The sequence below is a fragment of the Corvus moneduloides genome, chromosome 25 (genome assembly GCF_009650955.1).
Source record: "Corvus moneduloides isolate bCorMon1 chromosome 25, bCorMon1.pri, whole genome shotgun sequence".
In the NCBI taxonomy this organism is placed as follows: Eukaryota; Metazoa; Chordata; class Aves; order Passeriformes; family Corvidae; genus Corvus; species Corvus moneduloides.
Window position 1 is genome coordinate 3034554 of NC_045500.1, and position 281246 is coordinate 3315799.

Sequence of the window (281246 nt, forward strand, 5' to 3'; positions counted from 1 at the left end):
CGACAGCATCCGCACCGACAGCATCCCCACCGACAGCATCCCGCACCGACAGCACCCGCACCGACAGCATCCCCACCGACAGCATCTTGAACCGACAGCATCCGCACCGACAGCATCCCCACCGACAGCATCCCGCACCGACAGCATCCGCACCGACAGCATCCCCACCGACAGCATCCTGAACCGACAGCATCCTGAACCGACAGCATCCCACACCGACAGCATCCCCACCGACAGCATCCCCACCGACAGCATCCTGAACCGACAGCAACCGCACCGACAGCATCCCCACCGACAGCATCTGCACCGACAGCATCCTGAACCGACAGCATCCCCACCGACAGCATCCCACACCGACAGCATCCGCACCGACAGCATCCTGAACCGACAGCATCCGCACCGACAGCATCCTGAACCGACAGCATCCCCACCGACAGCATCTGCACCGACAGCATCCTGAACCGACAGCATCCGCACCGACAGCATCCTGAACCGACAGCATCCCGCACCGACAGCATCCCCACCGACAGCATCCCACACCGACAGCATCCCCACCGACAGCATCCTGAACCGACAGCATCCGCACCGACAGCATCCCACACCGACAGCATCCCCACCGACAGCATCCGCACCGACAGCATCCTGAACCGACAGCATCCCCACCGACAGCATCCCCACCGACAGCATCCCCACCAACAGCATCCGCACCGACAGCATCCCCACCGACAGCATCCCGCACCGACAGCATCCGCACCGACAGCATCCCGCACCGACAGCATCCTGAACCGACAGCATTCCCACCGACAGCATCCGCACCGACAGCATCCCGCACCGACAGCACCCGCACCGACAGCATCCGCACCGACAGCATCCTGAACCGACAGCATCCCGCACCGACAGCATCCTGAACCGACAGCATCCCGCACCGACAGCATCTGCACCGACAGCATCCCGCACCGACAGCATCCTGAACCGACAGCATCCCGCACCGACAGCATCTGCACCGACAGCATCCCCACCGACAGCATCCGCACCGACAGCATCCCCACCGACAGCATCCTGAACCGACAGCATCCCGCACCGACAGCATCCGCACCGACAGCATCCCCACCGACAGCACCCGCACCGACAGCATCCTGAACCGACAGCATCCCACACCGACAGCATCCGCACCGACAGCATCCTGAACCGACAGCATCCCCACCGACAGCATCCCACACCGACAGCATCCCACACCGACAGCATCCTGGACCGACAGCATCCTGAACCGACAGCATCCCCACCGACAGCACCCGCACCGACAGCATCCGCACCGACAGCATCCCCACCGACAGCATCCCCACCAACAGCATCCCGCACCAGCAGCATTCCCTTTTGGCAGCGTCCCACATCAGCCACATCCCACACCAGCAGCACCCCCAGGTCCCCCAGGCCACCAGCTGCCCTCCGCTGAGCTGCTCCGAGCTGACAACACCCCCCGGCAGTATCTCCCTCCCCCCAGCCCATCTCCACCCAGCAGACACTCAGCTTAAACCCATTCAAATTATATTTCAAAGAGGGTTAATTAAGGGGTTTGCACCTGAGCCCTTCCCAGCACCCTAAGGGACCTGGCACACCAATCATGAGGGGCTGGGCCCCCCTTTCATAGAATAATTTGGGTTGGATGGGACCTTTAAAGGTCATTTAGTCCCTGCACCCCGTGTCAGTGTGTGCCCCTGATATGGGCTGTGAATCCCCCACTATCCCGAGCACCAGGACAGCCCCTCCGTTGCACCCCCACAGTTTTTATAGCCCGCAAATTCACCCCTGTCCCCTGCAGAGACCCCCCTGAACACACCCAGCTCCCAGTCCAGGCCTCAGCAGTCCACGGGGATCCAACAGCAATCAGGGAAGGGGGGCAGGAGGGGAGGGGGAAGAGGCACTATTTTCTTTTTCCAATTTGATCTTATTAAAACTTCATTCAAAGAAATAGACTTTTCATCTCAAACCTCATGCAAGTTTCATGGCACTGCAGATGGCAGAGTGGGAAAACGCCCGTCACAGAGTTTAATAACAGCACCCAGCCCTTAAACTGGTTCCTCGCTGTGCCAAAATGCCCCCACTGTGCACCCAGAGCACACCCCACGCTGCCCAGCATTTTAAGGACCATGCCCCTTCATCCTCTAATGGCTTTGCCCACGTTCTCGCCAGTTCAATCTGCAGCCCTCTCACAGGGATAAATCCCCCTGGATGTGCCAGACGCAGGCACGAGCCCGCTGCCCATCAGGAGATCAGCACGGCCAGGCCGTGTCCTGCTGTCACCCCTCGCCGCCCGCCGTGCCTCAGTTTCCCCAGCTCTGGCTCTGCGGGGAGGGGAGGCAGCGAGCTTCGTGCCAGCCAGGGTGACAGCAGCGGCGGCGGCATCGCAGAGGCCTCCCGGGGGGCCCGGCTATCAGCGCGCTAAACGCTGCGAGTGCCTGGGTGCCTCAGATGTCCCCCGAGGACAGAGGAGCCGCTTCCCCCCCTGCGGCTGCCTCTGAGGCTCCGTGGGAGCAGTGACTAAACAGCATCCCCAATACAGTCATTAATAAACATCGATGCCGCCCGGGCGCTGTCGCCTCCGCGCCGCGCGGAGCCCGGCTCAGCATCCAGAGAGGTGCTGATTCATCACGGGAACCAGCTCCCCGCGGCTCCCCGGGCGGGCACGGGGCTCACAGAGGCTGCTCAGCCCCTGGTCTGGAGCGGCGGAGCCTGTGGAGGCCTCCCCTTCAAGCCTGGCTGCCGCAGCAGCCACGAACGTCAGCAGGCAGCTGCAAAGCATCGCGCTCCCTATTCCTGTGTGAGAGGGAAGCTCAGGCTGTGCCCCAGCTCGGAGGAGAGTACAGAGGGGCCGGGTCTCGGGTCCTGTGTCACACAGCTCTGCTGCAGCCCCCAGCACAGCTGTGAATTCAGGGGTCGCCGCCAAGGTGGGATCCAGGGCTCTCCGTCACTCACAGCCCCGGCACTCCTGTGCGACACAGAGCGGCCGAGGGGCGCTCACACGGAGCCTGCCCACACGGACAGGGTGCAGAGGGACCCAGTGCTGGGTATCCAGAGCTGGAGCAACGCCCCCTGAGAGGTGGGGGGCAAGCTGGGGGAGATGCAGGGCTTGGAGCTCTGCCCAGCCCATCCAGGCGCCCCTGTGGCCACAGGAACGGCAAAGCCAGCGGCGGTTCTCTGCAGCCTGGCGGGGAATAACCACACTCCCACAGACGTCATCTCCTGGAAGATACCAGCACGTCCAGAGGCTTCTTCGGCAGATCCCCGAGCCTCCTGCCACAAGGGGGAACTCCTGGGCTGGAGAAATCCATCCCAGAGGTACTCCACAGCTTTGCACTCTCAGCCTCGCCAGGGAGGCTTTTTCCCCAGGGAAGGATGGAAGCATGCTCTGCTCTCGATGGGCACAACGGGCCTCAGACCCCTTCGCTTGCCCCAAACCACCTGAAGGTACCTCCCGTCACCCTGCCCCAGGGGAGGGCTTGGGTTCATGGGATTCCTGTCTCTGACCTCCTTTCCCCAGCTGATCCAATCCGAGGGATGAAGGCCAGGCAGGACACACGGCTCACGAAGGGGGAGGGAGTTCAACTGAGTGAAGGAGCATAGCAGGGCAACGTTTCTGAGACATCTCTGAGAGTACCACAAAAAAAGCCACAGATTCTGCGTGGGTGGCTCGGTCAAGCAAGGACAGCCTGGACACTCCTATCATCACTGGGAAGGAAAGCCAACAGGACTTCCAGGAAAAATGTCACTGGTCTGGCTCCTGCTGCTGTCCTGTAGCACCCACACAGGTAGAGGGAGCAGGATTTCCATCCCAGCCAGACTTGCCACACTCTGCAGTGAGCCCAGAGCCCTCCAGTAGGGCAGGGATAAGACTGAGCACTGGTTCCCAGTGGGGCTGGCATCATCCAGCTTTGTATTCCCACAGCCAGGTCAGGCTTTGTGGCCACTGCTCTTGCAGATGGACATTCACCTTCCCCTCCACCTCCACGAAGGCTCCAGCCCCCCCAGCAGCAGAGGATGGTGTTTGACTTGGCCACCTGGCTCTCCAAACAACAGGGCGGTTCCAAGACAAAGCTCCCTGTGGTGCTGCTCACATGGAGCCCATGGGAGGGTCTGTTTGGGGAAAAGTATCAGATAAACTCCAGCTGGGTGGGATCCAGGGCTGAGCAGAACCCACGGGGGGTCCCCACTTGTCTGAGCCCCAAGCCCACATGTGGGTGATGCAGGAGCATCGATGGCATCGGAGGCAAGCACACCTGGAGGGGACCTGGGCAATGCTGCATCACGTGGAGAAGTAGCACCAAGGGGGGCAGAGAGGCAAATGAAGGTGATGAGAGGTGCAGTGGCATTGGGAAGTCTATCCAAAACCTTGGGATGACAATATCTCCCCGTGGCTTCAGTCTGCACAGGGACACTTTCAGGAGAAAGGAAAACATTCCTTGGCAGACAAATGTATTGGGAAAAGGGTGGGGGATGGTGAGGAATTTGTTTGTCCCCAAGATGGAATACCAGGAGTGAGGGAGAAAGAGACAAAACATGGAACAGGGAAGAAAGATGCCAGGAGGGTGGAAAAGAGAGGCACGGAGCAGCAGGATTAGCAATGACAAACTTGCAGCTAAACTGGGCTTATGTCAGCATGTATTACCCGGGAGTGACGAGAACGATGGGCTTGCTCATCTGCCTTTTATAAGTGGCAAAGTCTCCCTCCATCCTGTTTACTATGAATTAGCTGGCATATGTCTAATCGTCTTTGCAAGCACCACTCGACTGGCAGAGATTAAGGCCCTGCTCCTCCTCCAAACCAAGCACTGCACTCCACTGCAAGGCAGCAGGACACTGCTCCCACCAGGCTGCCCAGGGAGGGGACCGAGGATGGCACTCAGCGACACAAAGCAATTCCCCCCAGCCTCACAGCCCTCCAGAAACCCAAAGTCCTAAAGCAGCCAGGCCTCAGACCAAGAAATCCCTGTTCCTCCAAGGGAGCCTGAGCAGCTCTCCCATGAGACAAGCCCTCCTCTGTGCCTGCTTCAGATCCAAAGGCGTGGGATGCCATCACCTGGATAAGCCATCAGGTAAATGGGGACAGGGAAATCAGCACTAACAGGGACTCGAGAGACCAACAAGAATTAAACCCTTGACTCCTTTCCAAGCAACTGCTGCACTTGAGCACGCTGCCAATTGCAGAACCTGACTGGTTTCCATCAAGAGCCATGAAAACCAGCTTTAGCCAGGGATTCACATGGAGAAGAGCAGGGATGGAGAAACCCAGGGCATTTATTAAACAATAAAGCGGTGCAAGAGGTGCGTGCGTGGGGGGTGTTTGCATGGCCAGCTGCCCACCCCGGGGTGTGTGTTGTTTGGCGAGCAAGGTGCTGCCTGGGTGGTGGGAGACCCTTGGCTGACACTGGACTGTTAGTCAGGCATGTCAAAACAACCTTGGAGGGCTTGGAAAATCCAGCTCGCAGACAAGGCTGCTCCACCGCAGCAGCAGGAGCCCTCAGAGCCAGAGCAAACAGTGCATCAGGAAGGGAAGAGCACAGGGGATTACAGGGAGCTGGGTCTGCTGGGAGGCAGCGAGGGGCACTGAGAAAGGAGGTTGCTCTCACCTGCACAGGCTGGATTTGAAGACCTGACAGCCCTCCTGCCATGATGCTGAGGAAGCAGAGCAGCTCTGTCTGCCCCAGGGCACGAGCAGCCTGAGATCAGGACTGCAGGAGCCCTGAGCTTTGCAGAACATCCTCACTCTTCTTAAGCAAATGTTTTTCTATATCCCACACAGTCTTTCAAGAACAGAGATAAATTCAACAGAGCCTTATCTCTAGCAGCTATTAGCGTGTTTGTGCACCAACATCTAGGTGGGATCAGGAGAGAGAGGAAGCCTCCCTTTCCCGCTGACAGTCCACCCTTGCTCCCACACCCCAGCAGAGGAAAGGGAGTTCTATCCACCTTCTCCACGCAGTCCCAGCCTGGGGAAGCAGCGCTTGCTGTTGCCAGCGACGTGCCCAGCTGTGCCGAGACCTGAGCTGGGTCACCAGCCCGAGCACCCACCCTGCCACTCCCTGAGCTGGTGCCACCCCCAGGCTCGCTTTGGCAAGGGCACGGTCGGTGTGACGAGCAATGACCAGCTGGCCTGGGTTTGCTGGGGGCCGTGGCAGGGCAGCGAGGCCTTGGCTGTGAACAGGAGATGTGCACCACGCCACAGGCTGCCCGGGGGCTGCCCTGGGCCAGCCAGATGCTGTTTGCTCGGCAGGGAGAGGAAAGCCCTGCTCACAGCAGCCACACGCCACGGCTGCCTCGCGCCTCTGTGCCGGGGGATCGCAGCTTCCAGCAGGCTGGGGCTCCGGAGGGTGCTGGAGCCAGGCAGGCAGCGCTGCTGGGTGCTGGAAGGACAAGGAGACAAGGCTGGGGACACCTGGTTCAAGGCCACCTCTAATTAGCATCGCTGTCTTCTCCGTGCCTGGACCAGCATGGGGTAAGGGAGATCAGCTCGGGGATGTCCCCAGGCATGTGGCTGCCTCAGGCCAGGAGCACTGAGCGTGCAGCTTGGAGGCAGCTGCAGGGAGCTCTGAGCAGGCACCGCGCTGTGCTGCAGGACGAGGAGGCAGCCGTGGCCCTCTCTCAGGGGGTTTGCTGGCTCCTCTGCGTAGCTGTCACCCCAGCACGCTGCTGCAGGCAGCACCCGAGGAATGCATTCCCCACATCCCAGGCTCTGCTGCTGGGGCCGTGTTTATTTAGCAGGAAGGTTTCCATGCATGGCCAGTCCCCAGTGCTCACTGCCTGCCCTGCTGACCACAGACGTGAGAGCCCTTGCGCACAAAATATCCTGAGAAAACTGCCTCTAATTAGAGGGTAGAGTTAAAAATACCCATAGTCCATAAAGAGAGGGAGGCAGACAGGGAAAAGGCACATGCCAGTGTGACTGACGCCCCAGGAGGGAGACAAGATTAGGAGCCACTCAGCCTCACACATACGAATGATTCAAAATAGATGAGCATATGCCTGAGCAATGAACCAGGGGGAAATGATGGGACTGGTGTAGGAGTGGGGTCATGGTCTGTGACACCAGGGAATCAACAGCTTGTCTAGACTCCAGAAGACAAAAAAAGAGATGCTGTCTTCAGCTAGGAGTGAGAGGCACTGTAGCACGAGGCTGTCCGTAAAAAGCTGCCCAAGCAGCAGGAGTGGTGTGGAAGAGGGATGGACACAGGCCAGACACCTTCATCTCTTCCCAGAGCTGCTGAGAATGATCTGGGGTAAAGGGTTCCTGAGATCAGGAGTGATGTGCATAAACACATACCTGCAGAGGCTAAAGTGACCCTACAAACGCTCGAAGACAAGGCAGGACTTTGCTTCCAAACGTCCTACCCAGTCAGATTGAGAGGTCCTGTCTCACCAAGGGGAACCAGGCCTGTTCAGCCAAGGGTGGGATACAGCTCCTGCTCACCCCAGTGCAGCTCTGGGGAGACTTTTCCTCTCTGGTGGCCATTCTGTCCCCAGCTGCCCACATCACCCGTGACCTTCCATCTGCCACACACAAAGGTGGCTCTAGAGACACTTCAGATCATCCAACAAAATCACATCTGCTGGTATTTCCCCCTGAGAAAACACAGTGGCCCAGAACCCTCCTCTTCTGTGTAAAGTTTTTTCTTTAACAGAGCAGATTCCTCCCAGTTCTGCCCCTCCCACCTGGGCAGCACAACCAGCTCCCACCTCTGAGAGCAGCCAAACCCTCTCTCTGGTGGAGCTGTCTGCCAGGACCTCCCTCTTCCCAGGCCAGCAGTGGCCTGCCACAATCACAGCATCAGAGTTAGAGAGGTCTGGAGCGAACCTGCTGGCTGGGAAGGGTCCAGATGGACAGCCCTGAGGGCTCAGCCGGGCTGCTCCTCCGCACGCGAGGTACGGCACAGCTCGCTGGCAGAGTCCTGGGAGCCCCGGTGCCTCGGATAATCACATTCCTGCCTGCCATGTGGCCTGCTACTGAAAACCCATCGTGACAGGCACAGCCTGTTATTACAGGTCTGAGCAGCTTCTTCTCAGCAGGGCTTGAAACTCAGTTTGGGCCTCCAGGCACTGCAAGCATCAGAAGGATCCATTTTCTCTGAGTCGCCTTCAGATGCCAAACACCTGATGTACAACACGCTCCATACAACCTTCGGAAATCCCTAGGGGTTTTTTTTTTTCCAGTCTAGTCCTTGGTCATCTTCTCTCTGTTCTTACAAGTGCCAGGAGTGAGGCTCCACTGCCTTATCTCACATTTTGTTCTCCATCACTCCCCACCACAGGCTGTCCTGGAGCTCGGGAAGGCTCCCTGGCAGGGCCTGTGCCCCCTCCCTATCATCCTACAGATTCGCCTTGTTGTTTGGAGCATGGATTGGAGAACCCTTCAGAGATCAAAGAAATCACAGGAAGAGGTCCCTCCTCATGCCTGAGTACATCCCTGTGCCACACAGGGCTGCCCTTAGCACGTATTTTATTCTAGTTACCTGTTTCAACATTGAATAAGGAAAAGGGAGCTCCATCTCTGTGTGGAAATCAATGTTTTACACAGCAGTGCTTTGCCATCCTGGGTTGATGGGCGCTACAATTCCTGTATAATATTTATTGTACTCCTCAAGCTTGTTGAGTTTCACGTTTCAAAGGGCTCCTGGGAGGCGATGGCAGCTGAAAAGACAGGATCTGGCTGCAATGAAACATGGAGGCAGCACAAAGAGGAGAGCTGGCACCGGTTTTATCAGCCTGAGACAAGCAATTGGCACATCCCTCCGGTGCAGGATGGGTATCCGAGATGATGCTCGAGGTGTCACGCCCTGGTGTTATCCATGAAGGTTATATCTGCTCTGCTAGTTGACTCCAAAGCCAGCCTCTGCCTGCACTGATTATTCACAGACACACTCTCAGGGCAGCCTAGGCTGAGCTCCAGCAGCCTGGAGAGGGAAATCAAGGCTTAGGAGAGCTCCTCAGAGCAGATCCAGCTCCCCCTCGAGTGGCCCAGATGGCCTGGGGGAGCCAGCACACCTCAGCACAGTTGTCCTGTGGCTGTCCCAGCATGGCTCACCCCCCGTCACAGCAGCACAGACTGGTTTGGGTTGGAAGGGGCCTCAAAGATCATCCAGTTCCACCCCCTGCCACAGGCAGGGACACCTTCCACCAGACCAGGTTGCCCCAAGCACCATCCAAAATGAAATAATTTCCTTTTTTTCTGCAGTCCAGCTAGAGACCTCCCATCCTTCTTTGTCTCTTCTGTCTCATCTCCTCTCTGCCCTGATCAAGCTGCTGCTGGAAGCTAAAGAGGATCCTGACACTTCAGTGATTGCACTTTATTGCTGATTATATTCGCTGTCATCACATTTTACTTCTCCTGTCAGAGCAGCCCAAATGGACTGTGTTAAAATGATTCCTTACTCAACAGGGACCCAGCCCAAAGACTGCCAGAGGCAGGTTTTAAGGAATATAGCCTTATTAGGCGATTCCTTCCCCTTCATCCTCAGGGAAATGTCCCGTCTGGCCATTAGAATTGATGAGACTCCCTGTATTAATTTCGCTGGGCTCAGATCAGCCCTTTAAATCTACTCATTAGCATCTCGAGCTAGATCTGCTACGTTATCAAGTTAAATACATTTTTACATCCCTTAACTTCTGCCAGCTCTGCTGAGCTGGTTTACAGAGCAGAGGAGAGCTCTGGCTTTCATTCCAGCTGCTTGATCTTCAACAGCTTCTTAATTACATCCTCATCAGACTCTGCTGGCAGTGACGCAAGAGCCAGCATTAACACAGAACTTGCTCAATTCGGGGCCACTGTCCCACGCTGATAATTTTTGCTGCTTTCTGTTAATCAAAGAAAAAGGTCCTGGGGCGCTTTTGAGGACCACACAGTAGCTCAGGATGCTCTTTGTGCAAAGAGCACATTTTTCAGGGCAGAATCTCTAAATCAAACATCTGGTTGTGTCAGAAAGGATTTGGTCCAGCACAAGAGCTGGGGGAAGGTGTCGCTGCCCATGGCAGCGAGTTGGAACGAAATGATCTTTATGGTCCCTCCCAACCCAAACCAGTCTGCGATTTTGTGACTCAGGAAGTTCCTCAAGAGCAGCACTTTCTGCGCGGCTGCTTGTTTGTGTTTCTTGCTCACTTTGTTACAAGTTTATAGTGAAATTCAGACCGATGTGAATTGGCTTTTTAGGGAAAATTCTCAGAGAAATTGCTCTTTTTAGGGGTTCTTGTTAAATACCTACTTTGGAGCAAAACTTGGATGGGTTTTATAACCAAAATGTTGCTAATATTCTGGTTCAAAAACACTTAAAGTCCTTCCAGAGCCAGACTCGGCGTGAGTTTCCTTCTCTCCACAGGGCTTAACCAGCAGTTGGGACCGGCACCTCTCCGCATCCCTCTCCCCACCCGCGGGGGTCCCACGGGCAGGACCGGCCCCCTTCCCCACAGTCCGTGCATGCCACGGCCGGGATCATCGGCTCTCCCCCACCGCGGGGGTCTCACCCCCAGCATCATCCTCTCTGTCTATCCGCCGGAGTCCCACCGCCGGGACCATCCCCTCTCCCCATTCGCGGGGGTCCCACCGCCGGGACCATCCCCTCTCCCCATTCGCGGGGGTCCCACTGCCGGGACCATCCCCTCTCCCACTCGGCGGGCCCAGGGCGCGCCCTGCCCGGGGGTTCGGTGCGTTCCCCCTCCCCTCCCTTGCCCGCCGGGCCCGCCCCCGGCCGGTGCCCCCGCGGAGCCGGGACCGGGCTCGGCAGCACCCCCGCCCCCGGGCCGGCGCCGCCCGGGCAGTGCGCAGGCTCGGCTCGGCTCCGCACACCCCATCATGGCGCTGCGGCGGCCGGAGCTGCTCCGGCTCCTGCTCCTGCCCCTGCTCGGTGAGTACCGGCCGGCACCGCCCGCACCGCCCGGCACCGCCCGCCGCCGGCCCCGCGCCCCGGGGAGCGGGATGCGCTGCCGCCGTCCCGATCGCGGAGTGAGAGAGGGAGGAGGGATGCGCTGCTGCCGTCCCGATCGCGGAGTGAGAGAGGGAGGAGGGATGCGCTGCCGCCGTCCCGATCGCGGAGTGAGAGAGGGAGGAGGGATGCGCTGCTGCCGTCCCGATCGCGGAGTGAGAGAGGGAGCAGGGATGCGCTGCCTCTGTCCCGATCCTGGACTGCGAGAGGGAGCAGGGATGCGCTTCCCCGGTTGCGATCCCAGGGAAAAGGGGAGATGCGCTGGCCGGTTGGGATCCCGGGGCAGGGAGGGAGGAAGGATGCGCTGCCCCAGTCGCGATCCCGGGAAGGGCCGGGATGCGCTATCCCTGCCCGTGCCCCGACAGGGATGCGCTGCCCCGATCCTCGCCACGGGGAAGGGAGGGAGGGATGCGCTGGCCCGAGCGCGGGGGGATGCGGGGACAGCGTGGGAGCCGCCGGGACGGGGGACGGGACAGCACACGGGTCCAGGGCCAGCCGGCAAGAAGGACTTGCTGGGAGCGTGATGCTGCCGGGAGCGTGGGACGCACACACACGCAGAGGACCGGGGGAAACATCCCAAAACCCAGCTCAGCAAGGAGCGGGTCCAGGGCTGAGGGTGCCAGGAATGTGCAGGCTCGGCAGGCAGGCAGGGCGGACACTAGTGCCTATTCAAGACCAGGCACAGGCGCCTATTGTTCGGGGGGCCCCGCATGAATGTTTGCAGTTTTAATTGCAAAAACATTTGCTAATTCCGCTCAGGAATGAATTTGGGCTCATTTGTTGTCTGGCTATTAATAGCTGGGGGGATGAGGAGGGGGACAGCAGCCGGTGGGCTCGCGTTGTCCTCCCCCCTCCGCCCAGATGGCAGGAGGAGAAGACGGGGTGGAGTGGGGTTAGGCTGACAACCAGCCTACAGCTGAGTACCAAAATACACGGGCTGAGCATGTACACACTCACCAGTCACTGTTTTGGGTCAACTCGAGGCTGAAGTGAATGGAAATATTTCAAACAGTTTATCTAAGGACAAAAAACAATCCTCCAGCGACTCCAGAGAACTTGCAGAGTCGCTTTGGGCCTCAAAGAAAGTGAGATTTGGGCGCTCTTTACCCAATCAGTCAGCGGAGGGGTGCGAAGATGACTCTGACACTCATTCCCAACAAGGAGAGGGTTGTCACGCGCTCCAGGCTCTGGTGTTCGCTTGCTTTGCTGCGGTTTGGAGCAGAAACAGCTTCAGCAGGAGAAATGGGGAGTGCCTGATCCCGGAGCATCACACGGTCTGCCCGGTGCTAACTCTGGATTCAGCTGCTCCCTTCAAATGGGAAAAACCACAGACTTAACACGACTTTCCCTCACAGTGGGGCTGCAGGGTAGAAAGGTGCCTCATTTCCTTCCTGTGTTACTTGAGCAGAGCCTGAGTGTCCTGTTGAACCTGGCCTAAAAGATAGGGAGACTGGAAACAAACTCCAGATATTTCTGCCTTTCTTCAGACGGACAATAGTTGCTAAAAGCAGCCAAACACCACTGGTTTCACACCCCTGCCTGAGAACATTCACCTGGTGAGTGAACCCAAGTGGCACCAGGCTTTGCTTTCCATTAAATTTAAAAAGTGCCTCATCCTGGGTTGATTTCCAGTAGTGTTTAAATGTGGGGTCATAAGCCCAGAAGATTGGGCAGAGTGAGGTTGAGAACAAAAAGGTTTCTTCCACCACGCCTGACTTGAGGGACTGGGGGCACCCCACTAAAATAGGGCTGTGCTGTCAGCAGTACTTAAAATTAGACTTGTACTGAAGCCTGCAGGGCTGGTGCTGGATGGTGGGATGGGAGTGTGACTGGAAGGATGTGTTTATGCCAACCGATTACTTGGGGGAGAAGAAACAAAAAGGCATGAAAAGAAGGAGACAAAGCTCACAAGATGCTGAGATCCCAAGGTCTGACCTGCTCTAGACTCCAAGGTGCTGCTTTGACTCCCAAGTGCTGTGAGCTAGGGTTGCCTCCTGCTGTGTGTTACTGCCAGAACAGCCCCTGTTCTTGATCGTGGCCTTAAAACATTGCCAGGAAACGGGAGCCAGTGAAGCATGGAGCATTCAGTGCATTCCCAGCTCTAGGCACCAAAAGCATCTAAAGATTCTGCACATCAGGGAAATGCCATGGTCATAATTAAAGCAGGGGAAGCTCTTGGCGGCACTGATGGAGAGTGAGGCTTACGACTGACATCAGTTCTTCCTCGAGGTCTCTCCTTGCCAGCTTCCCCGTGGAAACAAATATTTGGATTTTAGAGGATTTCACGTGCTGGGCTGAGAGCAGAGCTGTGGAGACCCTCCCAAAACTCTCGAGTATTTCCTGTTGAAAATAGAACATGCTGATAGCTCGCAGTCCTTGATGGGGAGATACGGGCAAGTCCCAGGCACATTTCAGTTTTAAAGCTCATTACATTCAAATCTCCTTTTTGATTTAATTCTGAGAGCTTGGTAATAGGTTGGATTTCGCAAAAGGCTTTTTAAAATCTATGGAGTAGAAGTTCTAATTTCCTTTTTTTTTTCTTTTCTTTTAATATATGAAGTCCATCTGTCCCAGCCACCAACAACTGTTGTGAGTCAGCTGTCAGTGCCAAAAACCACTCGGTGGAAATGTTGACTCTCTTGCAGTGATGATAAGTTGCTTGTTGGTATTTTCTGGTGGGAAGTATTTGCAGTATCGCTTTCTTTTCAACAGGCAATAAAAAACCGGGACAAACAGCTTTGAGAGCCCTGCCAAAATCAGATGCTTAATAACATCTTCCAAAAAATTCCTAGGAAGGGCTTGGTGTTCCTTTTTGGGTAAGCAGGATCTGGCATCGCCACCAAAGAGTGGTTGGATGCACATCTCCTTTACAGCTGTTGACAAAGAACGCGACACCAGCACATTCCCTCTTGCCCCGAATACTTCTGAGAATTTCTTGGTTGCTGAAACAGGAGGAGATTCAAAGAGTAAAATGTGTTTGCTTTAGTCTGTGGACTGAGATGTTGCTCTGCTTTGTGAGCTTGGGTTCTTTCAGTGTTTATTTTCCCTGTACAAGTTGAATTCTGGGTCTCTTGGCCTGCTGCAGTTGTTTTTCAATTATCTGTCCACACACTGAGGATTTGCACCAGGGACATGCTTGGAGTTGCCAAAAAATCACCTAAACAAGTAAATAAAGCGGAATGAGCTGCTGCATTTATCTCCACAAACAAGGACAAAAGCTGTGGGTGGCCTCCTGTCAGTTTGCCCCTAACTTTAGCCATCTCCAAAGGGCAAAGCAACGATCAGCCCCCACTCGCTCCTGCTTTCCTTGCAGCATGCTTGGATTATTAGTTCAGTTTCTCTTGCAAATTGGGCTGGCTGCTTGCTCGTCCTCTGCCATGAGTGTTTGTGTGTTGAAGCAGAACTGGCCTCCCAGTTGTATATTTAGAGCTAATGCTTCGCAGTTGATTGCATCAAGCCCTGATGATCCCGAGAAGGTTCGTGAACTCCTTACGGAGCCAGCCTGAAGTGGTGGGAGGGAGTTAGCAAAGGCAAAGATTTCCACAGGCCAGCAGGATCCTGAGTCCTCAAGAGTCCTTGTCTGCACAACACGAGCTTGTGTTGCCAACATGCCCCTCAACGAGATAAAACCACTGCTCTGTGCAAAAGGAGCTGGTGGCCTGCTTGGAAACTGCTGTTTATGTGAAAAGAGATGAGTTCCCGATATAAAATTAATTAGGATAATTACATTCTCAATCTGGCTTCTGTATCGACTGGAATTTGAACTGCAGCATCTTCTCCCGATTGATAAGGGCTGGTTGCCTTCCCTCAGAACCCCCAGGGAGTATCGTGTTTTTATGAGACAGGATCAAAACCCAGCTCAAACAGCGCATCAGTTCTGTGTGGTGGAGGAGTTAAGGGTGTGTGCAACAAACCCCAGTCCCTGGCTGAGTCAGGACATGGCCTCAGAACCAGCTAATGGCTTTAATTGCACTAATGAATGTTCTGGACACAGCCTGAAATTTCCCCCAGAGGGCCTGGATTGCTGTTTGGGTGCAGTTCTGGCAACAGCTGTGCTTGGGGCAGAGGAAATACCTGCTGGGTCACAGTGCTCCAGCTCCCTGCTGGAAACCAGAGGTTTCACTTTCAGAAGAATAAATAATAACATAAAAACTGGACTTATTTTTGGCTGGAAGGCTCAGGTCTCTGTTTGCTTGTGACCCTTCAGAGCACCAACATCCACAGGAATAACCTGAGGGGAGGGGTGTTGTTTGGAGAGTTTCAATTCTTTTTTTTCTGTGGGGACTTACCAAAATATACCTGTGAGGAACAGGACAGTGAGGAGTTCATGGACTCCATCCCGTGGGCTTCACCAGAACACTGGTCTCAGGGATAATCAACTCCTCACAAACTCCTGCTTCTCATTTCAGAGGTCAGGCAGCTTCCTTGGGGGATAAACGTTGAGAGAGGTGTATTTTAAAGATGTTTCCTGCTCAGGCACAGCCAGCTGAGGTCCTGGTGTCACTTTGATGGCCTTGCTGCCACTCTAAGGAAGCTTTGTGTGACTCCTGGGCAGGACTTCAGCTGTCCAGCACAGGGAGGGCAGCACCAAGACAGCTGCAAACGGAGCTGGAGTCCTGTTCTTCAGAGCAGCATCCTCAGCCAGGCCTTCAAATGTCTTAGAATAAAACCCCAACATGCAAAAAGTGAGGTTTGGAGAAGGAGTTCCTCTGCAGTTCCTCAGTGTCTTGTCAAAGGCTCTTCTCTGCTGCGTTGGGGATTGGAGGAAATTGCTTTAGGTGCATGTTCCAAACCAGAAAACAGGCAGGAGAAAGAGCAGCAGAGGCAGGAGCAAAATTTATAAATGGGAGTTGACAAAAAAAACCCCAAAACCAAAACAAAACAAACCCCCCCCCCCCCCCCCAAAAAAAAAAACCCCAAATATCTCAGAAATTTCTCCAGCTCCTGAGAGCGCAGTTGGGTCAGGTTCCCATGAACTCACCTGTAAAATGCTGAGACCTGTCAGATGAGAGTCCAGTCAGCTCTGGGCTGGCACTGACTAATCAGAAAGAAACTAAGCCACATACGTGTTGTAACCTGACAGCCCACAGGTACTTCAGATAAGCTTGAAAAATTAATGGGAATCGTTCTGTCAGGCAAGAATTGCTTGTCGGCATAAATAATCCCAGGTATTGGGTTCTGTGGTGCCCCTCATTGGCTGGAGCACAGGGTTTAAGACTCAGTCACAAGGGGAAATGAAGGTTTTTCAGAGCACCGGTAGATGAAGTAGATGAAATTAAATTGTGTTCAGATAATGCTCAAGATTTTCTTTTTTTTTTTTTTTTTTAAGTCATAAATCCCAGGGATTTCAGAGTTAAAGCCAGAACACGCTCGAACCTACTCCCTTCAATGTACCTGATTATTACAACACAAATGTGAGATCAGTGGGGTTTTTAAGAGTCCTCCTAATTCGTTTGGGCACAGCTGGCTCGTTTGAAGACACTGAGCTCTAAAACTGCAGCGTGCCAGGGACTTACTGTATCTTTGGCATGTGGCTAAAAGGCAGCAGTGGTCCATGTTCAGCAGTATTTCACGATTTTTAATCACGCTATTAAAAATATATTTCGGTGGCCTAGGTAAGATTTTCTGCTGAGCTGGAGAAATCCACTGAAATCTAAGGGGATTTGTTCCTGTTACTAGGCTGGGTTTCTAATGCCCGTGACCTCTTCTGAAAATCCCTGCCTTAATAAACTTTGGGCAATTTCTTACATAAGTGGCCAGTGTTTGACAGAGAGGATGTAAATTAGGACACTTTTGGGCTCTGTTTTGAAGGGTGGGAGTGAAATACTTCTAAAATTTCAGGTCTGTTGAAAGCACCAGACTTCCCTGCTCACTCCCCTTGAGACATCTAATTAAGCTGCCATTTTTGACACTCTTGCCCAGTACATCTCAGGATGTACAACCATGAGGTTGGTTCAGTGGTTGCTGAAGGAGCCCATAAAACCTCACGTATCCAAAGGAAGTTGGGAGTTGTGTTTCATTAACGACATGGAATAAGGCTGGCAAGCAAGGTCATGGAGGAGAGCTCTTTTGAGAGCCAGGCTTACCTTTCAACAGAGAAACAGAGCTCTGCACATCAGTCCTGCTTTTTGTTCCCAGTGGAAAGGTTCCTGCCACTTCTCATCCCTCCGGGGTGGCTGTGTGTTCTCTCAGACCTCGAGTGGAGGTGGCTGCACAGCAGAGAACTTAATGATTTTGTCAGTGTGTAAATGTACAAGGCTCTGCTTGATCTTTCAGCCCCAAAATCACCCATGGAGACAGCATTTTTTGTTTTGCCAGGATGTTATCCTTGGAAAACAGAGGTTTGATGGATGTTGCTGCTGTTACAAACAGCTTCTGTTCACGGCTGTTTGCTGGGGGCTGACAAAAAAAAAAAAGAGAAAGAAAAAGCAAAAACTCACTGTCCCAATTTGTGCCCTCGCTCACTGGAAGCTCCGTGAAAGATGAACTCATGGTGCTGTCAGGCTGCCATGAAGATGAGGAGCGTTCCTGGGAGTGTGGGATGGTAACTGGCTGCGTGAATCGCGGCGCTGGAAAGAGCCCCAGTGTCCACAGCAGCTTTTCCCATGTACCCCAGGGTCCATTAAGGAGATTGCTGCCTGCTAATGGACTTCCTCCTGAGGCTCTGGCTGCTGACACTCTCCTGAATGATTTCCGGCAGCTCACGCAGCAGGGAAGGTGTTGCAAAGTCCTGCAGCTCTTGCTGCTTCTGTGAAATAGCTTTTATCCCCTCAAAGGAAACTTACCAACAGCTATTTTTAATACACACTTAAATCTCTGCTTTAATATTTTTCTTCTGTATTGATCTTCAGCAAAAGCTGGGAGATAAATATTTCTTTATACCCACCACGTTGTTTGGAGATGGTTATTTTTAGAGCCTGGAAAACATCCGCTCTGTGCGAGAGAGGGCCTGGGCATCTTGGAAGGGGAAGAAGTCCCAGCTCTGTGCTCTGGACCTCTGGACTAGCCCTGGCTTCCCCAGCCTGTGGGAGGCCTTGGGGGAAGAGGTTGTTGAGGTGTTTAGATACCAACAAAGTGGAAAGAGTAATGCACCCCCCGTTAGTGTGATTGCTCTGTGCTTTGCTGGCGGGATTGGAGACACGAGCCATGGAACAGGTTGGCTTCACCCACCACGGATCTCCTTGTTGATCTAGAGGCTCCTACAGCACAGGAGGTGCTGGTTTCCCTCCCTCTGTGCTTTTAGCTGCTCTGCTGAGGTTGCACGCAGTGTACGTGGATGGGGCTGCTCTGATTTCGCAGGGAGGTGATGGCTTATCTCCTTCAGAGCTGATGGAGTTGCCTTTGAACTGGCAGAGTGCCTTGTAATTGCCTCCCGAGCCTCGTGGGCTCTCCCTCAAGCAGACCTGGCTGTTTGAGTTGGTAAACATCCTCCTGGAGCTGGTGTTTTCCCTTCATTTTGGCCAGTTTTCAGCATCCCATAAATCTCAGGGCAGCGCGGAGCTCTGCCTGCCAGAGCTGCCTTGCATGTGCTGGAGAGGAGTTTACACCAGGTACCAACCCCTCTCTTCTGCCATCAGAAATGCTCTGGTGGGCCTTGCCGACACACAGCTGTCCTCTCCCACGCAGCAGGGCGAGAGGAGCCCTTTGAAGTCCGTGCTGGGGCTGGCAGCAGTTCCTGAGGCACCCCAGTACCCCCCTCTCCCCCTGCCAACTGCTCCTCGGGTTCTCCGAGCCAACAGCTGAGCCACGATCAGGGCTGATCATGCTGCAGGGCTGGGGCTTTGCCAGGGGGCAGAGGGGACTCCAGATTCCAGTTTGTTCCTGAGCATGGGAGGATCTGGGGGCTCTTTCCCCATGTCCCAAGGCGTGATCATCGCCCACCAGCATCCCGCTGTTGGTACACAATAGGGATTGTTCTCCCCGCCTGGGCAGGCTCCTGGTGTTCTGCTGCAGGCTCCTTGATCCTCCTCTTTCTGCAAATATTTGGAACAGATCCTGTTTGGCTGTTTTGACAGTTTGACTCAGCTATTAAATGACAAAGGGAAGCTGGACTCAGGTTCACCGTGGTTACAAGCAGCTCTACAAAGAGGGGAGATGAGGGTCAAATTCAGACACGGGGCTGTGTGGGAGAGGTCCTGGCCTCAAGGCTTAGTCCTGGAGCAGGGTTGGATGCAGCAGCTCTGCAAGGGGATCCCTAACCTTGCTGGCCATGACACTGCGCAGTCCCGAGGAGAGTGTGGATTTGGAGTGACAAATATGGCATAATTCTGGCTGCTTCCATATTTCCCAAGAGCTTTTCAATTCCTGGCTCATCCTCGGTCACTGCTGAGGCACACATGCCATGAGTCTCACATCTGTCACTCAGCTCCGTGTCCTGGACATGAGGCAAAGACTCTCTTGGCTCCAAAGGCTTCCCTCTTTCCTCCCTCCCGAGTTTCCTCTTGGTGTCTGTGTCCCTCACTGAGAAGCAGTAGCTCCTTCAAAGAAATGCAAGGAAGCCCATTTGCAGAATTTACAGCTGCTTCCCCAGGCTTGAGTGTCCTCCTCTTTAAGAGCAAGCTTTTAAGCATGTTCTTAAGTGGGAAGATAAGTGGTGTTACAATCCTTTCATCTTCTGGCTCAGAGCAGGCTGGAGATCACTGATAAGGGGATGACAGCACGAGGAAGATGCATAGGCACCTTTGGATTTAATTCCTACTTTGCAAGGCAGTCTTTAAAGCACATCTCGGGTGGGAGCAGAGGCTGGTAAAATAAAGCTGGGCCTCCCCTTCTCAGCATATGTCTTTTCCTCATATCTCTGAGGCAGATCCTCTGTGTGTGCCAGCAGAGCCGGCACAGACTGAGCCGGGTTCTCCGTTCCTGAGCCCTCCTTCTGCTGCTGACATTCGAGGGACTTGGCTGGGCCTGTCTCTAGACGCTGTTTCGGCTGGTGGTTTCATTTGCACATTTCTTTTTCTTGTGGCAGTCCTTAAAGCACATTTGAGCTGTGCTTTAAACAGGGCTGCGCTCGCAGCATCGCACGTGATGGGCTGAGATGCATTCCTGTGCCAGGGCCTGCGAGACAGCACCCTCAGCCTCACGTGGGTGGGAGTCTTCAGACCCCTCTTGAACAAACCCTGCATTCAGCTCCAGAATTCCTGCCTTAGCCCCTCGTCTGCTGGCTGAAACAGGTGGCAAGCATGTGCCTGTGAGGGTCTGTACTAGGGGTGGTCCTCAAGGTCAGCTGTATCCAGCCCACATTCCTGCTGCGTCCCCCCACCTCACCTTCTGGCCCAGCTGGCCCTGGGCCACCCAGCCCACAGGTTCCTGGCTACGTCCACGCGCTGCTTGTGGCAAACAAACCACTTGAAGGTGGGGTGTCTGTGGGCCAAGCCTGCCCCAGCCTGCTGCCTGCTTCTCCGAGGGAATTGGGGGAAAGTGGCTGGGGCAGAACGTGTCAGACACTCGCCAGCACCCCAGGGCACACACACTGAGCATCCACGTCCTGGGGATGGCTCCAGAGCAGCTCCAGAGGCTGCTCCACAGCAGGACATTCCACAGGCTCTGCTGGGAGCGGTGGAGTTGGCGAACTCCTGGCCACGCCAGACCTAGGAACAGAGGGAAGAGTGGAGCTGTTTGAGCCAGGGAGTTCCTTGGCAGGGTTTTGGCACAGTCTGCAGGCGAGCACGATCCAGAGGAGGCAGTGCCTCGTGCCCAGAGAAGCCCAGATCCAGGTGCTGCTGTGGATTTTCCAAATGCCTCCTCCTGTTCTCAGGGATTTCTGCTCGCAGGTCACTGCGTGGTGCCAAGTCTTTCACAGACGAGGCTACAAACCTTCCCACAGCAAGCCCCATCTCTCTGCCCCTCAGGCTCTCTCTGGGGAGCTGCTGCAGCTGGGCAGGGCTGGCTCTGCCACCCCGGACTTGCATCCCAGCCCCAAGTGTGAGCAGAGGCTGCTGCTCCCTCTTGGATCAGCCCCCAGTGCCTCTGCACCTCGCTGTTACTCAGCACTTTTCCCTGACAGGGAATTAAGTAGGATTTCTAGGTCATTGTGGGGCTGTCAGGAGGAATCGTCTCCTGTAGACCTCATTATCAAGGCTCTTTCTGCAATGCCAGACTTCAGAACAATTGCAGCCTGGTTCCCTAAACACTGGCTAATGAGACAGAGCTGTTAGCAGCAGTTTGCTAAATAAAGGCTGTTTCTGCCTGAGACAGAATAGAGCCAGACGGGATTTTCTTAGCTGTCTCTCACTCAGAAGGTATTTCAAAGGACCCCGAATAAAATAATGAGGTAAATGTTGCTCTCGTGGTCAGTGCTCGATGCTAGTGCCAGGTGCTTCCCCACAGCAGGGACTTCAAGTAACTTGTGCTCAAGAAACCCAGAATCCTCTCCTTGGTTTCAGGGTATCCTGATTATCTACCTGAGCTCCTTTGTCCTGCTGTGATAGTGACTTGCTGCTCGGTGGATGAGCTGGGTGCTGACCTCCGTTTCCTTGGGTGTCACAGGAGGATATTCTGTGATCCCCAGCTTGCAGCAAAGCTTGCCCAGCATTCACACATGTGGCTTTGGGGAGGCAAGGGGTCCAGCAGCTGAGCAGGAGGGACAAGTGTGACAAGTGTGTGGCAGCTTTTGAAAGGAGCTGGGGGGGTGCAGCCTGCCCAGAGGAGACAGGTGAGATCTCAGCTTGTGTCTGGGTGCTGAGCAGAGGGGATGCAGCCCCCACCTGGGTAATGTGAAGCCAGCTGACTTCTGTTGATGTGCCTGTAATGAGATTTTTCATCCTACTTCTCTTCCTGTTGCCGCAAAGGCCTGGATTAAAGATAAACTCTGGAGCGTGATGGGATGAGTCCTTGCCTCTGGCTGGAGCAGGCACAGGAGAGCTGGGGAGTATTACCTGTCCAGTTTGCAGGTCTGTTTGAAGAGGTGCTTTGATGTGGTAGTGGGCGTCCATGGAAGGTAAACGGTGTCTAGACAGGTTTTTCTCACTCTCTTGGTATCTCTGAGGCAGCAGGAACGGTGCCAAACAGGCTGAACGGCTCCAGAAGCAGAGCTATTTCTAGGAAGATGGAAAATGGTTCTTCAGGAGAATCCAGGATAGCTCTCGCTGGACCCCGGTTGAACTTCTTGCAGGTGGAACCTGGATCACTTAATTGCAGGTAGATGCTGCTAAGAGTGAGCAAAAGGAGGTCCAGGAGGTGGCCAGTGTGTTTCCAGTGAGCTGGCACAGCAGAGAGGTCCAGGAGAGGTCCATTGACCAGTGCTGTGGCCAGCGGGTTGGGAATCCAGGACGACCCAGTCGATTTTGGCAGCAGCAGGGTGCTGAGGGAAGACTCCCTCGGTCTGGCTAACTGATGAGTGCCAGGACTTGCCCAGCAGAGCTGGCCTGTGTGCCCGGTGACCACTGCAGCGGTGGGGCCGTGGCTGTGGGAGGGAAGGCGAAGGCAGGCCGGGATCTGGAGAGACTTGTCGCTGGCTGGCAAGCGCTGCTCTCAGCGCTGTCTCTGATATGCCATCTCCCCGGGCTGTTTGGGAGGGGAAGTGGAGACTGGATTCAAATGCCTATTGTCTGTCCTTCGGCTGGGAGCAGAGCCAGCAGAGAGAGAGGCGCTGGCAGCATCTGATACAGGGGGCAGATGTGAGGGGAAGCACACTCATCCGTGAAACGCTGGCGCTGGGATTTTCAAAGGAGCCTCAAAGGTTAAGTGCCATGTGCTGGAATGCGTACATGAAGGTCAGGAGAGAAATCCGGGGCTCCTGGGATTCCTGCAGGGCTGGGGGAAGCTTTTTGCAGGCAGCTCTTGCCACGGGGACCAGGCCCTGTGCAGCATCTGTGTGCTGCCAGGACTCCTGCTGCCCTGGGCCCCAGCTGTTCCAGCGTGGCCATGAGGAGGGCAAAGCCACACCGTGCCAGGTTTAGTGTCACCTGGGAAGCTTCAGAGGAGCTCAGGTAAGCTCAGCCTGGCTCCCCTCTCCTGTGGGCAGCTGCCGGGTTCTGCAGCAGGGGCTGGGAGCTGAGCGCTTCCCGACCCTGCCCGGCCTCTTCCCCTGCCAGAGCAGGGCTCGGCCACGGGTTCCAAGCAGAGCTGGAAACTTGGCACGGGGGCACGGAGCAGCCAAGAGCCCAGCTTGCTCCTCTGTGTCAGGGCTGGCTTCTGTACTGCTGTGGGGAGTGCAAATATGTTCCCAATCTGTTTGCCTCACTGACACGACTCCAAGACACGCAGGGAACAGATACACTGACCGAGAAGGGGCCATTGTTACAGGGACCTTCCTGACTGTGGCTCCGCTGTGCTTCATCCCCAGCATCCACAGAGCCCGATCCTCCCGGGTCCCCAGCCTGACCTGCACGTTAGCACAGGCAAGCCAGGGGTTCTCTCCTGCTTTATTCAGTTTGTCCATCCATGTGCCCTGATCTGGCCTTCTGATTTCTGTGCTGATGTCTGGCAAGCAGGTATTAAATCAGGCTGTAGATAAAAGGAGACAAGCGTTGCCTCCCTGAGAACCAGCCCAGACATCCAGTGACACATTGCTAATTGCAGCCAGGCAGACAGATAGCAGTGCTGGAGGCTGAGCAGCCAGGAGCCACGGGAAGGCACTGATGGGCTGATGGACAGGTTGGGGTTTTGGCCAAGGAGGAATGAAGGCCCCAAGAAAAGCAGAGAAGAGGAAGGGAGTTACCTCATTTGTTTCCAGCAGGGCTGTCCTCTGAGAGGTATTTCCTTAAGCTTTACACAGTCCGAATTTAGTTGCAACTTTTATGAACAATAAAGGCTTCCATGGTTTCCCTCGGAGGAACTGGAACGAATCCAAATAGATTTTAGTGCTGAGAAGCAGGTCCTGTTACTAATGTCAGCCTAATCACTTCTTTCGATCTCCTTCCCACCTTTTTTGCCATTCATCCTCTAAGGCCTCCAGGCAAGTTACCAAGTCCAGTCTACTCTTCTTAGCTGTTTCTGACTTTGCAGCCTGCCCTTGCTTTTTAGGGTCTGTGAGGGCATTTAATATGCCTGCCCCAGGCTGGGGTGGGGACTGTCCCCATGCCTCAGGAGAGAGCTGGCGCTGTGACACAAAGCCTGGAGGAGCTGGCAGGACAGTGGCACAGAGCTGAGCTGAACCAGGGACCAGCATGTGCTGCTGGGGCTGTGTCTCCCTGGGAAAAGGGCCTCTGACCAGGACTCAACTGGGAGCATTCGGCTGAGAAAATTCTCTGCTAAAAATAGCAGCAGATGATGTTTAAGGAGAAAAACAAGTCAGGGTCTGGGAGAAGTTGGTTCCCAGATACATGGCTAATTCAACTCCCCCAAGACAAGTAATCTTTTAACCCCTCCGTGCCAAGGCTCCTTTCTGCTCTAATAAACAAACTTGCCCTGGTCAGGAATCCAGGCTGGGACGAGCCAGGATGGGTTTTGTCCTCTTCGCTGTGACACAGCATTAGTCCCTTCCCTCTCCCCCTGCTCATTTATGGCAGCATCTTCCTAATAGCTCTCTGTGTCACCCTTTTCATCCTTATCTGTCCCTGACTTCACTGGGGCTCCCTTTAATTCCCCGGCTGCACTTCCTAAGGAAATAATCTCCCCTGAACCCTGCGGCGCTTCTCCCCGTGCAGGTTGGCAGCCTGTGCTCGGGCTGATGTTCACAAGGGAAGTCTTTTCAGATCTGCTTCTGTGATCCAGGGCTGCCCCTAAAATCACATCTCCGGGCCTGCACATGGCTCGCTCAGCGCCTTTTCCCCCTTGTGTGGCTGCGTCCTTTGTTCTGACAGATTCGCTGCAAAGCTTCAAAGCTGCCTGGCGGAGGCTGGCCCCACCTCTCCTGCCTGGAATGACGGCAGTGGGATCAGGGGCTCCTGGTCGGCTCACAGGCAGCCGGGGATGTTCCCTGGGTGCCTGCAGTCAGGCTCCTGCAGCGTTCATTTGTGCGTGTTTTGTGCGGCGCATTAGCGAGACAATTGCGGTTTGTAACCGGGGCTAGAATTACACACGCGCGGAGAAAAGGCAAAAATTACACTGTAAAATTGGAGGAAATGTTCTTAAAACGAGAGCTGCTTTCAGTCTTGTCGTAAATGATTTCTCTGTGTGCTTGCTCACGCCCTCTTCTGTTCCCTTCTCCAGCCTACTCCCGGCTCTTGGCTCTGATGACTGCTGCTCTCTTCCCAACTCCCTTTTTCCACAGGAAGATGACATGGTTGGTCTTCGATAAGCAGAACCTCAGATCCGTGTTTTGCTGGTCAAGCTCTAGGATGGAGGAGAAGGAAGGATCAGGAGATTAGAGTCACAGACAGAGGAATAGAGGATTATAGGCTAAACCCCTGCAAGTCTCTGTATTGATGGTTGGGACACAGCCAGACACTAAGGAGCATTGCAAAGCCTGGTGCTGATAGCATATCCGCTTATTTCCTGTCTTTGCATTGCAGGCAGCTTCTGAGATGTGTGTCCTCATCAAAAGCCAGGGTCAGGCAGGTACCGAGCATCCCAGCTCCTGGGGAAGTCAAATACCTGCTGGGATCAAGTCTGTGCCTCGGCTGGCGTTCAGCCTGGAAAACGTCACCGTGGCTTATGAGATTCTCAGCAATCCTTGAGTCAAATTCCCACACGAGCCAAAAATAAAGGAACTTGCCCCTTTTCCCGTTGCAGTTCATTCCCTCTCCCTGACGCTGGCCATAGATCCCTGTCACGTCTCGCTGACCCCACTCCGTCCTGGATTTCATTCCTCAGCATCTGTCTGCTGCCAGGAGAGTCCTGCTGGGAGGAAGGGAGAGGACAGCAGGAAGACCATTGCCCCTGGCTCTTGTGACAGTTATATGCTGGTTCCCTCCCACTTTGCACTAATTTGGTACCAGCATCTGCCACTTTGGGGAGGAAGGGGACTTGCTGAAGTGAGAAATAACGTAGGATGTGCCTGCATGGCACTTCTTAGGGCTGGCTACGGAAACAATGGAAAGCAAGTGGGAATAGGCAGGAAGGGTTGGTTTCAAATCTGCCCTGTGCAAAGGTTCCCACTGCTCTCCAGTGCTCACCATCTTTGTTCCTGGGATTTGCTGCTGCAGGGCGTTCTCATCTGGTGAGCGGGTCACAGCGTGGCGTAGCCACTGCTGCCTGAGACAGCGTGTGCCTTTGCTCTTCCTGTGATTTCCATTCCTCATTTTTTTCCTCCAGTGAACTGGAACTGTACATCCTCGCTGAGTTACAGGGGACACTGAGTTTGAAGGGACTGAGGCTCAGCTGAGAAATGTACAGCACTTGGGTAGATGGAAATGATGGGGAAACACTGCATGGGAGACCCTCGGCTTCCTCGGGGTTCCAGGGGCCCAGCCAGCTGTATCCCTGCGGTTTTCATGCCCTAAAGCAGAGGTGGGGATGAGCTGCCCTCCTGGGATCTCCTCATGTCCCATTTTTGGCACTGATTTCCCTGGTGTTGGCTGTGAGCCAGCCCAGTTTGAAGGTGTAATTAGGCTGCCTCTTTGTTAATGAAAATGGCAAGACCAGAGCTGAGCACGTTGTGGCTGGTTTGATGCATTCCTGGCCAAGTGGTCTGGATTTCTCCTCTGGTTTTTGTCAAAACCTTGGTGCAGCTGTAAGGAGGAGCTCTCCCACCTCAGAACCACACAGCAAGGCCACCTGCCCCTGTTTTTCCTTCCTGGAGAGTCAGCCTAACACTGGAAGCCCAAAGCATCTGTGTGAGGGGCTTGACCCCAGAGGCCAGCAGCAGGGCAAAGAAATGCTCTGGGCAGGACTTAACCCCCTGGCAGAAGCTCCATGCCCCATTCCCTGTTGCTCACACAAGCAAAATAAGACTTTCAGTTCAGCCTCAAGTTTCTTGGGAAGGGAGAAGCAATTCCAGAATGCAGGGGATGATAGTAACAGCTTTCCTGTTCATGTTTCCTTTCTGTTCCCCCTCCACCACCCTTCATCCCAGATTCTGAGGGGCAAATTGCAGCTCTTTCCATCTTCTCTCTGAGCTGAAGCTGGCCTGAAGTATGTTCCAGAAAGATGCAATCTGACATGCTGGAAGCTCTGGAGCCCTTGCTGCTTCCATCCTAATCTCTTTTAAGTATTAGGTATTAGTCATCCGCGCAAATATTGCTTCCTCCCGACTCGTGCGTACAGTCAGTCCTTCCCAGGAGAAGAGCCAGATAATGGGCATGAGCTTGGGAAAACAGGAGAGCTAGGCCCAGATCAGGCACAGATTAAGATGTTGGGCAAGGCTTGTCCAGCCACATCTGCAGGGTATTAAATGTCCATCTTCTCCTTGATGGCAGCAGTGTGTGGGTCCCTTTGTGGGGCTGCTGCCTCCAGGCACGTCTGTTGGGACAGAGGAAGCCCCATTTTAATAAAATGGGGTCGTTTCTGTGAAGGGGCAGATCTGCAGGACCTTAACATCTCATCTCTACCCATGCTGCAGTGCCACAGCAAGCAAAGGTTGTGAAACTCTGAGCTGCAGAAGCCCTGATCAGATGATGATTTGAGATTGTCAGTCTGCAGCTGCACCCCAACGTGACGAAACCAGGCTCGGGGAAACCATCAGAAAGCTCTGTGTGGTCTTCACAGGCAACACCTACGCTTCCCTGCCTGCCTGGGAGAGAGGAGGAGTGTTTGGCTACAGAAGGAGCTGCTTTGCTGAGAGGCTTTTGACCTAAGAGGGTTCCGTATCTCCTTGAGAGCAACCTGTTCTACTCCTCAGGGTGGGTGTGCTTTGCTGTCTGGTTAGGAAGTAGAACAGCAAATCCTCCTGTCCAAAAGAAAAAAAAAATAAAAGAAAAACAAGAAAATAAGGAGGAGGAAAGAAAAAGCTAAAATGAAAAGGAAGCAAAAAGCCTGTGTGCATGGCCTGGGTGCTAATGAGCCCTCTCTGCAGCAAATGCAGTCAGGTCTTTAAGGTCCCAGTTTAAGTGAGGAGATTTAAATCAGGAGATTTAAACAGGTTAGGATTTCATTCCAGAACTGCACATACCCTGTTTGAAGTCAGGCATCTCCTCACCTTCTGTACTGGTAAGCAGGAAGAGAGTGAATTAAGGGCAAAATCCCAAGTTCTTACATCTTCAGATGAATGCAAATACCCGGTGATGTTCCACAGAGCTTCATCCTGTGGGGTCCTGGTCCTGCTGGGACCACCAGAGACCCCCTCATGACCGGCGTTTCAGAGAGAGTGCCACGAGCGAGCTCCCTAAGAGAGGAGGAAAGCAAAGCCAGAGCCACGTGGATGCCAAACACTGCCCTGTAAGGGTGCATTTGCCTTCTCTGGGTTGATCGTGCCTCGTGTTCCCTGCCCAGGCAGGCACATCTCTGTTGGGAGGTGTCTATCAGAGAGCTGGCACCCTTTTAGCTGAGCAGTACAAGCCATGTATCTAAAATAAGTCATGCTGGTTTATGATAGCTGGTAAAAATAAAGCCTTACTAGCACAAGCAGCTATAACAGCACAGAGGATTTACGACTGAGTGGGTTTTTTCCAGGGTGGGCTGGCCACAGTCTGGTGATGGCCTTTTTATAACCGTTATCAGCTCCCACACAGACCAGGTCCATCTGTTACTTAATTTGAACGGAGACACTCCTAAGCTTTTGTTCACTAATCTCTCGCTGCACATCTCCATTGTTCTCCAGCAGGGCTGCCCACCCCGGAGTCAAGGCTGAGCTCAGGGAGGTGCCATGGAAAAACATGGGGTAAAAAAAGGCACGCTGGGGTCACTGGGCAGACGTGGCCCATCCTCCTGCCTGCTCCCTTCTATCAGCTCCAAGGGGCTTTCGACCTGCCACGGGGATGCAAACACACCAGCAGCTCCTTGGGCTGGAGGAGAGGAGTGGAAGTTGTGACTGAGTGCTACAAAACATTTGTTCATCCCTTATAAAGCCAGGCTTTATGTGTCACAAGTACATTTGCTGTTCCTGAAGTTCTCCACAAAGACAGTTGGACAAAGAAAGCCCAAAAAACTTCACCGAGAAGTGCCTAAGCCACTCTGGTCTCTCATTTCTGTGCCACACTGTGCTGTCTGTCCTGCCCCACCTGGCACAAGTCTGATTGTGGAATTGCAACGAGACGCGCTGGGAATAGAGAAGAGGGGGGATAAAGAGCCTGCAGCACTGGGAGACAAAAGGATGGATATTTCCAGGCAGATGGTCAGATGTTCCTGAAAGGGCTTATGGTGATTTCCTCAGAATAAGCTGAGGGCAGAAACCCAGCCTCCCCTCTCCGTGTCTTACCCAGCCCATCTCTGCGTGGCTTCCTCCGCTCTTCCTCTGGAGATTTCCCACACATTTCACAGTCAGCTTCCTCCCTGCTGCACACACCCCCCTGGAGAGGCAGGGACAGTCCTGGGGTCAGCCTGGCTGCCCTCCCAGCTCCCCTGTGCTGCTCTGTGCCTGGGCTGTGCTGTCCTTGTCACCGCCGCTCCCGGCACCAAGGATGGGTGGATGCTCCAGGGGCACCTCCAGACGGGCAGCCCCGAGCGTGTTGACGTGCAGAGGGTTCAGCTAACATGTTTTAACACCCCACAACATATCACTCACTGCTGCTGCGCTGAGTAACCACCCAGAAAGCAGAGATGCTTAACAAGGCATGTGGTTTATCGCAGCGTTCCCACATGGCTTAGGCACGCTTTGAATTGCAAATGGAGCAAGGGCTTAGTGATGATGGACACCTCGAGCAAGGCATATTTTTGTTGCTTTGGTGGGCAGGTGTTTAAATACAGCTGCGTGGTTTTGTACTGCCTGTGCCTGACAGTGCATTAGCTAAAATTACTGTCTCCGATAACTGCGATCGCGGCATCGAGCGACGCTGCAGCGCAGGATGCTGCCAGCAACTTCTCCCAAACTCTTTCCTGGTCATCCTCTCACTTTCCCTCTTAACACAGTGCCTCACCTCTTCTTCAGATTTCTGCCTAGAGCTTTCAAACAGACATCAAGGAAGGAGGTGGAAGGTCAGGCTTGGCTTTGAACAGTAGAAAGGAGGTTCAACACACACAGAGTTGCCTATAAAGCTGCTTTTTTTTCTTCAGGATAGCATTTTAAAATGATTCAGATACCATGAGTCACAGTAACAAGCATGGGCTGGATCTCCTTAGTTGAAAAAAAAAAAAAGTGCCATAAGAATATGCTATAGACTTCAGTGCCTTGTCCTGGATTCTATTTTGGAGAACTGATGACATTTGGGATTCAACCATATGTCTGGCTGAGTCTGCAGCACATACAGAGCTGGTAGGTATTCAGGGGGGTAGAACATACAGATCTGGTAGGATTTGGGATTTTGCAGCCTATAGAGACCTGGTAGGAACTGGGAGAACTGGCACGTACGGATCTGGTGGGAATGCAGGGATGTGGAACATACGGCTGTGATGAGTGCCTGTGCTGTGGCACACATGCTGCTCTGGAAAGGGAATGCAATTCCAGCTGTTCTCCAAGCCCGGGGTGCTGAGGCCTTTGAAGTGAGATTTACATAACACAAACCCTTTGCTGCTTATTTGTGCTGGGCTGGAAGGAGCCTAAAGGAACACCTTTGAAATACTCCTTTTAGAAGGTGGCTTAAGCACCAATGATGATTTCACACAAAACAAAACAAAGAGACAACCTTTGCCAACAAAGTTCTAGAAGGGCATTCCTCTCTTGCTGTACAGTCCGTATGGTCACTTCAGGTTTTTGTTTTGCTTTTCTGTCACCTTCTTTTAATTTAGAACATGCTACTTGCAGTGTTCTGCTACACAGAGAGGAATAAATCTGCCTGAGCAGTGATTTAAGCAGCCACATTGATCTCTGCCCAAGGTCAATACATGTAATAATGCCAGAACCTCTGCCACAGTCTCCAAGGACTCAGCTTCTGTCTAAAATTTGTTGTCATCTTGCTTTGTGCCTGAGGGATAGACCTGAATCTCTTGTGTTTAATGGGTGAGAAAAAGCCTGCTGTGAGCAATTTCTGAGAAACGAGATGGGGCTGGAGTCTGACAGAGCCCCACTGTCTTGGAGTGAATATTTCTAGGGCCATAACTCCCTCAGAGCCACACCACTCTGTGGTTTTACTGTCCTCACCTTCAACTGAACTGATACTCTGAACTACAGCAGATGTAGGACTGCTGCCATGTCTATTTGATGGGACAGCATTTTTCTGGGAAAAGATACTGTGCAAGCAGGAATCCATAACAAAACTAAAACTGGTCCAGAGCAGGAGGCCAGCCAGCATCCCTCAGATCAGCTCAGTGCTCAGACCTGGGCTCTCAGTTAAATTCTTGGTCCCAGAAGCAGCAGTCTCACAGCAGAGATAATCAAATGCCTTGTTTCACTGTTGCTGGAAACGTGTCCAAAGATTTCAAAAGGATTTTCCCAAAATTGTGCCGTGTCTTCTGGGGATGAACAACTCCCATGCTCTGGGGGTTTGCTGGGATCAGTGGAATCTGTTCATGCTCCCGAGGATCAGAGCCCCAGCCAGAACACCTGGAGGATCAAAGGACTTTTTACAAGAGCACGTAGTGTCAGGACAAGGGGGAATGGATTCAAACTGGAAGAGAGCAGGAATAGATTGGATATCAGGACAAATTCCTCCCTGAGAGGATGGGGAGGCCCTGGCACGGGGTGCCCAGAGCAGCTGGGGCTGCCCCTGGATCCCTGGAACTGTCCCAGGCCAGGCTGGACAGGACCTGGAGCACCGTGGGACAGTGGGAGGTGTCCCTGCCCATGGCAGGGAGTGGCACTGGATGGGCTTTAAGGTCCCTTCCAACCTGAACTATTCCATGATTCTGTGATGAACAGAGGGAAGGGAAAGCGTTGGCATCGTGTGGCACAATTCCCTCCTGTCAGGGGGTAGGTCTGGAAGCAGAAATTCTGATGAAAATGGACTCTGCTTCGAAACAGACTTGAAGAAATTACTGCTTAGACCAGCTCGTGGCTGGAAGGAGCCAAAGTCCAGAGTGCTCTCAGCTCAGTTCAGTATTGGATTTCTCCCAAATGCTGCGTGACCGTCTCCAGTGCAGAAGGGAGAAGGGTGGAAAAGTCCTGCTAGGAGCAGTTTTGGCTGGGCCAGCTATTAGTTAGCATCAGCTGGTGGCTTTTGTGTGAGAAACAATGATTTTGGACACCAAGGCAGCTTTCTAAACCTTGCCAATCTCCAGCTCTCCCTGGTGGTCTTTGGGGTATCAGCACCGGGGCTCCCAGGAAAGGGTCAGCTTTTAACAGACAGCGAGGGGTAGGAGCCAGCAGGGAACATTGCAGCATTGCTGGAAGGCTTTTAGGTGTTGAAGGCCCTCAGGCTTTCAGTGGGAGTGACTTTGCAGCTCTCGGGTGTTTCTCAGCCTGCTGCCTTGCCACTCCACCAGAGGGACATTGTCCCTGCACTGTCAATCTCTGCCCAAAAGCTTTCCCCCCCGAAAGCCAGCTCAGGAATTTCCAGCTATGTCATGAAGCTGGCAATCATTTCTTTCTCCACATCTCCGTTCAGCTGCCTTTTCTGCTTTCTATCCGTGTTTGTTATGGCTTGACCTTTAGCTACATTTCATGTCACTGGGGTAGTGTTGTCCATCATTTTTAACCTGCTGTTTGATCGGTGCCCAGTGAGCTCAGTGGGCATCTCCCTTAGCTTTCCACAAGCTCCTGATGGGATTGGTCACAGCAGAGCTGCTTATGTGGCCATGGCAGGCCCCTGCAGCTGATTATTTTGGCACTGACTGTAGTTTGGAACCTCCTCCAGCCTGGTTTGGGAACACCAAAGTCTGACTGAGAGAAGGAGAGCCAGAACACCCAGAACACCAGAACATTCCAGAATATCCTCTGTCTGCTTCACTTTCCTCTTCCAGGGAGCTCCCTGCTTGTTTCCCTCTCCCTCTGGAGAGTTGTTGGTGAATTGGGCATCCAGCAGAGCGCGAGCGCTGTTGATACCTGCTCTGGTGGAATGCGCAGCAGAAGGGACATGGAAGGCAGATTTTTCAAACTAAAATAATATGCAGAAGAGGGAAGATGACTGGATTAATTGGGAACACTTTGGTGCCCAGAGCAGGAAGGGAACAAGCAAGTTTGTGTTATAAGGAGCCTCACAGCGTTGCATGGCTGAGCTTTCACCCCAGTGGGGGTCTGGCTGGGGCTCTACTCAAAGAGCTGAACTCCTGTTTTCTCCTGAATCACAGTCCTCTCATGATTTACTGCCTCACATTTCACATCACCACACCTGCAATACTTGCCAATATAATCTGCATTTGTTAGAGGCCAGGCCTGGCCCCTTTCATCTCCCAGGAACTGACCGGATCTCTGCAGCTTGGTCTGCTTCCTGTCTTTTCCTGACCATCAAGTTAATTTTCAAAATAAAACTTTCACTCCTGCATTATCACAGTTCCTTTCCCATCTAAACAAGCACAAGACACAAAGAAATGGCTCGTGCTGGCACTGCCTTTGTGCCATTATGTTAATCCTCCTCTTTAATTGCTACTTCCAACAATTATACTTTCCTGTATTTACACCACAACTCCTAAATAAACTCAGTCCTGCTGGCGCTGTGCTGGCAGCCAGGAAGAGGTTTTATCTGGGGAAGTCAGTCCTCGGAGCTGGCCAGGATGATTTCTCAGCAGGCAGCCTTTTCCTAGCTGGGTGACTTATGAGCTGTGCTATTTCTTATTACCTTCTGTTTGTTTTTCCAGGCTGCAGACTCTTGGCTGTGGAGCTGACGTCCAGCAACACCAAGCCCGTGGTGCAGGAATTCCAAAGTGAGTGCTGCCTGTGCTGCCTCGGGATTCACATCAGGCCAAACAACGGAGGGAAATTTGGCTGATTGGTCACTGGCTCCTTGGGACTACGAGAGCCTGGGACTCAGAGAAGTGCCTAAGAATACATCTGTATCTCCCAGTTTTAAATGGTTTCTTGAGGTCCCCTGCAAGCCACTGGCATTGCAAAGTCTCTGCCTAAGTGCTTTTTTGAACTGGGTCCCAAAAGAAGGAAAAGCAGTTGTCTTGCAATTAATACACAGAGAGAGAAATTTATATTTTCTCTTGGCCCTCCTACAAACGTGCCCTGGGACACTGGGAAGGCACCTCCCAGCCCTGCTGGGGTGCCCTGTTCTGCAGGGGAGATGGGATGCCAGTGCCAGCTGCAAAGGGGAGAGGGTTTGCTGGGTTTATGCTCAGGAGTCACGGTGCCAGTGCACCCCCAGGCACTGCCCAGGGAGATGCTGCATCCCTGACTCACGCTGTGGCTCTGCTCAGCAGCAGGACAGGGCTGTGGGCTCACCCTGACAAAAGGTTTTGTTTGCCATGAGCCGCAGCCTGCAGAGAACAGGGTGTTCATTTCTCTCCATAGTTGATATCTGTTGGACTATTATTTTTGCTGGCCAAAATCCATCTTCCAATAGCTCCTGGAACCCAGCAGCGTTTCTGTTTGTGAGGCAGATGAAAGAGAAGGCTCTGCTTTGTGGGCAGCATCTCCTAATAAAACACTGAGTGAGAGAGCTCAAAGCAGAGCAAAAATACAGCTGTTTCCTATTAATCTGGATTGCCTTCATTTCTCCTGCTAGGTGTCGAGCTGTCCTGCATCATTAAATCCATAGCGACGCCAGATCCCAGAATCGAGTGGAAGAAAATCCGAGATGGAGAAACCTCTTACGTGTTTTTTGACAACAAAATGCAGGGTACAAAGATTGCTTGTTCTCAGGTCTCCAAAACAGCTTTCCAAACAGATTTCAGGAACAGTACAATGGGAAGCAAACAAACCTGTTAAAGGCAGGAGCCCTGGCTGGCTGGCTGCTTTCCTCTGGAGCAGAGCTCAGCAGCTGAAGTGCAGGATGGAGAGGGAGCAGGATGTTCTTTGCTCCCTGCCTCATTATTGGCAGGTCACAGTAGGGAGCCACAGGGAGCTCCAGTGAGATCCTGGCTAGGAGATATTTTTTAGGTAAGGAAGGAATGCTGCAGCTTCCCTTCTGTGGGTCCCAGCGTGGTCACTGGGTGTCTGAGCTCTCGGGACCAGGCACTGACCCCTCCTGACTTCCCATGTAACATCTGAGGGCTCCACCTGCACCTCAGCAGGGATCAGTGCTCTCTGCTGAGGCAGCACAGGGATCTGCAGCATCCTGGGAGCATTAGGAGCAACCTCCTTGGGTTGATGGGGAAACTCCAGTGCCAGTAGCGCTTCACTCCATCTGGAATTACTCCAGCACTTCAGATGGGACCAAGAGCCACATCCAAATGAATCTTCCAAAGGAGGCAAGGCCTGGGGCTGTCTTGGAAGTTCGGTTTTGCCACAGTTTTTGAGGTTTGGAGTGGTGGAGTGCTTTCCAGTTCATCCTCTTACGTGGCTGGCAGCTTTGGTTTCCTTTGGGGCTTTCAAGCATCGAGTTCCTTTGACTCTGGAAAAGCCAGAGATCAACTGCTTAATTTATACACCCAAAATGAGTCTGTGTGATCCCCCTGATGTCTTCCTTCCTCTTTCCTGTGTGTCAGGAGACTTTGTGACTCGGGCAGAGATTCTGAGCCGGACGTCCCTGGTGATCAAGAACACCACGAGGATGGACACGGCCACGTACCGCTGCGAGGTGGCCGCACCCTCTGACACCAAAACCATCGATGAGATAAACATCCAGCTCACAGTCCAAGGTATCAAACCCAGAACCTCTGCTACCGGAGCAGAAGGGGCTGTGGCGACCTCCAGAGTCCAGTCAGTGCCACTCTGGGAGGTTTAAAACCAGCTGGGAATAATGGAAAGTTTTGATGGCTCTGCCTAAGGAAGCACAGAATTCGGAAATGATTTAGTCCTGCTCAGCAGTGCCACTCACCTGGTTTGTGTCTTCCCACAGTGAAACCCATGACTCCCAGATGCTCTGTGCCTAAAGCTGTCCCTGTTGGCAAGTCAGCCTCTCTTCACTGCCACGAGAACGAAGGTTTCCCCAAGTCCACCTACAGCTGGTACCGCAACAGCGAACCTCTGTCACCCGATGCCAAATCCAGCAGCAAATCCCACAACTCCTCCTACACCCTGAACCCCGCCACAGGCACTCTGGTAATGCCCTGACAGATCTAATCAAGGCTGGTTTGGCTGGACAGGTTGTCTTTAAGGTTGCTTGTAAATTCAGAAAAACATTGCCTGGCTTTCAAGGAAGGAATAATTTGAAGAAGGTGAGGTGTTCCAGGGTCTGGGTGAGTTGGGAGAGGGAAGATGGATGGAAGAAGATCTTAGCAGAGATGTAATTTTGTACACATTTTTCTACCCTCACAGTGCCTTGTTTCTCATGTCACATCCCTTCCCTTTATCCCTTTTCCCTCCCCAGGTTTTCCATGCAGTGCACAAAGGTGACACAGGGCGTTACTCCTGCATAGCAACAAACGATGCTGGCTTTGCCAAGTGTGAGGAGCAGGAGATGGAAGTCTGTGAGTGGCTCTCTGTACAGTTTTCATCAGTGCTGTTGATACATCACCATAAATAAATTGCCACCTGCGGGGGCTTTGGGTGGTTCTGGACGGTCGGGACGGACGGAGACGAGAGATCTCTGAAGTCAGATCTTGGAACATGCGGTTTATTGCAAAGGGTGTGGGTACAGGGGCACTGCTTAGAGCTGCCAGACGCAGCTCGGAGCAGGCCCAAGAGAGCAAGAGAGTAAGTAAAGAGAGAGAGAGAGAGCGAGAGAGGAATGAGAGTGAAGAAGTGAGAGAGAGTGTAGTAAGAGAGAGTAAGAGTGTCTGAAGTCCTGGTTACAATACAATAAATCATCTTCTGTACTGAATATTCTAATTGTCACTAACCAATCTAATACAAGATACAAATCCTATAGCATTTACATACAGCCTATAAGAGTTCTTATATTACCATAGAGTGTTACATCTTAACTTCTAAAAACTACTCTTTGGACCCCTTCTGCTGAGCTAGTAGGGTCTGCTCTGACCCTTGGACCTGCCTGCAAGCAGAGGGTATTGTTCCATCAAGAGGGGATTACCTTCAGTCGGCCATACCATTGTTTTCCAGTTGTTCAGTAACTAAGATTTGGTATTTCAAAGGTGGCTTTCATTTCGATGTCGCTTATAGTTTTCATATTCCCAAAATCTTTTGTCAGGCAATCATATTTATAAGGCTTTCCTGTTTCATCGTCCCCTACAGCCATCACCATCAGGAATGAGGGGGGACGCCCTACAGCGTTAAGTCTTCCCTGCTTTCTCATAGCCCCAGACATAAAGAGATAAAAATAATCTGAAAATTCAGGGAAACATCAGATCATGAACAGATTCAATCTCCAAATCGGGGACTCACTAATTCCCTATGAACTGTTGCTTAAAATATTTGGGAGATGTCATTTTAGTGTGTGTGAAGCTGGAAAGTTGCTGCTGCCTTAAAGAAACACTGGATGCTGCTGTCTCTCTTTGCCAGATGACCTCAATATCGGTGGGATAATCGGGGGAGTCCTGGTGGTCCTTGCAGTTCTGGTGCTCATCACCCTTGGGATCTGCTGTGCCTACAGAAGGGGATACTTTGCAAATGGCAAAGAGAGTGGGGAAAGGTAAGCTGGGCTTCTTGGACAAGTCCCTGCACCCTCAGGTAGCATGGAGGAGGCTGAAGGGTGCCAAAAATTAGTGGCTGAAAGGAATTGTAATGCCCAATTCCCCACCAAAGTCCACAGGCCAAGCCTGTCCTGGAGACATCCAATGCCCTGCTGTAAAACCCTGCAGCACCCAGGTTTATTTCATGCAATCATCACAGAATCCCAGAGTGGGATTGGGACCTTGAAGATCACCCAGCTCCTGCCACGAACAGGGACACCTTTCTCTGGACCAGGCTGCTCAGGGCTCCATCCAGCCTGGCCTTGGACACTTCCAGGGATGAATGGCATTTTCCTAAGGGAGAATCGTGGTGTGGCTGCCGACAGCAGCCAGAGGATGGGAGCTGTGCTCTGATCTCCTCATCCTTTGCTTGGGGAAGGGGGCCCAGCACCAGTAAATGCCTGCAGGTGTTTGTCCAATAGCTCATGTGCTGTTGGCATAACGAGGTCCATGGTTTGATGATCACAGCTCACTGCACAATTATTCTGAAGCATCAGGACATGCATAGGGAATGGAAGCAGCAGAGCAGGCTCTCTACAGGAAATCTCACTAGTTGTGAGGATCTAAATTTGGGATGAAAAACAGCCGTTTCAGAGCGCACATTAAAATGTTAAGAACAACAGCATTAGCATCAGAGACAAGCCTCGATGTCCTTACAGAGTCTGGAGAGGAGATAATATATGCAAAGCCAAGATTCTCGCCAGATAGATTTGTTCTGTGCTAAATGTTGTTTTTCAGCACAAGTCCTGTCTTGTTTTTCTCTTTGGTTTCGTTTGTTTTTCAGAAAAAGCTCTAAATATTCCATTTAAATGCAGCTGAGGGTTGGCATACACTGGACTTGACAGTCGTGTATAAATCCTGAGTTCCTGTGGGATTGCAAACAAGTGGTGCTTCCTTATAACTAAGAAAAATGCTGGAGGCTTCTGGCAGTGAAGGATTAAAATGAACTTTATAATTGCCACAGGAAACAGAGCAGGAGGCACAGAAAGGCAGTGACAGGCACCAGAGCAGGAGAGCCCAGGAAAGAATCAGTTTATCTCTTTGCAGAGTCTTAGGGAAACACACAGCAATCTTTTTACCCTGTGCTGAAGGGGAATTTAGAAAAAATGCCAGTCATGGCAAATGATGGAATAAACACCGACTTCTCATTTGAGAAACACACTGGGTTTCGCTCTGCTTGCTTCTCACTCAGCTGCTCCTCCTCATTTCCCTCTTTCCCAGCACCTCCCCTCCAAAATCCTGCAGGCTTCCTGTCCCAGAAATGAGATTTTTCCTTTTCTTCCAGCTACAAGACTCCAGCAAAGCCTGATGGCGTCAACTATATCCGGACAGATGATGAGGTAACAACAAATGATTTGCATTTACCATCTCTGTCAGGAGAGGAAGAGGGTGGGCAGAGGACGAGTCGCTTTTAGGGCCTACAGACTTTCTGAGAGTGGGCTCCACTCCGAAGCAAGGCTGGGGAACAGAGGGAAAACAGAAGGGTGAAGGCTGAGTCATTTCCTTAGAAATGATGAACAGTTTAAGTTGCCTGAAGTGGCTGACGCCAGGAGCTATCAGAGGCAGCTCTGCTCTGAGTTATCTCATGGCTTGACCCCCTTAGGGTGAGTTCTGTTGGATTAAGTGGGCAGGACGTGATGCTTTTACGAGAGATTTGTATTTTGGGATTTGAGTGGGTCACTGAGCTTAAGAGCAGAAAAAGCCTCTCCCATTAGCAGAGATACTGACGGGGGAATGAGAAAGTCTCCTGCCACGCCTTGGTGTGTGAGGAGGACGGGAGGAGGAGCACCTGGCCAGTGGAATTGGTGCCTCCCTCTCCTTCCCAGTGGGAAATGGGAGCTGCCAGGGCAGAATCCTCATGGTTACACAGCTTGGATCTATTTTTTGGGGGCAGCAGGAGCAGAGAGCTGCCTGGAAAGCTGCTGGATCCTTCCTGCATCCCAAACTGTTTCGTTGCAGGGTGACTTCAGACACAAGTCTTCATTTGTCATCTAAGACGCCAAAAGAAAATTGCAAACCAGCAAAAGCGAGTGTGAAAATACCTCCTCCAGGAACTCAAAGCAAGAGCAAGAGATTAATTAAGTGCGCTTGGAAGAGTTTGGAACACACAAGAACTTGATAGCTAGCTATCTGTATATCTTTTTTTTCTTTGCCAAAGTTTAAAGTAACTCCTCACTGCCCAACTCGCGTCTCCCCTGCCTCCGGAGATACCACCAGGATCACCCAAACCTGTCCTTGGACTAAGGAAAGGTTTTACTCCTTCCCAAGAGACTGGGCTGTGGAAGTTTGTGGAATTGCCTTCTCTTTGTGCTGCAGGGACACAGCCACAATGTGCAAACCGAGCAGGGGCACAGCATTAGGTAAACGTGTGGTAGACATTACTGGTAATGTGTTACTAGGAGACAAAAAAAGGTGCTGATGCGGCAGTAGATGGACTTCAAAAAGTGAGATTTATCCATGCAAAGGGGGATTTCCTCCCAGCAGCTCATTGCCCAGGCCTGGCTGGTGACTTTTCCACATCTGTGATTGTCTTGTGCTTGGCTCTGACTGCTCAGGTGCACAGGGGTGTCTCTGCCCAGCCACCAGTGACAGTGAAAACACCACGAATGCCCTCAGCCCTTCTGTAACCGTCCCCAGTTGCTGTTATTTGTAGTGGGTTGACCCTGGCCAGGTGCCTGGTGCCCACTAAGTCACTCTATCACTCCCTTTCCCTTTGGGACAGGGGAGAGAGCAAGATGGAGAACAGCCAGCAGGGTGAGAGAAAGCAGTTTTATTACAGTAAAAGAAAAAGAATAAGCAGAGATCTGCGCACGGAAAAGCTGAAGGGAAGAAAGGTCAGTGGCTGCTCGCCATCAGCAGCGATGTTCGGGCACTTCCCGGGAAGCAGGGCTTCAGCACACGGAGCGGATGCTCCGGAAGGCAAACATGGGAAGCTCATGAATGCCCCCCCCACTTCCTCCTCTTTCTCTCAGCTTCTATATCTGAGCTGATGTCATATGGTGTGGAAAATCCCTTGGGTTGGTTTGGGTTGGTTTGGGTCAGCTGCTGGCCTGGCTGTGTCCCCTGCCAGGATCTTGCCCACTGCCATCCCCTGTGAGGGGGGAAGGAATGTCAGAGGGGCAGCGCTGCTGGGCAGTGGCCAAAACGCTGCTCTGTTCTCAGCACCCTGCCAGCTACCAGCGCAGAGCACAGCTGGGAGGGCTGCAGGTTTTACCTCAGTCAGACCCAACACATTCTCTAACACGACCCCCAGGGCAGGGGCATTGCCTCTGCTCCCTGCTTTGCAGAGCTCCTTGCTCGCAGGTAACCCCTCATTCTAATCTGCACAAAGCAGGCTTGGCTCCTGAGTCTTTCCGTGGGGAAAGAGGCTTAGAGGGGAGGCAGAGAACCAGTGCTAAGACATCCCTTTCAGGAAAATTAAAGCCAAATAATTTCCTGGGCTAAGATTGCCATAAAAGGTACCGAGAGATCCTCCAGCTTTTTTTACCTTCTCCGTTTATTTTGTAAAACCCCTCCTTCTAAATTTTTTGCAAAGATCTATTTTGATTACTTCAGAAAAGGTAACATTTCTATTTAAAAGTGTAAATACGTGATGCCAGCAGTGTTTGAGTAACGGAGCTATTTTTTTACTGTTGAAGCTACAAGAGAGGAGCTCACACGTTGCTATAGTATGGCACTGTGAGAGCATATCAGTATTAATGCAAAGTGTAATAAAAAGCTGCAGGTGGAACAGCATCTCTTTCCTCTTCAGCCAGCTTCAGCCATTTCCTTGTCACAAGAGGTCTTACCAGGCACAGAACAGTCACTCAGGGATAGTTTTTGTAAATTTATGGCAGGAGCTATCAACTTTTTTAATATGAAAAAAGAAAAACCTTTTCTTGCCGGTGACCAACACTTTGTTTTTGTTGTTGCAAGAAAGATCCAGGGATGGCTTTTGGACTCAGTTCCAAAGAGGTGACAGAGTGACTTCAGTGTTTGCTGCCCCTCTGCAAGTTCCCTAAAGCACTAACACAATGTGACAGCTACAGCAGGTTTAAGCCACATGGCCAAGGCCACCGTTTCTGGGGTTGGGAAAGCAAAAGCTCAACACAGAAGCACTTTCATAGTGTCAGCTGAAATTTTTCTCTAGATGGTAAAGGAAAAAGAAAAAAAAAAAAAACAAACCAAACCAACCAAATTTGGTTCTCTTGGCTTTAGAGAATGATTGGGAACACGTGTTTCCCAAAATATCCGTGTTGATAGCATTGGACAGCATTGGGTGAGACCAGGCTGCAAGATGTGGATGCAACACTAGGACTGTGCTGTGGTTTAAGAAGTTTTTTAATGTAGCAGAATTTAGTGTTCTTGTATTTCCAATATAAATTGAGTTGTCTTAACTTTTCCTGTATACAGCATTTTGGATACTTGACGATTTGGACTGTCGGTGTTATTTTTTAGTGTTCTGCTTGACTCTGTTTCCTAGAGCCCTCGCTGGACATGCCATTGCTGCATTTGTTTTGCCTAAACAAAGCATTGCCACTCGTCCCTTTGCCAGGCAAAGTAAAGACAAGGATGGGGCAGCCCTAAGCAGATGTTCTCTGTGTAACTCACACGTCACCACTGCTCTTCTGCGGCTTCTCTCTGGTTACTTTCTTCATGCCAGCTCTTCAGCCAAGCCACCCAGAACCGATTGCTGCCTCTAATTGTTCTGACATTCCTTTGCACCCTGTGGGTATCCACTGCTCCTCCTCTGTGCTGCTTTCAGGGTACCTGCAAGAAGGGAGAGAGGAAAAGGTTGAACCAGGGGAGCTCTGGGCACTCTGGGAGCACAGTCTGCAGTCCCACCAAAGGCAGCCTTCGTGTGACAAACCAGCAGAGCTGAGAATCCAAACTCCTTTTTTTTTCCATTCTGAAATGCACAGTGGCATCTCTAACGAGAGAAAGGGGAGTTGATCCCCCCCATGCAGCTCCTGAGAGCTGACAGATGGAATTCATTGTATCATTGTGAATAATATTCAGGTTTGTACTAATGTATTACGTTTAACTTTGCCAAGAATGTTTTACATAAATACCAAGCTGTAAAGCATTCTTGTAGGGCGTTTTGTTTGGGCTTGGTGGTGTTTTTCAAACAGCCAAATTATGGGAAGCTCCTGTTTTCAATTCAGTGAAATAAGGGAAAGGCTCTCCTGTCAGAGCACTCACTCACAGTGGGATGGAGGTGACACAAAGTCCAAGGTACGTGGCTGTTTATCAGTTAATTCTTGGACATTTGTTCCTGGCTCTCTAGAAAAGACAGGTTAGAACTCACAGGGCTCATCTCAGATACTGCTCGAGGACAAAACAAAAAGTAGGAAATAAACTATCCCAATTTACCATTCAGAGTGGTAAAATAATCGCTTAAGGCAGGAGAGAAGGTACAAAAATAAATGGTTTGGCCACAGCTGACCATCGCTTAAGCCAAAGCCATTCCATACATCCTCTGCTCTCTGACTTTGGTTTTGGGAATAAAGTTTAACTTCACTTGAAGGGTACTCTGATCTTCAAAAGAGAGTGGGAAAGTGGAGGCAAATGATGGCATTCCAGTGCAGAAGGCAAGTGCCTCTGTTTCCACTCCTGCAGCAAATCCTGCTCTGTGCCTGGGGTTCGTGTCTGAGTTAGACAAAGCAGCAGGAATAAAACAGATCCCAGCTCCCAGTTTCAATGAAATGTAGGCCATGAGCTCTGTGATAAAAGTTAACAACAGAAAAACTCCAGTGAGGTGCACGTGGCCATCGGGGAGACTCAGGAAGGGTCAGATTTACCCAGGATATTTATGATAAACAAGGCACCTGCCCAGAGCACTTACCCACCTTGTCTGAGTTACTCACACCCTGCTTGCAGTCAAATCAGTCTCTTTAAAAGCTGCTGGGTCCAACACTAATTGAACTGAGGGCCCAAGATACCAATGATGTGCTAGAAGAGACTGAGAGGCTGTAGAAATCTACAGGAAAAAAAACCAAACTCATTTCTCTGTCAGCTCAAGAAAAGGGGAAACGCCGTGGGTGGAATTAATTCTGCAACCATTTATTTTCATCAAATGCTAATAGTCAGAAATAACATAGTTCAAGAATAGAAATATTCCATAGAAAAAGAAGATTAAGGCTGTTCATACACACAGGAGTTTGCACAACAAATAAGAGGTGATGTAGCGTGCAATTACCAGATTTAGGGGTGCAGCAGTGACAAGCTGTTTTACCTTTGTTCAAATTAAAGCAACTCTATTATATAACCAAGAGGGACAATGAGGGATTGGGTGAATAAACCCAGCCACTCGCTGCCCTGCAAGCTGTGATAAACGCATTTATTACCAAGCTTGTGGCAACGTTATGCCCTTACTTTCCCAAATGGACAAATTACACATCCTGAGAGTGAAAAGCCACCCTCCTTTTATACTGCAGCCCTCCAGTGAGCTCTGCCAAGAGCAGCACTTACAACCCCTGTGTGTGCTCACACAGGCTTTGTCTGCCCATCTCTAGGGCAGTGCTGGGGAAAACACAGCTCAGAAGAGATGGCTAAGGAAGGATGTGCTTCACAAGCAGAGGGGAGGGACAGGTCTCAGGCAGCGTGGTGGTTCTGTACAGCAGTCCAGGGGCAGGCTCACTTGGCTGCTTCCAGGGGGGTTTTGCACTGTGACTGCTGCAGAGGCACTTGCTGGCTGCTCCTTCTCCTCGCTGGGGACTCCACGTTCCACTGCTGAGGTGGGGATGGGCTGCAGGAAGGGAGCAGGACAACCATGCACTTCCAAGCCCTTGACCAGCCTTTCTGCCTGCAGTGGCTGTTCCAGACCCGTGTGGAACTTACGGTTCCTCTGGCGATGGCAAATAGATGATACGCTTCGGCCTATCCTCAGCATCATCATCTTCCTCTGCTGCAAACAATACATGTATTTTTATTTTACAAAATGCCACAGATTTGGTCATTTGGGGTTGGTTTTTTATTCAAATTAGAATCACAGGGATGACTTGCCTGGACCTGAAGAGGGTGTCTGTATCGAGCTGATGCTACTGACTCCGGCACCAAAAGTCAAGTCCCCAATGGTCTCAGGCTCTGGAAATAAAAAAAACCCCACATATTAGCAGCCTGTGACACAGCCAGAGGGCAAAGCATGCTGCTGGGCAATGCTCAAGTGTCACAGAGGAAGTAAATCCAGTTAACTGCAAACACACACATTTATCTCTCTCTCCCAGCCCACCAGACCTCAGTGTCTCCCATCCAGCCTCAAACCCCTCTGCTGAGTCTGATGGGTCACATCAACTTCAAATTCCAGCCTCCATTCCTCCCTGGGTGGAGGAAATCACTTCAGTGTGGGACCTCGGTCCTGTGCCCCCCTGTCCTGCCTGGGAGGGACAGCCACCCCTTCCACTGAAGCTTTGCCATCTCTCCCAGCAACAAGTTCCATCCAGACCAGTTGCTCTGCTTAGTCAAGGCAGAATTTGGGGCTCCTGAAAACTGCCAAAGGCCCTGCACAGCCGTTCTGTGAGGAGCTGCCTGCAGCCAGACAAGAGGAATCACTTGACAGGGGAGCTAGGTAGAATTTAGCTTGCCTGAATAGGCCCTGGTTGTCAGCTGTCTCTTTCCTGTCATTTATCTCAGCAGAGATGTCACAATATTCAGATTTTACTTAACTCAATGCTCTGTTTTATGCTCATGTTTCCCAGAACCTTTCACAAGGAATTAAGGTAGGAAATGCTTTATAGGGCAGGAGTTGGAAACTCAGCTAAAAGGACTTCTCTGCACAGCTGACCTGGGTTTGCTCTTTAACTCCTGCCCTGTCCTGGAAGGGAATCACTGAAGCTTAGAGCAGAAATCAAACTTGATCCATCTGCCTTAGCTCAGCCCTGCATCTCTCAGGACTGGCTGTGCAGTGTGTGCCTGAAGAAGTCACCTTGGTAAGGAGACATTTATGGGAAAGAAATGGGAAACTAGGGCTTCCCATGCAGCTTCCCATGGGAAAGTGGCATCTCCACATGTGTTTATGTACAATCCCCACTCACCCAGATCCACTGAAGCTCTTCCCAAAGTACCGAGCAGGAGTTGAGGAGCCCCAAAGACAGAAGGGGAGAGAGACACAGCCAGAACAGCTGAGCAAGGCAGAAAGGAGGGACAGCTGCTCCCAACTTCTCAAGTACAAACCTGTTTACAAAGAACTGTGTCTCCAATAGTCTCAGAAGGATATACCGGAGAAATAAAATGTTTTATTCTGGTTGTCTATCAGCCTGTGCCACCATACAGATGGCTCAACACACGCTGACTGAAGTGATGATCCTGCTCTGTACAGTTTGTCTCCCTGCTGAAGGACACATGCTGCCTCGAAGCAAAGCAGGAATTGGGCTCTAGTACCACTGCAGATTAACATTCTTCCTGCTTTTTCACCATATGGTGCTTTAAGAGCAACAGCCGTGCAAGCTTCCAAGAGACCATGGCGCTCAAAGAATCCTGCTCTCTAAAAACACTTTTTGCACAAAACCCCACATTTTTTGCTTGTTGCTCAGGCAAAGAGAAAAACATTGGGGCAGACAAGTGCAGCCCAGCACACGGGGAAGAGCAGGATCATATTTTCCAGTGGCTGCACACCAGTGCCTGCTCAGGGCCGTCAGGGATTTGCAGAGCGTGGCTCTCCCGTGTGTGAGCAGGGCAGGGCTCTGAGGGGGCACTCCCCCAGCTCTCTGGGGACGCCAGCCCCTTCCCAAAACAGCCCCCAGAGCCCAAGGAGAGCTGAGCTGCCACACACTCACACCTGGGGCTCTCTGCAGAGCACTGGGGGTCTGCACCTCACAACTCACAGCACAAAGGAGATGGCCTGAGGGAGCTCAGCAGCAAATTGGCAGAAAGGGAGGGGATCTCCTGGATCTCCTGCTGGAACTCGGCTCCACTTGGGTTTGACTGTAGCTGCCTCTCGTGCTTGCACAAAGAGACACTGCAGGGTTGTCAGAGAGCATTCCAACAAGGCCTGCCTCTGGAAGGTCAGGCCTTGCTCAGCTGCAGTGGACACAAGCACAGAGGCTCACAGTTTGTGTACTGGACATTCCTCTCTGTGTCCTTCTGTTTCCACAGCAGTAACCAAACCACATCATTCCTTCTCCAGGGCTCGGTTCAGTTCTTTCTTTCACTCAGTGACTGTGCAGGTTGCTAATCCCTCTGAGCAGATCCCTGTGCTCTCCTGCAGCTGTCACAGCCCTGTGCCTGCTCTAGGAGCTGGCTGTACCAGGTGTGAGACCCCGTCTGCACAACTTAGAGCAGAAAGGACCCAACCTTGAGGATCTCCCTCTGCAGCAGGGCTCTGCAGTTCAGTCTAACATTGCTCAGCTGTGCTTCCAGAGCCAAGGAAGTGTTCAGCCTTGCACCTTCGGGCAGGGCAGGCTGGAAAGGAACCACAACCACCTTCCTTTTCAGCACCCCAGAGTCAAGGAAGGAAGAAAAGCACTCTGTTACCTCAGCATCCCAAAATAAATTCTCTCCTGCACTGACCCTGTGAGATGCTCGTGGAGATGACTGGACTGTGCTTCCCCACGCACACCCTTGGTTTCAGGAAGGTTCTTCTTTGCTACAAGCACTTAGATAAATAAATAGTCCGTAGCTATCAGCTCCTACTCACGCTCTGGGGTGCTGATTGCTGGGCCCACCACAGCCACCTTTTCTCGCCTGGACCTTTGGCAGGACACTGCAAACAACAAGGGGAATAATTAAGAACAGAAAGGCACTCAAGACTCTTACTGGATCAGTGTAAACAAGATCCAGTGCAGAGCCAGAGCAGCCTGCAGCAGTTCCCCACCTTGCTGGCTGCCAGATGTGCTCGCTGAACTCCTCCCCACACTCTTGCTGCGCTGCACGGGTGCACCTTCTGCTGCCAGGAAGGCAGCGTTCAGCCTGGCCACTGTGCTCAGGAGAGATGCCCTAGGGCCAGAAACAGGACAGGAACTGGGATTTCCCTCCAAAAGGCCTGATGAGATGCATGAGGAAAGATCCATCCTCTCCCCATCCCTTATCATCTCAAACACCACTTGATAAGAAGATGATGCTGCAACACCCATGACCTTCAAACCACTTTGCAAAGAGTGGACCAGCAAAGCAATATAAATACATATAATAAATATAAATATCAAACACCAAGTAACAAAGAGGAGCCTGTACCTGCGACCCACTTGAGGCTGCTTCAGAGCACCAGCACGAGGTATGGCCAACTCAGAAGACCCAGAGGAAGGGATGAACCCAGATGTGGGCGGCCTCCCACTCGCAGGAGACTGAGCATTGTTATTATTCTGGCCACCAGGAGGTGCAGCTCTCTCCAGAGATGGAGATTGCTGTGGAAAACAGGAGAAAAGGTCATGCCTGACAAGGGATTACAAGAGTAGAAAACCCTGCAAGGTGCTTGGACCTGAGTGTTTAAGAACTGCCCTTTGTGTGATGGATGTAAAAGGGTGCTGGGGACAAACAATTTATTGGCCAAAGTTTTAACAAGAAGTGAAGAGGGGACACAAATGTAACGTCCTAGTTTAGAGGTCTATATATAAAGTGCTCTTCTATAGTCTGCAGAGACATGCACTTCCAGGCTAGAAGTCATCTCATCTTAAGGTAGGTGTCCAAAATAGTTCAGGACAATTGACTCAGGCACGTATTTATTTTTTTACACTGAATTTAAAAGAGGGTCTGCATGACTAGGACAGGTTTGAATTTCCACTTTGTAGACACCTGAAGTCAGACAAAGTGAACTCCTTTCTTTGATACCAGTTTATCATTCTGGGAACAGAGAGAATACAACATCTAAGCCCAGGCAGCACCAAATTAGACTTGGTTTTCCCTTTAAATTGAATTCTTTCTCCATTAATCATTTGCTGCTCCTCTTGGCTTTGTTTGTTGATGTTCTAAGCCTATTAAATGACTCTGAAACCAAAGCTGCTGTCAGGAAGTACAAAGAGGTATGAAAACCCTTCATGACCATCCTGCTCCAAGTGCTGGAACAGGGCCCACAGGCAGGGCCTGGGCGTTGTGAGCACACAAATTTGAGCAGAGACAGGTACAGAGTTAATGGCACCAACCTCCCAGTGGGCTGTTGAGAGCTGCTCTTGTTCCAACTCCTTCTCCCTGGCCAGCTGCTCTTCATATTTCCTCATGTCATACTCCAGCTCGACTACCAGCTGCTGGTCCTCAGCAAAGAAGTCTTTGATTTCGTTTCGGTAATCTTGCATAATTTCCTGCAGCAATAAGGAATGTTTGGACCCTTTCAGAAATCTCCCCCAGCTACTGATTCACATCCCCATTCAGATCACAGCTGCTTGGGAGCAAAAGGAAACACCAGTTGGTAGAGCAGAGGTGTTTTTAACAGACTGAAGAGTTTCAACTCCAATTTGTTCTTCAGAACATGAAAAAGCTTTCCAGCATTTGAGCTTTCTTCCTGCCCACGTTCCACACCAAGAGCCTTATCTCCAATCCTTCCACCTCCCACATTATTTAACACAGTGGCAGTGCCACAACATCACATCTTCTGAATTGTTCCCTTCTAAGAAGGCTCCTCGTTCTGGCAGTGGTTGCACACCCAGCACATTAACTCCAGAGAGGATAAAAAACACCACGACCAGCAAGAAAACACTTCCCCTTACCCGCAGGCAGCTCATCAGGTCCTTAAGAGCTGGGGTCCTCTTCTGCTCCATCAAGGACTTCAGTGATGTGATTGTTGGGATGATGTTTTCTATTAAATTCTTCTTTTGACCCTTTTTGTGACCAAGGCATGAACAGTTACGTGAGGCAATAAAGGAGAAGCCACTCTGCGGTTCGCTGGACGGCCCAAGTGAGAGGAGCTATCCCCCCACAGCCAGGGAATTACTGTAATCAAGGCTGCTCTTACACCACACACACGCACAGAGGCTTTTAACCTAAGTGGAGCCTTTTCAGATGCATCACTAAGTCACTCAGTTCTCACAGTGAAGGCAGATTGCCCAGAGGTGCAGGAAAATCATTGTTCCGTTCCAATGCTTCACCAAGGAGAGGAGTGGGGAACAAATCCAGCTCAGCACAGCTCCCCTGGCTTCTGGGAAATGCATTTCTGATCCCTACAGCTCCAGGACGAGCATCCCTCCCAAATTGTGCCTTCACATTTTGTTTTTACAAGACACAGAGCTCCCCAGCCCTGCTCCCACAGCGGACCAAGTGCCCCTCACCTGCAAGATGAGCTTTTTCTGGGCCACCTGCATGACAGCACTGGCTGTTGACATCTCATCTTCCTCAGGCTGAATGTCTTCCTCAGGTTTGGACCTCATACTTGAGAGCTTGATTTCTTTGCAGCTAAGGACTGCAAATGTATCTGAGAGCAGCTCGCTGCCTTCCAGGTCCAAAGGAAGGACCTTATACACAAAGCAAGCTGGAATACACAGGCAAGAAACCATTTATTTTACCAGAAGCAGCAGTGATGGGGAAGCCAGGAAGATAAAACACCTGGATTATGGGCTTTTATACAGACACCAGTTTTTTGTTTACCAGATTTTATAAGGCAGACCCTTACCTAGGATGTTGTCGCTGATCATGGTGGTGATGTTGAACCTCTGCTCATCCGTGAAATGGTCCAGCAGGAAGGTGTAGATCCTCATCCTCTTCTCCTTGTTATCCTTCCCCTTCAGAGAGAAGAGCTGCTTCGCCCTGTGGCAGAGCACGACATTTTACACAGGCCCAAATCCCATTATGCCAGCTCCCAGAAATAATGAGACCTTAAATCAGCCAGGGATATTTGCATGTCACTTTTAAGACCCATAAACCTGTTAGGACACCACACAGTCCTACAAATTACACACATCAGTGTCACAGGGAAGGCAGGACACAACTCAGCACTGCTTCCCCCGGCTCTTTTCACTCTGTTGCATGGATAATTATGAAGTGACACAACTGCTGTGCTGTCACTGAGAGCTGCATGGCCAGACAGCCCATAATTTAGCGAAAATTAGACAGAAATGTGCTCAACTGACCGCTCGCTCTGGGGGAACCTGTTGTACTTTGGATGTTTCTCGTAGCTGTTGAAATGGAAGATGCACTCGATGAAGTGCTGGGAGAATATCACGGGGTTCCTCATCAGCAAGACGTGCACCAGGCAGTACTCTGCAAAACTGGAGAGGAGGAAAAGAAAGAAATGATCACTGGATAATTTCTAAAAGCCACCCCTGAAACTGTGTAGGGCTCTCAAGGCAGGAGGATGGTTTTCCTCTGCCAAATCTCCCTCAATACCACATTTAATTCTTGCCCAGCTCCATCTGGGCTTGCACAAGGATATCAGCTCACTGGCATCCACCCTTTTTTCAGAGAGACAGACATTTCATTTTTACTCATTTCTATGGCCATTAGAGTCAGAAATAAATCTGAACTTGAATCCAGGCATAACACTTAAATTATTTAAATAACTTGGGTTCCACTGTGGCTGAGACACAGCACTCAGCAACAAGTTAATCCCCAAAGGTCCTGCAAGAGCTGCAAGGCAACCCCAGACTTAAAGAACGTGGTTTTGTCTGGATGCAGTCTCTAAATGCAGATGCAAAGGAAAAAGCTCCCAAAGAAATGGGAGGAACACGATGCTGCAATGTCACCATCTACTGGAAAGACATTTTTAGATATTAAAGACACACTGAAGAGAAAGGGAAGTGTGAATGGTAATTGACAATAGGTTGATGGTTCTGGAAATATCTGTCTCAGACCGATTGTTCCAGGCAGAAACAAGGAGCAAGGTGTCCAGTCCTCCTCCTGCATCCAGAATTTCTACATCACCTCCCCCTCCTGGAAGAAACGTGCCCCACTCATTTCTCACAAAGCAGAGCAGCTGGAGACTCTGAAACCTCAAAAAACTTCATAAACATGCACTTAAAACCAGAGTGCATAATTCCTCTGACACCTCATCTGGCAGGTCATTCCTTGACAATTACAGGATGTGGCAGAAGGCTGAAGAGGCAAGGCATGCAATGTAAGATAAAAATCCCCAATAAAATATTTAATCCTAGTCCTAAAACAAAGCCAGCACTTGAGACAGAGCCTGTCAGAAAACACAAGGAAGATTTCCTACAGGCTTGTCTCAAATATTGACTTTTTTTCTGGATGACTGAGTCCTAAACAGAGCAGAGCTGCACGTTTTGAGGACAGCCAAGGACACACTTTGGGACCTTTAAATAAACAGGAGGGAGGCTCATCACCTCTTTGCTGCTGTGCAGACCCTAAAGGAAGTACAGAGGTTAGCTGGATAATCTGCTATATCACTGGAATTTTAATTCACAATGTGAAGGTGCCAAGACTGAGACATCTCTGACCTTCAACTCCTCCATCATTTCACAGCTGAGTTTTTTACCTGGCAATATCTGGGTTTGGATCCACCAAGACACAGACAAACCGAAAGAAGAGATAGTTCTTCAATTTCACATACTCCCCCTGTAGAAATCAGCAGACAAAAGAAATGAACCACCTGAACCAGGAAAACTTAGTGTGAACCTCCAAATTGTAGGCAAATGAGCAAGCTGTAAAACCTAAAATAAACCCCAGGTATTTTGGGGGATGCTCTAAGCAGCATAAATGCCACAGCAGCACATCAAAGTTTACCCCAGGTATGAAGAATAAAGTAGAAAAACGAAAAATCTGCTCTCCCACCCCACGGCAGACGTGCTCTTCAACACTGTTTTCAGAGCCAAAAAAGCATGCACTCCAAAGCTGCCCTCATGTGAGCATTGGGAGGGTAAACATCTTGAGCCTCTCAACATTCACACCTTCAGAACAATCAGCAGACACAGCAGGAGGAAAAAAAAGGTGTCGTGGTGCTTGTTACAGCCGTTGATAGAGGAGTGAAACTGGAGGGAGTTCAAAGAAACCAAGATGAGAAAAGGGGCAACCATTGACTAAAAATAACCTCATTACCCAACTGTGCCGGCTGGTGTTGATGTGATTGCTGCCGGCCAGCAGAAAAGGCAGTAACTAAACACAGAGTTGAAACACCCTTAATTTAGCATGGATTAATTACAGTCTGAGCCGCCAGGCAGCGGACAGAGGCACTGAGGCTCAGCCCCAGCTCACCTGGAGGAGGTTGGTGAGCAGGGTCAGGGTGTGCTCGCGGATGACGGGGTGCGGGTCCCGCAGGCACAGGGAGATGTTGGGGATGTATCTGTCCACCAGGGAGGTGTAGAGCATGCACAGGTCGCACAGCGCCGTCACCACGTTGATGCGCACGGGCATTTCCTGCGACACCTCCAGCTCCTGCACCAGGACTGGGATGGACTCCCTCGCCAGCTCGTCGTGCTGCAGGCACAGCTTACCTGGGGAGCAGCACCAGAGAGGCAGAGCTGGGAATGAATCGTCCTTCCCAACCAGCCCAGCCCAGCTCACTGCCTCCTTCGGGTCCAAAACGAGCCGGGGAAGGAATCGGGAAGTAAACAAGGGAATAAACAAGAAACTCGTGCTGGAACTTGATGAGCAATCTGCATGATCTCTCAGGGAGACGGTACTTCAAGTTCTTCCAAACTCCCCTTAGACCTATAGAGTGGGTCTCTATGCCAAATTCCCTCCTTCACAGCAAACTATTTCTGTGTACAGGGTATTATTCAAAGCAGCTAAAAAGAACAGCCCCAGCTGTCATAGGCATAGCAGGGAGACACCCACCTCTGAGAGCATCACTGAGCCAACCTAAAATAAAATAGCCTGCAATAGTTCTAACATCACTTCTCCCTGTTCCCAAGCTCTGCAGAGAAGTATTAAACTTTCCAAAGCAATTAAGGGAAGAATAATGCTGCCTATCTGTAAAAGAAACTTGTTCCGAACCATGGAAGTATGAAAACCCAGAACTTGCACTTGGTATTATAATAATAATCCTGGGAACGCAGCTGACCAGGCTGCTCTGAAAGCAGCATTTCACTCGTGCTGAGGAGAACGAGTAACTGTGTGCAGTCATTCTGCTCTAAACTACATCAAAAGCACCAAGTTTTCTTCACCTTCTCCTAAGCATCTTACTACAAGAGAGATGATCCTTCAGCACCCAACTCTGAGTACAAGGAGAGCACAGCTCTGGGGGACACTGCTAATTACTGATTGCTATTAATGCATTAAACACCTGAGGAAGCAGAGCTGGCAGGGTTCTCATGGTTTGCCCAACTTGTTTCCATGGATATTTGCATTGCTGAAAGCTCTGAGCTGAGGTAATGCAAACAGAGCACTGGGGCTCTCTGTCACAACTGCCAGAGCTTTACAGGGAATTATTTAGGTTGGAAAAGACCCCTGGGATCATCAGGTCCAACTTGTGACCGATCCCTAATTTGTCACCCAGCTCAGAGCTCTGAGTGCCACATCCAGCTGTTCCTTGGACACCTCCAGGCATGGGGACTCGAAACCTCCCTGAGCAGCCCCTTCCAATGTTTAATAACCCTTTCAGTGAGGAAATTATTCCTCATGTCCAACCTGAACCACCCCTGGCACAGCTGGAGGCTCTTTCCCTTTGTCCTGTCCCTTGTTACCTGGTTTCTCCCTCCTGTCAGGGAGTTGCAGAGTGATAAGGTCACCCTTGAGCCTCCTTTTCTCCAGGATTTTGGGAAGAACTTCACCAGAAAGGCTGAGATACAAAAAGGCCCATTTCTAGGGCAGGGTGGCACTTACCTAAAGTCATGACTGCATGAGCCCTGACCACGGTAGGCATGGCTGAGCCTCTGAACTGGGAACTGTCTTTGGAAGCAGACACTGGAAAAGAACAGGTCAGGGATGGAAATGTGGTCTGGCACACAGTGGTGTCTGTAAATGCAAAGCTAAAGGCAGAAGGGGAGTGGCTCACGTTGGTCCTGGCTGACAGGAGGGGCCAGGATGGCCTGAACCAAGAAGAAGATGTATTTCTCCACCTTGGCTGGGCACATCTGCGCAGCCTCGCCCAGGAGGAAGAGGTGTCTCACCTGCAGAGAGAAAGCAGCACTGCAATCAAAAGGCAGTGGGCTGAGCTGCAAATTAAGTCAGCAGGAGTCGGTTCTTCTCCAAAAACAACTCAAAATTCCCTCAGTCCTTTCAAGGCAGTGGCGGGAGAACAGAAGGGGAGGCTTTGGAACAGAAATCCCGGGTGGGTGTGTTTAACATGCTCCAACACCCCCCACATCTAATGATACTGAAATACTCCTCAAAGCATTCCATGCATTTTACAGACCTCTCTCCTGAACAGCTCATCTGAGAAGTTTGAGTGGAAAAGCAGGGAAAAACCATGTCATATATTAAAAATACACAGAGTGCCATATCCTTAAAGCAACTGCTGGTGTGTAAAACTGCCGTGTGCTCCCTGCTCATAAATACAAGACTTCATCACACACACAGGCCATGCACATTCCCATTATCCCAGTCCTTGGCTTGGACTTTGAGGAATACCAACCCCAAGCACACCTCCACCCTTCAAATAATCCGTGAAGGGGAACCAAACTTACCAAGAGATCCTCCTGCAGCTGCTCTGCTCCACCCTCTTTGAGGACTATATTGGAGATGTAGCTGTAACAGGTGGATACCAAATCTCCAAACACCTGGTTGAGCAGCTCCTGCTCCATAATTAAACAAAATTAACTCAATACATTATTAATTAAACAAAAGGTAGCTGTAATATCTGTACACACATGAATCCCTAATATCAAAGTCTTTATATACTTTTAGTAATTTGGATCCCATTAAAATCAATCTGAGAGTGCCTTGGAGCTTTAAAATTCTCCCTGCACATCAAAGGATGCGTGCAAGTGTCAAAACACCTTGGAAAATTTGGCTTTTAATGATCCACAGGCCCAAGTTCACCTCAGTATAGAAATCACACGGACTTAAACAAAAAGGATTTAGGCGGCTGTTTCATGTGCACCCAACACATTGGAGGTGTCTGTGTGAATTTTTAGATGTTGCTTGAAAAAAGCAGCTCCATTAACAAAGAAAACATGATGTGAATTCCCAAGAATTCGGAGGGGAAACACAGGAAAAGCTGATTAACTACTACACTGTGGTGAATATAAAGCATTATTTCTGGTTTTCCACCATCTAAAAGTGGCAATTTTAATAACCAAATACATATATAAATGGTAGCTGTTAGATTTGATAAAGTGACCAACTTACAGGAACATCTGCATTCCATTTTAAGATAATACTCTGTGATAATTGAACCTACAAGGGAGGATTTTCTGATTGTCAGTTAAAAAAAAAAACCCCAGAAAGCATCACCCCACCGTGGCTTCTGAGGCAAGAGTGTGCAGTTTTGCCCATTATTTACCAAACTTGATTGGGATGCTTATCATAAAATAGCTGTCATCAATACTGAAAGAGAAATATAAAACATCACTAGGGATGATATAAAATCATTAGGGACAGAGACCTGCATCAGTTTTAGCTTCTTAGCAACTGTGTTCAGGCTGAGATCTTTATTTTACCAACAAAATATGGCCTAACTTCCCACTGTGGGAGCAGAACAGAGCCATGGCATAAAACAAATAGAGGCAGAAAAAAAGTTATGAGCAAGTTATTAACTCCCTGTTTGGTCTCCAGGAAGAGGTCTAGAAAATATGTGTATCTCAAGCAGCTCTGATGGAGAACAGTCAGAGATTACAGCAAAAATCCATGGCTTCAAACTGGACCAAGTCTGAGAAACAGCTGCTGTAATAAAAGCACAGCAACAGGTTTCCTTTAGGAATTCTGTAAACTTGGACAGAAAGCAAATGCAAGGTATTTCAGAGGTGTGTGGGGGAATACATTTGAAGACAGAAGACTCCTTACGAGTCCAGGCTTAGCCACAGGATGTTCTCCAGCACAATTGCAGCAAAGAAAGCTGAGCAGAGCAGGCTCGAGCTGCTGGAGTCAGAGCCCCTTTTTTAGAACTCACCAACCCACAGCCTGGAGACAGGAGCAGACACCCCCTGAGCGGGGAACAGGCTATTTTAAAAGGTTTATTTTAAGTCCCACCTGTGCCTCCTTTGGTACATCTACGGAGGCCCGGCAGAGCCTCTGCAGGGCCTGCACAGCCGGGCTGATCAACACCCGGGGACACTGAAACTCCTTCAGCCAGCTCCGGATGTTCTCTGCAGACGAGATCACACATAAAATGAGAATTTTCTAAGCTTTTCAAGTGCTTATGGAGGAGGAGAGGCACAAAACCTCTGCAGCTGCCCAGGGCCACTCACCCCTGAGCCCCTCACAGCGGCTCCTGGGGAGGTGCTCTGCCACGTGCCCGATGACACACAGGATGTGTCCCACAGCGTCACTGCTCGTGTTCTGCTGCCTGGAAAACCAACAATGAACTCTGAGGCACAGAACCAAATCACAGCTGAACGATCCTCTCATCTGGGGCATGCATTATTAAGGCAGACCTGTCAAAGCCAATGAAAACTCTAAGGGATTAAGGAAAGAGCTGGTTACTGCACGGATCTTGAGGCCACTGCTGGATTTCCAGCTGCAGAACTCACAGCTTGAAGGAAAAACTGTGATTTAAGCAGCTAAAAGGCAATCTGTGGAAGGGCACAAAGTGCTCCCTTGCAGAATGGAGTTCAAAGCACAAACTGACCTGCTGTACCAGGATTCAATGATCTTGGAATAATCCAGCTTGGGGGAAGAACATGCCACCTTGGCAAGCAGCATCCAAGCTGCGCTGGAATGCTCTGTCTCCAGGTGAGACATGACATTCTGGATAAAAGTGGAGGTCAACTTCTTCTGGCTGGACCACATAGTCAAGGCTCTGCTCAGGTAACGGCTGCAGGGAAGAAAGGAAAGTTTAGGGAGGAATAAACAAAGCAGTTGGTAAAATCCAGAAAAATCCAACATACGCTGGGCAACAAAACAAAGCTGCCTGGCATTCCCACTATTCATACTGAAAATTTACACATTTACACATGTTTTCCCTACTGACCTGGCATCCCTATACAGATGTAGTGATCAGGGGCAGTAGGACAATGGTCCAACTGGTACCATAACACATCGGGAAATATAATTTCAGTAATTTGTAACAAAGACTTTCTAGCAGTTCTTATTTAATACCCAGAGCCATAATAGAATGGCCAAAATTGGAAGGGACCTTGAAGATCATTTCATTCCACCCCCTGCCATGGGTAAGGACACCTTCCACTAGGCCAGGGTGCTCAGAGCCCCATCCAGCCTGGCCTTGAAGACTCCCAGGAATAAAGGAACAGCAGAGTCATGTCAGGGGCATCACACCCTGCTCGTTTTTCTGCATGACCCTAATTATCTACTTCACATTGGAAGAGCTGTGAGATGCCTCAAGCTGCAAGGTCCTGCAGGTTCAGGAGGAAGGAGGTGCCAGGAATGTGCAAACCCTGTTACAAAATGCCCGAATCAGAACAGTGACAGCTCCCCACACTGGCACGGCAGCACCAGCAGTGCCTCGCTCCTTCTGAGCTGTTCTGCCCTGTTGACTAATAAACATACAGCTGTCTTTAATCAGTGTTGTGTCCTCGTCATGCTGTGTGTCATCCCATCTCTCCCGCTCCTTCCCACAGCGTTCTGAGGCAGGCAGGATAATTCGGTTTGTCACAAGACAAAGTAACATATTGCACGTAAGAATTAATACAAGGTGATGTTCTTGCTTTATATATCCCCTCTCACTTCTGTCAGAGGAACACCTCCATTTGACTTAAATATTCATGTGCTATCAGTGCATCCAGCACAGGATGTAACAATGCTGTGTGTGAGCATTTCAGTCCAGGGAGAGAGCACAGGTAACAGGAGCAGCGAGTGAAAATACCTGACACAAAGCAAAGCTGAACTCCTCTCACCACCTGCCAGCTTGTTCATGTTCAGCAGCTCTGTCCTGGGAGCTGGCAGGACAACACAAGCACCTCAATCTGGTAGTTTCCATCTCCAGCATTATACTGATGGTTTCAAGCAGGGAATTTAAGTAGCTTTAAAGAAATCCCAGAGAAAAACTGGGTTTCCTGTCCTTGCACAGCAGACAGCACGTGCATTTTAACAGTGTGGGTGTCAGCTGTGGTACCCAACAGTCTGGGGCCACACAGGGAACGAGAGCACAAACTCAGACTCTCATCTTAGTCCTCCAGTCAATAGGTAATTTCCTTCTGTAAAGGAAAAGTTGTGTATTCTAATGGGATTAAAAGTAGAAGAAACCTCTGGGTTTTGTCCCTGAATGTTAACACAGGCAGAGGTGGGGAAAATGCACTTACCCCAGCTCCTTGCTTTCTGAAGACAGGGACAGCAGATCCCATGCCAGCTTCTGCCTATCATCACTCCTGGATTTATTGTAAGGTTTTATGTTTTGCAGCAAGATCTGATCAAGGCAATCCAAGGCCTTTTCTTGGACAGAGTTTTCTGCACCCATCACAACGGGCACCACCCCGTTCCACCAGGCCTTCTGCACCAGGACATTGCTGTGCTGAAACTGAGAGAAGCACATTTTTCAATGATGAGGGGATCCCAAATGCACGGGTCAGATCAGCAAAAGGCCTCCAGGTTCAGCTACAAACTTTGAAACTGAATTTTAATCAACCCCAGCAGTGTGGCAGCAGGTGGGACAGGGAAACTCAGCATCACAAGGTCTTTAATCATCTCTATGATAAATACCTGGTGTTTCTGCTAAAGTACTGCAACACTTTGTTTTGAGACTCTATAAAGAATTATAACAGGTTTGCAATAAGGCTGCACAGCAGATGATTTAGCACTAAAAAAAAAAAAGAGCTTTGCTTAATATAAACCCTGTGCTCCAAGCCTGAGCTACGAACCCTTTGTGAATAAATAGAAAAGAAAGAAAAATATAGCAATGCTATCATCCACACATTACATCTGAAAGTGATTCAGGGTTTTTTTTAACTTGAGAAGGCCAGCAACATAAACATTTTCTTCATGACACATAAATCAACAGCCAGAAAAATCAGTGTTTCCAACAGTTGGAAGCACTCTGCATAAATCACAGGGAGGTATCAGAGTGACTCATGACTTCCGAGTCGAAAGGTAATGAAAGAAATGAGAGCGGAGTCACAGAAGGCAGCTCCCTGAGTGAATGACTGATTGCTGTGGTCCCTCCTGCCTTCCCCCAGGGAAAAATCCCCGTTTCCCCTCACCAGGAGCAGCTCTGTGATGGAGTGCAGCGCCTGCTTGCACACGGACGCCGCGGGGTCGCGGCAGCGGTCCCGCAGCGTGCCCACGTTCTCGGCGGTGCAGGGCATGTGCCCGTGCTTCAGGAGGCTCCCAAGCACCTGCGAGGCAAACAGCAGCACAGCTCTGTTGGGAATCCAGGCCGGGGGGCACCGAGTGGTAAAGCAAAAATACAATCTACCCCCTGCCAACGTTAGCCAGAGATTTATCTCGCCCAGGGTGAAACGGCACATTAACGATTCATGAGTGCTGGGCACAACCAGAGATGTAAAACGGAACAGAAAACATCATTCCAGTCAGTCCTGCTCTGAAACAGCAGCTGGAGAGGGAGAATGTCACAATTTCCCCTTGAAAATAACGTGCCTCTTGTACGAGCCACAGCTTTTTCTTGGCAATAAGGAAGAGGGGATTTATTTTTATTCTTAATCAAAAAGCATTAAAACATGAATTGCAAAGCCCTAACTGGGAAGCTCAAATCAGCGTGTGAATTGAGGGGGAAGAGCTGGGGTGAAGAGGACTAACAGAGGAAGGCAGTCAGCAGCAGACACCTCTTTTTTAAAACAAGGAAATTTCCATTGAAGCATCTCTCTTTAAAAGCTAATGACTTCATTAAAGAAATGAGCAGCAAGGAAAGCAGCACAGAGCTCAAAAAGAGGCTGGATGTAACCTAACCTCTTTGCTAACAAGGTCAAAACAAACTAAGCAGCTAATATGCTTCAGTTTATGAGGAAGTCTCTTAATTGAAATGCCTATTGACATTTGACAAGAGCCTCTCCTTGCAAATGACGGAATAACAGAACGCCAACAAGGGTACTAGAGAAATTCCCATCATTATGCCTGCATTATTTACTTATCAGGAGCTAGTAAACAAGATCTTTAATGCCTTTAAGACACTCTGCAGGGAGAGCAGGAAGCTACAAGTGGGCAAAGCAACAGAGTTTGCAGCAAAGCTGTGGCCTAATTAATTATTTAACGGATTTTGGGTAATCACTGAGAGCAGAGAAGGATGTAAACCCCACCCTACCCGCACAGCAGGTTTCCTCACGATGATTTTCTCATCTCCAGCTCTCTCTCTCAGTATGGCCATCAACTCTTCTCCTATCCAAAATGAGGATAAAAAGGAATTACCCCCATAAAGAAGGAATTTCCCACAGCACCAGTTGGAACCACACAATCCCAGGATGGTTTGGGTGGAAGGGACCTCAAAGCCCATCCAGTGCCACCTCCTGCCATGGGCAGGGACACCTTCCACTATCCCAGGTTGCTCCAAGCCCCGTCCAACCTGGCCTTGGACACTTCCAGGGATCCTGGGGCAGTCACAGCTGCTCTGGGCAACCCGTGCCAGGGCCTCCCCACTCTAAAGCAGCACAAACTCAGTGCAAAACCAAACTCAAATGGTTCCCCAAAACTTTCAGAAGGACTGAACAAAGCACAATTAAAATCACCCAGAACAATCCAGAACGAGGCATAAGCCAGAAGGAAAAACAAACCCAAACAATCCCCCCACTTCTTGCATTTATAAACACATCTTCACATATCACAAAAGAAACCAATGGAACGAATTACTTGAGACATGCAGCAAAAAAAAAAAAAGGGTGAATCTGTAATTTCTGACCTCTTTATTTGTCTGCATAAAAGATGCCAGGCTACCCTCAGAGTCTGAGAGCTCATCAGATGAGTCAGGCACAGCTGAACAGGCACAGGTACCCCTGCCACCTGTGGGAAGAGCTACCTGGGCAGAGCTCGGACAAATGGAGCCAACACAGAGCCACGGGAGGTTCTGCAGAGCTCAGAACACCCACAGCCTCCTGTGAGTTTTGCCTCAGAGCTCCACACAGCATCAAGCATTAATGTATGAACTGCTGTGTGTTACAGAGGGGAAATGACTCCCATTTATTAATTCCTTGAGGCTGCAGAACAGCAGCTGCAAAGAACCACCCCAGAGTCTACAAGGCAACCAGAACACATCTCTCTTCCCTGAATGCCAAGTTAGGGCTCAAATCTTACTTTGCACAGCCATATTCACACTTATTGCTGCATGCTGTCAGGAAAAAATACATCATCAAGGCAGTAAGTTATTAAATGACACACAACTGAATACACAGATCAATTCTTTCTCACATTTTGAGTCACTGGGCTATTAACTGGCCATAAGGACTTCCAGCATTTTACCATGGCTTTTAAGGTTTCTATTTATTGCTGTTTGTTAAATTTCTCCCAGCATCAAGTCAGATTTCCCAAAGATATGCCAAATTTGGAGATCTGTTACTTAGAGATTCACATGGACATCCATCCTGTTGCCATTAAAAAATAGGATTAGTCACAGGGAACTAATCAAAACTAGCTTAAAAATAAATTTTTACCAAAGGAAGCAAAGGGACTTTGATCTGGGCTTCCTTAATGGGCAGCTAAGTGCAACCCCATCCTCCTCCTCCTGACAGCAGCTGCACAGGAAGAGCACAGAACCTTTCCACTGCAAGATTTTGCTACTAAAATAGTCCAGTCTTGTGAAGGTGACCAAATAATCACACTTTGACATTGATTTTCCTGATGTAGAAAAGGGGGAGGGGGGAAAAACCAATGAAACAACCAAAAATCCCAAGTTCTAAAGGGCTGAGAACTCCCAAGGGAAGGGAATGTCTGATGCTGGTGGGCAGAGGGAATTGTGCAGTACACACCTCACCTTGCAGTTTATCCCCACCCTTCTTATCTCTGCCCTTGTGTGCTGAGCATGTTCTGACTATCCCCAGCCAAGAGTTACTTCTTTTCTAAAAAAAAAAAAACAAATGAGCTGTTTGGTCTTCAGAGGAGTGCAAAATTAGCACAGGCATAAGCCAAGCACAGGCATGTGCCAGACAGCTTTGCTAATGCACCTTGACTGCCTCGGACAGCCCTGGATTTCAGCATCCTCTAGAGCTCCAGACAGTCTTTTTTCATTCCAGTCTTTTCTTAATTTGTTTTGCCAAGTGCCAAGTGTGTGCTCAGCTGGGTATCGGATACAAACCCCAGCATCCTCTGGCATGGGGAGCCTGCAACTGAACAGGGAATACACAATACCTTGAGCGGCCTGGAGGACTTTTCTGTCTGAGGGAGCAGATTAAGGAAATTTTATCAGCAGAGTGTTTGAAAAGGGAGCTTTCAAGGCGGGGGGAGATTGGAGCCTGGCTCCTGGAGATAGGGAGGGAGATCCCAAGCGAGGAGCAGCGTGAGGCACGGAACAAAGGCACCGCTGCAGGATGGGAAGCGAGCAGAGAATTGAATTGTCAGCAGTTCAAGGGAGGTGAACAGCAAGAACTGAGAGCACAGATCCTGGCAGGGGCCTAAAGGTTAGGAAGAAGAGCTTTTCCACACAAGAGGAAAAGAAAGGGAGAGGTTTGAAGGAGGAACATCCCGGCCATAAAAGCCAACTTTCATGGTGATTTCATGCTATCAACAAATTAGAAGCAGCTTGCCATGCTGCATCAGGACATTTCATGTGACACTCTGCTTTCAGCTTCCAACCTGATGCTGCAGAGAAACGGGTCCTTGCCTACAGAATGGAGCTACTCCAAGGTGCTGCGCTTTACAGAGTAAAATGTATCAGTTCTTTGAGCACTGGAGCAAGAGATTTAATTACCCTGAAATTCATGGAGCTGCAAGTGTTATATCCCACATCAATTACCGTCCTTTTTGGGAAGAATAAATTACCTACTTTTCAACAAGTGTTGCCATCACGTTAGTACCAACAGACATCAGCATTTCAGGATTAAATGTATTTTTCAGACTTGAGTGGAAACAGTATTTCTTTATGGCTGGCAATTCCACCCCCTTCATCACCCCTAAGTGTTTTGTAACAGCTCTCTCCACTTCCTTTGAGAAATGGACAACGAATACACTTCAGAAAGTCTGCTTTCAATTAAGGCTTTGAATGGTTATCTGAAAAGGCTGCTTTAATTCTGACATACCATCAGGCCTAGCAGTGTCACTGCTGTCTGTCAGCTCAAAAGTCTTGGAAGTTGGGAAGGTCTTCAGTGGATGGCTGGACACAGCTGAAAGAAAAGATAAAAGCTGAAGAATAACAAAGGCATATATTCACCCGGCAAGAAGATGGTTGAGTGTTAAACAGAGAGCCTCGTGCATGCCCTAGGTTTAACAGATATGTGTATTTTTAGGAAATGGCATGCCAAGAAGAGCCTGAGGCTCACTGGAAAAGAATGACTCTGTACCTCCTGCACTGGCTGTCATGCTCGCAGTGCCTGTGCTTGCTTCCAACACTGTGTGGACACGGGCTGCCAAAAAAGAGAAATAAAAAAGGAAATCAAACAGAGTATTTTAATTCTGGATGTTCTGCCATTGCAAATTTTTTTCAGGCAAGCAATCTAATGGTGGGAAGCTGTGTGCAGGCTCTGAATCGTGCCATCTGGCCTTCACCACACCTGAGGGAGCTCGGAATGCCAGTCACGAACAGAACTACTTAGCAGAAGCAAAAGGCAACTCAAGATTTAATCAGCTGTCAGGCAAGAATGAACTGCCTTTTTTTTTTTTTTCCAATGAGCAATTTCAGTTGTCTGTAAACATCCTTCAAAGGGACCTCACAGAGGAGTCTCTTTAGAATGATACATGAGAATAAATCCCTTCCAAATATAAGGCTTCATAAGTAACAAGGCTCATGAATTACTTCTCATTATGACACAATACGTAAGGACTCTGTGTGCCAGTTTTTGAGTTCCTGACAACTCCTACCTCCCAGCAATTATTCCCTCGAAAGTTCAGGAGTGCTTTTCGTTACCTAATGTGCCCATAGTACTCACAGCTCTGTAGTAAGTCCTGAATGCTCTCTGAGACAGCAGCAGATTTCATCTCGAGACAGCAGTCAAGGCTGCTGAGAGCCTTGCTCCGGACCACGGGGGCTATGTCTGAGCACCGGCCAAACACCATGACCTGCACTAAAAACTTGTGCTTTAGAAACCTCTGATCCTCCAGGGACAAGGAGCTGCCCGGGTTCCTCTCTGGCAGCTCCAACAAAGCCAAGGCTGCATCCAGAGCAAACACTCTGGAGGGAACCTGTAGGAAGAAAAAGCACACAAGGTGCTCTGTTAATGTAAGTGCATACAGAGTTCTCTTGCCTCTGGGTACCAGCAGTGACAGAGCTATTCAGTGCTGAGATTGAATCCTTCATCTCCAAAACATCAAGGAGATGCACTTACTTCATAGAGTGAGAATTTATAAAGCCAGGCGATGAAAGAAGCAAACTCTGCACAAGGGAGTTTGTCCAGCAGGGTCGCCAGGGCCTGGGCAGCGCAGGTGCGATAATCAGCCTTGTCTGGGACCTGAAAAACAAGGGCAAGGGCACCCTGTGATACTTCACTGCTCTGCTCTGCATGCCAGAAAGGCATTTCAGGGCTTAAGAGAAGTATTTTTTTATTTAATGAGCTGATATGGTCACATTCAACAATAGCTGGGAGAATCATCACAGCTTCCTCAGTCACTGCTTCACCATCACATGTTTTCATTCCTTACAAAACATGGTGAAAACAGATTTCCTAAACTATCAGTGATATTCCAATGTATCCACACGAGTTCTTCAGCTCCAGAAGCAGCAGAGCTTGGCATACCTGGGCACAGATATGTTGGAGCAATATTCGGAGAGTAGGATAAATAGCTTCTTTCAGCTCATCTACCAGAGAACTGCATGGGAGAGAGAAAAGCGGATTTTAATAAGGCTGGTTTATAACAGAGGAAAAATCAAGGACATTCCCTTTGGAATGCATTTGAAAAGTCAGGAAAAGTGGCCATGATTCTGGAATCATGTGAGTGCAGCAGGATATGCTCAGAGAACCATACTTACTTTCCACATTAACCTGGCTTTGCAGGCACAAAATAATTTCTTCCCGTACTTTTCTAACAAGTAGAAGGGAAACATGAAAAGCTTCTTTGTTCTCAATCTACTTTTACATGTTGTCTGGGGATCTCTGCACAAACTACACTTCCAACAACATGGATCCCCAACAGGGGGAATAAACATAAGCAAAACTTATCATTAAGCAGGAGAAAGTAAAAAACTAAGGAGGAGTGAGCTCCATGTTAATCTTTCATTTCCTTTACAATTCTCTGTAGTAAAACACAAGACCTGAAAAACTGACACAAAGCAAAATACAGAAAATGGGTCCTTTCCACTCACCACCACTTTCCTGTCAAACAGCACCTTCTTTCCCCTCTGCCAGCAAGCTCAGTAAATTCCCATTCCAGACATTTTAATTAAGCCTCATTTGCACAAACAACTTCAAAGCCAGTGCCAGTTTCTCTCATCCCTTTATCACCTCAACAGCAAAGCAAAGGCATGCCAGAAGAAAGGAGCAGCCATGCCCAGAGCTCTGAACATCACCTGATGAATTTTATAGCCAGGTTCCTGGCACTGGTCACAGCTGGTGTGATGGGAAGGACCTCATGCATGGAATCCTCACTGCTCTCCGCCATCAGAATTACGTAGAGAAGTCGATGGAAGACACATTGAAGGGTCTGGAAAGAAGAGGTTATTTGCAGGTTCTTTTCCATGGATAAGCACTCCAGGGTCACGAGATAATTCTGAATCAAGCTTAGAACCAAGCAAGAGCACATATTAAAGCATGACTCGTAGCAGAGAAATTCCAAGAGGACACTTTCTAAATGCACACAACACCTTTCCTGGCTCTGATGTTCTCACGTAAGTTCAGCAAGGTCTCAGAAGGGCTTTCTGAAAGCCTTAACAGCTGCCCTCCAAAGGTGTGGACTTTTCTTTGCCAGAAACATTTGGAATTTGAGGGAACTCAAAGGAGATGTCCTAAGCTAAATGCGTGTTTTGTATCACCACGTGCACTTGAACTTTTGGAGCTGCCTCCCTTGCCACAGTTTTGGGACCACAGCTTGCCTCATGATCCTGACATTCCCTGAGCAAGCAGGAGAGGCAGGGAAGGTGAGGCAGGTCTGGGAAGGGGACACCTTCCTATCACCACAAACGGCAACAGTTCCAAAAGGCTCGTGCTGCACTGAGAAACCAAGGAGGCAGAAACATACAGGCCTAGGGCTGCTGAAGTTGGGCTGGCACTCAGGAATACCAGGTTAGTGTGTACTCCAGGCTTTCCTGACTAGACAGCTGCTGATTCTCAGCCTGCAGGCTCAGAACCAGCCCGGGGGGGGTCACACAACTCACAGACACAGCTTGGGCACACCCAACCTTCAGCAGCCCCATCCATCCAGAGCAGCAGCAGTCGGGTAAGTGGGAGTTATGCCATGCTCTGCTTGCCAATTTAAACAAATCAAGATGGAAAGTTTCTGGCAGAACTGGCTGCTCCAAGATCACAGAGTATTCTCTGAACAAGAACCAGCCCTGCTCACCCTCACTGAGTGCACAGAGCACCGCACAGCCCAAGCCCTCACACGCTGCCAGGCGGTGCTGCAGCTCCATCTAGCAGGGAATCGCAACATTCCAGGAAAAGGCAGCCACCTGGAGTCCTCTTCCTTACGATTCAGAGATCCAACGCCACTGCAGCTCTCCTTTGTTTTCAATTCATTTGCCACAAGAGTCAGCAGAGCATGGAATTCACTGCACACAAGTGCAGCAGCAAAGAAGCCAAAGGGAAAAAAGGACTGGGGTGGAAAAAACCATCTTTGCTCTGACCCAGCAAAGACCCGGCACAAAGAGGGAAACCGGAGCGAAAAGTAAAAACCATGCAAGAAAAAACGACATGTGGAGAAGGAAAGAAGCAGCCACTCCTTTTCAACGCTGCTGTGAGGGTGTTAAAGATTCTGTTTAACTTTTACCTTATCTTGTGTGCCATGGAGAGGGGAACACAGTAAGTACAGTCCGTAACAGGCCGCCTCAGGAATGTACTCGGCTTTATTAACATCCCTAACAAAAGAAGACAAAGCGATGTCTCTCCCTTTCATCAGAGAAACATTTACTATGACTACTACAGCTAAAAGAGCTCATTGACTGGAAAACATTCAATATTCACAAGATGCTGTTTGCTGTTAGCACACGGAATATATTCCAATTACCTTTATAAGAGAATTTGTCACTTTCATAAACAGGGCCTGGATCATCCTAAGGTGGAGAATGTAGAAGGTACAAGAACTGGGGGAATTACTTCACCAGGCAGGTTCCTGTTTGGGGGGTTCCTGTCAGATATGCTAATTTGCAGAATCTATAAAAATTGCACACGCATTACTCGGGGTGTGCATCTTCGGCCTTTTCTACCTGATGAATTTGTGCACCTGAGGATCCTCATCTAAAGGTACACGTTTTATCACCCTAACTGTGTCTGACTCGTACTTTTAGGGCCAGAGAAAAAGGCATCAGTTCAAAGCATCATATAAACATTAAGAATTATTAAGAATTATTTGCTCACATGGATGCTGAAAAGTCGAACTCATGGAGCACTGGCTCAAAGCTGGTCATTTCAACAAAGACCTGCAAGGGAAGAGAGCCAAGCTGAGCTCAGTCCCCTGAGGGGAGGATGTGCAGGACTCTGGGACATCTGGGGTCACACCATTGGGTTTAACTGTCAAAAACCTCCCTTGAAGCAGAACAGAAGCAGAGCCCAAAGCCCAGAAGCTCCCCCCAGGAACAAGGGGTGGCTGCCCCTGGATCCCTGGCAGTGTCCAAGGCCAGGTTGGACGGGGCTTGGAGCAGCCTGGGACAGTGGAAGGTGTCCCTGCCCATGGCAGGGGGTGGAATGAGATGAGATTTAAGGTCCCTTCCAACCCAAACCATTCTGATTCCATGGACAAAACATCTGGCACATGTCAGCAAGTTTTAAGCATGAGAGGCAGACACGAAGCAGGCATCCTGCTCCCACATCTCCTCTAACTCCCAGCAGGGACCAGGTGACGGAAGGCAGGGCTGCCACCTCTCCCTGTGGAGTGCTCTGCATCCCCAAAAAGTTTGTGTTAGGGCACACAAAGTTCCTCAAGCTGAATCTTTCTTACCTGCACACAGTTCTGCAGGCACTGAGGCTTTTCTTCTAGGGACAACTTGGTCAGAAGTCTTAGGAAGTTTTTCAAAAGAAGGAAGATGGCGTTGCGGACTTGGAGAAGACCTTCTCTTGACCAGTAAACATCCTCATCATCCTCTTCCTCCTCCTCTTCCAACATCTCTTCTACCTATATTGGCAGTAAAGACAAACAGCTTGCCAACAATTTGCTTATTAATAGGGATTTGTATCTGAAGAGATTGCACAAGCATCTTACACTGGGGCTGTCATTCCTGCACGGTCTCCCTTTCTTTCTGTTTCTTCTGGCACTGGACTGTGAGCTTTGAGCTTGCGCCTTCTTCCTTTTCCTCAGATCTCGAGGCAAGCATTTTGTCAGGGTGTGAAGACATTTGTCAAACACCACTTCATGGAACACCTGGTTGATTATGCTGCCTGCCAAGAAAAGACAACATCAGTCCTCTTCCACACAAAATACAGAGAGCATCAAACCATCTGAGCATCATGTCCCATCCCTGGAAGCGTTCAAGGCTGGGCTGGAGCAACCTGGTCTAGTGGAAAGTATCCCTGCCCATGGAATGAGATGAGCTTTAAGGTCCCTCCCAACCCAAATCAGTTTGTGATTCTATGATCTCTGCACAGGTGTTGTCCTAGAGCCCAAGGGAAGTTCAAGAGAAGACTAAAGAGCTCCTTGAACAAAGCCCAGCTGCACCAGGCTGATGCACCATCAGCAGTGACACATTCCAGCAGGATCACTGGCTGACCGACCCCTTCCAGCTGCACCACGGAGAGCAGCAAAACTTGAGGGCGTGCTGGAATACGGAGGGATCCTGCTGGCTCACCTGGGATCTCCAGCAGCAGGAAGTACAGCCCAGCCGCGTGCAGAGCGAACACCCTCTGCTCTGCGTTGGCTCTCTTCTGCTGGCCCACGTGCACAAAGTGGTGCAGCACAGCCACCAGGGCCTGGTGGGACAGGCTGTTCTCAGCAAACAAGATCCAGACATTCTGAGGCAAAACAGAAATAGTGAGAAATCCCGTAATAACGCGGATGTCCAAAATTAGCCATTTTTCAGAATTTAACAGGTGCCACCGTAACCAACTCCCTATGTATTATATGCCTTAAAAAGTGTTTTAATAATTATCATACATAACACTAAATATATTTAATATTATGCTAAATGATACTATCAAAATTTGGGAATAGCTTTCCTCTGAAGCATTCCAGCACACAGAGCAAGAATTGTTTGAACAGCTTTTGAATATTTTGCGAATTTTAAGGCGAGACAGACGTGAAAAAGACAAAGTGAGGATGGCTGGCTCTGTGTTCAGGTCATGTCACCTCTCTGCTCTCCTGCTCCCCGGCGGCAAAGGGCGCCAGAGCGCTGTACAGGCCAGTGAAGCTGTCGACTCCATCGGCCGTGATGTCCTCCGCTATCCGGGGATCGAGAGGCTCGACCTCCGTGAATTCCAGGTCCCACATCGTGTCCACCCACGCTGAGAGACAGGGAAAAAAAAAACAAAAAAAACCAAAACAAAACAAAAAACCAAACGAAAACAAACAAAAACAAACAAACAAAAAAAACCCAAGACAAAACCAACAACAACAAAAAACAACAAAAAAAACCAACAACAACAAAAACAAACAAACAAACAAAAAAAACCAAAAAAACACGTTTGTAAGCACCAGGGAGAAGATTTCTCAAAAACACGCGTTTCACCCCAAATAACGCTCCAAAACAAACACGGAATACCCAAACCCCGCAGGACACGGGCGCGCAGAGAACAGCTGTAAGGCCCGGAGCCAGAGCATCCCGCAGCCCGGTGACCGGGCCAGCGCCCACCCCCGAACCGAGACTGGGACAGAGGGACCGGGACAGAGGGACCGGGACACCTTCCCCGTCCCCAAGCCCTCACCCGCAGCCAGCTCCGGCAGCCGCCACCCTCCGAGCGCCCTCCGCAGCCGCTCCGCCGCCGCCATCTCGGTTCGAACGCGCTGCTCCGGGCGCGCCCGCGGCCCGAGCCAATCGCGGCGGCCTCCCCGACCCGGAAGGGGCGGTGCGGGCGCGGCCTGCGCGGTGCGCGGTGCGCAGCTCCCGCCGCCGCCGCCGCCGCCGCCGCCGCTGCCCCGGCACGGCTGTCGCATTGCGGCCCCCCCCGCGCCGCCGCCGCCGCCGCCGCCGCCCCGCCGGGCCCTCCCCCGGCGTCCCCGCCGGCCCCGCTCGCCCCGCGCAGCCCCGCCCCGGCCGCCATCCGCCCGCGCCGGCCCGCGCCGCAGCCCGAAGCCATGAGCTTCTTCGGGTTCGGGCAGAGCGCGGAGCTTGAGCTGGTGCTGAGCGACGCCGAGAGCCGGCGGCGGGTGGAGCATAAAACGGAGGAAGGCAAGAAGGAGAAATACTTTCTCTTCTACGACGGCGAGACCGTGTCGGGGCGGGTGGTTCTCACGCTCAAGAACCCCAACAAGCGGCTGGAGCACCAGGGCATCAAGGTGGAATTCATCGGGCAGATCGGTGAGCCGGGCGGCCTGTGGGCACGGGTGTCCCTCCTTCCTGATGCCTCTCGTGGCTCCGGTTTCCCACCCAACCCGTGCTGCTGCTTGAGAGTTTTATTGGCTTTGCTTGCGCCCGACTCTGGTTCTTGGAAAGGAAGGGAGGCTGTAAATGATGGAGTGTGGGTGAGGCCAGGTTATGAGGAGCCAGGTTGTGAGTTCCTATTGATATGGTTGCCAGTGGAAATTAAGCATGAACGTTGTTTCCTGCTCCACTGTCTCTGCTGTGCTGCCTTGCCTGCTCCTCATGCCCTGTTCTGGAGGATTTTCGAGCCTGTATGGAATAACTGCTTTGTATGCACGTTATTGCCCAAGCAGGGTGTGTTAGAGCTGCTGTGGCTGCACATTAGTTCTTATTCCCCTCAGGCCTCTTTGATAAATCACTGAAGTTTGTACCACTAAGTGCACTTCCCAATGCTTTCCATCTCCTGCCTTCTCTTCTGACTTCTCACTGCCATGAGATCAGCATGAGGTGAGAGAATTTAACAGGTAGGGGGACTGGGGTGTGAAGGAGGGATGTGCCACAGGGACGATGCTGTTCCAGAGCAGGTACCAGAGGCCAGGCTGTGAGTGCTGGGTCCTGCCTGCTCTCAGGTGAGCACAGAACCCATTCCAGATGGTTTCATCCGTGGTGGCTGTGGCCTGAGCAAGCCACCAAAATGTTGGCAGGTTATTTTCTCAATCTGGAAACCTTATAGCTCTGAAAACCTGAAATTACAGCTTATACCTGTTTGACAGGCTGGAGTGTGGGAAACATCACTCTGCTTAAGGCTGCAGGGTGCCAAACATGACCTTCTGAGGTAGCAGAGAACTCAGTGCACTGACATTTGCCTCCCTTGCTTTAAGTTTGATTTGTGCCTTCTGCATTGTGGGTCACGATGGAATGGGCTGATTCCTCTTTTTCTCTTGGCACGTGGCTTCTCCCTGTGACATCAGCCAGCACTTTCCTCTCGGTGGACACAAGCATTCAGTGCACAGAGAGGCTGGGTTATTTATGTCACCTGCCTGCCCAGCCTAAAGGGCTTGGTGACATTTGCTGTTGTGCGTAAGTGAAAGGAGTTCTAGTGCCAGAATTTCCATTAGAGAGATAAGGTGAGCAGAGGGCTGTGAGAAACAGGCATCACTTAAAAGCTGAGCTCTCATCGTGCATATCAAGGAGGGCAGAACTGCAGTTCCTGAACACCTCTAATTCCTCTCAGAAGCCTCCTCTGCACAGTTCAGTGCTGACACTGAGCCTGTGTGTGTGTGGTTGTCTGATGACTTAGGTTTTTGTTTCCTCATGTAAGCAGAAAGGCTTTGCCTTGCAGAAGGACTGCGTGGGTGTCCTGTAGGCACAGGCTCACATGCAGGGCTGGGAAGGGCAGGTTTCATTGATGGTTTTGTGTAATCCCAAGCTGTTCATGCAAATTGCAGTGTGTTAAGGGTTTTGTTGCTTTGACTTGAGGCAGAAAACTCCGTGGAGGCGTGGAGGATTGCTTTCATTAAATGAGGAAACTTGTAGTTTCCTGCTGTTGTGGGAGGGTTATGGGGAAAAGTGAGGCAATGTGGCCATGCTGGTCACTTGAGCTGGTTTGAGCAGTGCTTCCAGAGGTGAAAGCTCTTCCCTCACCGTGCTCACGTGGCCATTAATGTGTTATCCAGGGGCTGGAGGAGCAGTGGATTCAGCTGCCATACAGGGTGGTTGTGCAGCAAGATCAACAGCGTCATTTATTCCCTTCTGCAACTCAAGGCCACTCCAGCTCTTTGCTGTCCAAGGATACGCAGGAGCAGTTGGAAGCATCCTATCCCTTCGGTTTTGCTCTGTCACTGTCTGTTCCAGAGAAGCAGTGGTGGTTTTTCCTCACAGTGGCAATGCCTTTGGCCTGGAATACAGTGCAGAAAATTATTGGAAGGGTTTGCATGAGCTGCAAAGAGTTTGACCGTATTTAATATCGATAAGAGGTGACTCGTGTCTCCCCAAGGCAAATTCTTGATTTATTGTAGTAAGTAAGGCTGTGTGCACCTTTTCCTTCCTGTTTCAGGGAGGAACGTTGTGGCCTGCACCTGGCTCTGATGGAGAGCAGGGAACAAGTGCAGTTCCGTGGAGCCACGGGCTCCCCTGGTAGGTTCTGTGAATGGTACTGAAGGAAGGAGTGACCTGGACAAGAGAGCTGATGAAAATCTCCCTGTGTCACGTGGCATTAAGCTTAACCTGGATTTCCATTTTCCTAGAACTCTACTATGACCGAGGGAACCACCACGAGTTCGTGTCCCTGGTGAAGGACCTGGCCCGGCCCGGGGAATTCACTCAATCGCAGACGTTCGACTTCGAATTCACACACGTGGAGAAACCTTATGAGTCCTACACGGGGCAGAACGTGAAGCTACGGTGAGTCCCTGCCCTGGCTGACCCCAGTTCTGTTCTGTGTAAGTGCTGATACTCACTGTGGTGATAACACACTGCAGGAATAACAGAACTCCAAGTTAATTTTGAGGGCTGAGTTGTAAAAGGCTGCCTTTGAGGTCTTTATTTTACAAGCGTGCATCAGGCTCTTTATGGAACTTGTTCTTCTCCTTTTGAGTGACAAGAGAAATCAGCCCCTTTTGAATCAATCAAATACTTGCTAATTTATTTGATAATTCAAAAAAAAAATCAAAATAAACTGTTTGGTTTAGTCTCCAGTGCGGATATTTTTGCTGTAATCAGTCTTGTCAACTTTAATTGTGCTCTGTATGCAAACAGATGCTTCGCTTGTGCCTTGTTCATGTGTTAGAAATGATATTTCACATTGAGGCACTCAGTTGCCTAAAAATCCTTTCACTGGTTTCAAAGTGGGGGTTGGAGAAGTCTGAGATCTGCACTGGGAGGTGTGGCTGTGCAGCCTGATGTAATCTTGTAAAAGGGCAATGGTTTTAACATGTGCAGGCTGTTCCTCAGATCCCCAAAACGGGGCTTAGGTAACTCGGGCTCACAAATGCTTGGAAGCTGAGAGGAGCCTGCTTTTCCATTTGAAAATTCCCTTCTGTCTTTTCCAGTGTGGGATGTTGGCTGCTCCAGGGGCAGACACATGTAAAGAGCTGAGGGCCCTTTTGCTGTGGGCTTATTTTGTTCAGACCTGGACTAAAAGAGAGCAATGGAACAGCAAATGACATGGGAAGAGGAGCTTCCCTGCTGTTCTGCTTCCTTGAGGCAGTTCTTTGGTTTCCTGCTGATTTTGTCCCTTTGGACATTCCCCATTCTCTGTTCTTGAAACAGTGGCCCTTCTCTCAGCTGTGCATGAGCTGAACTGAGCACCTCACCTTGCCACAGAGAAGGTTCCAAGCTTCACTGGGAAAAAGGAACTTTCTCGGTGGGTCTGTTGAGTTGATCACATGTTTTATTCAGATTTGCAGTCAAATGCATTTCAGCTCTTTACATGGATCTGTGTAGTAAGGCTGCTTGGATAGTCCAGTCCAAGCCACCCAGCCCCTTGTCCCTGCTGCTCCCCGTGTGACCCTGATGGGGGGGGACTGTCCCCACAGATATTTCCTCCGTGCCACCGTGAGCCGCAGGCTGAACGATGTGGTCAAGGAGATGGACATCGTTGTGCACACCCTGAGCACCTACCCCGAGCTCAACTCCTCCATCAAGATGGAAGTGGGCATCGAGGACTGCCTGCACATCGAGTTCGAGTACAACAAGTCCAAGTGAGTGTCTCAGGAGCAGCTGGGGGCTGTGGGGACCCATCTGCTCCAGGTTTCCTCAAAGGAATTCCATGTCCACGTGCTCCAGAGAGGCTGGGAGACAGCTCAGATCCTCCCTGATCCGTGGGTTCCTGTCTGAACGAGTGTGCTTGAGATCGCTCAAAAAAATCACCAGCAAGGGTATGAGCAAAAGTCAGATTTAATACTAGACTGCAAAGCACAACGGATTCGTTGGCAAGATTCACTCTACTTACAAAGGGCAGCTAAGGCACAACAGGGAAAGCAAGCAACAACAAAACCAAACAAAATCCAGGCAATTAAAACAGAAATGAATTGAAACTACCTAGGGGGGTGTGTGGGTCTGTGTGTCTGTGTGTGAAGACAGCGCAAACAAGGATGAAAAGGAATGCGGCCTAAAGCTTAACAACACTTAAACTTAACAGTACTTTCACTTAACTTACACCTTAATTTATATCTTAACCTTAACAATCTGCCTCGAGGCGTGAGGGTATCGGGCCGTGTCTCAACGATCCTCCAGCTACAGCAAACCTGAGGGTTTGCTGGCTCAGAGAGGCGTCCCCCTCAGAGGGACCCTGCTGGTCACAGCCCACTGTGCTCCAGGAGAGCTCAGCGGGCCCATCTTGGAGTGCTGTTTATAGGGTCTCAAGAGACCCTTCAGTCATAACAAGGTTTCATCCTGGCCACGGTTTGGGTGGCTCCTTTCTCTGAAAGCATGAGAATAGGAATGCTGTGCCGTTCAGGCCAGAGGAATGTTTTCCAAGGCTGGTCACGAGAAAAACAGAAGCTTGTTAGGAGTTCCTGGGAACAGACAGTGGTTTTTGCTAAGCTCAGAAAGAGCTGAGCCCAGGTGGTGTTTTTGAGGATGAGGCCTAACAAGCATTTTCTCAGATCACACTGCAGCCTGGAAAGAAGGAGGATGGTGGGGGGAGGATGCACCACCACAGTTCCTCTCCCCATATCTCTGGATCAAGAAGTGGGAAGCAATGGCTGTGGCTCACTGAGCCTGGAGCACAGCATGAATTTCTTGCAGTAACTTCTCACTCCCTGTATCTTTGGCCAGATCAGTACTTCCAGGTGTCTCCAAAATACAGTGTTTGCTCCTTACCAGACAATGCACCTGAAGTGGGAATTAAATCCCAACCCAGAAGCTGGGAAGAGCTCTTTTGAACTACACTGAGTGCTTCTTTCCCACCAGGTGCTGACAAGTCTCCCTGCAGGTGGTGATTGGTCGAGGGTTGGACTCGATGATCTCAGAGGTCTTTTCCAACCTAAACGATTCTGTGATTTGGCTTGGTTTTAATTGACCTAAAATACTGAGTTTGGAGCCTTTGCTGTCGCAGGGGTTTCTTGCAGATACTCAGCCTGAAGTTACGTTTTTAATTTATCTGCTCATGCTGAATGTTCTCATGGGTTTCCAAAAGAGCAGAGGATGGAAATGAAGGGCTGTTTGCTGGTGGGGGTGGTTGATTTGCCATCTGCTGTGCATGAGAGCAAAGTGCCTGCCCAGCAAGTTCCTGCACGTCAGCCCGAGCCCTGCTCTACTGCCCAGGGTTTGATCCTGGTGTTTTCTCCCCTCTCGTGCCAGGTACCACTTAAAAGATGTGATTGTGGGGAAGATCTACTTCCTGCTGGTGCGGATCAAGATCAAGCACATGGAGATAGACATCATCAAGAGGGAGACGACGGGCACGGGGCCCAACGTGTACCACGAGAACGACACCATAGCGAAGTACGAGATCATGGATGGGGCACCTGTGAGAGGTGAGAGGGCACAGGAACCCGCAGAATTCCTCTTCTGAAGGCTTTTGGGGTGGGAATACAAGTCTTGCAGTATCTTCTGTGTGCTCAGTAGTAGCATCCTCTTCCACTGGGCTTAGAGCGGGGGATTCTGATCCCCTTCCTTCTCCGGTGTGATGAGAGGGAACTGAGGCAGAATGAGTTGCAATGACTTCATTGTTTTGATGAAGCGGTGGCAGAACCAGCTATACATTCACAGCTGGCATTGCTGCAGCTCAGAGCAGAGGGATGGTGTTCTTGCTCTGTGCCAATCTCCTGTGCCACTGTTCCTTTGCCCAGCAGAGTCACCTGCCAGAGAAAATGTCACCTTACTCATTTTTTTCTGCAGTGCTGTCTCGATGCAGGTCCCAAAAGAGTCCTGTGCTGTTAGAGTGGAGCTGGAATAGCTGTCAGCAAGGGCAGGATCTGGCTGTGGACCGTGCATGCTGGTTTCTGAAGGGAGTTGAGGTCTTCTAGCTCATGTTAGTCCACTTGTGGAAACGGTGACAAAGTTTGTGGCCGTGTGAGTTTGTGTTTTGCTGCTGCTCTCCTGGTTTATATCCATCCTGTCTGTGCTGACAGCTCTGTGCCCTTTCCAGGGGAGTCCATTCCCATCAGGCTCTTTCTGGCTGGTTATGAGCTGACTCCAACCATGAGGGACATCAACAAGAAGTTCTCTGTGCGTTATTACCTCAACCTGGTGCTGATTGATGAGGAGGAGAGGCGCTACTTCAAACAGCAGGTGAGAAACAGAGCTCCTGTTCTCCTTGGACCTGTGGATTGTTGGCTGGGATACTGTGACAAGGCCCTACTGGGAATTCAGGATCCACCATGTGGGAAGATGGTCTAGAAGAATGTCCATGCAGGTCAGATGTGTGTGGTGGTGGGGAGGAGTTTGGAAAGTGCCTGCCTAGGATTTCTTTTCTGCTCAGTGGTGGAGCTTCTGTGCTTCACCTTATCAGTGACACTAGGACAGAGCTACCCTGGATGCCCTCTGCATGCCCAGACCCCAGGGAGGAGATCTCTACCCAAATTCCAGGCATGCTGCACTTCCAGGTGTGTCCTGGCTGTGGGTGGAACACTGAGCCTGGCTCATCCTGCGGGGCTGGGTGGGGCAGCAGAAGGTCTCAGCAGAAGGTCTCACGAGCCCTGACAAGCCTTGGCTGTGTCCCTGCAGGAGGTGGTGCTGTGGAGGAAAGGGGACATCGTGAGGAAGAGCATGTCCCACCAAGCTGCCATCGCGTCCCAGCGCTTCGAGGGGACGTCCTCGCACGGCGAGGCCAAGCCCCCCGGGCAGCCCGCGGAGAACAACGGCCGGCAGTGAGGCCGGGGGGCCACCGGGAGCCCCCAGGACAGCGGCACCGAGGAGGAGACGCTCAGAGACTTCACAGAAATAAATACCCGTTTTTGACTAAATTCCTTTCTTCAAAGGACTGGCGGGGTGGGACGGGGCGGGAGGGCTCGGCGAGCTGGAGCGCTGGCGGCGCGGCGTCGGAGGTGCCGGGGCGCTTCCCGATCCATACATTCCTCTGGAGGCTGGGGTCGGCTGCTTTGAGGCAATGTCCGGAGGCTGCGGAGCTGCCTGATCTCCTCTGTGCCCCGAGAGCCTCGGCCCGGCGGCGGGGAAGGACAGAGCAAGCGAAGGCCCCATCTGCTGCTGCTTCTCCCCAGCCGTGTGGAGGTTGCTTTGGGGCTGTGTAGGATGGATGTTTTTCTTGCCTTTCCGAAATCTTCCCTGGGGAAAACGGCCTGGTGATTAGCTGCGTGCTAGAGGAGGGATCAGAGACTGTGGTGTGGCCTGCTGGAAGTTGTGTGGTGTCATTCCCTCGCTGCTTCTTCTTCTTCCTCTTCGTGCTGGCGTTGGATTCCTTGCCACAAGCAGTTGGATGATGCAGGTGACTCAGCCCTGGGACTGCCACCCAGCAGGACTCAGCATGGGGCACGGGCAGGGCCGTGCTGTGTCCCAGCAGGAGCTGTGGCTGGTAGGAGGGAGTGAGATGTGTGGATACAGGAGGAGGTGGCACAGGGTGGGCAGAGCTGTGATGGTCCCAGTGCTGCTGGGTGGGCAAGAAGTGGGGGCAGGAAGGCTCCTGGCCAAGAGCAGTGCCTTCCTAGTCTTGTCCTGGCAGCTGCCTGAGTGCCCCTGAGATCCACACTCCGGCTGCTGCACTCGTGCAGCTCCCAGGTGCTGCTACAGAGCAGCCTGGAGAGGCGTAGAGAGCAGTTTTGGAGCTCTTGGGGGCTCTCCTGGGGTGTGTTTACACTGCACACGCTGCCCTGCCCGTGTCTGTGTCCTTGGGACAGAGCAGGCTTTGTGTAGGGACGGACAGCAGGGCAGGGCCGCGTGTGTGCTGTCTGGTTTGCTGCCTCGCGCGTGCGGGACCAGGATCAGCGGGGGCAGAAGGTGGATGCAGTTGTTGTGGGAGGCTCAAACAGGCCTGTGTGGGCTGCTGGATGGAAGCGTGGCAGAGCTCTGATTCCAGAGACACATTCCTGAGGCCTGAGCTGAAGTCACCAGCGAGGTCTGAGAGCTTGCAATGAGCTGAGAACCTGAATGTGGGTTTTCTTTTTTAAAATAAGCTGCTTTTAGCCTTCAGCTAAGTAGACTCATGAGAACACTACCAGAAGGAAGTCACTCCTCCATTAAAAATCAGATGTGGCTTTGTAGACTTGGTGGACTGAGTTTGGAGAATGTCCATCCTGTTTAGCTGCCCTTCAACAAGCAGGTGCTGAGACCTCCTACCCGAGGGGGAGACAAGCCTGCACCGCGTGCTGGGATGGGAGCTCTGTCAAGTGGGATTTGTCTGGATTTCCCTGAGTTTGTGGCTCGCTACTTTGTCCAGCTTCCTTTTGGCTCTGGAATCAAGTTCCTCTGTCCTACAGCTGAATGTAGAGCAGGTGTCTTGCAGCTGGGAAATGGAAGTTTCTGCTTTGTTCAGTGGAACGGTGCTGGTGGAGGGAGTGGGGCCGGGGTGGGAAGGGAAGCTTTATATGTAATGACAGCTACTGTATTTCAGTGATAAATGTGTGTTTTCTGCTTGCCAAAGTAAGTTATCTTTTCCTCACCACGTGTAAGGTTGTGGTTTTTAGTAGAGCTGGCCAGTCTCACTCTGTAGAGGACTAATGCTCTCATCTCTGCTGACCGCTTGTGTCACCCCATGTTTCTGCTGTGCAACACAAGGACGTGGCTCGCTTTGCCCCCACGGCGAGTCTGGGCCGTGGGCTGGGGCTGTGTCTTCCCAAGGCTGGAGCAAAAGCTCACTGCAGACAACAATCACCTTGTTGTGCCAGGGCCAGGGGTGGGGACCTGCTGCAGGTCTGCCATGGCAAAGGACCCCGGATGGCACTTTGGACACTTCTCCCTCCCTCCCTGGGGGGAACTGCCTGTCCTGCAGCCAGGCACAATCCCTTAGGGACAAGTGAAGCTCCTCTGGGAGCCCTTGGGGATAGCAGACTATCTTTCCATGGCTGAGCTGAGCACAGCAGCACCCTCACAATCTTCCTAAGCTTTCCTTCAGCTCCCTCCTTGCTGAATTCCTTTGTTCCCTTTATTCCCCTGGATTGTAGGCCATGTGGTGGTAAAGAAACCCCCTGGATGGAGATATCTCTGCATTCCAGGAGTGGGTTTTTTTCCTGCCTGACTGGATATGAGATCATTGCCTGGCTGTAAGGAGATGGCTGTTTAACATCATCATTCCTGGAGGGTTCCCTTGGAAAAGGTGCATGAGCCTGGACATGGAGTTGGGTTTTTTTTTTTCCTTCTTTGTCCCCTCTCCCCTCTGTCCTTACGTGTGGAACCAGAACTTAGAAATAATCCCCATTTTTACTGAATCTAATGGACCATTCAGCCTGTCCACCACTGGGCCCTCTGTTTGTCTGGGGTGGAGCGGATGTGCTGAGCATCCTTAGAGAGAAGCTGGGGTCACTCCAGGACAAGGTACTCTAGAACAGTGTTTTGTTAGCATGTTAAGGGGCAGATGCTGCTCGAGCAGTCCTGTCCCCCTGAGCTGGTGGTTCTGTGCTGTACTTGGGTCATTCCCTCTCTCCCAGGCAGAGAGGAGTGGGCAAGTACCAAACCAAGCAGTGCAACTTGTAATTAAGCCTCTGCTGTGTTTACATGTTTCTTAATTCGTCGTCTTTTCAATGGCTGTATTTTAAAAGTTCGGGTTTTTTGTCTCTCCAATTAAAAAGAGCCAGCCCTGGCTGTCAAATGCTGTGCACGGGTTTGTCTGGTGTTTTATATTGGGTTGGGGCTTTTTTTCTGTGGTATGAAGAGATTTTTCTTTAAAAGGTGCCATAGTGTGCAGCTCTCCAAACGTGCTGGAGGAGTTTGTCCTTTGTTATCTTTATAAATCCTTGGTCTTTCTTTAAGCTGTGTCACTGCTTGGCAGCTGTGCTGGTGGAGGACCCATGCAGCTTAAAAACGAGCAGGCTGGCTTTATTTTCTTTCATTTCCCTGATGACAGAACTGAAATAAGGCAGGAACTTTTGTACCTGCAGGAAGTTCACTGCGATCAGCTTTGTGTATCCATCTCCAGAGAGACTTGTTTACAAGGCCATGCAGTGACAGGACAAGGGGGAACAGCTTCAAACTGACAGAGAATAGTTTAGATGGGAGAGTGGGGAGAAATTCTTCCCTGAGAGTGGTGAGGTCCTGGCACAGCTGTGGCTGCCCCATCCCTGGAAGTGTCCAAGGCCAGGTTGGACAGACCTTGGAGCAACCTGGGATAGTGGAAGGTGTCCCTGCCCATGGCAGGGGTTGGAACAAGATGATTTTAAGGTCCCTTCCAACCCAGGCTATTTTATGATTCTAAATTTTCTCATTCTAGACAACTTAGGGATTCCTTCCTGCAGAAAAATGTCCCTCTGCAGTACATGGAGCTGCACTAGACTCCAAACTAAACAAAGAGGATGTACCTGTTTCTTCCTTCAAGAGCTAAACTGCAGATTTCCCACTATTAAAACCCAAGTAGCTGCAGTTGATTTCAAAATGCTTTGTTTATTGAAAAAAATAAGCAAAAATAACACTGTCAGGGGAAGGGATGTGTGGCTGCAGATCGTGGTTCATGGTGCTACGGCTGAGCAGGTAAATTTGAAAGTTGTGCTGGTGGAGGAGCAGGCATCAGCGGAGCTGTGCTGCTTTCATGTGGCTTTTACTCTTCCAGGCTCAAGACAAAATCAAATTCCTCTGTGGTAAGGAACAAAAAGCCATAAGTGAAACTTCCAGCTTCTCTGACTACTGAGGGCTGTGTGACAGAGGGAATCAAGAGTCCTGGGAGGGTCTCACCTTGTGTCAGGGGTTGGACGGACAGGCGCTGCTTGGCAAAGAGCATCATGTTCTTGAGGGGCCCCCCCTTGGCTTTGTGTTCCAGGTGGTGAACCTTGATCTCAGAGAGGGGGATGAAGCGCTTGGTCATCCTCACAAACTGCACATCCACCTGGGAGGGGAGGGGCAGCACAGGAGCAGGTTACACAAGGACACAGCCTCCAGATAGGCCGTAAGATCTTTGAGGGATAAAGATTTAAAACTGAAGCAAGCGACTGATGTGCACTAACAGCCTGGAAGCTGTGCCTTGCTCAAGGCTAAAAGAACTTCCCAGTACTTCTGGCAGGTGATTTGTTGGCAGGAATCAGCACTGTGCACCAGCAAGGTGCATTCATGTCACAGACAATACAGAATTAAGATGTGGGGTGTAGCCAGCCCATGAACACTCCCTCCCTACAATTTGATGTGCCTCAAAACTACAGCTTTGTTCGTTGGGCACGGACAGTGGTTCTTAGCTCATTTTCCTAACTCAGGGTTCTGCCATGCATGGAGGCCAGCTCTGCAGCCGATATTTGAAAAGGAAGGGAGGCCAGCTCTGCAGCCGATATTTGAAAAGGAAGGGAGATACATTTTGGTAGCCTTCTGGAAAGGGCAGGGGAAAAAGCAGAGAAAACAGTCAGGATTGGATTTTCTCTTGAGAGAGAAGAAGGCAGCTAGGCCAGGACAGAAGCTTAAGATTTTCAATATGATGCAAAGAGCCTTCTCCCTTCTCTTGGCTTGCACACAGAGCTTGAACAGCTGCATTTAACACAGTACATTACCATGGACCATTTGGGGTTCTCTTTTTTGCTGGTGGAGTCATAATAAAGATGCTTCTTATCAAACTGCGTGTGATCAGGGTACGCCTCCTTTACGATCTGAAGCACAAGGGGAGAAGAAAGTTTCCATCAGTTCAAAACACCTGTCAGCAAAGGGTATGAAGTGTGACAAGGAATAATCCTGATGCAAAAATCAGCCTTGCTTTCCCTGAACTCCATTCTAGCAGCTTCCTTTGCCTTTCTTGGGTCAGAGCAGTGCAGAACAGTCACCGAAGCTGGAGATCAGTGTGGAAGAACACACAGAGGAAAACGGGGTGGCTGATGATAATCTCCGTGCTGAGTTCTCCTCTTAAAGAAAAAGCTGCGCTGTGCCCTGGGTTTATTCTGCTGCCTTGTGGGCTCTGCTGACTAGAATTTAGTGAGTCAGACTGGAATCAGTGTGGAACAACACTTGGCTTGGCCGGGAGTGCACCGAAATGTCAGCAGGAAAACAGCACAGTTTGGTTCCATCTCTCTGGGGACACACGACTGAGTCAGCCCTGTGGTGTTGAGCTGAGGTGTCCTGAGCTCATTCCCTGCTCTCGCTGGACAACTCCTGCACTCTTCGGTTCTGACACACAAGGAATGAGCTGCTTGATAACCCATTCATTATCACTTCTCCCCTCTCCCCAAAACACAGGCACTCACCTTGACGATGGCCACAATGCCAGGCTCTTTGCAGTTACTGTGGTAGAAGAAAGCCTGCTGCCCAAGTTTCATGGATCTCAGGAAATTCCTTGCCTGTCAGGAGTAAACAGAGGCTTTCAGCTCTTTCCATCAAGTTCTCAGGGCGTAATTATAAGCAGCCAAGAACAGGAACTAACAAGAGGAGAGGCAGATGTGCTTCAGAACTACTTGGGTGATGTTTCCTACAGTTGTCATAGAGATGTTTTTGTGTTGGAATGAAATTGGGTAAAAACAAGGCTAAAGAACAAGATCCTGTTGGTCAGAAAGTGTGTGGGGATTCAACAGCTCAGCCACCCTTGCCCAGGAGAGTTGTCAGCAAACAACTGAGAGCAGAGCAGAGCAGATCATGTATTGGGGGACAGGGAATCCTGTGGAGTACAGGGATCATACATAGCAGGGGAAGCACACGTGGAATTCCTTTGGAACAGAAAGCTGTACACTGACAGAGTATTTGGGTAAGTGCAGACTTGCTGTAAGGTATCAAAGGTTGGTCTAAGCAAAAGAAAAACTGGATGATTCGACAGAATATTTCCCAACCTGAATCCACCTCTGACCTAGAGGCCACTAAGCAGCAGTTGACTTCAGATTCCTGCCAAAAAGCACCTGTATGAACAGGCAGAGAGTCCTGAAAGGAAATGCTTCAGGCAAAGGAAAAGCTGTGGGCAGAGCCACCTTTTTCCTACTGCTATTTCAGTGACCCCATGTGCTTCCTACCTGGTAGTTCCTTACTCCATCCCAGCAGGTTGTCTGATTAGGCTGAGCTTTCAAGTCATCAATGCTGAACTACCAAATGAAATGAAAATAAAGATTAATTCAGGAGGTTTCTGATCTCTACAGTGTCATTGTCTGCATTGAGCCTAAGCATTTGTTGCTAGCAGCTCCTTCAATTATAGCACAAACTTGACACAATTTTTATCTCCCACGGGGCCTACAGAGAAACCTTTACAAAGCAGCAGTGTAAAGGCAGAGTCTGAAATAGATGCTGCTCCTGTGATCAACAGCCAAGCATCCTGAGGACCTGATTTCCTCTTGTGTTATGTCTCGTTTGCGTATGAAAACCCAAGGTTGTCACCTTGGGCAAGAACATTTTGTTTTTCTGTTTACAGGAGGACAAATGGGTTTTGGGAAGAAAAACCAATCTGAGTTGTCTGATGCTTTAGTGCCTCAGCATCTGGGCACTAAAGCTGGGCAGGAGTGACCCTGCTGGTGTCCTTTGCTCAGTGAGGGGGGTGTCAGTGCTTACCTTCACATCCACCCCCTTCTCCAGCCTGCTCTCTGGTTCTGATTTCAGCAGCCAGTGACAATACGTGATCTTGCTTTCCTCCCCACCGGACTCAGATGCTTTTTTCTTCCAGTTCTTCCATCCTGATGTGGATTTTCCAGCTGGAGGTTTTGCAGACTTCTCTTCTTCCTGCTTATCCGAAGCCTTCTCCTCGGTTTTGGCAATTTTAGCATCAGACTCTTCTTTATCTTAAAAGACATTGAGATGAAACATATTTTGTCTCAAAAAATACTTTTAGTTGTCCAAGCTGGTTTCACAGATTTGACTGCAGCAGGAGTTTGGGGCACCCCAGGTGCTCAGGTAGCAGCATTACGCATCAATGATTCTGAATGTTTCTAATTTGCATCTGAAATAAGGATATTTTTGTGTGTGTGCACAAATGTAGTTTAATAGTCCCAGCTAGTAATAAAAAACCTCGGGACAGACCATGTCTGCCCACATGAAGTATAGTTGAATTTTTTTAATTAATTGCTGAGAAATCACCTGCAGGCAACAAAGCAGATTTAGGTGAATCTGGTAAGAGGAACATTCAGCAGCAAACCACGCTATTTCAATTCCTGCAGCAGCTGGAAATCTTAGCTTAACCTCTACTGAGCTACTTGTTCAGAAGGGATCCACATCCTTTGTTTCTTCACGACACAGACAAAAAAAAAAAACCCCAGTTATTAAGAAGTGATTAAAGGGTAAGAAGACAGTTACTTGCTAGAGTGGATCAAGCAGATGAGTGGCACAGACGAGCCAACTGTGCAATTCTTTCATCTTATACTTTAAACACCACATCATGGTGCCTTCAGTGCAATGTTCTTGCTGCTTTTTTTTGTAGCTGGTACCACATCAGCTTCGTGGCACCACACTGGGTGTACTCTGACTGACCAACTCTGCTGTGCAGGACCTGAAAGCTCTGCATAAATGGGCCTGAATTACATTTCCTAACCCCCTTGTGCTGAGAATACATCACTGTCCGTATCACACACCTAGCAGACTTGTCTCAGTCACGCTTGGGTGCTCAGCCCATTTGGCACAGGAAATGCTGTCTCTGGGACATTTGCTGAGAAAGACAGACGGTTAATACGGCTGTCTGTGGTTTCACTATAGCCTGGAACCTCAAACGAGAGATGCTAAACCAGTCAGGATGTCAGCACAGACCTGCGACTGCTTCTTTGTCCCTCTTTCTGCTCGGCCAAGGCATCGCTGGTCTCTCTGAATTATCTTCTCTTCACTGAGAAGCACCTGATGAACGAGAGGAGGAGGAGGAGGAAGAATTACCGCTCGTTCGGGCAGCTGAAAAAAGTAGAGATAGCGGAGGCAGAGAGCTTGCAAGCGCTGTAGGGCGAGCGCAGAGCCAGTAAATCTTTCCTTGAGCTCAGCCACTTCCTCTATCAGTGTGCACGCTGGCAGGGCTTGGGGGCCGCACCCTGGAGCCCTGATGGACACCGGGGGCTGGATTCCTGCTGCACGGCGGGGCGGCCGCCGCAGAACGGTCCCGACGGTGCGTGGGCCGAGCACGGCTCCGCTGCCGTGCCAGAGGGGCACTGCCTTCGGGAAAGGGAGCCGTGCTTGTCTCCGGAGCTCAGCCCAGCCTCGCCGCGGGCCCCTGGCTCAGCCTGCTGCTGGCCGTGCCCACCGCATTCCCTCCGGGAGCGGTCCCTCTCCACACAGCCCCTGGCTCAGCCTGCTGCTGGCCGTGCCCACCGCATTCCCTCCGGGAGCGGTCCCTCTCCACACAGCCCCTGGCTCAGCCTGCTGCTGGCCGTGCCCACCGCAATCCCTCCGGGAGCGGTCCCTCTCCGGAGTTCCAAACCCACCCGGCGCTCTCGCTCGGGGGACCGCACCTCGGCACGGGGCTGGACCGGCTGAGCCCCAGAGGCCCCTTCCAGCCCCACCGACGCTGTGGTTCCGCGGGAACCCAGCCCCTGCCCCCTCTGTCACCAGCACTTACACGGCTCCGAGCCGGCCGCCTCCGGCCAGGCCGGGTGGCATCAACTTTTCCACCTTCTATGCCAAGCTTTCGCCTTCCTCCCTCCTTCCCAGCCCTCCGAGCTCCCGCTCACCAGCTCGGGCCGCTGCCGCCTGTCCTGTTCGCGGTGCCGGGCGGGCAGGAGGAGGAAGCGGCGCTGCGAAGCGCTGCCCCGCTACGCAAGGGCCGGCTCCCCTCCCTCGCTCCTTCCCGGGCGGGCTGTGCCCGTGGCAGGACTACAGCTCCCAGCATGCCCCGCCGCCAACCGGAAGCCGGGCAGCGGAAGGCGGAGCGGCCCCGCGCGGCCATGGCCATGGCGTGGCGAGCGGCCCCGCGGGCAGCGGCGCGGCTGCTGCTGGGGCGCCGAGGGATCGCGTCCTGCCTCGACCGTAAGGAGCTGCCCGGCCCCGAGCGGGGAACCCCCCGCGGCCCGGGGAAGGCGGGCTGGGGGACATGGACGGCGGGTCGGGGACCCCGGAGCTCCTGTCCCCGCCCGGAGGGATGTTTCCAGCTGCCCGTGTCCCCGCTGCCCGTGTCCCCGCTGCCCGTGTCCCCGCTGCCCGTGTCCCTGCTCCCGTGTCCCTGCTCCCCGTGTCCCTGCTCCCCGTGTCCCTGCTCCCCGTGTCCGTGCTCTCCGTGTCCGTGCTCCCCGTGTCCCAGCTCCCGTGTCCGTGCTCCCGTGTCGCTGCTCCCGTGTCGCTGCTCCCGCGTCGCTGCTCCCCGTGTCCGTGCTCCCCGTGTCCGTGCTCCCCGTGTCCCTGCTGCCCGTGTCCGTGCTCCCCGTGTCCCTGCTCCCGTGTCCGTGCTCCCGTGTCCGTGCTCCCCGTGTCCCCGCTCCCCGTGTCCCTGCTGCCCGTGTCCCTGCTGCCCGTGTCCGTGCTCCCCGTGTCCCTGCTCCCGTGTCCGTGCTCCCGTGTCCGTGCTCCCCGTGTCCGTGCTCCCCGTGTCCCCGCTCCCGTGTCGCTGCTCCCGTGTCGCCGCTCCCGTGTCGCCGCTCCCGTGTCGCCGCTCCCGTGTCCCCGCTCCCCGTGTCCCTGCTCCCGTGTCCGTGCTCCCGTGTCCCTGCTGTCCGTGTCCCTGCTGCCCGTGTCCCTGCTGCCCGTGTCCCTGCTGCCCGTGTCCGTGCTCCCGTGTCGCCGCTCCCGTGTCCGTGCTCCCGTGTCGCCGCTCCCCGTGTCGCCGCTCCCCGTGTCCCTGCTCCCCGTGTCCCTGCTCCCCGTGTCCCTGCTCCCGTGTCCCTGCTCCCGTGTCCGTGCTCCCGTGTCGCCGCTCCTGTGTCGCCGCTCCCGTTCAGGGCGCCGCGGGCGCGGACACACCGCAGCGGGTGCCCGGCTGTGGGACAGAACCGTCTCCCTGTCCCTCCCTTACCTTTGCTAGAGCGTGCTCAGCAGTGGGAAAGAGCGCACAAGAAGGTCCTTCCCTCTCCCCGGTCCTCCTTGCTTTTGTTAGACTTTCACCGTTTTTCAGATTTGACAGTGAATCAAGGAATATCTCACAAAGAAGAGGGATTATAAAAAAGAAGGAAAGTGACTTTTTAAATGGGCAGACTGATAGGGCAAGGGGGAATGGATTTAAACTAAAAGAGGTTGCCCAGAGGTTGTGGATGCCCCATCCCTGGCGGTGTTCAAGGCCAGGCTGGACAGGGCTTGGTCTCACAGAAGGTGTCAGGGGGTTGGAACAAGATGGTCTTTAGGGTCCCTTCCAACCCAAACCATTCTGGTTCCAGAACACTCTGCAGATGAATTACTTTGATGCCTAAATGTAACAACATTCAGAATTGAAGCAGCAGCACCCCTATGAATTTCAGGAGAGGAACTAACAAAACAGTGTTGGATCTGTGTGTCAATGAAGCACAGGTTTCAAATGCAGAACCTAACTAAAGCTTTAGATGCTGTTTCCAAAGAGCTGCTTTATTCTTTGCTTCCAAGTCTCCTTTCTTTGAAGCACCCCAGGACTGTTCCCTCATATTTCTGCAGCACAGACTTAGTGCGATGGAGTGACAGCTGCCATGGACTGTGCTCCCCTGTCCCAGCTTTCCCATGCAGTTAGCTTGGAGCTAACAGAGACACCTGGCATCTTGGATTTGTTTTGTCCCAAGAAAGCCCCTCCCAAAGCCCCCTGCTCTCAGCACAGTTCATGATATTCCCAAGGAGCAGAGAAATGGTGTCTGCAGCAGAGACCCTGAACTGTTTGTGTGAGTTAAGGGGTGCCTTGAAATTGTTTGGGCTATAGATGAAGTGGTTGTGCTGCTTTCCCACAGCAGATGTGTCTTTGTGTCTTCCTCCTTTCCTAGCATCCACTGGACTCACTGAGGATCAGAAGGAATTCCAAAAAGTTGCCCTTGACTTTGCTGCAAAGGAGATGGCTCCTTACATGGCCGAGTGGGATGAGAAGGTAGGACAGCCTCAGAAGGGTTAGACTGCTCCCTTTTTCCTCCCTTGGGATGTTATGATCCATAGGTCTCACTGAGGGGATCCTGCAATAGCTCTGGGGATTGTCATTGAAGCTGCTGCTGTAGCTGGGGGGGGGTGGGGTAAATGATCAGAAATACCTTGAAGCTTTCCTAGCCAGGTTATTCAATCACCTGAATCTTGGATTCACTCCTGAAGATGGAGTGTGTCTGTGTAGGTACCACCTCTTCTTTGACTCACCCAGTTGACTTAAACTGTGCAGGAGCGTGGGACTTGAGCCGGTAGCCCAGGGGTACCAAAAGAGATTGAAGTGACCCTAAATATTCATTGGGATATCTCTGCCTGCCCCAATAGGAAATATTCCCTGTGGAAACGATGCGGAAGGCAGCCCAGCTAGGATTTGGTGGGATCTATGTGAAACCAGATGTTGGTGGCTCTGGATTGTCACGACTTGACACCTCCATAATCTTTGAAGCTCTGTCAACAGGATGTGCCAGCACCACTGCTTACATGAGCATCCACAAGTGAGTGTGTCTGGGAAGGGGTGGATGGTGTCAGCCTGGCTGTTCTGTGGGCTCTAAATCCAGCTGGAGGCAGCTCCCTCACTGCTGCTTATTATTTAAATATTTAAATTGTGACCTCGAGTACACACCTCCCTGTGAGAATCCCTGGATGGCAGTAAATAAATAGGCCACAAGGACTGAGATGCCACCAAGAAGTAGTTTTAGCTTTGTGGCATGCGAGATGGAATTAAGTTCTGGATTTTGTTCCCTGCTCTGCCACTTAAGCTGTCTGTAGATAGTAACCTGCCTGGAAAAAGCCTTTGTGCCTCGGCTGTGCTGCAACAGAGCCAGAGGCACCACCTGATCCCGGGGCTGTCCTGCTTGTACAGACATGGCCAGTGACAGGTCACTTGGCACAGAGAGCTGGAATGATGCTGCCTCCTTCTTCAGGTGCAGTTTTCTGGAGAGGGAGCAGGGCTGAGCACAGAGGGGAGACCGAGGCTCTTAAACAGGAGCCTGCTGTTCCACAAGGCAGCGTGTCAGGGTGCATGGAAGGTGGAACAATACATTTTCAGGTCTCAGGGCTTGTGGCTGAACTCTGTGGAGCTTTCCTCTGTTCAGCCAGAGATGTTCTTGTACAACCTTTGTTCACATCCTGAATGCTGCTCCTTCTCTCCCACCCCAGCATGTGTGTTTGGATGATCGACACCTTTGGCAACGAGGAGCAGCGGCGCAGGTTCTGCCCATCGCTCTGTAGCATGGAAAAATTGGCCTCTTACTGCCTGACTGAGCCAGGTGAGCGTCCTCACCCAGGACATCTTCTCCTTTCTCTTTAACTGGACACAAACGTTGCACAGGGTTGGAGGTGAAAAGTTTCTTTCCGTGTTCATTTGGGGAAGTTAGGGAGGGGTAGATGATGATTGCTGACATGCTCGTGGTACAAACCCAGGTGTCAGGGTATGATCCCAGGGAGAATTTGTAGGCTCTGGACCTTCTGCTTTACTGGCTGCTTCCTTACCTCTCAAACAGGGAGTGGCAGTGATGCAGCTTCCCTGCTGACCTCAGCTCAGAGGAAAGGGGACACCTACATCCTGAATGGCTCCAAGGTACCTCTTCGCTCCTGCTAAAGCCTGCCTGCACACCAGGGCCTGGGTCTCACTGTCCTTCCCATTCCCTGCTGTCTCCTCATCTCTGTGCATTCTCCCAAGGCAGGACGTGCTCTGCAGAGCTTTCACCAGCTGGGTCCCTAAATGCCCCCAGCTGTGGGGTCTTTGCCCCTCCATCTCTGTACCCTGCCAGCTGCTGCTGTGGGCTCAGGGTTAGTTTATGAAACCACCCTAAAGCCCCACTTTTCTTGTTGTGCCCTCCTGCAGGCCTTCATCAGCGGGGGAGGTGACACCGATGTGTACGTGGTCATGTGTCGCACAGGGGGCCCAGGCCCCAAAGGCATCTCCTGCCTCGTGCTGGAGAAGGGAATGCCAGGGCTCAGCTTTGGCAAGAAGGAGAAGAAGGTAAGAGATTTGGTTTGTGCTTCCTGTGTGCTTGAGGGAAGTGCAGGACAGAGATCACAGAACCACAGAATCATTAAGGTTGGAAGGACCGCCAAGATCAAGTCCAAGCTGTGACCGATCCCTACCTTGTCAGCTGGAGTGCCACATCCAGGTGTTCCTTGGACACCTCCAGGTGACTCCAAGCCTCCATGGGCAGCTCCTTCCAGTGCCTGACAACCCTTTCCATGGAGAAATTCTTCCTGATGTCCAACCTGAGCCTCCTCTGCACAGCCTGGGGCTGTGTCCTCTTGTCCCAGTGAGTTTGTCTGTGCAAAGCATTAGGTATCTCTTCACGGATGGGACTGGAGTCCCAGCCTGACAGGGTTTTACCAAGCCAAGTCCAGCTTTGGTGAAATTTGCCCAATACCCATCCCTGTGGTAAGCAAAGGGTTTTAGTCTCAGGAACATCAAGGATCACTGGATTTGTACCTCTTCTCAAAAACTCCCATTCCAGCTTCGACACTGAGGCCAAACCACGCAGACCACGGGTGTTTTGTGGCAGCTTGGCAGTGAGACCGAGGGGTTGAGTGCAGGCTGGTGGTTCTGTGTTTGAGCTGGAGTTGTGCTGCTCCTCAGGCAGTCTGGAAGGAGCTCTGTTTCTTCCCAGGTAGGCTGGAATTCCCAGCCAACTCGGGCTGTGATCTTTGAGGACTGCATTGTTCCTGTGGGAAACCGGCTGGGAGCTGAAGGGCAGGGATTCAGCATCGCCATGCAGGGGCTCAATGGAGGCAGGATAAACATCGGTGAGAAAGGCAAAGAGAGCCAAGGGAGGAGAGCAGGATCTTCTTGTTGCCTGTCTGAATTAACTTCACATGCACTCTGTGTCCTTGGCTTCTCCCACCAGCTTCTTGTTCGTTAGGAGCTGCTCACGCCTCAGTTCTCCTGGCTCAGGAGCACCTCACTGTCCGCAAACAATTTGGGGAACCCCTCGCCAACAACCAGGTAACCCCTGCAGCAGCTCTGCCCTCCAGAGCTCAGCTCTTCCTCATCCTGGAAGGGCCATCGCTCACTTCACAGGGCCTTCCCTGGAGAAGTCGGGAACACGCTCTTCCTCTGTAAGGAAGCGTGTCGGGCCTGAGCCCTGCCTGAAGGTGCTGGGGCTGTGGCTCGGAGCCCTGTGAGGGTGCTGACCCAACCTTTGCTCTGGCTCTGGCAGTACCTGCAGTTCAGGCTGGCAGAGATGGCCACACGGCTGGTGGCAGCGCGGCTCATGGTGCGCAACGCGGCACGGGCGCTGCAGGACGGCCGGGAGGACGCAGCCGTGCTCTGCTCCATGGCCAAGCTCTTTGCCACCGACGAGTGCTTCGGGGTAGGTCACTCAAACACCACTTGGGATCCTAATTGGAAGCTTGGAGACCCTCCCTTAATGCCCAGGGTGTCAGGGAGAAGTTTGTAGCGACCCAAAGCCAAGCCCAGAGCCACAAGCCTGATTTGAGGACAGGATGTTTAGAAGACATGTGGAGGCTGCAGGATTAATCTTTCCATGGTGCTTTCTACACCACTTCCTAGGGAGCCAAAAGGGAGACAGGACAGGGAGCAGAGCATTTTTCTTTTCCAAGGGTAACTTGCATATTGCAGGGTGATCGTTCCTAGGTAGCAAGTGGTCTTTCCTAGACCGCTGAAAAATTAACTTATCACTTTGAAAATGATCTTATCACTTTGAAAAATATCTTATTTTGTTACCTTATCAAAATATCCCTGTACAGAGAAAGCAAGAAAGAAGAAAAAGAACACTTGACGCTTCCTAGCCCAGTGTCATTTAGAAGCTGTCTTATGTGCTCAGCACTCTGCGTTTTTGCTGCTCTTATGTTTTCTATCCTGAACTGAGGGCTAGGACGCATGGAGCCATGTTTCCGTGGAAACCAGCGCCCTGCTGGCCAGGTGGCAATCAGGTGGTTTGGGTTTGCATCCACAAACCATAGAAATGCAGCAAAAATCGCCTTATTCCCTAGAAATACCCATCCCTGGGTATCTCTGTACCCATTCCTGGGTATTTCTGTGCATTGCTGTTCACGTAAACACACCCTTCATATGAAACAGGTAACATGGTACCACCGAGAACAGCACTGATGGGGACTGTGAGAGTCACACCACGCTTTTAAGAGATGAGATCAGGTGACCAGGGTAAAAAAGTGAGCCCAGGTTCCTGGATCCTTGCCAAGCTACTGGCACTGACGTGTCCTTCACAAGTCACCTCACAGCAGTGTTATCCTCTTAGATCTGCAACCAGGCTCTGCAGATGCACGGGGGCTACGGCTACTTGAAGGATTATGCGGTGCAGCAGTTTGTGCGAGACATCAGAGTCCACCAGATCCTGGAAGGTAAAAGACACCCTGATTACAAGTGAAGTCAGCAGTGGGGTTGGGAGAGAAACTCCCCTGGAGGCCCCCACCTTCCCACATGACTCTGATTCTTGGCTTTCAGAGCCCTGCTCTGCTGTGAGCATGAGGTGTCCCGTGTGTGAGTCCCCTGGCTGGGAGCTCTGGGTGTGTGGGAGCAGTTACTGGCTATTTTAAGAGTCTTACAGCAGAGGAAGATATTTAGTTGTCATGTTAGCAGTGCCTCTGTCCAGTTTCATTCCATTACTCCGGGTCACGTGGTGATTCTCCCTAACAATTGCCCCCCCGTGATTTTGGTCTGCTTGCACTCTTTGACATCTTGCCTCTAACAGTATCTGGCCTTTTATAACCTCAGTTTGGCCTCCTAAACGTTTTGTTTTCCCTGCTTTGAAATCCCCTCAGCTACAACCAGGGTACCTGATAAGGGAATGTGCTCTTTCCGATACTGAGTGGGTTTGCAGCTTGTGTATGTGTTGTATATGTGTTAAATGTAAAGCAGAGAGCTCAGATGTTGCTATAAACCCAGTTCTGCTTGATGCCTGGTCCTGCATCCTCCCAATGCCCAAATAAAAAGCAGCACCAGCTTTCCCAAGCAATGTGCTGGCACTAGGCAGTTGTGCTTTGGCCCAACACCTCCTGAGTGCCACCTCAGCTGGTGGGAGGAGCTTCTCTGTGCCATAAACTGCAGATCACGGAAGAATTCTCTTGGCATTTTGAGGGGGAAGGTATTGGACCGTGTGTTAGCTGTGTTTCCTTTGCACTCCCTTCCTGCTGCAGGTACCAACGAGGTCATGAGGATGATTGTGGCCAGGAATCTGCTACAGGGCTGAAGCCAGGAGCCTTAAAATTCCTTCATCTGTTACAGCTCGGCCTGTTTCCCTCCCCTGCTCACCAACTCTCTCCCTGGGAGTGGAGAGGGGGATACCCCAGTGGAAACAGCCTTCCTGCCTTATCCTGTGGGAGCACAGCTGGATGGCACAGCTGCATGCTGTGCCTGGCAGAGCTGCTGTCACCAGGCTGGCATTGTGCAGCCCTAAATCACAGCTGTGAATGCAAGCCTCTGTCTCCAAATCCCGCTCCTGGCCTGCTTGCCACACGTCCTCCTTGGAAAAAGAAACACTAGAGCTGCTGCTCACGTCTGCTGAGTCAGGACTGAAACGGGAACCTCGGGCAGAGATGTGGCCTGAGCCCATGGGATCACTGAAATCTTTAATTTTGAAGGAATTAACTGCTCTGCTTAAAAACCTGGGTTCTGACAGCACCCCTGGGACAGGTGACCACAGGCTCTAACCACCTGCAGAGTGCTTGTATCCCAGGATGCCTCTTCTTTAGCTAGAAACACTCCCTCTTTTCCCAGAAAACTTTTCCTGATGTCCCAACCACTGCTTGTTCTCTGTATTCCCACCACATCTTGGTGCCTAATCTCAAAGAAGCCTTTGCAACACAAAACTGCAGATGAAAAACTAAGGTTATGTACAGAAATATTGAACTCTGTGGCCTCCAATCAGTGAAATCATTGCTGTGAACAATGTAAGGTGAGTAAAAATATTGGTGAAATAAACTATTTTTTCCTCTCGAGTTTGGAATCAATAAAGCAATGATGGAAATGTTACTGGAGCTGTCAGTTGTGATAATTTTCCGTCTGTGGTATTTCAGGTGTTTAAACAGAGGTAACAGGGAATTTTTGAAGTAGGTGTTGCAAAATAGTTCTGCTTGAGGGTTTTTTAAGTAATGTGTTTGTTAACCCCTTCAGATCAGCCAGCTCTTCTTTTTTCTCACCAGTACTTGGCAGGGGGGAAGATGACACAGAGCATTAGCAGCAGAATCATGGAATGGGACCTTAAACCCATCTCATTGCAACCCCTGCCGTGGGTAGGGACACCTTCCACTTAATTTATCTCAGTTTCTACTGTTGCTGGCAAGCCCTGAATGTCCCCTGCCTCGGTTTATTGCACATTGAATTTCCCCCACAGGGCAGAGAGGGCGGTTTAAAGGATAAACACCTGTGCCTCAAAGAGAAACAGCCACCTGCCCACCGGAGAGACCCTCTACCTTCAGGAGATGCCCTGGGGCTGGGAAGGGGTCTCAGGCTGGCAGGGAGGGGTCTCCAGCCGGGGTCTCTGTCTGAAATCTCCCTCCGGGGTCTCTCTTCACGGGTCTCTATGGGGAGTTTCTGGCCAGAGGTCTCTCTCTGGGGTTTCTCCCCGGGATCTCTATCGGGGGTCCCTGCCCGAGGTCTCAGTACAAGTTCCCTTCCGGGGGTCTCTATCAGGGGCCTCTCTGCCCGGGGTCTTTCTATTGGGGTTCTCTCTTGGGGGTCCCTGCCCGTGGTCTCAGTCCGTGTTCTCTCCTGGGAGCCTCTCCATCGGGGGGTCTGTGTCCGTGCTCTCAGTCCGGGCTCTCCCGGGGGTCCGGGTCCGTGCTCTCAGTACGGGCTCTCTCCCGGGGTTCTCTCCCGGGGGTCCGGGTCCATGCTCTCAGTCCGGGTTCTCTCCCGGAGGTCTCCCCGGACCCCCCCTCAGCCGTTCCCTCACGGCCGCGCCTCTCCCCCGCACGCCCCGCCCCCGCGAGCGCGCGCGCCCCTCCGGCAGCCAATGGGAGGCGGCGAGCGGGCCCGGGGGGCGGGGCGCGGCCAATGGCGCGCGGGCGGGGCGGGGCGGGGCGGGGCCGCGGCGGCGGGGCCGGGGCCGGGGCCGGGGCGGGGCGCAGGCGCGCTGGGTCCGCGCCCGGCGGGTCGGGGGGTTCGGGGCCCGGGGGGTTCGGGGCCCGGGGGCCGCGGGGGCCCGCGGTCCCTCCGCCATGTGGCCGTGCGGGGGGCGGCGGCAGCGCCGCCTCGGGGGCATCGCGCTGCTCCTCGTCGTGCTGTGGCTGCTGCTGCGCAGGTGAGACCCGGCGCGGGGCGAGAGGCGCGGGGGTCACGCCCCGGGGGCGGCGGGGCCGGGGGGGGGGGGCGGCGGTGTTGGGCGGGGGGTGCCGCTGCCCCGCCGGGCGCAGGGCCCGCCGCCGGGAGCGGGGCTGGCTGCGGGAGAACTGCGCATGGATGGATGGAACGGCGGCGCCGGTGGGGTGGGGGTGTGGGGAGGAGAACTGTCATTAACGTAATTAACGTAATTAAGGTCCTGGCCCCCCCCCCCCCCCCCCCCCCCCTTGCGCGCTGCCGGGGAATTAACGGGCTCGATAGAATCCCGTCTTTCCCGATCAGAGATCCTCCGCTCCCATAATTCCTGCAGCGGAACGGGAGCGTGGGAAGGAGCGGGTAACGCAGCCGCCGTGCCGGAATTATCCAAAGCTTTAAATAAATGTTGCACCTGATATCCACAGGTCTCTTGTATGAGTGTATCCGTAAAATGCTGTATCCGGAATAAACCACTGTATCCACAAGGAACTGTGCTCCGAAATGCTGTGATTGTTGCCTCGCCCGTGGTCTGTGAGCACGGGGCTGTGCAGGGCAGGAGCTGGGAGCCGGCGCAGCTCGGAGCTTTCACTTTCCTCTGGCCAGAGGAAGCCCAGAATAGACAGCAAAGCCCTCCGAGGTCTCAGTGCATCTTAGGGATTAGCGGCAAAGCCCCTTGTCCTCTGAAGCGCGTCCTTTAGCATCAGCAAGGAACTGAATGGCTTTTTCCCCTGGTTTGGCTGTTTTCTTTTCCATCAGTTTTTTCTCCCGACTGGTCTGGTTATGGGGTGGTTGGACACCAAAGCTAAATCTCTCTTGCAGAGAGGACTTCAGTCACATTTTTGTTTTACAGGCATGAACAGCGTGGCTGTTTGGTTTAGAAGTTAATTGGGACTTTCCTTTTCCATTTTGCACTTCAAATTCCATCTTAAAAAGTCTTATTCCATCTTATTGGACTAACTTGTCCAATTCAGTTTCAGAGTCTCTGCTCTGGGGTTAGTTGGTAATGGAATGGTTGAAACAGACTTTCCTGAAGCAGAGATGAAATCACAGAATCACAGAATCCTGCAAAAAAAGATTATTTGCAGCCTGTGCTATGATTACAGAAGTGAGAAGAAAAAATCTGCTGGGAGCTATAAATTGCTTTCAGGAAGCAGTACAGAGCCCAGGTACATTTTAAACTGTGGCAGTCCAGCTCAGGGCAACAGGATGAAGCTCTGCTGAGTCACAGAAGTGGTTTTTTTTTTTTTCCCCTGAGGTTACTTGGACAGATCCTAATGAGAAATGTGGATTTCAGGATATCTAAGATAATGTGTTGAAAATACTGGGAGCCTGGGAGCTTCCTACCAGCCCTTCTTGGGGAGAAAAAGCACTGGAGCTGGGGAGCTTTTAAAGTAGGAAACTGGATGGGAATGTGCCAGGTTAGTTATGTCTGGGATTAAGAAAATGTGCTTAAGTGATTAGTTTATTTTTATCTGGCTGTGTGTGCTTCCTGAGCACAGCCTTCATTCTGGCACCAGTCAGCAGCACTTCTGTGTGCAGGGGTAATTTAGGGCTCTACCTAGCTCATAAACAACTTGGAAACTCTTTTCCAACCTAATCTTTGAAAACTGGAGTTTTGCATCACCAGACCCTTTTGACCCTAAAATAAAAGCAGATGTAGCTGCTGGTTTGGTTTGCCAAAGTTACAGTCTGTGATTTAGCAGCATAGAGGGGCGGGTGGCCATGGGGTATCCTGTGTGGGGCTTGAGAACCCCGTCCCTGGCTGCTGAAATTCCTAACAATTCCTTGGGAGCAATGCTGCCATTTCCCAGCCTCACATCACCATTCTGTGGCTGTACCTACTTTTCTCATGTAGATGAGCGTTTTTGATCCTGTTCTTACTCAGGCAGTCCCCCTTTAAGTGTGGCAGATTGGTGTTTTGTGCTCATTTCTCCTACCTGAGCTGCACTATCATCAAAACCTGTTATTATTACCCCACCTTCTGCGTGAATACATCACAGTCTCCTTGCTCAGCACTGTTTCTGTGAATGGCTGGACAATCAGTGTGAGTCTCGTTGACTGAAGGCAGTGAATATCTAATCTGGCTTCCTTTTCCAGGTATTACCCCTGCCTGCTGCCGGTTGTTTCAGAGCCCTGTGAGAATGCTGTGCTACTCAGGTACCCTCTGAGCTTGTCAGCCAGCCCGTGCAGTACCCTGCAAACCTTAGATTTAGCTCCTTTGCAGTCTCCCTGTCCTGTCAGAGAACAGGCAGGCTGCTGGTTAGCAATCCCTGCAAGCCACGAGCTCTGAGCATCTTCACCATCCTCAGCCTCTGCTAACAACTGCTTTACACATAGCATAGGCAGCAGCTGGAGGCTTAGGTGTTCCTCTCTTCTCTCACTCTGATATTTCTCCCAAATGTGTGGGTCACTCTTGCTTTCTGGAGCTGGGAATTCCTTCCTCCCATCTGGCTCTGATAAGGAACAAGCTGCCATTGTCTGACTCTCTGTGCGTTCAGAGCTGTGCCACTGGAGTGGTCTGATGGAGGCAGAGACACTGCTCTGTGTCCAGGCTTGTTGATAAAATGGGGTTTTGGCTCAGCCAAAGTGAGCTGGGGAGCCTGCAGGGCCGTGAGTAGTGCAGGAGGTGACCCAAGAGGAGCGCTCCCCCCGGTAAGTGCTGAGGAGCTGCTCTCCCCGTGGCTCTGATTCCTTTGGCAAATGACGTTTTCAGGATTAATATAAGCAGTGATGTGGGCAGAGGTAAGTTTGTGGTGGCAGCTGATTTAGTCTCTCCTGGGTAATGAATATAATCCAGGGGGCTCACCAAATTGGGGAAAAGGTTCTCTGCTCACAGGGAGCAGGTGAAGGGGTTTTGTCTTTTCTATGCCTTGAGTTGGAAGATACCAGAGTTCCCAAGACATTCAGGATGGCAATACTGAGATGCAGGTGCTGTTGGAACATGGATCTGGAAATCAGCCGTGTGCCATCCCACTGCAAAGCAGGGACATCCTAAATTCCATAAATTAGGGAAGTGCTTGTGAGTATTGGGAGTGAAACTTCCCCATCCGTGATTTTGGCAAGTGACTTTCGTGCTCTGTGCCCGAGCAGTGTCAGTTGTAGTGCGTGGCACAGTGGCTTGGGCGTTCAGGGGAGAAGCTGCCACTGAAATGAATATTGAATCCACATCTTGGGAAGATCTTCCAACTGCCTTAGAGCCTTCTGAACAATCTTTGTGCTCTGTATGACCAAGAGTGTGGTTTGCTTAAGAAGCAGGAAGGTCAGAGCTGCTCCTGCTGGGTGAGGTGGAACGAGGAGGACACATTTCTCCCCCAGGACTGACTGCTCATATGTCTCCTTTTCTTTTCCAGGTTTAACTGGAGTGAGCTGACCCCTCTGGGGCTATGGGGGAGGACCCTGGGCTTGCAGACAGAGAACTCCCAGTTCCTGCTGGAAGGGATGCCCTTCCGCATATTTGGGGGTTCCATGCACTACTTCCGAGTGCCCCGGGAGTACTGGGAAGATCGGATGCTGAAAATGAAAGCGTGTGGCTTAAACACCCTCACCACGTAAGTGTCCTCCCTGCCCGAGCCTCACAGGGACCTCACCAGTGGGACTTTATTATTAATTCCAGTGGGCCATAACAATGTATTTCCATACTTCTTACTGCGGGAAAAGGCACAGGAAGGAATAGTGGGGCCTCAGGTTTTCTTTAAGCATCCCATCCTTCACCTCCACTGCCCTCGCTCTGCCTTTCAGGTACGTGCCGTGGAACCTGCACGAAAAGGAAAGAGGGAAGTTTGACTTCAGTAAAAACCTGGATCTAAGGTATGTGGCACAGACAGCTCTGTTATTAAATGCTCCTGTTTGGAGGGGACGGGGTGTGTGGGTTTGGGTGGAGATGTTATTTTGAGCTGTGCCTTGATCAGGCAGTGGGGATTCGTTCCTTCCCCTGCCTTCTGGACTCCTGGGAACTTAATCAGTTCAGCACCAATCCAGTATAGTTGCTTCATCAAACCTTCTGGTTTGGTACCTAAATTCCATGGTGATTGGAGTGTTGGGAGTGGGGGTTCTGCAGGCAGGCAATAATTCATCCGTCTGGATCCCCAGGGCCTTCCTTTCCCTGGCAGCTAAAAATGGACTGTGGGTGATTCTGCGCCCTGGACCTTACATCTGCTCGGAGTGGGACCTTGGGGGTCTGCCCAGGTGAGTGTGGAAATTGTTCAGTTCAGGGAAGCATGAGGGACAAACAAATCCCAAGCTCCTGATCACACAGTCGAGGCTCCTTCAGAGCAATTGCTTTGGAATGGCTGGCTGCTAGATGGAGATATTTGTTTCCTGAGTCCCCAATGCAGGTGAATACTCATTACCTTATTGAGCTCTTCTAAATTTTTTTTTGAGTGTTTAAAATAATAATTGTTTTATGGTATAATGGTTACAGCAAGAGAATAGAACTGGGAGGACCCATCTTGCTGTTGCACCTTGACTCTCTGTATAACGTGAACAGGATTTGCAGCTCGGTGTAAGAATTTGCATCATCTCAGCTCCTTTTGAAAAGCCCTGCTAGAAATCTGCATTATATGGCTGGCAGTAATAAAACCCCACAACTTTTCCAGCCTCCTGTTGTGTTTTCCCCTGAAGCACACAGCTGTAAGAGGCTTTGAGAGCACTGGGACTTACCTGGTTCCTGGATCCCGGTGGAGCCAGTGCCAGGTTATCACTTGTTTTCCTTTCCTGCACAGAGCACAAACCTCAGTGCAGACACTTGGGGATTATTTCTTTGAACCTTTCCACGTTTCACTTGCCTTTGGCATCAGAGTTCAGGTGTCAGGGACTTACTCCTGAGAAGGAGCTCCTCATGGCCAGAGCCAGAAGCCACCTCCACGTTAGGTTATGAGAAGTGCCTCTGTTTTCACATCACCCATGTGGGTTTTTATCAGACAGGTTAAAAATTCTAATAAAGAGCCACAGTACTATTCTCATTTTACAGTTAAAGAGGAGCTGATTTTTTCTGAGTCAAAAAAGCTGCATTTAGCATAGAGGAGTTAAGTTTTTTCAGACCTTTGAAAGTATTTTAGTTAAGGCCTCATTTTGCAGAGAAAAGGAAGACATAGCCTCATTCCTCTTAAATTGTTGCAGCTTTATGTTATTCTCCTCTTCAACAAATTACCCTTTTTTCTTTTAACTCCAGACAGAACCCAGCCTTGTAAATCAGCAGTAGAAACAATGGGAACAACTACAGAAATCTTTGTTTTGAGAAAGGATTGGGTTTTTTTGAAGGAGCACTTGGTTGTAGAGTGCCCTTGGGAATGCACGGAATTCACTTTCGAGTGGTAAGATTAGCCCTTGAAATATTGTTGCTGGAGGTGATGAAATTAGTTTAGGCCTGAAATGCAGAACAAAAAGAAGAGGAAGAGATTGGGAACTGGAGCCTGGATTTATTTACAAGTGTGAGTGATGGACACATGGTGTAATTCACAGCTCGGGGTGCCACAGCTGCGCTGTGGGCTTGGCCAGGTGACACCAATGATCCCTGGTGTGACTTGATGTCACTGGGTGAAATACCCCTGCTTGGCTGAACAGGACACTCTAACACATTCCCTCTCCTGATTTCCACAGCTGGCTGCTGCAAGACCCCGAGATGCAGCTGAGGACAACGTACAAGGGCTTCACAGAAGCTGTGGATGCCTATTTTGATCATCTGATGCGCGTTGTTGTCCCTCTCCAGGCAAGCAAAATCCTTTTCCCTCTCCAGGGGTGGGAATGGCTGCACAGAGCAGGGTGGGCTGTGTGTGACAGCAGCAGGGTGAGGCAATAACAAATGTACCAGTTTTGCTCCAGGAATCAGCACAGGCTGTAGTTTTCTGTGTCGGTTTGGGAGCATGGGAGGGTGGAGCTGAGTCCATCTGACACTGGTGCATCTTTCCTGCCAGTCAGTGTGATTTTGGTCCCTGTGCTTAGAAATCATGGTGAACACCTTCTTTCTCCCTTTTGTCCCCCACAGTACAAGAAAGGAGGTCCCATCATTGCAGTGCAGGTGGAGAATGAATACGGTTCCTATGCCAAAGACCCGAACTACATGACCTATGTCAAAATGGTAATGGTGGCATTTTACTCGTTTCTGTGTCAATCTGTCACATAAATCACCTTCCATACAGTGTTTTCCTTTTTCTGTATAACTTTTGAGTGTGGTTTGAGAGACCCTTGAGAGCATTAGTGCCTTCCCCAGCTGCATTTTCCTTGGATCTTTCCTCCTGGAGTGGAAGAGTTGGCACACAACCCTCTCAGTACTGATAAATGTGCATTACGTCTTCCAGAGAAGAGGGTGATAGGGAGCCAGGGAGCGTCTGTATTGCAGAGCTGGTCTTGAAGAAGCTGTCACTTGGGGGTCCTGTTTTGCCTCTCTTAGATGATATTTGATAAAGGTTTCCCTTTGCTGACTTTTCCTGGGAGGAAAGTTGATGGAAGCAAGCCACCAGCACGCTCCTAAACTTGTATAATTTGGGGCTCAGCGTCAGGCATAATGCCTCCCTTAGCCCTGTCAAAAAGAAATTAAACTGTGCCCTGGCTGCCCTGAGTGAGTGATAAGGAGTTGTCCCATGCCCAGGGAGGCTGGATTATCCTGGTGGATCTCACAGCAGTCTGACCTGTTTGTTTGCCCCCAGCACAAGCGCAGGCCAGGCAGATAACAAGATCTGCAGTGTCTCTCACAGGGTTTGTTGTTTAATTTCTTCTCACTGAATGCATGTGAGGGGGGTCACCCATCCAGTCTTGCTCTTCTGCTGCAGGATTATGGGATCCTTCTGAAACCCTTTGGGTACCCCAGCTGCACCCTGAGCACCCTGAGGCTCAGGCTGTCCTATTGCTCAGGGTGTACAGAGGCTCTTCAAACCAATAATCCCATGGCAGGAGTGCTAATTCCCCTTAGGCCTGTGCCAGCTCCTGCACCGTCTCCATCTCGTGCAGTGCTTTAATTCTGCTTACAGGGCTAAATATGAAGTGTGCATACAAACAAATTAGAGATAATGCCAAGCAAGTGGTTTTCAGAACCCTAAATGAACGAGGCACAGAGATTCTGGGGGTCTGAACAGCCTGCAGGCTTGTCCTTGCTTTTCCATGGCTCAGTGAGGAAAGAGCTTGTGCTGTTTCAGATTTGTCAGGGCAGATTCCCCTGCCAGGCCTGTGGGTGTATTTTTGCAGTGCTGTTTGATCATGTTCTGGGATTGTGTGCAGTTTACATCTGAGGAAGTACAGAATAGTGGTTAGAGATGAAAATGTGGGAAAGCAGGATTTGCAGGGCTTCGTTTTTGGTTGGAGTGGGTTCTGATGTGAGGTGGGGCTCTGAGTCTTTGTTCTGGTTTGTGGCAAGGTGGTTAATTCACACCTAGCATCCATGAGCAAGTTGCAATATTCTTGGAATTAATATACTCAGTAAAAAACACCCACAGCTCACACAAAACCTCAAATCCTTGTGCTTACCTCACTCTTTTGGGCGCAATGCCTTTGCCTTCCTAAAAGTGAAAGCCATGGAAGGGTGTTTTGGCATGACCCTTCGCACACAGAGCTGAGCTTCTATTCCTGCTTCTCTGCTGCACCCTTGGAGGCATTTAATGTGTGGCGGCTCTGCTGTTTCTCCATTTTGCATTTACACTCAAAAGGAGGGGAAGAAACTTAGTATTAATGCAGTGCTCAAAGAATTACCTTAGTAAAATTGGTTAGAAGTTCCAGGTCCCTCAGCAGCTGAATTTTGTCCGAATCCAGCATCTGTTCAGGTCTAAGTTTGGTGGTGATGGGTTGATAAAGCCCCCAGGTTGTCCTAGCTCTGGATTGGGTTTGTCTGTAGCCTCTGTGTTGCAGTTTCTCTCTAATGCAGACACTGTGCCGTGCCCAGGTTTGCTCTTTGTGCAGGCAGGGGCCATAAACAAAGGGCTTTATCCCTTTTCACAATTAGTAATTTAGACTGGAGAGACTGAAGCCTTGTTCTCAGAGCTCGTGGGAGCTGGAGGAATGACTTCCAGTGCAGATACAGTGAAATGAGTGGTTAATGAACAGCTGAGGTTTCTCAAGCTCTCCTTCCAACATCAGCCACGGTTCTGTTAAGAACCAGCTGCCAGGGAACAATCCTAATGGGAAGAACCTTGTGTGTGCAGGTGGATTTTAAAACCATAGAGTGCTGTTTCCTCCAGTGCTGTTACATTGGGGAACAACTAAATTCATTGATTATTGAAAAACATTGGTACCTGAGCTGTCCTGTGATGGCATTCCTTGGAAAATCAGCTCTTTTCACCTCCCTCTGTCGGGCAGTCAGGAAGGCTGAGCTGCTTTTCCTTTCCTGCTTCCACCTGAATCCCTCTTTTGATGAAAGCAGCGAAGCTCTTTATTAAATTGATCTCAGAAGCTGAAATCCTGAAGTTGGATGCATCAGTGAGAAGCCAATCCAGCTTCCTAAAACAAAATAAGACTTTCCAGTTGTCTTTAAGCTGGGAAAAGTAGACAGGGAAGCTTCAGGAAGAATGGGAGATGTCACAGGGATAATATTTCATTCCAAGCCACTGCCAGTTGCAGGCTGTCCCCACAGAAGGTGATACTGTAATGCTTTAATATCCTGGGAAGTGCTAAACTCTGTTAACACAATGGCTTTTGCTCTTTTTAACTTAGGCCCTGTTAAACAGAGGGATTGTGGAGCTGCTGATGACCTCAGACAACAAGAATGGGCTGTCCTTTGGCTTGGTGGAAGGAGGTGAGTGCCTGCAGAGGTGAGGGCAGGCTGTGATCTCTGGGGAACGTGGCCTTGGAAGGAAAACAGGACATTAATTCACCCTCTGCATGCACTGAGTGTGTTCTGTTTGTGGTAGCAGGGACCCCTTGGCTGGATGGTGCACCCTAGGACAAACCCAGGCCCTTCCCAGAAAGGTTTAGAGTGGTTTATTTTTCACATAAAGTACAACATTGTGTGAAGGATTGGGCGTCTGTACTTCCCACTGAGTCAAGAGATGGCAGCACCCAGCATTTCTTAATGTTTCACCAGACTACAAGGCTGAAAATGCTTCGTTTAAATATTTATTAAACAAGTTCCTCAGCAATTACTAACAGTAATAACTCATTCCTAAGGTAGCTGCTTTGCAATTAAAAAGAGAAGAAAAAAAAGTCCATTAAAAGCTTGATTCTGAGTTCTACATTTAAGCAGTAAGTGCAGCAGTAGTTTGTGGGGCAGCAGCATCTTCTCAGCAAGCTTATTTTGGGGTGTAAAACCTTAGGCAGGTAAAGGAGGATGTCAGATGTGCAGAAAGCAAAAGGATGCCCATTGCCCTTTTACAAAGGATAATTCTAATAAGTTCTTTAAATGCTGCTTAGCACCCTCCTCCTTTTCCCTGGGAAGAAATGGAGGTGCAGCTGCTTGAGTTTCACTGAGCCCTAAATCTGACTGTTTGGGGCACTGATTCTCAGAATTCCAGGTAATTTCAGCTGGGATTTACTCTGCCCTTGGCCTCTGCTCTCTCCTGTGTTCCTGCCAATTGCCTGAGGTGTGACTGCTCCCCCAAATTAAGTGTTTGCAGGGTACGGTCTTTGAGTGCTCCTGTTACCACTCAGTCATAAATAATGTTTGTTTTCCAATCTCAGGAATGGAGATGATTAAAGGGAAAGACTTTCCTCTCCTTTTTTTGCCTCCTTTTGCTTTTCCATGACAGTGTGAGAGGGATAAATTCATTAACTGAAGTCACGGGCCTTCACCAGCCCAGTGATGTTGTCTTTTGGATTTTTTGGGTGTGCAGCAGTTTTCAGCTCTGACCACATAGAGTCACTCTCTGCCTGCCACAGAGCTGTCAGGAGAAGGGATGCTGTGGAAATCTCTGCCTAGCCCTGATCTGCTGAGGGAATGTTTGCTGCCTCAGAGCTCCTTCTTGTTCAAAGTCGTTCGTGCCGGGAGCTCTTTGATCCCACTTTGCCTCTTGGATGTCACAACAATCTGCTCATTACCAACGTGTCACTGATCAGATGTGTGCAATAACCAGGGCTCCAACTGAAAGAGCAGCAGGGTGGTGAGGACAAGGCTAAAGGAGAGGCCTGTGAATCGTTCCCCATCCCTGGAAGTGTCCAAGGCCAGGTTGGAACAGCCTGGGATAGTGGAAGGTGTCCCTGCACGCAGCAGGGGCGGGGATGGGATGAGTTTGAAGCTCCCTTCCAACCCAAACCAAGCTGTTTCCAAGAATCCCAAGCTGATAAAACCCTTCTGGGAGCTCATGGGAGACAAAATAAAGCCTCTGCTGCGCCTCCAGGCCGTGGCTGAAGGACCATGGTGGGACACCGTGTTTGTGTGTGTGGAAAGAGCATCCCGTGAGAATGGTAAATAAGGCTCTGGGGAATGGTTCTGTTTTCCATGGTGTGCTGTTAGTCTGCATGAAAAGCAGAGCTGGGCACGTTCTCCTTCAGCATTGCCAGCTACTGTATTACATCAGTGCTAAATCCACGTTTTGTTTTGTTCTCCCTTCGTGTTTTCTGTGCTGAATTCTTCGGCTCAGGCACTACATAGGTCAGCCTATTAAAATCAAGGTATAAATAGTGAGAAGGGAGCTTTTTCTTCTGTAAATATTCTGTTTGAAGTGCTCTGCCTGACACAACTGGGGCTGGGTTTGATACCAGCTCTCTTGTTAGAAGTCAGTTTTTAATGCCGAATCACATCATCACTGCTGTGTTTGCAGAGTTTGTTTGGGAGAAATATCAGCATAACCAGGGGCTGGGAGGTATGAAAGTGGTTCAAGTGTGTGCCAGGGGCTGGGACACTGATCCCAGATTAGTGTGTCCTGTCCTGCTGGCAGATGTTCCCACTCCAGAGCCTGAGGAGGGGCAGGAGCACAGAGAACTCTTCCAATTCCAGTTCTCTGTGGTTCTCTTGTCCTGTGGTTGCTCTCACTCACCCCCACAGACATGACAAGCTCTAGGATATTGCCTGGGTAGGGATTCCTGCAGCTAAAGCCTGGGAGAGAAGTGTGGCATCCAGACAGGACTTTCTAATAAGTTTGCCTTTGTGTGGTGCCTTTTAAGTGGGGATCTCCAAGTGCTTTACAGGCTCTGATTAGAGCTGGTGACACCGCAGGAGCTGCTCTGGTGCTCTGTCTCTCTAATATCTCTGCACATGAGAGCTGAAAGATGGCCTGTGAGTGTTCCACTGTGTGCTGTGGTCCACGTGGATTCCACATACCAAGTGAAGGCTTTGATGGGAAATTCCTGAGGAGGTTATTTTGGGGGTCCAGGAGGTGTTGCAGTTCCCTCCTGCTGGGCTGCTGCCTAAGGAAACATTTTGGATGAGTCTAAATTAATACATTTTTCTTTTCCCATTAGCACTGGCCACTGTTAACTTTCAGAAACTGGAGCCTGGGCTACTGAAATACCTGGACACGGTACAGGTAAGGTGCACAAACACTTTGTTGATCCACATTTCCCAGCACTAGAAGTGAAGCACTGGTACTCTGGTTGGGATTTGTGTGTTGGTTTGGGGCTTCCTTCTCATTAGGGCAAAGCATTAACTTTAGGTTGGTTATCTGGTAAATCTGCATAGCTAAGAGCAAGCGAAGCAAAAAGGCATAAGCATCATTTTCGATTAAGTTCCATATTCTTTTTATACTATCATCTAACAAAAAATCCTGCAATGCTACTGATTCCCACACTGGAAGTTCACAGTCTTCTCTAGGTTGAGTGCAAGATGTCAGGCAGAGGTGGTGATTTCTGTACAGTTCACCAATCAGGAGGAATCAGGGAGGGAGGATTTAAGTGTCATGTTATCCAGCACTCTTTAGAAAGGCTTTTCATCCAGCTGTGCCCTGTGTTTTATCTGTTAGTGGTTAGGTTTCTTCTCACATTCAAGTGTTGATACCCAGGAGCATCCCAGTTCACAATTGTCAGACCTCTCTCTTGAGGTTCCATCATCTTTTTCCCCGACTCTTTCACCCTGGTGCTGTGGGTGCTCTCTGCAGACTGCTGCTGTGCTGCAGCTCTGCCTGTGCACTGTGGTGGGTGTTCATCCCCAGTGCCTCATTCAGGGTAGACTTAGGAAGTTTTAGTGTGTCACTTGAGCTTCTTTAACCTCTCCCTGTGCTGCCAGAGGTGTGAATCAGGGAGGGAATTAATTAATTGCCTAATGAACATTTGGTGTGAAAAGTATCCTGATTGTTCTGAGGGAGTGGTGGGGGAATGGCAAGTTTTGGGGTTAGTGACAGGTTATTTCTCTCTTTACACGCTCTGTCCTCTTTTCCCGTTGCCCTGCTTGTTCCAGATGAACGATGTGAGCAGCTGGGATCTGCCCTCAGCCCTGATCAATTCTCTTCTCACCTCTTTCCTTGGCTTTTGCCTGGCTATGGAGGGAAGCCTTGCTGGCAGGCTGGATGTTTAATCCTACAGCTTTCATTTGTTTTCTTTTCCTTTACTGGTAAAAGAGGCTCTGCTGGAGGTGCTTTCACCTCCTTCAGGTCTTCCAGAATTCCCCAAACCCTGCAAATGAATAGAAGGTGGCACCTTCCCCACCAAATGAATGCAACACAGCCCCAAAAAAGCAGCTCCTGCTTTGCTGGACTAATTATGAGATAGGAAGTGTTTGTAGGGATTATGAAGCTGTTTTGTCTTTTCCTTGTTATGGGTTTTTGTTCCAGAAGGTGACAAAGTTCCCTCTTTGACTGGTTTACTGGGGATGGACTGATTAAATGCATCTCCTAGAGCTGTTTAGATGATTACAGGCAGTTGTTTTGTCCTAATGAAGCACGAGTTTCTTTAATGCCACTTTCCTCAGCCAATTCCTGTGGCATCAGATAAAGCCCCTATCACACAAAGGGCAAAACAATCTGGAAATAGAGCCCATGAGGCTCGAGGGGCAGCCAGGCTGAGCACACATTGCCCTGTCCATGTGATGGGGCCGGGGGGGGGGGGGGGGGGATCCCACAGGGAGCTGGCAGGCAGTGACAAATGGGAAGCAATTGCTCTGTGTGCAGAGCCTTTAATGAAGACCTAATTCCTGCAAATTCTTCCCTGCTAGCACCATATGCAGCATTAAAAAGGCATTAAGCAGCTCAGGTCTGCTGCTGTACCTTGGCAAGCACTGGCTGCCCTGCACCTGCAGACTCTCAGCTGGCAGTGGCGTGGCAGATAAGCAGACGTTTATAAATGTGTGTTTCTAGCAAAAACTAAACACTGACAGTTGGTTTGTCTGTTTGCTACAGCTCTACCAAGCAGCAGCATCCAGAACTGTTTGATAGCACCTGATTGTGTGCTCTGTGCTTTGTGACGAGCAGAGGCACAAAGCTTTGCTTGCCTGTTCTGGGCATTGCTGGCCCACAGCTCCTTGTTCCTCTCATGCCCAGAGCTCCTTAGGTGCCAGCTGAGAAGAAAACACTCCTGTAAAACCATGTCCCCACACTGGGTTTGAACAATGCTTCTCTAGATAAAGGGGTGAGTGCAGGAATGCCCTGAATCCATTTTAACTCTGTTTTTCTTTTGACACAGAAAGACCAGCCAAAGATGGTGATGGAGTACTGGACCGGGTGGTTTGATAACTGGGGAGGCCCTCACTATGTCTTTGATGCAGATGGTGAGCACCAAACACTGTTCTTGTAGGACATTTTGTGGTGAATTTAAACCCCTTGTGAGTGCAGCACCTTCTCCCTGGTTTAAAAGCTCATTAGGAAGGCTACTAGTAAAAAAATAAACCAACAATTCCAGACCCCCCAGGGCATCTAAAGAGCAGTGAAAACAGAGCTATAGAATGTTTTAAGGACTCTCTCATCCTCCTGTAATTGTCTGTGTAATTGGGTCATTAGTGTGTTCCTTTAGGAGTCTCACTGAGGAGTCCTTACAACTTTGCTGCTTAAAAGCCAAATTCCTGCTGGAGGCTGTGAGCTTCACCCCTTTTCACCTGGAGGAGAGGATATTTGAATGTATTAATGCATCAGGAGATGTGCTGCCCTTCCTGAGGGCAAGGTGCAAATCACAACACAAATCACTGTGACTGCACGGGAAGGATAGGGAGCAGAACGTGTCTGATTTGAATTCCTGGCCCAGATTTGTGGTCTGTGGCCTCCCTGGCACTGCCCTTTTTTTGCAGAGATGGTGAATACTGTAGCAAGCATCCTCAAAACAGGAGCATCCATCAACCTCTACATGTTCCATGGAGGCACCAACTTTGGCTTCATGAACGGGGCTCTGGAAGCTGATGAGTACAAGTCAGATGTCACCAGTTATGGTGAGTTTATTTTCCCTGCCTTGCCTGCGCAGCTCTGACTACCCTGGGTTAGTGACAGTCACCAGCAATGCTGAGAATAATGAGCACAACCACTTTGTCCTGGAGGGATGAGGTGGAACACAGCTCAGAAGCAAATACGTGTCTAAAAAGGGGCTTTTGTTGGTGTTTCCAATTCCCAACCCACTCCAGGATGTGGGAGATTCCTTTATTCTGAACTGTAATTAGAGGTGTCACAGATGATGACTTGATTTCTCTTCTTTCTAGGGAGAGATGGTGATCCAAGACACCATTTTTTAATTTTACCAAGTGAAACTGTGCCATAAATCTCTTTTCATCCCAACAGCCCTTTGTTAAAATGGTTAATTTGTTCAAATGGTTGACTTCATCCTGTGTGAAATTCTGGATGTGTGCAAATTAGACCTCTGAAAGCGTGTTGCTCCTCGGTGAATGGCTCTTGTCTAAATTAAGGAATTCTGTGGCTCTTTAGTGATGTTCACTCAGATTAAAGTGTACAGACTTCCATACTACAGACAGTGCCATGAAAATTGTGCCTGGGGCTTGCATTTCTTGCGTGAAGCCGTCCCAGAGCTGCTTTATGTTTTCAAAACATGTGCTGCTTTTCCAGATTACGATGCTGTGCTGACAGAGGCTGGAGACTACACATCCAAATTCTTCAAGCTGCGACAGCTCTTCAGCATGGTCATTGGTAATTACAAACCCAGGAGCCAAAGCACTGCTCCCCCCACACTGTTACATGAGGGAATTGTTTAAACTGCCCCTTCTGCTGCAGCCCTGGGGCTCTGGGTTGTTGGGAATTAAGGACCAAAGGAGGTCTGGAGGGATCTCGAATTTGTGTTGTCTGAAATCATTGTTCCATCTTTCTTTTTGCATCCCAGGCCAGCCCCTTCCTCTGCCTCCCATGATTGAAAGCAAGGCCTCCTACGGTGCCATCCTGCTGCACCAATACATCTCTCTCTGGGATGTGTTGCCAGCACTTTTACAGGTAGTGACACCTCTTTTAATGCATCCCAGACCTAAAAGGCAGCAACTTCTAGGTGCAAAAGGCAATTTGTGCTCTGCCTTTTTATCCCACAAGGATGAGGTTGGGGATTTTTTTTTTTTGCCAAGGATATGCAAAAGCAGCAAATCTTTTATCTTGCCTTTTCCACTGTGACTTCTGTTCTCTTGGAATTGTGGTGTTGCAAGTCCTTGGCTCCTTTTTCTTGTACTGTGGTGCAGCTTTCTTAGGGTCAGGAGGGGATTTGGGTTGGAGCAGAGCTCGGGAGGCTCTCACCTGTGGCAGCGTGGGATACCTGCTGCCTCTGCATGGTCTGCCAATGTGAGAGGCCACTCCTGATGTTCGATTTGCTTCTCCTCTGCAGCCCATTAAGTCAGAGTTCCCTGTGAACATGGAGAATCTGCATCTGAACGACAGCATTGGGCAGCCCTATGGATATGTGCTCTACGAGACTGTCATTTTTGGGGGTGGCCACCTGCACACCAGGGACCACGTCCGGGACCGGGCACAGGTAGGGGCACAGGGCTCCTTAGGCACTCACTCGCCTTGGGTGGAGGCAGGAAATGGGAGAAAACACGAAATTTTAGATTAGTTCTATGATTCACTCTTTGCAGTTCTCAGCTAAGCCTCAAGCCTTATCATTTCTAATTAAATTTCCAGTTCCAGTCTGCTAAGACTTGTAACATCTTTAAACATCAGAATGTTGAATGTTCTGAGAATATTTTGATTATTTTATTCCCACCTGAACTGAATCCATGACACAGTTGTGGACACTTCAGTTCTAGTTTCAAGCAGAGACAATTTCTTCCCCAAATACAGCTTGAGTGATCTGATTATGACATAATTGATGAGCGGTTGCTCTGGTCTCCTGTGCTCTGTTCTGCAGGTGTTTGTTAACACCATGTACGTGGGGGAGCTGGACTACAACACAGTGGAGCTCTCCATTCCTGAGGGACAGGTAACTGCTGGAGATTGCTCAGGGTGTGGATGACAGAACCAAGGTTGCTAAAGAGGGAGAAGTCTCAGAAAGGCACCTCCTCCTGACTCAGACTAGCTTGGTGCCCTAATCAAACACCATCTCACTAGTGGAATAGTGGGATTTCACTGCCGTTTTGCGATTGAGAACTGGGGTTTGAATGCTTTTCCGTGGAGAAAATTCAAGTTATTGTAGTCCTTGCTGCACGAAATTTGCCAGCCTTCTTACCTCAGCCACAACATTGAGTACCTGTACCCTGTTTGTGCAGATTAAATCCACGCAGGCTTCATCTTCCTTAGCACAAAGCAGGTTTAAAGGGGGTTTGGAGGGTCTTGAGTCTCAAATTAAATGAGGGGGAATGTCTCTCTTTAGCTCTGAGAGCAGTTTTACCCTGGCAGAAGTTGGCACTAAGAACAATGTACTGACTGAGCTCATTCCAACAGAGCTGTGGTGGCTCTAGGAGCAGGGGAGGGGGTGGATGCACTGGTTGTTCTTAAGGCTTGTGGGAGAGTTTATGACATGAGCCTGTCCTGTGTCAAACTCCAGTTCTGGCTCTGTGGGTGATATCAAAATGGGAGTTAAAAATTCAAGAGAAAATAAAAAAACAAACCAGAAAGCTTCTGTGCAAAGGCTGCGAGTTCCTCACTGTTGGCAGCAGAGAACTTCAAGGTGGATTTATAAATTGCAGCTGCCAAAGGTTGTGGTGCCACTTCCCCTCTTGAACAGCTTCACTGGCCTCTGCTGAGGCTGGTGCAGGACCTGATGCTTCTCCTTGTTTGTTTTTAGCAGGGCTTCAGGCAGCTGAGGCTCCTGGTAGAGAACCGTGGGCGCGTCAATTATGGGCTGGCACTGAACGAGCAGAGGAAAGGTGGGTTTGCTTCTGTGCTCCCAAACTCTCCCAGACACTTCTCAGAGTGTAAATGCTGCAGAACTGTCTGTGTGCTGTGCACAGAACCAGCTAAGGGCCCAGTACAGCTCTTGTGGTGCTGGTCAGGACTGGGAGTTGGTGGGAAATGGTGTGAGGGAGGGAGTGTGTTAAAAAACATCCTCAGTCCCTGTCTGGAGTGATCAGAGGAAAAGCAGTGGCTGCTCAGTGCCCTGCACCAAGGTTTATTTTATAAGGGCATAGCTAAAGCCAAGGCTATCAATGAATCTGGCTCTGCTCTAGGTTTCCTAGGTGATGCTCAGCTCCCTTTCTCTTGCTCTGTGAGCATATTACTTCAAGGGAGGGAAGGAAAATACCTTTTTTAATCCGTGTTTTCCCTTGGGGGTTGATAATTGCATTTAAAAGCTCACACAGTCGCAGGAGGAGGGAACTGCATCCCCTTGAGCAGAATTGACTGAAATGCTCAAGCCTGTCGCACACAGTGGTGGAGCTGGAAGAGGTTGCTTCTGTTTTAATGGGGAGCTATGTGCAAAAGCTCTATAAAATAGATTAATGGAGTTAGGCACATGACTGTATTGATTTTATTTAATGCAGAAAAGTTCCATAAAGCCTCAGTGCTGCCTCAGCAGCCTCAGTCCTGTGATTAGGAGGCTGCATTAGAACCCAGGCTTTGCCTGCTTCAGGGGGAGCAGCTTTAACAACAAGGTGCTAAAGGTGACTGACTTATTAAGGTGCCTTAAAATCCTGGGATGGAAAGCCCTAGAGCAGCTCTGGGTGTCAGTGCTGGCCCATGTTTTATTTTGCTGTGCCTGTTACAGAAGAGATTGACTGCTTTAAAAAAATCTGTGCATGGTCAGCTCACTAAACCCCAACAATGCCCCATGTGCTGCCTGTCCAACACATCCCAGTGTTTTCTGCTGGGAGGGGGTTTGGGGCCCTGGTGAATTGAAGGAGAGGAGAGAATGGAGAGGCCGAAGTTTAGTAATGCTCCCCACTCCATCTGGATGAGCAATGGGACCATATGGACTCTAATTCCATTGCAGAACGTGGCTGCTTTCCATCTCCTGCTGTTCCACAGATTCAAATAGCAAAATCCATCAGCCTTAGCTGCTCCTCAACTCTTGATTACCTCCATTGCTCTTGCAGGCTTAATTGGTGACGTCTTCTTGAATAAAACCCCCTTGAGGAACTTCAAGATTTACAGTTTGGAGATGAAACCTGCCTTCATGAAAAGGTTTGTGGGATTTAAACTTTTTTTTTTTCCCCTTCCTCATTTGAAACCACCTGTTTTTCCAGCAGTGCAGTATCTGATAGAGAGCAACCTGAGGTAACAGTGGGGAGGTGGATTTTTGCACTGATCAGTTCCTCGCTGACACCTTTGCCTGAAATAGTGCAGGAAATGGTGCCAACTGATCCATACCATTATTTAGGGAGAAATCTAATCCCACTGTGCAGGATTTAAAGATTTCCTTGCAGCAGGGTTAGATCAGGTAGGTAAAAACCAGGCTTACCCAAACGGGAGGATCCCCACACACCCACGCGTTGGAAATTTCGGGTCTTTCTGGAAATTACCAATCTGGCTGATATATTTAGTAATTCAGACTGGCGAGGGATAGATTAATTCTAGAAAGCTACTGATAGTGCATTAACAATCCAGATGGCTCCCTCTCTTTCATGTTGTTTTGCTTTAATTCAAGGAAGGAAATCTAGCAGGGGGATGTTGAGGAGCCTCTGTCAGCACATACAGAAAACCTCAGCAAGTGTTTCAGGCAGCAGATGCCCTATGGACTGTGGCCACAATCCAGAGACACTCTTTACAGTGATGTTTTTAATACCAGAAAGAAACTTACGTGCATCCCCCGAGATACCACAGCTGCCCCATTTTGTGTAGGAGGGAGAGAGAGGCCACGTTAAACTGAGATGGCTTTTAAAAGGAAAAAAAGTCCACATTCAGAAATGTCTAAGGGCAGTTTTACCAGGTGCTGGGGGCTACCTGAAGAATTCTTATTGATGGGGTAACTCACAGCCTTTTGGACTGCAGGGTGTTAGAGGAACATTTCCAGAGAGGAGCATTAAAGCAAGTGAGCTGCCATGCCCAAACAAAAGCAAGATTAGTCACCACTACCCTCAGCTCCTGGCTGCTGACCAGCAGCACTGAAACACAATCAGCTCACAGTCTCCTGGGGGAGGAGGGAGAGGAGTGTTGTGAAAGGAGCTGTCACAGGCTTTGAGTTGAATAATTCAGTGGCAGCCAGGCTGCACTGGATCAATAACTTCCCCCAGTCCAAGAGATGCAGTCTGTAAGGGTTGGAGGGAGCATGTCCTGACAGAAGCTCAAGGCTTCTGTGGGATTCTACACTCCTTATTTCCTCTTCTGTTTGTGCCCTGCTCCCAAATTGTTGCCACAGGTAAGAAATAATGTCAGATTTCCCCTAATTACTGCAACCTTGCAAGGATGTGTTTGTGTTCCTCGACAGGAGCAGTGGCAGCAATGTCTGGTTTGAATCCTGTCAGTTCTGCAGCTTCCTTTAGCAAGCCACAGACATTTAAAGCACCCTGGCAGATCTGAAGGATCCTCAACAACCAACATGAAGCCGAGCTTTTATCCCAGAGTGGTTTGGTGGAAAGGGCCTTAAAGATTCTCTATCCCACCCCTGCCCTGGGCAGGGACACCTTCCATTATCCCAGGGTGCTCCAGCCTGGCCTTGGACACTTCCAGGGATGGGGCAGCCACAGCTTCTCTGGACAACCTCTGCCAGGGCCTCACCATCCTCTCAGGGAAAAATTTCATGCCAATATTCCATCTACACCTGCTCTTATCCAGTCTGAATGCTTTCCCCCTTGTCCTGTCACCACACGCTCTTGTAAAAAGCATTTCCCGTCGCTGTGAAGCATCAGAGGTGGCGACAGCCCCAGGTACCCTTGTCTTGTACCCCAGCTTGGCCTGGCAGGGATGTGGACCCTGGGGACAGAGGCAGGTGGCCCCAGTGCCCTGTGTGAGCTGTCCCTCTCTTGCAGCTTGCAGCGTGTGTCTGGCTGGAGCACGGTCCCGGATTATTTCGTGGGGCCGGCGTTTTTCCGCGGGAGGCTGTGGATAGAGCAGCAGCCACAGGACACCTTCTTGAAGCTACAGGCAAGTCCTGGTTGTTTTTAATCAAGGTTTTTAAAGAGCTGGTTTGAGAGACACTTGTGCAACAGCTCTGACTGGCCTCTGTGTCTGTAGTCTCCCCCTCTCTTTTAGAGAATTTTTCTGAGGGGCTGAAAGTCTCCTCCAGGTACTTCTGTTCAGTCTGGAGAGGTCCTGAAGGGAAAACGTGCAGTACTGGCCCCACAGAGCTGCCAGTGACCACTTCAGTCTTTTTTTACTGGCATACAGATGTGATTTTCTAGTTGCAGAGGAGTAATGGGCACAGAAAATAATGGAGGCCCTTGTTTTATCCCTGTCTCCTCAGTGTGACATGGAAAGAGTCACTTCTTTGTGGCCATGGCATGGGAGTTAGCATTCCTGTCATCCTTCTGTGGGAGATTGCCTAGACCTTCAGATGAGATTTTAAGTATTATTAAACTTCCTCCTCTGATTTCCCTCCCTTAGAGCCAAGGCTTGTGCCCATCCTTACTGTCCTGCTCACTTTCCCATTTATTGGGAGAATCGTATTTGTTGCAAATCAGGCCAGCCAGCAGCAATTCAGTATTTCTGTCACTTGGGAAAGAGGTGAGGGCAGATATTCCATGCTTGGGAAGGAATAAAGGCCTGTCTGTTCATAGGGATGAAATTTCCTGTACGAGCATGAATCACAAATTGCACGTTTTTTGAAAGCTTTATCCTCTTAATGAGCACATTAAGGATAACTCCTGTTCAACAGGGCTTGTTTAAATGTTCCTGGCTGCAGGGACTTGCACAGGGAAAGCAAGCAGAAAACTTGCAGAAAGTGGCTGGAAAGAATGCAAGTGTGAAAGCAGATTTGGATTCCTGTGAGGATGCTAATGAGGCAGCAGAGCTCCATCGGTAATTCCGTGTTCTGCCTTGATTCCAGGGCTGGGAAAAAGGAGTGGTGTTCGTCAATGGTCAGAACCTGGGAAGATACTGGAAGATTGGACCTCAGGAGACACTTTACCTTCCTGGGCCCTGGCTACGGAGAGGGGGCAACGAGGTGAGAGGCTCTGCTGGGATTGCCCTTTGCCTGTGGGTGTTGTTAAAGATCCGTGTCCCAAAGAGCCAGACGTGCACAGGACATCAATTATCCTCCCTTAGCTGCAAGCCAGCACAATAGAGGGGAAGGACAGTGCTGTCTCCTAAGACCTGTGAAAATGAGGGAAGGTGCTGCTCCAAAGCTGGCTCTGGCTCTGACAGCCACTAAGGGGTGGCGAGGATGGCAGCTGAACTACAAAGCTCTGCCCCAAGTTGGAAACGGAGACAAAGCTGATGTGCTGCTGCTTCATTCCTGCACCACGTGGTGCCGAGGCAGAGTCTCAGTCACTGTTCAGACTCACACTGACTGATGTCTTTAAATGATGCTTCCTTCCCCTCCTCCTGAAATTATTTAAAGCCCCCCAGGCTTTGTAAGAAGGGGTTTTCTCTCTCCCTGTGCAGATTGTCATCTTTGAGGAGCGCACGGCGGGACGGATCATCCAGTCCGTGGACATCCCGTATTTAGGACGGACCCAGTACGTGGACTGAGCAGAGCTGCTTTCCCATGTTTGGCTCATCCTGAATATTCCTGGTTGCATGTCTGGGGACGTGATGGCTCAGCACTTGGGCATGCTAATCTCCACTAGAGCCAGGGAAAGGATTTGCCCTCTCAGAGGAGAGGCCGGCCGGAGGAAGCAGGGCCGTTGTTCCATGGACGGATGGATGCAGCAGCTCATTCCCTGGACTACTGAGAACCCCCAGCCTGGATGGCTGCGCATGTTCTGGACCATCTGGTGGATGTGGGGGAGTAAAAAGGTGCTGGAGGCAGGTGAGAGAGAGAGAGAAAGAACTGAAGCCATCTGAACCGAAAGCTGAGCTCAGCTTTCCAGGGACTTTCAAAATGTGCTATTGCTGGCCTCCTCGTTTTTATAATTAGGTAGGGAGAAAATAGTTGGTGAACATGTGAGTAATCAGGTGTGGAAAACCATTTTGGCGTGCTTTGAGGCAGATTTTAGCAGGTCTCTCTGCAAAAAGGCCATTATGTGTTCCTGTGTTGGAGGCCAAGGTGGTTGTCAAATGACTTTTAATTTGGTTTTTTTTTTCCACTAAGTTTTGCTATGGAGGTCGTCTCTCTCTCAAAAGGAAAAAAAAAAAAAAGTTTTAAAAAGTGAAATGTGTTTTGTCTTCTATCAAATGTATCATTATGTTTCAGGCCAGGCAGGAATGAGAATTTCCAAGGAGGAGAAAAGAGCAAGTGAGTCCTCCAGTCCTCTCCCCACTCGTGCTAAAGACGAAATTCCCCCTTGGAAAATGAGCAGGGATCAGATTTGGGCTGGGATGGAAGCGAAGGGACTACAAGTAGGAAAACTCATCCCTGCTTTTGCCTTAAAGCTGCCCCGGGATCTTGGGTCCTGGTTTCTTTTTTCTTTTTGTCCCTGTAAACACAAACTCGGGATTTAGGTAAACATGACGTTCTTTGAACTCACCAGCTCCAAGGCACAGAGGAGCTGCAGCCTCCTTAGGGAGAGGAAGAGATCAAACTCGAGCTGTGAATCCTTCAGGACCTCCAAGGAGTCGCTGCTTTCTGTGCCAGTAGCAGGATTCAGGCTCTGAGGGAAACACCAGACTGTGTCTGTAAGGGAGGTGCAGGGTATTCTGGCTCTTAGAAACCATCATTTTATTTAACAAATTTAAATACAGTTTGTTTAAAACTGACAACAGACAGTGCAGCTGGAACACACTCCATCCTGGCCACGTCTGGTCACACCTATCTCTGCTCCCCAGGGCCACGGCAGCTGAAAGGGCCCAGGCTCCTGTGGCCAGAGCAAATGTGCAGGGCTGTGTTCAGAACTCCATCCTTTGCATCTTTCTGGAAGTTATTTCCTTCCGAGGAGGGAAGGTTGGAACCCAGCAGGGACTGGAATTCAGATTAGTGAACCAAAACATGCAGCTCGGAGAGGACATCAGTTGGAAACTCTATCAATGTTATGAAAACGTGGTAGTCCTTGAAAAATGTCTCTTTCCACTGTCGGGTTTGCAGGCTGAAGGGAACTCAGAAGTACAATAACAGAATAAATCTACTTGAGTGCAGAGTTTTAATCCAAGATAACAATACCTGTTCCCACAGAGCAGCCAGCGGCATCCAACACTTTCTATCCAAGTAGTGCTTCAGCCACCGCATCTAAAAGGAACATTTTTGTAAAGGCTTCTGTGGCTGGGAACTAAAGAATGTGACTTTTCCCCAATGGTTCTGATATACAGTGGGGGAAAATAATTTACAAAAAATATTTTCCTTTGAAATATCAGGAAATACACAATGTCATTAGTCCAAGGAGAGACTTCTGTACCACGAAGCCAACAATCAAACCCAGAGCACTTTAATAGTTCTATATGTTAGGGCTAAAAAATAACCACATCTATTGCAGGATTACATTTTCCCCTCAGTTCAAAGGTAAAATTGTGCTTCAGACCTTTTTGAAAAAATTGGGACAGTGGGGGGGGGGGGTGATCAAAGGTTTGACAACAGTTATGAAGGGGGAGGGAATTTAGGGGTTTTGGATGGGGAGAAGGGGCCTGTTGTACCTCAGTTGTTACCTCAGCACATTCGGCAGCCTCAAACAGTCACCCACGGTGGCAGCACCCAGGTCCTGCTCCTGCACTGCTCAGTCCTGTCTCTCACCGAGGGGCAAAGCCCACCTTCAGCACCCCCCTTTCACCAACACTGCCCTTTGGTGTCACACACCGGGGCAGAGGTGACCGATGTCCTGCTTGATGCCACCTCGAGCCAGGTGCTGAGCCCAGGATCCCCTTCCCAAGGGTGCTGCTCTGTCCATCAGAGGTGACTGGGAACTGCTCCAGGGTGGTTTTTCACTCCAGGAGCTCTGCAGGAGCAGAAATAGGGGCTGAAGGGTACATTCCAGTCACATGGGAAATGCACTAAAATCACCTCTTAGCATCCAGTCCCTAGTTTGAAGCAGTTTTGAGTGGAAATTTGCCTTTATGTAGGAGCACCCTTCAGAGAATCCCACCCCTAATGCTCACAGGAACCAAATTAGGGCTAAACAGGACCAAGATCTGGATGAATGTTACGGTGTGTGGCCCCAGCAATCTCATAAATCCCCAGTTCCAATTATTTTAGCATTTTTAGAGACCCACATGCTGGAAACACGACTTCATCCAGGATCAGTGGTGAACTGGTGGTGATCAGCATCTCCCTGATCCTGTCCCTCTATCCCACTCTGGGGACATCCCCCAGGGGTGTTACAAGAACGATGGGGACAAACCTTCTAGCAGGGATAGAACGAGGGCCGATGGTTTAAACTAAAAGAGGATATATTAGATACAAGGACGTTCTTCTGCAATGAGGGTGGTGTAACACTGGCACAGGTTGCCTGGAGATGTGGTGGATGCCCCATCCCTGGGGAATATTCAAGGCCAGGAGCAACCTGGCCCAGCTGAAGGTGCCCCCTGCCCATGGCAGGGGGTTGGACCAGAGGACCTTTCCACCCCCAACCCTGCTATGATTCCATGAACGCCAAGAAATGGGAGGGTGCCCCCCAAACTGTGAAACTGAGGAAGGAAAAGGAGAGGGAATACAGAGAACAGCAATGCTTCATGGGTTTGTTCTAACCTGCCTTGCTTTTCCCCCTCCCCCAAACCCTTCCTGTCTTGTGCAGCGTAACAAACACTGATTAAAGTAGGTTTAAAATTAAGGGCTAAGGTGCCATCTCGGAAGGCAGCTGTCCCCTCCACGGCCAGAGAGCTGCTCGGGCTGTCGCACACGTGGCCACAAGGTCGGTGTGTCTCAGCAAAACCAGTCCCAGGGGCACTGCCGTGGCTCTCACCCTCACCCAGGTGCTGGCAAACAGCCCCTGCTCGGTGCAGCCCCATCCCGGCGGGGCTCCAGCGCAGCGAGCCGGGAGCTGGCAGTCCTGGCCTTTCTGTGCTTTTGTCTCCACCTCCGGAGCGTCTGCTTGTGCTCCGAGTCCAGGAGGAAGGGCAGGGGGTCCGGGCAGTTTATGTATGCAGTGTTGCTTGGTTTCAGAAGGCTAAAACTCGTGGGAGTCAGCAGAGGTCCTGGCTCCCGCCTGGCTGGCTGGGTGGGTGCTGCGGAGAGGAACCTTGCGCATGAAGAAATCTTCTGCAACAGAGACACAAGCAGCACGGGTATCACCCCTCTGCCTCGCTGCAGAGCCATCCCAAAGCCCTCTCCCACTGCAGGTCCCGAGCTGGGCTGCCTGGGCTGGGGGAGCAGCACTGGGGACAGCGCTGGAGAGCTCCAGCCCCTCTGCGAAGCCTCTCCCTGGCACAGAGAACCTGGTGCAGGCTCCCCTGCTGCCCTGCCAAGGCCACAGAGCAGCAGGCAGGGCCCCGTCCTGCTTCCCGCAGGGAATTTGCCATTCTTGGTAAAAATTCACCACTGCTGTGCAAATCTATGCCCTTCCTGCTCTTGCTTCTCAGGACTCGAGAGCAGCGACCTCCTCTCCCTCCAGGCCTGGTTCTACACTCGAGTTTAAGGGAATTGTGCACTTATTTTTTTATTATTAATGAAGCACAGCTCTACAGGCTGGGTGCAGATACAAGTGAATAGCTCGTCCTTCGCTCCTGCAGCCCCACTGCAGAAATACCCAAGGCATGAATAAACACAAATCAGCCATCAATGTGTGTGTTCTTTCCTCCTTTCCACTGCAAAAGACACCCCATGCTCTCCTCAGGTGAGCAAACACCTCAGGTGGGGTTTAGCCCACAGCTTCCCATACTCCTCACTGCCTCTGTGTGGCTTCAGTGTGGTTGTAAATTAAATATTTCCCTCAGTGATAGCTTCTGCCTGACTTCAAAATCCTTTGGCTGGTACTGCTTTAGCTTTCCTCAGGTGTTTGCAGGTGGATGAATCCACACCCTTCACCCCTGTGCTTCAGCTGTATTAGACAGTTAACAAGGCAACCTTGTTTAGACAAGGATCTTAATGGTGTAACTTCTGTCTAAATTCCTGCTCCCTGCAGGAGCTTCCCCTCAACCTCTCACCAGGTATTTAGCATTTTGTCTTAAAAACAGATTAACTTAAAAAAAGAGAGATTAACTAATGGTCTTGAGACGTTTGGCAGTAAGGGAAGGTCAGGGTGGTGAATAATGGAAATGAAAAAGGGCATTTAAAAGAGCTTTTATCGTTCTCCTGCCCCTTGTCTAGCTTCTCATTGCTGTTAGGAACGTGTGCTCTTACCTGGTGTTGGTCTCCGTTCAGCCATGCACAGTCAGATTTCCACATTGGGATCTGTGAATCCTTTCTTGCCCTCGTTCACCAGCACAGGCTTTTCTGTCCTTGTGTGCCAGACTAAAATCTGAAGAAGCCAGCAAAAGTCATTAGCTGCACCTCTCCAGTGCACTAACAAATATTCCTGCACATTAAATCAATAGTGCAATTTAACCAGCCACCCTGGAGCCTAATGGTGCATCCACCGCTGAGAGGGGCTTTGCATAAACCTTCATTTAGGCAGAGCTGCCGCTCTGCAAAATGCACAGTGCACAGAAATTACCCATTTTACAGTGTGCTGTCGTGGGACATTAACCTGCTCCTTCCATGTAGTTATCCAGCAGCTTCCTCGAAAGGCTCATCAGCCTTCCAATGGAGTAAGGCAGCTCCCTCCCAGCCAGGGAATCACATCCCTGCCTCCCCACAGAGCCAGTTCCTCACTCTACTTCTTGGTTATCACCTTACACCCCTGGTCTGTGGAGTCACTCAGAGGGGAAATGCAAATTCCTGATGTTCAGGTCACATTGTGAGGGAAGAGGCATCTGGCTGAGCGCCACCAGCTCTTCCCATCACCTCCCCTGCCTTCGACTGGGGGAAATAGAAACGGAATTTTTCAGCACATCCCTGAAAATCCGCTACTGGGCAGAAGACATCAGTCTGCCCCCTAACCTCGGCATCGCTTCTCTTTTCACTCTGGAATTCTTTCCAGGGCCTAAAAAGACAGGAGAGTGTCACCGAGCTGGGAAGGACTCGCTGCTGCTGCAGTGCTGGTGCAGCCTCTGCTGCCTCAGAGCTGCTGAGGCAGGAGCTGGTTCCAGAATCCTCCCTTCTTCCCACGAGCTCTGGGCTGCACACACCCTCTCATAACCCAGCACTACCCTAAGGATCCCCTCAAAAGCCCCCTCCCCAGTCCCTTTGGAATGCTGGCCCCACACAGCCACCCCCTATGCTGTACCAGGTATTAAAACCCCTCTCCAGCTTGCTTAAAACAGAACTGAAGCTTCTCCTAAAAGCTTCCCTCGGTCTTGGCAGCAAAGTTGCACAGAGATCAACATCTGTGGAGGAGAACTGGCAAAATCTGAGGTGGCTGAGTGTTTCCGGGGGGCTATTATAGGAAATTGTTTCTACTTGCTGTACTCAGACGGTTCTGGAAGCTGCTTAAAATACTCAATTATTCTCAGTGCTTTCCCCCTAGAACCAGGATTGCTGGGAGCAGCTTTATCCTCTCCGAGCAGGTTTCCTGCTCCCCCTCACCTGTGGCTCTTTCCCACCCCGTGGGGTTTCCCTCTGGTTGCCATGACAATCCCCTGCACACTGAATCCTGCAAACCACTTCCACCCGGCGCCTGCCTTCCTGAAAAACGAGGGCACGTTCTCCTTCTGAAGGATGAACAAAGCCCTTTTCAAACCCTCCTGGTTCAAGCAGAGCACCTTCCCCCTCCTTCCCAAGGAGCTTGTTTGACCAAATTCATCTCTGATGTGAGCAGTCACCTCCTGTGTGGAGCTTAAATCTCTGCTGATACTGAAGCAGTAGAGACCAACTGCTGGCTGGAGTGGGTCCAAAAATCCATTTCATCATCCCCCACAAGCACCTCAGAGCCCGCTTCTCAAAGTTATCCTGGATTCCAGCGCTGCTCTCCCCACAGCAGCGGCTCTGCTGCAATTACTGCGCTGCCTGCCCGGGAAAAGGCAAAACCAAACAGGGCTCACGAGCAGAAAGGATAAACCAGGTGCTGGAGAAATCCTATAGCCAGTTCTCCTCTCCAGTGGGAGCTGGTGAGAGCCCTTGACACTGCTGACACTCCACACTCAGCCCTGCTCGTGGCCCAGGGACTCACTCACACTTCAGCAGCTCTGACCACACGCTCCACAAGCAGTGGAGCACAGCTGCACGTGATCAGCCTTCTCCTTCAATTGGATCCCACTTCTGCACTGTTACCGCCAAATGTCAAAAAAGGGAGATTAAACGAGCTAAAATGGACCCATTTTCAGAGTCTGCAGCTTGATACAGCAGCTTTTACCATTTTTCATGCTGTGCTCTTTAACGTGGGAGGTAGATCACCATTTAGCACAGAAACATTTGCTTTTCCTTTCAGCCAGTGCTTGGTTTTTCCAACAAGCAGTGTGCTTCATGCCTCAGGGAAGCTTTGGCTCCCTCACAAGAGACCAAACAGTGAGTGGCACCAAATATCTGACTTTTCCTGAGCAGTGGTTTCATACAGGTCACCTGAGGGACTCCCCTTTGAAAATACTACTGCAAAACCCTTCCAGTCATTGCCAGCCCTGCCATTTGCAGTCACAGGACTCAAAGCAGATCTGGGAGATGACAGGGATTCATCTCCACAGCAGAACAATTCATTGTCTTCCAACAGGAGATTAAAAAGCAGACAGGAGAGTCGACCTGCAGTGGGAGGGGGTCGCAGGGCTTCCAGCACACAGACCCTCCCAGGAGGGGTTCAGGAGTTGTTGTTTGAAATGGAAACTACAGAATGTGAAGGAAAAGAGACACCAGGCTGAAAGGGCAGCTTTGCTCCCCGTCCTCCAGCCTGACAACAAAAATTTCCCCCAGCTGTGGCATTCATGGTGCCCATGGGCCCCCTGACTCTCCTTTCCTGGCTGAGCTCACTGCAGATTATTCTCCTGGGTGTTAATAGAAAATGGGGAGCAGAATGTCCCCCCCTTCCATCAGCCTCACGGGAATGTGAAGTCTCAGACCTCCCTCCTGTGCCAGTGGACTGAAGACAGGATGGTTTGATTTGGGGGAGTAGGGAAATGCACGAGCAGCAGAACTCCAAATGCAGAGAATCCTTGCAAAGCCCTGTTTCCTTACAGCTCCAGGATAAACCAATCCTTCCCTCCTCATTAGGAGGGATAACTTTCCCCTCAGCAAATAATACCAACTTTCTCTACTTTCTCCTTCATTTTGGGCAGCTCCCAAATCCAAGAAAATAAGCAGGATACGTGGCCTTTGGCCTAAGCTTCGGCTTTTTGCAGGAGTGTGTGTTTGTGGGCTGAATTCTGATCAATATTGCCAGTACAGCACTGCACACAGGGAAGGCAGCATTTTTGGAGAACAGATGCCTGTGCTTATCTTACACATTCCTCTGATCCCTCCTTAATGACTCTATCTAAGCACATCATAATTTTTAATGTAAATCTCCCTGCAAAGCAGGTGTGTGGTTATGTTTAACAGAAGCAAAGCATGACAAGTGCTGGGAGCACAGCAGAGAGAGAGAGAGAGAAAGGGGAGCCTGTGCTTTGATCTCAGGATGAGAGGACCCCAGACCACAGCTGGCTTTGGGCCTTCTCTGCTGCTGGCCCGAACTCTGCTCCTGGTAAAATGGGGGAGTAAAACCAGAAATGGAGACTTCCAGGGAAATGGAGGCTGCTGGCAGCAGCTGAAGCAGAAAGGCAGAACCCAACCTGCAAAGCTGCCCTCGGAGCTTGCCAGGAGCAGACAGCATTCAGCTCACAACAAGGACCCTTGTGAGCTCTCCCCAGCCCAGCCAAGAAAAGAAGCACAGTCTGCTTCCGATGCTGGGCAGCAATCCCTGCTTCTTCCTCCCCATCCCTGACCTGTGTCACAGCCCTGCCTGGCTCCAGCACCATTTGTTTCCTCCTGCCTGGAAACAACCTTTTCCTTCCTCTCCTTCCTCCGGTGTTCCTCCAAGGCTGTCATTCCCACCCGAACCTTTAGCACAGCTTCCTTCCAACAGGTATTTATTCACAGCAGGGACAGTAGGGCAAGGACTGAATGGAGTAAACACCCCTAATCTTCTGTGTACCAGCCTAAAAGCAGCCTGTCCATCTCTCCTGCCTGTTGGAAACACATTTATTTCCACACTGGGCCCAGGAACAGGGATCTGATTTTAATCCAGTCTCTTTCCCTAACCTCGGGAGGCTGCTTGTGTTATTTGTCCCAGCACTGGACAGCCAAACACAGACACGTGGATTCAGAGAGGCACAGCAGGTACCAGATAAAACCCAGACTTGCTCCTTTCCCTGGGCTTCTCCTCCTTATTCCTGGTTTCCTTATGAGGAAAACAGTGTGATCCCTGTTTTTTTCCATGGCTGGGGGCTGTGGAGCAGTGCACATGGAAATCAGACAAAAGGTATTAGAAGCTCTTTTTTTCCTATCCCAAAAAGGGATGGAGACCTGGATCCAGCACTGGGGCTGATGGCAATAACAACTTATTTGCAATAAAAGAACAATTCTGTTGGGGTAATTAAGCAATAAAGGCTCTCTAATTCAGACTGGCTGATGTTTATAACAGACAAAGGTGTGAGAGTGCTACACAGGAGTCTCTGATCTCAGAGGCACCCCCACCACAGCTCCAGTGTTTAGGGAACCCACTCACAAAGCTTCAAAGCCCTTGACAGCACCTCTGTTGCTGATGGGCTGTGGGTGACGCCTGTCACACTAACCAGCTTTGTCTCATGGTGTCTCCCACGCTCCCCTGTCAGCCCAGACAGATTCATCTCTCATCCTAGACTAGGAAGCCTTCAGGAGAGCCACCAGCATGCTCTGGGTTTCTGTGTTATTTAGCACATGGGGTCCTGCTCCATGTGCGCAGTCAGGATCGATCAGTCAGCTGACAGCAGTGAAATCCCCCCCAAACAAAGCTCCCTGGAAGCCTCCTGGAGCTCAGAGCAATATCCCAGGCACTAAAACATTTCTATATTAGCTCTGACACAGAAAAATCCAGGTTGTTGTGGGCACCTACAGCCCAGACATTGCAGAGATGTCAGGAGGGAGAAGACAACTTGGCAACAAGGCAGAGACTGTGTGAACAGCCCTTGGCTGTGGCTGCTGCTCCTGGGTTACAGCTCACACGGCCCCACAGAGCCAAACCTCAGCGTGTCACAGCACTCAAACCCCCTCAGGAACTCACATTAATTCACTTCAACCATGGAATTCCCTGCTCCAGGGGATCAGCAAGGCCACAGGAAAGCCCACCTTGAAAACAATTTTTTTTAGGGGTAGTGTAAGAAAGAAGAACAGCTACGGGGGAAAGAAGACTCTGTATTTCGAGGCTTATGCAACCACTAGCAGCCTGCAACCAAAACAGTTAAGTGCCCTCCACACATTTTAGTGAGTAATCACCCATTCCCTGCTTCCACGAAACGGGGGTGTGCTCCCTCCAAACACAGAGGAGCAGCCTGGAGGAGACTGAGGGGAGGCTCACAGCTGTCTGCGATTTCTTCATGAGGGGCAGGGGATGGACAGGCATTGATCTCTTCTTTCTGGTGAGCAGGGACAGGACCCAGGGAAGCGCTGGAGCTGTGTCAGGGGAGGGTTAGGCTGGATATCAGGGAAAAGGTTCTTCCCCCAGAGGGTGCTGGGCACTGCCCAGGCTCCCCAGAGAATGGGCACAGCCCCGAGGCTTCCAGAGCCCCAGGAGCGTTTGGACAGCACTGCCAGGGATGCCCAGGCTGGGATTGTTGGAGCAGGAGCTGGATAATCCTTCCAACTCAGGATGTTCTGCAATTCTGTGAAGTGATGGAATGATGGGGCTGACCGGGGTTTTCCCCCCCTCTGGCTCCTCACAACCCCCCACATGAGGACGAGCCCATACCTTAGTGCAATTGGCAGCCTTGGGCTCGAGGTCGTTGAGGGTGACCAGCTCCCGGAGCAGGCTGCTCTCCTGGTAGCCACCCTTGACTCCCCGCAGTTTGAAGTAGGCCTGAGAGCGCTGCAGGATGAGCCTGAGGTTGACGGCGAAGCCGGCCATGTCGATGGCGAAGGGGCGGTGCGGGTCGAACACGGTTTTCCAGCCGTACACCTTCCCCGCCGCGTTCACCTTGGGCGACTCGTAGCGCAGGCCGCCCACAAAGGCCACAGGCCACACCGACACCTTCCTGGTGCTGCGCATCTGGGGGCGAGCACACACAGGGACACGCTGACCCCCGCCCGTGGCTTCCGCGTGGTTCCCAGCAGAACCCATCCTGCGATCCCACGTCCCGAGCTCCAGCTGGAGCCGACAACCTGCACCCCACCCCGAGGCAACACCTCTGTGGCTCAGGCCTCACCTGTAAGAGGCTGCCCGTGCCAGAGCTGGACAAGTGAAGTGCTTTGGAAAGTGCCAGCTGGCAGCAATGGCCACGGAGCCGAGCTGGGCTCAGCACTGAAAACAAAGCGGCCAAAAAGGAGCGTCTCTGGGATTTATGAGTGGGGTTTTTGTCCAGCTGTCGGGCTCCACATGGGCAAAGACACAGGAGAGAAGCACCTTGTCCAAGGCCACCTGGAAATGCCGGAATGGCATGTCTAGGAAGAAAGGTGGTCTCTATTAAGGTATTTAAGCTGCGATCTCAGCCTATGTATGGCTAAGGGCATCTCCAGAGTGAGGTACTGCAGCTCCCCGCCTCGGGGCCAGCTGGGAAGCACAGCCTCTCCAGACATTCCCAGCAGGCAGGACAGTCCTTTCTCGCTGCTCCTGCCCCGTGGAACAACGCCGGGTGCCTCTGCTCCCTCCGGTCGCCAGAAATAGAGCGGAGCCACCAGGGGCTGCCTGCACTTGCCAAGGCAGATGCTTTGAATGCCACTCTGCCCGCTCACGCCCAGCACCCTGCCCTGCTCCCTGGCAGGCTCAGCCTCCCGTCCTGCTCTCAGCTCGCTCTCTTAGATCAGGGATCTCCCAGAGCTAATCTCATCACTGCTAATTACTGCAAACGAGAGCAGAAGAGCTCTGGCACTTGCCCTTCTGCATTATACAGCTGCTAACGGCAGCCCCTGTCCACAGGGAACAATAATGTGTGTCTCCTGCATTTCACAGCACATTTCCTTGGCTCAGTGACCTTAACTGCAGAGACATATCAGAGAGGAGAAGCCTCTACGAGCACAGCACACGAGTGAATGAAGGAATCCTTTCTGCTTTATTCATGTGAGGAGTCTGTCTCAAGATGCTGCCAGAGCCAGCCTTAAAGGGGACGGGGGAAGAAAGAAATTCAGTCTGAATTCACTTTCAGCTTTCAAAGCGTGTGTGTTCCTGTGGCTGTGCAAGCTAAAGTGAGAGCCGTCAGGGAAGGGAAAGAGGCATGTATGAGGAAATAAATAGGAGATCCCTATGGTATGAAAACTGGCAGCTGGTGGGGGAGGAAGCAATCCTCCTTTCTTGTCCCTTGCTGCAAGAGTTTGGTGTCAGGGGGAGGGAACAAGTAATTTCTGAGCTGGAAGCCAGGTGAGGTACCTGGCACTGTAAGACCGTTCAAACCTGCGGACAGGAGTTCCTTTAGAGCCCCAGTCGGAGTGGAACAAAGAGCAAAGGTGGAAAAGCCCGGGGAAAACTTCCCCTGCTCAAGCCCAATCAGATTGTCAGGGCACGCTGAAATTCAGCCCTGGAGCCACAAACTTCCAGGGGGAGATCTCGGCTCCTCTGCCTGCTGACAGCAGCCTGGGAGACATCCATGCCCCGGTGCTGCAAGAGGAATTGCTCCAGGGGGGAGAAGCTGTCCGTCTCCTGGCACAGAGACATCCCTCGCCCCAGCAGCGCAGGAAGGGCTCTGCTTTCCCAGCAGGGGAAGCAAAATCTCTGACCAACTCCCGCTCCTCAGGTGTGCATTAAGGCAGAGACAAGCACAGAGAACATCTCTGAACAAGATGTCCTGGAAACGCCGCGGCTGTGCTGACACAGCTCAGGGGTGGCTCTGGCAGGGCACTGCTGCCTCCCTCAGCCGGGGTCTGTGCGGAGCGGGCGCCAGGCTCCTGATAGCCACGGAATTTAACCTTGGGATGGAGCAAGCAAAGGCAAACGGCAGGGCAGGAAAAGGAGCTCCAGGGACCCCTCAAATAAAAACAGACAGGAATTAACAGACAGCCAAGTGGTGGAGAAGGAAGGTGGAAAAGGTCAGATGAGCTGGAAATCTCCGGGATGAGGCGAGGAAGAAGGGTGGCTGAGGTTTCTTTGCACATCGGGCAGCAGGGGATGTTCCAACCCTAACAAGGCTCCCCACAGGGGAAGGCGGCTCCTCATTAGCTCCCTTTCCATGGAAGCTGCCTCCTGCTCACATGCCACAGATAAACCGGGGTTCCCGTGGCTTCCCACGGGATGCTTTGACTCTGGGAAACACACAGGGTAACAGAGCCCCGAAGAAAAGCTGAGCACAGCTGCAGCGACTACAGCCAGGACTAATCCAGCGCTCAGGAGATGACATGCGCAGCATCTCCTCAGCTCACTCACGGCATCTCTCACCCCCTCCCCGTGCTAATCAGCCACGTTCAGCCCTCCCAGCCACCTCTTACCTCCTCGAAGAGCTCCAGGCTGTAGGTGTTATCATCATCAGCAAAGTAAACAATCCCGGGCTGGCTGTTGTTTTTGTTAAAGGTCTCTCTCAGCCACCTGAGGGCCAGGTTCCTCTGCATGGTGCCGCGGGGGATGCGGGGGTCCCTCATGTCCCCGCGCAGTTTGTAGTTGCGGGGTGTCTCCACGTTGAGGTGGGTGTAGTTGAGCCCCGTGTCCCGCAGCAGGCGGGTGATGAGCGGCGTGCGGCGCTGGGCATCCTCCACCAGGATCCAGTGCAGGTTGGGCACGTGCAGCAGCGTGTTGGCCAGCCGGGTCAGCTCTGCCTTCTGCACGGGCCGGCTGTAGGTGGGGGTGACCACGTGGATGGTGGGCAGCGTGTCCGACCACGGGGGTGGGCGCGTGTACACGTACTCTGTCCTCACCACCTCCACAATGTCCCGGTCCGACAGGCAGTATTCCTTGGAGTCCAAGCCTGCAGCGAGATCACGCTGGGAGTCACCACCATCATCTGAGCAAGGGCATGGAGAGAAGAGAAAGCCGCATGGACTCGGGTGTCCGGCACCCCCTGGCTGAGCCAGCAGGCTGCGGCCACCAGCGGGTCACCCCCGTGGGTGCGAGGAGAGGAAACGGGCTCGGGTGGAGGCTTTCATAAATAAGTGCACGGATAAATAAAGGAGTCAGGGACAAACACACGTGAGAAAAGAAGATTCTGCTGCTAGAAAACCAGCATAAATAAAAGGCCATAGAGCCCAGGACAACTGGGCTGAGTGCTCACAACAAGGAGGTTCAAAAAGCACCCAGAAGAGACGGGATCGTAGAGCGATTGGATCTAGATCAAGAAAATAGCCACATGGACTGATGATCCATCATCCCTGAAGAGCTCCAGTGCTCTGGGCACCGTGCTCAGTGGGACAGGACTCATGGCTCTGCACTCAGGCACTGGGGCACCTGGACTGGGAGGCAGGGGAATAACTGGTGGAAAACACCAGGCCAATGAAGATCTCCAGCAGCGTGGTCTGGGCAGGACACTGCAGTGCCCCACTGCTCTCTGACAGGCACAGAGAAGTGGGGAAAGACACGCTTCAAACCCAGAAATGGAGAGTGAAAATTAAAGCCTGTAATTGTAGGTTTTTCCTGCAGAGACTTTCCCCTGCCTTTAACTAACCTGCCTCAAAAAGGCCCCTCCAGCCTCTGAACATAACAGCCCCCTCAGGGGTGCAGATGTGAGCAGTGAACTGCCTAAAGATGGGATACTCTGATCCAAACATATGAAATTCCTGCAAATTGTTCACAATCAGCTCAAGGGAAACCAATGTTGACGCACCTGCCACTTTTCCAGGGTCCAACTTCCCCAGTTTCCACTGCAGAGCAGTGGGAATGCCACGGTCTGCAGAGATGAAGGGGGACCCCCACTCAGGATGTAAGCCTGCCTCTCCAGTGGGCACAGAACACTTTGAGCCATAGATTTTGCAAAATCAGGTAACTACCAGGAACTCGAGATGAGAAAGAACAGGAACAGAGAGCCATTAGATCTGGCCCAGCAGGGGGCTACCCATGGCTTTTTCATAGCATGTTATTCTTCCAGCAGCACAGGCTTTGATACCTGAACCACACGAAGGCCTCGTACTCCATGGCATTGACAGAGGGGGGTCGGTATTTGAGGGAGGGAACAGGGTACGTGTTGATAGCAGGCCCCATGTACTGCAAAGCACCTCAGCATCACACAGCAGAGCTCTCTGCGAGCAGAGAATGCTGGAATCAATTCAGAAATCAATCTGTGAAATTCATTGGACACAGACACAAATGAAATTAGCCAGGACAGTGCCCGAGACAGTTTGCAGCCCTGCAGGTCAAAGCCCCAGCTGTAAGCCCTGGCACGGGGAGGCTCTGCTGTTCTGGGCATCTCCAGATGCACATCTCTCTCAGCACCTGATAGCAGAGGATCTCAGAAACGCTCCACAAGAACAAAATGATTCCTCTCGAGAGCTTTGAGGTTGGTCTCTACCACCACTCACTTTCCACTGGGGGCTGTGAGAAGCAGAGAAGTGTCTTATCAAGGTCATCAGGAGTTCTTGACTGAGTCATTGGAGCAGTCTCTGTGCTGTAACTGCAGTAACCATTCACAGAAAACAGCTTTTAGGGCAGTGAACCAAACTGCTGTACGGACAGGCAGCGTGTTTTCAGTCATCTTTAAAGTCCTGTTTTAGAGCCCAGTAGATCCCTCACCCTCTGAAACACTGTCCCCAGAAGGGACCAGAGCCGTTTTTTCCTGCCCAAAGCCTCAGGGGTGGCTGTCAGGAGAAAGGGAAAGCTGCTCGGGACAGACGGAGCTTCCTACAACTCAAGCTGCACATCAGTGCCCAGCAAAGGGATAAGCAGCTGTGGAGGATGGGGACAAACTCTAAAAGGGAAGAGAATCCCTCAGAGAAAGGGAACAGAGAGGATGAAAGGGTCCTGCAAATGAGCTGGCCTTCTTCCCCCAGACCAGCCTGCCTACAGCAGAAGGGCAGAGCCAAGAAGGAAGGTGGCAGAGGGCAGCGTGGCTTCTTCCAGCCCCCAAGAGCCCTCACGGTATTACGGTCCTTAGGTATTACTGCTGTGCCAAGAACAGGACCAAGCTAGGATGCTTCCAGCCGAAAGAACTTCCTACAGCCTCCAGATTTGGGCCAGGGCTGTATTTACTGCAGTGTGTGACAGGCCGTGTGGAAGTCAACTTCTCATAGCTTTGTAACTCCCCCAGGCAGGTGAGATCTGGCTCTGCCTTCTCCTTCTAGTGCAAGAGCACTGCTTTCTGCTTTCCTTAAAAAGTGCTCTCAGCCTCACGTCTCCTGGAGCAGCTGCCTCGAGTGGCAGTTTTGTTTCCTCTGCTCTCTTTGCAGCTTTCCTGCTGGAATAACTCTGTCTGCAGAGAGCTGCAAAGGCCAGCAGGGAGGGAATCCTCTCTCAGGGAACAAAGAGAAGCAGCACTCTGGATTTAGGCCATAAAGAGCTCTCCAAGTGCAGTGAGCACATCCCATGACTTGGAGTTTGATGCCTCTGGAGGACCCCTACGAGCACTGGGCTGTTCCTACAGCAGAGGTGGGGAGGCTCCTGCATGGGCATGGTCTGGGAGCTGAGATGAGCATGGCTGCCATGGAGAAATGGAATGAGAGAGGAGATGAGGGCGAAGGGGGGATGCGCGGACTTGGCATGGGCTGGTTTGGTTTCTCTCACCCTTGTGCACTGCAAGCAGCGGAGCAATGGTGCTCTGGTGCCACACGGTGATTAGTAGTGTCCAGGGCAGAACTATCAGCACGATAGCCAGGATGTCTCGTCTCTTCGGCATCTCCAAGACTGACTGGGCCCACAGCTCCTCATTACCTGACAGTGAAAACCCCAGAGACAGAACAGCAGAGCACATGGAGAACAGAAATAAATGGGCAGGAAGGAGCAAGGACAGAGAGAGAGAGAACGCGAGAGAGGGAGAGAGCAGCGAAGGCGACACGACTCGTGGGTCTTACCAGTGCTTACAACCCACCCATTGCAGAAGCAGGTTTGCAGGGGCCTCGGCTGCTGAGCCCAGGAGCAGGAGAGCACTTCTGCAGGGCACTGCTGGAGCTGCCAGCAGGAACCTCAGGGACTCATGTGGAAGCAAACCTGCAACACAGAGCAAAGGTGAGTAGGCAGAGAAAGTACCAGAATTCCCAAATCCTCCTCAAGAAGAACAGACCCCACTGAGGCAGTGAGCAGCAGCAAAGTGTCCCACCCCTCCAGGGAGATTCCTCCTGGGTGCCCAGGGCCTTGCTTTCCCCTTGTCAAGCAAGTCCCTCTTGCCAGCCAAATGAAAGCTGCTCGGTGCCGCAGTGTCTGAGCCATCCCAGCGGAAAAGAACCTTCCCCACGAGCCAGCCAAGCCCACGGAAGGAGCAGAGACTGCCATGACCACACCACTGCCTGACACATCACACATGCTGTGATCCCCCAGATCCTCTCCCTCGGCCGGGCAGAGCTCTTGGGGTGGCTGCACCTCTGCTCCCGTGGCACAAAGACGTGATCCCATATTTTTCCCCATCCGTATCCCCTCGGCTCGGCCCATCCTGCCAGCAGCTCCAACACAGCCAGTTTTAGCTCAGGCTTCCAGCAGCCTGCTCAGGTTCATTCCCCCTCAGAGGTGCTGTGCCTGGAGTATATTAAAGTGCCACAATGGCTTAGTTTGATGCAACACGAGCACATACAAGATTTAAGCAGACCGTGTTTTACCCGGGCGCCGCGGCGAGCAAAGCACAGCACTTAGCGGGGCTGCCACGCAGGGTGGGCAGTTTGCAAACACGGGTAGCAGTTTAGTGCCGCTGCTCCCATGTGGGGGAACGCATCAGAGGCTGCTAAAAGGGCTGCAGTGCAGGCAGGGAGAGCCCAGGGATACTGCAGAGGGAGCAGGATGCTCTGGGAAAAGCACTGCTCTCCTGCCGCCAGTGATTTGGGAATTATCAGACCCCTCCTTCAGTCAGAGGGAGCTCCTTGAGCCTGGGCTCTTGATGCCACGCTACTTGTGCAAATGTTTTCTCAGAGCTGGCTTTTTCCTGGTGGCATGGGGCAGGCATGGAGAAATCCAGGTTCAGATCCCTGATTAGCCCGAATTGGATTGATGCCAATTTCCCTTGGCCCCTGGGCTGTACAGCCAGCCCCTGGCATGGAGCCCACTTGGAGCGAAATGGCTCCAAGAGCTGACATGTCTTTCCTCTAAAGGAATCTTGCAATCAAGCGATATTCAAGTGGCTGGACAGAACCTGGTTCTTCCAAATTAGCACTTCAATCACAGAGGTATTAATTTACCAGGGAAAACAAGAGGGAGGGAGGACATAGGTTGGGCTTTGTCCTTAAAAGTGACATGTAAATGTTCTTCAACTAAAGTTTCAGTGAACACTTGTTTTTTTCCACACATACAAAACACAAACTTGTAGGAAAATTTCCAGCCAACTCTAGCAAACAGCCAGTTCCCCAGCCAGAGCTCTCTCCTTTTTTTCAGAATTGGTGAAAGCAGCCTCATTCAGACAAAATAAACCAGGGAGGAAGAGGAGGAATTATTCCAGCAAGCATCAGCCTTCTGCTGCCTCCCTTTCCAGCTCTCAGAGCCAGAGAAATCCCGCTGGCCTTGCTCTGCCAAATACAGTGCCCTCAGGAAAGAGCATCTGGCCTCATCCCTGCCGTCCCTGCGGTCGCTGACCGTGCCTGAACAGAGGACATGGAGTGTTGGCATCCTTTGAATCCTCGGATAAAGCTGGAACACATCCCTTGAGTATCCCCTGCCAGGGCCGGGCTGTAGGGGGCAGCTGGAAAGCCTGAACACCTTACCCGGTGAAGTGCCTTCCCCAGAAATGCACCAAGGACAGGATTCTGCTGCTGGAGAGGGGGTGGGAGCAAATGACAGCTAAAAAAGCCCCTCAGAGCCCATCCACAGCCCCTGGCCAGCTGCCACGGTGGGCTGGCATCACCAAATGCCCTGTTTGTCACCGGCAGATTCCTCCAGACACAGTGCCCCTACCTTAAAGCTGCCCTTTCCCTGCCTCCTGCCCATCCAGGCTCAATTCAGCCTCCTCCCGTGGGTCAGGCTGGGCTTGGAATGATGGAAAATGAGCACCTTTGGGCTGGGATGCTGCTCTGCTTTCCAACCCCTCAGCACAGGGGAGAACGAGCAGGCTCCAACGATTTGTGCATCGATTCCTTTTTATTTGCTCCGGAGCATTCAGCAGCTCCCTGGTCACTCAGCTGTCACTCTGGAGCTCCAGCTGGGCCAGCACAGGCCACTCGTGGGCAAGCAGAGAGAGCTGCCAGGCACAGGGAATGTTCCCTTCCCTGTCCCCCCAGAGCTGGCTGAGCTCTGCTCGCACCATCGGTGCTTCAGGGCTGCAGATGCGACTCAGATGCAGTGGCTGCAATTAATATCCCCAAAGGGACACGACCCCAGGGTGGGTCCCGGATGCTGATGGGTGATGGCAGGGACATGGAGCCAGAGCCTGACCCCAGTTCTGGCCACGCTCTGCACCCCGAGCTGCCTGGCAGCACCCCCAGAGCACCACAGGCTCTGCTCTGCAGCAAAGGCATTTCCTCACTGCTAATTCCTGAAGGGATTCGCTTTTATTGATGACCCTGCCTGAAGGACACGGTAAGAATTCCTTGGGGCTGCTGTGAGCACTGTGAAATCTCCATCCAGAGTATTTCAAGCTTCCCTCTCCAACACCCTGATGCCACCGAGGGCCTCGGTGCGAGGTGACGCCGGCTCTCAGTGTCACAAAGCCACGCTCCCCCCTCTCCTTGCGTGCCAAAGGCGAAATCCATTTCCTCCCGTGAACATCAGCCAGGAATACACGTGAGCCTGTGATTTTACACTGCTGGTGAGACGAGTCACAGCTTTGCAGCCCGAGACAAAGAGCTTGCCCTAAATCCCAAAATTCCCTTGTTGCCAAAGCCAGGCGACGCTTTTTGCTGCTATTCGTGGCACGAGACAAAAATTGGTCTGGGAAAAAGGATTCTCCTCTTCAAGGCATTCACTCCACCCCTGCCCCATCGTAACACCACTCTCCTTTTCCCACTGACAGTGCTCGAAACAAAACCTGCTTCGTTCAGATCGTCAGTTTTAAACTTCTGCCATCTCCTCTTCCCCAGGGAAATGAAGGAGGAGGAACAAATTTAAGCATCAATTAAACCGATCAAACTCTATTTTCCACTACAGAAAGTATCCCGCCTTTTTTTACTTTTTCACTTTTGAAAAGTGAGGCGAAGGACACAAACCACTGGCTCGAATGTGATTTTGGGGTTAAAGTACTCCTAAAACAAAGGAGTTTTGCACGGTTTTGGGAAGAATCAGGTGCCACATGACGAGAGAGATCCCCATCCTCCGGCAGAGGGCAATGGTGTCGAGGAATGACAATATGGAAAGGGCACTGATCTAATAAAAAAGCTTTAATAAATCCTGGAGCCACGTGTCGGTAACATGCTGGATTATTAAACACTGAAGGTTCTTTTTTTAAATCAAGTTAATTGGCATCATCTCTGACACTTGCCATAGGAACGACTGATTTGATCTGCAACCTTTATAGTCAGTTTTACCTTCATTCCTCCTTTGGGGCTGCTCAGCCCCAGTGTCATTAATCCTTGGTTTGCCCACATTGAAGAGAAGCGATTTAGAAAATGTTAAACTAAGGAACGGCTTGATTTGAATTCGTACCTATACATCTAACTGGAGTAAAAACATTGTCTAGATGTAAAAAAAATACACCCAAAAAAGTCCCCAAACAAACATAGCAAACACTTTGTTGTGCTCCAAACCAGCCAGGAAATAACAAACAAACGCTGCCAAAACCTGCAACAAAAGCTTTACAAAGAAAATAAACACTCACACTTCAGGATATTCTCACCAAAAGCTTTTCCCTCCAGGCAAAGTATCCCCAAAATTTCAGCACAGGGTTCCTTTCACTTTTGCAACAGCAGCTGATCCCTGCTGAAAAATGATGCTGGAGTGGCACAGGGCAGAGCTGGTCCCTCTGCTCTGCCCACCCCAACTCACAACCCCTGGGATCCCAAAAACCCCTCTGACTTCACACCCAGGCTCAGGCAGATGTCTGGCACAGAAATGAACCGCAGGGATGTGAGTGCAGGGGTGTCCTGCCCACTTCCCAGAGGGGGAAACTGAGGCACGGGGTGGGCACAGCACAGCAGACTCTGGGGACAAGGCTGGGTCAGGACAAGGGGCCAGGTTGGATGGGGTTGGGAGCAGCCTGGGATAGTGGAAGGTGTCCCTGCCTGTGGCAGGGGGTGGAATGTTATGGGCTTTAAGGTCCCTTCAACCCAAATAATTCTGGAATTCCGGGATTCTGGAGCAATTCTGAACTCCAGGTGCTCCACTGCTCCCTGCTCCCTTCCACGCTGCTTGGCAGGGGATGGGCACTCCAAGGCTCTGTCTAAGATTTTTGGTGTTTGGCAGAACAGCCTTGTAAAGTACAGGCTAAAAATAAAGGTAGTAATAAAAGCCTCTTGCTCGTTAATTACTCTGTAAGCCATTACTGCCTAAAAACCCCATAACTTTAATGGGGGCTATTATAAGTATAGTAGCAAAACTGTGGAGCTAATTACTGTTTAGTTATTAAGCAGAACATAGCCAGACCTGAGTAACGAGCACACAGAATTGCTGCTTCTTGGAGGATTTAATCAGGGGTGGTGTTTCCAAGCTCAGATTCTCCTGATCCAGGGGACAAAAGGACAGAGGATTTTCAGGCCAGACCTCCCAGAGATCTGCGAGGGGGAATGGCCACCCCTGAGCTGATCTGTGCAGCACAAACCTTGGGCTGCAGGTCAGCAAAGGGAGAGAGAATGATCAGAAATGTTCCAGATCTCCAGAAGAATTCTTCCAGCTACAGGAGACCCGGATTCATCCGTGGGAATCCAAACTGTGGAGCCAATGCTGCGGTGGAGGGTGAGGGTTTGCATCATCTCTTCATCCAGCATTTGTTGCCTTCTTTTAAAAATTAAAAATAATTCTGTGGCCCAGAAATACAGAAATAATGTATTCTTCTTTTTATTTATTTATTTATTTTTAATTTCAGAAATTCAGGAATACTGGAAAAGCCTGGTTAAGGAAGCTCAGTTTCAGGAGGCTGTTTTTATCACTCAATATTTTCTCCAGCTTCACCTACAAACCACAGTCACTGCACTTGCCTTGGCTACAGAGCCATTCCTTGTGTTTTCCAACTGCCAGAGAAATTAAGGCACAAATTTTCCCTGACCTTGCAACTGCTGAGGCAAAACCTGACCCACTCTTCCTCCTTCCAGCCTGAGCCCTGTTGCCACAAATGGGATCAAGAACACGGCTTATCTCCCAGGAAAAAAAAATATTAACCAAGCTTCTCAGAACAACACTTAAATTTTAAAGCAAGCATGAGTAAAGTGGATCAAGGGAGCTCAACACAAGCACAATTAGCTGCTGGAACTTACTGCCACAGGATACTGAGAAGAACAAGAACTTAACAGGATTCGAAAAAGGATTAGTTGTGTATGTGAATAAACTGCATATCCAGAATTAGAATGAACCACCCACCAGTTTGGAAAACGTATAAACCCTTGAGTTTCAGAGCTTCAGCCAAATTTTAACAAGCATCAGAAACTTTCTCTTCTCCAGATTAATCCCCCCTCCATGGTACAATCAGGACAGGAGGTGTGGTGGCACTGCTCTTATGCTGTGACACAGTCCCAAGATTCCACTGCTTCCAACAGCAAGGCACATCTCCTGGGAAAGCTTTGAAAGATTGGATTCATTGTCCTAACGTGTTCATTTTCCTGTACAGGTTCTCACACTGCAGTCATCACCACAGTGCCCAAATGCTGTTTAGATTTCTCTCTAGCTACAGGCACTGCACTTCCTTTCCTTGTTGCTCCAAAGGGATCTTTTCCAAAGGTGGAAAAGGCAGGAGTCCTTTTATTAAGTGATTTTGGAAAGGGCTGAACCCGGGCTTTGCAATCTCCTTGTGCTAAGCAAAAAACGTGTCACACACCTGGCACCAGCAGTGGAGAGGCTGCTGCGGGTCCTGGATGCCGGCGAGAGCCTCACCAGGGAATGCATCAGTTATTGGGGCCCTTTCTGCTTCCAAAGGATGCTCTGCTCTGCCAGGATTGGCAGCGCTCCCTCCAAGCCAGGAAAGCTGTGGCTTGACTCAGGTCTGGGAGGAGAAAGCCTCTCCAGCACCCAATCCTCCTTGATAAACGGCTGCACTTCGCACACGGCTTTTAAAAAGCATCTCCTCCGAGATGAAAAGCTGTTTGACTTACAGCCTACTTCCAAACCAGAGAGGCAACTGGGAGTTGTTTTTCTTTGGGAAAAGTTGGTGGATTTTCCTTACAGTTCCTTGTGGGTGAATGCTGGGAAAATGCTCCAACAATTAGCTCATTTAAGGGTTTCTGCATCAAGTCTCCTCATCTGGTGACACAAGACACCTTGAGCTGTCCCCTCTGCTCAGCTCAGACCACATCAGCACTGCCAGCATCAGACATATTCCCAGGCTCTCTATTTCCACCTCTGTGGTCTGCATTGCACTGAATATTTTGTGCACCGCTGACTCCCGTGGATCTGAAAAAGTGACATTAACAAAGGATGACCCAATTTCAACGTGATTGGGCTAAATTCCACAGCTTCACAATAGGCTTTGCATATGCTTGTCCAAGGGGTTTGAAGGCATGTGCTGCCACGTGACACCTCATGGGAAGAGGTGGCAGGTCAGAATGACCTAAACCTCACTTTTCCAGAGGAAAAGCCTCACCTTTCCAACCTGCAGGCCAGAAAACTGCATTTCTCCAGGATGAGCAAGGGTGAATCGTTGAGCCAAATGTGTCAAGGCTTCCTCTGGACATTCCTTTCTCCCTCTAGCCAAGGAAGCCTAACAAGCCAAACCAGTACAACACGACAGAAGGATAAAAGGAGACAGACTGTGGTGCTCACTGATGCTGGAGCAAAGATTGCATCACCTGCACCACTCCACAGCTTCTGCTGGTGATGGCTGAGAGGCTTTTAAACTCTGTCTGATTTAATGGTGAAGGATTCTGTGGGTGCATCTGGAGCCCTGGGCTGGTGGGACACTCTGGGAGCTGCCTCCCCTTACGCTGGCAAGTTCACAAATCAAACTTCAAACGGGAAGAGCTGTGCCCAGCAAGCCACAGAGCCTCATTTTATCTCCCAATGTTCTCAGTTCCAGACCTGGAGATGAGACTGCTTTCCCTCCCACAGCCAGTGCCAGGGGGGCACAGCAGGGCAGGGCACACACCTTTGGCATCACCTGGGAGCAGCTCAGCAGACCCACAGCCACCAGCAGTCATTTTTAATTAAAGAGTTCTTCCCTACCCCTAGAAGAAAAGAAATCCTGCTCTATTTAAAATGAGTTATTAATAACCTGATTCTAATGTATAAAAGAAAAGGGGAAAAAGAAGCTTGCAGAGCTGTGAGCAAGTTTGCCCTCTCCCACTGCACAAAGCCACCACTGGGCTCTCTAAACACCTTAAAAAGGGATTTAGTTTTTAAAAACACGATTATTCTCTTTTCAATAGCAAACATCAATATCTTAAAGGTGGTTTTTTTTGAAGCCTGGGGGGAAAAAAACATGAAGGCATCCAAATTCTCCATCACTTTTGGAGACAGCAGCTGCTGTAGGCACAAGTCCCTGAAGACAGAGCTGAAGTGGAAATTGCTTTGGAGCTGCTGGACGCTGTGCAATGTCCAGGTGAGGAGATGCTCCAGACAGGCAGCCAGGAGTGCTCCTTGCCCTGGGAGCACAGGGAGGCTGTTCCTGCCTGGGGGAGGCAGAGTGCTCCAGGCAATGCTGTGAATTCTCACCCGCATCTCCTCCCTGCTCCTCCCAACACGTGCTGCTCACGAGCTGGGGGAGCCTGGAAGGAGCTGCTTTGTATTTCAGAAGCACCCAGAGCAGCCACTGAGGGAATTTCAACCGAGGAGTGTCTGGGCTGTAAATTCACGTTTGAATTTCTGCCTTATTCCAAACCACCTTTTCACTGCAGAGGAGCTGCCGGGGCTCCCAGGTGAACTGCTGCACCCTGAGCCAGAGTCCTTGCTCCCTTCTGTCCCAGCAACACCGCAGCACACCCCAGCACTGCAGGAGCAGATTTATGGCACAGCAGTGCCAGTCACAGGAGTATTTCCTGCAGGTTTTCATTCCTGTGGCCTTTCAGGACAGGCCTAGCAAAGCTCAGCGTGGCACTCAGAGTGCCGCTGGTCAAGAAACCAGCCACAAACCACTAGAGAGAAAATTCCCAGCTGCCATCCCCGTTGGACGGCTCCTTTAAAGGGATGGGGCTCAAATCCTGATGCCTCTCAGTGCAGGGTGCCCAAACAGGGCACAGAGCCCGACAGCCTGTGACCTCTGCAGGAGTCACTAATGGGACTGAGGAATTAACATTGATTCTTTGATGCCATAGCGTGGAAAGGGAAGTGCGGGGGGGAATTCGGAATGATTAAGCAGATGCCCAACCATAATTCAGCAGCTTGCAACGCAATCAATCGGTGCTCGCAGCCCCGCAGTCCATTAGTGCAGCCACGAACCTGCACACGCTGCTTGGAAGCAGGAAGGTCATTTTTCAATTGTTTCCATTGGATTTCTGGTCCCTGCAGGAATTCTGACCCTGCTGGGCCTGCTCAAAGGAGCACTCGGGGCTTCCCGTGGTGCTCTCATCCTCCTTCCCTCCCCAACTCCCTCCCCAGGGAACACGAAGGCTTCTGCCTGCCTGGGAACCTTTGACGTGTCAGGATAACCTGGCCCATCTTCCATTTGAGAGGCATTTGGCAGGGAGCCATTCCTTCTCTTCTAGCAGCATAAAACCCCACGTGCCAATCCAATAAACCCGGAGCTATGCCAGCATTGCCCGAGGAAATGGGATTTGGCTCTCAGAGGGAAAGGCACAGGATAAATGTACAAGTTTGTCCTGCTTCCAACTCCAGCCTGGTTCTGACTCTGGCTTCCCTGTGGCTGAGTTACTCTGGCTCACCTCACCTCAGCCTGCTCTGGAGATGAGGTGGAAATAGCTGCCCACTTTTGGCCAGGATCACAAGGCTCGAGGAGCTCAGAGGCTGAACACAGCAATGGGACATGCACCGACACCTGGGGTGCTGGCAGAGCCCAGCTCTCACCAACCCCATGGCCTGGAAAAGGTAATATCTCTTAATTTTAGAATCTCTCAAGGTCCAAGCCCATCCAGATCTTCTGAAGGAGAAATGGAGGAGCCAAGCAGAAGCTGGAGACAGAGTGAAGCTGACAGTTCCACAGCTCATAACTCAGTGAGCACAAGGTTGTCACAGGAAGAAAAGCACTTATGGGTGCTGCCCCCTGCTCCCTCTCCAGCCCCTGCCCTTCTCAGGAGCATCCTCAGCCCTTGGAAAAGCTTGTCCTGCTTGGCCAAGCACCATCCTGCCACCAAACACTCCCTGTGGTGCAGAGAGTGCCGCAGCAGCAGGGAACCCTGATCTACAGGTGGCTGAGGGCACACACCCCTCGTGTGACACAGCCAGAGCTGCAGACGTGCCTGAGGGACACCCAGACTCCCCTGCAGGCTTTTAGGTGCAAGGTGAGGTGCCAGACAAGCCCTTGGGGAGCTCTGAGGAACTGGAGGGGTTTGTAAGGGCTGCTCTAAGAATATTGTAATCACGCAGTAATTATGGCACATCTCAAATCAACCAGGCAAATTGCAGCATTATTATTACGGCTGTCACCAACCTTGCCTGGCAGAGATCAGGCCGTGCCCTGCCCAAGGAGGCAGCAGGGTTAGGGAACATCCACAGAGCTGCAGCACAGCCCCACCAACACTCCCTTCAGGCCTGCCCAACCCACACCCTGCCAGCCTGGCAGCTTCCTCCTTCTTAGGACCACGTCTGTACTTTCCTCAGCTGCATCTCAAGGTACCACACTTGATTAGTCAGGTTGATTTTACCTTTTTTTTTAATTAAACAACTATCTTCAAGCACAAGAGCGGCCCTTGTGATTTGATTGGAACTGTCAGTCTTTCAAATGTCATTCCTACAGATGACTAATCTTTAAAAACATGAGTTACTAAACTCATTGACTCAGTTGATAATGAGCCAGAGCAGAAATGATGCTTGAGACAGAGAGGGAGGAACCAGAGCTGCCTGCGCTCTGAAGGTGCTGCATGGGGCTGCTCTGTGGCTCGAGGGACTGGGGCCTCCTGGGAAATGCCAAGTGCAGGCCATGGAAATGGGGATGTGGCACATCAGTGAGGACATCTGGACCCTCCTGGTCCTCCCAGCCACCGCCATGTTGACAAAAAGAGGATTTTCTGTCTCAGTCTCTCTGAGTGTGCTGGTTCTCAGTGCGGAGTGAAGACATCTCTTCCCTCTGCCTCCAATACAGGCTCCCTTTGGAACAGGTTCCCCTGGACTCCCTGATCCTCAGTTTTCCCATATCCACCCAGTGTAGGACACCTTTGGGAAGTATCCCAAGCTTTACAAGCTGCAAGTGCCCCACAGCATGAGCAGCAGAGAGGGGCACGTGCTGATCCCATCCCAAACGTGGATTCTTCCCTACTCCACAGGCCCTGTCCCCAGCCTGGGGTGCCAGCACTGCAGAGCTCCCACTCTGCTCTGTACCAGGATAACTCAGGCTCCCAGGTGAGTTATGAACCTGAGCATCCTCTTGCCTTTAGAGCCTCCTGGAACGAGAGAGAAAGAGCTGCCAGGCAGGGCAGGGGTAGCGCAGGCAGCACTAGCAAAAGACAAACGGGAGAAGGAAGGAGGTGCATGTGTGGGGCGATGGCTTCAGAGGATTGCAGCAAATCCTCTGCCACCAGCGGCTTCACAGCTGACAGATTGCCCAAAAAATGTGGAAACAGTGGCAGGGACAGAGCTCAGGTCCCCCTGCTCCCCTTCCACAGTGTCCTGCTGGTGCAAAACCCCACAAACGTTCAGCAGCAGCAGATTTATGATGTACAACGTTTCCCTGAGCCCAGCACCTGACAACAATTCCTGCATCCTCTCAATGCCACGGCCAGTTACTCCTCCACAAAGGGCAGAAATTGGCAGCTCCCCCTCCTCCCTCCTTTGGGCTTCATTTATAAAAAGGCACCTTTTATCACCGTTCTTCCTCTTTCCTGAGGCCAGCCTGCCAGGCTGGAGGCAGAGACAGAATCTACACCTCCAGGATGCAGCCAGATCCCCCGTGCTGCCAGGGGATTCATCTCAGAGTGGTTTTATTCAGCTGTGCCCGCCAGGCCCCTTCTCAGTGCTCCTCTCTGAACTCTGGCTGCTTGCACTTGGGAGAATTTCAGAGCTAAAGGAACTAATAACTTAGAGTAACTAACTCCAAGGGAGATGAGGCTTCAAATGAGCCACCCAAGAGTGAGCTGAGCTCTCACGACGCTGCCTCACAGCCTCAGACAGAGTTGTCCTTTACCACACAGATTCCAACTCATCTTTTTCATACTCCTCATTTTAGCACTTGTCATTTCTTTCCCCACTAAAAATCATGCCAGGAATGATGCTCCTTGGCCTGATAAACAGAAGCAAACACTTCCAAAGCCTTGCAGAAGGTCATTCCAGGAGCTGCACACCCTGGGAAGATGAATACCTCCTAGTCATGCCTGGTGAGCGTGCCTCTATTATAAGAAAGACAGTGGAAGAATTATTCATCAGCAGTGACTTCTGTGGCTCTAATCTCCATAACCAGCTGCTGTTCCTCCAAGTGGATCACAGTCCATCTGAATAAACCCTTGGCTGTCCCTACAAGCCCACATCACACGGCCAGAGCAGCCTCTCCTGGAGCTCTGCATCCCTGCAGCCTCCACGGGAACTGGGGATGGCAGGAGGGAATATTCCTGCCTCTCCAGGGCTGTAGGGAGCAGGCAGACAGAGAGTGCCATAAACTGGCTGGCAGCCTTTCAAGGGTGGCAGGCTTGTGCCAGATTATCCTTCTTTCTCTCCCAAATTAGAAGCAGAACGTGCCACTAGAAAGTCAGGTGAAGGCTGTCTGTCAAGGAAGAGAGAGGCTGCCTCTCAAAGCATCCTGCTCATCTGAGCACAGCCAGTGCCTCCCAAAAATCCCCACAGCTCTCAGGTCCAGCCTCTGCGCTGTCCCAAACCTGCCCTGGCAGGCACATCCTGGGTTGCTGACCCACAGCATAAACTGTGCTGGGATTTAAACACAGCACCTGTGATTTAAATGTGGTTCTCCTGCCATGGACACAGCCATGTGGAAGCCCCTCTTGGAGGCAGAGAAATGGCATCATTACAAATATTCACCTTCCCCAGCCCCAGAGCCCGAGCTGGGCAGTGCTGTATTGCACTAATATATAATTCATTTTAATGTAAATATATACTTGTATACTCCTACTGACTGTAGGAGACACAACAAGACCAGCCAGGCCCCCTCTGTGCCCCAGTCACACGTGTTTACATCCAAACATCATCTCTGCCAGTTTTCCAGCCGCCAGCCAGCTCCCAGTTCAGCCCAGGACTGCCTCACTCCCTGAGTCTCCCTCTCTCCCTCCTTCAGACACCCAGCCCCCTCGAGGCTCTGCCTCTCAGCAACCATCACGTGCATCTATTATTCAGGAGAAATACCAAGTTATTCATGAGCCAAAATAGGCTCCAGGTACTGCACCCGGCCTGACAAAATCCCTGCTCTGTTCCCAGCCTGGACTCAATGAGAGCAGAGCAGATCTGCCCTGGCTTGGATCCCTCCCAAGGGATTTATCTGCTCTGTGAGGGACAGGAGCAACAGCCCTGCCAGCCTTTCCCTCATCATTTGCCTCTTGTACCTCGGTAATGGCCAGGGCTCAGGGTCCCTCACCTCCTGCACACTCCACAAACTCCAACCCTTCCCTTGGGCTGGAGTTACAGCTCCCACATGGACAGAGGGCTGGCAGGGCAAGGAGGGCACGGGCAGCCATGTGGTGCCCAGAGCAGGACAGTGACTTTAATCCCAGACCAGGGAGCCATCCATTCCCAGCTCCACAAACCAGCTCCTGCTTCCCTCCTTCCATCCAGCCAGAATCCAGATGTGGTGGTGAGGACTCAATCCAGTTAATCCCTGCTCTGGGTTGGACCATGGCTCCTGAACCCGGTGAAACACCATGAATGATTTCTCTCTGCATTGCCCCTCATCCACACAGGGAGAAAATCCTTCCAGGAGCACTGCTCCCGTGCTGATGACACGGCCTGGGCAGGAGAGGAGGAGCAGGATGGAACATGAAGGCTCCGTGTGCGTCTGGTTGCACCGTGAGCACCCAGAGCCCTTCTGAAAACGAGCAAAACACACACAGAAAAGGCCCCAAATCCTGCACTGGAGCACCCCAAAATGCTGCAGCACTCTGATGCACTTCTGCTGTGCAAGGAAGGGCTGAAGGCCTTGGGGAAGTGCTTCCACAGGACTAATTCCTACCACAGGACTGTAGGGTGGCTTTTATTTTAGGGATGGATGAGGCTGACATGAGCTGATGCTGGAAAAAGCTCCCTTGGATGCACTGGTCCCAGCATAGTTCCAGGTTTACTTTGTGTGTCACAGATTCAGATGGAAAAACCGTAGGAGATCACCCAGCCTGTGGGGCCAGAGCAGTGTCACTCTCCAGAGTTTGCCTTTGCTCATTCCCTAAAAAGCAGGACTCCCCCAAGGACTTTTCCCAGTGACAGCAGTCCTGGCCCTCACAGAGCCACCTCTGGGAAGAGAAATTCATTGGGACATGTTTCTTCTTTAGCTGTAGGAGCTGCTGAGCAGATGGAAAACACAAAGGGTGAAATCCAAGGAGTTCAGCCAGAACTCCAGGGTGGAATCTTATAGCCAGGTCTAAGGCGAGGTGAGCCAGGCACCCACCCCACTGTCACACTGGCACCCACACACACTCAAGCAGCCCCACTCCCTCACAGCAGCACACAGGAGCATCTCAGCCCATGCTTGGTGCCACCAGGACAAGAGTCTGGACTCTGCAAACTCCAACTTATCCAAAGGGAGATCCCTGTCCCCCTGATGGCGACAGGAGTGATGCTTTTTATTCACTGAGAGCCAGAGCGGGCCCCAAATCACGCTGGCATTATATTATGATAATGCTGGAAGTATTATAAATGCTCTGTGTGCCAGACAAATCCTGGAGCAGGCTTCCAAATCCCCTCAAAATCCCCTCTTGTGTCTCTACATTCATCCATTCATGAAATCCAGAGCAGAGCCTCAGCATCCATCCTTCTGCTCCAGGGCTCTTTCCAGCTGAATGGAAGGTGAGGCAGGCTTGAGCTATTTCTCCCGGATTAGCCTTTTTTTTTGCCTTTCAGGTGTGAAATCTGCAGAGAAACCTGCAGGGCATTTAGGAATGATGTCCAGCAAAGCAACTGAGACAAATCCCACAGCCCTCTCTCCTGTCAGACAGTTAATTTTGTCTCATTCTCCTGCTTCCTGCTGGGCCACAGGAGCAGGGAGGTCCCCACGGCAGAGCTTGCTGTCTTTATTCTTTTTGCAAATACCAGGGAGAGTTTATTTGGCCTATTTGAGGGGAATTCCTTTAGATCAGATGATCTGCACCCTGCAAATTCCTATTTTTTTTTACAGCTGGGCCTACCTGAACCGACACCCGAATTTTCAGAACATTAAAGCAAAGGGCTCCCCACCTTTTGAGGGTGAGCAGACTTCTCCCTCTGAGCCACAGCTTTCAATTCCCTCTCCGCTGCTCTTAAAGAACAGCACAAAAATCCCTATGCAGAAGCTTAGCTCTTGTCCTGGCTTTAGGAAAACAGCTCAGATCCAGGCAGGAGGGGGATCTCGAGCATTTCCTATTTATTCTGCTGTCACAGCCAGGCATATCACGTTGTGTTGCCCATGGCTCACAGGGAGAGCAGAGCTGGAGGGATTTCTGAGGCACCGCTGCAACTGGGAAATTGCTTCAAGGCTCTGTGGTACCCAGGCAGGGCAGGAACAGAGTGAGAACAACTGCACAGCGCTGGGCAGGGGGAAGGAATTCACTTCCAGGATGGAAAAAATGGGTGTGGAAGTGTGCTCCAAGGTGTTTTACTGCCCGGGAATCTCTTTCTGAGCCTGTGAACAACCACAGTCCTTTGGGAAGTGGTGCAACCAACACACCCACAGAGGGAGAGGGATGAGAGTAGGAGGAAGGCTAAACTGGCTAAATTTTTGGGACAGAGCACTGAGAGAGCAGGAGCTTCTCCCCAGCACTGTGAATGCTTTGCCCACTCTCTCATTGCCTGGGGATGTGGAGTTCCCACTGGAAGCGGAGGAGGATGTGTTCCATAGTGACTAACACACCGTGGTACTGAGAGCACTTGGGGGTGTCCTCGTGTCTCCAGCAGGAGATGAAGATTAATTATGGGCCACGCCCCGTGATCTCTGCTCAGCAAAGCCCTCATCAGCTCCTGGAGGTGAATCCAGCCTGGTGTCAACTTGCTAACCCAAACACAAATGGCCAGGGATGCAGGGGGAAAAGGGAGAGCCTGTCCTCACCCTTCAGCCCTCACACTCAGCACAAGGCACTTCTGCCACCATGGGAGCAAAACCCGGGCAGGTGACTGATTCGGGATCTCCACTCATGTCTTTTCCACATGAAAAGACAACACATTACAGAGAAAAAGGACCCACGGAACAGCCACTGCAGAGGCAGCTTCCAGTGACATTGATTCCAGAAGCTTTGCCTCAGGGTGGGTTGAAGTCACACCAAATGCTCCTCCAGCCAAGCACAACTCACAGCTGCAGCCCACCTAATTTTTCAGGGCATGAAATGAAGGCCTGCAGGAAAGTGGAAGGTGAGAAAGCCACAGGGGGCACGGCCACAGAGGAAGATGCTGACCAAGGCTTGCTGCATCCCCAGAAGTCAGGGATCTTGCTGAAAAGCAGTCCTGGAATCCAGGCAGCCTCTGGCACTGCTTGTCCCTGCCAGAGAAAATGCACAGAGGTGCAAGAAAGGACCATATCCAGTCCTCCTCTGGATTCAGATCTGCCCACTGGGTTTTGGTTGGAGAACTAAAAATTGCTTCTTTGCACAACTTTTTTTGAGCCAGTAGAAATAGAACAAGGGCAAGAGAGAGCAAACCATCTCGAAAGACAAGTCTGAAAAATGAAATGCAGTATTTGCCCTGGTGTCCCTTACAAGACAGTTCTTGTCATTTCCCAAGGCTTCTGCTGTGGCAACAGGAGGGGCTGGAAGAGATTAAAGGGGCAGATGCCCTGTTTTGGGTTCAGAAAACATCATTCTGACAGTGAACAGCCAGCTTTGGCCAAGGCGAGAGCGTGTGCTCACACTTGGGTCCTGGAAGGTTTCTTGGTGAGCTTAGGCCAGATCTCCCAGAGCGTTGCCAGGAGGATGCAGCAGGGCTGAGGATGCAGCAGGGCTGAGGGTGTAAAACCCAACCAGCCCTGCACTCTGGAGGCACTCAGGAGGTGCGTAAAGGCAGAGAAACACCAGAAAGATGCACGACAACACTTCAGCTCCAGGCAGGGAAGAGCAAATCCAGCATCCCTGAGCTTGGCTGGGCTCTGGAGGCACTGCCCTGATGAGGACAAAGGCACAGAGTCGCTGGCCTTGGTGGCACTGTGTCAGCTGTGACACGGACAGGGGGACAGCCCCTGCCAGGGTTGGGGCACTTGGTGTTCACCCTCCACTCTGAGCCACCTCGATGGGGCAGGAAACTTTGGGAAGCCAAGTGGGAAAGCTCTCTCCCTCTCCTCCTTGTGGATACTTGCGCTGAGGGAGATCCTTATGGAGACCCTCTGGAATCAAAACATGAGGCTTGTGTCCCCTGTTCTGCACCCTGCAAGCTCCCACTGAGGCTGCCAGGGCATTGCTGGGATTCTCACTGAAGAACCCAACAGTTTCCCTAGGAATGCCTGTGGAGGGGTGCAGGGAGGGATTTGTAATCCAGCTGCATGGAATGGGAATGTGCTCAGAGCCAACATCACTGACTGCACGTTTCTTCCTCTGCCTTCCCCACACCCATAAGTATTCAAACAGGAAAATAAAATTATTGATCAGCTGCTTTTCCATTATAGCAACACCCACTGTCCTGCTGGCTTTGGTCATTTCCAAAGCCCCTACCACAGAATTAACCCTCCTGGGAGAAATATTATTTCTAGTTATTGAATTCCTTCACCAGAACATCTTCTACATTCCTCAATGCCTGGAGGCTGGCAGAGAAACCAGAGTTGGGTGTTTCACACAGAAAGAAGATATTTTACCCATCTTTCCCCCAGTGCCTCCATTTTCCTTTCCACACCTTTTCAGTCCCATCCCTGCCAGGTGATCCAAGCAATCCCAGCCCCTGTAACCTTCCAGCCAAATCTTGGTGAGCCCATTCACTGAGGTGGATGTTCAGGGACACCAACAATCCAGACAAGTGTGTGCAGAGCAGTGCAAGAGACTCCAGAGGCTCTGCCAGTCCCTCACTTTGGGCCACAAACTCCCTAAATGTTCATCCAGGCTCTTACAGCGTCTGATGGCACTCTGGGGCTCAGGATTTCCTGCACTGTGCACACACCGGTGGGGACTTCTGGGACACCTCATTATTTAAGTAATCAAAGCAAATGCTTCCCAGCCCCATGCCAAGAGCCATCAAGAAGCCCCTGCAGGCAAAGGGAGGAGGGGGATGTGGCAGACAGCACCGAGCAAATGGATGTTGCAGCAGCAAGATCCTGCCCAAGATAGTGAGGGATGGCCAGGCAAGACCTCTGCTCGCTGGGAATAACTGGGTAGGGCTCCACAGCTGTAAGCATCGGGCTCTCCTCGGTGCTTCCCCAAACATCTGGGCTAAGACACCTCCCACCACTGTTTGAAGTTGTGCTTTCTGCTCTGACTGAGAGAAATTCAGAGTTTCACAGTCAGAGACCCAGGAACTGAGTCAGACAGAGGCCCAGCAGGGAGAGGAAAACATCGTTTGCGGGCAGCTTCATTGATCACCACTGACTTTCTCCCTCACAATCACTATTTTCCATCCCTTCCCACACACACCCACTCCATAACACAACACAGAGACCCCTCCTCAGATGGCACAGCCTTGCTCAGCCATCTCCTGCTCCCCCAAAAGATAGCACTTGGGAAGCTTTTCCCTTTAAGCAGCCTCAAAGTTGGCTCTCAGAACTGCTGGCACGAATGAAAGGGATTTCAGTTCCCCCTCCTCCTGAATCCCATCCCTTTCTGTTGCGAAGAAAAAGCAGAGGATGACCAAGGGAAGAGAAAAACAACTCCGGGTCGCCTCTCACCTCCCTCCCCTAATTCTGCACGGATGCACAGAGGGGTGCAGGGCCGCTGGGGTCCCCGAGAGCCCGAGGGGAGCCCTGGGCAGGTGCAGGGCTGGGAGGGCAATGCTGGGAGCTCCTGGAGGCGAGACACGGGCGTATCTCCCATAACCCAGGCAGCGTTCCCCAGGGAAAGCACCTCGGTGTCCTCAGGAAGAGGGGGGGCAAAGTAATCTCCAGCACTGCAGCCCCCGGGACGCGCTCTGCGTCCTTTAAATACGCTGGGAGGGGTAGGAAAAATCGCTCGGAGTCTCTCCTGCTTCCTCCCATTGCCTGCCCGCTGCATCCACACATCCACACACCCTGTGCATAAAGGATCTGTGTCCTGCTCGGCTCAGCCATGCAGCGCCTGCGAGAGGAGGAAAGAGTTACCTTATTCCCACAGCCGGAGCCGCCTTCTCTCTCCATCGTGGCCGGGAAGCTGCTCCCATTCACGCTTTAATCCCTGGGAACAGAGGCACGATTCAAAGCGGCTCTTCGCCCATCCGAGTGGGCTCCCTCAGCAACCTCCGCCTCCTTCTCTCCTCCCTTTTTTCCTCGTTTGTTGCGTCCGGCTTTGTGATGGAGAGGGTTTGGGGTTTTTTTAATGTTTTCTGTCTTAATCCAGGCAGCAACCACGACGCTCCTTCATCGCGTCCCTGCCCGTGTTTCACTCGCAAAGAAAGCCTCGGGGAGCTCCTCGCTCCTGCTCTGCCTCCGTGGAGCTCCGGCTCGCAGGTCTGCCTTCTGCAGCGTGGCGCTCGGGGAAAGAAAGAGAGGGAGAGAGGGAGGGAGGGGGCGAGCAAACAGGGAGGAGGAGGAGGAGGAGGAGGAGGAGGAGGCCAGCGGGATGCAGGAGGAAGGAGCCAGAGCGTGGCTGCTTTGTATCCAGAGCAGCGCCGACAGCCTCCCCCTGCCAGAGGAGGACCTGCGCTGCTAATGGTCTGTACCAATTTATCCCGCTCAGGCAGGGGCACCTCTCCCTGCGACAGGAGGAAAAGCCAGGGAAGGCTCCCAGATGGCCCCTTGAGGAATTGGTTCCTGCTCTCCTCACTCTCCGCGGCATCACCCAGCGAGTCCGCGGCCACGGGCTCAGCGGGAGCGTGGGGCTGGGGAGGGGCTGGGGAGGGCTGGGGGCGAGGCGAGGCTCTGGCCGGCGAGGGGCTCAGCCCCGCTCGGAGGGAGCCGGGACCCTGTGCTGGGTGCGAGGCGAGGCTCCCCTCCAGCCCCCGGGGCGGCAGGCAAAGCTCGGCTCCACTTTCAGCCTTTGCCTCCGCTCCTCTCTGCCCATGCCCGGGCTGATGGCTCCCAGATGAGCCCACCCGGCCTGTGGGAGCAGTGGGGAATACTCCTTACACCTCATCCCACTCCCTTTCCTTGTAGCACCAGCCATCCCCACCCAAGCACCCAGGTACCCCCATGTCCATCCTGGGGGCTGACCAAGGGTCCTGGCACCGGGCAAAGGGCAGCAGGAGCGTGATTTCCCATGGGAAGGAGGCTCTGGATGTGACTAGAGCTGCCCCTAAGCTGTGCCATCGGTACCCAGCCCAGCAGGCACACAGGACCCTTGTGTGCCCTCTGTCCATGCACAGGAGCACAGGGATGTTCCCTTCCTCCTTAGGGACCACTTGGAGGAGGCAGGGCAGGGAGAGCAAAGGTCCTATCTCCTGATGCTCCCCTTTAGTAGCTGACCCAGCAGGGCTGACTCATGCTCAGCAGCAGATTTCTCCCAGCTGGCTGAACACCACAGTGACTGTGTCTCCAAATGCCACCTGCACAGCTGGGCAGTTTAACCTGAGCCTGAAGTCACAGCTGAGCTTGGGGGTGAGGCACCTTTCACCTGTCCTGAGCTGCTTCCAACCGCACCAATCCTCTCCAAGTGCCACCATCTCTTCCTGTTCCACAGTGGACGCGCAGAGATCCACAGGTACTCCCCTGCTGTTCCCTCTCTGTAAGGTTACAGTGCCATGGAAACCTATAGGTATAGACAGATTTACTTATGCTTTACCAAAAAAGGAAGAACAAAGTAAAAACACAACATTCCAGTGACAGGGGAAAGCTCCAGTGGGCAGGAATCTGAGATCCATCGTGTGGAGAAACCTCAGTTATCTTCACCAGGGATTCCCACCATTTTCACTGGACTTTTTGGTTTTGAACCTACAGCATTCAGACCCCAGTTTTAACTTGTGCATCTTCAGGGGATGCAGAGATTTCTGCTGTGAAGTTTGGAAATCCAAACACGGCCCACAAATGATCAGCCATCGAGGCCCACTGACAAATCCTAGCTGCATCATCACAGGGACAGCAGCTCCCATATTCCTTCCTCCCAAAGTGGAGCGAGCTGCAGGACTCCACACCACTGCCTCAGGTGGAAAGGAGCTTTGCTGAGCCTGGCAGAGCCTGTGCTGGACAAAGCAGGGAGATGATGCCTCCAGGCCATGCTGAAGTGCTGTCCACAGCGATGCTGGAAGGAAGGAGTTTTAAACATCCTCTCCCTGCAAACTGCACCTACTCTGCGGAAGAACAGGATGAACAAGGACTGCCAGCCCAGAGTCCTTCATGCACAGCCAGGTAGCTCCTGCTCAGCCACCTCCTCTGCAAAACACGGCAGCTCCTGCAATCAAAGGGAACGTGGCCTTTTTTTGTCCTTGGTCTCATTTTCTGCAAGGTACCTAGGGAGAGATCAGCTCCAAAGACTCCTTGTCTGGGAATTTTGTGCCAGCTCAGCTGATACTAAGGGTTTCACTGAGCTCTATGTCTATTAAAAATGCATAATGTCCACTTATATCTAAAGGGTGGATTCAGACCCAGTGCTTTTCCAGCGTGTCCCAGGCTACCCGCTGTTATGGCATGCTGGAGATGGAGAGGAAGGATCTGTCCCTCGAGGCCCATATCAGAATAAGAAAAGGGCACACTCACTGAATATTTCAGGGCTGGGTGTGACAGGGGGGAAAAAAAATGAGAAGAGACATAAAAACGCTCCTGCCACAAAACCTAAACACATAAAACTTCATGGGGGAGGGGAAGGAGATGTGCTACACCTGAGATTTATAAAAATTAGGAGTGAGCAGTAACATTTCAGGCTGAGCCCTGCACCAGTGTCTCTGAAGACTCCCAAAGGTGGAAAACATTGGGAAAAGTATCAAGGAAGCTCAGGAGGGACACAGAGACACACACAGAGCCATTGCTCATCCCCGTGGACGAAAATTACAGCGTGACGCACCCAGGGCTGCTTTTTGTGATCAGAGCAGCAGAACAACCGTGCAAAGACACTGCTCTGACATTTCCCAAGGTTGTCCCTTTGAACCTTCACATATCCACTTGTCTGCACACTGGATGGGGGTGTGCCACACTCCCGGGGCCAAATTCCAGGGGAGGGCCAGCAAGAGGGGAATGGGAGGAGAGGCTCAGCCAGTCCTCCCGCAGGATCCTGGGATAAAGGGGGCAAATGTGCTCCTGGCTGGATCCAGGCAGCTTCACAGAGGATCGCTGCTGACAGCAGTGTGTATAAACAGAGCAGCATTTCCCTGCTCCCTCCCCCTTCTTATTATAGCACAAAACACCCCGAGTAAAATACATACACACAACAATCCACTATAAAAGGAAAACAAAGCCCGGAGCGTGAGCGCGCACACGCAAGCACAGAGACACTCTGCTGGAGAATACAGCATAGATCCAATAACTTAAATGTCATTTTCTTAAATATTAATGTCGTGCTTCTGGCTAGGTTTATGTAAGGTTTGTTACCACAGGGCTGGAGGCACACGGAAACCTAGAGGAGATGCTCCCAGCCCCACACCCTGTGCCTGCCCCAGCCACCCCGGGGATCACTCCTTGACCCCGCTCTATCTCACCCTTCCTGACTCCACAGCCAGGCAGCAGCAGAGCCAGGGCAGACACGCTTCCACCAGGCTTTTTTCCTGTGAGGAAGCAGAGCTGCAGCTCCCTTTTCTCCTCTCCCCCGTGTTTGCCATCTGGCAGTGCCAGGAGCATCCGTGCTCAGAGCCGCGCTGCAGCCAGGCACGAACAGGAGCGGTGCCTCTCTCCGGGTGAGCAACCAGCTCATTAGCCGAGGCTGTGAGGGGCAAAGGGAACAGCACGAGGGCAAATCCTCAGTAAATAGCAGGGTATGTTTCAGCAGAGCCTGCACAGACACGGTGTTGGGCTGCTGGGAGCAGCTGGAGAGATCGCCGTGTCCATCTGACCTGGCTGTCAGCCTCTGCTGCTGCCCCCGCCACAGCTTCACACCTCCAGCAGCACTGCCTCGTTTTCCTGCCTGAACACGGCAATTACCTCCCCTCAGAGAGTTTCCTCAGCTCCAGGCTGGGCTCCAGATTATCATCACCTTGTGGTGCCAGGCTGGAGATGCGATTGCCTGCAGAAACGGGGAGAGGAGTGGGATGGGCCAGATGCTGAAATGCCAGGCCTGAGCTCCTCAGACCCAGCCAGGGACAACCTCACTGGATGGTCCCACTCACCTTGGCATGCAGGTGAGAGGAACCAGAGGTTGTAGGAGAGGCTATGGAGGAGAAAAATGTCAAAGTCTGGCCTCTTTGCCAAACTCACACCATTCCCCTTCTTCCCACAGTGGCTTTGGCTGCTCATACCCACTAAATGAACGAATTGTGTTACCCTCCATCCAACCAAACCTCCCAACCCACTGTTTATGGTGCTCCCTTCAATCACCCCAGTCCATCCCACTCTCCGGAACAGATCCTTGCTCCTACTTTGGTTGTCATTTGCACACTGGGCCAAAATATCCTTCAAGTGCCTGCTGTCCTGGCTGCTACTCACCAAGGGCCAGAGACCAACAGGTTTTCCTTCCCACCTCGAAGACAGGGAGACACTTTCTTCCCTGGCAGCAGGGAGGAGCTCCCCACCCCTTCAAGGCTCTTGAAGTGGATGGAGGATGTTTGTATTCCCTGATCTGCAGGTGCAGCCCTCAGGGTGCTCCACAGCATGTGCACAACACGTTTAGGAGCAGGTCAGAGGCAGAGGAGACCAGAGGAGCCGTGGTGCTGCATCAGCAGGTGGTGCTCTCCCCTTCAATTAAGCCCCAGCCTGGCGTTTTTCCACCCGGATTTCCTCCAGTAAAGACACCTCAGCCCCTTCCTCTGTGCCTTGCTGAGAGACTGAGCCTGCATCAGCTCAGAGCCTGGGAGATGAGAGCTTTGCATGGACAGCAGTGCTCCTTTAACCTCCCAGAAGAAACTCTTCATGGGCTAAAGGCCCACCGCAGGTGAGCTGAACTCAGGGGAACATCCAAGAGGAAGTGGTTAAACACACTGCTGGGAGCTGGCAGGAGTACTTCATAACCCCCAGATTCTTGTCCAGCTCCAGCCTTTCCCCGATCGTTATCCTGGCTGGGATCCAAGGCAGAGATTGCTCAGAGACCAGAACGGTGCAGACGGTGCTAAATCATACATCCAAACTGTTCTCTGAGGGGCTTTAATTTATTGGGAAGCCCCCTGTAAGCAAACAAACACCACCAGCTCTCTCCACGTTGCTTTGTGATTAAACTCCATTTCCAAACCCTCCTCGCACCCCTCACACAGGTCAGGAGCTCTTGTCTTTGCTGGATGCCACAGCTTGAGAAGGGAGGAGAGGAAGCCAACCCATGCACACACTGCTGGAATTATTGCTGGGTCTCTGGGTGTGCTGAGACAACCCCAAATGGGGATTTCAGGATGACAAAAGTCGCAGGCCCTTTGTTTTTAGGGGTCAGGAGGCTCTGCAGCCAGTCCAAGCCTGCATGTCTCTCTGCCTTAGCACTCCAGCTGTGCTCTTGGCACATGCTCTGCCCCATTTCCTGCTCTTCTGTCCCCACATTTTCCACCACTGCTTCTTCAGTCAGTTTTGGCTCTTACTGAGAGAGAACCTTCTTCAAGAGCAGCTTGTGACACTCTGGGATTGCAGCACAATGAACTGATAAAGCGAGACATAGAAGCGCATAAATAATCATAATATCTCACGTCCCAAGATCACACAAGCAATTTAGATTCTTTTCTCGTGTCCCGTTTATAAATATTCATTTCAGAGATGTTTTAAACCAACAGAGCCTGATACAGAATTGCTCCAAAAGCTCCAGCCTGGCGTTCCCAGGCAGTGTGGAGAAACTACTCCTCTTTGCAGCCTCACCTCATCCAGGCTAGGTGAGCAGAGCCCTGCTGCCTCTTGCCTGCAAATACCCCCAGACCATGAGGGCACAGCACAAAAGAACCAGCAGCAAATACCTCAGCAGCTCCTGTGGCAGTCGTGTCCCTGCCATGTCCCCATTCCCTGCCATTAACCTCCAGCTCCAAACTATCATGTGACAACATGGGAATCACGTCACCTTGCCTGAGTTTACCTGGCTGCCACTAAACAAAATCACTGGGATATGTAAAAAAATCTGTTGTGTTCATGCCTGGCAAAGAAAAATTAGTATGCAAACAGTGATAAATCCTCTGATGTGCACATTTATGTTTTTATCATGTTGTTAATCAGGAAGGAGTATGTTCATTTTAGCTACAGCTCCACACTTTGCCTCTCTAATCCGAATCCCAGAAGGGCCTTATAAAACCATAATCTGCAATGCAAAATTGCAAAGCATATGGGAGTGTCTATAGATTTTCCAAATCACCTGTGCCCTAATTTAATATGAATAACAATTAGTTTACTCTTATCAGTTAATTGTGCCCCTTGTGGATTCAGCAACACTGCATCTCGTCACCAAACGCCTTTGTCTGAACAAACTTTAATTAGACTGCCTCTCGCCCAGCCCTGCTCGCAGCTTTGGCAACAAAGGTGAAATTGCTGCTACACAAAAATCCCACCACCGGTGACAACGAGAAGGGAGCCAGCAGGCTGCTTGTGGAGAGAAGCAAACAGAGCAGCCCGGGGTTAATAGCAGGGAGCGTAACTCCAGCTCATCAAGAGTTTGTGACATCCCACAGCATCCCAGAGGAGCAGCACCGGGAGATTCTCCAGCCCCAGACAGCTCTGACAGCTCTCCTTCCCTATCTCCACTCCAAGCTGTTCCTCCCAGCGCTGGGCACCACCAGCAGAAGATTGGAGAAAGGCTTTGTTCACCTCGGGTGCTGTGATTAGCAGAAGATTGAGAGCCCAGGCACTTAAATCCGAGCCTGCTTCCTCACCCCCTTCAGCCTTGTCATTGATGAAGGTGATGGGCTGTGCACACACCGACTCACCCAGCACTGAGGGATCAATCCTGCCCTGAAAACACCGGTACTGCCCCAGAAGCGTTGCAACATTTACCTTTGGCACGGGAAACGCGTTTTCTTTTCAAGGCACGGAATTCCCCCTTGTGAATCATACAACAACAAAAAAAGAGCAGATTGAGGATGACTGTTTCTACCTCTGTTTCAAACACTGCAGGGTTTTGCACACATACAGGCCTTCAATCTCAGTTACACCATCACCTTGGCAGCAAAATGTTGCCTTTGCACAGCAGAGGATGCAGGCTACAAACCCTTTGGCAGAGCAGAAGGAACAAGCCTGCCGCGCGGCAGATAAAGCCTGTGGTGTGAGGAATGCTCCCATCCCGCTCCATTCAACCCAGGAGTGAGATGCTGAAGCCACAGAGGGTGTGCACCTCTCCTCCTTGCTGGAGGAGGCTCCGGCATCCTGCTGCTGCTCCCTCTCCCCGAAGGACTGGTGACACCGCCAGGGTTTGGTGCAAATTCTCGCTGCTCCTCCACAGCACAAGAAAGTCCTGCAGATTTCTGCCTCACAGCCTTCAGAGCAGGTGTAAAAGGAGGATTCTCCATAATCTGTGCTGATCCCTGCTCCTGGCCAGCCCTGAGCACAGATGAGAAAGACACTCACCCTGCTCAAGTCAGGGAATTCATCACCTGCCACATCAAATATGCTCCTCACCTTTCTGCTGCCTGACCTCTGCTCCTCTCTGAAATGGGATATCTCCACACTTACCAAGGAATAAGATGCTGTGAATACTTAATTGCTTTTATTACACTCCTGTAATTGTTATCATGACCTTTCTATGGACTGTTTTGATGTGCCTCTCACCAGGTCATTATTTCTGAGCCATAGGCTCCAGGGGAACAGAAACATTAATCTGCTACAGACAGCACATCCAAAGCTCGTGGCGTTTGATCTCTCCTGGTGAAAAAAGGAGGCCACAAGCTAGGCCAGGTTGAGCTCTGGCATTCTGGCAATGCCATGAAATCCTTGATTTTTCCCAATGGTTCCTCCCACCTCTCTTGTTGATCCCCTCATCAGCTTAGAAAGCAGCAAAGTAACCACAATTACAAATTTTAAATACGGCCAAGAGCAACTGGAACGGAGTGAGCGGCGAGTCCAAGCTGCAGTGGCCAGGATAATTCTGCAGGCAGCATTAGCTGCTTCAACAGCAGAGTGAGTTGCTCCCCCAGCTAATTCCCAGCTAAAGAGAAAATCAAGCTTGGATTCTCCATGGAGGTATGAGCAACAACACCTTTGCCATTCTCATTTCTGCTCCGACCCATCCCACACAGCACGATGCCAAACACACGACGCACCAAGCAGGACGAGCTGGCAAGAGAGAACAGGGGCTGTCTTTTGACCATCTCATTCTTCTGTGAACAAAGCCATGGCCTGAGCAGGGTTGCTTTGGCTGAAGAAGCCAGGAATATAAACCCAACAAAAGCTCATCCTGCAGACCTGCCAGCTTTGGCAGTGTTCAGGCAGGGCTGACAGCCTCACCCTGTAAATGAATTGTTCCTGGTGAAAGCAGAGGAGCCATCTCATCCATCTCAGGTGCTGCAAATCCACTGCTGGCCTTTCTAAGAGACTGCACTATATTAAGAGAGCTGTTTAAATGGCTACCAGCTCACCGAAGAGCCTTTTCATAAACAGAAACATAACATTTGTTGTGGCTGCCCCATCCCTGGAAGTGTTCCAGGCCAGGCTGGATAGGGCTTTGAGAAACCTGGAATAGTGGAAAGTGTCCTTGCCCATGGCAGGAAGTGGAAGTAGATGATCTTTAAGGTGCCTTCCAACCCAAACCATTCTATAATTGGCTGAATTTCTAATTACTGACAATCCTTTCCTCTTTCTTCCCCTGTCTCCCAGCTACTCATCCCTGTCTAGAAAGAGAGAGACAAACATCCAGCCAAAAGTGAGATAATGTCGTGCTCCCTCTGAGAACAGAGCACACTCCAGAGGAGGGACTGCCCAAGTCCTTGCAGGAAGAAAACCCCCGAAGCCTGGCTGCACCCTGGAGGGCTGCAGTGTTGCAGGAGCAGGGAGAGCAATCCCATTCCCAGCCTTCACCGACGACACAGGCACAGGTAGGAAAGGGCTCAGCACCTGGACACGAGCACAGGCACACCAAGCTGCTCTGTCCCTGCAGGAACACAGCCCTGAGCTCTGCTCGGGCACACAGAGCATGTCCCTGCATGGGCGTGAGGGCTGGGGAGCACCCCCAGCCAGCAGCAGCCTCTGCCAGGGAGCTCAGCCCAGCGTTTCAAAGCACCACACTGTTAACAAAAACAACAAACATTCCACTCCTACATAACCACTTTGTTGCTGGGTCTCAAAGCCCTTTTGCACAGGTGCTGCAGTGCCTCTGACACAGGCAGAGACAGGAACGGGGCTGAGCTCTTGCTCAGGCCACAGGGCTGCCCTTGCATAGAGGATGTTCTCAAACTGGCCCAAAGTGTGCCTAGAACTAAATAAACTTGCAAATGACCAGTTTAATGCTGTGCTGGATGCTGACCCAGTTTCTCATCCCCTCTCAGTTCCAAGAAATGCAGCTGTTCAGGGAATCAAATCATCAGGGCTCACTCGGAGCCTGGCTGGTCCCGGCGCTTCCCTTCAGGCCTGCGAACGGCAACACCAGGACACCAGGCTCTGGTTTTGCCACAGTCCAGCAGCTCATGTCTGTTCAGGTAAATTAAATATCGCCCTGATTAGTTCTGATACACACAAGCATCCCCTGCCAGCAGCTGAGGAACAAACAGACAGGACAGGAATAACATTTCTCCCTTGCGATGAAAGGAGCAAGTGCAGAGAACAGCCCGGAAAAGACAATCATTTTTCATCTGTGTACGTACAGCATCATGCCCACTGGGCAAACCACTTCCAGAAACACATCTGGATCAACCAAAGGGGGCGTTGTGCCCACAGCCACTCCTGGGAATCCTTCCTGAGGCCAGGCTCTGCAGCCACACACACAGGTGCACACACAGGGACCCACAGTGCCCTGGCTGCTCCCAGCCAAACCTTCCCTCACCTTTACACCCTGGCTTCGGGTGGGATGGATTCCCTCAGGCACAGGCTGATGGAGGGAGCAGCCAGAGCCCGTCAGGAAGCATCAGGCTCAGGGGCTGCCACCTGCACTCAGCTCCATCCTCCTGCTGCTTCCCTGCTCCGAACAAACACTCCCAACTCTCCCTTTGCTGGGCCCGCCTGCCCTCAGGCGGCACTCACGGGTTTCATTTCCTAAATGCTGTGATTATTATTTCATGGGAAGCTGGCTGGATGCAAGGCCGGATGAAGTGGGCCTGCTTTTCAGGCAAACTGCTCCCTTGAAGGGCAGCACAGTAAAGCTGGGAGGGAAGGGAAATGCTGGGAAGTATCCAAAAGCCTGGGACAGAGGATGCTCTTTCTCTCCTCTGCTTCTGTCTCTCATCCTGGGGGTCAGAAAACATCTTGTGGTTTAATACATGGATAGAAGAAAGGCCAAGTTTTGGAGATACCAAGTTCATCCTTAGAGCAAGGCACCCAAAATATGAATAATGGAAAAGTCTGTAGCAGCTCCACATTTGAGTTTGCACAGACATTTGCACTTGAAGCAGACTCAAATCCCTCTGCTTCACCCTTCCCTGAATGATTCCAGCATCCAAACTTGGTGCAGTACTCTGACGGCAGGGAAACATCCCATGCAAGCAAAGTAAAATATTAACTTCTATTTGTAGATGACTTTTTTAAGTGTCTGTGAAACACTGCTTTGTTATCCCACATCTTTTAGCTCTCCCCTGGCTAAACCCCCAGTCACACACTCCATCTGAGCCCAGGCTGCATCTCAAGTAGCAGAATTGAGCACAAAAGTTTTATTTCTTTGATTCTGAGACTCAAACATCTCAGGACACCACTAAGAATCTGATGCACAATTCATCAGCTTCTACTGGAGAAGGAAAGACCAAGTGAGCAATATCTGCCCTAATTGCCACTCCCTGCCCCAGAGCAGTGTCCCCAAGGACCCTAAAGCCGTGGATCTCTGTTCTCTCCCCACAGCTCTCTTTGCTGGCCCCGGCTGTAGGCGGTGCTGGAGCTGTCAGAGCTCCCAGTCTGACAGGAGCAGTTCTGCTCGGCACACTTGGGTGAGCAGCCCCTTCCAGCACAGTTTGTTATTCACATGCTCCGCCTGCTAATTGCTTTCTGAAATGGGCAAGGAACAGATGATGAGCAGAATGCAGCTCCTGACAAATTCCCCGGCGCTGTAAATACGACTCACCTTGCTGTAAACAAGGAAATGCTAAAAGAGAAGAAAAGCAGAAAAGGCAGAACACAGAGCAGAGAAAAAAATAAAATAAATCTCAAGCTTCTCTGCTGCGAGGCAGCCTGCACAGGGGTGAGGACCCCAATCTATTTGGTGTTTCACTCCAAAGGCACCTGGGAGCCCCTGGGGAGCACAGATACAAACCATTCCAGCAGATCTGATTAGTGCCCAGCAACCTCTTTGTCTTGCTGAAGATACCCTGAACCAAGGTCTCCCAGGCAGGCTCTCTGCCTCCAGAGCTAAATCCTAAAGAATGGGAGCAAGGCAAGGTTCGAAAACAAAGCAAAGAACTTTATTTCCTTCAGGCTCCGAGCATCTCTATCAGCTAGGAGAGGCTTCTGCACCTCCCAGTGCACAGCCCTGCCACAGAACCAAGGATCTGCTGCCTCTTTGCAGGTGTTACGTCTCTGCTATTTTAAGGAAATTATAATTTGCTCTTAAAGATAATGAGATTTAAAATTAATAAACTTGAGGCTTTAAGCTCTCTGAGTTGTGAATCCACAGGCTACACTTCTAACACACTTCCAGATTTTTCCTCTACAACCACAAGCTTTTTTAAACCCAAAACTTCAAGGTTCCTACATTTCCACGAGCAGGGGCTCTACAGGGAAACATCAAATACCATCAGATCCACAAGCACACTGCAAAAATTGACAGCACTGGTGTACAGACACCCTGAAATGGGGACTAAACTCTTGTGCAGGGTAGGGTCCCACACTGTGAGTCATCCCACCCCAGAGGGAAATGCATTTCAGTTCTAGATGCAGAAGCAGTACAAACCCAACTCTCATTCTTTGGGGATAGAAAGTGCTGGAAGCCCTAAAATTATGGGCTGTGAACAATGGGAAACTCAAGAGTGACAGATAAATGGTTTCTAGAGTTCCTTGCAGAAAGACACAAGTAGGAGAAAACTTCCACACGTGGGAAATGAACTCAGTTGCTGTTTGGGGCACGAGGACATCAGCTCTGATAGAAGATATCAAATGAAGTCAAGCAGATTAGGGAAAATGACCATGGAAATTTGAATTCACGGGATCCTTTTTCTGCAGACAGATGGTCATTTCAGCTTTCCCTCCCCTAATCCCGTGTTCTGCAAAGCAAACATCCTAAATCCCAGATAATGTAGGTTTTACCATCTCGTGCGTTTCCCCCAGCATTAAGGCTGGCCCCAGCGATAGGATACATATGCTGAAACATCTGCAGGCCTGAGGAATTCACAGCCACAGGATTCTCCTACCTGCATCCCATGCAAGCCATCCCAGCCTCCAGCCCCAGTAGGCAGCACAGGCCCCTGATAAAGCAGCCTTGTCCAGGCATCCTGGGGATTAAAGGGAGCCTTCTCCTGGGAACGGCCTTTCCCCAGGAACTGCTCAAAGCCCTAAACCAGACACGAAACTCTGCTGGGAAGAAATCAGGCTGCCAGACCCAGGCAAAGGAGCTGATTTCTGAGGGAAGAGGGAGAGGAGCAGGAGACCGATGAGGGCTTGGTGCTCAGAAATTCATTCCCAGTTTCCCTGTCTGTCAGCTCAAGTGATTCACTGAAGCAGCTTCTGAAAACCTCACCGAGGGCGTTCACAATTAAGCAGATATTGAGCTGAATTTCATGAAATATGCATATTGTTTGCTTTCTAAAAAGCTATTTAGATCAGGCCATGAAAAGACCAGAAAATGAGAATTAGAGCAACAATCACTCCCCAAGTAGCCCCTAATGAGCTCTGGGTGGATGTGGAACAAAGGGATAGTCTGGAGGAACTCTACAAGGGATGCACTGGACGCACTCTGCTGCTGTTGAGAAATGGTTCAGAGCTCTTGGAACCAGCTGTAGGTCCAGCCTGGCCTCCTCACAGGGCAAAGTCTCCAAGGATGCATTATTGCAGCACAGAAATCACACCTGCGCTGTTAATAATGGTCACAGCAAAGTCCCCAATGGGATGTCTCAATAAATGCATTTTTTAGGAGTTCCAGAGGCACAGCAAATCTTTAGGGAGCCCAGGAGCTGTGGAAAAGCCCCTGGCTGGGGAGCAGGGCCACTCCACCACCCTGTGAGAGCCGAGCTCAGGGACAGGGGTAGGACACGATGTCCCCTGCAGGGGCAGAGCCACCCTGACCCCAGCACTGGATTCTCTTCCCCTGCTCTAGCAGCAGCACTGGGAGTCCTCCATCCTCCTCCCACATCATTTTGGACAGAGGAGGGGCATCCTGACTAGGAGGAGTTACCCTCCTCTACCTGCAGCCTTGCACAGGGCAGGGTTTGGAGTTTCGACCTGGGAAAATCCTCCCTGACCTAGGAACACCCTCCCTGATGTTCTGAAGGAGCCCATCACTCCCTGGGATCGCTGTCTCCCATTCCATGGCTAATGGCTCGTTGTTTCTATTCATGCACGAGGAGTAAATCCTTCATTATTGGAGAGGGATCTGACATGTACAAACAATCGGAGGAAATTGATTGTATTTTCCAAATCATCACACAGACTCTAATTCTATCTGCAAGGTGCACTAATTTGCACTAGAATTGCCTGCTAAATTAGGAATTAGAGCTTTTGACGGAGAAGAGAAATGGCTGTCCTTGTGTCACAAGGCTGGGTGGGGGGAAGGCTGCAGGTCCCTTCCCAGCTCACACCAAAGAGCCTTTTTTGTCCCTCAGAAGTTAGTGAAGGGTGGTGAAGGAGAGAGCTGACTAAAGGAGCAGAATTTTTAAGGGAGGAAAGAACAGAAGTGTTCCTTTTAAAACGAACAAACTTAAATGTAATTGTTCTGTACCCAGAACAAACCTTTTTCCTCACGCAGGAATTCCCTTGAAAACTGGACAGAGAAGGCGTTGCACACCTTTTTCTTGAACAGAGATGCTCAGTGGGGAGCAGCACTGAAAATCAGGTCTCTAAACATGCAGGGAGCAGATTTGTTCATGCAGGAAGAAGAGGACAGGGTGCCCTGTGCTCTCCCAGACATGAGGTCATCTGTGCCAGCCCCCAAGGATGGCAGGGAGACAAAATCATTGAGTTTATTTGAGTCATGCACCCAAAAAACGTCTCTGTCTGCAGGAAGGGAAGGGATCAGGGCATTCTGCACTGCCAGACACGAGGTGTGTGTTTCTCACACGTCACCTTCTCCATCCCAAACACGGATATCTCATCCTGCTCCCAGTCCTCACAAGCTCCTTTCTAAGGGAAGGGGCAAACAAATGCTGAGATAGATGTCAGTCAGATTGCTGCAACAGCGGAAGGAGCAGCATGAAAAAATAAAAGCTAAATATATAAGGCTTAACACCCAGGTCGTTCTGTGGGTGGTGGAACCACAAAACCCTGAATTTCCCATGGAAATGGATGTGTCTCGGTTTTGAAAGACAGGTGTCTGCTAAGGAAGGCAGAGGCCCCCCTTGAAGTGGCAGATATAACCCCTTTTCCCTCCAAGTTATTATATTTTGAAATCAAGAGCCTTTAGGCGAAGATGTGGGAAATAGGAATAACAGTTCTTTACTATATATATATATATGTATATAACCAGTCAAACAAAACAACAACAACTATGGCAGTAACAGCAATCACAAACCCAGTCCCAGCCTTCTCGGCTGTCAGGCTATTTCCCCTCGGGTGCAGTTCCGCTCGCAGCCGGCAGGGGCGCTGGCGGCTCCCGGTGAGCAGGGCAGGTGCGATGGTTCCCCCGCGGCTGCAGGGGGCGCTCCGGAGCGAGCTCGGGACACACGCGGCACCGGTGCTCCGGGGATCCCGGGAAGGGATGGGACAAAGGCTTCACAAACCGCTGGGCAGCCGATCCCGGACTCTCAGGGACAGCAGGCTGGAACGGCAGGGACGAACGCAAATCCCGGGTGGCAGACGAGATGTATCCAGATGGGAAAAAACCCACGGAGGCCCAGGCAGGCAGGGCGAGCAGGGCTACAGCGTAGCGAAAGCTCGAAGCAGCAGCGGAGCAGGGCAGCCACAGCTCGGTCTCCAGCAGGGCAGGGAAAGCGGCTTTTGGGGTCCCGGCGTTGTTTCCAGCGGGAAGAAAGAACGGCCAAAAAGAAAGAAGCAGCAGCTCCTTTCTCTGCAGCTTCTCTCCCCGGACGTTCAGAGCGAACTGACCCCACACCCAGGTGTAGACAAAGGAGTAGCCAGGTCCGCCCCACTCCCCTTTTGTCTTTCTTAAGTACAGCTATTTGTCCCCTAGCAACATGCATATGGGAGAAAATTCCTTTAACAGAGAAAAAAACAGACTAAACTAAAACCCCAACAGGATGGAAGTTTAGGCACAAAGCAGCTCTTCCTGTTCCTGGGATATTTGTGATGTCTCCCACACAGATCCTGGTTTCTTGGAAGGGTGACCTTACCCTGCAGAACCCAGCACTGGGATTAACACCCCTTTCTCTCCCACCTGTGCTTATGAAACTTACAGAAATATAGGATTAACACCCCTTTCTCTCCCACCTGTGCTTATGAACCTTACAGAAATATAGGATTCTCCCAGTCCCTTTGGGTAATAAAAATAACATCCTCATCGAGTTCTCTTTGAGATTGATACACACTGCAGAAATTTGTTGGAAATTCACAAATGGTTCAAAAGCTATCAGAGAGCCAAAGACAGTGGGATCTCAAAGGCCCCTGTCTTGTTTGAAAACCCAAGGAAAACCGTCTCAGAGGAATAAATATAATTACCACCATAGCCCAGAGAACGCTCACGACTTAAGCTGGACCCAACACAAAGGAATAGATAAATAATGGAGAGAGAAGGGGGAAGCCAACGCTGCATCTCTCAGATATGCAAAACCACCCAGCCAAACCCCAGGGAGCCAGAGAACTGCCTTTGCACAGGAATGATTAAAGACAAAACAAACACCACTGAGTTTTTTCTCCTTTGCTTTTCAGCTCCAGCAATTATAGAAACTTAACCTGAAGCACGCTCTGTGTGCAACCAGCTGATCTGCAGAGCTGTGTGCGTTCTTGATTCCCATCCCAGATGGTCAGGGAGAGTGAGTTCCTACATGGAATGTCTTGCTGGGTGACACGACTCATGATTTCTCCCTCTATTCCATAACACAAATTTCCTGGGATGAATGGCAGAGCTGTGGAAGCAACACCTGAGCTCAGCTGGGACTGCCAAAGCATTACCAGCACTCTGGCAGCCTCTCTCCAGGACACACTAACCAAGCCACTCAGACCCTAAAACGAGCCAAGACAGTAGGAAAGGAGGAACTTCACCCCTGAAAAGTGTTTAAATTTGCCTCTGGTCCTGTGCCACTCACAGTCAGTTTTCGAAGCCATTCTGTGTAAGCACAGATCAGCGTCACAGTTCTGCACAACAGCCGTGGCCACGCTCAACTTTGTGCAACTAAGCACACTCAGAAGAAGTGTTTTCCTGGCTTTTAACCATTTTTTTTAATCTTTGCAGGGTGCATTCCCCAAGTTTTTCCCTCTGCCCACAAACACCAAGAGGTGAGAGATGATGGGTGGGGGAGAGAAAGCAGCACACTGAGAAACGAATCATAAAATGAAAATAACGCAATTCTGGGAGCAAGAGCTTTCATCGAGGAAACAAAAGCTGAGAAGCCAGGATTATGGACCAGTTCAGCAAGCTGAGAGCAGTGCAGGTGCTCTCAGGTGATGAGAGAGTCTCACCTTAGCTAGACCAGCTCCAGCCCTGCCTCTCAGGTGCACAAATGCAATATAACCTCCCCAGGCACATCCATAGCAGTGCACCTGTATAAATATGATGGTCAGTGATCAGTGGGTTATGGGGTGAGGGTTTTGGTGCCTTTTATTGCCTGTGAGCAGCTGGGCTGGCTCAGGATCCTGCACCCCTTTGGTTGTGCAGACACAATCTCCCCCATTGTCCTGGGAACTTGGGGAGAGCCGTGCTGGGAGAGCTGCTGCAGCTGCAGCACCCTCGGAGAAACATCCCTGCTCTCCTCCAGCACAGGGGAAATCGGCCCTGGATGCTCCTGGGAAAAAGCAGCTGTGATTTGTTGGTTTTGGGGTGTTGTTGGATTTGGGTTTGTTATTTGGAGTTATTGTGATGAGTTTGCCTTCTCTTCCCACTTAAGTGAATATCCAGGGTTTATGTTGCCAGTCCTCTCCTGGAAACGCCCAAAACTGCAGGCAAAGAGGGGCTGGTGCTGCCCTCTCCTCAGGCACATCTTTGGCAGGGAGGATGAGGCTGTGGCTGAAGCTCTGTATTTGCTATCACAGCAATTTCAACACAGCAAGAGGGGAAGAATTTATAATTATTATTTATAATTATAAATGCGAATTTTACTTAAAAGCAGTTTTCCACAAGCTCACTTTGTATTTGGGCCAAAGAAACACCTTTGGCCACTGCTAATACCAGACCCTTCATAAAAACCAGAATTTTTATGTGCAGGCAGAGCCTAGACAGACTCAATGGAAACCCCAAAAACTTCAAGTCTAGCCGCTTCTTTTCAAGAAAGAGGTGGTGTAAAAAATGCAGCTTTGTCTTACACTGTAAGACAGAAATACAGCCACAGTTTTCCTTCCCAAGTGGTCGTTTTTAAATAAAACCACCTCATCCATTTCATAAAAGCAACTCATTTTAAAATAGAACTACTTTGGCATTAAAAATGTTTCCCCATCGTAAAACGCCACTGCTACAATTTTAATGTAAGAGCAATTCCTATTATCCAGAAATATGCTGGAGCTTATACTTAAAGGGATATTAAAAGTGTTTCCAAGGCACAGGAGCTATTCAAAGGCATCCTTCCCCCTTTTTCTCCCCACATGGGGGATAAAACAGCTTTTAAGAAAGCTGAAAAAGGGTTTTTCTTTTTAATCACAACTGTTGCCCTCTTTTCACCCAGGATTCTACAAATCCTCTGTGTCCAACCCAGCAGGAGGTGGAGGTGTGGAGTCCAAGCTCATAAAGTTTGATTTCTTCTCTGGAGTCCAGTTCCTGGCATGTCCTCCCAGAGCAGGGATGATAATGGACACTTCCAGGTCTTACATCAACAAGTGAACCCTAAATTTGAGTTCCAGATCGCACAGAAAAAGCCAGACAAGTGGAATTTCATGTCCTGCTCCTGCACCCAAATGCCTGCCCAAATTTGAACAGGTTATTGTGCTGACAGGCACTGGCATGCACACACACACATTTGGCTGGAAATCATGGCCTATCCTTCCCTTTCCTAAACAGCAGGAGGTTTCATTAACTAAAAGCCAGTTATTAAGGGGAGGAAAAAAAGAAAAAAAAAGAGAGATAAGAAATGGGAAATCCAAAATAATTTTGTCCAGAATATTTTCCAGTAGTGCTGCAATCACTTAGATGTGCTGAGAAACACTGGCATGAAATAAATGTGGAAATAAGAGAGTTCCCCTGTGCTGCCAGCTGGCTGCAAAGCTCCCGGGGCTGGCAGCAGTGACAGGAGCTGGGGTTATCTTTGGTTTTGGGGAGGGTCAAGCCACGTGTCCAGGACAATCCTTGCTATTGTCACACAACTGCTGCTCCCCATCAGCCTTGGGCTTCTTCATAGAATATTTCTTATTCCCATATTGGATGCTTCAACTCCTCCATGTTTCTGAAAAATGCCCTCTTTGGCTTCATGTTGTTTGTACAAACCTTCAACCTGTGAAACCTCCATTCCCTGGAATTAAATCCTGTTGTTGTCCCCAGCCCAGTCAGCTCTACAGGATTCTTGGCTTGGACCCCAACACCCTGCACCAAACCTGAAACTCCTTTTTTTTTTTTAATACCATTTTAACCATCCCAAAACTTTCTGGCTCAGGTTTTTCCTTGTGCAAAGCCTCTCCGAGCCATGGAGTGCTTTTTGGAATCCACTGAGTGCTGGTGAGAATGGTTGATGTGTGTAGGAACACAAGGAAAGGGGAAGTTATCAGCGGAACCGATTTGCTGTGTGGCTGTAGATGGAACACTGTGAGCACAGAGCAGAAAGGTAAATCTGACCAATTTGCACCTGCAGTGGCAGAAAACTTAGCAAGGGGAGTAAAAGGGTGTTCTGTCAGCAAACTTCACCTCTCTCCTCCATAAATCCCTGTGCCCAGGAGCTCCCAAACCTTGCTCACATCCCTGGGGGATGGCACAGGAGCCCCATGTCTGCAAATTGAGGAAGGAACATTTAAACCTTCCCTCATCCTGCCTGGAAAAGAGACAGAGATCCCTGCCACACAGCTAAATGCCCAAATGCTTCTTCCCAGGGCTCAGCTCCTTTGTTTTCAAAAGCAGTGGGACAAAGCTGGATGTACTGATATTTATTTTCCCGGTAGGTGGAACTGGAAGCAGAAAGCAGTGAAGTGCTTTGCCTGAGGCAGCAGATCAAGTCAGCAACGAAATGAAAAACCTGTGTGCGACCCTGGATGGTTTGATGATTGCCCGCCTGACTGTGCCACCTCCTGCCTGATCTGCAGCAGTTCCACATCCCAGCACCATCAGCCTGTTGTTTTCACACGGGCTGGGTTTACACGGCAGCGGAAAAGAAAATATTTATAGAAAGGGACACGGCATTTGCCAGGTGGGGATTCTGCATTAACGAGGCAGGGATGTGGAATTTATCAGGCACAGACAAGCTTTTGAGGAACTGGGGAAGGAGTGTTCATTAGCTGGCAAGATGCACTCCCAGGCAGCAGAAACGTTCCCCTTTCGATCAGCAAATCGCACCTTTTGCAGCAGGATTAGTTGATGCCTGTAATGATAATGTAAGAAGATTACACTTCCCCTTTCTCTTCACGATTCAAAGCCCTTAAACACAGAGAGCCAGCGATATTTCTTGAAATATCACTGTGGAATTACCACTCTGCTTGCACAGAAAGCTGGAGAGGCCATCAGAGTGGAGCAATGCCTTAAACATGTTCCTACAACAGCTCAGCAAGAGAAAACAGAAGCAGGTGAACGCCTCAGATCCCATCTCCAGCGAGGGCCTGGCTCAGGAGATTAGGGATGCTCTTTGTGATGGAGACCTGAGATAATCCAAACACTGAGCTCCATCCAAGCACTCCTTTGGGATGGTGCTGCTCTCAGCCAAGCTGAGGAACACGGCCATTGATCCTGGGAATTGGGAAGGAGGGCACTCTCATTCTGCTTTGTCCCTAACAGCTTCTTCCTGTGGAGGGGTTTGCAGCTTTAAGCGCTGGTATCCAGGGGATATTTATATTGGGAGATGCAAATTAAGGAACATTTCTCTAACACTGAAAGCTCTAATTAACAAATAGTCCATCCAGGCTCAGTTAAATATTTAAATGAACTGACAGAGCTGAGCAGGGCTTGGAAACTGAGCTGCAGCATTTTTCTGAAAGCAGGAGGGCTCCACTCTGAGAGTTTAGGGACAGGGGAGCTGGAACTAAACCGAAGGGAATGGAGATGAAACCAAAGGTGTAACAGAAAATTGGCAGTGGACGGGAGGAGGCAGTTTTCTATGAATTAAATGATTCAATTTAGGTCCTGTTAAACTTCCCCCAGGCTCCAATCCTGTGCTGAGGAACAGGAGAGCGCTGCCCTTTGTTTCAGCACCCACAGTTAGGGGTTTCTCATCCACCCCCACCCCCAGTTTATCACCAGGGAAAGGCAGGGTGGCACACAGGGAGTGCTCTCTTTGGGTGGGCAGCTTTAATCAAAGCCTTTCTGGAGGGATAAAGGGCTGATCCAGGAAAGCTTTCACAGGACTTTTGTCTTCCTCAGCCCCAAAGTGGGGTGGGACTGTTGGTGGCCCATGAAACATCCAGCCCTTCCCATCACAAGGAGAGAAGAACATCCCAAATACCCAGACAAGAGCTGCTTATGGGGAACTTAAGAGAAAGAGAGAAATACTCCCTTTCTCTGTTTTGAACCTATTTTTACCATCCTTTATATGAGACGTTATTCTCTATTGAAGCCTAGGGGGTGACTTAGGGGTGAAGAAAGTTCTTGATCTCTATAGGACTACAGAGGGTTTGAGTTTTTGCTAAAGAATAATTTTTAATTCTAAAATTGCCCTTGGTTTCACCCCTCTGAAATCCCATAGGATGGGTTTGTGAGGCAGCAGCTTTTTGAAGGCAGAGGGACAGGCACAGAGCTGGGTCCTGGCACAGGGGCTGGGGTTGTTCCCTGCTGTTTGCTCCATCCCCTCCCTGGGCCCAGGAGAGGACAATGCTTCTGTGTCTGTGCATCCCAATCCAGGGGAATCCAGGAAAGGGAACCTGAGAAAAGCTTTTCCTGGAGAGAAGGTAACGGGAAACGAAAGGCTGGAGATGTTTTTGCTGATTCCTGTTGCCCACAGTGTCCCAAACCTGCTGTAGTCCTGGAAGAGTGGGGCAGAGCAGGATGTAAAAAAGGGCCCTGATTGCTCTTTCATGCACTCCTGGAGGGCTTTGATTTCCCTGGACACTGGGATTTCAGAGATGTGACTGCATTTCCACCCATGGATGGAAGAAGCTGATATCAGTCTCCAGGTTTTCCCAGAGCTGAGCAAATTCACAGAGGATTGTGGTAAAAAAAAACCCACATAAAAATTGTTTCTACCAGAGCACCTGGAATAAACCCAAGCTCAACAAAGGGATCTCATTTCTGGGAACCAGACTAGTTTATATTTAATTTCGTATCATCCATCTTCCCTCTTGCTGTACCTCCACCCATGTGTTTCTCCTGCTCCCTGAGCCAACAGAATGAATAAAAATCCCAGGTTGAGCCTTTATTTGTGTGTGTAATGCAAGTCAAGCTGCTTTGAACATCCTCTTGTTGGGTATTAATGCAGCATGCCATTTGTTACACAAGTATTTTGCTGTGGCAGACAGAAAGTGACATTTATGGGTCTATCATGAGAATGAATTTCACCATCCATTAAAATGATGTACAGGTAAACACTCCATTCATTTTAAATCCAGGAGCTTTGGTTCTTCCTCTGCTCTGCTGGATGGGTCCATCAATACAGCCACTATTAGCCAAACTATTTGCTGGGAAGTGAGAACGACTGAAAAATGTCACAGGCCTGTAATTAAAGGGGTTGTAGCTTGAAGGGAGAGCAGAGGAATTAAAGTTATTGGTGAACTCTCCTCTTTTAGATCTGCAATCCTTGGAGCTGGAAAGGCACTCCTCCATTCCATCAGCAGGAGACATCAACCAGCCACTACAACCAGCCCAGGGCCAGATCTACAAAACATTTATCTAAAATTCAAAGTAAAAAAAAAGGTCAGTGTCTGGAAAATCTGTAAATCTGGGTTTATAAACCGCTCTGGGGGGCGCAGCCACTAAAAGAAGGCAAGAAGTGCAAGCTCTGGATGCTGGGGCCTCAGATGTTGCTGAAGTTGTCCCTTTGTAGGGCAGGTTGGTGTCACTCAGTCACCCTGTCCCACCCAGGAGGTGGCCAGAGCTGAAGGAGAAGTTCTTATTACCATAAGACTATTTTCAAATTCCCTGCTTGGGAGGACGTACATGATGTTTTCTAGAGGACTGCCATGAGAAACGAGCAAGGCAGGAAGCAAACGTGCTCCAAACGTGAGCCACGTCCCTTGGAAAATGTAGCACTGTTGTTTACCCACTGTAATCGTAGAAATTAAGGTAATAACAATTACAATTGACTCATACATACGACTGTGCAATTAATTCCGGCTCAGAGGCAGCGTTTTTGTGTATTAGATAAAAGGCAATGATGACAGATCAGGCTGTGCGTGTGACTCAGCCCCAGCCCTTCTGCAGAGCCACGTGAGGCTGGAGGGGTCTGGGCTCAGGGAACAGGTCCCACTTCCCTGTGTTATAAATAAAGTATGTAATTCGTGCTATTATGTATAAAACTAGACTGTAATCAGACCATGTAGAGACAGTTTCAAAATCTCTCCCAGTCTGGCTGAGAGAAAAATTTCACAACACTAAAAGAAGTTCTCTCACGATAAGTGAGGATTCCACCCAGGTGGGGTTAGATCTTATCACCGGGACATTTGCACCATGACGATTTGATCACCACACTCTGATATCTACATCTCATCTGATAAGGAATCGGACATTCCGGGAACTAAAAATAACTGTTCCAGGAACCAGAGATGGCCCACTCATCACCCAGGATGGACAATCCATCGGACCCAGGAAAGGCTTTGTGCAGCCCAACTCCGGGACAAGAAAACTTCATGAATATGCTAAAATTACCAGAAGAATGGAATTAATTTGGACTCCGCCCAAAAACTGTATAAGAAGGGACCAGCCAAAGCAGTATTCATGAACTTGGGAGCTCTGGTGTGATAGAGATCAGATCCGTGCGTGTTCACCCAGCTCCGACCCCGGGCTCGGGGCTGCTTTTCTCAATCGTGGCTTTCTGTGTGACCGATCTTTCAGCCGCAGAATAAAATCTATTTCTTTATGAATTTTAATTTGGCTGAATATCTTTACTTCACCTGGATGCAGCATCGACCCTGTGTCTGACAACCTTCGGTGCTTTTTGCAAAGTCACGATGCTCATCTGGCTCTCTTGGGCCACGGCCAGCCTGGAAGGGCTGTGTTTGCTCCATCTGAGCTCTGGCCGTGTTTGTTTGTCATCCCTGCCCTTTGGAATGTGTTCCTGAGCTCGGTTTTAAGAGTTTCAAGCCAAATGTTGGTGCTCTGCTGGGCTCCCTCTGGATGAGTCACATCTGCAGGCCTTTTCATGGTGTGTTACGCAGCATTAATTAGTCAGGCTCCTCGGGGTTGAATTAAGCCCCGATGTGCTGCAGCAGGAGCTGTGTCACCGCTGCAGCCCAGCACTGTGAGCTCACAGAGATGCTCCTGGCCCCACAGAGATGATGCAGAAGCTCCCCAAGCAGGGCTGGTTCCCTCAGCTGCTTCCTGGCAGAGACAATCGCAGTGACAATCCCAGCAGTTCTGTTCCCAAGACAAACTGCCAGAGTTCCACACCCACCTGTTGCATTTACATGAAGTTTTTCCTGCTTTTGTGACTATTCTGAGCCACCGAATCTCTAATTCCTTCTGTCAGCTTTTAACCATTGGCCTACACTGACACCATCAGAATAGGGTTGTTCACAGCAAAATGTGTGCTCACAAACCAAGAGAATAAAGGGCTTCTATGTCTCCTATTTAATTCCAGTGGCTGCATTTCCAGAGTCCAAATATTTCTAACTTGAGCCTATGATTTATCACCTGCAGTCTCCTACTCATCCAGTAAGAACCAGACAATTTAGAAGTTCTGACAGGAAAACTTTTAAGAAAGAAATCTCTTTCTTTCCCTGATAATATTCTTCAAAATCAGTGAAAAAAAAAGGGTATAGAAAAAATCAATGCAAAAAAATTGTTTCTAAGTAGGATGTGTTATAAAATGCTCCTAGAGGCATCAGCAGGTCTAGGATTCCCATAAATAAGTTTTCCATAATCAGTCAGTATTTAATTAACACCCAGAAACTGCCTGACAGAATCTAAATAGAATCTTTAAGGCACTTAATTTAGAAAGTGTTGCTGAAATGGATTGCCAATGGTTCTCCTGGCCAGTTGTTTCTCTCCCACAGATGCAAGAGCTTTATCTCATGGGCAGCTTGTCTGCCTGAGTTTGGGGAACCTGAAAAGCTACATTTCACTTTCAAAGTGGATCTGTTTAATTCATCTTCCTTCTCTCAATTACAGCCCCTTCCCTGAGGAAAGGCAAGTGAAGAGAACCTGTTAGCTGAGGCTGAAACAAGGAAGCAGAAAGCAAGAGGGTATTTCCTGAAAACTGCTGTAGGAATAATTGCTGGAACTGCACAGCTCTTGTTCTATCAAACGAATTATTTTCAGAGTAATCCTCGCTCTCCTTGCTAATTTCTGTTCATATTCCTTTTGCCATGTGTGTCTGCAGCTGCCTTTTGCCAGCTAAGCTTTGCCTTTGATCTCTTTATTGGCAGGGGTCCTTGGGAATGTGTTTTTATTAAAAAAACATGCCCTGGAAAATGTTCTGTTGCAAAATCAGTCCTGATGTGGCAGTTTGCTGAGTGAGGGTTAAAGATTGATGCTTCTGGTGCAGACTAGGAGAGATTTGCTGGAATTTTCACTGGAAGAGAGAGAAGGGTTCAATTTGTCTGTAGAATCTCACCAAATCCCATTAAAATCCCACCCTGCCAGAGGAGCTTCCTCTCAGAGTGGGTAAAACCGAACATGGAGGGAAAAGCACAACCAGAAAGGCAAGGATTCCTCTCCACATGATCCCACAGCCTCCAGACACAGCAATTTCAGAGATTCCTCCACTCACCTGTGGCATCTTAGTATTTCACAGGCCACGATGGATTTTTCCTTTTTTTCCCCCATTAATTTCTACAAGCATCACTGTGTGATTTCTCATTCTCACACAGGTACAAACAACCTGGAAAAAAACGCATTTCTTCCTGGATTCTCACTCTCTCTTCCACGTTTTGACTCGAGTGACACACTCAGACCCTTCTCCATTATTTAATGATTCCCACTGCTGTGGAAACCCCTCCTTTCAGCTGGGCAGGGCAGGAGGAGGGCGCAGGTGGAGCAGAAATGATGAGCACTGAAGACCCACAGCTCCTGTTTCTCCATGGAGGGCCCTGCAGCAGGGTTAGCCCAGGGAACAGAAATTCCAGCTGATGTGGATGCAGCTCAGTCCCTAAATAGAAGGTTTGCAGAGCTCCCCCTTGGGCTGCAACAGCTTTTCCCTGAGAAAAATGTTGAATTGAGGGGTCCCTGCACTGAAGGACACGGCGCAGATCCCTGGCACACCAAAGCAGCGTGGCCAGAGCGACCCTTCCCACAGCAAGGGGCTGGAACTGGTCTGGAGGGAATCAGCCTCTTCCAAGCCCCATTTCCCAGAATCATTAAGGCTGGAAAACACCTGCAGGATGATGGAGTCCAACCTGTGACTGAGCAGCACCTTCACCAGACCTGAGCACTGAGTGCCACACTGTTGGCTCATTATTTTAGCAGTAGGACACACCCAGATCTGGTGGGCGTTAGAAGCTCTGAGTGCTTCTCACATAAAAATTCTGCTGATTTCCCACCTCACCTGCAATTCCCACTGCACACAACCCGTGCAGTGAAGCCCCTCTGCACCTCCAAGGCAGGTGAGGTACCAAGGTCACGTAAAACACCACAGTTTGACCCCAACAAGATGCATTTGACTCTGTGGTGGGGGTGCAGAGCAGCTCCTCGAGGTGTCCCACCCCCGTGTCAGAGCACAGGGTGCTCTCCTCTCACAAACTGCCTGTCCCTGTCCCTGTCCCTGTCCCTGTCCCTCCCCAGCTGTCACCTCCCAGAGAATCGGGCCCAGGCTGCAGCTGGTGCTGAGCAGTTTCCAGGCAGCTGTGCCCAGGCCATTGTTCCCTCTGCAGACAAGGGATGTTTGCAAATGTGGTTGAATTCCCCCAGCCACGGTGGATGCAGCCATGCCAGGTTTTTAGCTGATTGTAATGGACACGAGATAATTCACACATTATAAAGATCGGTTTACAATGAAGAATGATTGTTTTTTAGCCTGATAAAGGAAGGGTTTGAGAAACAGCCATTTCTTTTTTGTGAAGCTCAGGCATTCAGTGCCATTCACAAAATGGCTACAAATAGGAAGAAGGCAGCATCAGCTGAAACAAAATGATCTGGGGAGGAAACTCATACTGGCCGTGTGTGTTTTTCCACTCTTTTTTTTTGGCAGCAGGATATGAGACACTCCTTGGAGCATCTCCCTGACACTGGAAGCGAAGTCGAGACTAATCTCAGCCCGTGGGCTCAGTTTGTGTGCAGATCTTGCTCACAGACTCAGCAAAGCACAGCAGAACACAGCGAAATGTCCACCCCCAGCTGTTCCAAACGCTGCTCCCAGCTCAGAGCATCTCCCGCTGCTGGGAGCAAAGTCAGACCCAATCCCAGCCTCTCTGCAGAGCTCGTTCACAAACGCAAACCAGGCTGAATGTCCAACCCAAACTGCTCACAAAAACCTCTCCTAGTCTGGACAGAAGGGGAATGTGCTCCCACAGCAGCACCCAGCCCAAGGGTGCAGAGGGGATGCAGCAGTTCTGAGCACGGGGCATTTTTTGTTATTTTGGAGTGGGCTCCAACTCCTTCCACTCCACTTCCTCAGTGGTCTTGCCTCACCTGAGCAGGGAGGGATGTTAGCAGGAACCTTACCCTCTCTGAGGTCTAGCTAGTCATTTATAGGCAGTGAAAAAACCCAGAAAAATGGCTCAGAAAGCGCCTCTAGGGAGATTCTGCAAGACAAGGGTCAGCACAACTACCCTGAGAGGGAAATGTGCTGTGCCCCAGGCTGTGGAAGGGGCAGAGCGTCCCTGCATCACCTGAGTGATGCAGGGACAGGGCTGGGCCCAAACACACGATTTAAAGGACAAACAAAAAGCTGTAGTCCCCAAAGTGCCAAGCGCCCACTGGTATGACAGAAAATGCCACCTCACCGCTAATTAATTCAGTTCTGCAGAGCATTCCAAGAGCCTTACGTAAAAGGTTCCAAAGAAATGCGAGGCATTGTTAAGAAAACACTCAGTCTTTCTTACAAATTAATTAATTTGCGGTATTTCCTTAATGACAAGCATTATCTAATGGAACTGAAAACACCAGATCAAAGAGACGTGTCCCATTCCACAGCCAATCCGAGGAGAGACAGTGATAGGGAAGTGTCTTTAGGGTTTAGCAGGGGAGCACCAAACAAACAGGCAACCACATATGCTCCATTTCATTTAATATCTGCTCTCTGTGTGTGAATAAACATTTCATATCACACCTTTTGATGGCTGCCACAACAATATTTCAAAGAGAGAGCTCCTTCTTCACAGGGAAGGGGAAGTTGCTCTTGTGTGAGAAGAGGAGATGAAAGACAGCTTTGCAATGTAGCTGCAGCACAGCCGCAGACCTTTTGAACCGTTAGGATTTATATGTCATTAAATAATTAACTCAATGATGCATGAGAGAAAGTCATGTAAAAGACCTCAATTAATTGCTTTCATTGCAGCAGGCACCGGGTCCTCGTGATGAGATACAAGCAGAGTGAACTTTGTTTCGGAGATTGCCTTTTAAATGCAGTCATAAAAAATGGGAAAAAATGGCTCGCTCAGATGCGACTTTTGTTTGCTGGAGTGTTTTTTGTGTTGCAGTGTCTTTGCCTTAAATTAACTGACATAATCAGATGCCAGGCTCAGCCCTGCCCTTGTGCAATTGGCTTTGTGCTGTTCTCTCTCCTCATGAATTGCAGGGACAAGAGAGGCGAAGCAAGGCCTGTCTGAACTATGGATTTTTAATTAATTTATCTGCTGCCTTTTATCTTTCACTATTCACAGGCTGGTATAAGCAATTTGGTTTAAGCTGCCTGCTGCATTCTGCCACCTCTCTTGGGATTATCCTGTAGTCTAATAGGATATAATTCCTGATTGTGTCAAACTCTCCATGCTTTATTTAATCCCGCTAGTTTTTTTCAGACTTTTCTGCGTCACACTTAAACCCTTTCCTACCCTGGTGCTCGCAGCCTCTGACAGACTTTTCCTTCAGATTCTGGAAGGAGGAAATTCAAGTCAAGTCTTGGACTCAATCCCCAGGGCATCTCAGTACACTAAATTAAATAGTTGGATGAGCAATTGGAGAAGAACTGGAGGACAGACCACAACCTACACCCTGACCTGAACAAGCCTCAGGGCAGCTCCAGGGTCAGGACTCCGGGTGAATTTAGAGCAAGGCTCTGTTTGTTCTTCCAACCTGTTGCGTTTCAAATGAGAGGGGTGAGAACTGCTAACTGGAAAAAAAGGCAGCAGTGGAATACCCACTAATTTAGGATTCTGGTAGACAGTCTTCAGTCAGAAGGGAGCATTCCTAATCCCAGCTTTACCATGGGTGGAAATGAAGTCACTTCACAGGCTGAGTTTCCAGCACAATTTGTGTGCCAGTGCCCACGCTCTCACCTCAGCTCGTGGTGACATAACCTGCACTTAGCCTTGGAGGAAGATTAGGATTATATGATCCAGATGGGGCCATTTTAGCCAGGTTGCTGCTTCATTATTTAAAAGGTTAAAAAAAAAAAAAAAAGGAGAGAGGACTAATCTGATGCCATCTGCTCAGGAAGAGGTGACAAAAATTCTGCCAGGCTTTTATGTTCACCCCTGTCCGCTGGGTTCACACGGGGATCCATTCCTACTTAATTCCACACTGTCACCTTGGCTGCTGCCCCTCGGAACGGGCACACCAAGGCTGGAGAGAGGCTGGAGAGAAGCTCTGCGCTGCCCTCAGCAGATGGCCTGGCAGTGGCCAGCAGAAGCCCAGGGGTGGCGAGCGCTGGCTGGATGCTCCCTGCCCTGATCCCAGCAGCTCCTGCCAAGGGGACCAGGCTGTGCAGGCCACGGGGACACTGGAGCTGTCACCACTGGGAAGATGGATCTCCAAAGAAAAAGCTCCCCAGATTGCGTGAGGAAGCACAGCCTCAGCTGCGCTGCTCCTGCTGGGGATGGTGCAGCAGGAAGGGAGAGGGAAAAGCTGATCCTGCAGGATTTTTGCACAGAAAAAGGGACACATCAGTGTCAGCCTGGAGGTGGCTGTGTCCGGGTCACAGGCACAAAGCTCATGAGCTGAGCAGGACAATTCCAGAGCTGGATGTCACCGTGGCAGAGCGCTCACCTGAGCCGGGAGGATGCGATGGCAGCAGGAAAGGATGGATGCTCTGTTGGTTCTTCAGAGTTTTTAGCTGCTCCCAGCTCCACAGGAGGAGGCAGATCCCGACTCTCCAGGATGTGGGCATGGCCAAGCAGAGTTATTCCCTCACCCCAGCTCTGCTGTGCAGGGAGCACTGACTGCTTAGAGTGAGGAACTCCCGCAGTCAGTGCTCACTTCCCACAGTCACTGCTACTCACAGAGACAAAAATCACCTTGATCACGACAGTGAAAGAAAAGGCTGCAGCTAATGAGCTCTTAATTGGGTGGGATTGGCACTCAGACCCTGCTCCAGGCTTTGGAAACCAAAAGGAACAGGTTTCCCATGCAGCCAGTGACATCAGCTCTGGTCTTCACATGGGCTGCCTGGAACGAGCTTCATTAATGTTTTCCTTGGTATAATCCATCATCCCTTCAACAATGCATTTCTGACAGTTAATTAGACTCCACAGAGTGGAATAAGTAGCGCCGTGTTTGGAATTATAATCCGGTCCTGGAAAACAGGTCTTACGAGGCATAGCAGCAGCCCAGGCTCTTGGACATCTTAAGGAGTTTGTATTCCAAAAGCTTGGTAAACTGTGATGAGTAAATTCTGCAGCGTGTTTGCCCATGGCTTCATTGCACAGAGAGTCAGGGATCTCTGTTCGTTAGCAAAACCCCAAATAAATAAACCCATACATGAATAAATTCAGGCCTTCTGAATGAAGGTGAACCCCAAGTGCCATTACCTGCCCTGGGTGACACTCAGGCCATGAGAGATGGAATCCTTGTTAGGTTTCCTGCTGATTTCAGTGGGGTTGGACGTGGCAAGTCAGTCTGTATTACAGGGTGGAAAATGCTGCAGAAAGGACCTGCTTCATCTGGGTTACCTGGGGCATTTGGGTTTTTTTTGGAATGGCGCTGTTATTTACTGGGTATTCAGAACAAACCCAGGAACTTGGGAGTGGCTCCTCAATGATAAAAAAATGATCACACTGAATAATAATACTGAGACCGGATTCATAATATTGGAGATTTGGCTGGGTTAGGGCATCCTAAGCCAGGAGAGCTCCTGGGGATGCACAGCAAGGGATGGAGTGTTAAAGAGGAGGACAGAGCTGGCTCTGTGATGAATGGCATGAGGCAGCAGAGATGTTTTTCCAGAAGGTGTCCACTTGCTTCAGACATGCACCAGTGCTGTTACCTCGAGGCCCCAGGCACAGGCAGCCTGCTGTGACAGCTGGCAGTGCCACCAAGTGTGACAGGGAGAGCAGCAAGTTTAAACAGAACCTGGACCACTGCTCCCCACACCTGGCATCCTCTCCCTCTGTCTTCTCAGTCTTAATTGGTTTTTAATTTACTGCTTATCTAGGCAGCGTTTGAAAGATGTCCCAGACCTCTCTGGATGCAAATATTCCATTGAACATGGCAATGAATCTCTGGTTGGAAAGCTCCCACAGCCATCTGGAAGTTTCCTTGGTAAAAGGAGAGCCTGTGCCTTCAGCTTCTCCCCCAGCCTGTCCCTGCCCAGTATCCCTCGTGCTGGGCAGAGCCTGGGACAGAGGGATAAAATCCTGCCTTTTCCCAAACCACAGCTCTGCCTTGGAGCCACCAAGGACACGGCCCCTGCTCCCAGTGCCGAACTGAAGTCACTGTGAGACTTTGGACAACTAAACCAGGGCTCCCCAAGACCTGAGGGTGAGCTGTGCAATCCCTGTTTGTGGAGCAGGAACAACATGATTTTAAACTCCTGTTATTTCCTTCTTCAAAGGAATCTGCTCCCCCCGAGGCAGCGCTGCTGCACCTGTGAATGCAGCCACAGATCACAGAGAGACACTTTTCTGGGCACAAAGCCTGCTTCTGATGTCCTTCCTTCCACATGGTCCCTCAGGTGTCAGGTAATTGAACTGTCCTGCTGAGCCACGGTCTCCCCTCCTGTGTTTGTTTAGAGGAGCAAACCGCAGCAGCCACCCCCAAGCAGTTGCACTTTTTTTTTGCAAAGTGCTCCCTGAATCCAGTCAGGGAGCAGGATGAAGCCTTTCAGGGGTTGTTGAGGTGATCTGCACACACAGGGAGAGTCTGGAGCTGCTGGGATCCGTCAGATCCTCTCTGTGTGCACGGATCAGGGGTGCTGCTCGTGTGGCTCTGGAGGGCTGTGGTGGACATTCCTGTGCCATTGTTAGAAGCTGATCTGAGAGCTGGGATCGGCCTCTTCCCATGGAGCAATTCACTGGGAAACCCTGGAGCCTTGGCAAAGGGCAAAACCCCCACAGCTTGGTAAAGGAAAACCAACAAGGCAAAAAAAAAGGGCACATTTTAACATTATAATTTGCTACAACTGATTCTCTGGCCAATTTTCATGTCTCCTTAATCTGAATTGTTATCACCAGGAAGCCAAGAAGGACCTGGGTTCTGCAGTAAACTCATCTTATTTTTTATGCATTTAAAAATGTATTAAAAATATTTTTGTACTAAAACACAGGCCTCAGAAGCTGACACCAAGTGACTGCATCAACTGAGCTGTTCTGGGAGCTTTAAATGAGGCTGCACCCTGAACTTTGAGTCTGGGTTTGTTTTTTTTTTTCATCTTATTATGCCCAACTTGTAGAGATTTTTATAGCAATGCAAGCTGGAGTGAAGAAAGAGAGTGAGAATTGGAGCAGAAGATTGGATACACAGCTCCCAACGCTCCTGATAGTCACTCACTGATTATTTTGGGCGTAAATTGTATAGATTATGGTAATGAGAAGGCTCAGGGAGAGGTGACAAGCCCAGGGACAGCTTTCCAGGCCAGCAGGGGAATGTCTGAATGCTGCCTGCCGAGCACTGCTGGAGTTCACAGCACCATGAGCTGCTGCACTGCCCAGCCCTGAACATCCCAGTGCACCTGGAGCACTAACGAGGCTCCTTCATCAGAGCAGGCTGTGCACTGCCCACGTGGAAAAGCAGAGGCAGACGTGCCCTGCCCAAGGAGTGACACTGAGGAAGCCTCTGCCAGGGCCAGGACCAAGCCCAGCTTCTCCAGCAGCTCTGACAAACCGAGCTGGGGTTTAGCAGCTCCCTGGCCAAGGCCTGTGACACACAGAGCTCCTCTCATCAATACTGAGTGCCTCCAAAAGCTTTGTTTTCGTGCTGGGGGAATCCAATTTTCCAGTGCAACCTTTGCCAGCTGTGGACTGATGAAGGGCTGATATTGGAAAAGATATGAACTCCCTTTGCCAATCTCCGCTGTGGTTCCTGGGAAAGCGGGCCCGCAATTTTTCACAGGGATGTTCTGGGGACAGGGACATGAAGGATTATCAGCTGCTCAGACATGACCCCGGGAGATAGCAAATGAAAGCCAAGGCAGAACCAGAATTCCTCAGCAGATATTGGATTTCTCGTGTGTTTTCCTCCTGCCACCCAGGATATCTGATATTTCTCCCTTGCATTCATGTCAGCGAGTGGGAATTCAGCTTTCAGCCTCCAACATATTAACAACAGAGGGGCTCAGCATCTGCTCTGATATTTTAAACACAAAAGAAGAAAGACCTGTAGCTTTGTCTTGATGATGCTGGCAAATACTTTGTGCTCGCTTTTCTTAGCCAAAGGTCACACAACGTTAGTGCAGAATGGAAATGTCCTGTCAGGCACAGAGAGACAACAGTGGCTGCTGCACAAATTCTTTCCACGCTATAAATATAGATCTTCCCCCCTAATTGCAACACAATCTCGATCTGCCTGTGGTGATAAAGAAAAAAAAAAATGTTTAAAAAGCTGTTTAATTTAATTAAAGTCCATTTGGAAACCTAGCAGCATGAAATAATTTGATTTACAGGAATAACCCTCGCTGGCTACAGACAGCATTTCTTTGTGTCTTATCTTGGGATAACAGCAACTGCTACATTTCAAACCTTAAACTGTATAAACAGTGTGACCAGAGAGAGCCCTGAGAACATTTCAAATGACGTCAGGGTATTGCCACTTATTCAGCTCCCTGTGCTCTCCCAGGCAAAGATGCTGAAAATGCTGCTGGAATAACATTCACCCCCGAGGGAATTGGAGTTGATTCCTGTCCAGCCTCTCCACTGCAGCTCCCACTAAAATCTCCTTTCCTGTGGGTGAGGCCACTGCTGGCTCAAGGGGTAATGTTTTATGAAGAATGCTCTAAAATTGTTTGTGAGGTATAACATTAAAAACTTTTCATTCATTCTACAGCAGGTGATTACTAGGGGTAAAAAAATGTAGGACAGAATGAAGATTCTATGCCCAAACTGGTAAAAAAAAGTGGTTGTTAACTCTTTTTGCCAAAATCTTTAGAGGAAAATACTTCCCTCCCTTCCCAATTTCCTTTGAATACTTTTTTTCATTTGTTTCCTTACTGCTTTGTTTGTTTGGGTCTAATTAAAATTGAAAAACCTGAAGAGAACAAAATTGCTGCAAAGCAAAATATTATCTGATATCCAAAAAAAGAGCTTTTCTTTGTGTTTACTCACATTTTTGGCTTCCAGCACCTTTTGGAAAAGCAGAGAAACAAATAATATAACCACAAATTTTTCTGTTGCTTTGACATTTTATTTCTTCCAGAAGTAAACTACAAGAGAGAACAGAACCTTTCTCTGAAGGTAAGAGGGAGCCAGCTGATTATTTAGGTGACCTCTTGTGTATCACAGATCCTGCATTTACCATGATATACATACATTTATCTCTGCTGACTCCAGTAATTTCATTTAATTTAAAGTATTTCCACCCCTTAGGGCTAAACACAAGAAAGAGATCTTTTAATTTGACTTTAGTAACGTAAACGTAGGAAATTCTCACAATTTTTACCTTTCACAAGGAGCAGGGCCTGCTTCTGCGTGACAGAACTGAGGGAAAAGAAGAATGAATGTGTATGGGAGAGACTATTTATGTGCAATTTAATAATAAATATAACTAAAGCCATAGGAGCCTTCTCAACCACAAGGCAGATACACACAAAAGTTACAAAACTCCACAAAAACACCTTGTGTGTGCATTTCTGTGCACAGGTGTTTCCATGAATGAGATGGAGAACCCAAACCTACAAAACTGCCTCTGTGTGCGAGGGAAAGGCAAAGGAAAAGGGGATTAAAGCTCCTAAAATGCCTTATGTAAATAAAAGAGTGATAGAGAATAACGCAGCCAGGATGTCACAGGACAGAGGTGGGAATTAGCAGCCCCTGGGATGGGTGAGTTGTCCCTTCTCCTTGCTTCCTGCTCCCGTTATTTTTATTTTATGGATCACCTGTCCCTCCTGAAGCGCTCTGAGCAAGCCCAGGGCTGTCCCTTCCCCAGGCAGCCCCATCCTGCCCGTGTGTGATCCAGCAGCCAGCCCAGAGGGGCACACACAGGGCTGCTCTGAACAGCTGCACTCGGGCAGAACAAAAGCCTGCAAATGCTGTTTGGGCAACACTGAGCCATCCCCTGCCACTGCTGCCAGCCTGGATGGCACCGAGCGAGGCAGAGCTGCAGACAGCCACTCAGACATTATTATTAATTATTAGGATTTACGCTGTGATTAGCACCCAGCAGGTTCAGCCAGGGAACAGCTTCCACTGGGCCAGCCCCTGCTCCGGGGCTGTTCTGCCAGGCACAGAGTACCTGAAGTGCTGAAGTGCAGCCACTGCCTTGCTGGAGGTGGCTGGTTCCTGGTTTAAAAAGGAAAAAAAAGCCCCCATCAGAGTCATACAGTGGTTTCCCATGGGGGAAATAAAAGCAAAAAGGAAAACTTAAACCAAACCCAAACAACGGCCCAGAAATTGTATCAATATCTGCAGGCCGGACTGGGGGTGGTGGGACTGGGGCAGTCTTTGGTTTCCAGTGGTTTAAACTCTCTCCCAAGGAGAATTGTTTGGAAGAAGGTTCAGATGAGGACCCAGATGACGATGCAGCCCAGAGCACGCTGGTGCTCTTCGTTATTTCTATTTTGGAAGAGCCCACAGGCCTTGGTCAGCATCAACACAACCAAGCCCTGAGCTGGGGAGCACAAATGTTGTCCAGCAGTGACGGGCACAGGTGTGGCTGCAGGAGGGGTGGAAGTGGATGGTGAACAGGGCTGAAAGTGGACACCAGGCCCCAGCTAACGGGCAGTGCTCATCCCACCTGTCCCCTGTCCTTTCCCAACTCCCCAGGCAGCTTCCCAGACCCTCCGGAGCAGGGGCAATCTCAGCCTGCCAGCGTGGCTTCTCCCTCCCCGCCTCCTGTCAGGCTGCATCGGCACAAACCTGCATTTGCCTGTGACAGTAGCCCCATTTTCTCTCTTTATTTATCTACCTGTCGACTCCTTTTCCAGCCTCTCTCCGGACAGGCACGGAGCAGGAGACAGGAGCAGCTGCTGTGGCATGCACTGAATGCCAACGAGCTCGGCGGGGTGTGCGAGAGGAAAGGTCCCTCTGTAAACATGCCTGCTGATCAAAGGGCTGATGCTTGCTGATATTTTCAACATTAATAATCTCCCAGCTGCCTCCCTCGATTCTCTGGCTCCTTATTTATCTCTCCTTCATGCTACACGGAGTGGCAGAGCTTAAAACAGTCAGCTGGCTGGAGGAAAGGGAGGTTGTTGGGCACAGGAATTCACCTGAAGGAAAAAAACTGTATTGGCATTGCAAAGAAAAGCCCCAAATAAGTATTAAAAAATCATTGTATTGTCATATAATGTGCCTGGCACAGACTGAGAGGCATCTAGAGATATGTACATGCATACAAAAATAATGTATATTCACAGTCCAGGTACTGCACGTGTCCCTGTGCCACTCCTCCTCTCCTACCCACTACTCAGAGATAGATGGAGTCAGGGAATCGAAACATAAGTGGTTCATCAATAAAACAGAAGAATTACTGCCAAAAATGAACGCCCAGGCAAGGTGCTTGCAGAAGAAGGCAGGGAGCTGGCTGTTTTTGTGACGGTTTGCCTGTTTGCTAAAGAGCAGCAAGGAGGAAGCCAAGAGAGGAGCTAAACAGAGGCAGAAATAGCTCCAGCAGCACCGCTCTGAGTGACAGCAAAGGGAGGATATTTGGGCCAAGTGCTGGCTGAGACAGGCCCGAAGATGCAAGGAGAGGAGATGTTTTCCATGGCTTGGCTCCTGCTGTGCTCTGTGGAGCAGGACGTGGAACGCTCTTTGTCAATCACCGGGACGGCGTCAAAGCATCCCGGCTCCGTGGCCAGTGCCTGCTCCTAATGGATGTCCTTTTGCTCAAGGAGAAAGCTTTAATAAAAGCTGGTTATAAACCCTGCATACACTGGGAAAATGTCATCTGTCACTGCAATACAGCCAGCACTGGCGTGGCAAGCAGCAGTCCTCAGAGCAGCACTCTGCCAGCCCGGCACAGGAAAATGTTCCACATCTGGCTGGGACTGCAGGGATGGTGTTAAAGGAGGGGGAAGGATCCAGGCAGAGCACAGCAAACACTCGGCTGAGCCTTGTCCCGGCTGGGCTCTTTGCTGGCTATCCAAGCCCATCCTTTAACTCCCAGGATTCCAGCACCTGCCTGTGGAAAGCCACGGTGCTGTCCAGGATGTTCTGAGTCCCTGGCTGTCCCCTGTGTGTCCCTTGTCCCTTTGTGCAGCTGAATCACTGGGAGCTGTTGGGACAATCTCTCCCTCTCCACCATCTGCCACTCCAGCTAGACCTGCATCCAGGCTCTCCAAAGCACAGGGGAGTCAAAGATACCAGGAACAAGGTCCATTTTTGATCCATTAGAGCCTGAAAATGCCACAAAATTAGGACTAACACTGAGTTGCCAGCAAGGGTGGAAATTTATCACCACACATATTTTGCTTTCCTTCTCCATGGTACTTAAGGGCTTTCTAAACTCAAAGGTCAGGGAGAAACTGCTGAGAGGAATCACAATCAGAGAAAATATTTCCAAAGGGGAAGAGTCTTTCTGCAGGAAACACATGCCCAGACTGACAAGGAAGCGTGGCCGTGGCTCTGCATCATCTCAGGACTGCGCTGTGTGCTGGGAACGTGCACTCCATTCCCAGATTCCATTTTAGCTGCATTTCCTGCCCTAACCCGCTGAGAATTCCAGGCTATCTGAATGCGTGCCTTATCACCACATCCCAAATATATGCAAAGCAGGGTGATGCTATCTGTTGCTGGAATGTTGCATTGTATTGCTGGAGCTGCACTTTAGCAGCCTCCTGCTGCTGCTCTACGTTGGGATTTCACTTCCCTCCCTCCCTGCACAAATAAATTCGTTTAAATATAGCAGGTGTCATGCTGGGGCATCAGGAGCGGGATTTTAACTCCTGATCCACGAGGCCATGGGCATTTCAGAAGGGACACCAAAAGCTTCTTCCTTTTGGTGTCTTAGGTACCAGAAGAGCACAGATAACCAGGATGGATTCACACCATCAGTGCCTCAGCACTGGGGGCTGCAGAGCTGGCAAAGCTCTGGCCAGTGGTCCTGGAATTTCTCCCTCTGCTAAAGACAAGGCTGGAAGAACTCAGAATTATCCTGCCCAAGCAGCAAATCCCTCAGCATCCTGCCCTCAACACCAGCACCATCAGCTGCCCCTGGCGCTGACAGGATGCTTTTCCTGCCTTAGCAGAGGTTGCTCATTAAGAACCCCCAGCGCTCTTACCGCTAACAAAATCTCCTCCCAAGGCTGGCAGATGGGGAGGGAGAGACGGGCAGTGTGAAATCCAAACATCTGCTCGCTGTTCCTGCTCACAGGACAGATCCCACGGAGCCAGGAGAGGAGAGGAGAGGATGCTGCTGGCAGCAGTCACTGGAAGATGTTTAAAGCACAGAAAGCCAGGGAATTAATCTAGTGGAACTTTTTTTTTTTACACACTAGATGGTTTTGGTCCTGTGCAAAGGCCTCTGACTATCAGAGCAGGGTCTGAGATGTGATAAACCTGCAGGACTGTGGAGAAAAGGCAGAGCCAGCATCTCCCTGGCCCTCGGAGCTCCCTCTGCAGATGAAAGAGGAGCCAGGCTCTTTTTGCATCGCATTTTTCACATATGGACATATTTATAGAAATATAAAATTCCCCAGTGGCCCAAGCACACTGAGACACATTGGCTGGGAGGACAAAAGGCAGCTGGAGCCCTGTGCACACTCATCTGTCACTGGGGATGTGTTCAGTGAACACAACGGGCTCCAAAGAGACCCCTCCTCACACCCACCTGGCACCAGCACCTCAGCACGAGGGTGTGGGAACCCGTGAGTGCATAAAATAAAACAGTGGGGGAAGGGAGTGGGGAAAGAGCAGCACACTTATGAGGGATGCTGATAAAAAATTGGGTTTTGTAAAATGCATTTTTATTTTATTTTATTTTATTTTATTTTATTTTATTTTATTTTATTTTATTTTATTTTATTTTATTTTCTGTGGGATTCACTGCTGGGTAAAATAGAGGCCTAGAGGATTTTGAAAGGAACCAGTGTAAATGCTGAGCGTGGCCTAAGCTACTGTAAAAGGTAAAGAATTAGGGGGAAGATCCCTCTTTCCAGAAATTTAGGCAGGACTGAGACCTTTCCAACGGATTTGGATATTGCTCCTTATGCTTCTGCTGCTCCTGTGCCCACTCCTTCCCAGCGCCCGGGCTGGGTGATGCTAATGAGGAGCCCAATTAGCATTCAAGGACCAGTTGTGCCAATTAGGCCCTGGCTCACGCTGGGGCTGGGTCCAAGATGCTCCTGTGGCTGCTCCTGTGGCTGCCAAGGGCCTCCTGGCCATGCCATGGAGCACAGCCAGAGCCACCTCCCGTCACAGGGGAGCAGGGGATGTGCCCCGGCCAGCCAGGCTGGAGCAGGAGGGCTGGGGGCACACGGGATGGGGCTGGATCCCCGGCAGGATCATAGAGAGGAAGAATCAGGGAATATCCTGAGTGGAAGGGACCCACCAGGATCATTGATCCAGCCCCTGGCCCTGCACAGACACCCCAAAATCCCACCCTGGGCATCCCTGGCAGCCCTGTCCAAACGCTCCTGGAGCTCTGGCAGCCTCAGGGCTGTGCCCATTCCCTGTGCCCAGCAGCCTCTGGTGACAAAAGCCCTTGCAAGAGCATTAAAATGGTAAGGTAAAAAAGCAGATCTTTATCGGAATCTCCCAGCTGTGTCCATAGCAGTTATGGGCTATGGGCACACCTGGAATTGGATTTCTACCATTTTTACAAGTTTAACAAATTATCATCTCTAACAAACATTGGCCAATTAGAAGAGCAGTTGGTTAGGTAATTTCCCCCCAATTTTGGACTTGGTCCAAGGCTTCTTTGCCCCATTTCTTGTGTCTTCTCAGATTCTGACTAGAAAACAAAATCTTCTTGTAGGTTGTCTTCCTGAAAACAAGACCAAACAGTATTTCAGGAATGTGTTACAAGTCTGGCTTATTACTCTAAAACCTAAGAGAAAGGGTAGGAAAAACCCCAGGAGCTGCATAACCACGTATTAATAGTCTACAAAACTACAAATATAGGAAAAAATGTATAAAAGCTGAAATCTTTAGGCATCAGGGGGAAGAAGCTTTTCCTAATATCCAGCCTGGCCCTCCCCTGACACAGTTCCAGCCGTTCCCTCTGTTATCCAACAGAATGGTCATGGCAGCAACCAACACAAAGGTCTCAGATGGAGCAGAGGAGCAGAACAGACAACAGCCACAGTTCCCTGATCTTTCATTCTGATTGCAGAAAACCAGTAGGAGAAAATGTGCACTGTGATAATCAGATTATTTTTCTTTCCAGATCTTCTTTCAGCCAGCAAGCAAGTAATTAGACCTCTGCACAGAACTAGTAAGAGAAAATGATATATCCCTGTCCTGCTTGGGTGAATAAAATATGTCCTGAAATAGCTGCAGCCTCCCAGCTGTGGCTCATGGATATCAAGAATACTGGTCGGGGTTAAATCTCTCTTTCTTTTCAGTTATTTTTTCATAAATGAAGGCCAAATGACAATAAATCATGCTATAAAAATTAAAATGTCATTTGCTTTTATCAGAACTAAAATTAAGCTGTACACACACTGAAGATATAACAAAGGGGAAGAGGGAAAGGGGAAAAAAAAGGATGATAATGGATTTTTCATATACTTTGGTGCAGCTGAGATGAGTCACGAGGTCTGCATCTGGAACTGGGTCACAGGACTTTTTCAGACTTAATGTTCTGGTCTAGACAATTAAAAATTAGCCCAAACTGAGACTCCTTAGAGACTCCTTAGACTCCGAGGAAAGGCACGACAAACTCACCTCCCCTGCTCCCAGTTCTGTGAGGAACTTCAGAGAGTCCTCACAGCCTGCTTCACTTAAACACTGATAACATTTATTGCAATGTGAAAAATGGAACTAAAAAGACTGACTTTTTACTCCTTCCTTCCTTCCTTCCTTCCTTCCTTCCTTCCTTCCTTCCTTCCTTCCTTCCTTCCTTCCTTCCTTCCTTCCTTCCTTCCTTCCTTCCTTCCTTCCTTCCTTCCTTCCTTCCTTCCTTCCTTCCTTCCTTCCTTCCTTCCTTCCTTCCTTCCTTCCTTCCTTCCTTCCTTCCTTCCTTCCTTCCTTCCTTCCTTCCTTCCTTCCTTCCTTCCTTCCTTCCTTCCTTCCTTCCTTCCTTCCTTCCTTCCTTCCTTCCTTCCTTCCTTCCTTCCTTCCTTCCTTCCTTCCTTCCTTCCTTCCTTCCTTCCTTCCTTCCTTCCTTCCTTCCTTCCTTCCTTCCTTCCTTCCTTCCTTCCTTCCTTCCTTCCTTCCTTCCTTCCTTCCTTCCTTCCTTCCTTCCTTCCTTCCTTCCTTCCTTCCTTCCTTCCTTCCTTCCTTCCTTCCTTCCTTCCTTCCTTCCTTCCTTCCTTACTTCCTTCCTTCCTTCCTTCCTTCCTTCCTTCCTTCCTTCCTTCACTCCTTCCTTCCTTCCTTCCTTCCTCCCTCCCTCCCTCCTTCCTTCCTTCCTTCCTTCCTTCCTTCCTTCCTTCCTTCCTTCCTTCCTTCCTTCCTTCCTTCCTTCCTTCCTTCCTTCCTTCCTTCCTTCCTTCCTTCCTTCCTTCCTTCCTTCCTTCCTTCCCTCCTTCCTTCCCTCCTTCCTTCCTACCTCCCTCCCTCCCTCCCTCCCTCCATGTTTTTGACCTTCCCACACCTTTCCCCTCGAGGCCAAGCTGGAGTTGGTGGCACTGATTTGGGGACAGGTGAAGGGGGAATGTTGACAACCAAACCACACAATTCTTCTGCAGAAAACTTAATGAGTCAGGCCACAAAGACCATGAGCTGGGCTCAGTCCTGGACTTGTGACAGCATTATCAACCCCAAAAGAGCATCTGGGCTTAGTCCAGGACTCGAGCATTACAAGCCTGACGTGGCAGGATCCCTCTTTGCAGTGTGAATATTGAATATCCCCTCCGAGAGCACAGAGCCCACAGTGCCAGGCAACGTTCAGCACACTTCAGGCGGTCAGAACTCCAATTATTTTATTCAATAACCTTCCCTCCTCCCACATGCTGAAGCCTAAAAGGGAAGGAGCTATTTCGACCCCAAAGAGGGCATGAAATGGCATTTATGTTTTCCCAAGGCATTAAGGTGGAATCAAGGAACATCCCATTGCCTGAAGGAGGTGGTGTAGTCAGTGAGAGGAAACAGGGATGACAAATTGCACCTGCTGGCTCCAAAGTGGGCAGAGATGTGGCTGCTCGTTATCCAAACTGACTGAGCTGCCTGGATCCTCTGCCTGGCTCTGTCCTGTGCAGCAATATCAGGAGAAAGAGTGATGAAAACATAATGGGAAAGCAATGAAATATGACCAAAGTCTTGTAATGATGAAATGTAATGACTCGTAATGAAGCAGAGGTGGGAGAAAAAATAAGCTCAATTCTTGTGAAACACAAATAAGAGACAGGAAGAGTGCGAGAAGGAAGGGGGGAGTGAGGGAGAGGAGAAAGGAAGCAGCAGCTGGAAATGACTTTTAACTTTTCCACTTAATGTTTAAAACCAAAAAGCAATTACTGCCAGGCTGGCATTGCCTTTCTGCACATTAATTTCCTATTATGAATAAAATTAATGAGTTTAGCAATCTCCTCGTCCTCACAGAGTTGTGGTCTCCATTATTGGTGTTAATAATCCGCCAGGGACTCTGACTCCAGAGCTCGGTGCCACGGCCTGGTTTTGTGAAGTTTAAAAAAAGAAAACACAGATAAGGTGGGGATGGAGATTCCAAGAAATGGAAAGTGATAACAGGACCTGAGCTGAGTGAAGAGTGAAGGTCATTCTTTATTCACTGACCTCTGTGGTTCCAATCAGTGGGACCTGATGAGGGGAATTTGTGTATTTTTCTCCCACTGGAAATCAGGAACCAAGGTCAAACCATCCAAAATCTTGCCTGGCAGATTTAAAGTTCTTGGAAGGCAGGCAGAGAGGGAATATCTTGCTTCTTATCCCTGCCTTCCACTTGGAAACCAAGATATCAGGGAGGGGGCACAGCCATGATTTAAATGGCACACGGGTGGCACTGGAGGGAAATTTCTCCCAGCTCTGGAGAATCCTACGAGGCACAGGTGGTCCCCACTGCTCCTGTGTGGGATTTCTGTCTTCAATCAGACATTTAGAGCTGCCTGATGGCCCAGCCTCAAATCCCAGGCTGAGGGCAGCATCCCAAATCCCAACCCTGGGACTGAGAGAAGCTGCAGAGGAAGGAAGGCTGGTTACTGAGGGTGCAGAGCCATGGAATTCCTTCCCTAAAGGCCAGAGGGCTGGAATATGGTAAATTCTGTGGTGGCAGGTGAAAAACCCTGGATTCACCTGGGAAACGTGGCTGAGATGGCAGCGAGACATGAAACAAGAGCTGCAGATCTTGCTGTGAGATTTATACTGATGCCATGCTGGGAGGGATCTGCATTAACAGGTTGGCATCCCTGCCAGAACACCTTTTCCAGAGGGTGACCTTCCTGCGGGGCAGCTGGAGAGCTTTAGGATGTTGTATCCCTCAGAGCACTGCCCTGGCCCTGCTGTGGGGTGTGGCTGCTCAGCAGGCACATTGCTCCTGGAGAGCATCCCCCGATCCACTCCACTCCTCGTGGGCCAGCTTAGCTCCAATGGCAGAAATGATGTGTTTGCTGTGCCCACGCTGGTGGGAGCAGCTTCCAGAGCGCTCACGTGAGACCTTCCTCCCCCAGGCAGGCAGGCAGGAGTCTCTGGGACAGACACAGGTTACAGGGCTGCAGCACTCAAACCTCCAGATGTGCCCACAGAGCATCAGGACAAGGGGCTTTGCATCACACATTCGGGGAACAGCTCCCAGCTGCAAGCTCCTTCGTTAAATCTGATTTCACCTCCTCTCCAAAGCTTGGGCACGATGAAGATCTGAGCAGCCTGAGCCTGTCTGGCTGGGAGACTGAACGAGGACTGGGCTTTCTAAACATCCTCAGAACAAGACTTTTAACCCAATTTTAATGCTGTCAGCATGGCACTGTCCTTAAATCTCATGTCCTCAGCACAGAGATGTTTACCTCTGTGAAGTGAACAAGCACAGAACAGATCCTTCATGGATCACAGCACAGAAACACGTTTTCTTTACTATCCCTTCTGGGCAGAGGACTCCTGATACAAAAACCCGGAGCTGACCAGGCAGTGGCAGCTTTAAGTCACCTCCTTTGTCCTCTCTGCACATTAGCATTTAAAACCTACAATAAAGAGGCTGAGAGGGGAACTTCAATAAAAACATTTTTTACATTTGTTTGAGATGTTTGTACTGCACTTTCTGCACAGATTTAAACACCACTGATGCTCTCAAACATTCTTTTTTCTTTTAGACAAATTGTCTTCTTCCCTCAGCTCTGTTATTTCCTAATGGTATGGAAATTTCACAGCCTCCCAGATGCCAGACTCCCAAATGTCACCTTCTCCAAGCTGGAGAAAAGCAGGTCCCAGCCCTGAATAAATCCAGACTGGCACTGACTGGTGCTAGTGGGACAACGGCATGAACTGGGTTCAATGCATTGAGGCTCAATCCCAGTGTGAACAGGGAGGTCTCTACAGCCAGAAATTCCCGCTCCAATGTTTTCTGCTGGAAATGGGAGCAATTTCTCAGCTGCAGAGCCCAGAGTGGGAGGTTTGAGGCATCCTGGTGGTACACGGTGTGGAGCGAGCATTTGTTCCCCTCCTGCAGAGGGTTTCAGCTGCGCCCCCCCCCCCCCCACCTTTCATCAGCTCTGATCGATTTATGAAAGTGTTCAAAGCTCATGAACACTCAATTTCCATGGACATGCCTGCTGGAAAATCTCTTTTCCCCTCTCCCCTGGGTAAGCAGAGTGCTCGAGGAGCCATCAAACAGGAGGCAAGATGAGAGCTGGGTCTCATCCACAGAAAATCACTGCTCAAAGCACAGTGACCAGGAATGCTCCACTTCACCCAGGAGAACGTTCCAGGCAGGAGGAGCCACATGCCAGCTGCTGCACAGGGTGGGTCGTGCCAGTGGCTGTAGCTCCCTCTTGAATTGCTGCTCCTCCTTTACAGTCCCTCTGCCAAGAACCAAGAGACAGCCAAAAATCATTGCCTCAAATGCACCAAAATATCCATTTAAAGCTTTGGCTGCACAGGAGGAAATAGAAGTAAAAAGAAAATGAAAATATAAAAAAGTGGGGAGAGGAGGAAGGAAGCCTCCCGTCAGCAGTACACTCTTGTTTCTTTTCCTTTTCCAGAGGTCAAATGCTACTTTTATTCCTGAAAATGCCATAAGTGCCAGCCACTGGGACACAAGAAGCTTTTAGTACAGCCTGGGTTTCAGACAGGATGCCAGGAGTGGAGTTTTCTGCTCCAGAGACACTCAGTATTTAATCCTGTGCAGCAAAACTTTGTCCCAAACGTTCTTGCACCCTGTGATTCTGGGCTGAATCTAAGGGAAATAAGGAATTCAAAGCAATTTGCATGTTTGTCTTCCTTGGGGTCAGCCCAAATATCTCTAACGATGATAAATTAATACAGACGATTCTGCTGTGCTCATCAGGGGAGTTTTGAAACCTTGCAAACCAAAGCAAAATTAACTTTATCCCCTAGAAATCATTTCCATCCTTGGGAGCTCTCACTCCACCCAACCCAAGTTAAAAAAGAAGAATCCTGCTCTTCAGAGAAGAGCCTGAGTTTGGAAAATGGGGATTTCAGCTCAAAGGAAAATATGGAAGCAGTTTTAGTGCCCAGGTGCTGCTCCTGTGAAAGGACCTGGTGCCTTGTCCTGCCTTTTTTTAGGAATAGAGCCCTGATTCTCTCTCCCTCTGTAGCTTCCTTACACTTGAGGGGGCTGAGATTTGGTCTAACTGCAATTTCCTGCAATTTTAAACCCTATTACCCCCTCAGCATGGTGCTGTATAAACCCGAGGCAGGGCCTTTAATTTTCTAGACAAAGGTATTATTTGAGCTCCTTTCATGGCCTAATTATTGCTTAGCGAATATCATGTTGTGATGAGTATTTATGGATAATTCTCAGATAATACCTAATTATATGGTTAATGCTCATAATGATGGGAAAGCCTCAAATATTCAGAGTCCAGATTTTTTAGACTATCTCAGAACTCCTTATATTTCAAAGCACTTGTAAGTTGAGGATTTATGGGTTTTTGGGGTTTTTTTTTACTATTTCCAGCATGTAAAACAGCTTCTGCTACAACATCTCCCACTGCTCACTGGAATTTGGATTCACAGGTAGGCTTGGACAGCTTTGAACTTCTGAGTGACCTGACACAGCTCTAAACCTGATTAACTCGCCAGATAGCCTGAGCCTGTGGATAATTTATATGACTGAACAGGCAGACCTTTCAGGGAATGGACTCCCGGGGGAAAATGGTCTCTGCTAAATGGAGAGCAAGGCTTGACTCCATCGAAATTTCTAATTTTCAAAAGCACATGATGGGACAGGCAGGGCAGGGAGAAGAGAAAGGGCTGCTGGGGAGAATTTAGTTCTGCTTCTCTCAGTCCTTGTGGATTTATTGCTGTTCTTGCTGTGGGTGCTTCCCTGCCCTGCTGGGACCTGCAGGGTGTGGCTGCCCCTTCCCTGGGAGTGTCCAAGGCCGGGTTGGACGGAGCTCTGAGCAACCCGGGCTAGGGGAAGGTGTCCCTGCCCACGGCAGGGGGTTGGAATTGATCTTCAGGGTCCCTCCCAGCCCAAACCAGGCTGGGATTGTGTGAAGCACCGCACAGAGCCCAGCCCCAAACACAAACTGTGTTTCCTGTGCGCTGGAGCAGAGCTGAGCCCCGACCTCCATCGCTCCTGGAGCTCATTCACTAAACCACCCGTGACACCCTGGGCAGCCCCAGATGAAGTTTGGTTTATCGGGTAACAAACAAGCTCTTGGCCTTCTGGACTGGAATGTGAGTCAATGCCTCTCTCAGCAGAGACTGGAGACATCATGATTAATTCGCTGCTGACTGCCTGGGTAAATGGGCACATAAATACAGAAGAAATGATGCCCAGACGAGACAATCAGACATTGCAGTCTGGGGAGACAGGGAAACACAGAGATACCTGGAGAAGGGGAAGCATGAGATTGTCAGGACTGTTCTGAATGGAGCAGAAGTGCTGACAGGGACCGGCAGTGAGTGTTTGAGGGAGAACAAAGTATGATCAGAGCAGCCCTGTACCTCCCTTCAAACCCTGGCAGTGGGATGCAGCTAAATCCCTGTATTTCTTCATTATTAGTGAGCCTAATCTTGTGACCACAAAGAAATGGGCAAGGCCAAAGCTTTGGTGGCTGTTTTTGTCACCTCCTGGTGTGGCCTTGTGTAAGTGTCAGAGGATGCAGGGAAAGTGGGAGAATGTGGTGGAAACACAGAATTTGTGTCTGGGAAGGTCTTGGTTTCACTGGCAGCACCGCCTTCAACTTCAGCAAGTGTCTCCCTATCTCTCAGCCTTGATTTATCCCTGGAAAACGAGTTTAACAGACTTCTTCATGAAGTAGTCTCAATTAATGAGCATTTGTAAAACTGTTCTGAGATTCCCAGATGAAAGCCTGGCCTGGAATGGCAAATTGCTAATGATAATTAATAGTTGTTCATGGTCTCTTTGCAGAATTTCAAATTATTTTCTGAGGGGAAGGAAGTAGGGATGGAGGCTCTCAAGGCAGAGATCGCTAAAAAACCCCAGGACAGCCATCCCTTCCTGTCTGCTCCTCCTTCCTTGCCAGGGTGAACGGGGAGAGCCGACCCCCCTCGTGAGCAGAGGAAGGGAAGGTGATAAAGCGCCCAGGTGCTCCTGGATTCACCACACGTCCTTGCTGGGGCAGGGGGAATGAGGCAGGAGGGGATGAGCAGGGCTGTTCCATCTCCCTCTCAAATGGATGCAAAGGCAGCCCTAATTAAACAGATGTTCTTAATAATAGCCTGACAACCGTCCCTGCTTTAATTTGCTTCACAGTAAAGATTAATATAACAACACAACACTGCTTTACAAGGGGAGAAGAGGGAGCTGAGCTAATAAAAGGCAGTAGCTTACACGGTATATTATTGCTTTTCTTTCTGCTTGTCTAGCGAATATTTACCTCCTCTGGGAGCAGTTTTCATATTTATTTGATCTCTCCTCCCAGCTAAAGCTGACTTTGTGGTACATTGCAGCAGGATTAATGCCGGGGCCAAGGGTGCACAGGCACGGCAGGGGTCTCCATGGAGATTCTCCAGCCTCAGGGAAGATGCCGGTGGTGCTGGAGCCAGCGGAGCTGTTAAACACCAGCAGAGGATGAATTCCAGGCTCATGTAGCAGGAATCTCCTGAAGCAGCACCAGCAAGATGGGAGATGGTCCTCAGGCTGGTCCTTGGACCAAAGCAGGAGTTTCTCCGTGCTGGCAGGACAAGAGCAGAACCAGCACAGAGGAGAGCATTCCTGAGCTCCTGGGAAGGTGTCAGGGCTTCTGTCCACAGATTTGTGCTGAATTAGCTCAAAATGAGACCAGCTGGACTTCTGCACTTCCTTTCCTGTGTGCACTAGGTCAGACTGTCACATCACCTCCTCTGACCATCCCGAGCACGGACTCAAACCCTGCTGGATGTGGAGTACCCAAATCTCCATCCAGCATCACATCCACGCCCCAAGGCACAGCGTGACACAATCCTGGGGCAGGATATTAAACAGATCCTCCCAAGTTGCTCTTCACTTTGATAATAACTCTGACAAGGCTGGTTAAATATTAAATCATCCTTGGCTGAGCAACATTCGTGTTTGCCCAGCTTGAAGTACACAGCAAGAAAGAAACCAAGCTCTTCCAAGTGGGAGAACTGTGTCCAAGATCCAGAGGTGAGGCTGGATCTTTTTTCGTTCAGGGCATTCATAAATGACTTTTCCACAAACAGGAACAGACTACTCCACTTTTAAAAATAAATTATAATTTGATGTCTCACACCTAATAATATGATGTCTCACACCTAATTCAGCATCTTCTAATATTCTGTGTGGGCCAATAGCCTGGCCCTGAGAAGAGAGAGGGAGAGAAGAGAGAGGTTATTGTGAGGGAGCCTGGTTTTGCTTCCCGGTGCCTGAAATAGCCTGAAGAGATGATTTGGCACCTCTGCAAGTCCTTCCTGTCACTGCTGCGTGTGCTCTTCCATGTCAGCTGCTTCCCCAAGCTGCTCCCCTGCCTGTGGAGCTGCTCCTGGCAGATTCACTCTGGGTACAGCCTGGGGTGGGCTTAGCTTGAGCTTAGCTTAGCCACGACCCTGGGTACAGCTCTGCACCTCCAAATCAGACAGGAGCAGGACGTGGAAGTATCTGTGTCACAGAGCTTTGCTCCCACACTTTGTTACCTACTGTTCAACCACTTAATATTTGAAAGCTCTATTTGTTATGCAGTTCGTGGAGCTGTTTATGGCACAGAAGCCCTTAGACAATAAACTAAAGGAAAGAGCAGGAGCTGGCAGCTGTATCCATTGCCCTTTGTTGGGATTAATGAGCCTTGTTTGCTTTGTGCCTTTTTCCAGCTCTCTGAAATGTCACATGTCACCCAGAGTGCCTGGCCAAGATCACATCATAAACCTCACCCCACATCCACCCCCTCCACCAGGGTGTCTTCATCCCCATCCCGACTTTTCACCCCAAGCCCCTTTCCACTGATGGAATGGAGTCTCCAAACATTTTCCACACTGGGGACTGCAGTTCCCAGGAATTTGTTACGGGGGGGAACGATTGCCATTCCCATGGTTACACCCAGAGCATTCCTGGAGCTGCTACACCCGCTGGAACCAGCAGCACACAAACACCCACCGTGGCTGACATTGTGTGCAGGACAGAGATCTCCAGACCTCTGCAGCTGCAAGGTTCCCTTGGTCCCTGCTCTCAAACAGGGACAAGGCTGTTCGTGTCTGCTGGAATTCCCAGGGATAAAATGATGGATGCTCCAAGCTTGCACTGGCCTGGTCTCGTTCTTGGCAATTTCCTCGCATAGCTCCAGGCTCCCTGTTCATCCAAGAGCTCTTCCCAACACTCCCCACCTGCAGCATCTTCCTGCTGCTGCTCCAGGTGTCCCTTTCTAATGTCTAAGCTTGTCCCAGCTCTGATGTCCTGGTGCAGTGAGGAAGAGGAGCTTCAACCAACCATCCTGCCCCATGCCCAGGCACAGCTCAGCCCTGTGACAGAACAGGAGTCAATTCAGGACTGCAGGAGCAGCTGAATTAAATCAGGGGGTTGGAGTGGTCTCTGCGCAGCAACAATCCTGGCCAAAGGTTAATGACAGAATGTCCATGTCCCTTCCTGTTCACTGATCATTTTTTCCTGCTTCCAGCATCCCCCTCTCGCTGCAGCCGGGCTGAGTCAGAGCCTGCAGGAATTCATGCCCTTGTGGAGGCTGAGTCACGGTCTCCCACACTCCCCAGTACCCAGAGCTCTCAGCCAGCACTGGGAGCAGAGCTCTGGGTGCTTTACCAGAGCCTCCATGGGTGGGAAGGCCTGAACCAGCTCCTCAGCCCTTTTTTTTAGCAGCATTTCAATGCTTTAATTCCTGTTTCCCTCCAGATAATTGTCCTGTTTCTCTGTGTGGGCTGGCTCATTCAAACCTCTCCTGCTTGTGTCCTGTCAGAGGTGTGGTGGCCCTTTAGTACAGATCTGCTCTGCTCCACGGGGATCCCATCCTGCCAGCCTCACAACCGAAGGGAAAACCCTAAAAATACACAGCCGTGTGTTCTAACTCTGCTAAGGGTTACTGGTAATGAACAGTCACGTCTCTAAGTTAATCAAGGGCCTCAAAGAGTTTTATATGGATAAATAAATCCAATTCCTCTAATCCCAGGAAGATCCCCCAGACACACAGTGCCACACTGGGCTGTTCCTCTTTTACTGGCCGTGCTGTCCACATGCAAGTCCCTTCCAGCATCTCCAAGTATGGGGTCACAGTGCTCAATGTGAAATTCACTCAGCATTTTTAACTGATATTGACTTACTGGCGGGTCTAACTGAGTTCTGCAGAGCCCTGGTTCCAGCTCAGCATTATTCAATTAGCCCATTTTGCTGATTGCCATCTGAGTCACTGTTGTCAGGGTTACAGCTGGCTCGGCTCTCACCCAGAGATCACATTTGAAAACACACCTGGGGACAGGGGGATATTAAAAAATAACAGACCTTCAGTGTAACATGATTTCCAAACATTCCCACAGCTGCTTGGCTGATCCTGGAGTGAAGTTCAGCTCGTTAATTTAGAGCACCTCAAGTAAAGTTAAAGCAAAACCGCGTTTTCCGTGATCTCTGCACTGGCACTGGATGTGGGAAGCAGAGAGGGGCGGCCTGGATGGTTTTGCCTGTCTGTAGTGAATTATACACTTATAATTCACACAAGTCGAATGATCCTGAGGCACTGTGTCTGCCTATGCAAGGCTGAGTGTGGACACACTACATCTGCAGGATCTGTGGGTGAAAGCAACTGTGTTTGTGCTGTCTCTGTGTGAAAACATGAAGGGAAAAGGAAGGAAGGAAGGAAGGAAGGAATTCGGAAGGAAGGAAGGAATTCGGAAGGAAGGAATTCGGAAGGAAGGAATTCGGAAGGAAGGATCTAAATATTTGTACTTTGAATAAATAATACTGCTTGTGAACTTGGCATTGTGTGTCTGACTCCGACAGGACAGCACTGCCCACAACAGTGTGCAATGAGATGGGACAAGAACGAGTGAAGTGGCTCCTGTGAATTTGGGATTGTGTGACTGCAAACCCAGGTGTGACTGGGCATTTGTGGAACAGCAGCTGAAGGAGGTCAGTCTGGGATAAGGCAGTTTCAAAAATAGGTTCATCAGAAGGCCAGAGCTGCAGGTGACAGAGCACTGACACCACTCACAGCTGCAGCCCCCATAATCCCACCTCACACGAGCTCGAGGGGGTTGAGCTGAACTCACATCACCCTCAGCCTGTGGCCACAAGGGTGAGGGCACCAGTCGTGTGAGTGCTGATTGTGCTGCGCTCCAGAGACAGAGGCAACTTTCAGACAAGCCGTTTGTTTGCTAAAAACCCTAAATCCTCATTTCCACCGAGTTTACCACTGGCCTGACGTTCCCAAGGTCTGAGCAAAGCCACCAGCCACAGCCTGGAGTGCAGCAAAGGCAGCCCACACCTTCAAGAGTTGAGTGGGCACCCAGGGATGAACAGGGCTGAGCTGCTGAGCTGGGAGAAAGGCAATTGCTCTAAACAAATGCATAATGCAATGATGGAAACTGGCCCCTATTTCACTTCCAAGGAGAGATCCAGCCAGATATTCCCTGCTCTAGGAGAGAAGCTCCTTCACTGGCTGCAGAGGCCTAAGCCAAAGACCATAATTGGAGGTACAGCAGGAATAATAAATGCCAATTAAGTGGCATTTTCCCAAGCATCCAGTGCTGCCTGGCTGTGTTTGGAACCAATTTTCACTACAACTGAACTGGTCAAACATGGAGCATGTGTGAACTATCCCATCAGTTAATTCCTCTTGTATCCTTCTTCTCTGGCTGTTAGAATTTCACACCCCAGACCAAACTGGTCCTGTGCATTTAATCCACGGGCTGAGCATGAAATTCCAGCTGATGTGACAGCCCCATGGTCACTGGTGCCACTGGGGACCATGTTATTCAGGGGAATGACCCAGCAGCATTCCAGGAGTCAGCAATGCTACCAGGAGGAATTTCAAGGACATGCCCCTGCAGATGGGTGCTACAGCTCCCGGGAACCTGTCTGCAAAGGGATAATCCAACAGCTCTGTGCCAGAGGCAGCAGGAATCTCTGGGAAACGGCCCAGAATTTAGCCCAGCCTCCATGTGATCTCTCTCTCCTGCACAGAAACTGGAATCACTTTCCCCAGCACTGAGACGCAGCGAGCTCCACCTTGGGTGCAATGTGACAGCTCTTTAAGGACGATGCTCCGCGGGCTGAGATAGGAAGTGAAAGGAGCTGGAACTGTGCACGCCCAAGGGGAGCACAGATAGCAGGAATATCAGCCTGCAAGCGGGAGCTCTCCCAGGCTGCTGGTACTCACACAGCCAGTTTTGTATCCGAGGAGTGGCAGGGACTGATACCACCCTCTGTGACCATCCCCCTGTGCCAGGGACCTGATTAGAGGCACTTAATACACGGTTCCTATTGAGCAACCACCTTCCCAGCAGTACAGAAGCATTTGGGTTGAGAAGTCCTACCCTAAATGCTGATCAAACTCAACCTGCTCAGCTCGATAACAGCAGCTGCATTAAAAATCTCTCTCCAGCACCAATTTTGCCTGTCTTTATCCCCTGTCATGAGCTCATCAGTAAACAGCTAAGCTGCAACTTGATTAAAAATGTGAAAAAATATTTTCTCCTCTAAAGATTTAATGCAGAGCTGTTTTAAGCTCCTTCCCACAACAGGTTTTCACAACTTGTTTGTTGAAATCACTCACACAGAACGCTGTCTATCCAAACACAAGCTGTGCTGCCCAGTCCAATTTCTGTTCCTCCCACTAACACATCAATCTATCTCAGCATTCCAGCATCTTTTTGATGATTTTAATACCTGGCAAAGATTTATGCAGAGGTGACTCATGGTCAAATATCAACAAGCAATTTAGAAGCAGTGTTTCCAAAGGGATCCTTGGAGGAGGCAGAGATCTCAGTTTATGGGGGTTTGATTTCTACCCTCTCAATATAGAACTTTCGAAAGAGAAAAAAAAAGGACAATTAGCAGATGCAGAAGTGAAAGTGGAATAGCTCAAAAGCTGTTGGAAACACAGAGAACTAATCCCTGTGTGCACAAACATCCTCCAAGGAGGACACCTAATGCATTTATTTGGAGTTTTCTTCACTGCTGCTGCCAAAGCCTCTTCACTGCCTTGCTGTTCTGACCATGTATGACTAATGTACAGAGGTTTGGGGGCCTCCAGGACAGATCCCTGCAGCAAACACTGTCTATCTGACCACAGAATTTGATGAAAACTCGCTGGAATGAAATATTTTTGAGACGAGCGTTCTAGGGGCGGCTGCCCCAATAATGATAAAGGAAATCATGTCCATGTTGGGTTTTCTGTTCTCCTCTGAAATGTAATCCCGGGGCTGTGTGTAAAGAAGCAATTGTATTTGAGAAAGAGAAACGGGACCGTGTAAGAGCAAGCTTTGAGCAGCTCTGGGCACAGGCAGAGGAGATTTGAGTTGGAGTCTGAGGCAGAGGAAAGGATTGACAGGGACAAACAGAAGATAAAAGGTGAAGTGGAGAAAGAAAGAGGCACACATGGAATAACAAGGCAGGTGGAGGGATGGAAGTAGAGAACAAGAGAAAATAAATATTAGAGGGTTGTCTGCACTCATCTATGTACAAATATCTGTATATTTACCTACCCACACTTTGTCCCGTTTTTCTATCCCCATCTGTCTCTGTGACCAAACCACTTCCCTGTTCTTTGTCCTCTAAACTCCTGCTTCTTCCTCTCTCCACCCTCCTCTCTTTCTAACCTTGCTCTTCCTCTCTGCTTCCAGCGAGAAGTTCCTCTCTCCCTTCATCCATGCCATCCATCGCTAACCACATTTAGAGATCTCTGGACACAACGGAATTCCAGTTCCCTGGTACATAAATAATCCCTTTTCATGTAATCTCAGGATTATTCATTTCAAAGGGAGGGCAGCAAATGTATTGAATTTTTATAAATACCGGCACTTTAAAAATAAATGAATGGGGTGCAACAGGACTTTATTAAAATACAAAGAGATTAGCAAGGTCTCGTTCCCTTCAATTATTAACAATGTACTTGCTCTCCAGAAAAGTACCCATGAAAATTTAAAACAGATGAAAATGGTTGTTCACTTAAAACTGCTCTGTTAATCTGTGAGAAATGTTTTATTCAAAGGCATTAAATGAATACTGCAAGGTTTGATATGAGATAATCCATCATTCATGTGGCACAAACATGGGGATCGATAAAGTGTTGTGTCAAGAGGAGAGAAGAACACAGCATCTTCGGAGGATTTCTGCACAGGAGGCTTGTTTCAATTCATGGGATGGCCAAAATCAATATCAAGTCATAGATTTTACAAACTGGATGCCTTTTTGTTTTTCCATTTATAACTCTGCAGTCTCAGCTCACATTCCGGGGCAGAAACGGCTGAAAGGAGAAAACTCTCAAAAGCTTTGGTATGAATTCCCACCAAAGGCCAGGAGACAGTTTTGGCATTGAGTTTAGGGATGACCAACTCACTGGGGGGTTTTGGATAATCACTGCAAAGTGAGCCCACAAGGAAATCTGGGGGTGGGTTACAGGTTCTGTTGGATTTCTCCCCAAAACCAAGCTCAAATTAAGATTAAAACCTTTATCCTGGGCATCCTTGGAAGGTACAAGGAGTATGGGCAGGATGGTGTTGCTGCTTGAACCAAACTGGTTGAACGCCACCTTGAAGCACTTTGTTTTTATTGCTTTCACTGTTTGTATGAGAGCAGGGTCAAAAGAGAATCATCAGCACCACGGCCCCTCAGAGCACATGGACGTTCTTTTGTTCTGAGGAAAAACACCTCAAACAAACACAAAAGAAGGCCAAAACATGGAAAACAGAGGAAATCCATATAAAAGGGAAGTGTTGTACCAGCTAAGCTGGGAGTACAAGGGGTTCTTTCACCCAGTGTGGTTATTTTTGACACGGTGCATAGGGGTTTGTTTGAACAAAGGAATTCTTGTGAAACACCATTTCCTTCCCAGGGAAATGCACCATACTCCGAAAAGATGTGCCAGGAACCAGAGCAAGCCCAGGGGCTCGGAGGGTGGAACCAGAGGGATACATCCACTGCATCCTCACCTCCTTCCTCCCCGTGCTTCTGCAATTACTGTGCTTTCCAAGGTGAGATTAGGCAGGAACAAGGCTGCTGATCTAAACACACAGATTAGTTTTATCTCCCCGGGATAAGGCTACTGAGCTGCTGATAGTCTGTTATCTGTATTCCTAATGGGCAGGGCTGTAAGAGAGAGGCACCAGGCTGCAGCGAGGGGCCAGAGCGAATCATAAGCAGGGCTGGGACTCTTCATCTGTGCCACCAAAGTGGGCACAGAGAGGCCAAAGAACTCCCAGAGCCAGGGGCAGATGAGGCTGCCCTCACTTTAAGCCCAAGAAAATAAGAATGAAACAGAGAGGAGAGAGCCACTCTTTGTTTAAACAACAAGACAGGTAACAGAGTACTGAAATACAATTAATATGCAAGAAAAGACCATCTCTCTTCATATCTCTCTGGAACTAATGATGGAAACAGCAACTGTTGTGTCAAACTGATTTGAAAGCTGAAGGAGCCGTGAAAGAAGATGATAATGCATCCTGTGATTCCATGATAAAAATTCATGTCTTTCTGGGTTAATCTGATTATTGCAGAGATTTGCTGGGTGAAACAGGGTCTTCCCAAACTGTCCCCCCACATCCCCAGCATCACCCAGCTCTTCATACCTCAGCTGATGGGATAATTCCTTCCTGGTGCACAACAGCCCAGGTACATTTTTCAAGTGCAAAAGGTAGGGAATTACTCCCAGGGAAGAAGCAAATTCTTTTCCAGTTTCACTGATCCAATGCTGAAACAGATCAGAATTATTCTGTGCAGAGGCTGTGAACTCTCTGCCCTCCCACAAACCTGGGCAGAGCAGCAGCAGAGAGAAGAGAAGAGAAGAGCTCAAAGTGCACAGAGCTTTCAAGTGTCTGCAACAGCTTCTTTGGCTGATTAAAGAAATGCTCACGTTAATCCTATCTTGTGCTTAATGAACTAACACAAATTGCATCAAGCAGTGAGTCTTTTATGTGAGATGCTCCCCCATGAGACAAAGCTCTGCAAGAAAAATAAAGCCAAAAGGACCAAATGAGGTATCCCCATCCTTCACTGCATGACAGGTCTGGGAAGGGCAAAATTAACAGTGTCTCAGAGCTGCCAGTGAAATTCTTATTACTGAGTGCTACACACCTTCTTCTGAGGGGAAAGACAACACAGAGTAGGAAATCAGGTGAAAATATAGACAAGAACAAGGAAAATATAACCCAAGAGCAGTGTAAGCAACACAAGAATGCCCATTTGATCAGCGTTTCTTCCTGCACACAGAGAATCCTCGCTCTGGTGAGGGGTTACCTTGTACAGAAACATCTTCAGCCAACCAGTGAGTGCTGGTTTTTATCCTGACCTCTCATCATTCCTGGTATATTCACTGCCAGCCTATTCCTGGCTCTGTTCCCCACTCGGCATGAATTTGGATAAATTTGTTTCATTTTCTCCACGCCTCAGCTTCCTTTCAGTAACATTTAACAAGTTGAAATCGCCAGTGTGTGAGCAGGACTTTGAAATTCCTGGATGAAAGGGAGAGACTTGCTTCTGCTATAAAAGATGACCAAATTTGTGAATGAATAAACCTAGGGTCAGATAACATATTACAAATATACTTGTAAGAGATAATGGAGCATTTATTTATAGAGCCATCAGAAGGCCAGACCTGGTCTTCTTGTAAATGGAAGCAACAGTCCATTTCTTTGGGCTCTGGGCCAGTTCATACAAAGGCTGACACATTATTAAAGCCAGAATAAGTCTATTTTCCATTTCTCAAGGCTGCCTTTTTCATTACCATATGTTTCTGCTTCTCTATCTAGCTTTTCTTTTTTATATTTTTTTTATTTGCAGAGCTCAGATACGGTTCTGCAACCTATTACCGTGTTCATCAGCCACGAAATCCGATCCTGGAAGGATCAGAGAGAATTTCTTGTGCTTCTTGTCACCTTCACACAGGCTTTGCTTGTCAATTTTTTGCCCTGGACACTGGTGGCAGAGCAGTTTTTTACTTGGTTTTTTTTTTCCCCTGTGTCAAGGAACCACCAAATTCTCAGAAATCTGAACACCTGATCCCCTTTTAGGGTCAGTTCAGTGAAATGTGAGGATCTGTGACCTGCAAGGTTTGCAATTTGAATTTATGATCCCAAATGAAGGCTCAGTGGTCAGAGCAGCTCAGAACTCTTTTTTTAGGCTGGGATCTGCCTAAAAGCCACTGCCTGAGGATATTCTGGCTCTCATGTTTGCCTCAGGATCAAAAGCACCCTGTGGGTAAGGCTTATCAATAAACACCGAGCTGCAGGGCCTGGTTTGCTCTCTCTTTATCACTTTTGTCTATTTTGCTGATGAAATTGCCTTGGTGAGCAGGAATAAGCCCATCACACAAACACAACACTTTGTCTCCCATATCTTCTCTGCCTGGGGATGTGAGGAGTGGAGGAGATTTTGCTGTTTGGCCCCCTGGAAGCAGCTGGGATGTTCTGCCTTGTGGAGCACTTTCCCTGCACACCATCAGCTGTGTCTGGTTGCTGATGGAGCACCAGCCCCAACTCATGGGTGGCTGTAGGACAGACCCTCTGTGTCAGTTTGGTGACATCAGTGACAGGAAAATGAGTAAATCTCTGAATTTTAGGGTGCAAAAGCTCCCATGGAGGACCCTTCCTAACTGAGAACCAAAGCATCTACCTTAGAGTTCAAACCTCTCAATGGCCAAGGAAAAGTGGGCAAGGAGAGAAGCATTTCCACAGCTGCAGTGTGGAGCTGGAAGGCCTTCAAAGAATCTCCTGAAGCTCCTGAATCCTCTCAGATGGGACTGGAGCAGGAACTCACAAGCAACTTTGCTCTGTAGCTCTTACAGTTTTGCTGAAATCCTCATAATTTTTCCAGGCACTTGTGCTGCAGTGCAGTGATTTCAGCCTGGTCACCAGCTGAAAAACAGCCTGGTGGCAGCACACTCTGGGCCCTTTGCTTCAGGGAGGATTTTTTCCTCGTTACATTCTTATCAAAAAAGAATTACACTGCGCAATATTCCCAGATTTAGGGAATGTCTCTGCCGATTCAGCTCAGCCTAAGCCAATCCAATCTACCCATCCATATGCAAAGATATTCAGGAGCCCACTGGAGAGCTGGGAAGTGAGAGAGTAATAATTTTCTGACCTGCAAAGATGTTGCTGTGAGCAAGGTTAACTGAAGGAATTCATCTTCACTGAGTAATGTTTTCCTCGTGAGGTTTTCAAGGCTGAGGACTGGGCTGCCTGGACACTGCATCATTTTTATCATGGCACTTCTTCATTTTTCGTTTTACTGTTGGCACTCGCCTCTTTTCCCTCCCTCTCTTTTAATTTTCGACCCTTTTCGTAAATGGTCCTGATTTATTTGGCCTCTCCACACCTCTCTCCTTGCCCTTCTCTCTGTTTAACTCTCCACAGGAAGAAGAAATTTGAAGTAATGGAGCTGCTTCCACCCTGGCCAGGTTGTGCAGTCAAAATTGGTGATTTGGAAGAGCTCAGATGCTCGGGGGCCACAGAGGTGTTCAGACAGATCTGAGAGGTGTCACTTCCTTCTCACTCCCTGTTCCTCACACCTCCACTGGCGAGAGCTGCTTTGGAATTCTGATTTCAGGCCCTTTTTCATTTTTAGGTGCACACAGCTTCACGTTACAGAGCTGTGCTTGCTGCTAGAAGGTTGTAAACACCCAAATTTTCAGGCACTGCAAACATCGTAAGGCTTAATGTTCCTCTAAATAAGCAACACTGGCAGCCTGATAAATTCCAGCGATTTCCACAGGAACGGAGGCTCTTCCAAATGAAACCCAATGGATGAATCCCATGCAGGAATTCCACTCGGAGCTCGCTGTGTGCATGAGCATCTTTAGTCCTGGACAGAAACGCTCACAGGCCTTACACGCTTTCCCTGCTGTTTTATGTGCACACAAAGTCTTAAGAACGACTGTAAAGAAACTAAAACTGGACTGAGAAAAAGGAGAGTGGATCACACATCAAACTGTTTGTCCTGAACCCTTGGCTGGTTAGAAATTTGAACACTTAACCCCTTGCAGGTTCATTACTCCTCAGTCAGAAGAGATTCAGTGCTGAGGGATGCAATGAGTTACAGGATTGCCAAGACCATTTCCTATCCCTTGCTGTAAGGATTGGGAATATTGGCTGGCTGACTGCTCCAAGAGCATTCTGTTGAGCTCTCTACTAACAGACTGAGTTTAAAAAGTTAAATTTCAAAGAGCTTTGCAAGCAGAGTAACTTTTTAAAGTATCTTGCCTTGAATTTCTCAACAAAAAAAAATAATCTGCCCACTTGCCAAGCTTTGCTGGCGCTCTTCCCTGAGTATCCCTCAGCCTTTCCCTCTGTAAATGATTTTCCTGTCAGCCCTGGCAATGTTCCCATCCTCTGTTACCTGAAGAAGACTTAGCAGCTCAGTAGGACCTGAGCTGAAGTCCAATCCCTGCCTCACAACTCCCCTCATCCTCTGGATCGTCCAAGCTCAGTTTAAATCCCCAGCACCCCATGCTAAGCCACCTTAGGGGTATTTTGGACAAGAGCGAGTTAAAGCACAGAGCTGAAATTCCACTCTTGCCTGCCTGCCCTTGGAGCAGATTCAGTGCCTGGGATAATTCCTGGGGATTGCAGAGCAGTAACCCAGGGATGAACCGAGCCCAGGAGCCAGATGATGCCGCGGGCTGTAAATCCCCCTCGCTCTGGCTCCACAGTATTTATTGTCTGGGCTGGTGAAGCAAGGAGCAGTGTCACATGCCCCTGGCACTAACAGGCTGTCAGGAAGCCTTCTGTCTGCTGGCCTGCTTGGCTAGGATGGGAACTCAAACATTAGCAGCTTTTATCTAAAAAAAGGGGAGGGAAAGCTCCATTTGCAGGACAGAAGGCATAATATTGAAATGATCCATCACAGCTGATGTGCCCAGATGGCTCTGGGAAGGAGAGAGACACGGGATGGATTGCCCAGTTCACCACATTTAAAGAAACAAAGCTGAGGAGTCAATCCTTGTGCTATTGGGCCCTGATTCCTGAGCAGGAGATACACCTTTTGGAAGCCAAGAAGTAAAACAAAAATTACAGTTGAGGGCAGTTCAAAAGATTTTCTCGTCTTGTTTTAATCCCAGCACAACTCTGGTGAGCAAGACTGAGACCAAGTAGAGAGATGGACAAAGAAAGAGTTAATCTTCAGTGCCTGAACTGGCCTCAGCAGAGGGCAAGCACTGGTCATGCACCCTGGTTAGATTTTCACACATTCCCATTTTCTTGAAGTGGATCTAGAGAGCTGATCAAACAATCTGGAAAAAAGCTGCCATGGAGCCCTGGCAGAATTGTCATTATTCATCATGCTTTATGTGCTTTTAAAGTAATTTCCTGCTAAGGCTCTGGCATTAAATAAAATCATCCTAAGCACCACCGCAAGGTCACTCTATATATTTAATTCTTCCCATTAAAATTCCTCATCTGCCACATCTGTTGATTGGTTTGTCTGTTTAATTAGCTACTACAGCTGTATGAGCGGGGATTCTGTTGTCTGTCAGCATGACAAATTAGCATATCCATGATGCAAATCTCGACTTCAGGACACCCATCACACACAAATGTTAAGTGACAGACCCCATAATTACATGGCAATTGCTCTCTCCCTGCTCCCGGGTTCCTGCTCCGAGTCCTCCCGTCTCGAACCCTGTCAAAGGAATGCCTACAAATTGATTTCAGGTTTAGCTCTGATGCAGGCACAGAGCATTTTCACCTCCCTACCAGACTCCATTAAAGTTCAGCACGTCCCAGGCCACAGCCAGGTTCGGAACGGGGAACTCTGGAGCTATCAGCGCACATCTTCCTGCTGCCACTGCCCAGGATCCAGGAGCAAACACAGGAGAATAATAGCAGGAAATTACTGAATTATCAGACCAGAGGATAAGCATCTTCCTCATGTTTGGATGCTGGCTGATAACCTGAGGCACAGCACTGACACGGGGATGACAAACTCGGGAAGGAGCTCCTGAGGGAGCAATGATCTGTGTGCCAGGGCTCTGGAGCTGTGGGACGTGTCGATAACATCTGGAAATTGGCTGTCTCTCAGAAGGAGATGCTCCAGGTGGAACTGGGAATTGTTAATCTCTGTATTATTGTCATCATTTAGCCAGCAAGCGAAAGGAATTACTTGTGTGAGGGAGGCCCACCACAGTGTTCCCTTCTGGCCTGGAATCACACGCACGTCTTAGCTGGGCTCCTTTGGGTTTGCACCTCGTGGGGAGAGCTTCAGATGAGGAGATCTGCTACAGGAACTGGGCCTCACCTCTGCCTGTCCCTGTGAAAACGAGGGCAATGCTTATCTTGGCCATGTGGATGAGGATCCCTTATTTAGTGAAATAATTAGGGCTGAATCTTTCTCAGCGCAGAGTTACACAGACTCAGGTTATTATTCCAGCACTCTGGGACAGAACCTCTCATGCTGATTTCCATCAGTGGGGGCTCGATGCTGATGCTCTGACAGGTCCCTGTGTGCCCTGCCTGCAACCCAACCTGCTCTGAGGTGTTTCTCTGCCTCCAGTGCCCCTCTGTTCCTGCTCACCCCCGGCTGGCTGCTCCCTGAGCCTTTTCTACTCCCCTACAGAACAAGCATTGAAGGGAAGAAAGGGATATTTGCAAATCTGCCGTGTTTTGTGAGCTGGCTGAGTTCCCCCAGCACCGAGGGGAGTGTGTGTGTGCAGATGCCTTTGCTTCCCCTCGGTGCCTGAGCTTCCCTAGCACGGAGCCAAGGATTATTCCAGTGGAATTACAAGAGCCGAGGCAACGTCGTCTCTGCAGAGAAAACAATTTCACACAAGACTACCCCGGCTTAGGATGGGGAGCAGGGACACAAAGGCAGGGAAGGAGCAGCTGATCACTCTTTGGTTTGCCTGGGTGAGGAGCCAATTAGGGTAAAACAGCAGCCAGGGTGATTATTTTTTTAAGGGACAGAAATCCATGGAAGCGTGAGGTGATTTGACTCCACATAACTTTCCTTGCCTGCTTAATTACCACTGTAGCCCCATCCACCCCCTTCCTGGACACTTTAATGTTGACTTTCACAGGTTCCACAAAAAGCTTCTTCTGCTTGGATGATGGAGGATGGGATGAGATTCACAGGACCTGTGGAAGCAGGAACTGGGAACCGGTGCACTTTAGCTACTAATTCCAGCTGATTTTGCACAAAATACTCATTCTCTGTGCTTAAGGAGCCTGATGATGGAAGGGATGGGTTCTGCTGTGGTTTTGTGGAACTGAGATCAGCAGTAATACAGGTGGGAAACAAAGAGCTGGACAAGAAGTGTCGAATATTTGACCAGAGCAAATATAATCCTTATGAAATACGGATTTCCTCGTGAAATATCTTGCTTTTATTATGGGCATAGGGCTGCTCAGAGCACAAGCTCGGAAAAGACTGATAAACCTGTTTTGGGTGGATTTCCCGCTCAAGCCATGCATGATGGGTGCAGTTTAAAACATAAACCATTTCTTTTGACCTAAGGTGCTTCAGAGGGACAAAGAGAGAAGCCCACAGCTCCACCCAAAGCCCTGAGCTGTCTCTCATTTATGCTCTGCAAATACCAGCAGCTACTCAGCCACAGGCTTCATCCATTCTCCAGGAAGTTCCCAGAGCAGAACCCCAATCCCAGCACAAGATCCAGTGGCACAACGAGGAGGTGGCATCAGCCCGGCCAGGGACAGGCTCAGAGCACAGCTTGGCGGTGCTGCAGGTGGTAAAAGGCATTTCCCAGGTCTCAGCCTCCTTAAACCTGACAAGGAGCAGCATTTCAGCTGCCTGTGCAGCCTCAGCCTGATTTCTGCAAGTAGTTAATGCAGACAACTCGAGATTAAACTCTCACCACCCACAAAAAGGCTTAAAGAAACCTCAAGTGAATAAATTCCCTCAGTTCTGGAAGGGGAACGTTAGGAACAATTCAAGTGAAATCAATGAAGTGTGGAATGTACAAAATAAATCAGCATTTCTGTATATTTTTTTTGTTTCTTTTTTCCTTCCTTCCTTCCTCCTATGAACTGAACTGCTTTTTGAGAAGCCCCTCTCTTCCCGGGGGTTCCCAGTGCTTCCCACTGCAATGAAGAGCAGCTGGAACCCATTTGTTGAGTGTGCCTGTACAAAGCACAAATCAAAGCTTTGAGATGGAAAACCACAAGACAACCGATGACCTACAACAGCAGAGAGAGCTCAGCAAATGGAAAACATGCAGGGACCTGTGGGAAATGTTTTATTCCACTATTCCTTGTACTGCTCCCTGCCCAGGGTGACTCCGATCCCACATCCATGCTCTCCTACAAAGGGAAGGCAGCCCGGGGTGCACGGAGCTGTTTTATATCTTAGAGAAAGCTGAGCTCTCTCCTCACTTCTGCCTGGGTCTGCTGGACTCGTGGGAGCTAAACCTTCCTCAGGTTTTCCATCTGGAAAACGAGGATAACGATCCTGACCTTTCCAGAGGTGTTCACAGCAGGTGGACAGGACGTGCAGCCCAAAGCTTGATCTGGGTGCTGGAATACAAACAACGGTACCAAAACCAAGGCATTCTGTTTTCCCCCCTCCCTGACCTTCCTCCCACCCTCCTCTCATGCCAGACTCTCTGTGCTCCCAGCTCCTGCAGCTCTTCAGTTTCCAGCCAGAGACTCTGACAACAGAAATAAAACATTTCAGCACATGCTCTCCCCTCCCAGCACCCTTCCCCTGCAGGGGGGGGGAGGATCAATACCTGGAATGTGCATTCCCAGCTCTCCCCAGCACAGGGAAGGCTGTGATGAGGCTCTGGCACCGGTGCTGGTGCTGGTGATTGATGGGGGCTGTGCTGGGCACCGGGGGAAGATTGGTTTCTGGGGCTGATGGATAAAGTCTCTCATGCAGCATGAAACAGCTGGGCAGGAGAATAATGGGCCCTCTGATTTCTTCCAACAGTGAATACTTAGTAAGAAAAGCTTGCAGAGGATTTTCCCTGATTAATTTGTAATTATAGAAGCTTGATTTTAGGTGTGAATGCCATAAAGTCTTAGTTGAGCAAGGATGTCTGAGCAGCTAATTAAGGCAAAGGTACCTTTATGGGATGTCACAAAACCATTCCTTGGTGCTGGAGGGATGAGCTGCACTGCTCAGGCAGCCTCAGCAAAGGGAACACCCAGCCTAAGACCCCGTTTAAGGAGTTCACAGTCCCTGCTTGCAGAACGGAATTAATGATTGGATGGGAGACAGATAATGCTGGGATTGGGGTTTCAGGGTGTTTTCATGTATATTTCATAGACCTGTTTGCTTTTTGATGTTCAAAGCTCTTTGATTACTCTTTTTAATCCTTTTTCTAGATGTTCTTCAGTGTCAGCTGCAGCCCTGATTTCGGGCTGTGGGGCAGGTGAGCTGCTCTTGCACAGCCACACATCGTGCAGGGGACACCAGGGGAGCTTTAGCCTCGGTTTAAATTGGTGACAGCAGCACATGAGGGTCTTTGATCTGTCACTGGAGCCACTTCAAGTGTGGAAGGGACTGGGCAATTCGTGGAGCTGAGGAAGGCAAAGCATCACAGAGGAGAACTGAAAATATTTGGTTCAAATTTACTTTCATATAAAACTCTGCAGACAGATGCCAACTGTGCAACCAATGTTCCCTGTGAAGTGGTACAAGGGATTGCCCAGCCAGCAGTGCCACCTAAAAGGTCATTGATTTCTCTGCTAACACCCACTTTGAACTCCGACATGAACCTGGCAATTAGAAATGGAAACAGAATTTCCATCCTGCCCCTGGCCAGGGTGAGCTCTGAGCAAACAGGAACTCAAAAGCTCGATTTCACTCAGCCTCAGAGCTGCCAAAGCAGGAGAAATTACCAAAATCAACAGGAAACTAATCTCTTTAATCCTGGAATTTTTCTTTAAATAAGTTTAAATAATTGATAGACTGTCAGAAGCAGCCTGAATCCATGGAGGGGAGACTAATATTAAATGAGACTGCGTCTCCCTCTCTATGAGGGGAAAGGATGGCAAAGTCACAAAACAAGTCCTTTGCACACTACAGCTGGCCTAAGGTGGGTGAAGGGCTGGCAGAATTGTTCTGGTGGTTCTTCAGCCCAGAATTCAGGCACAGGCTGAGCAGAGGTGCAGTGAGAGCAGGGAAGGGGTTTCCTGGCTTGGCCAACTTCCTTCTTACAGGAGAAAGGAACCAGGAAATACTGGAAACAAAAGGTAAGAGGATACAAACTCTTGCAAATCTGTATTAATGGTCTCCCTGTGCAACCTGGGCTTCACGGGCACTTGGCAGAGTCCCCTGTGCCCACTCTCCTGCACTGCCCTGCTTCCAGATGACGAATTTTTGCTTCCCTGCTGTGCTCAGCCTTTTTGCACGTGTGGGGCTGAGAAGTGGCTGGAACAACTCCACGCTGGCATCACTGTGCTGCAGCCCTGGTGCTGGTGGCGCTCCCAGCCACAGCCAGGGATGGCTTTTCCCGGCTGCTTCCTCCCCAGGACGCCTCCCTGGAGCCAGGCAGGTCCCAGGGAACTCAGGCACGATCCTTGCCTGGGGCCACGTGTGCAGCCCCTGATGGAAAAAGGCATTTCCAGGGGAAAGGGGAGGCACAACCGCAGCCAGAGCGTCCTAACACTTCATTTTCTCGCTCGTGTTAATCCCAATTAAGGAAGGCATTCTGTCCATACCTACAAAGGTGTTTAGAGGCTCAGGTGCTGAGTTCTGTCACCTTTGTGGGTCTGGGTCTTCAGCCTTTTCCCTGCAGTGTTCATGATGCTGAGGAGGTCACTGTTGCTATCAGAGCTGCCACGTTGCTCCCTCTCTTATCAGTCATGACACAGCTCTGTCCTCACAGAAGGGCCTCATCACAGGAGGATCTGGAGCCTCTCATGTCAGTTAAAAGCCAGCAGCTCTGTCTTTGTCTCAGCCTTATCTCCCATTCAGAGGAGGGATCATTATCTCCTGTATACCCATAAAAATCAGTGCTGTGACATTACGCAAGGAAGAAGCAGCCTCTCTGACAGGTAGCAATGCCAGGTCACAAAACTCAGCAGAAACAAAAAGGAAAGGAGCATATTTCACTGCAGAATCCCAGGCTGACACTCGGCAGAAGTGCTGGAACAGAGCCTCGGAGCCTTGTGCCAAAGGGAGTGGGGCTGTACAAGGATAATGCTTCCCTCAGTATTTAATATAAATAGGCAGAGTTTTATTAACCTGCCCCCCGAGGTACCCAACGAGGATCATCTCAGAGGAGAGAAACAATAAGGAAATGAGTAACAACTGACTGTATTACACATGCAGGGTGGGGATCAGTACCAGTCTGCACTGAAATTGCAGTTGGCATCCAAACACATCTCAAAAGGGAAAAAAAACCCAGCAGTAAGAACTCATTCATCAACCCCCTCATCTTCAGAGGCACTTCAACATTATTAAATGTTTTATTCAGCTGGGGGACTTTTTGGGCCACAGGGAGAAGACGACAGTGGCCCAAAGACTCAGCTCTCAGATACAGAGCTGCAAAACCAGCCCAGGGTCCTCTGTTCAGTGTCCCTGGGATTAATTAATGCCTCAGGGGGTCACTCTGTCCCCACCACTTAGCAAAGCCTCCAGTCTGAGATTCCCAGATCCAGCCCAGGGACTGTGCTTCTGTAGTGCTGGTCTTTTGAAGAACTAAAGACGAATCAGAAGGCACAAAAACCTCTGTGTTAGGCCTACTGGTTGTGACCAATCGCTCTGAAAAGTGTCCCTCAAATCGGGATTTCTCCTGGGCTGGGAGGCAATGCTGCCTTTAAATCCACAGAAGGCAGCGGTGGCAAGGAGAGGGAGGGTTATTCCTGATCATTAACACATTGAGGAGCTCCTTCCCAGCTGAAATACTGCAGGAAAATGGGAAATGTGTGAGGAACAGGGCACAAGTTCACTGTGAAACATGTTTCACCCAGGGACTAATTCCGGGCCACGTGGCTCTGTGGGATATCTTAAAGACACGAGGGCCTGTGCTGCAGATGTGTTATCTGCCCAAGCCTCTCTCCTGTTCCCTGACAGTGCACACTTCAGGCTGAAGATCAGCTTAAGTGCTGAAATAGCTCTTCTGGGACAGATTTTGGGCTGCAGGGTTTCCAGTGCTTACAGATGCAGTGTCCCTGGCAATATTTGGTGCTTTTATTAAAAAGCCTTCGTTCCCAGAGTCATTAGATCTCCTGGGAAGTTCAGCTTTCAGGCAGCAGAGCTTGCAGACACAACCTCCAGAGATTTAAAGCTCTGCAGGAAAACACTGAAACCATGGCTGCCTCCTCATCACCTTTTTTTGGTTAATTTTAGTATGAATGTGATCAGATGAAAAGCCTGACTCGTGATTTTTCAACACTTCAGGCTCGCAGATGCAGAGCCCTCCTCACATTTTGCCACGCGCTTGTTAAATGCATCCATTAATTGCAGCCCATGGATGCCATGAAGAGCAAGATTTGGGCTTTGAAACCACCTCGGCTCTCCTCATTTCCACCCAAAAACGGAGCCCGGCTGTCCTGAAGCAGCACTGAAGTTGCACACACTGAAAATTCTGCCACTCTGATAGGAGAAGAATTGCCTGCTCTCTCAGTACTAATATATTTTTGGTTTCTGGTTGGCTGCATTTGCATCTGGCTTTGCAGGCTGCCTTCGCCCCGAGCGCCGTTATCGGATTTGCTTGGTCTCATGACTTACTGCGTTTGTTAAACCAAGTCCTAAATAACCAAAATAAGCCTCAGGAAGGCTCAGTTTGCTGGAGCACAGACAGGAGCATGGGGGAGATGCAGACAGCCCAGGTGTGGCATGGAGAACCTGGAATACACTCCAGGCTGGGAGATGCATCCCTGGGAGTGTTGGAGCTGCTCTTGCCTTCCTTCAGACCAGCGACAGAGCCTTGAGCACAACCAAAGCCCACGGCACAAACACTATAAATAACAGTAATGGGGCCACTGCTGGTGACATCAGAGCAGAAATTAGTGAGGCTGGCAACGGCAAAGCTGCAGCAAACTGAAATATTTTCACCCCAGTGCTTTCTGGAAAAGGTCTTTTATCTCAGAGGCTGAGTCAGAGGCAGGGAAGGGGGCAGATGCCCCGCCCCCACTCAGCCTGCTGCTGTGGGGCTCTCTCTTCTGGCTCACAGGAGGGATTTCTGGGAGCCATTTCTGACCCCCCACCTCACCATTTCCATTCTGTGACGATGTGGGAATTCAGGCAGCACAGGAGAAGTGGTTTCTGTGGGTATTTTCCACCCGACTGAGTCACACCGTGGGGTGTGCAGGGAGGAAGCGGTGCCAGGCTTCAATAAATGCAGTGTCACGACACTCCCTAAATGACATCTCCTCAATTTAGCAGCACTGCAGTGCTGCCCCCAGAGCCCCATTTCCCACAGCATCCCCTGGGAAGGGGCCTCGTTGTTGCTGCTCCCAAATCAGGACACCCCATCCCACATCTCGTGTCAAGCAGAGCTGGGACAGCCTGCTCAGGGCTTCTCCTTCTCAGCAAACACCTCCAGCAAAATCCTAGCAGAAGTGTTTTACTGCCAAGGTGTCTTTCTGTTGGGATTAAAGCTGCTCCCAGCCTTGGATGGGTCCTTCTGGATGATGCAGCCTGTGTAATAAAACAGTCTGTTAATTTTACAGCTCGAGTGTGAGTGTGAATTGTGTAAGAAAGTTCTTGGAAGCAAACCAGGGTTCACTGAAGTGGCCGTGAGTGCCTTCAGCACAGTCTTGAAATAGCCAGGAAGCCAAGAACATGGAGATTGAGCAGGGAGTGCTGCAGCACAGAGAGCACTTCTGCGCTGCCGCGGGGTGACAGGGACACAGGTGGCTTCATCTGAAGTGGACAGGAGCTGAGGACAGCAGCACGTGAGCTGGCAGCTCATTTTCCAGGGGCTCAGGCAGGTCCTGCTGACTGCACTGAGGGCTGTGCTGCTGCAGCTTTGCTGGTTTTTGGTGCCCCAGCTCTGCAGCACAAAGATAGCTCGAGTACATCCAGATGTGCCACAGACAGCTCCAGCTGCAGCATCAGCACGGCTTTTAATAGCCCTTGGAGGAAGGCAGAAGTGCTGACATGAAACTCCCTCAGTCAGCTGAGCCCCTCGACGTGAGGGGGACTGGCATCTCCTGAGCCTGCTGCTGGTTCCTGTCAGGCTCCCAGTATGGGCCAAGAGCTGTTTTTCAGTCACCCTACACTGCCTGGACACCGGCACAGCGCTGGCACACAGCGGGAATCCTATTTCCAGCCATCCCAAAAAGGATAGGGTGCCTGGCCCAAGGAGATGGCAGAAGCCCTGTGCTCCCCAGGCAAAGTTCTTCTGTGATGCCTCCAAAAGAAGCAGGGAAAAAGTGGGAATCCTGGTTTTAACAGCCCAAAGAATCCCAAGGCACTCGTGAAAATAAACGACAAAGGGATAATGAGTGACCTGGCTGGTAACTGGCTCAGCCACCAATCCTTTCTCTGGAAGGTTTTCATTGCTCGGAGAGACAGCCTCAAACCACAGCTCCAAAATCCAAATTCTCTCCCACCTTGGGCAAGCTGACATTATTTGTGTCACTTGTCCCTGACTTCTGCTGCGGTTCAGGTGGCCTGGGCACACCTTGGCAGAGCAGGAGAGGGAGCAGAGGGGGGCTGGCTATGACCTTTCAGCTGCTCACAGCAGCTGTCGAGCTGTTTGCTGGAGTCCCAGACAGAACGAAGCTGCCCTTTTCTGCAGGCTGGGGCTGGGGCAGCAGGGGTGGCACAGCTCCTGCCTGCACTAAAAGGGTTTTCTATTCCATTCCCAGGCAGAGTGGGCAGCGTGGAGAGCATCAGCAGAGCCTGGGAGGTGTCAGGGATGGCAAAGAAACCACGACTTGACACCACAAAAAGATGGCAAGGAGGGAGAGCTGAGAGGTTCATGTAGGAAATTAGGAAATGCCAATTAAAAGTTGTCAGCTTGCCATTTGTGCTTTTAATATCCTGCCTGGTATGTCTGGTTTGGCACTTACTCTATGGGAGGGTGTTTGGGAATGCCCAGCCTACCTGGATAAACATAATCCCTGTCTTGGAGAACCTCTCATCCCAGAAAACTGGGTAGGTGATGCTGGAAAAGGAGAGAGGCTCAGGAAAGTAAATTTTTTTCCCTCGGGTCAGGAATAAAACTTTTCTGCCTGTCCCCATGGTCACCATTGCCTTCCTTCTGCTCTGGGCACCAAGAACAGCAAAGAATTACTCTGCTTCCAGATGGATTTTAACTTCTTTGAAGTTTAAAGCAGACACAGAACAGAAGATCTAATTCTCATTTCCAGGCTTTTTCAGACACGGATTTGGACCCAAATGTTCCCTTCCCAATTCATGCGGGCCTCTCTGCATTTCTCAGCTTAGGTCGAGTTCTGCAACAAGTCCCGGCTCTCTGCTCACAGGTTAAACAGACTATTCTACTTTTCCCCACCCCGTTTTCTCTGCCTGCTGCTGTCCTTGGTTCTGGATTAATGGATGCAAAGCTTTGTGGCCGGTTTATGTGAATTGCTGGCAGCAAACAGCAGTCATAATACACTTTGTTGCAATGAAATGCAGTTTGTAGGGAAATCTATTATAGTTCAAATATAAATTAATTATAATCCCTTCTGCTGCAGTGAACCTTCATGTATAATTAACATTTATTGTGGGGGAAAAGGGAAGGAAAAATCCCCGTCTGAGTGTTTCAGTAATAATTTCCACGTCCCTAATGTCTCTCTCAGGAAGGAATATTATGGTTTACCTGTCCCCCTACGCAGGGCAAGGCACAGCTGCTTCCAGCTGGAGCCCAAAGATGCTGCTGCAGCATGAAGAAAACATGAGCAACTTCCCACCACGCGGGGCTCCGGGCTCCAGGAATTATGGACAGCAGCTCTTTGCCAGATTTGGGAGAAAAGAGTGGTGAGAAGAGGCAGATTTGAGGGTATCAGTAAATACAGCACTGATTAAAGCTGTTAAACTCCGGTAGGAGTGTCCAGAGCCACACTGGGACATCCATGGGGCTTTAAAGTCCAAACTCGCCTCTATCCCACAGGCACAATCCAGCTCATTTTCCCAGCACGGAGCTGCTCTCCAACACCCTTGAACACAACATTTCCACTGCAGCTGAGCTCTCTCAGCGTGGCAGAATTCAGTGTTCAAGCACTGCAACAAGAGCACTGCAATCTGCAGGCACTGCCTGCAGCCCGGATCAGAACTCTGCCTGCTCAAGGACTTCCCAGCCCGGCTGTGAACAGCTCTTGTGAGAATAGCAGAGAAATGTTGATGGCTCAGTGGCTGAATTTGTACAGGGCAGGGGTCAGCACAAACACCGGGAAGCTCAGGCTGGTAAATGAAAATTTGGAGGCTCCTTCCCCCTTCCAACAAAGCCTCCTGCTCCCAATCTCTAATGAGAGTCAATTGCTGCTGATAAATTTTACATAATAGCTTTTTGCTTGTTCTGCAAATTAAGCAGAAAAATTGCCTATTAGAGGGAAAACTGGGGCGATTCTTAAAACTTAGTGTAACCTATTTAGCTGCTCAGGTCAGATGCAGGGCAGAATCTGAGGCCTCCTTATTAATTTTCTGCAGGGAGCAGCAGTTTGCAGGGCTGAAGCAATGCCTGGCTTCAGAGCCCCAGCCAGAGCTGATTCCAGGACCACATCAAAGCTGCCTGGGACCAGAGGGGTTGGATTAATTCCTGTGCTGCCTCTCAGGTACCTGTCCTCTCCTCCCTTCCAACCATTCTCCTGCTGGCTGATGGCTCACCCACACAAGATGTGTTTATTTAAAGATGGAAAATGCCAGGCTTGGTTCTCAGAGCCTTTTTTTATAGCCAGGACCTGTCAGAGCAGCTCAGGGCTTTCCAGAGCCTTCCCAATCTGGTGCTGCCCTTCCAGCAGTCACAGAGTGACACAGGCTGAGCCAGGATTGTTTAACCCCTGGAAAGCACCACAGGGTCCCTGGCAGAACTCCTCTTTTGGGGGGTGTGAGCACCTCCTCCTGACTCCTTTCAATCTGGGGCAACTTTTATTTTGGCTGCAGATCTCAAGGACTTCAGGCTCAGCCCCAGATATTCAGGCCTTGTTAAAAAGTCGCCCCAAACCTTCCTTATATCTCACAGTCATATATTCACTTTCCAAACACTCTCCAAATTACAAATTTGGCCCTGAGTCCTTACTTGCCCCCAGCTGGCTCATTTTTCTTCCCCTACCCAGTGCTGAAGACCAGCATTGCCTGGACCATGGAACGAGATGAGCTTTAAGGCCCCTTCCAACCCAAGCCAGGCTGGGATTCCAGGATTCCTCCACCAGTTTCACCAAAAATTGGAGTTTGTCTGCCCTGTTTGCCAGCCCTAAACATGAGCACGCCTTGTTCCAGCGCATTCCTGTTTGCATCCATCCTGTGCCTTCGCCACCTCGTCTGCAGGAATAACCAAGCACAGCGGTGCAGCTGAACTGGAAGCAGCTGATTCCACAAACCCGCTGACCACAGGACTTAACAGCTCATTTTCCTGCCTCAGACACAGGTCCCTGGAGGTTTATTACCTGCAAGGGATCCTCACTTAAACCCAGGCTGTGCTTTTCCTCCTGCTCTCGGAGAGCTGCTGGAAACAATTCCGAGTGTCTCAGCTAATCAATGGTATCTCGAAGCCAATCTCATGCTCCTGACACGTGGGAACCTTTTGCTTATCCCTCTCCAGCTGAGAAAGAATTACCCAGAAATTTCCTCCATCCATTGTGAAAAAGGAAAAAAATAAATAAATAAAGGAGGAGAAGGGAGGAAAAAAAAAACAAGGGAAAAAAAAATACCAGTAAAGGTCGCCAGATCTAACCTTGGTCTGCTTCAAAAGCTACTCGTCCTCCAAGAGCAACGTCCAGAAAGCACAAAAAATAAGAAGTGGTATCTGGAGCTGCATAACAAGAGAACAGAGGCCCCCTCAGCATGGATAATGATCCACTGTCAGCTCCTGCAGCCACCGGGGCTCGCAGGGATCCTCGGGTGGGGACACAAATTGTTGATATTGATGGGTTCTGGCTGAGTCTGAGCCTGTGCTCTGAAATATCCGAGCCTCTCCCCTCTGCATACACACAGAAATTAACTAAATAAGCTCTTCTGGCGCTAAATGACTGCTGCTCCTGGGAGAAAATGGTCTTAATAGCCAAGGGGAGGTGGTGCTAGAAAAGATTTTATTGACAGACATGTGCAGAGGGACTCGGAGATGTGACAAATTTCTGAATTCTTTCAACCAACGAAAACATATTAAAAAAAAATGGACCATATTCTCAACACCCTTCTCTTTTTACACTAATCCCTTCTCCTTTCCATCACCAAGATCTTTTATTTTCTAAATATGCCAAATTGTAAGAGAATGGATCACCCTCTCCCCTGCTTCCTCCAAAACAAATCAATGTTTCATTCAACCTGAAACACATATTTCCTCCTTTGTTTTCCCTCCACCCCTGGGAAGGTAACAAATGCTGCTTTCCCCCAAAGTGTGCTTTCAGCTTTTCAGCACATTGCTGCCTGTAAACGCTGGTTATTTACACAGCTCCATTCATTACACTTTTTAATGTATTTTTCCTAGGGAAATCAATGCACAGCCTGTTGAGTAGATGGGAAAGGGCTGCAGAGCTCCTCTGGAGTGGCAGCTCCGTGTCCCAGTCCAGCTGCAGATTCCTGGCTGTGCCTCTCCCACAAACAACATGTGAGTGTTGGAGCTCATCTGCAGGGCACAGGGAGAAAATGCTCAGCGTTTTTGGGATGCTGTTTGACAATTTTGAGCTAAACCCAGCATTTTACTCTGTTTTTTTCCACCTCTGGCTGAGCAGAGACTCACTTATTCATTCACTCCTGCCCCATTCCTGTTTTCCTCGCCTGTGGATCAGTGCCTCTCCTGAGCTCTGGAAAAGCACTTCCAATGCTCTCCTCTGTCGCTGAGCATACCCCTGTGCACGCAGGTATCCAAATCCCACAGTTCTCATTGTGTTAAAGACCAGCTCACACCTGAGCACTGACTGGAGGGAGAAGCAGCACAATTCCTGGCAGCCAGTCCTGCTGACCACACAGGATCTCACCAGGAATTAACTTCATCTGCATCAGACCCACAGGCACAAAACAATGGCAGGAAAGTGAGAAGCAGAGCTTAGGAAGCACCTACAGGAATGAGCCAACAACTTCATCCTGAGCTTTAATTAAAATGGGCTTAGCCACTTTGTTTTATTTATTTTTTGACAGCCACCCTCCATTTTCTGCCTAAATACAATCCACTCCCATTTTTCAGAGCCATTGTGGGGTCAGCGACCAACGTACAGAAATAAAAACCACACGACTGAGTTACTGCAGTTTCCAAACACTCAGGCTTTTATTGCCAGCAGCTAACTGCCTTCAGAGAACATCTGCTTCCAGCTCCAAGTGCAGTCTCCAGCACTGACTGGAGCTATAACCGAGCCGAAGGAGCCCAAAGAGACCGGCCCTGCCATTAAAGGCTGACCTGCTTCCATCAAAGCGTTATCACCTCCTTTTCCTTTTCTCTCCTTCCATTCACCTTGTCCCTTCCAGCCTTCCCTTCCCAAAATGTGTTTCCACCCAGGGACCTGCACTTACCTCAGGCTGGTGAGGGAGGATGAGCTGGAGGCTGGAGGGAGTTTTGGCTTTGCAGTGTTTCACACCATGACCCCACAACTTCGAGTTAAGCACGTGGAATTCAGCCCTTCTCTGTTCTGGACGTGCCAGAAGGAGCAGCAGAACTCCTTGGGGGTTTAAGTCCGTAAGGACAGGGAGATAAGTCCCTCTCCCTGACTTCACACTGTGGACAGACTCCTGAAATCCTCACTGAAAACAACTAATCTGCCTGATATATCCTGGGATTTTTAGCCCAAACTGTCCGTGTCACCACTTTCTGAACGGGCTGGATGTCTGTGTGATGACAGCAAAACACGTCCCAGTGCTGGAAGAGCATTCCAGCCATTCCCTCCTTTCATCCTGCACTGTAAACCCCACCAGTGGCCAGCCAACTGGCAGGAACCTTCACAGGGAGCTGCAAAGCCTCTTCTTTATTTACAGGCTGTGAATGCAGAAAACAGAATGGCGTTTCAGGATAGGATTGCTGACATAATGAGCGAGCTGGCAGTAAATAAAAGACAAGATGAGAATCAATATCTTGTGAAAGAGGAAAGGAACATCAAAGGAAATGGGAGAATACAGAGAGGGGAAAAGGTAAAAAAACCTCTCTTTTTTTCTCTCCTCACAGAAACTAAATTTGTTGGGGTTTGGGCTCAACCCAAGGCTGAAAGCAAACCACAGCACAGCTGTGAGTGATTTCACCACCCTCTGGATCAGGTTCTCTGTTCTTTTGCTCTGACTTCCTACCCATCCTTGTGAAGTAATCCATGGGATACCTTTGGAAAGTAAATCCCCCCTTTCCTCCCAGGTTATGAGCAGAGCAAACCTGGGCTGGGCAGGCTCAGCTCTGCCACTGGTGCAGCCCCAAACCAGCCCCGGGTACTCTCCTGACGCTTGCAGGTACCTGCAGCAGGAGCAGGGCCCCTCTCCTGGGCTCAGTGGTAATTGCAATTAACTGGAAGGTTTGCAGTGGAAGCAAACACGGTGATGGAGTTAATTTTAGCAAACTACTAACGAGCAATACACCAGCCTCCTTTTTTACCCTCCTGACCAACCTCCTAATGTGCCTTCTCCTGCTTTATTGAAATCATTAACAACCAACCTGCTGTCCTCCTTTCAGAAAACACATTCTTTCCCAATTCTGCTCCACGGGGATCTGAAAGAGCTTTTCCAATCAACAATTCATTGAATGAAGTCTCCAGAAATCTGCTGTTGTGTTCCCATCCCGAACTGACCTTGAGCTATTTAAACCTAGATGGATTTCAGTTCCATAGTCCCACCAGATCCTCCTTCCCTGCCCTCCACCTGGGATAAGAGAGGCTTTTCAGAACATGTTAGAGGAGGGCTGCTAAATGATGCATTGAAAAGAGCTGCAGGGAAAAACAACTTTATCGTCTTGTGGCTCGAGCAGAAGGGGATGGGGTTCCTCAGTGCTTTAAAAGATAATGAAAAAATAAAAAACCCAAGCAGAGAGCAATGCAAAAAGGAGAATTAATACTTTTTGATGGATGAATAAAAATGGGTTCAGCAGAGAGCAAGGTCCCAGCAGAGTCCCAGGCACTGCCTGTTCAGATTAATGCAAATTCCACACTGGTAGAACCTTTCCTTGGAAGATGAAAGGGTAAAAGGGTCCAGCTGCTGAGAGGATGTGCCAGGAAAGAACCTGGGAGTGAGGCTCTGGAGCAGCTGCTGGTGAGAGTTTGGATTCAGTGGGTGAAGTAGCACAAGTTCTTGTGATGGTCGAGGCTGTGGTGCAGTCAGTGGTCCCTGTGCTGGAGTTGAGCATTTCTAAGCTGGATTCTGGTGCAGTTGTTTGTGGCAATGGCTGGTGAGTGTGGGATCTCATTAGAGCTGCTCCCAGGCTCCAAGCATCAGGTCTGGGAGAATTCCAAGGGAAGGGGCTCTGCAAGTCCCCATCCTTTGGTCTGAGCCACTCTCACAAGCTCCACTGCACTCCCCTAAAACTGCTGCCCCTGCCAAAACACCTCTGGGAGGGTGATTTATCCACAAAGCATCAGCATCAGGAGCTGTGCCAAATGCCCCACGCAGGGTGGTGGTGCCAGCTGGACAGCGCTGCTGTGAGAGGAGCTGTCACACTGAGCAGGAGCCAGGAAAGCTGCTCCAGTCCCTTGCATTAAGGTTCATGATCTGCCTAACCCCATGTGATGGATCACAGGAGAAGATGCTGTTGGGAGGAAAGGAAAAGAGGGAAAAAAAAGGGGCAAAACAGGACAAACCTTCCCAGCAGCATCTCCCTCCCCTGCTGAGCCCTCCTCCCCTCTGCCCTCAGAAACGTGCAGCTACATCACTGAAAAGCATGGGTCAGCACCTCTCAGTGGGACAACTCTCCTTAATTCAGACATTTCTCAAGTGCTCATTTATCCCCCACTCTGCCCTGCTGGAAGAACAACCAGCAGAGGAACAGATTCTGCTCCTGTACCACCCAGTGTCTGGAGCTATTTAGAAATTTCAGGAATTTAATGCAAATATTCAAGGAAATCCTGAGGTAATGTGGCACCCTGCCTCCGGGCCTGCAGGAGATGCTGCTTTATATTGTTCTGAGTCGCTGTGCTTTTGCATTTGACAAATATTTATATAATAAGATATTAAAAGCCAAAGGTAATAACGGCAAGAAATGATGAAAGTACAGTGCTGGGTACAGCCAGCCAAGCCAGGAATGCCATTATCAACCTGCTTCCTTATTCCCTTCCTAAAATCACGAGTATTTTAAATCTTCCCTGGTGGGTGTGAGAATTAAGGAGCCAACACATTGCCAGAGCTCGCGCACAGGCGGGAGCAGAGCGAGCTCCTCTCAGACAATTCAGCAGATTATAGTGCGGCAGAATGAAAGGTTATAAATCCCAGAGCAGCTGTGACAGTGCCTCTGAATCACCTCCTGCCACAGCGTGGTTATTCCACAAAGCTTTGCCCACGTCCTCTGATTTATCTCCTGGCTTTGAGGCGCTTCCAGAGCTCAGCCCACCCCTCTGTGCCAGCGTCACACCCGGCGTGGCTTTGTGGCCCTTTTCCCTCTCACCTTGCTGGTGGAATCGCTCTCAGTGCCTCTTTCCTGGCTCCCTCGTGGGTTTGGGGTGCCAGGCTTATTCTAGCACAAAACTTTAAAAAATCCAGTGAATGCCAAGCAGTGTTTTCCAGGTTCCCATAAGGTTTTCTCGGGGTGGATCCAGGCGAATTTGTGAAGTTTTCCTTCTGTTACAGTGTCCTTAAACCCCACATGCTTAGGCAGGTTTTTGGGGCTTTCCTTCCATCATACAATCCTGAAACCCCATTCTCAGGTAGATTTTTGGGGCTTTCTTTCCATCCTATAGTCCTCAAACCCCAGATCCCGACCCCTGCCCAGCAGGACAGTCCTCACCACACAAGCTCACCTTGTCCACGAAATCTTTTCTGCTCGCTCCTGCAGACAATCCTCCTCCACGTTTTACCTCAGAATATCCTGAGTGGGAAGGGACACACAGGGATCATCAAACCCAGCCCCTGGCCCTGCACAGACACCCCAACAACCCCACCCTGGGCATCCCTGGCAGCGCTGTCCAAACGCTCCTGCAGCTCTGGCAGCTTCAGGGCCGTGCCCATTCCCTGGGGAGCCTGGGCAGTGCCCAGCACCCTCTGGGGGAAGAACCTTCTCCTAATATCCAAATATCCAACCTAACTCTCCCCTGGCACAGCCCCAGCCCTTCCCAGGACCCTGTCCCTGCTCACAGGGAGCAAAGACTGGAGCTGCCCCTCTGGAGGAGCTGCAGACCCCAAAGAGTCTCCCCTCAGCCTCCTCACCAACGCTCCCTTTCCTGTTTTCACCCCATGTCCCACATGTTTTTCCCCAGAATTTCTTCTCCTGGCTCGGGGCACCTCTCCCCTGCCAGGCTGCAGCCCTGGGGTGCCCAGAGAGCTCTGGGGGAAGTGTGGATGCCGTGGGGATGCCCCACGGAGGTGGCATTCCAGGGCTGGGGAAGGATGGAGGCATCAATCACGGTGCTGTTTCCAATCAGCTGCACCCCGGCTGGCGAGCAAATGGCTCCTCATTTGCAAAGCTCTCGCTCAGCTCCCTCATTAGCATAAGTATTGTTTTCCATTATCCGTGGTGATTCACATTAAACTAATGGCAACTCATCTGTCATCGGAATAGATCTCGGCAAAGGGCAGCTCTCAATTCAGTTAGGGACTATTTGCCCCTCTCCTCCTTATCCCACACTGGTTTGGGCTGGAAGGAACCTTAAACCCATCGAATTCCAGCCCCTGCCATGGGCAGGGACAACTTCCATGGGATCAGCAAATTAAGGAACAGTTTCCTGTGGAAGTTGCCTGTTGGTGAGGTTTGAATCCTGCCTGATCTTCTGCAGTGGAAGCAGAATTGCATCTGTTTCTACATCAAATCTGAACTTGGAGGTGTCAAGATGACAGGATGAGAAATTCTGGCTTCCAAGATAACTTGGGCTTTTACCAAGACTCCTTGATTTATGATAAATACTGTCTTTCATCCTCACCATGACTCCATCATTCTAAGATCACAGTTTGTTATTTAAAGTCCTGGGCTGTTTAAGGCCAGTTTGGATTATTAGAAGGGAAGAGAGTAGTTCTGGGTCAACATCTAAGGCAGGAAAAGAAGTTGCAGAGAGCTGAGCCCTTCCTGTCACCAGCTGTGTGGACATCCAGTTTCATGCAACATTTTTGCATCTGCAGGAATCAAGTTCTGGAAAATCACAGTTATTGCATGGAATTCCCCTCAGTTTACAGCATAACTCTTTTTGCTTTATACAGGACCATTCCATTTGCTGGTAGGTTTTTGTCCTGGTTCTCCCAGTGTTGTAGAATAAATCCCTATTTTTTTGCTCCAGGAAGAGGAATTCAAACACTGTACTTGGTGGGATGCTGGGATCCTCCCAGGGGATATTTGCTGCTGAAATGCATCATCAGGTCAGGCTGTGCTGCAGGGAAAAGGGGACAACTGTGGAGTTGCCTGACCCCTTCTGGATGCTCTGGGTTGGGTGGGGTGGGAGCTGAGAGGTTGAACAGAGTCCCGCAGGTGCTTTCCCTGCCCACAACCACCGCGCTGCACCTCCCCAGGGTGCACCCTCCATAAATCCCCTTTCACCAGTGGCACGTTAATGGCACTTGGGGAGGTGTCACTTCCAGACTCAAATGAGCAATGGCACACCGAGCAGCAGAAGGTAAATGGCTTTTAACAGGATAACGTGTCAGTTAAAGGCTGAATTATTGCCCTGCTGTCACTTCCCTTTACTTCGCTGCCGGTGTTACTGGCTGTTACTGACAGTGGCTGAGAGGAGGGCTGCCCTTGGCCCTGGGACACGCTGATCACCTCTGTGCGTGTTTGTGGTGGAGCAACAGGCAGCTGGAGCTGAAACCAACTTCCATCCTTTTTTTGGGGATGCAAACAGGTGACTTGTGCAGCCAGATATTCACTCCTCCCATGGAGATGGCTTTCACCAGCAGTCTCAGATGCTGGGGGTGTCTCCCAGGCAGGTTTGCCAGGAAATTCATCTTTCCCGAGCTGTTTGTGATCCAGATTCATAATTTGAGCCTTCTAACCCTAAAAGAAACATAGAGGTGTCAATACAGGCCTGCTGTTGCTGCAGGAATCCTCTGGGGGCAAGAGACACCCTTTAAATATTCCTACAGGACATCAGGATGGGAAAGGCATCCTTGATTTCCTGAAGCTGGATGCTGGTGACTGGAATCCGTGGTGCCAGCAGCTGGATGAATCTGTCTGGTGCCAAGGTAAATGGTGCTGCTTTAGATCTTTACTGAGATGTTGAGGGGAAATTTATGTGTGCCAGCCTCCATGAATTATCTGGGTGAGTCATTACACGAAGACAAGTGGTAAAAGCAGCATTAGGTGCCATAAAACTGATGGAAACCAGAATGTTAAGGAAATTCTGAAAATGAATGTATTATTTATACAGTGGTCTTAACACTGAAAGAGCTGCACTTTCTCGGCAGACTAATTGTTGTTAAGGAGCAGCAGAGGGGGAGAATTTATCTCTGGGTTCTGCAAAACCAGAACTTTCTGCTTTTACTGCCTGGGTCTGGTTTGCAATGTGCCCTTGTGGAAATGGCCCTGTGGTTCTGTTTGATTTTCTCCCTTCCAGATGTCTCGAGATCTGCAAATCAAGCCAGGCCTTTTCTGTGTCATCCTCCTTGGCAGTAAAGGCACTGCAGGGCAAAATAGGCTTTTATCTGCACTTGCAAGGTTTTGCTGAGATTTAGGAGGCTCCTTACTGCTCTCCTATATTTGAGCAAACTCTGAAGTGGCAGTGAGCTAAAGGCACTAAAATCAGTCAGTATTTCCTTCAAGCTTTAGTGGATTTCATTTGGAGTTAGACTAGGTAATGATGGCTCTGTTCTTACCCAGTTTAGTACTCAAATCTTTCATCCTTTCTTTTAAAAGCCTTTGTGGGAGGTGAGTGAGAAAAGCTCAGTGAATGAGTATTATTGTGTTGAAAAGCCGTTTAAAATGCTCGGAGGGCGTTTCTTGTGTCCACTCAGAACCGAAGATTCCTGAGCATCAGAGTCCAGCTCAGGAACCTGAATCAAGCAGGAGGCATTCAGAGTTATTTCAAACACTTGGAATATGGCAGAAGTCTTTTAAGTTCAGTAGAAAACACATGGAAAACCAGATGGTTTCTTTGCGACAGAACCCTGAGCATAACAGGGAAATAGAATATGCTCCCCTCCCTCTTTCAGCTGGAGAAAAGGATCTTTAAAATGCCTTGCATGTGTGCTAAATAAATAAATTTAAAAATGAACCTTCTGGCCAATCACAGTTTAGCTACCCTGCAATTAAACAAATCCACAAACTGGCGACGCATTTACATCTCATTAAGGGGAGGCACATGCAGCAACGGCACGAAAATTTAGAAATTAGGCACAATTACCGCGTTGGCTGGAGGCAGGAGGAGGGGGGAGTGTTGTGGAGGGAGGTTTGTAGGAGAAGTTTGATGGTTGCTTAATTGGCTGCTGCTTCCCCAGTCCCACCCAGCTTTGGTGGGTAAATGAATCCGCCAGGGAAGGATCCCTGATGCTCTGCCTTCCGCTGCAGTGCAGCAGCCCCGCGAGCTGATGGAGCAGGAGCTGTGGGACGTGCCAGGGAGCTGCAGGTGGCAGCCGGGGTGTCACCTCTGCTGGCACTCCATGGGGATGGCAGGGACACGGCTCTGGTGCTGCGGCTGTGCTCGGCAGCTGCCTCCGTTCCCGCGTTCCCAACTCTTGAAGGGAATTCCAGAGCAGCTCTTCCCAAAGGAAAGGTGCCTTTCCATCCCTTCGGTGGTTGGGGGACCTGGCTGACATCTGTACTGAGGATTTAGTGGCTTTGCACAGCATCCTTCCTCCTTCCTGGCCTCTAGAAGTTCCCCAGTTCTCTGTATTTCTTATCCATATTTCTGTATCTAGAAATTTATCTCACCTCTCTGTTTTTTAATAGACTCCAGGTTCTGTTCCTTACAAACAGATACAAGTGTGTGGGTGGCTGTGATTCCTGGCATAGGGGCAAAGATGAATAATGTAAATAACAAATGCTTAGTTAGGAACAGTAATTGCAGATGATTTATCACCTCAGCCATCACTTCTGGGAGTCGGGCCTGGCCTTTCCTGAGGAGGGGTTAAACCACTGGATTCTGGAGCCTTTCCACAATACTACTAATTAGCTGTAAGGCTGTTGGTAGCAATGCCCACTGGAAGATTTAAAAAATAAACCCACAACGATTTTCAAAAGGAGCAGTGACACAGGAGAGCCGTTCTTCGGGGGTTTTGGTGGTGGTGGGGTTTTGTTGGGGTTTTTTCAGCCTCCTGCACTGAGGCAGAGATGGACACACTGTCCATGGATGCTGCTCCACACTGTGCCTGCATTACTGCATTTTTCTATTTTCCAAAATCGCCACGGTGAGGATCCAGATCAGCCCAACACAAAGGCTGCTGGGAATAACTTCAGCCCACTCCAGAGAATCCAGAGGGGTGAGGAATGGAGAAAAGGCTGTTCCTGCCAATCACCAGGTCCACTCTGTCCAGGTATTTAATGGCCCTATTAAATATAGCAAGTGTAAATCTTACAAATTGCCTTGAAAAGGATTCAGCCGCTTCAAAAATGGAGCTATATTTTGGATATATGACTTGTGCCTCAGATCCATAAATAAAAAGGTGATATATCCTGAAGTTACAGGGAAGTGCTACTTAGGTGTTTGTATTTTTGGAAGGTTTCTGGCTTTCCCTTCTGAAACATCCTGGCCCTTCCCACAGTTTTCACGGCCTCAACACAAACCCCAAGATGTCACAATGGAAATGAGTTAAGTAAGGAATGAACGGGAAGTCCTGCAGGCTGATTTATTCACTGCATTAAACGCAACCTACACTCTGCTTGGGGATTTTCTCCCTCAAGGCTGCCTTTTTGGGGGTTTTTCCCCCTTAAATTCCAGCTGTGGGATAGCTGTGATCCCCTGCATCTGTCACTTTGCAAGGCACTGTGACACTGAGGAGAGGCTTTATCGTTAGCACAGAACTGATGGGCTGGTAATTGATTAGGAATTAATGACTCTGTGTCAGGGGACTGCTGCCGAGGCTCCGGAGGGGATTTTCCTGTCCTGCTGCCCACGAGGGGCTGTGCTGTCAGGAATTCAGGGGCTGTGTGTGCAGCAGGGAGCCAGTTCAGAGCTGAAGCTCCCACAGCATTAATCATCACTCTGTCAGGGGGTTCAGCAGTGTTTGACTCCTGAGCTGGGCACGGTCTGGCTGTGAATAACTGATGTGGGTGAGGTGTGTGGTTATAAATGTGCTTTGCCTGAAGTGCAGGGGTCACTGAGGGGCTACAAAAGCTCCCTGAAACCCCACTTTGCCATCCCTGCCATATTCCCTGCAGCTCTTTTCCCTGGAGCATACAGCAGGGTCGCACAGCTGAGGGAAGGGTGGAAAACTGGACAAAAAATCAGCCTGGCCTGACAGCGCTGTGTAAAACAGTTCTGTGTGAAACCAGCACGTTCTTATTCATACAGAAAACTTTTTAGGAAGGGTTAATGCAGGTGGTGCTTCAGGATGTGGCTTTTCCTTCCGGCTGATGGCTGGGCTTGCTTTATTTGAGGTTTTATATGAAGACATCTTGCCCCAGCAATGAGAATTGGGCTGCAGCTGCTCCTCTCTTGCCAATCCAGGCCCCTCGTCCCTGAACACAGATCACAAAGTGTCAGGAATGAGTGCTGATTCCTGAGCTCAGGAATAATTCATATAAATGTCTCCCAGCTTAGCCAAGAGAAGCAATTTCAGCTGGAACAGTGTACAATCCATTTTTCTCCGGCAGAGAAGAAAGGGAAGGGTACCTGCTATTACTCTGATTTTTATATATTTTTTGCAAATGCTCAGACACTGCGATGATGTGTGGAAAGATGGAACCTAAAGATGGAGATAAGGGGGATAAATCAAAAAGCTCAGGTGTAGTCACACACAGGCTCCATGGAAACTGCTTGCAGCCATCACTTCCTAATGGGGCAAACAAGGTTTCATAGAAGCAAATTTGGGTAAATCTGAGAACGAGATCAGGGTTTAATCTTTGGGTTCAGATGCCACGGTACAGGTGCACTATAAACCTGTGTGCCTGCTTCGGGCAGCAGTGGGGGTTGCTGAAGATGGATCTGTTTAAACAAACTGGGAACATTTCCTTGGGGTTTTTTCCTGAGCACTCCAGTGCCTGGATTTTAGGAAGAAAGCAGCAATTACCTCCTTGCCAACTTCTTTTTCGTGTAGTGAAACAACTGTTATGAAGCGGATCCAAGTAGGTGTAATTCTCTTGTGGATTCCATCTTTAACTTATTTGCAATAATTGCCTGAGCAAGCCAGAATTTATCTGGAAGGCCCTGGCTTAGATAAACTCCTGCTGTGCTGGGCGCAATTTTGTGAAGAGTGGGGGAGGCATTGTGAGAACAACAAATTAAAATTAATCTCATCTCCTGAAATATTTCATTACACAAACTCAATTTATTATGCAGAGCTGCCCTTTGCAGCACGTGCGAGCTGCTGAGGCAGAGCAGGGCTGTGCAAAGGGAAGAATCAACAGAACAAATCAACAACACTAATTTGTTCCACGAGGAAACAACCACCTTGTGTAATCTGCTGCTGTGGGAGCTTGGGAGGCTTCCCTGACCTCGCTGACACTTGGCACGTGCAGGAAAAAGGATTCTCCTGCGTGCTGGGCTCCTTGTGGTATCTTCTAACCCAGGGATCTCTGAAATTCCCTCATTCCCACACCTCAGACTGAATGGGAAGTTGCCAGAGTGTTTGGATGGAGTTTAGATCCTCTCGTACAGCAAATATCCAAGAGCTTGTAACTCTGGAGTTTCTCTTTGGCTTGTTTGTGGAATTTCTTCATGAAGATGTAAGGAACACAGAGAGTTTGTGCACACGGTGCTTGTTCACCCCTGGTTTGTGTGTCTGGGGCTGAAAGAGCTCTTTGGAAACCTCTCTGTTGTAAAACTGCTCCTTTAATTGATCCTGGAGTTTTGCTGGTGTGGGCAACCCAAAAAATAAAGATCCATCCAAGCCTGTGATCCCTTTCCCTCCCGAACACTGCATTATTCTGTGAACCAGGTCTCTCCAAAGATGGTTTGGGATGAATAGAGGTTATTTATGCCTCCTTTTCTCTTCCAGTTGGAGCAGAGGTGTGGGGTTCTGCCTGGTGAGAGGTCTGGGAGCTGCTGTGGAACAATAGGGAAATAAATTCCCCGCTGGAATCCAGCAGCCCCTCCAATCAATGCCCTTTCCAATTAATTTCTCTGGATAAGCAGGACTCCTGAAAACACTGTGCTGCTGTTAGCTCTGGCTTTAATTTATTTTGAAGAATGTGTAATTATCAAGCTGTGAGCAAATTGCCATTGCCTTCACCTGGCTCCTTTCAGGACTCATTGGCATTCAGAGGAGCCATTGATTAATGAGCAGAGCAGCAGAGGACAGGGATGAGCCAGTGCAGCCCAGGTCACGAGCTGCATGAGGCAGCAATGCCTTAGGAGAGGGATATCAGGTCCTGGGGTGCACATATTACTTTCTAAATGGAGAAAAACAGTAAAAATCTACAGTTGTGGTGGGCCAACAACATTCTGCACCTCATACAGTGCAGCAATGAATGGGAAAGGTGCAGCTTTTTGAAAAATCCCCACAGTTTCTTCCTCTGAAACATTTTAGTGTCCCTTTTGCCTTTTTCCACACTTCTGGGACACAGAGGAGCTGCTGGCAGCATTCTGTGTTGTCACATGTCACGATGTTCTGTGCCTCTCCAGGGCTCTGTGCTGAGCCCAGTCTGTATTCCCACTTTTAGAGGTTTATTCCCACTTTTAGAGGGGCTGTGGTGCAGCTTTCTTTGATTTCCTGAAGCTGGATTCCGAGCCAGGCAAGGGATGCTGAGCCGATGGATTTTGTTCCTCTTCAGTAGGTAAATTTTGCACTTTTCCCTAAGTTTTTGGTCACTCTCAACCTTTTCATCCCTGCCTTTATTCCAGTGACACTCACAATGAGCGTCATCTGCACGTCAGAGGTGAATTTGCAGGGCTTGGGACGAACAGCATTTTTCTCCTGGAGAGCAGGGCAGTGTCACTCAAACACTGACACAAAGCACTGATGGAGAAGAAGCAGAAGAGATGTTGGATCCTTCCTGCCTTGTCCCCTTCGCCCGGGATCATCTCAGGTGTCACTCAGTGCTCAGTCCCTTTTCCAGCACAGGGAGGTTCAGATCCCTGGGTTTTTTGCTGCTGTGTGCCCTCCCAGGAGTGCAGGGTGTGACGCTGATGGGATGTGATGGCCCCTAACTGCTGGCAGACACAGACCTCCAAATGCCTCTTGTAGGGCTCACTGAACAGGGAACTCTTACTGGGAAGCTCAGAGCACCATTAAGGCAGGCTGGAATAAAACTGCTTCATCGGGAGGGAAAAACATCATAGATCCACCTTTGTATAGTCCCACATTGCAAATTTTTTACTTCATTTCGGGTGTCTTGCGGTTGTTCATTTGTTTAGGGGGAGAGCAGGGTTTTGGTTACGTTTCTTCTAAACTTCTTTGGGCTAAACTGCAGAAGCAGTGAGAATGTCAAGCTTGGAGTAAGCCTTTGCCAGAATTCAGAGCTGTGCAGGATTGAACTGTGATCCCTCTTACCTGGGGACTTTACTGCTCCCTGTTCCTGCAAGAGTTAAGACTTGTGTGCCAATATAATCAGGTTCTGACTTAGCAGCCCTCTGGGCTGAGCGAGCTGTAAGCTGATACCACGAGAAGCAGGATATCAGCTCCAGAAGGGGGACAAACTCTTTATTCCATTGAGTTTGCAGTGAAGGAGAAAAAAGAAAAGCGTGGCATGTGAGCCCAACAGTTCCTTAAATCCCTGCTACGATCCATTTAACAAATTGTTTCTCCTCTATCTTCACCCTGGTTGTTCTTATTATTATGCCTGTTATCTGATGGTTATTTAATCTATATTTTGTAATTACTTCCCTTCTGTCTTTCACTCCAACATACATTCATTTTCTTGTTGCACTAATGCAGTGACCTACATTATCCGAGCTGTAAAAGTCAATTACGCTGCCTGTGATTTTTCAAGTGGTGTTTAGCAAATGGGTTTGTGTATTATCCACCCGTTACCTGGCTCCTTTACAAAAGCCAGGTTTTCTCAGGCACCTTTTAAAAGCATCCCTGGAAATACAACAGATTTTTTTTTTTTCCCCAGAATCTGGATGCAAATTGTACTGGGAAGGAACAGGGAGTGTCCTGCCCACTCCTACGGACAAAATGGAGCGTGGAATCAAATGTTTCTCACTGTGGATTGGGAGTTTATTGCCCCAAACTACTGTGCACCTTTCAAACTGTATTTGAGCCTGTTGATTTTGCATCTCTGACATTTAATTCCAGGCTTTGAGTTAAAACCACGTTTGTGGTGTTAAAGGAATCACAAAATCATCTGTAGCCAACACACAACCACTTCCCAGGGGATGGCTGGGTGGGGACTGTTTGTTTTTTAATCAAGCATCACTCATTAATGCCTGGAGCTTGCCTGCATAAAGATCCTCACCCTGCAGCCTTTCCCAGGCTTCCTGGTAGGACACTGAGATGTGAGCACGTTGCAGATGAAGCTTGGAGTGTTAAAAGCTCTCCAGGCCCATGCTAATTCTGTAGTGGAAGAAAAGGAGGTATCAGAGGGAATTTGATGGAGAGAGGTGCAATCATGATAAAACTCTGCCTCCTCCCTGATGTGGAGGCTGATTGCTTTATTATTCCACATCACGAGAGGGCTCAGGGCAGCAGCCTCGAAGACCCACCAGCCCTGTGACACAGGGCAGAAACTGGAATTTTTGTGGTGATGCTTATGAGGATTTCCTATTTTTATAGTTAAAGTTGGGAATTTTCTTAGGAGAATTGTCCTTCTCGCACTGTTTCTTGTATTTTCCCCCACCCTTACCTCTTTATTCATTATCCATACATGCAAAAAAATTAAAATTGAAATGGTTTCCTGCAAGCAGGAACTTCTGTGCTGTTCAAGTGCTCTGGTGAGGATTTCCTGAATTAAATGCGTGGCATTTTTTCCCTTCAGGCATTTGGGGATGGATCCAGTTGTGCCACTCTCATTTCCAACAGCACATTTTGAGCCCAGCCTAAGTAGCAACTGATTTAGTTTGGCTTTTGTTCCCTCTCACAATCCCTCCTGTTAAAAGCAGCTGTTACTCCTTCGTTTAAGGCAGAGGAAAATTAAATGGCTCGCCCGGAGTCATGAGCAGAACTAGGAACAGAATTTCTTGCAAGTCTGAGCTCAGTGATTTAGATCTCAAGCTGAGATCTAAAGGTGAACATTTGCATGGGATTATTTTGTTTGGGGGGTGGGTGTAGGGTCTGAGATCCCTGAGGGATCATTCCAGGTGGTGGATCATGAGCTGGGCTCCGTCTGGTTGTGTTTTTTATGTATTTTATGATACCTGGGGTTTTTTTTTTCCATGATAGCATATTCCAGGGTGGTTTGCAAACGTGGTTATTTTTGGAAGTTACAAATGAATATCAGAATAACCAGAAGGCCCCTGTAAAATCATGAGTATAGCTGGGGAGTAAAAATAAATAAGGACATTTTAGCCTCATTTTTGAGCTTGTGTTCTCCCTTGTAACCCTGTCAGCACAGGGATGTGTGCCTGGGGCTGGGGAGCTGCAGACAGCAAGGAGCAGGATTTAATAGCTCGGCTGTAAATGTGAGAGCATCTTGTCCCTGCCCTTGCACAGATTGGTTTGGAGGCCTGGAAATGTCTGAATTCTGATCTGTGCTCACTGGGAGGTGTTCAGCAATCACATCTCAGTGCTGTAAGCCCAGCTGGGAAGATAGACCTGTACAGGAGCTAATGCTACAGGAAACAAAAAAAAACCTCAGTTTTAAGAACCATAAGAGAAAATTTGATTTCCACCAGGTTGGTGTTTATAGACTGGTGTTCTCTCCTCTCCAGGAAGCCAATCTGAGCTTTCACAGGGCTCCTGCTGGAAGAAATCAAACAGCAAATTCATGCGAGGTTTGTGGTGGCTGAAGGGCAGGTGAGGATGTAACTGGTTGTGCTCCTGAAGGAGAGAGATGAGAGGAATGGGAGAAGGGCTCAGCACGGGATGAGGAACAAGCTGTTGTTATCCTAATTGTGCTTCTAAAAACGCTTGGAAAATTCTGCTGCCTGCTCTGAGTTCCCGCTGCAAATCAGGGGGTCTCTGATGGAGAGGGGACTTTCTGTCTGCTGCCTGGGGGAGAGAAGGGAAAAAACTAGGCCAGAATTTGTGAAATCAGTGTGGCAGCATTCCCCGGGACTGACACGAGCTAATTCCACCCAAAGAGCAAATTTTAACCGAAATTTTATTTGTTTTTATTGACTTGAGAAGGAGGAAGAGTTGAGAAATCTTTCAGCCTCGCCTTTTTGGTGGCGAGGTTGGCAGTGTCCCCACGGCCACTCTCGGGCCGTGCTCGGACTGCAGAACTGCTGTCCTCTGCCACATTCCCCCGCTCATCCCCTGGAATCTGCTGCCAAAGGGAAGCAGGATGTGCAGGAGGAGGAGAGGCAGCCAAGCCTTCTCTCAGCAGTGGCAGCTGGGTTGTTTTTGGACACTCTGGAAGAACAGGACATGCCCATTACGTGGACAAGGTATTCCCACCCCGTGCAGACTCCCAGGAAGGGAAATCCTCGTTAGTGAGAGCGAAATCCTTTGATGCCCTTCCAGCTGCAGGGAATTCTCTCCCAGCAGGCCCTGCCCATGGCCCCAGGCAGGTGTTCAATTATGGATCTCGGGCTGCCAGCTGATTTTGGAGCGCTGCTGAAGTGGAAGTTTCCAAGCCACACCTGAGGGAAGCATCCTTAGTGCAAGAGATTTGGTGCTTTAGAGTAAGACTCTTCCTTTTTACCTGAGATTAATTTTTCAGGGGAAAGATGCCCAGTGGCCCAGCAGAATAATTTCATATTTTCTCCAAATCCTCTCGTATAAAAGGAAGGGAAAACTCAGTATCTTGTAGCAGGAGAAAGATGCCTGCTTAGAGCAGGTGAGAGCTGTACTTCGGTGAAAATGAAGGTTTTGACTGCAAATCTTTATGCTCTTTATTCTGAAACTGCAACCCTGGAAAAACCTCCATCAAAAGCTGCTCATTGGCTAAAAGGAGTTCAGAGAAGGAAAACAAAGAGAAGGAAAAGAAAATAAAGGGAAAAAAAACCCCCGAAGTACTGGGGAGGGCAGAGGGGTGAATGGATTGCTGTTCCTGGAGGAGTTGCTGAATAAATAAATCATTAGGAGTGCTCAGAGAGTTTCCCCAGCCTTTCCCAGGGTATTTCAGCCCCGTGCTGCTGCTGCTCCCAGAGGGAGCAGTTTGGCTGGTGCAGAGCTCTGTGCCTACAGAGTGACTGAGCACTGGGCATTTTCCCTCTGCTCTCACTTGATAAGCAGTCATTTATATATATTTATAAATATATATATATAATAAAAAGTATGCATTTATATATATTATTAAATTATATATTTATAAATGTATGTATTTAAAATTTCTATATTTTATATCTATTTATAGATATATTTCCAGGACTCCTGTTAACCCTTCATTATATATACACCTACATATTTATATCAAGTAGTTCTTGCTGACCCTTGTGTTGCAATAAGCACTGCACAGAAAACGTGGCAGATGTGGGTTCAGGGCCCTGGAAAATTAAACATGATGCCTCTTTTTGCACTCTTACATGAAAATACAACATCTTACCCATCTGTCCTGAGACTGGGGCAGATGCTTCACTGGAAGACCATGCTCTTTATGCAGTTTTATGGCAATACTCTATGTTATTGTTGAATTATTCACCTATTTTTTTGTCAAGCTGTAACTTACCCCGGTTGTCTTCCCTGCTCTGCTGGTCCCTGTTTTCTCATGTATCAATCAACACCAAAAGCAATATCCTCAGCTGGCACTCGTGGAACTGGCAGCAGAAAAAAACCCTCACAATTTTCTATAATATTCTGGGCATTCCAAGGATGTCCATATTTTGATTAGACAAAAATGGGACTGGAATCCTTTGGCCAGTTAAGGAGGTGTTGGTACAGCTTCAGCTGGTTTGAGGTAACTCCAAAGAGTTTCTTTCATCAAGGTCTTCTTTGGAAGGATGAGTGAGGACATAACATCTAGGAATAAGCTGCTACAAGACTTTGAATCTTCTTCCTAATTGCTTCTCCATCTGCACGAAAAAAGAGCCAAGAAGCAACTTCCAAAATCAGCATTAATGTTATTCCTGTTTTTTCTAAGGGTTTGATCATCCAGGGCACTCTCCCTCCCCTTTTACAGCAGTCACTCCTCTCCAGACTGTCCCAGGCCTGCATGGGAGGCAAAGTTGATATAAATGTGAACAATTTGGTTCTTAATTCACATTTCAGACCTTGCACTGGATGGAGAAGGAATTCCAGGCTGCTAAATGGGATTTGTTGTTTGGCTGGAATAAAGCACCAGCCTCGTTTCTGACTGCTGAGGTTCTGCTTGGCAAGAGGGGGTGTGTTTGTACAAATGGGGCCATCAAGGCTTTGCTGCCACTCAAAATCAAAGCAGTTTGGGGCTTGGTTTATAATTATAAGTATAAATATTATTATTTAAATAAATAATAAATATTAAATTATTTATTTAAATAATAAATAAATATAATTATTTAAAAAACCCAACCAAACAAACAAAACTCAACAAAAAAACTCCAAACCACCCCAAAAACCAAACCAAAACACAAACAAACAACTGCCCCCTGCCAAAAACCCCAGAACACAAAAACCCCCCACATTCAACCCCAAAAAAGCTTTGATTGCAAAAGCTAAATGAGATAAATAACCCTGACAGAGAAAGAAGGAGATCTCGCTAAATTGAATCCAGTCAATTTTAACATTCACAGCGCCAGAGGCAATTTCAGTCAGTGTAAACGTAATGGAAAAAGCATATTCCTGAAGCTGACTTACAGAATGCTGTGTTTGAGTCCTTAATGATGATAAATCAATGATCTAGAAAATAAAATCCCTTTCCCATTACCCAGACGGGCACACAAATTCTCCTCCGACTTTGAGACGGAGGCACCCAAATTTTTCAATTAGCGTTTCACATCCCACTACCTTAAAATTAGAAGTAATTAAATTGGAACACAGTGCCGACACTCAGAGAGGAAGTGTCTTTCTCTCCCTATAAAATGGGGCCTGCTGATTGATACAATCCTTTAGCTGAGCTGAGGGATTCTCTGCTAACACCCTAAGAGATGCACTGGAGCAGAACTCCAAAATTGAATTACAACCTTTGTATTGAGCCAAAGAGCAAAGTTGTGATTATGAGATCCTGCCTCTCTATTTCTTCCTTCTGAACTCAACTTTCCCACCTCTTTTTTTTTGTGCCTTGACAAGTTTCTTATCTCCAGTGCCATCAGGTGATGTCCTGGTGGCTCTGCCTTCGTTCGGGCTGTGCCCAAAGAGGAGCAGAAAAGGGGGCAGGGAGGCTTTGGGGGAGCTCGGGCTGAGTGGAAATTTGCTTTGTTAAATCTTCAGCATCTCAGAAAAACAGGTGGCAGCTGAGCAGCTTCATCCTGCATAGACAGACTTGTCCATGTCAGGAGATCGAGTTGGGTTTAAAAATTCTTTTGTGTCTTAAAAACGCTAAAAGTGACAGATAAAATTTAAGCGTGCCAAGGTTTTGCAAAGGTGGAAATGGTGGGTGTGCCACACACGTGGAGTGTTGGCTGTCTTAGCCTGACAAAGGAGCCTCCTCTTATCTAGAATGGAAAGGAATAAGGGGATTTCTGTTTGTCAGAATAATTAATTGCAACTCGGACAAATTTGGGTCAATTCCCAGACCTCAGAGTTCACCCCAGCTGCACCACCTAAAGGATTTTGCTCTGCTGAATTAACAGATATAATTCAATATCTGTGACAACCTGGGAGTTTTGGAGTTGCATTTCTTTTACCTGGCAGCTCATGGTGTTTTACTGAAGTGCATCCCTGGGTGTTTCACTATTGGGCTGTGCTTGATGCAGTGGCCAAGATGTTTGTCATGGAAAGGTTTATTGTGGCCAACCCGTGTGCCCAGAACATGCAAAGAAAGCCCAGCTCCAGAAATTCTGGCTCCACTAAACAACAAATTATTGAGGTCTTAGTTTAAACCTTAAAGGGAAAATCCCAGGGGAAATGGAAACTTGAAACGACTGAAAAATGGCAAAACTCTCTGGAAATAAGAGGGCTCATTCTGCTCTTTTCAGCTGGCACAGGTTTGATGATGTGAATGATTAAAGCAGGGTATAAAGTCACTTTTTACAACAGAGGCTGCCACAACTTCCCAGTTTCCTGGGTGTAATGGCAGTGGAATTACATCCCATTTTGTTTTCAAATCCCTAAATAACACTTATCCTTATGACCAGAAGGTTAATTTCATGACAGCATAACAGCCTGGGATATTTTTCTTAATGAAGTGCTTCTAAACTCCAGATATTTAACTACATCATATTTATGTTGTAATTATTCCTACTTGCTTGGTGCATTTCCAGTTACATAAATTGTGCTGGTTTCAAATAGGCTCAAACAAATGCATTGTGTACTGTAATTGTTGGGTAATTACAGTGTGGTTAGATGGTGATGAATGATGTTCCAGCAGAATTTTTCTCTTTTTAGTTCATTTAAAAAAATTATTTACTTCCCCCCAAGGTTTCTGGACAGGTTTCATGCCCCTGCCTTCAACCTTTAAGGCAGAAAACACCAGGGGAGTTGAATCATGACTTCCTCTGGATTAATCCCCCTGGTTAATTGGCTTCAGCACCCAAGAGATCCCAGAGCTGATGAAATTTGTCCTCAGAAAAGCCCTGGGCTTTGGTGGCTTTGATTTTCTCATGAAAAGCTGTCATCTTCCTTCTGCCAGGGCACTTGCTGCATGTCTTGACTTAAATTTACCTCTTCATGGGAATCCCCTGGGGATTTTGTTGTGTGTCTCTCCTGCCCCTCTGTCATGTTTCACCAAGTTGTCTTGAATTTATTTGGAGAGTAGAAGATGCAGATTGAGACAAAACCACTGTAAAAGCCTGAGTGTTGTTTTCATGCAGAACAGGGTTAAAAATCTGCATATTTCCAATAAAGCTGCAGGCAGAAGAGTTCATTTATACTGACTTTTATTGCCTGCTCTACAACTTTATTTTAATGCAACTTCAGGGGAAAAAAAAAAAAAGTGCTAGCCTGACTCTATACCAATTAGGATAATGGAATTGCTAATGAAGTGACAATATTTGCTCTGTGCCATGTGCTCAGGGACACCTTCACAGGTACATTGTCATTCCCTTCTTTAAACTGGGATCTGCAGGTGCTTGGTGGAATTTCAATAGCAAACACTTTGTCTTCCCCATTTATTTTTTAAAACAGATCAATGCCACTGAAACCTCCACGACGCCTCTTTAAGCAGCCCTTCCTTTCCCTCCTGTTCATCTCTGGACAGAACGTTCCCTTTTCTGTGCCCCGTGGTGTTCAGAGCCTGCTGGAAAATTATTTTTGGGCATTTTGCAGGCAGTGCTGTGGAAAGAATTCCTTGGGAGCCTCCCAGATGCCCAAAATAAACGGACAGGGCTCCCTTTATCCTGAAATCCCATCCCTGGAGGGCGTGGGGCTCCTCTTGAAGTCCAGAGGATCACACAGGGCACACCTAGGGCTGAGAATGAGATGGTCCAAGAAATATTCCTGTGACCACAAAGAGAAGCCCTCAACATCTCCGTGCTCTGACTGATGCATTCTCTGTTTAATCACAAGAACTTGCTAATGGAATCACTTCTTCTCCCCAGACCTAGCCAAGAATAACCACAGTCACATTTTTAAAGGGCTGTCAATCCAAGCTTTGATGTTCTAATTCTGCACATACAGAATCCTGGGGGAGGGGAAAAAAAAAAAGAAAAAAAAGAAAAAAAAGGGAAAAAAGACTATTTTGGAAGCAGCCAGGCATGAAAAGGTTGTTCCATCTGAGCTATTAGAAGAGACCTAACACAGCAAGCTGATAGTTCAGGGTGTTAACTTCTGATACTGCTCCGGGAGCACGTCCTGGATATCTGCTCCTGCTCTGATCTCACACGTGGCTCTGATTCACGCTGCTGCCTCAGCTTTGTTCGGGGGTTTTGTCACTGTCCCCTCACAGGCAAGCACTGGGACATTTCTTCTGTCCCCCGAGGGAACAGGAGGAAACAGGACACTTTCTCAGGCTGCTGTTGGAGGTGAAGAACCCTGATTTAGGAACTTGGCTTATTCCCAGTCAAGCTCTCAAACAAGAGCCTCACTGGCTTTAACAGCAGCTGAAAATTTCCTCATGCCAGGGACAGAGAACTGGACCTGTTTTGGTTTTTTTTATTCCAAAAACTGAGCACCACGAGAGTGCACAACTCATCCCCTCTGAAGTCCCTGCTTTGCTTGTGGCAGGAACCTGGAGCAGCTAAGATGAAAATGTGGCCACCCCAGGGAGCTGCTGGAACTGAGGAGTGATAAATACCAGGCAACACCTATAAAGTAACAGATTTTATTTTATTTTTCATTTTTTAATCACTTTGGGAAAGGCAAGTGGCTGTTAGAAGCCAGTGCAAATTCCAAGGAAGGGAATATGAGGGTGAGGTGGGGAGTGGGAAATGCTGTTGAGGGAAGGGGCAATGTCACATCCAGGAACAGAGCTGCCATCCCCCTGCTTGTGACAGGACTAAATAGTGCAGGAAGGTCTTCACAGAGGAATTGTTTGCAGTTTGTTCTGCAAACCTGGGAGAGCTGAGTGCTAGCTGGCCTTGCCTTGGGGGTTTGAAATTCCCCTGCAGCCTGAGTCAGAAACAACAAAAAACCCTCTGAGAGATGTGCACACACATTTTCACCACCACTGAAGGGCATCTTTGAATGAGTCCTTAAAGCAAACCTGAGCTTCTTGATTTCCTCGGCCTCACAGAAGCCAGGAGAGGCATTTCAGCTTTGTGCCATGAATAAAGCAGCTGCTCCAGCAGAATTCTTTTCCCAGAAAGCATTTAGCACAACAAGCTCTGCAGAACCGGGGATCCAGCTGCTCCCCATCCCTGCCTGATGGATTTTCCCTTCAAAGGAAGCAAATCTTCAGCAATCCCTTCCTGCAGATCTGTGCGCCGGCTTTGCGGGAGCTGCACCACGATCAGAGTCCCCCTGAGCCTCTCCCCACGGATCACTCACACACAGGGTCGGGTTCTGCCCCCTAAGGAATCAGATGTTTCCATCCAGGGCTGCCTCTCCTGAACCTGCCTCTGCCTCATCTTTTAAATGTCACCAAATCAGCCCCAGCGTGGTTATTTATACAGTGGGTGGATAAATATACCTGGACTTCCATCCAAGCACTCCATATCTCCAGAGATTTAGGCCCCCTAAAGACAATATTATTCTTGTCAGAGGCACATAAGCATCAATTGATGGGATTTTTCATAAACAGAGCCTTCCTGAGGGCAGTGTTATTGATTTATTTCTGACCTAGCCCAGCGCCCGCGTCATGAGCACCAAAGGCTCCTCTCAAATTGGGAACTTCTGCGTTTCCTTTAACTTCATTATCAAAACATTCACCGCTCTGAAGGCTGTAATAAAGCAGCCTACTTCTGCCAGAGATAAATCCTGTTTATGATCTGAGTCGTGGCTCTGATAATTGAGACCTGAATGCCAGAAAGTCATAAAAAAGTTCCCCGTGGTCATGAAGTTCCCTCCAATTTGCTTTTCTCGCACTAATAATCTTATCTTTCCCACATTTTTCTCCTGTTAACCACAGCACATTGAATTATCCAGTCCCTGCAAGAAGCCTGAGCAGCCCTTCTGTATCTTATGGGTTGTTAGGGCTGCATTTCATTAAATAATAAACCAGCACATGATGTTTACTGGAATAACAACACATTGTACAGGCCGAGATAAGCTGCTGTCAGCAAGTGTCTATAGAGCACAGGCAATTCCAGGGTTTGTACTTTATGTTTCTGACATTGTTGGTGGAATTTCAATCCTGTATCCTGCAAGAAGAGCTTGTGCTGGCTGTGTGTCCCTGAGATAGCACCTGAGGGGAGCAGCATCCGGCCTCGTGCTGCCTCCTCTGTGCTGCTCAGGGGATTCTCCAAATAAACCAGCTCAGAATTTTTTAAAAAGCCCAGAAAGCTGTGAAAGTGGAGTAACAAAAATTTAGGGAAAGGTCTGTAAGGGCTAAACGGGTGCTGGTGAATGGTGAACAAACCGGACCCTGCAGTGAGAATAATTCATCTTGTTCAGTAGAAATTCATCCCACAACGAGCAAAAAAGTTGGGGTTGAGATTCAGAAACATTCAAAAAGTTCAGCATCACCTAAAAATTCAGGGTGCAACACTCTCAGTACATGAGTCGTGAAAGCTTTCTGGACTGATCAGAGCCTGGCACGAGTCACGGGGTGCTCCTGTTCCAGCCCCCACTGGGTGGAGGGGAGCAGAATCCTGCTGGGTGATAATCTGGGATAAATCTCCCTTCAGCTGGAGGTTCCCATTGCTCTTTGTGATGTTTTTATTACTTATTATGGTAATATTTAAAGAAAGTCTAGCACTGTGCCAGCAACTGGGCAAAAAGAGAGTGAGAGCTGTGGCTTAAAGCACTTTTCTGTCGCTCTGTTGTCCTCTCCCAGGACATTTACATCGAGCCACGGGGCTGTTGTAGCACTCACCACGCTTTTCAAACCTCAGAAATACCTGCTTGCAGGTGAACATTGGGGCTCAGAGTATGTTAGTGCCCATTATCTTTGAGATTTGCAGATTTTGGGTAGGGAGGGTAATAAGTAATTCCGTTATTTGCCACAGAAACAAAGGAGCAACATTTTCCTCAGAGCCTGGAAAGTTTTATGAGGTTTAGGGGCTCTTCAGGAAGTGGCAGTGATGTCTTTTGCCCTGCTGGTGTGGGACTGAAGTTTGCGAGGTGCTTTTCCTCTCCTGCTGCTCTCGAGTGTCACATGAACCACTGGAGTGCCCGGATTGTGTCAGACCAGAACTAGTTCATGCTTTGTCTAAGACCCTTCTCTCAAGAGGATAAAACTCTGGAATTTCTCTGAGATTTCCCCTCTCCTCCTGCCTCTCCCTGGGCAGCAGTGCTTTCCTCAGCCCTAATGCTGCATTCAGGACAAACCTCAGACAGTCTTTTTTTCTTTTTTTTTCTTTTTTTCCATATTCCAGCCATGTAATCAGCTGGAGTCCTTCTTCAAAGGAGGAAAGCACAGAAATATCAGCTGGTTTCTCTGCTGCCAAGCTGTTTCTGAGGCTGTTTTCTGCTGGTTACCAGCATGGTGCCTGAACACCTGTGGCCTCAGCCTTTGGAGGAGCACAGCCTCCCCTAAAACTGCTCTTGCATCATTTGTGCAGTGGGATTTTCCTGAGGATTGGGAGCTTCAGGTGACTGGAAAATGAGGGGCAAAGTGCATCTCCACCAATTTGCCTTCCAAGTGCCCTCTGTGTTGCCCGTGGACTGTGGAATTGTGAGGAGCCACGCTGATTTTGTGTGCTAATCAGCACAAGGGCACCTGCAAAAAAGGCAGCAGCAACCTGGGCAATAATTAGTTCCAGTGTGTGCGGCTCCATTATTAGCTGATTCCTTTGGAAAATTACCACCAGGGCAGCTTTGCTGACTGGCACATGGATAATGCATGACTGGGGCCATCAAAGTTTAATGCAGCCTTGGCAAAGCTCTGCCTCGCTCTCCTGTGACACCAGCTCCATTTTTGGGTCCCCACACTTGGTCACACCCTGGGTGCCACAGAATGAGGTGCAGTCAGCCACACAGGGATTTTTTCCCTCGTGTTCACTGTCCCACCATGACGTGCAATGTCATTTATGGGGTTTTTTTTCTGTGGAGACAGAAAACCTCTCTGCATTTATGCTTAGTCCAGGGTTCTTCCCTTTATCATTACCAACACACTTGGAGGACAGTCCTTGCCCCAGGGAGGCTGTGATTTAAACAGGAATGCAAAAATGAAGTTATTACACACAACAACAAGACATGAACAAAACCAAGCCTAAATATTTTATGCCCAGGGTCTTCTGCCACCAGTAGGTCATAATGTATCCAGGTTTTTCTTTTTATAAAATTAAGAGAGAGTGAATCTGGCTTGATAAGTGTAGAGAAGTAAGAGTTTAACAGCAAAACAGATGAGAGAAATAAAAGATTGGGCTCTATAAAGAAAATGTTTTCCAGTTTAGATTTCTGACAGGGGCAGTTGCAGAAGCCTCAATACCATCATTTACAGGTTTGCCTTACAATTAGCAGCCAGTGTGGCGGATTAATTCTCAAAGCCACACATTCCAGGAATTCCTCCACCCACCTCTGGAGAGGGCACCCTTCTGCACACACAGAGAGGAAGGAAGAGATGCAGAAAGTTCAGTTCTGAGATTCCAGAGCTGTGCCAAATAGTGATGGGTTTTAGGCACAGCCTAAATCAGGGAAAGCTGGGATTGCAGCATAACTGAGGAACCTGGGGCTTTGCAGCCCTTTGGGACTCGAAGTCAGCAGCTGTGTGGATTTACCTGTGAGCTGGAGCTCCAGGGGGAGGAAATGAAAGGAGAAGGAGGAACGGGGTGGGAATGTGCAAGGACAGGTCTCGGCTCTGTGGCACCAGAAGCCTGCAGTGCTGAGCACTGTTGGATAATCAGGCTGTTCCAGAAGGACATCACAGTGGTCTGTGGGCTCTGTTGGTTTCAAAACTCTCACTTCTGGGCATAAACTTCAGGGATCACCCCAAAGCTGACTGCCTGAGCTGAGCTGTTCATCCTGTTAAATTAAATTCACTGCATTCAGCAGCATCCTGAAACATGATGTATGTGTTAGCTCAAAAAGAAAAAAACCTCTTGACCCAGCAGTATAACATCTCCAACAGGAACTGCAGGCACTGGGATAATTATATTGAGATTTTTGAGCCATGTATTTTTGAACTAAACTAGTCAATGACTTCACAGATTTCCTTACTTTCTTCCCTCCTGCAAAGAATTATGTTCTGCTGCAACTCCCTGTAATGCCAAGCTCCTTTACATTTCCAACCCACGGGAAAGTTCACAGCATTACTAATTTTTTTCCTCCAAGCCAGCAGGTTTTGATTTAATAAGGGGTAACAGCATTTTCCAGCATGGATTTATTCCAGGATAATCCAGCAGCTTTTCCAAATGGGAGCATTTGGGGCTGGGATGCCCTGCCTGCCAGCCCTGCCCTCTGCTGCCTGGGATCCCACTGGGACCTCGGGGGTTTGCCAGCTCAGAGGGGGATTTTGGGAGCCAGGAGAACTGAGTCCCCTCCCTGCTGTTGCCACGAAGCCCCAGGTCACCCTTCATTGCTGAGGGGTGATTTCACGGTGCTCTTCTGAAATCTGTGCCAAATATTCCACTCTCAGGGCCTCTTTTAGCTGTCCTTGCAGGTGACCCTAATTCTCTTCACTCCATTCCATCAGCTGGGAATGGGGAGGAATCTTCCCCAGATTTCTAAGGGGTGAAGCTGCTGTGGGTTCCTGGGGGCTGCTTTGTCCTGGGGGATTTGAGAACTCCTCTGCTGGCAGCAAAAACAACCCTTGGAGGCAGCAGCAGCACAAAACTGCCCTTCAGGAGGAGCTAAGGGAGGAAAACAGGAGGGCAAAACGATTCCCTTTGCAAGCAGACCCATCAGCAGGGCCTGAAGGAGGTTTTGGAGGCCACCACCCGAGGGAAAACAGCTCTGAAGGCTGCAAAAATATTCCTGGTGCAAGGAGACAGCAACACCTCCGTGCTGTGTGAGCTGAGGGAAAGGCGAGCAAGGAAAAAAAGCTTTTTTTCTCCTCTTCCCCACCACCCATTATTCATTTCAAACATTAACCTTTTAGGGAAGTAGAAAACAATCACACATGCTGGAAAGAAAAATTGGTTTGGTCTTTTCTGTAATGGCTTTCTCAGCTCCAAGAAAACCTGAAAGTTAATTTTAAAAACAAAGGCAGAACAGGGAAGGGCTGGGAGTAAGAGGAATGTGAGATGGGTCTTGTTCCTTCCTTCAGGACTCACCGGGCTGGGGAAGGATCAGCTCAAACTCAGCAGCACAAAGCACTTGATTAATGTAAAGAAAACAGAAACTTTTCCCTGTGGGGAGAAGAGTAAACTTAACTTGTAAGGTGGCAGAAAACAGTGATTTCATCCTCAGGTTCCTTTTTACTGAGGTAAGGCTGTTACTGGGGTAAGTAATGGGCACCCTCTTTGCTCGTGGAGTTGTCAGAGCACCTCTCCAGTCACCTTTTGCATATCTAGCAGCAGAAAGGAGGAGAAAAGGGTGGAATTTATAGAAGATGCTGTTAATTACTGCTCACCCTTCTGTTCTGGTGCCAGAAATGATGTATTTGTAAGAGGTGTGCACCACAGGCACAGTAAACAGCCAACAAGCCTGGAACACTCGCAGTGCTGGAAAGAAAATTGTCAGCTAAAAAAATCCCCCAACAAACCTGTCAGGAGGAGTTTTATCAGAAGCCATATAAATTCAGTTTATGACCTTTGTTTATGTCTTTGTTCACTTCCACTGATACGGTCACAGATTTTTAGTTTAGTCAGGGGAAGCTGTGGCATTCTGGGCCTGGGAGATGCCTGGGAGCGTTAAATGCCATTAGAGGAGTGATCACGGGAGGAAAGAAAAATAGAGGCAGCTGAAATCTGGGCCATGTGTCTTTCAGGAGACAGAAGCTTCATTTAAAATGGGTGGCACAGTTTGAAAGGAAGGGCTGAGCACCTGGCAGTGCTTCTGGGGCTTGTGCAGGAGGAATCCTGAGGCTTGTTTAGGATTTAACTGCAGGGATTTGGGTTTGGTTTGGAAAGTCCTGGCTTTGAGGTGTGACATGGGGCAGGGGGAGAGGTTCCCAACCAAGGTGAGGGAACAGAGCTGGGTCAGGGCAAAGTAATCACAGAATAAGTGCATTTTCCTCAAAAACTTCTTAAATTACTCAGGTACCTTTTAGGAGCAATTTAAGACAGTCAACCTGATGCTTTAGGGATGCTCTCGGAGCATCCCTGGCACTCCTCGGACATTTCACAGCATCCTGCACAGGTGCTGGCATTTCAGGGCATGGGGAGGATCATTCTCCTACACTCCTGTGTATCCTGGACAGAGTCACCAGTTCCACCTTTCCCAGTGGAGAGGACACTGGAAAAGTGAGGGAAGCAGTGTCTGGCACCTAGACACAAAAAAATCTCCCGACACTTACTCATACCCTCAACTCAGCTCTTCATTCCACTCTCCCTGCCTTAATTATGCTGCTGGCTGAATGTGTGACTTGTAACTCCTTTCTTCCCTTCCCACAGACTAATTCTGGAAGCTGAGCCAGCTCCAGAAGGAAAAGCTGCCGGTCCCTCTCAATGGAAGGCTCTCTCCACTTATCTCATTGCCACAGAAGGATGTCTGCTGCAAAGTTTCGGGAATGAAAAGGCAAAAATCTTGGCTTTGTGCACTCATTCCTCCCCACGCCCTGAAATGCCAGCACCTGTGCAGGATGCCATGAAACGTCCGAGCAGTGCCAGGGGAACTTGTGGCTGATGGAATCTCTCTGCCCAGAAGGAGCATCTTTTTGGAGGGGCAGGATTGCAGCCTGCTCCTCATCCCGCTGCCCTGGCTGCCTCTCTGGACGTGTGAGCAAAGGAGTCACTGACGTCCCTGGGGTGCTGTGGCCCTCCAGAACCTGTTCTGCTTTTCCCCTGCAGCAGCACCCGGGCGTTGCCAGCCCGACCCAAGGGCAGAAGCAGCAGAGTGGAGAAATAAAACACAAAATGCAAGAATGAAACTTCTTTTAGGGCTGCTGGTTTGCTGTGTAAGCCACTCCAAGAGCATCCCTAAAGCATCAGGTTGACTGTCTTAAATTGCTCCTAAAAGGTACCTGAGTAATTTAAGAGGGTTTTGAGGAAAATGCACTTATTCTGTGATTACTTTGCCCTGACCCAGCTCTGTTCCCTCACCCCGGTCAGGAACCTCTGCCCTTGCTCCTGGTCACACCTCAAAGCCAGGAAGATGCACCTCCAAACCAAAAGAAGATGAAGAAGCCATCCCAATCTTCTATCTGCTCCCACATGTCAAGGAGTTAGAGCTGCTCATGGCACAGAGGTGGCAGCAGCAGGGTTTTGATGGCCTGTGCAGCACTAAACCCACACCCGGGAGAGGCAGCTGAGCTGGCAGCAGGAGCTGGGATAAGCCTCAGGTATTGCTGCTGCAGCTCCCAGGGATTCAGGAAGAGCTGGAGATAAAACCTGCTTTGCCTGCCTTGGATCATCCCATCTACTGTGTCACACCCTGGGTCCCACCTCTGCAGGGCAGCCAGCAGCTCTCAGCCACCAACACAGCCAGAGCCTGGCCCCGGCACAGCCCAGCCTCCCTGGGACCTGTGGCACAGCAAGATAACCCGGGCCGTGTGTTGCTGCTCCGTTCTCCTGCCACTGACAGCTCCCTCCCTGTCTGCAGCAGCACCTCCACCTCTCCTGCCCGTGTTTTATGAGCGTTGTTAAGCATTTAGCAGCGATCCTGCATCCCTTTACACACGTCCTGGAATTGCTTTTTGCCTCCAGCACCACACCAGGAGATGCTGCAGGGACACCCAGGCTGGAGCCAGGGAGGTTTAGAGCAAGGCTTCTTTTAGATAAGACCCCTGATTAGCTCCTGGCTTCACTCTCCTCTCCCAAATTGCACGAGAAAGCAGAATTTCCCAGAGAGGCAAGGGGAAGCAATTAAAATATCTGTTTCAGGAGGCAGAAGCTGCTTATGCCACGGCAGAGAGTTTCTCCCAGAGCACCTGAGTTCCAGTTTCATTCTCAGCTTATTCTCACACCGCAGAGAATCTCCTGCTCTCCTTGCCCTCTCCCAGCCCTGTTAATAAAGCCAGAGGGCTCTGATGGAGCGAGACCTTGGACAGAGCCAGGAAAAGGCTCTGAGCATGGGGAGGTATGTGACGTAAATAAACCACCCCCTGTGTTTCCCTGCAGGTTTTCTCCTTTTTGCAGACCTCTACAGCAAGTTCCCGTGTGGAGCTGGCTGGGCGAACTATGGAAAGCTGCTGGAGAATGGAAGCACGTGTCGTGCTCAGGGCTTCTGAAGCCCCACATTAGCTGTGCTCTGGGAGAAGCTCCACTGCTTTTTTTGTGGGATAAAAATCTCTCTTTTGCCTAGCAGTTGGCTTTTAGGAGGCTTAATTATGTGAGTTTGCCCTGAAACTCTGGATTTGAGCAGCGTCCCGTGCCAAATGTTTCTGGCAGCTGCTGCCTGTGCTCAGGCAGACCAGAATTTCCTCGGCTTTTCCCTCTTGCTTCTTTGTCCCATCACTCCTCGCATTCCTGGCTCTGTGCCCTCTGCAGTTTGCCACCTGTTTTACGCTGCACAGTCTTTGTGCTCACTGGGGGCTGCTTCAGCTCTTCAGCAGCATTAATTCCTTTCACCTCGTTAATATTTCCTCCCATTCCGTGGCTCTCTCCAAAAGGGATGCAAGAAGTCCAGGAAAAGCCTGGTGCTTATTCCTTGAAGTGTTCCAATGTGCTGGCTAATTGAAAGGGGAGAGAAAAATAACTCAACGCTTTGCAGTTGCACTGCAGCAGAACTCTGTTAAATAGGCCTAAGATGTTCAAAACTATTGGCTTTTCACAGCCACCACCACGCTGACTTTCTGCATTCCTAAATCAGGCCTGGGTTAAGCAGGCAGCATCAATAATTGGTGGGTTTTTGGTTGGTTTTTTTTTTCCCAGAGGTCTTTTCTCAGGGATTCTGTTCACAAAGCAACAAGATGAGGATCTGGGGCTACAAGCTCCCGCGGAAGAAAGGCACCGTGCTGGGTCTTTCTTCTTTCGGAATATTTTCATGCAGTTAGGCAAAAAGAATTTGAGCACGTTTAATATCTTGCTCCAGCAGTTCGGCAGGACAAAAGTGTGCCAGCTCCTGAGATGGCTGGAAATGTGTTATTTATTTATTAGGATAAGTGTGAGGGGTTCCTCCTAGGAACAGCTCCTCAGCCTCCAGCACCTTGGGGTTAATGTGCCACGGATTCTCTGTGGCTGCTGTTCTCTTGGCCTTGCTGCTCTTTCAGTTTGCAAATACTGAAAATGAAATGAACGCTGATTTTTTTAAAAAAAAAACAGGTAACTTTGGGTGTATTTTAATGTGACTTGTAGCTAAGAGTGTTAAATGGATTTTTTGTTGTCCACATGAAGATGGGGGTGAATACAAGAGGTTCAAATCTAAGAATATTCACATTATTAACCTCAGGTCACTTGAGGGGTCAAACCACACAGAACAAATCTGCAGTAAGAGGCTGAAACCTTTACCTCAAACCCACCATTGATCCAGGTGAGCCCTTAGGTAACTGACCCAAGCTGATTTGCTGGGATTTTCCCAGGAAAGAAGTAATAAAACTATTTTTCCAGCACCTGAAACAGGTACCAGAGAAGAGATATCAAGCCGGTCCACCACAGCCTCAAGTTTTAGGTTTCTCTGATGCTCTCAATTCAAAGGGGTTTTTTCCCCATTGCAGTGGAGCTCTGGCTCTGATATTCCACCCCCAGTGTCGGTCCTTTTTGCAGAGAGTGTTGTCAAAAATGTTTTCCAACCAAAATGAACCAGAGTACCTCTATTTATAAACCCACTGCTCCAAACAGATCTCTGCAGGAAGCAGTGCAGCAAATACCTGTCTTCCCTTAAAAATAAAAATATCAACCTGTATTTGAGGAATTGACAAAGGAACAAGTAACTACAGGAAATTCCCTCCTCAATAGAGGAAGAGAAGGAAAAAAAAAAGCAACATTTTCTAGCAGCGAACAGGGAAAGATCATCAAGACTCCTAAATGTTGTATAAAAACCTTTGTAACTTCAGGCTCTTCTGGAAAAAACCTGGCATCCACCTTGTGGATGTTACCATGGGGGGATATTTTCACTGCACTGAGCTGTTGCCTGGAATTGTGCAATTTTGGGGGGGAAAAAAACAAATGGAATTTTTAAACTTTCCATTAAAACCCAGGTTTTCAAAAGTACCCCAGTGCAGGGAAATATCTCAGCATGACCAAACCAGAGCACTAATCCTGACACTGTCCCTCTCTAAGTGGGATTTTATTTAAGATGGCCCTGAATTCAGAGCAAATGTGACAGTGGGATAATACAGCATGCTTCAGGGAGGTAAAAATCTCTCAAGGATTTTATCTCAAAAGGGAAAAAAATCAAATCTAAGTGAATTTACAGCAAGTTTAAACAAAGTTCCTTACCTGAAGACAGAGGAAATCACAGCTCTGTGATCACTTTTGCTGAGGCGTGTGGTGAATATTGAAGCTGCACAACGAAAAGCAAGATTCCTCCTGAATTTTTAAGGAGCTGTAATGGATGGACAAGGTGCTATCAGCTGTGCTCTGGGGACAATGGCAAAAGGAAAAGTGGGATGAAAAGAATCAGCTGAGATGCTCTCCAAGCACAGAATGCATCTGAACACTTCAAACCATCCCTTTTCCACACTCAGGGCATCTGACAGATCCTGAGCTGCTTTATTTCCCCAACTTTCTAATTTCTTACAATTCAGTGCTCTCTTCTTCAGGGCCTCCACTCCATCAAGATATGAAACCTGCCTTAAAAAACCACAGAACACCTCTGCCTTAAACAAACAAACAAACCAACCAAACCCAAAACCTAAATAAACACATTCAAAGAATCAATATTTCAAACAAACAAACAAACAAAGACAGACGCCTTCCTGCTTTAAAAAAAAAAGAGACTGAATCAATAAAGGGTGGCACTTCCACACCTCACTGACTTCAGGAAAAAAAATCAAAAAGCTTTGCCACCTGTACAAATGAACACCCCGGTCTTTTGGGGGTGCATCTCTGCTTTTAGAAACTTCCTGCAACTTTTATTTGGGGAACCTGGGGATTACACGAGATAAATGTTATCCTTAGAGGTCATTAGCAGCCAAGGAATTCTCTTCAGCATGGGAAGAGGCAGCGCAGCAGATGGTGCTTCTGAGCACAAGGTGGAAAACAGCTGCTTCCCTACTTATTTATTTCTTGGCTGGCACAGCCAACAGCTTTGGATTGAGGTAGAGGTGTAGAAAGGGATGTGCTGAAGAGATTTTTTTGTCCTAATTCCGTTCAAGAGGAGCTCCAAGGCGTGCCCTAAGCTCTTGAACGGGATTTTAGCAGGAACATTGATGCAGCGACCAGCGAGACAAAGGCACTTTGCTGTCGCTGGCCACCTCAGCAGAGCTGGGGATGCACCTGCAAAGGGAACGTCGAGGCAGAAAGTTAAACTGAGGCTTCCGAGAAGGAAAGAGCTGAAGGAGAAGGACAAGAATGAGGTGTTTCCTACTCGTGGTGCAGCTGGGAACAGGATCAGAGTTGCCATCCGTGCCCCAGAGCAGTGGTTTAGCAGCAGCCAGGGGAGGGCTGCAGCAGGAGCAGCACAGGTACCTCGGGCAGGGTGCAGGTCCAGGAGCTCAGGCTGGCATTTCGCTCTCCTGGCATTTCTCCCCCTCCCTGCTGCCCCCCAGGGCAGGCTGGCATCGATCCCCCATCGAGCTGGGCTGCTCCAGCACAGCCCTGCAGCCCCTGTGGGCTCTGCCTGCACACTCAGCTCCTCTTTTTGTCTCTCCCAGAAGGATTTTCGCCCCCAGCTGGAATCTTCAGCAGAAGAAGGCTCAGCACTCTGGGTTGTATCTGCTCCTCACCGGCGTGCTTAGGTCAGCTCTGAGACACCTGGAGGAGCCACACGGATGGCACAGAGCTACAGCAATCAAATTAAAGGCTTTTCCTGAGCTTGTGTTCCCTGATTCTCCAGGAGCAGCCCCAGCACAGCCAGATCAGCACTGCTGGCTCCTTGGCACCGCAGGGAGCCCTCCCAGTTCCCACTCCCCACACCTGTGGGCAGGCAGTGCCAGCCCATCCCCTCCTTCCCTCCCTTATCCCACTTCCAGCTGCAGTCAAGGCTTCACTGGAGGCACTGAAAGCAGCTTTTATTGACTTCCAGATACAAAAACACACAGCAAACACTTCCAGCAGCAAAACTGGAGCCCCTTGTTTAGCAAACCTCCCCCACCACCACGTGTTTGTAAGCACCTACTGGTTTTATAATCTCTTAATTTAGGTTGATAACACGGATGCTACTCATCCTTCTCTTGGGCCATTAAGCAGAGCAAGCTGTTACAAGCAGAGGAAAGGAAATCGAAGAGGGATAGGAAGCAGCAGGAAGATGCAAAGCTGCCCAGGGCACCTTTGCAGGGTTTCAAACAGGAGCTGTTACAGACCAGCCCCCGGTGAGAGCAGAGCCAAAGCATCCTCACAAGCTGCATGCTAAGGGAACAGAGCCACTCCACCCCCCTGTCCCACCCCTTCCAGAGGGAAGGCCTTCTGTGCTCCACATGGGGTGTAAGACAGCCAGGAATATCCAGCAGACAAGCAGTTTATGATGACAAAAATGATGTCCTCTTATAGTACACGAGAAACATGGTTATTAACCAGTCTTTTTGTCTTTTTTTTCAGGTGTCACACTGGGCACTTGAGCCTTTTCCAGTCCTCAGGAGCCTCACTCGTGGCTGGTGACTGCACCAGGCTCGGCTTTAGGCTTTTCTGCTGGGGGCTTGAGTTTCTTCAGCCACCTGCAGAGAGGGCTCATCCTGGTGTTGGGTCTCTTGTGCAACTCTGAGCTGCTTTTCACTGTCCCCCTTGCAGTCTCCACCTCTCCTGCTCCCATCTCCGCTGCAGGCTGCAGAGGGAAGTCCCTTTTTGTCACCTCTGTGTGTCCCTCAGCTGGCTCAGCTCTTGCAGGTCTTTCCTGAGTCGGAGCACAAAGGTTTCCATCAGGATTTATGGTCGGGGGATTGTCCCCAGCCTCCTGTGCCTGTCCTGCAGGAGGCTGGGCCTCTCCAGGCTCCTGCAGCTCCGTGCTTCTCACCATTCCCTGGGCCACAGGTGGGGAGCTCGAGGCCATTTCCCTTTTCCTTCCTTGTTCTTTGCTGCACAGCCCTGCAGCAGCAGCACCCTGGGGTTCCTCATTCTCAGGGTGGGTCACACTGCCCCAAAATCCCCCATCCTGGGCTGGCTGCGCCATGGGGACATCAGACACGGACATTCTCTCCTCAGATCTCAGCCTTTCAAACCTCTGGAACTTCCTGCACGAGTACCTCCTGTGACTGATCTCATTCCCCATGATCAAGGTGTGCCGAGCAGATCTTGCTCACAGCCTTCTCCAGGGAATCCCGAGGGTCTGCGGTGCTGCAGGACTTGGGCACAAACAGAGCCTTTAGGAGCAGACACAGATCCTCATTCCAGCCTTGCTGAGCTGACAAATCACTCCTGTGCCACCTGCAAGGGAAAAAAAAAAAATCCAACAGAATCCCCTCCTCAGCCCTGTGCCAGAGCAGAAAATGACCCTCTAAAATCAAATTCCCACTTCATTTCAGAGTGGGCTGTCCACAAGCTGCAGGTTTTATTGCTTCTAAGCCAGTCTCAGCCCAAGGAACAGCCTTTTGGTGTCACTGAGAGGATTTAGGAAGTCACTCCCGCCCCAGGACTCTCAGCCCACAATGCACTTTACAGTTATTAGTTTATATTCCCAAAGCAAATACTATTTAGGTCTCCTCTTGTTTTCTAAACCACTTATTAATTCCACAAAGAAGTTCACATTTAGCCAGAGAAGTCATTCAGAGGCCTGGCAAGATATGGAAGGGAGGAGAAAGGAAAGGAAAAGAAACATCTCTCCGTATTGAGAGATGAGAAACATCATTTCAGGCCCCTGGGTCATTATTTCACCAGTCATTAACTCCCTTTTTAGCAACCACAGCAATGCCACTGCTTCAAACCCGAACATTAAAAAGGGGCAGCGTATTCTGAATGCAGAGAAACGCTTACCTCAGGGTACGTTTATAAAGGGCCTTTTTACAACTGCACTGCCAGAAAACAGATCAAGCACTTTGCAGGGAAGGAGCAGAAGTTGTGTGAAAAAGGGAAAGAGGGAGCTGCTCACAGCTTCAGGAATTCCCTTCGGAACCTGCCATGCAGAGTGCCAGAAAGAGGCAAACACGAGTTAAGCACCCATCCTTAAGGAGGATACGAGTGCCCTGGTGCTGGCAGGGAAACCACAAAGCAAACATGACTTAAACCATTTATTTGCAGCACCACAGCCCCTCAGCCTTTGTTCCTGGCTCAAGGGTGATAAGGTTCTGCTCTTATTTAAGAGGCAGCCAGCAACACATGGCCATTTCCCCACCAGTCCCACATCATCAGCCCCTCCCAGCGCTGTTCCACTCCAAATCCTGGGCCACTTTTTATAGCTAAATATTTAAAGTGGGATAGCAAGCAGTGCCACACAACATGATCCGATTACGGATGGTGCTGCAGAGAGCTCAACCAGCGCAGAGTAAGAGGAACGACAGAAAAACAGAGCTATAATTTAGGAATTACAGTTTTTAAAGTGGAGCTAATGGATCCAGAGCAGTTTTGCTGCACTGTTTGAGCTGCTTTTATGGGCAGAATCTGTAAAAGTGTGCGATTCCATGGCGGTTAGGGACTCACTTACAAGACTCCATGAACTTAATCACTTAAAACTACAGAGTTGTAAGAAGGGAAAAGCAAGAAAAACGATCCCACCCACTTCTACAGGGGGGGAGAAAAACTGAAATAAGAGAAGAGAAATGATCTCTGATACCAAAGCTGGACAGCTTACAAATAACTGAATGTTTAGTCAAGCTGAGCTTCCAGAGTAACCAATTGCTGCACCAGCAGCAAGGATTTTGTGTAAATGAATACAACCAGGAAACATTCCATGGCATTTTGGTAGGGCAGTAAAATGCCAGGAGAGGAAAAGAAAATAATAACTTATTTTGTGGTTTACTTTGATTTGTTTACCATCACTGCAGAAGCAACTCAAAATCTGACAAAATACAGATTCGACTGCTGCTGTCTCCAAAGAGGTTTTGTTTATAAAGATATAGATATTTATTACCTTAAGATACCAGTTACTTTTTATATATAGGAAAACTATTTCCCCTTCCTCATCCTCATTTTGCCATTTCATGCTGTGAATGTTTCATTTTCAGGCCCATCTTGCCACCAGCAGAATTTTGTTCAAAGGCAAAGACAGAAGAAAGCATAATTACAGTTTTGCTGAAACCCTAAAGGCAGAGCTCTCTCTTTCTCTCTCACTAGAGAAGTCAAACAACCCCCCAAAAACAAAGCACAAAAACCCCCTCCTTCCCAAAAACCCCCAGATTTGTGTCATGCAGTGCCCACACTCACTTCTGAAAGAAATGCCCCCAAGCAGTTCCCAGTGGAGTTTGGGAAGGAGCAGCTGGACCTTAAATAGGGCAGGGCAGCAACACTGAATTGCTTCCCACCCAAAGCCAATGATTTAATTACTGATCCCTTACACAGCTGCCTGGAAGGCTGGGAATTGTTCTTGCTCCATGTTTATGAAGCATCAGAGGGCTCTGTGTGTTTAGATATTATCTTCTTTTTTGTCCCCAAAGTATTCACACAGAGCTGAAGGGAAATGTTGTGGGGTCTCTCTGTGCACGGTGACAGGTTGGAGAGACTTGTGACAAGAAGAGGACAAGGGGGAGTGGCTCCAAGCTGACAGAGCACAGTTTAGAGGGGGGATTTAGGAAGAAGTCCTTCCCTGTGAGGGTGGGGAGGCCCTGGCACAGAGAAGCTGTGGCTGCCCCATCCCTGGAACTGTCCCAGGCCAGGTTGGACGGGGCTTGGAGCAGCCTGGGACAGTGGAAGGTGTCCCTGCAGGGGGTGAAACGTGATGATTTTTAAGGTCCTTTCCAACCCAAACCACCCTGGGATTCTGTGGCTGTAGAGCAGCAGCTCCAGGATAGAATTTAGGAAGAACCCCTGGTAGCTGAGGTGTTGCAGGCACAGAACATCCTCCCGAGCCACAGGAACAGCTCTCGGGTGCTTTTCATCTCTGTGAGGTGCTGCAGGCACTTGGCAGCAAAGGAGGCAGAGCTGGGGGAGATTTGTGATCGTATTTTCCCTCTCTCTCTCTCTCAGGACGGGTGTTTTGAGTAGCTTCTGTTTCAGAACTTTTCCAGCTTTCACATCGTGCCTGGTTGTCAGATCACAGCAATTTTTGTGGCTTTACATCTGGGCTCCTTGGATGCTGTGGAGGGAGGAGAGTGTGAGGAAGCAAGGAAATCATTGTGTTTCTGAAAGCCAGGCAGGAACACAACAACCAAAGCAATGCAAAATTGTTTCGTATTGAACAAGAATATCGACCAGCAGTCGCTGCTCTGGATAAAGGAAGTGTTTGCTTTTCGACCAGCTGTTTTCAGAACTTTTTACTTAGTTGTAAAAGAGTTCAGGGGAAACAGATTTACTGCGATAAGGAGGGTGAGGATTATTTATAAATAATTCTTTTATTATTCAAAATAATAAAAAAAAAGGAACAGAAACACTGGGGTTCCTAACAGCTCCAGCACTAAAAGCTCCTGAGGTTTTAGTTTCTCAAGTGGGGCCAGGTATTTTTTCAAGGTTTCCTGGTGAATGACCGGACGTTTAATCATAAAAATTAAAAGCAAAGAACCTTAGCAACAGGAGCTGAGATTTCCCAAACGCCAAAAAATTAGATTGCACTCCAAGACACTCCAAGTGTGAGTCGGTAATGCTGCTTTACACTCATTTGCAGTGATTCATCGTGCATTTTAGCGAGGAATTTGCTGCTTATCATCTTAAGAGGGCAGCCTGGAGCCTGGAACAGCGCGGAGTTAGAGCCACCCCACTGCATTGTTAATAAACCCTCTCATTAGAACTCGCCTGAAAAGATGAGATGAAGAGCAGTAAAAGGTGTAATTTGCCTTCGCTCATCAGTGACAAAGAGTTTGGAGTCAGGGATGTGCTCTGCCAGATGGTGCAAGGGTTCTGCTGCTGCAGAATGGGCTTTCCCTGCTCTCAGGGCAGGAATAGGAGTTTAAAAGCATTAAGGTGCTTTCAGACCTAAGCCCTGCTCTGAGATGAGCCACATTTGGAAGTTTAGCCCTTCATCTTTAATTTTATCAGGGTCTAAGCACAGCGAGCCCAGCTGGTGTCCCAAGACTTGCAAGGAAATCACCAGGAGAGGAGCAGCTTTCACTCTGAGGCCACAGATACCAATATTCAGCGTTTTACCAAACACTTCACAAGCTGAAAAGGGCAAAACCATCAGTTCTGGCATTGGAGTCAATGCAAATATCAGGAAAGAGGCAGAGTCTCCTCTGACAAGGCATTTAAAGCCATTAAAATTGCCAAAGCCAAACCTCCCCCACGTGTAATTTTGAGTGGGTGAGACAGGGACAATGCAAACCAGGAAAACCTGAGGGTAAAGCTTGGCTTTACAGAACCTGGGGCACATCTGAAAACCCCAAATGGATCTGATGACAAAAAAGCAGCAGAACTGGAATATTGTAAGAGGAATTTTAGCTGTTTTTTTTTTCTCATTTACCAATGAACTTTTTCCATTGCAAACACTCAGATTGGTGTAATCGAAGTCAGGGCACTGCAAAAACTTCTTCCCCAAAATTCCTGCAGCACTGCATGTGGTGGAAGTGTATTCCATGATTTTTCTGAGAAAGGAAGGAAAAATCACTCCTTTTCCAGAGCATGAGAGACCATCCCTGATTCAGACTGCAGCTTTGTTAATTAGATTTAAACACCAAAATTCCAGCAAAATTAAAGAGCTGCATGGCACCACTTTTGTTCCTGTAATTTGGTGATCACCTGGCAGGTGTTTTGGGATGAGGTTTGTGAGACTACAGCCTGCGGAATTATTCTGCACCATCCTCTTGGGGTGGAAATTGATCCCTGTCACCCATCTGTTCCAGTGTGGCACCAACAGTGTCGTGTAATGATGTATTTATTGTCACTCTTGATTAGCCCCACACCGTCAGTCACAGGGGGAAGGAGCTGCTGAGTAATTTTAACCTGATTCCATGAATTCTGAGATGCTTTTACTCAATCAGCAGCACAAAATACAAGTACAGTGGTTGAGCTGACGATCTAAGAGAGAGGCAGAGCAAAGCACAGAGGTTTTTGTTGCCCTCTGCTTCTTCTCCCTGATTTCCTCAGGCCTCCTCTCTCTCCTGGCAAGGAGGAGCTGCCAACACACTGATTTTTAAATCTAAATTCTATGCAATGAGGACATAATCTCCAGCATGAGAGCAGAGCTTTGCCAGAGGCAGCCAAACCCAGCTTGTCAACAGAACCAGCTGATGGAGAGGCCTCTGGGGTCGTGAGGAGCAGCCAAGGGGAAGGAACATTCTCTGTGTTGTTTAAGTCAGGGCAGATGAGACATTTCCATGGGCACAGTCTCCATCAGATTTGGTCATAAGGGAAAAAAGAAAAAATGAAGCAAGTCTGGCTTAAGTCAAGAGGTTTGGAGTGTGGCAGCCTGGTCCTCTGAGTCCCAGGAAATCTTTTGAAGGGTACACCAAACTCCTGATGTGATTAAGCCCTTAAAGACAGTAAAACCAATCATCCCTTAAATAGAAGTGTTGCTCTCAACATCCTCATATCCTGGCTTGCCTTTAACCATCATTCCTTGCCTCCTGTGAACTCTGTTAATGAGGGCTCCATGCAGGAACACCAGAGCTGGAAATGGTTTCCTTAGGGAGGACCTTGCTCTCCTTCACATTGGAGTTTTCCAGTTGTCTAACACAAATAATTATTTCCCTTTTAAAGCTTTTTTTTTTTTTCCAATCCCCATGAGTTCTAGCAGGATAACATGGTATAAAAACCTTCTGCTTGAAAGAAATTATTCTGTGTTATTTTCCTGATTCCCTTCAGCACCACATCATTTGTAAATTCAGTGAGAGCTGTGCCACAAGTCAGGTTTGACAGGAAAACTCCCCTCTGTTTAGCACTGTATAATTAGAGATTAGTATTGGATATGCAGTTGCCAGAAATTTATTGATTATTTGCAGCAAAATGACCACCAGAAGCATTTTTGTTGCTGTTTCCAGCTCCTTCCACAGGCCCCCAGTCTGAGCCCCTTGACCTCCACCCAACCAGCACAAACCATAAAGCAAATGCCCATTAATAACCCAACATTTCACAGCAGTCAGTATCAAAATGCACCCATTTATTGATTCCAGCTGCAACACAGACCTCACACACCCCATTTCCAATAGTGGTGACAGTCAGAGGGGTGAGCAGACAAGTGTAATTAATAAATCTGGTTGGTTTGTTAGACACTGCTTAACCCTGTGCAGCCACACACAGGGAGAGAAGCACGAAGTGAACAGCCCCAGCCAGGGTGTAAATACACAAATAAATATATAAATACACTTTTTGTACCAAGAAACACTCAGCCCATGCCCACCCTGCCTCCCCCAGCAGAAGGAAGGAGGGTAGTGCCACTTGCAGAAGGCAACACACACATTTTAAGTTAAGCATCACTTTTCAAAGCAGGTTCCGCCACCACCACCCCGATTTCTGGGTCCTTCATGGCACAAGCACCCTTTGGCATCACTCCCTGGCAGGATGGAGGCAGCAGATTCATCTCTGGGCTGCAGACAAACCCTCAGCATGTTCCATGCTGCTGCTGCAGAGTCCGGGTGCTCTTTCAGTGCTCCTCTGGTTTTCCCTCACTGCTAACTTGGGTTTTCTCCTCCTCCTGCAGGGCAGCCTGGGTTTCCAGCAGGCAGGCTGGGATCTCCTCTGGTGTCTGCCCATCACCACAGGCCTCGGCCATCTCTTCAGCTTGCTCTGGTTCAGCAGCAGTTTCTGTCACACCTTCAGGAGCAGGAATCTCACCTTGTCCCAGCTGGAGATCAGATGGGGCTTCAGCTTTTTGTCCCCCCTGCTCTTCTGCAGCTCTCTGCCCATTTGTGATGCCCTCTCCTGGCTCTGCAGCCTTCAGAGGCAGCTCTGGCTCCTCCAAAGGACACGAAGTAGCTGTGGAGTCACCTGCCTTCTGCACGGGCACTTCCCAAAGAGCCCTCCCAACACAGGCTTGCTCTGCACCGCTCCCAGCCCCAGCCTCCTGCTCTGCACTTCTCAGCAGCTCGGATTTTACAGCAGCCTGACCCTGGCCAAGGTCCCCATGGTCACCTGCAGACATGTGGACATCAACCTCCACCCTGATCTGAGTGAGAGGTGCCACCCCCTGGTCCCCACAGCCGAGCTCGGGGGGCAAAGAGCTGCCAGGGGGATGCAGAACAGCTTCAGCCTCACTGCTCTCCTGAGGGCTTTGGGATCCTTGTGCCTCTTCAGGGAGTTCCTGGTGTTTCATCACCTCGGGGTGAGGTTTGGTTCCAGGCTCCTGGGACACCTCAGCACCTCGTGTGTCTCCAGCAGCCACAGGGAATGAGGCCTCGCTGTGCTGTGCCCTTGGAGGGGCAGCTGAGTCTCCTCCCTCCCCTCCAAATTCACTTTCAGAAGTTTCCAACACCAGGCTGGCAGCAGGAGGCTCAGAGCCTCTCCGAGTCCTCCCAATCCGTGCTGAGTAGAAATGGCTCTCCTCAGTCCACGTGGCTGCATCGCAGCACACCCGGGCAGCCCCCACTGCCTTCTTGCTCTTGGGCCTATCAAATAACCTGGGAAACACAGAGGGCCTCTTGTTCTTCCCAAAAATACATCCCATGGCCAGAGGGGAAGGGAGCAACTCCACCAAGGGCTTCTTCTGGCAAGGCTGCAGTGGCTGAGGAGGAGCAGGGAGCTCTGGCTCTTGAGGAGGAAGGGGCTTCACACCTGCAAGACATGGATATTTATTAGCCCACGCACATTAAGGCGAGTTAATTACCCAATTCTCACCTAGTTTCAGGGATCACAGGAATGTGCCCACCCTGCCTCCCCCAGCAGAAGGAAGGAGGGTAGTGCCACTTGCAGAAGGCGACACACACATTTTAAGTTAAGCATCACTTTTCAAAGCAGGTTCCGCCACCACCACCACCACCCCGATTTCTGGGTCTTTCAGGGCACAAGCACCTTTGGGCACAGAGCTCAGGGATCACAGGAATGAGCTGAACAGGTGGAATTGCACTGGGAGGGTCAGGGGAGACACAGAGACCTTTTAAGGAATAACAGTCTGAAAAGAAGGAAAAAGAGACAACTTGTCAGTCAAACCAGAGCACTCTGGAAAACGGTGACAGCTTTCAGGAGCCACTCTTCACTCCAGTCAAGGAAATGTTTAGACTTCCAGTAATAGATGGGGGCAGCAGGGAAGAGAAGCAAAGCAGGCAGGAAAAAATTACACAAATTTAAAACTCACAGGCCATTTATTCCTGAATAATAGCATTAAGAGAGGACTGCAAGAGACACCAGCAAACTAAAAGGTAAAATAACATCTCCCAGCACAAAACTAATTCAAGAACTGAGGAGCAAGGTGTGCCTTGAACACTTAAATGAGCTAAAAGCAACAAAATTGCTTGTGCTCGAAGAGACCCAGACAGTAAAAATGTGCACGAATCAAAGCAAAAAACCCATCCCATAAAAACCAAACAGCAAGAAAGCTCAAAGACCACACAAAACCCTAGCACTGCCACAGCCCCCTCTCACCAGCACAGCTCCACAACTCAACTGAGGATCCACCACCTAGGAGGCAAAGCCCTCACCTGGGGTTAAATAGGAGGAGGGGGTCACACTCAATCCCTTCCCCCCGCGACTCCCAACCTCAGTTCCAGCAGGTTCTGGAGTTCCCTTGCTCTATTTTCCACTTTCCCAGCCATTTCCAAGCCGCTGGGAGCAGGAGATGGCCGTGCTCCTGTGTGCAGCTGACAGGTGAGTAACTGCATTGTGGGATTTTGGTAATGGCCACTGAATGCTTAATATAAAGCTAGAGATGTACACAGAGCAGCCGTGGACAAGGCAAACTGACCTCGGGTTAGAAGTGGTGATGCCAAGTGGCAGAAAACCAGGCTGGGCTTGAGTATAACTCACAAATGATAATACTGACATTGCAATCTCCTGGTTTGTTTGATATGGAGCAGTTACGGGTGAAAAATGACCCCCTTTTCCACTTCTGGGCTCTATTCAACAGGCTGGGTGGTGCAATTAGCAGTTTTACAGTGGCTGCAGATGATTTGAATGATCCCAAGCACAACTGATCACCCTCTGCTGGCGCTGACATTCCCCAGCCCTGGTTGTGTTTGCTGGCTGGAAGGGAGTTCGAACGTGGAATTGGTCACATGGGCAAAACATAGAAGTAAATATCCATTAAAAACAAGCTCATCCCAGCCAGGAGCGTGAAGGCAGAGCCTAAATATCCACTGCCAGCAGCACCAGTGCTGTGGAATGAAAAAAAAAAGCCCCAGAAAGATCAAAATGGATGGATTCCAGGCTTTTCTTTACATAAAAAACCCCTCCAATCTACAATTTTGGATGCCAGATCCGGTTCAGCATCCTACATTTTGCTGAGCTCCAGTGACTCCCTGAGAGCAGAGAACAAAGGAGGAGCATTTGGCGAGGTAAATCCGTGTGTGCAGCCAGAGCTGGGACCTGAACAGGACAATATCCCCCTCCTGCCTTTTGATGTGGCCCAACATCTGCTCTGCACGATAACAGGCAGGGTTCTGTGTCTTGGTGGCACTGCAATGTCACGTTGACAGGGCTGGGAGGGCCTCACTCCGTGTCTGGTATGGTTTTACAACAGCTTCTCAAAGCCTTTTTTTTTCTTTTTTTTCTGCTTCTTTTTTAGGCTTCAGTGGAACTGAAATTCAGAGGCTTTGACTCTTAGAAATTTCTCCAAACTAATCCATGATTTTCACATGGGACAAGCACAGGCGTGTAGGGAGTGCCACAGAGCGGTGGCTAAAAACTTGGATGCTTTGGGGACATTGGTGCTTTGCAAAACAACACAAGTGCACAGAAATTGCATCCCAAGCTGCTTCTGCGTGGGGGAATGTCAGTCACTGCAGCACAGGGAGCTTGGCAAGCTGATTTCCAAATCCTGCAGATGTTGCAGAGACTTATTTCAGTGTTCTGTGCAAGGGGAAGGCGCTCAGTCATCAGCTCATCACGAGGCAGTTGGAGTATTTCTGAGATTTCAAGTGTAGAATTTAAAATAAAGATTTAAAAAATTTCTTACCCTTGAATCATGGTGAAATACGGAAACACATGAAACATATATATGAAATATATGAAATAAATAGATGAAATATTCTAGTTAAAAACTCCAACTTTGACCCTTTCTGGATTGTTTTAAAACAATCCAGAAAATCTCCTGCATGTGAGACACCACAGAAAATGGCAATGTAACACAGGCAAGCGGGGGGAGGAAAATCCTCCTGTCAGGGCAATCACATCTCCTTCCCTTACCAGGCTTAGTATTTGTTCCAAAAGCCTTTTCCAATCTCTGCTCCTTTGATATATTTAAAAGTGCTGTTCTAAAAAAACCATACACTTCTTTTTTTGACAAATAAAAAGAAATAATCACAGCTCTTCCAAAGAGCCGGCCTCAGCTGTCAGCTCGGGATTGTGCTGCGTGATGGAATGCTGCTCGACAGCACCATTACAAAGCCTTCCCATGGCATCACTGCTTACAAGGAGCAGGCTGCAGGCAGCTCAGGCCATCGCTCTTTGTGTTTGGGGGTTTTTTATTGCAGAGTTCAAGCTGCTCCCTCTGAATAGAACTGTCTCTTCCTTCCAACACATGTGCCAGGGCCTCTTGGTACATTTGGTGGGGCATCAAACCCACCCATCTGCCTGGGGGCTGCCCTCGTTCATCACAGAGCTGGCATTGCAGAAGGAGGACACACTGGGGCTGGAGAATCTTCTCCTCAAGGAACAAGAAGGGTTTTCCACCCCTGAGCTGTGCAGCTTTGCTTTTCCAGCTGGTGCACAACACGGACTTGACCTTGGAAACTCTGCCTGGCCCCTGGCCCCAGGCTCAGGAGCCGCAGGCCCAGGACTCTCAGTGGTTAAAGAACATTTTCTGTGGCACAGCTATTTCTTAGAGTCCTCCTCGGCAGAATTAAGTAACCAGCTCGTGGTCAGGCACAAAAGTGATGGAGGCTGATTTCCCTCAGGGTTTCTTACTCAAGCCTTTTCCCTGCCTCAGGTTTGGGTTTTGTGGGAGGCTGGGACAAAGAGTGGCACTGAGCACGCACTGATCCCCCCTAGACAGCAGCAGCACCAGGAGGAGTGGGTGGCTTTGGCAGAACAAACAAACAAAAAGTAAAACAATTGAGTTCAAAAAGATGAGCCTTCAGTCAGCGTTGTGTGTGTTTATTTAATACCTTCCCACCTTTTAGGCCCAAGCAGCCCATGGTTGAATATCACTGCAGACACAGCCCACAACCCACATGAGCAACAGTTAGAGTTTATTAGCTTAGAGAAGCCTTTTGAAGAACAGAAAGGATTCCAGGCACCTCCTAAATGAAGGAAGATTATTTGTTTGGCAAATCTTATACACGGGAGACTTTGTCAGCAAAGTCTAAGTGCAGCTGGAAGGACAGAAGTCAAGGGGTTACAAAAGCCCATCCTTTTCCCAAAGCTTTAAATTTCATCCCCAACATCACCGGTCACACTCAGCTCTCCCCCCTCCTCAGCCTTCAGCTCTGTGCAAGGCAAATGAAGAGGCACCTGCAGGATATTTTCTCTTGCAGCTTTTCCCTCAGCATCCCCTTCCTCAAGCACTCTGGGCTGCTGCAAGAACTCCCTCGGTCCCCCAGGCCCTGCACAGTACAGGCTCCCCATGCCCTGGGCAGGTGACACAGTGCCCTGCATCCCTTGCTTTAGGGGGTCAAGCAGCTGGGTTGGTGGCTCCAGAGATTCCGACTGTGGGCATGGGGACACAGGAGGAGTGGAATGGAGCTCAGTCCCACCCTTTGCTGTGACCTCCGAAGGGCTCTGCAGGGTCAGCCAAGACATTGCTTCGACCAGACAGGTGAGCTCAGCTCGTTGGGGTGACTGAGGACTTATCTCAGCAGGACTTTCTTAGCCCCATCTGTCCCCTCCAGAAGCTCAGCATACAGGGAGGGCTCGGGCTCCCCTGCCACCTGCACTGCAGGCAGTGACAAGCCCCTGCCTATGAGAACCCCACCAGTGTCTGCAGGAGGCTCCATCTCACAGCCTTGGCCAGGTTCAGCTTCACTTGAGATCTCTCTGAGGCTGAGAATATTTCCCTCCTGGAGGGTTGTTCCAGCACACAGAGCTCCCTCGCTGCCAGGCTGCCCCTGGTCGTGGGACTGCTCCTCCTCTACCACGAGCTCTGCACCTGCAGCTGTGTCTCCCATAGGCTGAGCCTCAGGAACAGCTTTTATCTCCTCTTCTGTCTTATCCACTTTCTCCTGCTGGGTTAAATCTTTAACTTCTCCTTCAACCTCCTCCCCAAAGAAATCCATGAGGTTCCAGGCTGCCGTTCCCACAGGATCCGCAGCAGAGCAGCTCTCTCCCTTCTCCTGCAGAGCATCAGCTGAGGGCTGGTGGTCCTGGCTCAGCGACTGCAGGCCTTTAGAGCCCTGTTCAGGCCTTTAGAGCCCTGCAGGCCTTTAGAGCCCTGTTCAGGCCTTTAGAGCCCTGTTCAGGGACCTTCAGGCTGGTGTGGGGGGCTGAGCATCGAAGGATGTCGATGTGTCCCCAGGGCTCTGCAGAAGGGGCTTGGTCTCGCTGGTCCCCATTTGCTGCCTCCCACTCCTGCTTCCTGCACCTCTCACAGATTATAGCACTTTTTAGCATTAATGTTCCCTCACGTACCAGAGGTTTGTTGCCTTAGCTCCTACAGAGATCTGTGACCTTCAGGCAGGGTCCTGCTGATGCCTTTTTCTCTGGCCCTAAAAGTACGACTCAGACACAGTTAGGGTGATAAAAAGGGTACCTTTAGATGAGGATCCTCAGGTGCACAAATTCGTCAGGTAGAAAAGATGCACAACCCGTGTGATGTGTGTGCAGTTTTTATAGATTCTGCAAATTAGCAGATCTGACAGGAACCCCCTGGTGAAGGAACCTGCCTGGTGAAGGAACTCCCCCAGTTCTAGTACCTTCTACATTCTCCACCTTAGGATGAGATCCAGGCCCTGTTTACAAACTTATGTCTTGGAAAGGTGGTCTCAGCCTTGGTTTCTAAGGAGAACTAAGATAGCACAGGGATCCTGGAATTTGTTTTGTCTTTCTGCCTGGGAAAATGTTGAAACTAAGCTGCAATATGAAGCTCTGGAGCTACAAATCTAGAAGTATGAAGGATACAGAGAATATATAAAAGAAAAAAAAGAGTAAAAACCAAAATTCCATCACCCAGAGGTCAGGCAAGGTCTTGCCTTTGCTTCTTCCGCCAGAACCAAACTGAGCTTCCCACACCTGGGAATATTTTCCTACCACACCTTGGGCAAGTGTCATTGAGACAGAAGTGAGAAAAGCACCATTGTCCAACCTGAGCAGCTCAGAAGCAAGAGAGTTTCAGTGCTTGGGCAGCTCAGAGCCCAAACCCCAGCATTTAATCCAGGATTCCCAGCAGTCACCCAGGCAGGTTCATTAATCAGCAAGGTGGCAGTCAGCACCCAGGAGTAGCTGCTGTTAATTCTGTGACATAACAGCTCGGGTGCAGCATTTTACAAGGGCAACTCTTTCAGTTTGAAGGGAAAACCGGGTTTAGACTTGCAACTGGAGCCCCCAAAAAATAACAACAAATCCACCCAAGCAAATGCTCCTCATTAATTAGAATAAAAGACTTGAACTGTGATGCCCGAAAACTAGGCAAGAAAACAGTACTCCATGGCATAAGGCCTACAGAGCAGGTCTCTTTCATTAGCCTACTTTCATTAATTTCCTCATGACTTTATCACCTGTAAATATGATTAATTTGGGCAAAATTCAGTGAAAGTGCCTCTCCAGGCTCAGTCAGGTAAAAAAAAGGCTTTCAGTCAGAATTGGACAAACAGCAAACACAGTTATTAAACCCAGAGAGGACAGAGCTGCCTGTTCCTCTTCACGAGCTCCTTCCACCTTCCCTTTGTCCTTCCATATTTATAAATATAAATATAAATACAAATATATATTAAATATAAATACAAATATGTATTAAATATAAATATAAATATAAATATAAATATATATTAAATACCTTCCATATTATTAGTAGAATAAATCACCCTCTTTGCCAATAAAACCCTGGATCACAGCGTCCCTCCTGCCCCTCCTGGCACCCCTTCAGCTGCCTGCTGGAGACAACTTTGTGTATTTTAGGAAATAGAAAATGGAAGCAAAACTCTGGTACAAATTACTGTTTTAATATCAGCCTTGCAGTTAAAATTGAACAGCCATGCCATTATGCTGTATAATTAAAAACCCCAGCATGATAAAGCTTTTCCATGGCAGGATTGGAAAAAAAAAAACCCCAAAATGTCCTTTGAGAAAGGGACATTGTGTGATGCACGATCGAATTCTGTGACTTCAAGGAGAAAGGGCAGCTTTGAGCTCCTGTTTTCTCAGCAAGGTGTTTGATGGGCTTGCACAAGAATTGGTGTATGGGTTCCCCGTGGGGTATCCAGAGCATCCAGGGGCTGATTCCTGCCCAGAGAATTCCAACCACAGCTCCCAGGACCCACAATTTGATGGTGAGGATAATTATTTTATAGAAAATTAATGTTCTGTGGCACAAGCCTGGATGTTGTCAGTATTTTGAAATAGAACGAGGGTTTTCCCTTTGTGGGCTAAGGAGCAGTAGGAAATCCAACAGGCCAAAATTGTGTTTTGACAGGTGCTTAATTACACCAGGATTTCACCAGGCATTTCGTTTCCCCTTTATTGTGTCCCTAACAGGTGGCAGAGGAATGTTCACCACGTCTGTCAAACACAACTGCACATCATCATCTGCTGTTAAACACAAAGCAAATTCATTAAGAATTACACACCTCCCTTATTTTAGCATCTGGACATGTGACAAATAAAGCTCAGCCCACTATTTTTTTTTTGTTTCTGAGCATTATTTCCATCACGTTTCTCCTCAGACTTGCAGCCCATGCAGGATAACACTGATGCCATTTTAAAACATGTGCTTGTGACCTGTATTCAAATATTGTAACTTTGGGTTTTGACCTATTGACGTAATAAAACAAACAAGAGAAGTCCTCATTTGACATGTTTTAGTGTTTGCATTTACAGCACTGCAGAAAGACATGCACTGGAGAGACAAGGAGTGGAGAACAGCAGACAGAAGAAGCTCTTCAGAACAATGACAATTACAGGTTAAAAAGATGTTTTTCTCCACAAACCTTGAAGCACATCCCCCACCTAGGCAGTACAAGCTGGACTGAGCACAAATAGGGTTAGCAAACAGCTGAAACAGAACAAATGAGACAATTTAGCAGCACAGCAAGTGCAATACAGCATTTTTAAAGACGAGACTGCTTTCAACAGAAATGAAACTTGAGAGCCTGTGGTTCAGAACAGCTTTGAAGAATCCATGTGGCAAATGCCTTTTCAAGTCAGAATGTCAAAGTCTCACTTTGGCAATCTCAGTTAGAGACCAAGACCCCCTCACCTCATCACAGCCATTACCAAGGGCTTTGTTGTTCAGACCCTGCACAGAGGCAATTGCAGGAGAGCTGCATTAGCCCAGCTTTCAGGCTGGGCTTTTCTCTCCCTTCTCTTACCCAGTTCTTGGGTCTGGTTACAGCATCACAGAAAAAGGGAAAAAAACCCCAGCTTTGTTGTAACTGGTGGCTGAGACAGGCTGAAAACTCTCAAACCACAGTTCCAGCTGCGCTTTTTCTCAGGTCCTGCACTTGTTTTCAGGCCCTGAACACAACCATGGCCTTCAGATAACTGCATTTGGCATCAGAACTCTAAAATCTGTAGGGTATCCTCATGCCTGTGACCAAGTCTCAGTAGCACAGGGCTTGATGCATTAAGAAGCTTCACTAATGGTGTGGGAAAATATTTTAAACTCTGTTGTATGTTCAGCTGTTCGCAGAGTTCTCCTCTTTAGTCTCCCAGAAGGCAGATACTCATTTAATAACACAGAACAGAGTCAGTTAAAATGTGCATCTGGCAGGACCAGGCAGCTCCAGTCACTAAGGACATCATCCAAAGGGCACTGGGAATGCCACTTTGGAGCAGCAATTCCCAGCCCTGCCGCATCCATCAGGTCCCACATCATGCCCTGCACAGAGACACATCCCACTGCCAAGGGGAAGACCCAGCCTGCAGTAAAGACACACAAAGTTTCTGTGAAACTTCCAGAAATTGGGAATTTTATTGAGCAGGTGTGGAAATCCAGGTCTGGAGAGGCTGTTTGGTGACACCCATCATCTTGTGAACACTGGGAGCTGAAGGAGAATAAGCACCAGTCTTCCCCCTGCATGGCCTGCAATGGAAACAGGGCACAGGAAGGGCTTCAGGCTGAAGGAGGGGGAATTTAGGAGAGGTATTAGGAAGGAATTCCTCTCTGTGAGGGTGGTGAGGCACAGGTTTCCCAGAGCAGCTGTGGCTGCCCCATCCCTGGAAGGGCCCAAGGCCAGGTTGGACAGGGCTTGGAGCACCCTGGGACAGTGCAAGGTGTCCCTGCCCATGGAACAAGATGATTTTTAAGGTCCTTCCAACCCAAAGCATTCTCTGTTTCTATTCTATGAGTGCATCCTGCCAGCTGCAATTTTATAGAAAATTAAATCTGCCTCTTTTACTCCCAAACTTTTCTACTAAAAATCAGTGCAGGGACACCCTCTCCTTTGTCCAGGGCTGCTCAGGGGGTCAGTACCACTGCCACAAGATGCCTTTCGGGCACAAGATCTCCATCAGGTAGAGAAGCCGTGTGCTGGACAGAAGACAACTGGGAAAACATGCACAACAACGTGGGCATTTCATCCAGTGGACAAGTTAAAATCGGATTTCTAATATCTGGTACCACACTAATAATTATTTTGCTCATAACAGGCTCATTTAATACAACTGGGCTGGTCCCATAATTGCACAGAAGTGTCTCTGGAGGACAGTTGCAAACAACCATTAAAACCATCCCCACAGAAGTGAGTGATGCTGGCAGCAATACAAATCACCTCCTGCCAGTGCAGCTTCCAGACCTGTTAGGGGAGCACACATCCTGCTGCTGACAATAAAGGAGCTGCTCAGTTCACTTAGGCTTTTTATTATTTGTTTCTCCCTAATTACGCTGATTTCCAGACAACACTGATGGCAGCCCATCAGCATTTGCTCATTCACCAATGCATCTCTTGATGCCAGGTCAGGCTTAAAAATACTCCTATGTGTCGTGGAGCTCGGTTTGGAGATGAATTCTTGTCTAGAGCACGATTGATTACATGGATGAATTTATCTTACAGCTCTCCAGCTTGCTTTTCCCTTCCCAACCCACTAAAACCTCATCTGTAATCACACAGTAGATTGCAGCAGGCCATTAGTTTGGAAAATAATCTGTTCATACTGTTGAGCATCCAACTTCCATGTGCATCAGGATGTTATAAATGCTATATCCCAACCAAAACTTTTGTTCCTTTACATCCATCAGCATAGTTTGGATTCTGGCCCTAACGCTCCTGGAGGGGCAAAACTCAAGTTTTCAGCAAGGTGGGATCTCACAGTTGGAAATAAAATGAAATTTAAGATATTAAAGCCCTTTTGGGAGTTGAGAAGAGGTTAAAGTGCCTACACAGACACAGCCACAGCTAAACAGCCCATGAGGTCACTGTGCTGCGACTTCAATTTAATTAAGAGGTGTTTCTGCAGGGACAAAAAGGCTTCTGAGGTAAATGCACCGTCAAGAGGGCACAGAGCCAGGAACTGGCAGCAGTGGCATGTCAGCTAAAAGCCTTACCCCAAACTCCAGGCTCTTCTCCTCTAAGCAGCTGTCAGGTGTCTCTGGTACACACAGCACAGCCAGGAGGGCTCTGAAGGAGTGCTCGGTAAAGGAGTTTATGGAAAACAGGTCAGTGCAGGCTGCCAGCCTCGCAGAACACAGCCAGCACAGAACATATGCACCAGCTCTCACAGGGCAATTAAACACCGAGCCCAGGCCTGTAAAAAGGTGTTTAACATCTTCCAGAGAGCCCCTGCAGCAGGGATGGCTGCTCAGCGTGCAAGGTTGTGCATCTCGGTCTCCAGGCCAAGGTTAAAATCCATCCCTGGAATGGATAGTACAGTGAAAATTCCACAGCTGCTCAGCCACAGGCAGAAAAATTCCAGCCTGTTGCTTTTCCCGTGCCTGATTTGTGCCACCCACCACCTTTTTTGTGTGCTTCCTAAAGCAGCTCTGCTGTGAGCAAGCGTTTGGCAATGGAAATGGTACCCGTGGATCAGCACCATCTTGATGGGTTGTTGTGAAATTGTCTTTAACCATTGTATTCCAGTTTCTGAGGGTAATAAAAATAAGGAAGGATCCTAAAAAACCCCTGGATGAACATATATGTGCTCCGGGTTCCAGCAGCAGTAACACATCCAGCATAACA

The 281246-nt window shown here is 49.7% G+C and overlaps 7 protein-coding genes across 20 annotated transcripts; 4 read left to right on the forward strand and 3 right to left on the reverse strand.

Annotated features, from left to right (window-relative positions):
- The first annotated feature begins 10785 nt into the window (after nt 1-10785).
- JAM3 (junctional adhesion molecule 3) lies at nt 10786-41832 on the forward strand. Its single transcript, XM_032133936.1, has 9 exons — nt 10786-10886; nt 33549-33614; nt 34418-34531; nt 35340-35492; nt 35693-35895; nt 36164-36263; nt 37255-37384; nt 38710-38764; nt 39384-41832. The coding sequence occupies exons 1-9, from the start codon at nt 10835-10837 to the stop codon at nt 39417-39419; spliced, it is 909 nt and encodes a 302-aa protein (XP_031989827.1). The 5' UTR covers nt 10786-10834; the 3' UTR covers nt 39420-41832.
- Nucleotides 41833-43441: 1609 nt separating this feature from the next.
- Nucleotides 43442-70475, reverse strand: NCAPD3 (non-SMC condensin II complex subunit D3). Its single transcript, XM_032133890.1, has 35 exons — nt 70367-70475; nt 69792-69946; nt 69295-69457; nt 68712-68887; nt 68451-68624; nt 67871-67932; nt 67284-67371; nt 65869-66002; nt 65099-65171; nt 64691-64813; nt 64295-64547; nt 63710-63772; nt 63449-63532; nt 60529-60602; nt 59471-59605; nt 58577-58791; nt 56947-57132; nt 56567-56664; nt 56349-56464; nt 54845-54952; nt 54214-54328; nt 54042-54122; nt 52473-52711; nt 51757-51836; nt 50396-50533; nt 49939-50072; nt 49598-49797; nt 49040-49150; nt 48479-48634; nt 47574-47743; nt 47215-47336; nt 47038-47103; nt 44409-44489; nt 44244-44310; nt 43442-44151 (listed from the first exon to the last, which is right to left on the reverse strand). Exons 1-35 carry the CDS (start codon nt 70428-70430, stop codon nt 44040-44042), a joined length of 4416 nt encoding a protein of 1471 aa, XP_031989781.1. The 5' UTR covers nt 70431-70475; the 3' UTR covers nt 43442-44039.
- Nucleotides 70476-70672: 197 nt separating this feature from the next.
- On the forward strand, nt 70673-80677 carry VPS26B (VPS26, retromer complex component B). 4 transcript variants are annotated; one of them, XM_032133935.1, is made up of 7 exons: nt 70880-70959; nt 73019-73098; nt 73209-73365; nt 74499-74663; nt 76267-76442; nt 77057-77199; nt 77635-80677. In XM_032133935.1, the coding sequence occupies exons 2-7, from the start codon at nt 73050-73052 to the stop codon at nt 77779-77781; spliced, it is 837 nt and encodes a 278-aa protein (XP_031989826.1). In that variant the 5' UTR covers nt 70880-70959; nt 73019-73049; the 3' UTR covers nt 77782-80677. The 4 variants fall into 4 exon arrangements, with proteins under 4 accessions (XP_031989823.1, XP_031989824.1, XP_031989825.1 ...); XM_032133932.1 differs by lacking the exon at nt 73019-73098 and having other exon boundaries at nt 70673-70959; XM_032133933.1 differs by lacking the exons at nt 73019-73098; nt 77635-80677 and adding an exon at nt 76807-76980 and having other exon boundaries at nt 70673-70959; nt 77057-77148.
- A 759-nt stretch (nt 80678-81436) lies between these two features.
- Nucleotides 81437-86747, reverse strand: THYN1 (thymocyte nuclear protein 1). Its single transcript, XM_032133937.1, has 8 exons — nt 86601-86747; nt 85696-85779; nt 84511-84737; nt 83982-84050; nt 83229-83321; nt 82545-82640; nt 81745-81895; nt 81437-81645 (listed from the first exon to the last, which is right to left on the reverse strand). The coding sequence occupies exons 2-8, from the start codon at nt 85736-85738 to the stop codon at nt 81611-81613; spliced, it is 714 nt and encodes a 237-aa protein (XP_031989828.1). The 5' UTR covers nt 85739-85779; nt 86601-86747; the 3' UTR covers nt 81437-81610.
- A 40-nt stretch (nt 86748-86787) lies between these two features.
- Nucleotides 86788-94921, forward strand: ACAD8 (acyl-CoA dehydrogenase family member 8). 2 transcript variants are annotated; one of them, XM_032133912.1, is made up of 11 exons: nt 86788-86895; nt 88800-88900; nt 89272-89441; nt 90106-90215; nt 90450-90526; nt 90794-90931; nt 91578-91713; nt 91815-91912; nt 92127-92279; nt 93189-93291; nt 94087-94921. In XM_032133912.1, the coding sequence occupies exons 1-11, from the start codon at nt 86814-86816 to the stop codon at nt 94137-94139; spliced, it is 1221 nt and encodes a 406-aa protein (XP_031989803.1). In that variant the 5' UTR covers nt 86788-86813; the 3' UTR covers nt 94140-94921. The 2 variants fall into 2 exon arrangements, with proteins under 2 accessions (XP_031989803.1, XP_031989804.1); XM_032133913.1 differs by lacking the exon at nt 92127-92279.
- Nucleotides 94922-96070: 1149 nt separating this feature from the next.
- Nucleotides 96071-118594, forward strand: LOC116455705 (beta-galactosidase-1-like protein 2). 4 transcript variants are annotated; one of them, XM_032133908.1, is made up of 20 exons: nt 96071-96191; nt 98303-98362; nt 99556-99753; nt 99944-100012; nt 100295-100390; nt 101804-101912; nt 102189-102281; nt 104843-104924; nt 107525-107589; nt 109676-109760; nt 110274-110411; nt 111037-111117; nt 111308-111414; nt 111794-111940; nt 112316-112387; nt 113192-113273; nt 114438-114525; nt 116310-116424; nt 117326-117442; nt 117883-118594. In XM_032133908.1, the coding sequence occupies exons 1-20, from the start codon at nt 96109-96111 to the stop codon at nt 117967-117969; spliced, it is 1974 nt and encodes a 657-aa protein (XP_031989799.1). In that variant the 5' UTR covers nt 96071-96108; the 3' UTR covers nt 117970-118594. The 4 variants fall into 4 exon arrangements, with proteins under 4 accessions (XP_031989799.1, XP_031989800.1, XP_031989802.1 ...); XM_032133909.1 differs by having other exon boundaries at nt 113195-113273; XM_032133911.1 differs by lacking the exon at nt 98303-98362 and having other exon boundaries at nt 113195-113273.
- Nucleotides 118595-119074: 480 nt separating this feature from the next.
- On the reverse strand, nt 119075-153767 carry B3GAT1 (beta-1,3-glucuronyltransferase 1). Of its 7 annotated transcripts, none has more exons than XM_032133921.1 (7): nt 153046-153767; nt 134428-134546; nt 134124-134270; nt 130910-131382; nt 128247-128543; nt 122642-122759; nt 119075-121561 (listed from the first exon to the last, which is right to left on the reverse strand). In XM_032133921.1, the coding sequence occupies exons 2-6, from the start codon at nt 134429-134431 to the stop codon at nt 122673-122675; spliced, it is 1008 nt and encodes a 335-aa protein (XP_031989812.1). In that variant the 5' UTR covers nt 134432-134546; nt 153046-153767; the 3' UTR covers nt 119075-121561; nt 122642-122672. The 7 variants fall into 7 exon arrangements, with proteins under 7 accessions (XP_031989812.1, XP_031989815.1, XP_031989811.1 ...); XM_032133924.1 differs by having other exon boundaries at nt 134411-134546; XM_032133920.1 differs by having other exon boundaries at nt 130910-131418; nt 153046-153766.
- Nucleotides 153768-281246: the final 127479 nt, after the last annotated feature.

Excerpts from the sequence above, each read along its gene's own strand:
- JAM3 (XM_032133936.1), top strand. The coding sequence starts at position 10,835 with ATGGCGCTGCGGCGGCCGGAGCTGCTCCGGCTCCTGCTCCTGCCCCTG. Across the intron at positions 33,615-34,417 it reads CGTGGTGCAGGAATTCCAAA|GTGTCGAGCTGTCCTGCATC; the intron begins GTGAGTGCTGCC and ends TTCTCCTGCTAG. Across the intron at positions 35,896-36,163 it reads ACCCCGCCACAGGCACTCTG|GTTTTCCATGCAGTGCACAA; the intron begins GTAATGCCCTGA and ends TTCCCTCCCCAG.
- NCAPD3 (XM_032133890.1), bottom strand. The coding sequence starts at position 70,430 with ATGGCGGCGGCGGAGCGGCTGCGGAGGGCGCTCGGAGGGTGGCGGCTG. Across the intron at positions 54,329-54,844 it reads AGCTGCAGGAGGATCTCTTG|GTGAGACACCTCTTCCTCCT; the intron begins GTAAGTTTGGTT and ends TTCTCTCTGCAG. Across the intron at positions 44,152-44,243 it reads TTGCCATCGCCAGAGGAACC|CCCATCCCCACCTCAGCAGT; the intron begins GTAAGTTCCACA and ends CCCTTCCTGCAG.
- VPS26B (XM_032133932.1), top strand. The coding sequence starts at position 70,737 with ATGAGCTTCTTCGGGTTCGGGCAGAGCGCGGAGCTTGAGCTGGTGCTG. Across the intron at positions 73,366-74,498 it reads GGGCAGAACGTGAAGCTACG|ATATTTCCTCCGTGCCACCG; the intron begins GTGAGTCCCTGC and ends CTGTCCCCACAG. Across the intron at positions 74,664-76,266 it reads TTCGAGTACAACAAGTCCAA|GTACCACTTAAAAGATGTGA; the intron begins GTGAGTGTCTCA and ends CTCTCGTGCCAG.
- THYN1 (XM_032133937.1), bottom strand. The coding sequence starts at position 85,738 with ATGCCTTGGCCGAGCAGAAAGAGGGACAAAGAAGCAGTCGCAG. Across the intron at positions 84,051-84,510 it reads AGAAGGGGGTGGATGTGAAG|TTCAGCATTGATGACTTGAA; the intron begins GTAAGCACTGAC and ends TTCATTTGGTAG. Across the intron at positions 81,646-81,744 it reads CGTCCAACCCCTGACACAAG|AGGAATTTGATTTTGTCTTG; the intron begins GTGAGACCCTCC and ends TCCTTACCACAG.
- ACAD8 (XM_032133912.1), top strand. The coding sequence starts at position 86,814 with ATGGCCATGGCGTGGCGAGCGGCCCCGCGGGCAGCGGCGCGGCTGCTG. Across the intron at positions 86,896-88,799 it reads GATCGCGTCCTGCCTCGACC|CATCCACTGGACTCACTGAG; the intron begins GTAAGGAGCTGC and ends CTCCTTTCCTAG. Across the intron at positions 88,901-89,271 it reads TGGCCGAGTGGGATGAGAAG|GAAATATTCCCTGTGGAAAC; the intron begins GTAGGACAGCCT and ends CTGCCCCAATAG.
- LOC116455705 (XM_032133908.1), top strand. The coding sequence starts at position 96,109 with ATGTGGCCGTGCGGGGGGCGGCGGCAGCGCCGCCTCGGGGGCATCGCG. Across the intron at positions 100,391-101,803 it reads GACCTTGGGGGTCTGCCCAG|CTGGCTGCTGCAAGACCCCG; the intron begins GTGAGTGTGGAA and ends TGATTTCCACAG. Across the intron at positions 111,415-111,793 it reads TGTTGCCAGCACTTTTACAG|CCCATTAAGTCAGAGTTCCC; the intron begins GTAGTGACACCT and ends TCTCCTCTGCAG.
- B3GAT1 (XM_032133919.1), bottom strand. The coding sequence starts at position 134,310 with ATGTGCTCTGCTGTTCTGTCTCTGGGGTTTTCACTGTCAGGTAATGAG. Across the intron at positions 131,419-134,123 it reads GCTGCTTGCAGTGCACAAGG|ATGATGGTGGTGACTCCCAG; the intron begins GTGAGAGAAACC and ends GCCCTTGCTCAG. Across the intron at positions 122,760-128,246 it reads AGGCTGCCAATTGCACTAAG|ATTTTAGTCTGGCACACAAG; the intron begins GTATGGGCTCGT and ends TGGCTTCTTCAG.